The sequence below is a fragment of the Trichomycterus rosablanca genome, chromosome 1 (genome assembly GCF_030014385.1).
Source record: "Trichomycterus rosablanca isolate fTriRos1 chromosome 1, fTriRos1.hap1, whole genome shotgun sequence".
NCBI lineage: Eukaryota > Metazoa > Chordata > Actinopteri > Siluriformes > Trichomycteridae > Trichomycterus > Trichomycterus rosablanca.
Window position 1 is genome coordinate 63,132,762 of NC_085988.1, and position 211,585 is coordinate 63,344,346.

General features: G+C 39.1%; 1 protein-coding gene across 1 annotated transcript; it reads right to left on the reverse strand.

The window, feature by feature from the left end:
* Positions 1–63,443: 63,443 nt before the first annotated feature.
* Positions 63,444–203,052, reverse strand: flncb (filamin C, gamma b (actin binding protein 280)). The gene is made up of 49 exons (XM_062994728.1): positions 202,417–203,052; positions 148,891–149,139; positions 138,156–138,253; positions 131,807–131,957; positions 131,569–131,687; positions 130,636–130,713; positions 129,225–129,387; positions 128,844–129,044; positions 126,627–126,749; positions 123,180–123,317; positions 122,878–123,004; positions 120,318–120,454; positions 119,462–119,655; positions 119,200–119,313; positions 118,809–118,952; positions 114,310–114,433; positions 114,018–114,178; positions 113,747–113,837; positions 113,496–113,665; positions 108,870–108,987; positions 107,767–108,029; positions 100,810–101,407; positions 99,503–99,676; positions 99,122–99,284; positions 98,874–99,034; positions 98,589–98,756; positions 98,343–98,466; positions 96,063–96,219; positions 93,995–94,184; positions 93,009–93,032; positions 90,997–91,244; positions 89,744–89,836; positions 89,325–89,424; positions 88,263–88,403; positions 88,030–88,158; positions 86,474–86,647; positions 84,925–85,086; positions 83,969–84,172; positions 82,285–82,437; positions 80,610–80,732; positions 79,798–80,028; positions 77,130–77,399; positions 76,854–76,991; positions 74,126–74,241; positions 71,996–72,128; positions 71,310–71,486; positions 69,837–70,055; positions 66,010–66,216; positions 63,444–64,074 (listed from the first exon to the last, which is right to left on the reverse strand). Exons 1-49 carry the CDS (start codon positions 202,802–202,804, stop codon positions 63,887–63,889), a joined length of 8,316 nt encoding a protein of 2,771 aa, XP_062850798.1. The 5' UTR covers positions 202,805–203,052; the 3' UTR covers positions 63,444–63,886.
* Positions 203,053–211,585: the final 8,533 nt, after the last annotated feature.

Sequence of the window (211,585 nt, forward strand, 5' to 3'; positions counted from 1 at the left end):
TTATAATAACGCACCTCTCATTATCCTCACGGTTTGCCATATTTAGTTCGACAAAGTATCAGCTACCCATAGTAAAACACTACAGAAAAACAGAAAAGCAACTTTTTTTTACCAGCTCTCCATTCTGTCTGGTCTAGATTATCCACTAGATTTTATGCTTCGTCAGCTGTGACCCTGTTGTGCCTGTGCTAAATGCCTTGTGAATTGGGTCAGCACCACACAAGAGAAGCTATCAGTGCCACTGATCTGGGAAATATCAGCGGATTGTCTGTTTTCTCTTCTATCCAACATCCCAGCCTCAAGCACCCACACAGAGATTCAGAGATTTATGTTCATTTTCAAGGTGGCTAATGCTTCACCCATTACTTTCTCTATCTTGTAAGGTAAATAATAGTGATTATGGTGAAAATCTCTGCCCATCAAATGACACTCACATCAGCCTTGCTTGAAGCGTTTTAACAGTTGCCATGGAGACACCAACACCTGAAATAAATTAAGACTGGCAGTACCATAATGTTAATTGAACTGGTGGCTAATGAAGTGGGTGAAGGATACTTAGTAAAAAAGTAGTAGAACAGCGCCCAGGTGGCACAGCGGGCTATTCCACTAGCACCGAGATTCTGAACTCAGCTGGGCGCCATCTAGCAGGAATAATTGGCAGTGCCCAGCTTTGTACACTGAGAGACAGGCAATCAGTTATGTGTCAAACTCCTGTTACTCTATGTCCTGTTTAAAAGTATTTTGTTACGCCATGTTATACACTTATCAGCCATACTGTTACTGACTGTAGTCCATCTGTTTCTCTACATACCTTTTTAACCTGCTTTCACTCTGTTCTTCAATGGTCAGGACCCCAACAGGACCACCACAGAGCAGATGTTCTTTAGGTGGTGGATGATTCTAAGCACTGCAGTGACAATGACATGGTGGTGGTGTGTTAGTGTGTGTTGTGCTTGTATGAGTGGATCAGACACAGCAGCGCTGCTGGAGTTTTTAAATACAGTGTCCACTCACTGTCCACTATATTAGACACTCCTACCTAGTTGGTCCACCTTGTAGATGTAAAGTCAGAGATGATCGTTCATCTATTGCTGCTGTTTGAGTTGGTCATCTTCTAGACCTTCATCAGTGGTCAAGTGCCTTGCCTTGCCTTGCTTTGAAAGGGGGATAACAAAACATGCAGAGAAACAGATGGACTACAGTCAGTAATTGTAAAACTACAAAGTGCTTCTATATGGTAAGTAGAGCTGATAAAATGGACAGTGAGTGTACAAACAAGAAGGTGGTTTTAATGTTATGGCTGATCATATTCTGTCTGTATTCTGTGTATTCTGTCTGGTCTCTAAATTAGTGCAGAGTTCAAATGAGTCCTCACAGACCTTCTCTAGTTATTACAGACTTGTTGGTCTGGTCCCAGGACTACATGTAAATGTAAAAAAGCCTCTTGAGGCATGTTGGACTGCATTAAGAAGGGTGTAAGTGTAGGGTTTGATGAGAATAAAGCATGGCAATATTTGTTTGCTTTTATTTTTCATCAAACTGTATAATTTACTTATCTTGTAGGCCACAAATGAAAGGAGAATGGCTGTGGCTTTGCTTGGTCTGCCACAGGCTCCAACAAATGTTATCAGGATGTGTGGCATACGGCTATCTATTTTTGTGACACAAACCTGTGGTAGCAACCTTACTTTTAATTTAGATTTGTTATATTTTTGGGTCATGGTAAATACCAAGGAATTCAGCTACATTTAGTTAGTGCTATGCCCTGTGTCTACTGATTATAACAGTTGAAGTAATACATATACATATATTTTGCACAGTTTACATATTTATCTGCTCCACAGATTCTGTCAACAAATTACAGTTTTAGCAAGTTTAGGATATCTACACTGTAAAAAATGATTTGTTGACTCAACTTAATTTAGTCAAGTCATCTTTTTGCTTTGACTCAGTTAAGTTGTAAAGACATAACCTGTTAAGTTCATTTGACTTAACTTCGTTTTGTTCACATAACAACCAGGTAATTTACCCAACTATTTATTTCAAGTGACGCAGATTTACAGAATTGTGTTTTGTTAACTTAAAACAAATTGGCAGAAATATTTTTTTTCAGTTCTCACAACCACTCCACAAAGTTCTTCTCACATGATATGGCTAGTTTTTTTAACTTACCTCACCAAGTTTCACAGATCAAATTAAAATCACCAGCTCCCCCCCCCCCCCCCCCCCCCCAAAAAAAACCCATCTAGTCAATTAATTTAATGAATTACTCTAAAATACAATTTAAAAACTACTCTGTGAAAAAAAGCACATTTTTGTATCATTCAAAAATTCTCTTTTTATTAACAATTCACATCATTTACATTAGTTGGCTGAAGTAGAAACCAGTACCATTCTTAACAACAGAAAAAGATGGCTTTTTCAACAATATTTTAAAGTCCGAGAGATATTTTGGTCTCTGTGCCCATACAACTTCTGCTCTGCAACAAATTAATAATCATAGTTAATGTGAACTGAAGAGCAAGTGCCAGAGAACAGGCACATACACTATAAGGACAAACATATTGGAACATATGCTCATTTACTAATTCAGTAAAATAAATGTATTTATTAAAAACTTTACTGCCCAGGGAATGATTTTGGGAGTTGGGGATGAGGCGGCCTGGTGATCATCCAAAATTCTGACCTCAACAATGGTTGCTGAATGCAAACAAATCCTCAAAACAATGCTCCAAATGTAGTAAAAAGCCTTCTCCATTCAGTAGAGACAGTTATGCCAACAAAATTAGCATAGGGTTGAACACCCTTGATTTTGGAAGAAATAAAAACAGTAGGTGTCCCAATACTTATAAAATGAAGTAACCTTGAAACAATCACCGTGACATCAAAACACATTCTTTTAGCAATCTGTTGCTGTGGCTCCTTCCCATCAGCCCAGAGCATGGAGGCCTTCCTAATGATCTCCTTAAAACAGTTGTCACTCTACAATGTAAAAAAAATGCTGACTCAACTTAGTCAACAAAAGCAGCACATAGTCTTTAACACCCCTTATTTTGGAAGATAAGAAACAGGGTGCATTATACAGATGGAAGCATCAGGACACCTACTTAAGTTTCCACTCGTGAAAAAATAAGACAAATTAACCTTGAAATACTTGACACAAATACAGCAATAAAACTGGAAATACAAATGCTGGTGTGTACAAGAGCAGACTCAGGGATCTTAGATAAAACTGTATCCTTTCACTGACATTTGCCTGTGCCCAAAAAAAATTAATACATCAGGCCTTGCAAAAACTCAGAAAAAGAATAAATAAAAAAGGTTACCTGAGAAATACGTATTATACCAACAGAAAAAGTTTCTAACTCAGTAACTTATTCTTGAGTGTGTGCACTCTTGCAGTGCAGGATTCCATCCCAATGCCCATAAACAGACGTTGGATCACCTCAAAAGTATATTTGAGATCTTTAAGATAGTCCATGTTCAATGCGTAGAGCAACCCCATCAAGTTCATGAAAGCATTTGGTACATCACCAAGTTTACGAAGAACAACATGCTCTTCCATGACCAGGACCACGTCACTGCACAGTGCTGGGAGGGGTTCCTTCACGTCCTCGACAACAGCCAGGATTCCAATTGTCATTCCTTTGATGAGATCATCTTCACAATCAGTAGGCTTTATAAAAACAATAACAAATTGGCTATTTAGAAGTTGCTTTTATAGACAAAAGTTCTTATTTAGTACAGTTATTTGTATTTGTTTCAGCATACCTCACACATCTTAATGAACTTAGAGGGATTCTCTCTCAAGTACCACGGCAATGCCTGCAGCACGGCTGTCCTCTTTCTTTGGTTTGATGCCTGCAGAAAAAGTGAAAACTAAAATTACTCAAACCGTCCCACCGTCCGTCCCGTCCTCCCTCCTTCACCCTCACCACCACACCCACACCGTCCCTCCCTCACCCTCACACACAGAGATGGTTAGAGTTTAAAAATTAACATTAACTTACATCCTTGTCAAGGCTCTCCAATATGGCAGACATTTCTGTCATGCCTTCAAAACGCTTTGACCGGTATAACAGAAGAAGTTTTAGAAGATGGCCATCAAGACCCCCATAAAAGGACTTGCTAAGGTCCATTGACACAAGCCTAGTGAATTCCAAGCTGATCTACATGAAAGAGATCACAAAATGAAAACATTAATTGATCATTTTGCATACTATAGCACCGAGCTGGGCAATACGATAACTCACAACAGGCTTTTCTGACCATATTGTTGACATCAGTACTAAAAAGAAAACCCATCAACTACATGTTTATTTAGAATGAACATAATTTGTTCCATTTAATCAAATTATTTCAGATAAGTGTATAAAATGTACACAAGTAACTACACTCCGATTCTTTAGTGTGGCAACACTGCTCACCGTTTATTTTGCCATATTGCCCACCTCTTTTACAAACCAAAGGAAAACAAAAAACAACAAAATAGCACTAACCTGTCTCTCAGTGAAAAGTGCCGGCCATCTGACTATCAGTTCTGACACTGGAGGCTCATCTTCCACGATTTCTTGTCTTCTTAAACAGTATGTGCTGCTCATTGTAGTGTCTACAAAAGCCAAGTCAGGATTCCTTTTCTTCATTTCGTGAATGATTTGCTCTCGTTCCTCTTCCAGGTTGTTCTTGTCTTTTCCATGTGGGAGGTCTGGAAGGAAGTTTGTTTCAGATCGTCTAGGCTTCTTAACCTTGTTTCGTCTCCCTCTGCCATCCCCAGGACCTCTCTTGTCTGAATTCACTTTTAGTTCTTGACAACCTGCATCTCTTAGCTTTTGTCTGTAGTTCCCCATCTTAAACTTTAGACTGAGTTTCCACCCATACCACCCAGATGTGGAGCCTGGTTCTTTTAGACAAGGGTGTTTTTCAATTAGAGCTATGGCTACACTTTCAAATTCCTTATTTTCCGGATAGGCTTTGTAGGAATATATTGCCTCAGCAAGTTTGTCAAGAATTTCAGACTTCATGTCTCTAGAAATCTTCAAAAGTACACCATCTTTTCTATAAATCTCATTGGCCTGTCTCAGCCTCAGCTCAACATCATATGAAAAGGACGGAATGCTGAAGCAAGCCGGCCATAGCTGTGAACGGGCTGAAGATGACTGTGAATGGCTGCTTGCTGAAGATGATGTCGGAGATGACACAGACCAGCTTGCTGTGTCCAAACTAGAGTCTGAAAATGTATCTGTAGATGGGCTGAAGAGGACACTCAGTGTCACCTTCTCCTTTGGCAGATCAGCTATACTTGTAAGGTTGCAGAAGTCATGAAAGTCCTCATCTTCATACTGAAGATCAAAAGAGTCAGTCAGCTGCAGTTTGCTTCTCAGGATCAGTTTGAAGCCATCAACTGAGTCAGGAACAGAATCAAGCTTAAGTTTACAAATGTCCTGTTGCGAGATGATCACACGAAAAAGCATCTTTGCAGACCACAGCTGTTGAAAGTCAAAAACAGAAGATCAAAAAACAAAAAACCATAAGAGCAGGTTAGAAATGTAGAATGCAACCCAAATGAATGTAACACACATTGTAGAAAACCTATTCATTACAAAAACAAAACTAAACAAAAAAAATCCCAATAAGTGTAATGCAAGCAAGTATTAAAACATGCACTGAAAATGTTTTACCCCAATAACTGTACCTTAATGAAGCAGGAAGGTTTTTGGTGTCACCATTACTTTTCCTGCTCGAATGTATGGGTACAGAGGATGATATCCATTTAGCTCACGCGGTTCCACAATCTTTAGTTCAGAGTTAGTGTCTTTTATCAGTTCATAACTTCACAAATGGTCTATGTACCATGCCATGAAGGGTTCAATGATGAATGAAACGCTGCTCGACACAACAATAATTTTCACCAACTTTAATGCAAGCATTTTTTTCCAAGAAATGTTTACAAACCAATCATTTAACTAATAAAAATAGCTAATCTCTTCATCAAAATAGCTCATTTTGACCCTTGACTTATGAATTTAATTGGTTTCGAAGGGCTGTTCTTATGTCAAAATGTTCGTTAGTTAAACCTATTTTTCCCATAAGAAATAATGTAAATAGAATTAATCCGTGCCAGACCTCCCAAACCACCCCCTTACCTAACATTTCTAATGTCTTAAATGGTCTTTTTTGTTATAAATACAACTATATTTAAATCTTAAATTATTATTATTATTATTTCCTTCTTTATTTTAATAGCGCTGTATTTTGTAGGTGTAATTTCACAAAAGAATAACTTTTTTCTCTCTTACTCAATGTCCCCTCTGTCTGATTCACAGTGACAGCTACTGGCAGGAGTAATTATACAACAACAAAAAACGCTTTCTCTGCACCTTCTCTGGGGACATTTTAATATAGAATTTTACAAAATATAAAGAAAACACCGGAAAAACACCGCCCACTGTCTGAATGTTCGCTCACTAAATATACAGTATCTCACAAAAGTGAGTACACCCCTCACATTTTTGCAAATATTTTATTATATCTTTTCATGGGACAACACTATAGAAATGAAACTTGGATATAATTTAGAGTAGTCAGTGTACAGCTTGTATAGCAGTGTAGATTTACTGTCTTCTGAAAATAACTCAACACACAGCCATTAATGTCTAAATAGCTGGCAACATAAGTGAGTACACCCCACAGTGAACATGTCCAAATTGTGCTCAAATGTGTCGTTGTCCCTCCCTGGTGTCATGTGTCAAGGTCCCAGGTGTGAATCGGGAGCAGGGCTGTTAAATTTGGTGTTTTGGGTACAATTCTCTCATACTGGCCACCGGATATTCAACATGGCACCTCATGGCAAAGAACTCTCTGAGGATGTGAGAAATAGAATTGCTGCTCTCCACAAAGATGGCCTGGGCTATAAGAAGATTGCTAACACCCTGAAACTGAGCTACAGCATGGTGGCCATGGTCATACAGCGGTTTTCCAGGACAGGTTCCACTCGAAACAGGCTTCGCCAGGGTCGACCAAAGAAGTTGAGTCCACATGTTCAGCATCATATCCAGAGGTTGGCTTTAAAAAATAGACACATGAGTGCTGCCAGCATTGCTGCAGAGGTTAAAGAAGTGGGAGGTCAGCCTGTCAGTGCTCAGACCATATGCCGCACACTGCATCAACCAGGTCTGCATGGTCGTCATCCCAGAAGAAAGCCTCTTCTGAAGCTGACCCACAAGAAAGCCCGGAAACAGTTTGCTGAAGACAAGCAGTCCAAGAACATGGATTACTGGAATGTCCTGTGGTCTGACGAGACCAAGATAAACTTGTTTGGCTCAGATGGTGTCCAGCATGTGTGGCGGCGCCCTGGTGAGGAGTACCAAGACAACTGTCTCTTGCCTACAGTCAAGCATGGTGCTGGTAGCATCATGGTCTTGGGCTGCATGAGTGCTGTCGGCACTGGAAAGCTGCGGTTCATTGAGGGAAACATGAATTCCAACATGTACTGTGACATTCTGAAACAGAGCATGATCCCCTCCCTTCGAAAACTGGGCCACATGGCAGTTTTCCAACACGATAACGACCCCAAACACACCTCCAAGATGACAACTGCCTTGCTGAGGAAGCTGAAGGTAAAGGTGATGGACTAAACCCAATTGAGCACCTGTGGGGCATCCTCAAGTGGAAGGTGGAGGAGTTCAAGGTGTCTAACATCCACCAGCTCCGTAATGTCATCATGGAGGAGTGGAAGAGGATTCCAGTAGCAACCTGTGCAGCTCTGGTGAATTCCATGCCCAGGAGGGTTAAGGCAGTGCTGGATAATAATGGTGGTCACACAAAATATTGACACTTTGGGCACAATTTGGACATGTTTACTGTGGGGTGTACTCACTTATGTTGCCAGCCATTTAGACAATAATGGCTGTGTGTTGAGTTATTTTCAGAAGATAGTAAATCTACACTGCTATACAAGCTGTACAGTAAGTTATACCCAAGTTTCATTTCTATAATGTTGTCCCATGAAAAGATATAATGAAATATTTGTGAGATACTGTATATATTTATATACAGTATATATATACAGTGCCTTGCAAAAGTATTCAGCCCCCTTGAACTTTTCAACCTTTTGCCACATTTCAGGCTTCAAACATAACGATATGAAATTTTAATTTTTTGTGAAGAATCAACAACAAGTGGGACACAATCGTGAAGTGGAACGAAATTTATTGGATATTTTAAACTTTTTTTAGAAATAAAAAACTAAAAAGTGGGGCGTGCAATATTATTCAGCCCCTTTACTTTCAGTGCAGCAAACTCACTCCAGAAGTTCAGTGAGGATCTCTGAATGATCCAATGTTGACCTAAATGACTGATGGTGATAAATAGAATCCACCTGTGTGTAATCAAGTCTCCGTATAAATGCACCTGCTCTGTGACAGTCTCAGAGTTCTGTTTAAAGCGCAGAGAGCATCATGAAGACCAAGGAACACACCAGGCAGGTCCGAGATACTGTTGTGGAGAAGTTTAAAGCCGGATTTGGATACAAAAAGATTTCCCAAGCTTTAAACATCTCAAGGAGCACTGTGCAAGCGATCATATTGAAATGGAAGGAGTATCAGACCACTGCAAATCTACCAAGACCCGGCCGTCCCTCTAAACTTTCAGCTCAAACAAGGAGAAGACTGATCAGAGATGCAGCCAAGAGGCCCATGATCACTCTGAATGAACTGCAGAGATCTACAGCTGAGGTGGGAGACTCTGTCCATAGGACACAATCAGTCGTACACTGCACAAATCTGGCCTTTATGGAAGAGTGGCAAGAAGAAAGCCATTTCTCAAAGATATCTATAAAAAGTCACCTGGGAGACACACCAAACATGTGGAAGAAGGTGCTCTGGTCAGATGAAACCAAAATCGAACTTTTTGGCCACAATGCAAAACGTTATGTTTGGCGTAAAAGCAACACAGCTCATCACCCTGAACACACCATCCCCACTGTCAAACATGGTGGTGGCAGCATCATGGTTTGGGCCTGCTTTTCTTCAGCAGGGACAGGGAAGATGGTTAAAATTGATGGGAAGATGGATGGAGCCAAATACAGGACCATTCTGGAAGAAAACCTGTTGCAGTCTGCAAAAGACCTGAGACTGGGACGGAGATTTATCTTCCAACAAGACAATGATCCAAAACATAAAGCAAAATCTACAATGGAATGGTTCACAAATAAACGTATCCAGGTGTTAGAATGGCCAAGTCAAAGTCCAGACCTGAATCCCATCGAGAATCTGTGGAAAGAGCTGAAAACTGCTGTTCACAAACGCTCTCCATCCAACCTCACTGAGCTCGAGCTGTTTTGCAAGGAAGAATGGGCAAAAATGTCTGTCTCTCGATGTGCAAAACTGATAGAGACATACCCCAAGCGACTTGCAGCTGTAATCGCAGCAAAAGGTGGCGCTACAAAGTATTAACGCAAGGGGGCTGAATAATATTGCACGCCCCACTTTTCAGTTTTTTATTTCTAAAAAAAGTTTAAAATATCCAATAAATTTCGTTCCACTTCACGATTGTGTCCCACTTGTTGTTGATTCTTCACAAAAAATTACAATTTCATATCGTTATGTTTGAAGCCTGAAATGTGGCAAAAGGATGAAAAGTTCAAGGGGGCTGAATACTTTTGCAAGGCACTGTATATACTGTATATAAATATATATATACAGTGTATCACAAAAGTGAGTACACCCCTCACATTTCTGCAGATATTTAAGTATATCTTTTCATGGGACAACACTGACAAAATGACACTTTGACACAATGAAAAGTAGTCTGTGTGCAGCTTATATAACAGTGTAAATTTATTCTTCCCTCAAAATAACTCAATATACAGCCATTAATGTCTAAACCACCGGCAACAAAAGTGAGTACACCTCTTAGTGAAAGTTCCTGAAGTGTCAATATTTTGTGTGGCCACCATTATTTCCCAGAACTGCCTTAACTCTCCTGGGCATGGAGTTTACCAGAGCTTCACAGGTTGCCACTGGAATGCCTTTCCACTCCTCCATGACGACATCACGGAGCTGGCGGATATTCGAGACTTTGCGCTCCTCCAGCTTCCGCTTGAGGATGCCCCAAAGATGTTCTATTGGGTTTAGGTCTGGAGACATGCTTGGCCAGTCCATCACCTTTACCCTCAGCCTCTTCAATAAAGCAGTGGTCGTCTTAGAGGTGTGTTTGGGGTCATTATCATGCTGGAACACTGCCCTGCGACCCAGTTTCTGGAGGGAGGGGATCATGCTCTGCTTCAGTATTTCACAGTACATATTGGAGTTCATGTGTCCCTCAATGAAATGTAACTCCCCAACACCTGCTGCACTCATGCAGCCCCAGACCATGGCATTCCCACCACCATGCTTGACTGTAGGCATGACACACTTATCTTTGTACTCCTCACCTGATTGCCGCCACACATGCTTGAGACCATCTGAAGCAAACAAATTAATCTTGGTCTCATCAGACCATAGGACATGGTTCCAGTAATCCATGTCCTTTGTTGACATGTCTTCAGCAAACTGTTTGCGGGCTTTCTTGCGTAGAGACTTCAGAAGAGGCTTCCTTCTGGGGTGACAGCCATGCAGACCAATTTGATGTAGTGTGCGGCGTATGGTCTGAGCACTGACAGGCTGACCCCCCACCTTTTCAATCTCTGCAGCAATGCTGACAGCACTCCTGCGCCTATCTTTCAAAGACAGCAGTTGGATGTGACGCTGAGCACGTGCACTCAGCTTCTTTGGACGACCAACGCGAGGTCTGTTCTGAGTGGACCCTGCTCTTTTAAAACGCTGGATGATCTTGGCCACTGTGCTGCAGCTCAGTTTCAGGGTGTTGGCAATCTTCTTGTAGCCTTGGCCATCTTCATGTAGTGCAACAATTCGTCTTTTAAGATCCTCCGAGAGTTCTTTGCCATGAGGTGCCATGTTGGAACTTTCAGTGACCAGTATGAGAGAGTGTGAGAGCTGTACTACTAAATTGAACACACCTGCTCCCTATGCACACCTGAGACCTAGTAACACTAACGAGTCACATGACATTTTGGAGGGAAAATGACAAGCAGTGCTCAATTTGGACATTTAGGGGTGTAGTCTCTTAGGGGTGTACTCACTTTTGTTGCCGGTGGTTTAGACATTAATGGCTGTATATTGAGTTATTTTGAGGGAAGAATAAATTTACACTGTTATATAAGCTGCACACAGACTACTTTTCATTATGTCAAAGTGTCATTTTGTCAGTGTTGTCCCATGAAAAGATATACTTAAATATCTGCAGAAATGTGAGGGGTGTACTCACTTTTGTGATACAATGTATATATATATATATATATATATATATATATATATATATATATATATATATATATATATATATATATATACTGTATATAAATATATATATATATATATATATATATATATATATATATATATATATATATATATATATATATATATACAGTGTATCACAAAAGTGAGTACACCCCTCACATTTCTGCAGATATTTAAGTATATCTTTTCATGGGACAACACTGACAAAATGACACTTTGACACAATGAAAAGTAGTCTGTGTGCAGCTTATATAACAGTGTAAATGTATTCTTCCCTCAAAATAACTCAATATACAGCCATTAATGTCTAAACCACCGGCAACAAAAGTGAGTACACCCCTAAGAGACTACACCCCTAAATGTCCAAATTGAGCACTGCTTGTCATTTTCCCTCCAAAATGTCATGTGATTTGTTAGTGTTACTAGGTCTCAGGTGTGCATAGGGAGCAGGTGTGTTCAATTTAGTAGTACAGCTCTCACACTCTCTCATACTGGTCACTGAAAGTTCCAACATGGCACCTCATGGCAAAGAACTCTCTGAGGATCTTAAAAGACGAATTGTTGCGCTACATGAAGATGGTCAAGGCTACAAGAAGATTGCCAACACCCTGAAACTGAGCTGCAGCACAGTGGCCAAGATCATCCAGCGTTTTAAAAGAGCAGGGTCCACTCAGAACAGACCTCGCGTTGGTCGTCCAAAGAAGCTGAGTGCACGTGCTCAGCGTCACATCCAACTGCTGTCTTTGAAAGATAGGCGCAGGAGTGCTGTCAGCATTGCTGCAGAGATTGAAAAGGTGGGGGGTCAGTCTGTCAGTGCTCAGACCATACGCCGCACACTACATCAAATTGGTCTGCATGGCTGTCACCCCAGAAGGAAGCCTCTTCTGAAGTCTCTACACAAGAAAGCCCGCAAACAGTTTGCTGAAGACATGTCAACAAAGGACATGGATTACTGGAACCATGTCCTATGGTCTGATAAGACCAAGATTAATTTGTTTGGTTCAGATGGTCTCAAGCATGTGTGGCAGCAATCAGGTGAGGAGTACAAAGATAAGTGTGTCATGCCTACAGTCAAGCATGGTGGTGGGAATGCCATGGTCTGGGGCTGCATGAGTGCAGCAGGTGTTGGGGAGTTACATTTCATTGAGGGACACATGAACTCCAATATGTACTGTAAAATACTGAAGCAGAGCATGATCCCCTCCCTCCGGAAACTGGGTCGCAGGGCAGTGTTCCAGCATGATAATGACCCCAAACACACCTCTAAGACGACCACTGCTTTATTGAAGAGGCTGAGGGTAAAGGTGATGGACTGGCCAAGCATGTCTCCAGACCTAAACCCAATAGAACATCTTTGGGGCATCCTCAAGCGGAAGGTGGAGGAGCGCAAAGTCTCGAATATCCGCCAGCTCCGTGATGTCGTCATGGAGGAGTGGAAAAGCATTCCAGTGGCAACCTGTGAAGCTCTGGTAAACTCCATGCCCAGGAGAGTTAAGGCAGTTCTGGGAAATAATGGTGGCCACACAAAATATTGACACTTCAGGAACTTTCACTAAGGGGTGTACTCACTTTTGTTGCCGGTGGTTTAGACATTAATGGCTGTATATTGAGTTATTTTGAGGGAAGAATAAATTTACACTGTTATATAAGCTGCACACAGACTACTTTTCATTGTGTCAAAGTGTCATTTTGTCAGTGTTGTCCCATGAAAAGATATACTTAAATATCTGCAGAAATGTGAGGGGTGTACTCACTTTTGTGATACACTGTATATATATATATATATATATATATATAGAGAGAGAGAGAGAGAGAGAGAGAGAGAGAGAGAGAGAGAGAGAGAGAGAGAGACACACTCTAATAATTTTGTTTATAAGTAAGCTACCTTTCTCTAATATTAAAAGTACTTTGTGGTGCCCAGGTGGCGCAGCGGGATATTCTGAACACCCCGGTTTGAATCTTGGCTCTGCTACCGGTCGGCTGGGCGCCATCTACCATGTTTGCTGGGTGGGAAAATGACCGGACTAAGTGGGTGGGGTCGTCAAACGCTGTACAAGGACCCTGGTTGTCAGATAGAGGCACCTGTGCAGAAAGTGGATGAGCCTCAAGACTGCTTAAAACTAGGTACGCATCGGAGGGCAGTCGTACTCAAGCGAGGATCCACAGCAGCAAAAGACAAATTGACTACGCTAAATCTGGAGAAAAGGGGAGAATATGTACTTTGTACAAATTGTACAAAAAAACTGGAAGGGTGCAAATACTAATACTTAATGTATACATTGTAAAATAAACACAACTCACTAATATGGCTAATTTCAATACTAAACTGGGAATTTGCTACTAACAGAGCTTGTGACAAAAATACAGTGCCTTGCAAAAGTATTCAGCCCCCTTGAACTTTTCAACCTTTTGCCACATTTCAGGCTTCAAACATAACGATATGAAATTGTAATTTTTTGTGAAGAATCAACAACAAGTGGGACACAATCGTGAAGTGGAACGAAATTTATTGGATATTTTAAACTTTTTTTAGAAATAAAAAACTGAAAAGTGGGGCGTGCAATATTATTCAGCCCCCTTGCGTTAATACTTTGTAGCGCCACCTTTTGCTGCGATTACAGCTGCAAGTCGCTTGGGGTATGTCTCTATCAGTTTTGCACATCGAGAGACAGACATTTTTGCCCATTCTTCCTTGCAAAACAGCTCGAGCTCAGTGAGGTTGGATGGAGAGCGTTTGTGAACAGCAGTTTTCAGCTCTTTCCACAGATTCTCGATGGGATTCAGGTCTGGACTTTGACTTGGCCATTCTAACACCTGGATACGTTTATTTGTGAACCATTCCATTGTAGATTTTGCTTTATGTTTTGGATCATTGTCTTGTTGGAAGATAAATCTCCGTCCCAGTCTCAGGTCTTTTGCAGACTGCAACAGGTTTTCTTCCAGAATGGTCCTGTATTTGGCTCCATCCATCTTCCCATCAATTTTAACCATCTTCCCTGTCCCTGCTGAAGAAAAGCAGGCCCAAACCATGATGCTGCCACCACCATGTTTGACAGTGGGGATGGTGTGTTCAGGGTGATGAGCTGTGTTGCTTTTACGCCAAACATAACGTTTTGCATTGTGGCCAAAAAGTTCGATTTTGGTTTCATCTGACCAGAGCACCTTCTTCCACATGTTTGGTGTGTCTCCCAGGTGACTTTTTATAGATATCTTTGAGAAATGGCTTTCTTCTTGCCACTCTTCCATAAAGGCCAGATTTGTGCAGTGTACGACTGATTGTGTCCTATGGACAGAGTCTCCCACCTCAGCTGTAGATCTCTGCAGTTCATTCAGAGTGATCATGGGCCTCTTGGCTGCATCTCTGATCAGTCTTCTCCTTGTTTGAGCTGAAAGTTTAGAGGGACGGCCGGGTCTTGGTAGATTTGCAGTGGTCTGATACTCCTTCCATTTCAATATGATCGCTTGCACAGTGCTCCTTGAGATGTTTAAAGCTTGGGAAATCTTTTTGTATCCAAATCCGGCTTTAAACTTCTCCACAACAGTATCTCGGACCTGCCTGGTGTGTTCCTTGGTCTTCATGATGCTCTCTGCGCTTTAAACAGAACTCTGAGACTGTCACAGAGCAGGTGCATTTATACGGAGACTTGATTACACACAGGTGGATTCTATTTATCACCATCAGTCATTTAGGTCAACATTGGATCATTCAGAGATCCTCACTGAACTTCTGGAGTGAGTTTGCTGCACTGAAAGTAAAGGGGCTGAATAATATTGCACGCCCCACTTTTTAGTTTTTTATTTCTAAAAAAAGTTTAATATATCCAATAAATTTCGTTCCACTTCACGATTGTGTCCCACTTGTTGTTGATTCTTCACAAAAAATTACAATTTCATATCGTTATGTTTGAAGCCTGAAATGTGGCAAAAGGTTGAAAAGTTCAAGGGGGCTGAATACTTTTGCAAGGCACTGTAACTGATAAAAAGAAGCAACTGGTTGCAGCCTGTGGAATTCAGCAATAAAATGATCCTGTGCATGAACCATGGGTAGGTTTTCTACTATCTATTTGAATAAAAGTTTTTTTTTAGTATATTTTGTTAAATACCTTGTTTAAATGTTTGCTGATAATTAATTCTAGAGGAACCACATCATGCTTATTATAGTACAAGGTCAAGAAATATTTTAATAAAACAAGCATAAATGTTACCTTTGTTGTAACAGTATCATGTTGATGGTATTTTAAGACATAAAATTAAAGCTGTAGATTAGAACAGGGTGTTTTTGCATACAGGAAAGCCTCTATATCCTCTCAAGAGAGGGCGAGATTAATTGCTTTTTTTGAAGTTGTTTTCCAGCTGGAGATGATTAACCCTCAATGTATTCATAGCTAAAAAATTAGCCAAAATATTTTCAGATGAGTATTTAAATACCTGTATATACCGATCAGCCATAACATTAAAACCACCTCCATGTTTCTACACTTACTGTCCATTTTATCAGTTCCATTTACCATATAGAAGCACTTTGTAGCTCTACAATTACTGACTGTAGTCCATCTGTTTCTCTGCATGTTTTTTTAGCCTGCTTTCACCTTGTTCTTCAATGGTCAGGACCCCCACAGGACTACCACAGAGCAGATATTATTTAAGTGGTGGATCATTCTCAGCACTGCAGTGACACTGACATGGTGGTGGTGTGTTAGTGTGCTGTTTGAGTTGGTCATCTTCTAGACCTTCATCAGTGGTCACAGGACGCTGCCCACGGAGTGCTGTTGGCTGGATATTTTTGGTTGGTGGACTATTCTCAGTCCAGCAGTTACAGTGAGGTGTTTAAAAACTCCAGCAGCATTGCTGTGTCTGATCCACTAATACCAGCACTACACACACTAACACACAACCACCATGTCAGTGTCACTGCAATGCTGAGAATAATCCACCACCCAAATAATACCTGCTCTGTGGTGGTTTTGGGAGAGTCCTGATCATTGAAGAACAGCATGAAAGGGTGCTAACAAAGCATGTGGAGAAACAGATTGACTACATTCAGTAATTGTAGAACTACAAAGTGCTTCTATATGGTAAGTGGAGCTGATAAAATGGACAATGAGTTTAGAAACAAGGAGGTGGTTTTAATGTTATGGCTGATGTTCAAAGATGATATCTCTGTTTCCTCTTTGAAAATGTCATTAATATGTTCCATTTTTTTTTCAGTTGCTGGCAAAGCAGACCTCAGTGTCCTTGTCCCCAGTGACTGGCACTGTTTGTAGTCTAGTAGAAAAGCACAGGGCTATATTTAAACCAAGAGAATAACTACAAATGCATTCTGAAGTGTTTCAGCTGATAACAACTTGTAAAATAAGAGGGATTTCTGATGGATAAAGTCACAATACATAGTTAAGATCCTAAGTCATCATTAAGATCCTAGGATCCTTGTTATTATGTTGTTATGGTTCTGTGAGTAAATAAGTGTCTCATTATGAAACGAATGCACTCCAACCCAAGCATACAGCAGCAAATTAGTTATACATCTCAGACTTCAACATAACACATTTCTTTGCTGCTGTCATATCAGTCTCAGTAAACGTGGGTGAGTGAGCATTGATGGTGCGTACCTGCATCATGATAAATGGAGTGCACTCGACCCAGTGCATGACATTTATGTGCTGGATGTGCTGGAACCACCATGGATTTATCAGACTTCAAGCATGATCATTTAGCAACCTTACAGTAAACCACTTAAAAGACCTTGTGAAGGAAAATGTTATATAATACATAACAAAGAACGCATTGCTTGCAATTAAGTGACCTACAAATCCTGCTGCACACAGTTTTACGACTTACAGATCCTGTAGTAGTTGTCTTCAAACAGTTCCTGTTTCCTACCTAAGTAACATCTGTCAACGTGTGAACTTTCCCACTGTCCCACAAGGACATGTCTTCATGTATATAAGGTTGATCATTCCCTTTCTTGGGATCACACTGCTGAAGTTTCTACGTGAGAAGCTTGACAATGTGATCCTTATCTGCAGATAAGAATAAACTGCTTTTCTACTTACAATCCAGTCTTCAAGGAATTTATTAAAAGGGTTTTTTTTAAAACACAATTTGGCACCCCAGATGGGCAGTTCGTTTGGGTTTGGCCTGATGGACAAACAAGCTTGAGGATGCTCGTGGAGATCTAAAATTTTTCTTCATCCTTTACCTCTTTTTTTTTAAACGAAAGGAAGCATTGTCTGATCCTCAGTGGTCTGCCCTGCGCTACTGTCCATACTCATACAGGTGAGAAAGAACCCTTCTTTGTTTTAGTAGTAATTCGGTAATGTAATTGTGATTTAGTTAGTTTTGTGGAACTGTGTATATACGTTGTCCCCTAGAAGCAAACCGAAAACTGGTTGATAAGTTAAACACTGGGTGTTTAACTGAATGCATGGTCTGGGACCTGCAACTTGTGTACGGGTTGACGAGTAGTGTCTGTGACGTGTTGTGGCTGCAAGGCGTGCATTAGCTCGGGGCGTATATACAGCACTTGCACAAACCAAAAGACTGGATTCTTGGTGGATTTGAGGATTTATGTTACGTGTTTGTTGTAACTTTTGTATGTGTGTCTTGTTACATGTATTTTGTAGTTGTAGTATGTGTTTTGTAACTTGCCATTTGCCATTCTTGGGTATATTATTTCTAGTGGTATATTATCATTTGTTTGGATATCATTAAAACTTCTGAGCTGCTACTACAAAGCTGTAGTACGTATGTAAGTAGGTATGTCATAACTAAGTAATTATAAATTTGTCTTGTTGAAATTTGACACTTTTCCGCTAAATATGGGCCAGAATAAGAGCAAAAAACATTCTATGTGATAACACTTATGATTACCCTAATATATGATTTATGCATTTTAAATATTGATCAGACAGTGTAAGACAAATAAGTTATTGGATAAAACAAGGGAAGTTTTAGTGAAAGTTAGAAATGTTAAAGTGACAATTGTATGTAAAGATATCAAGAAGGGAAAGAAAGAAAAACTTGCTGTATTAGAAAGCATTTGCAGGTAGAGAAAGAGAAAGAAGGCAGTGCAGGCAGCGCAAAATTAATCTGTCTCTCAGTTTGTTAAAATACAGGCCAACGCTGACCTGGACTCCACCCCAATATGCGTATACAACAGAGACGTTCTTCTCAACAGCAGCAGCAGCAACAGGAAGTATAAGACATGGATTCAGACGACCACATCAAAGAGGGAGAAGCAGCAAAAGAGAAAGGAGAGGCAGACACTTCCAGTGCACAAAGACTCTACCCAGATCTTCCAACACCTCCACCACTGGCACAGCAACCAAAGGCCTCATGTCATCTGCTCACACAAGAGGTGTCGACAGACAAAGCCACCAGACATCAACGATGACCCCGCCCAAGCTTGACACCAAGGGACAGTTGCAATCCTGCTGATATCACCCCATGGAAGACACATCTGAAATAGACATTAGAGATAAAAAGATATTTGAAACACGGTAAAAACACTTGCATTACCTGGGATTTTGACAAGATGAGCCTGATTGAAGCACATGTAGTCTATGCTGAAAAGACTCTGTGTGAAAAGGAGAAAAAAAATGCAGCCAATCGGCCTGGCTGTGGAATAGGATGGGGTCATGGTGGACATACTGACAGTGGTCCCACTGCCGGTCTGGATACAGTGTGTTACGACTGCAGGAAGACTGGACACTTTTAAAAGAACTGCCCAAAAAATATCATTCACATGCTATAACTGAGAGAAGAAGGAACACACAGCCAAGAACTGTTCCTGCTGTGATGTAGAGACCAACCAGCTGAATGTCCTAAATGCAGACTGGAGGGTGGAGTCTGGGAAAGCAGCCTAACTGATTGAGCAGATGAGTATAGCTGTACACACACACCACCTAAAACTACCTTAGTGTGTTTCATAAGTGTGTTTAACATTCTATTTAATATTCTTTTAATATTCTTAACGTTTATTAGGACAAAGGGCTTTTACATCATGTTAATATAAAATGTTGGCAACAGTTTACAACTGCTATAATTTTCAAATTAGGACAAAGGGCTTTTACATCATTTACTATAAAATATTAGCAACAGTTTACAAAACTGATGTCATTTTCATATAAAACTTTAGAACTGTAATTTTTCTAATTTTTCTACAGCTATTTGCTATAACAGTATTATATAACTACAAAAAGAAAGTATAGGAACTGACTAACAAACAAAACGATTACAGCTATTTGCTATAACAGTATTATATAACTACAAAAGAAAGTATAGGAACTGACTAACAAACAGAACGATTACAGCTATTTGCTATAACAGTATTATATAACTACAAAAAGAAAGTATAGGAACTGACTAAAAAACAGAACGATTACAGCTATATGCTATAACAGTATTATATAACTACAAAAGAAAGTATAGGAACTGACTAACAAACAGAACGATTACAGCTATTTGCTATAACAGTATTATATAACTACAAAAGAAAGTATAGGAACTGACTAACAAACAGAACGATTACAGCTATTTGCTATAACAGTATTATATAACTACAAAAGAAAGTATAGGAACTGACTAACAAACAAAACGATTACAGCTATTTGCTATAACAGTATTATATAACTACAAAAGAAAGTATAGGAACTGACTAACAAACAGAACGATTACAGCTATTTGCTATAACAGTATTATATAACTACAAAAAGAAAGTATAGGAACTGACTAACAAACAAAACGATTACAGCTATTTGCTATAACAGTATTATATAACTACAAAAGAAAGTATAGGAACTGACTAACAAACAAAACGATTATAGCTATTTGCTATAACAGTATTTTATAACTGCAAAAAGAACGTATAGGAACTGACTAACAAACAAAACGATTACAGCTATTTGCTATAACAGTATTATATAACTACAAAAAGAAAGTTTAGGAACTAACTAACAAACAGAACGATTACAGCTATTTGCTATAACAGTATTATATAACTACAAAAAGAAAGTGTAGGAACTGACTAACAAACAGAACAATTACAGCTATTTGCTATAACAGTATTTTATAACTACAAAAAGAAAGTATAGGAACTGACTAACAAACAAAACGATTACAGCTATTTGCTATAACAGTATTATATAACTACAAAAAGAAAGTATAGGAACTGACTAACAAACAAAACGATTACAGCTATTTGCTATAACAGTATTATATAACTACAAAAAGAAAGTATAGGAACTGACTAACAAACAAAACGATTACAGCTATTTGCTATAACAGTATTATATAACTACAAAAAGAAAGTATAGGAACTGACTAACAAACAGAACGATTACAGCTATTTGCTATAACAGTATTATATAACTACAAAAAGAAAGTGTAGGAACTAACTAACAAACAAAACGATTACAGCTATTTGCTATAACAGTATTATATAACTACAAAAGAAAGTGTAGGAACTAACTAACAAACAAAACGATTACAGCTATTTGCTATAACAGTATTATATAACTACAAAAAGAAAGTGTAGGAACTGACTAACAAACAGAACGATTACAGCTATTTGCTATAACAGTATTATATAACTACAAAAAGAAAGTGTAGGAACTAACTAACAAACAAAACGATTACAGCTATTTGCTATAACAGTATTATATAACTACAAAAAGAAAGTATAGGAACTGACTAACAAACAGAACGATTACAGCTATTTGCTATAACAGTATTATATAACTACAAAAAGAAAGTGTAGGAACTAACTAACAAACAAAACGATTACAGCTATTTGCTATAACAGTATTATATAACTACAAAAGAAAGTATAGGAACTGACTAACAAACAAAATGATTACAGCTATTTGCTATAACAGTATTATATAACTACAAAAAGAAAGTGTAGGAACTAACTAACAAACAGAACGATTACAGCTATTTGCTATAACAGTATTATATAACTACAAAAAGAAAGTGTAGGAACTGACTAACAAACAGAACAATTACAGCTATTTGCTATAACAGTATTATATAACTACAAAAAGAAAGTGTAGGAACTGACTAACAAACAGGACAATTACAGCTATTTGCTATAACAGTATTATATAACTACAAAAACAAAGTATAGGAACTGACTAACAAACAGAACAATTACAGCTATTTGCTGTAATTTCACAGTTTAGATTTAGAGTCTGGGGTCAAATCTTTCTTCTTTTCCATCTCTCCAAACCCTTCTTTTATGGCTTTGGACATCAAATCCTTCTTTTCTTCAGAGGTGTTATCTTTGTTCTGCTCCGTCTGAGTTGGATTGAAAGAACTCTCCTGCATCTTAGGATCCATGGTCCAATCACCTTCACTGAAGCTAGATTTCTTTGTGTGTAATAAGGTACATGAGAAGGTACACAACAGGTGCCATTACAAACACCAGGATTAAGTCCCAGTTCTTAAGAAAGCAGTCATACCTGTGTCCTTTGCTATCATTTGGAGGATCAGCAACACGTAGACCTACATTTGTAGGTAAGCCATGTTGAACAATGTGCATCTCCATGAATTCACCTGACTTTTGTGAATCTGGAACAGTTTTTGGTAAGGGTGAGTACAGCAGCTGCATCAGCTCATCTTCACTTTCAGGAGGCTGATCATCTGACTCTTCTGTCTCAGAACTCTCATCTGATTTTTCCATGTGCTCTTCTCCCTCAAATCCTTTGTTGGACATAATCTGCTGAGTCTGGGTCTGCTCCTCACTGATCCTCTTCTGATTATCACTGTTTACCGCCTCAGCGTTGTTCTCCATTTCACCCTCCTGGTTTTGAATCTGGTTGAACCTGCAGTGCTCCGTGTCTTCAGTGTCTCCATGGCCCATTTCTTCTCCTTCCTGAGTGTTGACTTCACAGGCTTTACTCACTAGTGAGCGAATGCTGACAGTGTGTGCTGGGCTCGAGCTGGCCGCATAGAATTTGTCAGATGTTTTCAAGCTGTGGCACATTGCTTCAACAACTTTTTCACGCTCCTCTTGAGTTAAATTATTTTTAGCGTGGGTGGCTACAGATGACCGTATGTCTGTCATGTTTGTGTCCCTTAGTAACCCTGCATAGACCCAGGCCATGGAAACAAAATTGGAAATCTTTGGGATTTCAGACCCAGTTCTTGTAAAACAAAAAAGGGTGTCACAGCTGTCCCTGTAGCCTGGCATCCGTGGGCGAAGATCGGCAAAGTCTTTAAACCAGTCAAACTTAGATTTAGTGAGGGCAATTTGTGCTCTTCAATAGCTGTCCATGGTTTTGTGGTCACGTATATTAATAACATAGCTGTCTCCTTCCAGTTTAGCTGACTTGATGTCTTTAGAGGTCATGTTGGCAAAGACGCAGGAACGGTGCCCTGAAATGCAACCTGCATAACCTACCAAAAACTCAATCACGAGTTGCCGGATGTTGATGTTGTCGGGTGCAGCTTTTAAGTCATCCAAAATTTTTGGAATGGTATTCATTGCTTCCTGTCTGAATTTTTGTAAGTCGTCTAAGCTTTTCAGCCGCTCTGTGCGCTGCTCCGTGCGGCTGCCAGTCACAGTCTCTCTGTGTTTGTGTCTTTTTTGTCTGTTTTAGTGTTTATTTTGCGTCTTTCCCCCAAACCTTTGTCATGTTTGTGGACATTTTCATGCAGCTTTTTTAAGTTTTAAGTTTTTTAAAGTTCTTTAAATTACTTTTTATAGATTTTTTTTTTCGCTCGCAACATGTCTCGGCAAAACCTTATCCATTTACATAGACAGTAGGGAGTTTGGAAACACAAATGTTTTTTGATTAGTTCTGATAACCACAACTTTGGTTTTACAGTTGCTTGATGCCATCTACTTCCAAAACAGGTTGCTGTTCAAGTGTGGAGCTCATACTAACAAGTTTGATTTTGTTTCACAGGAAAGTGCCAAAGTGGATACTGCTGCTAAAATATCATATAAGAATGTTTTGTCTGATGTACAGGATTCTAACACCAAACAATTTTTGCAGGTTCCTAAAATCAAATAACGGGCAAATAACCAAAGACTGTTAGCCTACTGTGGTCAACCATCTTGGAAAACCTTGGATTGCACTTGAAAGGGACATTTGTAAATATTGTGTTGATTGTAAATATATATTTATATTATTATATTATTTAATATATATTATATATTATTTAACAAAGCTGAACACAGGACAAGAAGTGCAGGGAACCTTCTTTAGTTTATTTTCTGTGTACTAAGGGAGGAGGGTTACAATATTCCAGACATCACATCAGTGCATAACCCATACTGATAATTTTGCTCTGTGTTTGTTGCTTCTAATCTTTAAATAGTATACCAGACTTATAAGGGAATTAAGCTTTATAATCGTTTTATTTGGGTTAAAACATGCTTGGTAAAGCTGGCCAAATAGTAGCTCTTGTCATTAATTGCAGTATTTCTACGTACATAGACAGATACACTGACCAGCCATAACATTAAAATCAACTCCTTGTTTCTACACCCACTGTCCATTTCATCAGCTCCACTTACCATATAGAAGCACTTTGTACTTCTACAATTACTGACTGTAGTCAATCTGTTTCTCTGCATGCTTTGTTAGCCCCCTTTTCATGCTGTTCTTCAATGGTCAGGACTCTCCCAGGACCACTACAGAGTAGGTATTATTCTGGTGGTGAATCATTCTCAGCACTGCAGTGGTGGTGTGTTAGTGTGTGTTGTGCTGGTATGAGTGGATAAGAGACAGCAATGCTGATAGAGTTTTTAAACACCTCACTGTCACTGCTGGACTGAGAATAGTCCACCAATCAAAAATGTCCAGCCAACAGCGCCCCATGGGCAGCGTCCTGTAACCACTGATGAAGGTGATGAAGGAAATGAGCGATTGTCTCTGACTTTACATTTACAAGGTGGACCAACTAGGTAGGAGTGTCTAATAGAGTGGACAGTGAGTGGACAGTGAGTTTGAAAACTCTAGTAGCGCTGCTGTTTCTGTTACTGCAGTGCTGAGAATGATCCACCACCTAAATAATACCTGCTCTGTGGGGGTCCTGACCGTTGAAGAACAGCATGGAGGTGATAAAATGGACAGTGTCTGTAGAAACAAGAAGGTGGTTTTAATGTTATGGCTGATCGGTGTAGATCTTACTGACGAAAAGATTCAAACACAGTGAAGGTTGTGTAATTTGTTGAAAACAAAATGATGTAACAATGGTCAGGGGAAACCACAATAAAAAAACTGAAATCACAGGCAGATCCAATTTGCGTGAATTTCAATTTGGCAACTCATAATGCGACTCAGTAGTGTATGGCTCCTGTATGCACTCCTGACAACATTTGGGCCTGTTCCTAAAAATACCGCATTTGGTGTCCTAGGGGATCTTCTCCCTTATCTGGGTCAGAGCATCAGTAAACTCCTGGACAGTGTGTGGCACTATGTGGTGGCGATGGATGCACTGTTCTACAATTGATTCGCATCTGGGGAACAGAAGAGTCAGTCAATGGCATCAATGCTGTCATCCAGAAACTGTCTACACACTCTGGCCACATGAGGCAATGCATTGTCCTCCCCTGGGAAGAACCCTGGGTTCACTGCACCCGCGTAAGGTCTGAAGATTTCATCCTAGTACCAAACAGCATTTAGGGACCGTTGGCAATCGTGCTGGTTTGTATGATATTTCAAAGGTATGCATCCTCAGACCATTACTGAGCCACCACCAAATTGGTCATGCAGGATGATGCTGCAGGCAGAATAACATTCACCATGGCATCTCCAGACACTTTTTCGTCTGTCACGTGTGCTTTATGTAAACCTGCTCTCATCTTTGAAGAGAACAGGGTGCTAATTGAGGAACTGCCAATTCTGGTGTTCTCTGGCAAATACCAATGGAGCTTCACAGTGCTGGGCTGTAAGTACTGGTCCCACTGGCCAACTATGTGCTTCAATTTGTTAGGAATTGTGCTTCAGGAGTCTTGGGTCTAACCCTCAATTGCTTGCATTGTATTTTAGTCACAGATATGTAACTCGCTTTGGACAAAAGCATCTACTAAATGCCATAAATTAGCTGACTACAATCTTCAAGTGGTCATGGATTCCATTAGGAATTAAACCCATGCCTACACACAATGTTTGTCAGACATTATTCTAAAAAAAAAAGGCTTAATCTATTATAGATCACCCAGTGTCCACAAACTCTCTGACTGCCTGCTCTAAACACTGACTTATTGTGACCCTGAGGGCCAGGGCTCTAGACCAAGTGTGGATTTGGCCAGGTGCAGTGATACACTTTAATCTCTCTAATGAGGTGAGAAAACAACAACTGCAGACAGTCTGTTGTCTTCTCAGGTCTGGGAGGTGAGATTAAGTGTAGATTTCTGCTTGTAATCACAATCAGTGTTGTAGATGCTGCCTGGCAAATTTCTGCTATATTTGTTTAATGTTCTGTAACCTTACATGGACTCAATATTTGCAGACACATACAAGAACAGTAATACATTTGAATGTGGATAAATAGGGTGGTAGATGGGGTTAATTCTAGGTAGTCTAAATCACTGGTGGTTTTGGGAAGAAGCCGGTGGTGCCTAAAGATGCTTCTGTGGAAAAAAGTGCTATGACAATCCATATTTATTTGTTGGTCTCTTTATTAAGATACTTACAGAAAATACAGAAAAGATGTACACAAAAAGATTAGACCAAAACGGCTTCTGTGTTTTATATAAAATAAATTATATGCTTTCAACTTTGCAGCAACATGCACCTCACTATGCCCCTGTACAAACACATGAAGAAACTCCAGTGGCCTGCAATCTAAACAGCTTTGAAGTTATTTGGAACATCAACTAAGGCTTTTTTGACCAACTTTAATGCCTAGCCATACAAATGTTTTTTTGACTGAATGTGAGAAGACTGGCTGTTGTTATAGCTGAAATGTTCATAAAAAAGTCACTCTATTTTAATTCCATTTGTTTTTGACATGGGATGTCCAACAAGCTCATGGTCAGGTGTCCAAATTCTTCTGGCTATACAGTGTTCGTGTTGACTTTAAAGCTCTTTCATTATGTGCTCATTTGCTGACCACAAACTTTTAGTATTATACTCTATAATAAAAAAACAATATTATATTTAAAATAAAATGTTGACAATGTATATTTTATTTCTATTGTGTTTAATTATTATTATTTTGGGTTAATTTTGTTAAAAGATTGTCTAATATAGAATATGCCGTGATAACTTTAATGGCTATATCCCTTATCCAATTAGTAAAATACATGCGTTTAGGCTTAGCATGTTTTGTTTGTAAAACAGAATGTTGTATTTACCTAAAAATATAATAAATTAAATATTTTACTGTACTAATAATACATAAAAATGAGGTGAAATGCAGACATGCATCTGTGTCTTTTATTCTAGTTTCTTTGGACCAAAATCGTATCAAACAATTCACTATTCAGTTTAGAAAAAAATATGGAGTTATTATATATCATTTAGATGGCGAAAACTGGAGCAGCTAGTATTTTTTTTCTTTCCATTTCCCACTTAAATGCCTTCAGCTCTTAAAAAAACATTGCTTTTCTTTTAAAGCATATCAACAAAAGTGCACCTGAACCCATTCACTTCTTTGTACCATATGGTGGAGATTCATAATTCAAATTTTCTTTAAAAAATCTGCAAATTTTTCAAATTGCAAATACTGACCCAGTTGCTGTGTAATTTGAAGAAAAAGAGAGCAGGCTGTGAGTTTCTAGCATGCCAGGTCTCTGTTAGCAGAACAGGCTAATTACTGGAGGAAAAAGTGTTGCCAGTACTGGCTTTCACTTTTGCTTTAAATCGTTGCTTATTTTGGTGAAGCAAGAACATTTAGATAATAGTGTCTTGCAGGTGCTGCTATTAATATTACCATGGCGAAACATATAAAAGGGAATCTTATATACATATACATCAATCAGCCATAACATTAACTCCTTGTTTCTACACTCACTGTCCATTTTATCAGCTCCACTTACCATATAGGCACTTAGAGCACTTTGTAGTTCTACAATTACTGACTGTAGTCCATCTATTTCTCTACATACCTTTTCAGCCTGCTTTCACCCTGTTCTTCAATGGTCAGGATCCCCACAGGACCACCACAGAGCAGGTATTATTTGGGTGGTGGATCATTCTCAGCACTGCAGTGACACTGGCATGGTGGTGGTGTGTTAGTGTGTGTTGTGCTGGTATGAGTGGATCAGACACAGCAGCGCTGCTGGAGTTTTTAAATTCCGTGTCCACTCACTGTCCACTCTATTAGACACTCCTATCTAGTTGGTCCACCTTGTAGATGTAAAGTCAAAGACGATTGCTCATCTATTGCTGCTGTTTGAGTTGGTCATCTTCTAGACCTTCATCAGTGGTCACAGGACGCTGCCTACAGGGCGCTGTTGGCTGGATATTTTTGGTTGGTGGACTTTTCTCAGTCCAGCAGTGACAGTGAGGTGTTTAAAAACTACAGCAGCGCTGCTGTGTCTGATCCACTCATACCAGCACAACACACACTAACACACCACCACCATGTCAGTGTTACTGCAGTGCTGAGAATGATCCACCACCCAAATAATACCTACTCTGTAGTGGTCCTTTGGGGGTCCTGACCATTGAAGAACAGGGTGAAAGCAGGCTAAAAAAAAGTATGTAGAGAAACAGATGGACTACAGTCAGTAATTGTAGAACTACAAAGTGCTTCTATATGGTAAGTGGAGCTGATAAAATGGACAGTGAGTGTAGAAACAAGGAGGTGGTCATAATGTTGGAAAATATGGAATATTACCCTTTTATTGATTTTTATTCCACTAGATTTTAAATATGACAGAATTTGTGTTTTTCAGTGTTAAACTTTTGGTTTACTTTTGGTTGTAACATAATATTCAAGCTAGTTTGTTTAAAGAGATCTGTTTAAAAAGTGCAAACCCTACTTGGGTATAAAGAGTTCTCCTTGCTGCATTCACAATCTTATTGCATCATACTTTAGCAAATGTAAAAGTTTATAGACACACATAGTAATCATGATTCTAATTAGCTAACAAATCCAGACTGTCCAAATTTGACTTTAATTACAAAAACAGCTTTATGCAGGTTACTGTGCACCACTGCCCCAAAATAAACCAATTATCCACATCTGTTGGAGTAGTGTTTCAAGGTAACAGCACAGGCTGATACCCCAGGATGCACTGAAATGGTGTAAGGTTGGTGGAGGAGTGTCCGAGGGCGTATTTAGCTCATGAAAGAAGTCTGTCCCAGTTGCTTTTTCTACAGGCGCATAACAGGCGGAGGAACTGTCCTCCCACTTGTCCATTGCTTTCAGGATGATACCCCGAAGTCAGGCTGATGTAGACCCTTAGCTTTCTCATAAGGTCCCTCAATACATGTGATGTCAACTGTAGGCTTACAATGTCCTCTGGCAGTATGTAATCCTGAAACACCTTTGATAAGATGATTTTGGCTGTCCCGACCACGAAGGGCAGTTGCGACAAGGCTATTAGGCACACAGATTTTTAAAAAATGGTCCACCACCACCATAACCACCATCTTTTACAATCTTGCAAGGAGCTGTGGCCTGAGCGTATGATGTACATGACGACAGGTACCTATGCATTTACATTTTCGGCATTTAGCAGATGCCTTTATTCAAAGTGACTTACAGTATACAGTCTGAGCAATTGAGGGTTAAGGGCCTTGCTCAAAGGCCCAACAGCAGCAACCTGGCAGTGGTAAGGCTTGAACCAGCAACCTTCTGATTACTAGTCCAGTTCCTTAACCGCTAGGCTACAACTGCCCCATGCACCTTCCTCTCTCCATGCCCGGCCAACAATACTTGTTACAAAGTACATTAAGAATGCATCTGGTGCCAGGATGTCCAATCACAGGAGAGCAAGAGAGGCATGCACCCACATAATGAGCTGGTTCCTAATTACTAAAGGGATTCTTTTTTTCAGGTAAACAGCTAGCTGGAATCTGTGATGACGGGAGTTATTGAAACTGACATTCAATGTCCCATTGAATTGCCTGAGCAAAGCAGTTGGAGTGGATAACTGGCATGGGATCTGGATTACGGGATAGTGCCCTGACAAGGCTCCCACCTTTTTATTCTTGAATCCTGTGCAATATGAATTTTGAAAGTGAAAGGGGGTAAAGAATGAAGCTTAGCTTGCTTGTCAAGAGTTAAGGTGTTTAGCTGTTTTTAAATACTCCAAATTCTTAAGATGAGTAAGTATTACAAATGGATGTTCAGCTCCCTCCAGCCAGTTTCACCTCTCCTCCAGGGCCAGCTTGATGGCCAGCAGTTCTCGATCCCCAATATCATGATTTCTCTTTGCAGGGGGGAGCTTTCAGGAGTAGAAGGCCAAGAGATGTCACTTCTGCCCCCTTTTTGAGACATGATTGCCATCCCTCCAAACTTTGACACATTCACCTCCACTATAAAGACTTTCTTTGGGTCAGTATAGATGAGAACTGGGGCTGCTGTGAATGCCGTTTCAAGCTTTTTAAAAGCTTGTTGTGTCTCAGTGGTCCAGTGGATTTTACTGGGTTTTCCCTTTAGCAAAGTAGTTATGGGACTGGCGATGAGACTAAAGTTGTTAATGAATCAACTAGGGATGTAACGATTCACCACAAGACAGTTAATTACCGATTAAAAAATTCCACAATTCAAATCAATTTGACATGTAAAATGAATCGATATTCACTTTAAACAGCAGAGGGCTCAGGCGCTCTACACCTTGCCTGGTTGATGTCACTGGCACTATACGCCTGGTTGCCAAATTCAGGGTTTTTCAGCCAAATCAGAAGGCTTAATTCAAAATTGTTTTGCATAGTTTGTACCTACCTCAGAAATAAAAGGACATTCATTATTTAGATAAATAAAAGATAATTACAAATACAGTATTTTATTTTATTTATTTTAAGAGAAATAATAAAAGGAAACTTTGTCATAATTAGTCTTCAATTTCAGTTTAAAAAATTGGGAAAAAATTGTATCGTGAACCCAGTATCGTATATCACATTGCATTTTGGGTGTGTATCGTTACATCCCTAGAATCAACTATAGAAACTGGCAAATCCCATAAACACTGCTCTTTAATGGTGGATGAAACCTTTTGGTTTATCAATGGCTACCCAGTTAGGGCCAAGGATGTAACCCAAAAACTGGACCATGAATACTTCAAACTAACATTTTCCACCCTTGGTGTATAGTTGGTTCTCCAGCAGCTATTTTAGAACCTGACACACATGTTGGGTATGCTGCTCTTGCAAGGTGTAATACACGAGAACGTCATGAATATAAGCGATCACAAATGGTACACTGTGCAGATCCAGTAGATTATTCATTTCTATTCGATAGGTGATGCTAAATCAATTTTATGTTGTGATTTGATTTGGATGTCAAAACATGTTGGACAGAAGTATTGAAAACATTGTTTTTTGTTGATACCCATTGAAGCCACTGAAGTAAATCTGTAGGGGCCTATGGATGTGGGCAAACAGAATCAAGTCAATACATGGGGAAAAAAACTTAAATTCATGTCTATCATGCACAAATCCATACAAATTCTATTATCAATGCTTTAGATATTCATTGGACCATTTTATTAGTTTGACCTTTGTGTTAATGTTATACAAACAGTACCTATTTGTGCAAATGCATCACAAATACTTAGTAAATCCAAGTCACTGCACAAGAAAGTTACTAATTTTCCTGGTCAGACAATGCTGTCAACTGTAAACCAAAATTCACTGTTTTTTTTTTATTATTGTTTTTTTCAAAGCTAGATCCTAAGCAAAAAAAGAGCTAAGTCTCAGTCATGTCCAATAGCACATACCACTGGTATATGCTATTGGGTTTCTGTCAAGCAAATGACCTTTTCACTGGAAGTATGGGACGGGTCACGGTGCATTGCCTGTTGCCATGGTTATGACTTTCCTGACACTTTAAAAATAGTATGATGCTGACCCAGAACACGACATTGGTCTGTCCTTTTTAATGGACAGCTGCATTAAATGAGTAATTGCCCCACAGTGGGCGATGGTCCCAGCTAGCAAATGAAGTATCTCTGGAAATAAATCTCTCTTAATGTATTTAAGGCTTTAGACTCGCTCAGACTAACTAGTAAGATAGAATTATATGAAAATACACATAATAAAAGTTTCTGAACTTTTTGGAAATCAAAATGTTACTAGACTAGTAATGGACATACAGGGGTTGGACAAAATAACTGAAACACCTGTCATTTTAGTGTGGGAGGTTTCATGGCTAAATTGGACCAGTCTGGTGGCCAATCTTCATTAATTGCACATTGCACCAGTAAGAGCAGAGTGTGAAGGTTCAATTAGCAGGGTAAGAGCACAGTTTTGCTCAAAATATTGCAATGCACACAACATTATGGGTGACATACCAGAGTTCAAAAGAGGACAAATTGTTGGTGCACGTCTTGCTGGCGCATCTGTGACCAAGACAGCAAGTCTTTGTGATGTATCAAGAGCCACGGTATCCAGGGTAATGTCAGCATACCACCAAGAAGGACAAACCACATCCAACAGGATTAACTGTGGACGCAAGAGGAAGCTGTCTGAAAGGGATGTTCGGGTGCTAACCCGGATTGTATCCAAAAAACATAAAACCACGGCTGCCCAAATCACGGCAGAATTAAATGTGCACCTCAACTCTCCTGTTTCCACCAGAACTGTCCGTCGGGAGCTCCACAGGGTCAATATACACGGCCGGGCTGCTATAGCCAAACCTTTGGTCACTCGTGCCAATGCCAAACGTCGGTTTCAATGGTGCAAGGAGCGCAAATCTTGGGCTGTGGACAATGTGAAACATGTATTGTTCTCTGATGAGTCCACCTTTACTGTTTTCCCCACATCCGGGAGAGTTACGGTGTGGAGAAGCCCCAAAGAAGCGTACCACCCAGACTGTTGCATGCCCAGAGTGAAGCATGGGGGTGGATCAGTGATGGTTTGGGCTGCCATATCATGGCATTCCCTTGGCCCAATACTTGTGCTAGATGGGCGCGTCACTGCCAAGGACTACCGAACCATTCTGGAGGACCATGTGCATCCAATGGCGGTGCCGTGTATCAGGATGACAATGCACCAATACACACAGCAAGACTGGTGAAAGATTGGTTTGATGAACATGAAAGTGAAGTTGAACATCTCCCATGGCCTGCACAGTCACCAGATCTAAATATTATTGAGCCACTTTGGGGTGTTTTGGAGAAGCGAGTCAGGAAACGTTTTCCTCCACCAGCATCACGTAGTGACCTGGCCACTATCCTGCAAGAAGAATGGCTTAAAATCCCTCTGACCACTGTGCAGGACTTGTATATGTCATTTCCAAGACGAATTGATGCTGTATTGGCCGCAAAAGGAGGCCCTACACCATACTAATAAATTATTGTGGTCTAAAACCAGGTGTTTCAGTTATTTTGTCCAACCCCTGTACATGCCATTATAATTACTACAGAGACAACTAAAATAATCACTTCCCGAAAAGTTCCTCTTGCTTTACTGATCACAGAAAATGATTACAAACCGTAATGAGACACTTATTCTCTGATCAGCCTCTACTTAGCAGCAGAAAATCCTTTAGAAACATTGAAGTTGAAGTCAATTACTTTAAGATTTTAATTAGTACTTAAAATAAATGTGCTGGTAATTGTTAAAGCCAAAGTCTTCTACTCTCACTAAAATATCAGTGACCCTAGATTGTTTCAGGCATCCTGACTGCATCTGGATAAAGTTAAGACATAAAAATATTTGTGAATATGCAATTGGGGTGATTTAAATCTATTTTAAATGATTATATGTGATCATATATAACATATATTAAAAAAACATAAATGCATAGTCTCTTTAAGATGCTACTGATTAGATTACCGTAACTCCGTTTCAATAAATTATTACATAGAACAGGTAAGATGGCCAGGCATGGATGGTCAACACACATTCTGTTTTAAGCCCACCTGCTGTGGAGATTGGCGGCATGTCTTGGAACATGGATCATGTCCTTCTGTCTTCTCAAATTTGCGGTGCATCAGTAGCTATGCGCTCAACCAAAAACATTTTTTGCTGATGGTATTAAATGGTATGATGCTGGGAAAATACATAGCAAAAGAATGTGACTCCGTAAAAAAGTAAGGTAATTTGTTTTAGAAATTCTTAATAAATAGAGTTAAACAAGTGCGGAAACTTTTTGAAGAACCCTCGTACTTGTGTACCATGCATGCATGTTTAATACATAATACATAAAAGTCAGCCTGAAGTAAAGTTTAAACCAGGGCAGTAAACTATTGTAGCTGAGCACTCTCCTAGTCTTAACCCAAAGAGAATATACAGTGGGGCCAAAAAGTATTTAGTCAGCCACTGATTGTGCAAGTTCTCCTACTTAGAAAGATGAGAGAGGTCTGTAATTTTCATCATAGGTACACTTCAACTATGAGAGACAAAATGAGAAGAAGAAAAATCCAGGAAATCACATTGTAGGATTTTTAAATAATTTATTTGTAAATTATGGTGGAAAATAAGTATTTGGTCACCCACAAACAAGCAAGATTTCTGGCTCTCACAGACCTGTAACTTCTTCTTTAAGAAGCTCTTCTGTCCTCCACTCGTTACCTGTATTAATGGCACCTGTTTGACCTCGTTATCTGTATAAAAGACACCTGTCCACAGCCTCAAACAGTCAGACTCCAAACTCAACCATGGCCAAGACCAAAGAGCTGTCGAAGGACACCAGGAAGAAAATTGTAGACCTGCACCAGGCTGGGAAGAGTGAATCTACAATAGGCAAGCAGGTTGGTGTGAATAAATCAACTGTGGGAGCAATTGTAAGAAAATGGAAGACATACAAGACCATTGATAATCTCCCTCGATCTGGGGCCCCACGCAAGATCTCATCCCGTGGGGTCAAAATAATCATGAGAACGGTGAGCAAAAATCCCAGAACTACACGGAGGGACCTGATGAATGACCTGCAGAGAGCTGGGACCAAAGTAACAAAGGCTACCATCAGTAACACACTACGCCAAGAGGGACTCAAATCATGCAGTGCCAGGCGTGTCCCCCTGCTTAAGCCAGTACATGTCCAGGCCCGTCTGAAGTTTGCCAGAGAGCATATGGATGATCCAGAAGAGGATTGGGAGAATATCATGTGGTCAGATTAAACCAAAATGGAACTTTTTGGTAAAAACTCAACTCGTCGTGTTTGGAGGAAGAAGAATGCTGAGTTGCATCCCAAGAACACCATACCTACTGTGAAGCATGGGGGTGGAAACATCATGCTTTGGGGCTGTTTTTCTGCAAAGGGGACAGGACGACTGATCCGTGTTAAGGGAAGAATGAACAGGGCCATGTATCGTGAGATTTTAAGCCAAAACCTCCTTCCATCAGTGAGAGCATTGAAGATGGAACCTGGCTGGGTCGTCCAGCATGACAATTTTCCCAAACACACCGCTCGGGCAACGAAGGAGTGGCTCCGTAAAAAGCATTTCAAGATCCTGGAGTGGCCTAGCCAGTCTCCAGACCTCAACCTCATAGAAAATTTGTGGAGGGAGTTGAAAGTCCGTGTTGCCCAGCAACAGCCCCAAAACATCACTGCTCTAGAGGAGATCTGCATGGAGGAATGGGCCAAAATACCAGCTACAGTGTGTGCAAACCTGGTGAAGACTTAAAGGAAACGTTTGACCTCTGTATTGAGTTGAACTTTTGTTATTGACCAAATACTTATTTTCCACCATAATTTACAAATAAATTCTTTAAAAATCCTACAATGTAATTTCCTGGATTTTTTTTTCTCATTTTGTCTCTCATAGTTGAAGTGTACCTATGATGAAAATTACAGACCTCTCTCATCTTTCTAAGTAGGAGAACTTGCACAATCAGTGGCTGACTAAATACTTTTTGGCCCCACTGTATAACAGCGTAGAAGACACACCTCATATGCATAGGCATAGAATAATATCAACAGAAGGGAAGATAATCAGGTATTGGAAGAAAAACTGAACTCTAAACAACCAAGAAACAGAAAAAGGAAAGTGATTAGTACCACTGAACTGTACCAAGAAACAGAGAGGGAAGGATAATGACTTCCCAGAAATCAAAGGGAAAAAAAACAAGGTTGTAAAGTATGTCTCCATAAAATAGAAATTGGGTATAACTTATCAAAAAAGCTCAACCTAGAAAAACTCAAAATCAATAAGAAAATAGATATGATCTAGTAGATGCAGTTGCAACCACAGATGATGCAATAGGAAGATGCCATAGCAACCAGACACTTGGCATTATCCCAAACATCCCAGAGTTAGAAACATACAGTGGTACCTTGTAACTCAACGTCCCCCTAACTCAAAATCTTTGAAGCTCAACACCCTTCATTAAGAAATTTGTACCCTTAAACTCAATGTTTCCCTTAAACTCATCGTGTTCAGTTTGTTTTTTAAAATGTATTTATTTACTTTCAAATTAACAATGAACAGTTGCTTTGTTCAGCGCTCGGCTGTAATACGTCATCAAAGTGTGAATATGAGACGAATCTGCATTTGTGTGAAATAACCATCAAATCCAGTCTGAAAGCTCCACATGTATCTGTGTTTATCTGGATTTTTTCACTGTTTCACTTTTAAACTTGAGTTACAGCTCGGGGCTCTGAGAAATTGTAATAATCAGCTTTTTATTTCAGTGTTTTTATATTATATTTGTGTTATTTTCAGTGTATAAGTGTCAAAAACAACCCCATTATTTTAAATATGCCTAAAATATATGCAAGTCTACAGGACCATGGAACACATTAACAGGTTTCCCATACATCCTTATGGCCTTTTAAACTCAACGCCAGTCCCAGAATCAAATGACGTTGAGTTTCAAGGTACTGCTGTATTTAATTGAATATTAGTGACTTTATGCACCTGTTAGCAATTGCAGTGGCTGAAATACTAAAACTAAATAATAAGGATGGGTGTATATTTACATTTTTAACGGGAGGCATTAGATGTACCTTTACTCTGACCTCAAACTACACAGCAACTTTTGCAACTGCCATCTTTATTATTCAGCATTAGTGGATAATATTGCTGGACATCAACCATTATTCTTTTGACGAGCTTTATTATTGAGAAGTCAAAGGGCACCGCAAACTACTGTCTTGTCTGTAAAAACAGCATCTGCCATTCGGCACAAATGAAACTGTAATTAAAATGTAAATATGTTCATCTTTTTTAGGGAAAAATGGAGGCACCAGCACTCTCAGCACTTTTATTTTGTCAGAGTACATAAATGTGCTAGTACATAACATAATTACTGCCCTATGACCTCTAAATAAAGCAGCACATCAAAGTACACAGTCTTTTCTATGAATAAACTGCAAATGTAATTTTATTGCAGTTCAGATTGGTAATTGGTTTTCGCATCAACGATTACACAGTGTGTTCCTGTAGGGGCTTCATATTTAATTAGCGTGCAACTAAATTGGAGGACTGATTCAAATCTTAATGTAATTGACCTCAGCTTTTGTAGGTTTTTCCTGGTGCTAAGTGAAGACTGATCAAAGCATAAGTGTCTCATTACTGTTCGCAGCCATTTTCTGGAATCACTGAAGTGTAAAAAACTCGTGTCTGGAAGCTTTTTTCATTCATTCACTTCAGGACACTTACAATTTAAACTAAAAGAAACAGAACTATTGCAAGCAAATGAGTTAAGAAAAAAATATAGTGGGTAAACAGAATGTGGCATTTTAACAAATCCATGAAACAGATGGCTAGAAAGACATAAGAGAAAATACAGTGTCAAAAGTGATGATCCTGCAGATGGAAAATATTCTCCTTCATTGCATCAGCCAAGATGCCTGTAGCTACAATACCCACACACTGCATGTGCTAGCTCCTGACATTAACTGCTGTTACATGTATTGTATTGATTCATTTTAACATTGTTCCATGTAATATAACAAAGCCTTCAGCTAAAGCAACATTACATCTGAGGCAAAGAGGCTGTGTCTGTGATATTAGTCATTTAACACACTCCTCATTGATAGAATGATTTGATGACATTTTATTTTAGGTTTTTGATAGTAAATCATAATTTTGATAACATCATTTCATTTAACATGTACCTACAGTAACATCAAGTATTAATTTTATTGCTCAGATTTAGTGATTTTTTTGGGGGCGGCACAATGGCTCAGTGGGTAGCACTGACACACTCACAGCAAAAAGGTCCTGAGTTCAATTGTGAGGTGGAGCGGTCCGGGTCCTTTGTCCGGGTCTGTGTAGACTTTGAATGTCCCTGTGTCTGTGTGGGTTTCCTCCGGAAGCTCCAGTTTCCTCCAACAGTCCAAAAACATGCAAGTGAGTTGAATTTGAGATACAAAAATTGTCCATGACTGTGTTTGACATTAAAAACTTGAACTGATGAATCTTGTGTAACCAGTAACCAAAGTGTGTAAAACATGTAAAATAAAATCCTAATAAATAAATCAATAAATGAATTTTTGGTAGTTTTTAGAACTTCTTTGTAGCAAAATAGAAATGCACACCAGTAAAACCTACACAAGATTTAATGATAATAGAAAAGTGATAAGAAGAGTTAAGCACACATTAAGGGTGGAAATTAATAAAAGAAGACACGTAATTCAGGAATTGTATGCCTAGTTGAATAAACTTAAATGGTAAACATACACTGATGTGTGGGAAAATATTCAGATTTAATGGTCCAAAGAATTTACTATATGTATTTAAACCATGCTGCCAACTTTTCGGAAGTTACGTAGACAAGTCTCTAAAGTCTCATTCAGCTGGTCTTCAGTGGGTTGTAAATTGAAGATGATCTGTAATGTGTCCTTATTGGTTCAGTTGGTCAAGGGAAATATCATTTGACCATGGCATTAGATGAGTCTGCTGGTTCTCTTTGTGTATTTGATGTGGATTGTGGCAAAGACAAGAGAGCTTCCATAGATCAGAAATTTCATTATCACCAAGAAGAAGTTTACCACTCATAAAAACATCCAAATACCTTATATGATGTGGTGAAAAGAGGATTAGAGATGAGAGAAGTGATGAGAGACCACTACAAAAGGTGGTTTAAAATGTGGCTAAGAAATCACATTCAACATCCAAGGAGCTGGAGATGTTTCAACAGGGCTCTAAAGACCCCACTGCTTAAAAATGCATAAAAAAGAGCAAGTGAATTTTGCCAAAACATACCTAGACAAACCATAATCCTTCTGGAAAAATGTTCTTCGGGCAAATTAAACCACAACAGAGCTTTTTGGCAATGCATACTAGAATTATTTAATAGATGACAAAATGAAGCCTATATGGAAAAGAGCACAAGAGCCTATTATCCTGCTGAAAGAGGCCACAGCCATCAGGGAATACTGTTTCCATGAAAGGGTGTACATGGTCTACAAGAATGCTTAGGTAGGTGGTACGTGTCAAAGTAACATCCACATGGATGACAGGACCCAAGCATGACAACTGCATCATGGCTTGATCTTGCCCAACAATTGTACTTTAGTAGAGTAAAAAGGCAAAGTCTTCAAAATAATGTACTAAATAATACTAAAGGTTATTACAGTCTAAAAAGGGATGGGGCAGGGATTTCGTATCATTACCCTGAGTACTAAAATAGGATATCCAACAATCTCATGGTCTGATGTCAACATACTTTTGTAACTTGCACAGAAAACACACAATGTAACTACACAGAAAAAACACAGAAGTTGTCATTTCCAAAACATATCCAGCTTCCAGTTTATATAAAGTGCTAAATTTATTCATGCATCCTTGTGCTAAAAAAAGATGTCACCTCCTTTTTGCTCATATTTGTTGCTAAAAGAAACACATCCTTACATCCACATTTAGATGATTTTCATGCCTCCACAAATAGCAAACAGTCTTACTGGCAGTCTTACAGATGGTAGGAAAGTGAGACAGAAACAGGTTGATACTTAGTTGGAGGACAGTGGAAATGGGACAGAGAGGAGTGACAGGGATATAGCAATGCATTTATGAATGCAGATAAGTGAAAGCTACTTACAAATAAAAAACAGCTGCTCAGTAGATACCTGATGGGTCCCTAACACAACCAATGGCATGAAGAAATGTATTACTTTTTCAGACTGTAAATGTTCTCTCTGTAGTTGTACTACTCTACCAATCATCCAAATGAGAATAACTGCAATATACACCGATCAGCTACACTCACTGTCCATTTTATTAGCTCCACTTACCATATAGAAGCATTTTGTATTTCTACAATTACTGACTGTAGTCCATCTGTTTCTCTGCATGCTTTGTTAGCCCCCTTTCATGCTGTTCTTCAATGGTCAGGACTCTCCCAGGACCACTACAGAGTAGGTATTATTTGGGTGATGGATCATTCTCAGCACTGCAGTGACACTGACATGGTGGTGGTGTGTTAGTGTGTGTTGTGCTGGTATGAGTGGATAAGACACAGCAATGCTGATGGAGTTTTTAAACACCTCACTGTCACTGCTGAATTGAGAATAGTCCACCAACCAGAAACATCCAGCCAACAGCGCCCCGTGGGCAGTGTCCTGTTGTGACAATGTTCAGATACTGTCACTTGGGAAATTATTTTCCCAGTCGCTAGGGGGCAGTGTTAAACCCTCAGGTGTATAATTAAGAGGGAGAAGAAGGGTTAGTTTGAGAGGGAAAATCCTTCTTTGTGGCAATTTGTAGTATGCAGGACAACTTTATGCTCCTTAGGCATGTTTTTCAGGCCAACAAGGTTTTTTTTTCCCTTTTACAGCTGATTTTGGTCTAGAATTGTGCCAAATGCAAATTTGCTGGTTTGTGGTACTCGGAGGTCATCCTGGTTTTGTGTACCCAACAACTGTTTAGGACCTACTCTACAGTCATCTTTCCTACAGAGGCTTTCAGACTAGCAGTCACAGCAAATGGATTACTGGTGAACTGGGACATCCATCACATAGGAATGGAATATTGAGCTGTGACTGTACTTTTTGGAACTTGGTGAGACTGTTTAAGTTTACCTGCTAAAAGCTATTTGCAGAGGGACTCTTTATATGCTTATTTATTTATTTATTTATTTATTTATTTTTCATTTGTTATCCCAGACATGGGGCAATAGTATATAATGTAAAACTTGCCTATGGTAATATGGTGGTGATGTGTATGTAAAGAGAAACACACATTTAATTTGCAAAGTGTGGATAATGGTATTCTTACTATCAGAAATGGCATCTCCCCTTTTTAATTCTGTTAGCCTCATTCTTTTTAATAAATTAGACCCAGTGAGTGTTACACTGTGACCACTGATGAAGGTCTAGAACAGGGGTGTCAAACTCATTTTCACCGAGGGCCACATCAGCATTATTGTGGCCCTCAAAGGGCCGATTGTAACGTATTCTGCTGTGATTGCAGTCTGTTGTTTTTCTTGGAGGCTGAATTCTGCATTTATATTGTCCTACTTGACCACAGACACAGCCTCATAACACAAGAGACGCACCGGTTTCTCTTCGTGAAGCACAAACTTGTTTTCATTTTCATTAAATTTCCTCCTTCTGCTTAATTTTCTTACTTATCTTCTTGTACATTTTGGGATTATGTGTAAATATTTCTTAACATCATCTACTGGCGGGATGTGTCACTTTGCAGGTCACAAAATCAGCATGCGTTTTGAGAGATGCAGTTAATGTAGGAGTTTACAGTGCATTTTAAGACAATTGTTCTGCCCTTACTAATAGTTTATCCCCCTTGCTCAGCTATACAGACAGACAGACAGCTCTCTTCAGAATACAGTCGGTTTATTTACTTCCCAGCTGTGTGATACACTGTGTGCACCAGAATGAAGTAAAAATACAAACAATAAAAACAATAAAGAACTTAATACAGTAAAAGCACACAGCTGTAGTCAAGTGTTACATCTGGTACAATATGAGATTTAACCAAACGTAAAATAGCGCTAACGAGTTAAAATTTTGTGTAAAGATACTAATTGCTATAGTAACGGTAACAACAGTATTTAATTACGGTAAATTTGTAACTAAAACGCTGTGATATACTCACTAAACATTTACAAACAACTGAGAATATAAACGCCACTACTTACAGACGATGCTTTGGTATTATACTGCAAGATAATTATTTATATTTATTATTATTGTTTACATTACTACCCGCGTTCTTTTGCCGTAAAAGTCACATGGCTTCTCAGCGAAGGTCAAAGTTAGTTGCCATGACTACGATGTCAGCAGTTAAAGGCTTAAAGGCGCAGGAATCCCATTAAGTTATAAGTGCGTCTCTGTAACGACTCGAACCATCACAACAATCGAACAGTCGTTTAAGCTCTCGCGGGCCGGATCAAATGACGTGGTGGGCCGGATCTGGCCCGCGGGCCGTGAGTTTGACACCTCTGGTCTAGAAGATGACCAACTCAAACAGCAGTGATAGATGAGCGATCGTCTCTGACTTTACGTCTACAAGGTGGACCAACTAGATAGGAGTGTCTAATAGAGTGGACAGTGAGTGGACACGTTATTTAAAAACTCCAGCAGCACTGCTGTGTCTTATCCACTTATATCAGCACAACACACACTAACACACCACCACCATGTTAGTGTCACTGCAGTGCAGAGAATGATCCACCACCTAAATAATACCTACTCTGTGGTGGTCCTGTGGGGGTCCTGACCATTGAAGAACAGGGTGAAAGAAAATATTCAAATGTTCTATATTTTCTATATTGCACAAAAAAACACCACAATGTAAATTGCACATGCAAATGGTTACAGGTATGAGTGTGAGTATGTGTGTGTTAGAGAGAGTGAGTTATGTGTGTAAGACATCCGTTTAACCATCCGTATAACCAAAGTCAAATTCCTTGTGTGTGTGAGCATACTTGGCCAATAAAGCCTGATTCTGGTCTCTGCCTTGTTTTTGTTTTTCCACCCATTTTGGTATGTACACCTGTTTTCAGTTTTTCCCACCCGTTTTGATTTTTGCACTCATTTTCAGTTTCTTTCCAACGTCGTTGATGAGTTTCACCTGTGCCTTGTTTTTGCTGATGTATTTAAGCCTGTTTGTTTACACAGACCAGTGTGAGGTATCAGCACCATTTATAGCCTGTAGTGAGAGGTTCTTTAAATTGATTGATTGCCTTTGATCGCAACCACAGCCTTGTATCTTTGACCCTTTGTATAAGCCTCGTCTCCTACAGCTTGTTTATAGATTGACTGACTTTTGTGTGTTCTTGAGTCTTGAGTGTTCTTGTTATACAATGTCATCTAGAAATCTGGGACCACAGTAAAAGCTGTGCAAAGTAGACCAGAATTATTCTCAGCAGTGGAAAAAAGATAAGTATATTCCACCTATTCTACTTTTCTACTTGGTAAACATCCTGTTTAAAGGTTGACCTGAACCAATTATCTTGTGCTTTGCGACATGGCACATTATCATGCTGGATGCTGTGGCCATAAAACGATGTTCACGGTCATAAACAATATTTTAATGCAGTATGCTGTGGCAGGCTGTTTTTCTTTCCACACTGCGGGCTCTATAATAATATTCCTCACACCATTACACCACCACTACCTGCGTGAACTGTTGACATATGGCAGGTTGGGTCAATACATTCATGGTATTTACTCCCAATTTGACAACCACTACTTCACTGGCTATTTACTGGTGATATTTTGTTCTGCCTTTTAGGGGCCACACTACTATACATTACTAAGTCACAGTATGAGTTGCCGTGATAATTCACACAAATTGAATCAACCTGTGATTTAAATGATTTTGAATCCAGGTCTCAATGGATTGATGATTTTGGTTGTCATACACTGTTATTCCATTTTGTTCTCAACAAATTACACAGTTTATATCAGTAAAGATTTTCAAATGTAATTTTTCATTCATTGAGATCTGATGTGTGATTTAGGTATCTTTTTTATTGTTTATTTAGTAGAAATTTTGTAGCTTTTATTTATAGTATTGTTCTGCATTGAATAACTCTCCTGCAACTGAATCTTTCCCTTTAATATCTCAGGGGTGGGGTTACACCTGGTACCTTTGTTATGAGTCGCTTACCCCCCCCCTGTTTACGTTTTTTGTTTTTAAACTTTAGGGACTGTTGTTTGGCGGGTAAATAGTAAATGTAGACACTTTTTGGCATTTGACACCATTGACCATGGTATGCTCTTAACATACTTAACATACACACCATTGGACTCACTTATGCTGCTCTGGCTTGGTTTCAGTCCTATCTCACCGGCAGAACAGAGTACATCTTCGTTGGACATGCAAGGTCCCAGTCATATGCTGTGACATGCGGAGTCCCCCAGGGGTCAGTCCTGGGTCCCATCCTTTTCACCCTATACATGCCAAATTATAAAGCGCTATGGAGTTTCATTTCACTGCTACGCTGATGATATACAACTTCACATGAGAATTTACACAAATCCCCCCTATTTTGCTGCTCCCTCATCATCATCTTCATCAGCATCTCTTTCTGCCTGCCTTGAGGAGATAAATTTGTGGATGAAACTCAACTTTCTTTAGCTGAACAGTGCAAAACTGAAGTGATGTTGGTTGGCACCTCACCTCAGATCCAGTCATTCCCCATAACCAGTATTACATTGGCTGGTGGTCATACTATTTCTCTCTCTTCAACAGTTATCAATCTTGGCGTAAGATTCGACGCTCAACTGACTTTTAAAGCCAATGTTAAACATCTATGCAAGACTTCCTTTCATCATCTCAGAAGCATTGCCAAACTTTGTTTTACCCTCACCATCTCAGATGCTGAAAAGCTGGTTCACGCTTTTGTTTCCTCCAGCCTGGATTACTGCAATGCGCTTCTCATCGGGATTCCTACCAAGAGTCTCCAGAGATTACAGTATATCCAGAACAGTGTCTGCTGAGAGTACGGAAACAGGAGCACATCACACCTATCCTTCATTCACTCCCTTGGCTTCCTGTCTCTGCAAGGATAGAATGTAAAATTTCTCTACTTACATATCAGTGCATCTATGGAAATGCACTGCCCTACATGAAAGAACTTCTTACCCCTACAATTTCATCGCGATACCTCCGTTCTGCAGATTAAAATCTTCTCCACATCCCCTGAACTAAACTAAAAGTACCAATGGTGACCGGGCTTTCTGTTCTGCCGCCCCTCGTCTATGAAATGCCCTCCCCGACCATCTGAGGGCACCACAGACGATTTGAGAATTTTAAAAACGTTTCTTTTTACCAGATTTTAAGACTCTTAAATTACTGCTGATTCTATGATATATTACGTCTCATGATGCTATGATGTTTATATATGTTTTATATTTCATGATGTTTTATATTACTCTTTCCCTGTAGCACTTTGAGATTAGTTTCAAATGTAAAGTGCGTTATAAATAAAATGTATTATTATTATTATTAACATAATTAGGCTAATGATTAAAAACTATACTTAATTTAAAAATGTCAATAGTTCAGAACATGATAGGCATGTATCAATTAAAATTTTTGTACTTAAACTGATAAAGATCTAAGATCTATATAAAATCATCATAAGATCTAAATCTCTGCCAGTTGTCACATTATACCATAAAAAATGAAAATAAATTAAGTCTAATAGTCTAACAGTCAGGCGGCATGGTGGCTTAGTGGGTAGCACTGTCACCTCACAGCAAGAAGGTCCTGGGTTCGATGTGCGGTCGGGACTTGCATGTGCGGAGTTTGCATGTTCTCCCCCGTGTCTGTTTGGGTTTTCTCCGGGAGCTCTGGTTTTCTCCCACAGTCCAAAAAAAACATGCAGTCAGGTTAATTGGAGACACTGAACTGCCCTATAGGGGAATGGGTGTGTGTGTGTGTGTGTGTGTGTGTGTGTGTGTGTGTATATGTGTGTCTGCCCTGTGATAGACTGGCGTCCCGTCCAGGGTGTTACTGTGTGCCTTGCGCCCATTGAAAAGCTGGTATAGGCTCCAGAACCCCCCCCCCCCCCCCCCCCCAGTAAGTAGGTGAGTGAGTCTAACAGTCTGACGGCTTTATTTATGCATTATAACCTTAAAACGCATTATAATGATAATAATCGTCAAAGTGAAAATCTAACTTTTAAAACATCTGGTTAATTATTATAATTTAATTAGTAAAATATCTGTTTTGGATAAATAACCACTCCCTCCCGTACAACCAATCACCTTACAGATCACACAGGCTAATTGACCCACAAATCTTTACTACAGCTGTTCCTTGAGGATTTCACTACTATTAGTGCATGGCAAAATAAAACAAAATGGTTAAAAGGTTGTGGAGAAGCACAAGTTAGGAAAAGGATACAAAAAGATTTCAAAGGCTTTAACTATCCATATGAGTACTGTTCAGAGCATTATCAAGATTGGGTCATCCCTCCAAACTGGATTACTGAGCCAGAAGGATATTGGGGATATTGATGTCTTGCACATGACAACAATCTCACAAGCTTTACACACAGCTGGCCTGTATGGCAGAATGGCAAGAAATAAGCTGTGCTTGGAAGATGTGACAGAAGAGTGTATGTTCAGATGATACTAAGCAGTATGTTTGGAGAAACCCAAACTCAGCACACCACCAAAAATACACCACACATACTGTGAAACATGGTGGTGGCAACATCATGTTATGGTGATGTTTCTACTAAGCAGAAATTGGGCAGTTGGTCAGGATTAAAAGAAAAATGGATGCTGATAAGTACATCCAAAATTTTGGGGAAAATATGCAGCCCTAGGCTAGACAGCTAATGATAGGCATGAGGTTCTCCCAGTACTACAACAGCCCTAAGTAAAAACACTTCAAAAGACTTGAGAATAGGAAGCTGAATGTCCAGCTCACTGAGCTCAATATTTCATTGAGCTCAAACAATCCTGCAATGAAAATGGGCAAATATTCACCTATCTTTGGTGTGCAAAGCTGGTTGTAATTAAAGCAAAATGTGGTCTTTAAGCCTTTAATGGTCTCACCATGAACATAATGTAATTTCTTTGCATTTCTAAGTTTATTGGGACTATACCAACAACAAACAATTCATATTGTTTATGAGATGATCACAACAATGATGTAGCTTTCATAGATGATTTTTCAGCTGCTAGTTTTAAGGTGTAACACCTGTCAACCAAGGAGTAGATACGGCCCAGGCATGATTATTTAAATACAGCTTGTTTTTACCCAAGTATTTCCACTCAACGAAATGGTTAAGCAGACCATTAAAGGGTTACCTTTTTATTCATTTTTGGAACTGTTTCATTTTTTGTCATTACATAAGGCAGAATGTGTAAATAAAGCAGGAAAAAAAAAAAAAAACCATATTTTGTGATTTTTTTCATTTCATGCTCTAGGACAAAAAACAGGACTATTTTAAAAGAGCATGCTTTTAGGCACTGTATCTATTTTTATTTTATGGGTCTTCTCTCGTCTCCATGCTGGACAACTGCAACACCCTCCTGGCAGGTCTTCACATATCTGGCCTCAGGCCTTTGCCACTGATTTAAAATGCAGCAGCTCTCCTGGTTTTTAATCTATCCAACACTGCTACATTACCCCACTACTGAGATCTCTTTATTGCCTTCCTTTAGCTGCCCAGATTCAATTTAAATGCCTACCTACAAAGCCAATTTTTAACAGAGACACAGAATACAAGAAATATGAGTCCAAGTGGTATTTGGTAATAGGACAATACCAGCCAGTTCTTTAACTTTTCTACAACCCCAAATCAGAAAAGGTTGGGACAGTATGGAAGAATAAAAATGCAGTGTACCATTTACTTTGACTTTTATTTGATTGCAGACAGTTTGAACTCAAGATATTTCTTGTTTCGTCTGCTCAACTTTATTTCATTTGTTAATATACCTCCATTCCTGCATTTCAGGCCTGCAACACATTCCAACAAATGTTGGGACGGGGGCAATTTAGGGCTAGTAATGAGGTGAAAAAACTAAATAGTAATGTGATTACAAACAGGTGATGTCAACAGGTGATTGTAATCATGGTTTGGTACAAAAGCAGCATCCAGTATGTACCTCAAAGAAAGATTGGAAGGTATTTGCATATTTCTCCCTCCACAGTGCATAATAGCATTAAACAGTTCAAGGAATCAGGAGGAATTTCAGTGCGTAAAGGCCAAGGGCGCAAGCTAAAGCTGAGCAGGTCTAAAGCGCAAGCTAAAGCAGGTCTTTTTTGGAAAAAAAACTGGACGCCGTGTGCTCTGGACCAAAGACGAAAAGGACCATCCAGACTGTTATCAGCAACAGTCCAAAAGCCAGGGTCTGTCATGTTATGGGGTGTGTCAGTGCCCCTGGGAATGGTCATTTACACTTCTGTGATGGCAGCATTAATGCAGAAAAGTACATTGAGATCTTAGAGCAACATATGCTGCCTTCAAGACGACATATTTTCCAGGGATGTACATGCATGTTTCAACCAGACAAAGCAAAACCACATGCTGCACACATTACAAAGGCATGGCTGCGGAAGAAAAAGGGTACGGGTACTGGACTGGCCTGCCTGCAGTCCTGACCTGTCCCCAGCAGAGAATGTGTGGAGAATTTAACACAAATGGGACACGATAACACCTGAAACTCTTTGGGGATGTCCATGCATTTTTCAACAAGACAGTGCAAAACCACATGCTGCACACATTACAAAGGCATGGCTGCATACCCCGTACTGTTGCACATTTTAAGACGTGTTTGCAGGAAGAATGTGACAACATAAAACCTGAAACACTAAATTGCTTGGTATCCTCAGTGCCAAAACGTCTTTTCTGATTTGGGGTTGTAAGTTGTAAAGTTGCTTATCATACAGTGCATCCTGGTGCCATATTTTTCCATGGGTAAACAATGCACACGTGCCAGGCAATCCACATGATCTTGCAGAGAGCAGGTTTAATCAAACCAGTCATCCTTTTTCCATTGCTTCAATGTCCAATTCAGACATCTGCATTCACATTGTAGGTGATTTTGATACTGGACAGTTAAATTTGACACTGTAACTGCCTACTACGATCACCCTTATTAAAATTATCTGCTACAGAGTAGTTCCTCTGTTGGTGTGTACCAGACACCATACCTTCATGTACTTTAAAGTCTCGGATGACAACCTGTTGGTGATTCATGTTGTTGGGTATGCACCACAATTGTTTTTCTCTTTTACCTAATTGTTTGGCCTTAATGATTTGGCCACATATTAAAGTAATTTAAATCTTTACTTACATATCTGCTGCATTCAAAATGTGCTACTATCAGCTATACATTTATTATTATTTCTTTATGTCATGACATGCACAATTATTGCAAAATAGACATGTATGTTTTTAGTGGGTATATCTAAACTTGAATGAATACTATAATAGTTTGTATTATCTGTTTAATTCCTAATGGTTGCATAATATGCTCCAGGTTTATGTGTTAGTGTTAGTAAATGACTGAAGTAATCAGAAGTGTAATCATTCAGTTTATGTTTAAATAAAAGTGTCAGAGAAACTAGAAAATCCAACTGTGGGGTACAAACACGCACTGATAAATAGACACATAGAAAGGCATGCAACAGATTATTTGTTATTATTTTTGTCCCACCATGTGCTACTATTTTTTTTGCTCATTCTGGTCCTGGTGCTTCAATGGTTATTGCAACAACTTCACAAATACCTGTTTGATATGGATTTTAACTGGCCCACCCACCACCAAGTGGCAACAAGGTCACAGTATTAACCATCTGGATGATCTAATAAACAACCCACACACCTGTACAATGATAAGTGCAACTGACCAGCATAACCACCTAACACAAATTTCTACCTTATGAATTTTCTCTGTAGTCCAAATATTTAAAGAAGCCGTCACAGGAAGCAGGGCAGTTTTTTTTGTTACTTAGTTGTAAGGATTCATTTTAATAACTGTTGCTGAGAGAATGTCCCTTAAACAATGTCGTACAAACAACAATGGCATAGGAAACATGGGAGGTCAGGACAGATATGCAGTCACTCAACTTGAGTTGAGGACAACCTAAATACAGCATGAGCAACAATACACAGCGAACGATAAGAGATTAACTGCACCACAGTTAATCTAGTTCCAACACCCTATACAAAACTCCTTTTGCAAAAGAGGAAGCACAAAGATGTTCACAAAGAAAGCAGCTTTGTTTAAGCTTAGTTCAAGAGCTGCCTGATAACCCATCTTTGTCTGTGTGAGGGAATCCAATAAAGAGACAATGCTGGGTGTGCACAAAAGGAACAGCAAAACAGCAGAATGTCACAAAGCCCAAGGCTGCTTGAAGAGTAGCATTTGCTTTTGGAGGGCCAGATTGATGGGATACAGATTTTAGGCATGCACTTGCCTGTTTCTGATTTACATTTTGTGGACACATAGTAATTGGTACAGTATGTCACACCAGGTAACGTAGCACTAACCATTAAAAGTATGCATGTTTAACTTTCTATTTAAAATTTAATTTAGGTTATGTTAGATTTGTATATGTTTTATATTTCCTGCTTTAGTAAAACCCCAAATCAGAAAAAGTTGGAACAGTATGGAAAATGCAAATAAAATAAAAATGCAGTGTTCCTTACATTTACTTTGACTTTTATTTCATTGCAGACAATTTGAACCCAAGATAGTTCATGTTTTATCTGCTCAACTTCATTTCATTTGTTAATATACTTCCATTCCTGCATTTCAGGCCTGCAACACATTCCCAAAAAATTGGGACAGGGGTAAATTAGGGCTAGTAATGAGGTGAAAAAACTATATAATGATGTGATTTCAAACAGGTGATGTCAACAGGTGATTGTAATAATGGTTTGGTACAAAAGCAGCATCCAGGAAAGGCTGAGTCTTCTCTGGGCTCTGAGGCATCTCGGATGGACCATCACACAGTGGAAACTTGTATTGTGGTCAGATGAATCAGCATTCCAGGTCTTTTTTGGAAAAAAATGGACGCTGTGCGCTTCAGACCAAAGATGAAAAGGACCATCCAGACTGTTATCAGCAGTCCAAAATCCAGGGTCTGTCATGGTATGGGGCTGTGTCAGTGCCCTTGATAAAGGTCATTTACACTTCTGTGCAGCATTAATGCAGAAAAGTACTTGGAGATCTTAGAGCAACATATGCTGCTTTCAAGACGTCATCTTTTCCAGGGACGTTCATGCATTTTTTAACAAGACAATGCAAAACCACATGCTGCACACATTACAGAGGCATGGCTGCAGAATAAGAGGGTACGGGTACTGGACTGGCCTGCCTGTAGTCCTGACCTGTCCCCAATAGAGAATGTGTGGAGAATTTTGAAACGAAAAGTGTGACAATGACGACCCCGTACTGTTGCACAACTTAAGACGTGTTTGCAGGAAGAATGGGATAAAATAAAAGCTGAAACACTAAATCACTTGGTATCTTCGGTGCCAAAACATCTTTTAGGTGTGGTGAAAAGGAATGGCAAAATTACAAAGTGGTAAATGCTTTACTGTTCCAACTTTTTTTTTAAATGTGTTGCAGGCCTGAAATGTATGTTTATGGAATGGATGTTTATTAATAAATGAAATGAAGTTGAGCAGACAAAACATAAAATATCTCAGGTTTATACTGTCTGCAATCAAATAAAAGTCAAAGTAAATGTAAGAAGTGTTTTTTATTATTTCCATTTTTCATGCTGTCCCAACTTTTTCTGATTTGGGGTTGTAATTGACACTAAACCAATATTATACAAAGTACCCTATGCATATGTAAATTAATTCATACTTAAGTTTATGTGTATTATGTAATCAGTATTATTGTATTACTTTGTTTCCACAGTATGCTGTTTATTTATTTGATAATATGATGTAGTAACACTGTAGTAACAGTATCATAAAAAATTAAGTTGTCAGGTAAAGTAGGGGATCAAATGTCTGAGACCACTAGTGAAAAGGTTCTAATTTTGCCTCAGCTTGGCTCTTCTTGGCTTCTCATTAATAAAGGTTTTATTCTGGTCTTGCACAAATTCAGCCTTGCCCCTAGGAACCTGTTTCAAACTAGCCTCACCGTTTTCTTTATTCCAGCTGCCATTTGCCATTCTTTTTATAGGTCACTTGATGCTACCTTACCTTTGTTGAGTGACATTCAAACAGCCATTATCTCAAGAGTTGTTTTTGCCCTCTGATGGTCTGTTGCTTTGTCATCTTTAATGCCTACTGCTTGACCTTGTTCTTAAGAATTGTCATCTATGTAGTTTGAAGGATGGAGGCAATCTGATGCTCTCACAGTATTGCTTTGCAAATAAAGCCAGAATTGATTGTTTACTTTTTTGGCATTGCACTAGTTCTAGCACTGTTAATTGTATTAGTTCTGGCAAGACTAGCAACGTTTTGCCACATTAAATTAGATTTGGTTCAGGTGATCATTAAATCAGTACCTCATTAGGTAGATTAAAGTGTACCTGTGTTGGGGTTTAGCAGATACAGAATAGATAAAATATAATGTCACTTCAGATGAGACCCACTTAGCATTTGGCCAATAAAGCAAAGGGAATTATAGGGCTTTTGGATGATGAGCTTCACTGATTAAATCAATGAATCACTAACAAACTATGTCAGTTTACCCATAAGATGCTCTGTCTACCTGAGACAGCGAGGTAATTAAGAGTTATTGCATTTTCATCTGCTTACAAGGGATATTAATTTGAAAACGCAACCCCATACATAATTAGAGCAAAGTGGTTAATTGAAGAAGCTCATATCTTGCAGAGCTGCTTCAGATGCCTGTGTGATTCGAGGCACTGTACACTGTGTTTCTATAATCCAGTTCATTGGGATGTGAATTTTTAGGAAATTACTCTACCAGCCTTGTTGAGAAAAATGCTTTGCAACAATGGTCGTAACCTAATTTCAGCTCTGGCTATAGTTGTCAAGAATGCAGCCTCTGTGTGCTTCTGGAACTCATGCGCACCTGCCACGCCCATCTCTCGAGGAGCACTGTGAGTCTCGAGCCAACGCCCCTTTTGTGATTGGTCACCTGCTAATTAGCCACAGCTGCACCTTGTCTGAGGTGGAAAGCTGAAGGCATTTAAAAAGGCACCTTGGGGATCATTGGTTGGAGACTATTTTGCTTTTGAACTTGGTTTGGTTCGGTTCCTTGCTTATGTTTGCTCCTGTCTGTTTGCTCCTGTTTGTTTGCTCTTATTCATGCCTTGTTTAGTCTTGTTTCTGTTTGTCTTAGTCTAGTTCTTGTTCAGCTTTGTTCACGTGTGTTTAGTGATTCTGTCTTGTGCCATATTGTCTATTCATGTTTAGCATTAGCTTAGGGTTAGCCTTTAGATTAGCTTTAGCATTGTTCATGTTTATATTAGCGTTACCATTTAGCTTAGCATTTAGCATCCGTCATGTGTTTGTCTGGTCCTGTTAAAACTTGTCTTATGTCTGTTGTTATTATTAAATTGTATCTTGTCTCGTCTAGCCCAAATTTGTTCCAATAGTAAACATGTATACTACCAGAGCTACCAGTAAAAACTGCCCCTTCAGGTTAACCCTTACAACCCTAGCTAATTTCTTTAGCTACATTTTCTCCCCTTGGTTTGACCATTTGCATTTGTTGAAATTATAATGGTTAGACACTCAATGGTGCTATATACTGTATGGGGTTTTTTTTTCGTCCTAATGGTTATTGCCAAATGCTTTTTACAGCCTTTAGGAAAAACCCTAGACATTTTATTTAAGTCAATTTAATTGTAATAATTTTAATATAATGTACTGTAGAATAAATGAAAAGATGGATCATCTATTAATTATTTTATTAGTTTAATATAGAATAATAAATGATTATACCCCCTACTTTTCTTTGTTATTGAATATCAATTGAATTAGCACGGAAAATTACCTCTCTGGTGATTGATTCCTCAGGGCAGCACGATGGCACAGTGGGTAGCACTGTCGCTACACAGCAACAAGAACCTGGATTTTATTTCCCTGCTGGGAGACCAGGGTCTTTTCTGTTTGGATTTTGCATGATCTCCCTGTGTCTGTATGAGTTTTCTCCAGGGACTCAAGTTTTCTCTCAAAAGTCTGAAAATAAAATACTGGCTTTTTATGCCAATTTATTAGGGGTGTCCATAATGTTTACCACAACTGTAAGTCCACCTCTAAATGGCTGAAAAGACACAAAATTAAGGTCTTGACTTGGATTCTATTGAGATGCTGTGGCAGGATTGTAAATGGGCAGTTTGTGCTTGAAAACCCTTAAATGTAAACAAATTGAAACAATTCTGCAAAGAAGCGTGTGTGAAAGACTAAATTATTGCACAAATTACATTACTAGTTATTTGGTTTAGTAGGGGCAAGAACTTATTCACTGCTTCCTCAGCAAACTTTAATTTACTTTAGTACACTTAGACAGCATTCTAAGAACACTATTCTGTTAAAATTCTGTTAAAACAAAATCATAGGAGGCGCTTAGGTGGCGCAGTGGTAAAACACGCTAGCACAGCAGAGAATTCAAACACATCGTTTCGAATCTCAGCTCTGCCATTCGGCTGGGCTGGGTGCCTACATGAACAACGATTGGCTGTTGTTCACACGGGGGAGCTGGACCAGGGCTCCTCATAACTGATGCAATTACAACCTTTGCCGGCTGATTGATGGTGCCTGCACAGAGTCAAGGAAGAATGCGTTGATCAGAGTGTGGCTCTCTGATCCGCATACGAACTCACCTCATGCAGCTAAAAAGATGCAGTCGGAGGGGGTGTGTGTCAGTTGTGGGGCTCCTCAGTCAGCAGTCGAGGGTTGTATCAGTAGAGGGGAAACATAATGCAATCAGGGTAATTGGACACGACTAGATTAGGGAGAAAATTGCAAAAAATTTTATAAAAAAAAAAAAAAAAGAATAAATAAAAAGCATAGGTAAACAGAATTGTTTTATTGTTTTCCTAAAAGACAGATTGGTAAAAGCAAGTTACTTTCTATTTAGGTGCTTAGTTAAGACATTTCTACATCAACACACATTACTGACTGACATGTAATAATGTGTGTCAATACAAGGATGACATTTTTGTGGAAAATTATTTTTTGCAGTCATCCTATAATTGTATACATACATGGACACATAATTAACATGCAAATAACTGTTAAATTACACACACACATGCACACTCAACAGCGTAAAATAAAGCCTAAATGAGAAGATGAGTCACAGAGTAAAAGCAATTTTGGCTTCTAAAAATCTTTGGGTTTCTAAAATAAAAGCAAATGAAGTCATAAAAAGTTCAAACAAAGAAGAAGAAAAAGAGGAACAGATGAGGAGGCGGGAAGTATGCTTTGGATCTTTTGCTCTGTTATGGACCCGTCCTCTGTGTCATTTCTCCTGGATTAGAATTCCGGCTCATATAAATAGAAGAGGTATTTTTAGCCCTTTGGAGTCAGTTCTCTTCTTCCTGCGCTAGCGTTTCTGAAAAGTATTAATTACCAACCATCAATTCAGCCTAATAATATGCTTATTAATGCTCCCAGTGCAAGGGAGGGTACCAAGCACTGATTGATAAATTTGGTGCGTTACTAGCTGAGACCATTAAAACCACCATCAGAGTGGGCACAGGCTATTAAGAGTGAAATTTAAAGGATTATGAAGGTATTCTATGTGCATAGTAACAAATCATTGAAAGCAGCCAAAATAAACTGTGTGTGTGTGTGTGTGTGTGTGTTCCAGATGGTCTGAAGGACGGAAAAAACTAAGCATTAATCATTATCCCAATGCCACACCATGCAAAAGAGCAATCAGGACTTAATCAGCACTTCACATAAATGCTGTCTTCTTATTCAGACCTTCACACCAAGCTTTTTCACTGTTCAACACAAAAAAGTTATGTTTTAATATACTAAATATTACCAATACGAAAATTACTATGAGATTGTTAGACATTCCATTACAAAACCAAGGTAGTTAATATGTTTCACTTTCCTTTTTGCAGTTATAACAGCCTCTATTTGTCTGAGAAGACTTTCCTAAAGATTGTGGAGTGTGTCAGTGAAAATTTGAGTCTTTTCAATCAAAGAGCGTTTATAGAGTCAATCAGGGTGAGGCTGAAACACTAACACTCAATAATTTGGAGTACTTGGGGTCCCATACTTTAGTTATGTAATGTATTTCTCCTGTTTTTTAATTTTTTTTTACTTTTTTCCCCAATTTTCCTCCTAATCTAGTCATACCCAATTACCCGATTGCATTATGCTTCCTCTCTACTGATGTTGATCTCCTTAAGAGTCAAGACTGACACACCCCCCCTCCGACACATGTGCAGTAGCCGACTGCATCTTTTCACCTGCACAAGGCGAGTTCATATGTGGATCAGCTTTGTGTATGGAGAGCCACACCCTGATCAACGCATTATCCCTCACCTCTGTGCAGGCACCATCAACCAGCCAGCAGAGGTCATAATTGCATCAGTTATGAGGTCCCGTCCGGCACCTCCCTTGAACAACAGCCAATCGTTGTTCATGTAGATGCCCAGCCTGCCAGATGGCAGAGCTGAGTTTCAAAGCGACGAGTTAAAAATGTCAGCTCTGGTGTTTCTCCAGTTTTCTAAACGTTTTTTTGGAGTTAATATTATTTACCTTTTGTTTGTTTATTTTAGGTTAGGGCAGCATGGTGGTGCAGTAGGTAGTGCTGTCGCCTTACAGCAACAAGGGGCTAGTTTTAATTCCCTGGCCAGTGGAATTTGCATGTTCATCACAATATTATTGTGTGTGTTTGCCCTGTAATGGACTGGTGATCTGTCTGAGGTGTTTCTTACCTTTTGCCAAATGACCCTGACCAGGATAAAGTGGTGGTAAAACAGTCAATGAATGAATGTTTGCACTTGTGTTCATTATCTAATATCACAGGTATGAGGCTACACCTGTCTTACTGCCTAATGAAGCACTTAGAATACCCAAAAATAGTCACAACATTTTAGCAGTTTTCTAATACTGTTGATAAAAAGAAAGTGGGCTACTACATCAACATTGTTTTAAGTACAGCACCTGTCTTAAATATGAATTGTTTGATGGACTTTCTAAAATAAGCCATTACAAATATGTACAGACAGATAATGACTATTGGAATTGGGCTTATAATAGCCTGTAACCAATTAAGTAATTTTCCTTGGGATAAATAAAGTATCTATCCATCTATCTATAATGCTGAATAGTATCATAGTATTGGGGACCTGGGTATGATTCTAACCCAAGGTTACAGTTTACACTTTTGTTCTTCCTGTGCCTCTGTGTATTTTCTCTGGATTTCACACTTTCCATTTGAATCCTAAAATATACTGAGGTAATTTGGCTACTCTGTATTGCCCATATTTTAAGTAAGTAAATGTGTGTAGTGTCCTGTGAAAGATTACCACCATGACTATTCTCTTGCACCAAACATTTTCAATGCATATTTATGACCTGCATTCTCCAACCATAGATTTATAAAAGAAACCTGGGCAGGATCTGAAAACATTTATATTTCCACTGTATTGAACATATAGAATTATCATTCTGTTTTGCGTGATATATATTAAGAGATAAGGGATGAACATCTAATTTCCTTCGGGATCAATAAAGTATCTATCTATCTATCTATCTATCTATCTATCTATCTATCTATCTATCTATCTATCTATCTATCTATCTATCTATCTATCTATCTATCTATCTATCTATCTATCTATCTATCTATCTATCTAATCTATCTATCTATCTATAGTCCCTGCTGCCATCATGTGGAGAATAATTGAACTGCACTTAAAGGTTGCTGGAGGTCATGGCACTCTGGGTCCAACTCTAACCCAAGTGAGGCTTGCAAGTCTTTTCTACTCTCTCTTTCTTATGAACACACTTTCTGAGTGAGAGCAAGCCTGAGGCTTTGAGTGAAATCTGGCCCAAGGTTGCATAAACTGCCAGAGGCTAATTTCCTGTGTATTTATTAGTACGTATCATTACTCACTTTAATAATTTTGTCTGCATCTGGCAGTGTAACAGCTGATATCCTTCACACTGCATCAGTTACAGTCTCGTTTGCCTTAATGATTCATGAGGTACATGCAGTATTATCAATTATTGTTTGTTATGCTGCACATATCTGTCCCGTCTCTACACCGAGTGTGTGTGCCCGCGCAGTGCGCTCGCATTGAAATGAAAATGCAATTTATCATTGTGCCCACAATCGGTCCTTAAATTTCCCTGTCATCAGGGTGGCCGATTGCATTTTCTGATAGCACAACTGGTCCCCTCTATTAAGCTCAGGCTGTCCAAAGTGCCCATGGAAGGAATGTGAGAGAAAAAGCATTTAAGATGCAGACGTGCAGTAAGCTATCGGGATTACAATCAGCAATCAATCTATTCATTCATTTTTATTAATCAGTCCATCCTAGTCAGGATCACAATTGGTCCTGCACCTTTGGGAAATACAGATGGCAACACAGGAATACACACTGGACATTGTGCCGATCCATCACAGGGCATAACACACTAACACATTTCCATCCTGACTCTCATGTAAGGACAATTTATACTACAAAATGTCATAAAAACATGCAGAATTCCCACACAGTGACAAGAACCCACAATTTTAGGTACCATGTTGTTGTACATCACCCATTCTAAGAACTAGGGGAAGGAGTACATTTCCTTCTTTTTTCTAGGGTTAGGGTTAGGGTCATTTTTAATTCACTATAACTTTAATTGCTAGAATGTATTTATTTCTTTATTAGGATTTTAACACCATGTTTTACACACTTTGGTTACATTAACGACAGAAACGGTAGTTACTCATTACAAAAGAGTCATCAGTTTACAAGGTTAATGTCAAACACAGTCATGGACAATTTAGTATTTCCAATTCACCTCAACTTGCTCGTCTCTGGACTGTGGGAGGAAACCAGAGCTTCCGGAGAAAACCCATGCAGACACTGGGAAAACATTCAAACTCCACAAAGAAGGACTCGGACTGCCCCACCTGGGAATCAAACCCAGGACCTTTTTGTTGTGAGGCGACAGTGCTACCCACTGAGTCACCGTGCCGCCCAATTGCTAGAATTTAATTAAACTAAATTGGTTCAAGGTTTAGGTCTAAGTTTTTATAAAATATGTACATTTGAACTTTAATACAAATATGTTGGAGCATGTGTGCACAGGTCCTGTCCACAGTTAAGCAAGCCTAACTTTGCTATTGGTCTAAAAGCTGCAATGCAGGGAAACTTATTTAACATGTGTTAATGATCACATAGACAAGTGGGGTGGCATGGTGGCTCAGTGGGTAGCACCGTCATCTCACAGTAATTTTAATAACCAAACAAATATAAAAAAAAAGTGAAAACACTGAAATCACATGACTGCAGTCACATTCATATCTATTACAACTGTATATAAACTGTAGACTTTACCTGTATTCGGCTGCTATTATGCAAATCTTAGCAAATACTGTAATGGAGAGACTTGTACTAAAACTTCACTGGTTTCTACCTGTGAGCAATATACTTTTGTCGGTTTGGATAAAAACAGCATGTTAACCATAAATAGCATACATTTCTAGATCTGAAATGCTGGTATTTTCACTGCAGACACCAATTATTGCATTGTTTTAATGATATTCAAAATACATTGTGATTATTCTGCATACAATAATACATAATTTGGAGGGGGACTATTAACAAGCTGCTTAAAATTGCTTTTAATTGTGAGTAAATGAGTTAATTGTCAGCCATTAACTAGATGGTTAGCCAGTAATAAATGGCACTTTGTCACGGGTATATTTCCACCTTGTGCCTATAGTGTTTTATTGTAGGCTTCAGGCCCAAGAATATCCTGATTAGAATACATAAAAATTAAATTGATTGCTGCATTAATAAATAATTTAAAATTTGTTTTATGTTGTCAAATGATGGCTAAAAAACCTTAAAGTGTGCACCTTATATGATCAGAAAACTAATTAAGCTGCTCAGGTGGCGCAGCGGTAAAACACGCTAGCACACCAGAGCTGGGATTTCTAATACATTGTATCGAATCTCAGCTCTGCCATCCGGCTGGGCTGGGCGGCTGCATGAACAACGATTGGCTGTTGTACCAGGGTTCCTCATAACTGGTGAAATTACGACCTCTGCTGACTGATTGATGGCGTCTGTGCAGAGTTGAGGAATAATGCTGATCAGGGTGTGGCTCTCAGTGCACAAAGCTGATCCACATATGAACTCGCCTTGTGCAGGAGAAAAGATGCAGTCGGTACTGCACACGTGTCGGAGGGGGCGTGTGTCAGTTGTGAAGCTCCTCAGTCAGGCCTAAAACACGCCCTGACAAGTTTTAACACTAATCATTTAAAAATATATATTCCACAAACACATGAATAAGTCAAAAGCAAGAGATGCACAAAACTAGGAAGATTAAACATGGACTAGGACCTAGAAACATAAAATAACTCAAAGTATTTGAATTAGAGACAATTTGCACAACAATGACTTCCAGCAAACAAAGGACAGTTAAATAATGAGAGGTAAAACCTGCCTTCACTCAGTCTTAAATGTATCATCATAAGGGTCCGGAAGGAGTCGAGTCTAGAACTAAAGTGCAAGTGTGCAAACATCCTAAGGGATGCAAAGCAGGAGGAGCAATATCATGATGTATTTAAGTTTGTTTTTGCTATGCGTGTGTGGTTAAAAAAAAATGTGATTCCTTATTTTTAAGGAAAACCTTACATAAATGTTTGTGCAGTTTGAAAAACAACCCAGCATAATGTTGCTGCTAATGAGAGAAACATTAGTCCATTCTGTATCTTTTCACATTACACCAGTCGCCCGGAGCACCATATCAAAGACTCATATACACATGGCTTGGAGCCATAAACACACCTAAGTATTTGTCATTTTCTTCAGAGGTTAGTGTCTGATTTAACAGCTTTTTTAGGACCGGCTTTAGACACAAACAGGTCATTTGTATGATGAAGTGAACCTCTTAAACCTCAAACCCTCCTCCAACATCTAATGGTTTTTTGCCTTGCTCTGTTCTCTGGCTTCAGCATAATGAGGAATTGATTTGTGCAGAACACTGACCCGGAGGCAGAAATATGCAGGTTTAATTTGCCAAGCCGAGCCAGTATGCCGTGATCATTTACATCCTTATCCAAAATGATCTCACGTCCATTAGACATTTATCTCCTGATCTTTGTATTGAAAGGATTTCTACTTAGCAGGTCTGCACTTGCAGGTTCGGGAATAGATGGATCATATTTTAGATGAGAAGCTATTTGTTTACTTCTTACAGGCACACTGCCAATTTTCATAAAAATTACAATAATAGCACAAAAACTTTCTATGAAGAAATTGCTTTCTGAGACATCTAATATAGAAACAATGTGAGGATTTTTTTAGAATGTTGTGTTTATATATGCTCCTTCCACAGATGTTCGATTGGATTCAGGTCTGGGCTCTGGCTGGGCCACTCAAGGACATTCACAGACTTTCTCTGAAGCCACTCCTTTGTTCTCTTGGCTGTGTGCTTCGGGTCGTTGTCATGTTGGAAGGTAAACCTTCACCCCAGTCTGAGCTCCAGAGCGCTCTGAAGCAGGTTTTCTTCAAGGATCTCGGTGTACTTAGCTGCATTCATCTTTCCCTCTATCAGGACTAGTCGCCCTGGTCTCACTGCTGAAAAACACCCCCACATCATGATGCTGCCACCGCCATGCTTCACTGTAGGGATGGCATTAGCTAGGTGATGAGCGGTGCCTGGTTTCCTCCAGATGTGACGCTTGATATTCAGGCCAAAAAGTTCAAATTTGGTTTCATCAGACCAGAGAATCTTGTTTCTCATAGTTTCAGAGTCCTCTAGGTGCCTTTTGGCAAACTCCAAGCAGGCTGTCATGTGCCGTCTGACCACTCTACCATAAAGACGTGATTTGTGGAGTGCTGCCTGGATGGTTGATCTTCTGATAGGTTCTCCCATCTCCACAAGGATACACTGGAGCTCTGTCAGAGTGACCCTCGGGTTCCTGCTCACCTCCCCGGCCAAGGCCTGTCTTCCCCGATCGGTTCCAAACTTCTTCCATTTATGAATGATGGTGGCCACTGTGCTCTTCGGGACCTGTAAAGCTGCAGCAATTGTTCTGTACCCTTCTCCAGATATATGCCTTGACACAATCCTGTCTCTGAGGTCTGCAGATGATTCCTTTGACCCCATGGCTTGGATTTTGCTCTGATATGCACTGTCAACTGTGGGACCTTATATAGGCAGGTGTTGGCAATCATGTCCAATCAATTGAATTTACCACAGGTGGACCCCAATTAAATTGTAGAAACATCTGAGGCAAGGAAATCATCCTATACCCGTTGACCTTTTATGTCAATAGAATGATGTCCTCTCTCAGCTTTTGGTCTTTCACTGACAACACTTGCAATTCAGAAAAAGGTTTAGAGATTTGGCAATTTAGAACCAATTTTTCAAGGAGAACTTGTTGAAATTGTAACCAGCAGGAGGCATTTTTTTCAGAAGATTAATTAATGTGGGACCTACCTAATAATAATAATAATAATAATAATAATAATAATAATAATAATTATAATAATAATAATAATAATATACAGGCAATACAGACAGCACACACTGTTGAATGGCCAAATAGCAAATAAAATTTTAATATACCTGCATAGAATTACAAACGACAGGCTAACATAACAAACAAATTTTCATACACGCCAATAGTTCATACATATAAAATCACTATAAAATGACACTCTTTGATACTGCTCTGCTTAAACATTCAAACATTATCTTGATAAGTGGTATTAAAGTATGGTAACACTTTAGAATATATAACACAGTAATTCATTCATAGTGAATAAGTGTGCATGTAAGTGGTAAATGCAGAGTTGTATTTGTGACATTGGCAACCAGTAAGCAGCTTAGGTTCTAATGACCAATTCCTAATTTTAAAAAGCACTAACAACTTCTTGTTATGAAGCTGGTACCTTTAAGTATATATCATTTGTATCTTTTATGCATGTATTTTTAAACGGGTGGAGTGCTGGGTACAGGGTATTGGCTGGGTACTGGCTGGCACTCAGCACAAAAAGATCAGACCCCATGCATCAAACTTTATGGATACACCAAAAAAATGAAAATTAAGTAAATGTTTCCATAATTATTAATATACTTATTCTGTATTAAATTTTATTTGCTATATTTGTTCTGTTAAAGAGCTAATAAATACAATATAACAATTTTACATTAAATAGAATCAAATTCATAAATTATATGTTGCTTTAACAAAAAGGTTAAAAATATAACAAAAGTGTTTATAGTAAATTGTTATAACAAGCTGCTAATGTCAACAACTGCTACATTTACTAATTAAATACACACCCATCTAACCTTAATTTGAGCTACATGTTCTAAATTCTTTGTTTATGCACTTTTCTCCCCTTTTAGCGCATCCAATTACCCGATTGCATCATGCTTCCTCCACCAATGTCGATCCCCTTCCTGATTGAGAACGAAGCTAAGCCACGCCCCCTCCGACATGTGGGCAGCATGCCATATGCATCTTGTCACCTACACTTTGACGAGTGCAATGCAGATCAGCACTGTGTACGGAGAGACACACCCTGAGAGCACTCTTTTCTCATCTCTGTGCAGGCGCCATCAATCAGCCAGCAGAGGTCGTAAATGCATTAGTTATGAGAGAGATCCTATCCAACTTTTTTAATATCCCACCCCTATCTGAACAACAGGCCAATCGTTGTTCATGTGGCTGCTCAGCTCAGCCAACAGGCAGAGCTGTGACTCGATACGATGTATTCGAGATCCCAGTTCTGGTTCCAGCGTGTGTATTTACCGCTGCGACACCTGAGTGGCTCATGTTCTACATTCTTATCCAATTTCTATAGTGCGAGGTCATGCCATACTGTGTGTAGAAGCTGCAGGACAATCAGAACAGGATTATCTCAGGTTTAAGCTTAAAACATGCTTCTCATCAGCCTTTATAATATTTTACCACAGAGAATAATATTGGCATTTTGCTTTTTAGTGTAATAGAGCAGATTATGCTTGTTCTTGCAAAAATAAGGCACGCTTCATCAATAAAAGAAAAGGTAGTCTAAATAAATAAAAAAATAAACTTCAAAGTGGTTTCAGTCATTAAAGGGTAGTAGATTTCTAACAAATGTTAATGCTAATTTGTCAGACCATATCTATTAAGCTGAACATTCATCCATTCTCTAGAATCACAAAAATAAAAAATACAAAAACTATCAGCAAAAAAAGAGTCAAAGATGTAACACTAGTGAATAAACAACCTTGTAAAAACAGTGAGGATAGTATGCAAACATGGAGAATGATTGGCATAAAAGCTCAGCAATACCATGATGTGATGTCATCTTGATTTGTTTACAGCAACAAACAAACATCAGTGAAATGATTTGGTAATATCTGTGATTACTGTCTTTCCTCCGGGAGAGACAGTCGAGTCTCTGCATAGATATTAGGGAGGGGGTTCAGTGAAGGTAAAGCATGTCCATTTTAAGGCACTGTGACATGAAAGGGACTGCCAGGTACCATCTCATCACCCCATTTAACAATAAGGATATAATCTCCTTTCTCCTTGACCGTGTAGGTGACGTTATACATCCTGTTGCCCATGTGTTTGACGTAGACCTCCTCACATGGAGTCTTTGGCCCGTGCACACCAACCATCAGCATGTTTGTCCCTGCAAAAGAAGATAGTATTTAATGTCTATGTATATTCATGCACACCAAAACATAAAACAAAATTTAGATTTATCTTTAGCTTTATGGTGAAAAAAAAAACATTAGAAACAAAGCACTGGAATTAAAGATTAAAAGTGCAAAATCTTGCTGACATCTGTTCAATATAACATTAAACATTTTTATTTTGATTAGTGGTGACTTCTTGAATAACAATACTATACATATACTATATGTACTATATGTTTACTATGTATACTTAATGCAGTTCACTACTGCATCAAGACGTGCAACCTGCAACTGTATTATGCAAAGAGAAAGCCATATGTTCATTTTTTTTTGCACATAAACGCCAGTGAGCGGGCGGCACGGTGGGTAGCACTGTCGACTCACAGGAAGAAGGTCCTGGGTTCGATCCCCAGGCGGGGAAGTCCGTGTCCTTTCTGTGCGGAGTTTGCATGTTCTCCCCATGTCTGCATGGGTTTACTCCCCCCCACCCCACTCGCGACCCTAATTGGATAAGCGGTTAAGAAAGTGAGTGAGCAAACGCCAGTGAGTTCTCTGGGCCCCATGTAATCTGAAATGGACCGAAAGACAGTGAAAACGTTCTGTGGTCAGAAGAATCCACATTTTTAGAAGTCAGATTCTATGCCAAAGATGAAAAAGACAATCCAGTATTGGTGATGGCATGGGGTTGCATCAGTGCCCACGGCATGGGTTATCTGCATATATGTAAAGGTAGCATTGATGCTGAGTCTTATATTGGTATTTTGGAAAGACATATGCTCCCATCAGGGCAACGTCTTTTCCCAGGATCTCCATGGTTATTTCAGCAGGACAATGCCAGGCCTTTCTATACACAGTGTGTGTGTGCTTGACTGGCCTGCCTGCAGTTCAGATCTGTCTCCTATTAATAATGTATGGTGTATAATGAAGAGGAGAATCAGACAACAGAGACAGAAGAATGTTGAGCGAGCAGCTCAAGTCTTTTATACTGCAAGAATGGGCAAAAATTCCACTTGCCTCTGCTGTTCCAGCTTTTTAGTGTGTTGCAGGCAACAATTTAATTTAATAAAATTAAGTATGTCAGTAAAACACTGAATATTCTTTCTTTGTCCTTTTGTCTGTTAAATAAAGGTTGGAGTGAATTGACAAATTACAGATTTTAGTTTTATTGCATTATTAGAAAGTGTCCCAACCTATCTGGAAATGGGGTTTGTAAATGGTGAAGATCAAGTTTTGTGGCAATATTTGCTGAAGGCCCTTTTTGTGCATAAAGTGAGGTATAGAAATAAATGGTTTAACAAGTTTAGTGTGGAAAAACCTCAACCTCAGACCTCAACCCCACAATAAACCTTTTAAATAAAAACAAATTGGACTGTTGACTCCAAGACGAGCTTTCTTGTCCAATATTAGTGTCTGAATTGGCACTAAATGGGCATTAAACAGCCTTCTTAAAAAAGTAAAGGCTGTTACAGCCACAGAAGGGTGAAGAAGGCAACTTCATTTTAATTCCCATGAATTTGGAATAGGATAGGACTCATGGTTAAGTGTCCACATACTTCTGGTTCGACTTTGACTTGCTCTCTGAACCCTATATTAAATTATGATACATAGATACTGTACTTCTTGTCTATGTAAATATTGAAATTACTAAAACCTTTTTTACAAGTTGCCAAAATTCACACGGTTGTGCCACAAGCCTTTAAGTTCTGCTGTAAGTTGTTCAGTGGTTTAACTCAACACAAAAGCTTGGAAATCACTGCCTCCCCACATTAAATAGAAATTAAATGGAAAGACATTGGATTGACATTGGTAACAAAATTGCTCCTGTACAGAGTTTGTGTGCACAGTTTAAATACAGTTCCAACAATCATGGCTACAACATTGATTTCTGTAGGTTTAAATAACAGTGATGGAAGTATAGCTTGACTTACCAGCTTTACTGCAGTCTACTGTAAAGGTGTTCTTCTGGTCAATGAAGGCTTTGGAGAGGCCAGATCCTCGTGACGTCACTTTACTGGCGTCGGATAAAAACTTGGGCAAGGAAGCAAAAGAACCAGCCATGGTGGATGACTTGGTGACTGTTTCTACTAGCACAGATGACGTCTCATGAAGACTGTGTCCGCCAGAGAGATGTGGACCTAAAGACAAGAAGATGTGGTACATAAAAGGTTACATTATTATATATTTTAGTACAGATATTGTTTTATATTACATTACTCATCCTACTTACAATACTTGCTTCTGTTGTTTCATGCATCTCAGTAGGCAGAATGGCAGCACAATATTAAGACGTTTATTTTACAGTAAAACAAATAAATTGCTATTCAAGCAAGCGATATCATAAAATTGGCAATGTAATAAATAATATCACATTTTAAAGCATTTCAAGGGTATTTTTTGCAATATAGTCCTCTATTGCACTATGTACAGTGGTGTTCAAAAAAATAGCAGTCCAACACCATTAACTTGATAAATCAAAGTTTTTAGTAGAAATGCTATTTCTACATAGCAAAAAAAAAAATTTACTTGAAAGTGTAGTAGAGTAATGAAAACAAAACAAACCCAACAATTAGGACATGCATGCCGTTCATTCTAAGTAATCAAAGCATTGATTGAAAGGGGGTTGTTCAAAATAATAGCAGTGAGGAGTTCGATTGGTGAAGTCATTCATTCTGCAGAAGAATGGGTGTCAATTTTGGCCCTTATTTAAGGTAGGAGGGTGGCAAATGTTGCACAGGTTGGTCATAGCGCATTTCCTTCTGAAATACTGGGTAAAATGGGTTGTTCCAGACATTGTTCTGATGAACAGCGTACTTTGATTAAAAAGTTGATTTTAGAGGGAAAAAACATACAGAGAAGTGCAGCAAATGATAGGCTGCTCAGCTAAAATGATCTCAAATGCCTTGAAGTGACAACCAAAACCTGAAAGATGCAGAAGGAAGCGTGGAACTACTGTTTGAATGGATCAAAGAATAGCCAGAATGGCAAAGGTTCAGCCAGTGATCACCTCCAGAAAGATCAAGGAACATCTGAAGTTCCCAGTGAGTACAGAAGATGATTAAGTGAAGCCAATATACCAGCAAGAACTCCTTGCAAAGTCCCGTTGTTAAGAAAAAGACATGTCCTGAATGGGTTCAAATTTCCCAAAGAACACATCGACTGGTCCAAAGAGAAATGGCTCAACATTTTGTGGACTGGTGAAAGCAAAATTGTTCTTTTTGGGTCTAGTGGCCGTAGACAGTATGTCAGAGGACCCTCGAGCACTGAATTTGAGCCAAAGTTCACTGTGAAGACAGTAAAGCATGGTGGTACAAAACTATGATATGGGGATGTTTTTCATACCATGGTGTTACGCCTATTTATCACATACGAGGGATCATGGATCAGTTTAAATATATCAGAATACTTGAGGAGATCATGTTGCCCTATGTCGAAGAAGAAATGCCCTTAAAATGGGTGTTTCAACATGACAATGACCCAAAACATCTTGGTTACAGACAAACAAGATTGAGGTAATAGAGTGACCAGCCCAATCCCCTGACCTCAATCCCATAGAGAACTTGTGGGCTGAAATCTGAAACAGGTTTTTTTGAGGCAAAACCCAAAATTGCAGAAGAACTGTGGAATGTAGTCTAACCATCCTGGACTGGAATACCTGTTCAGAGGTGCCAGAAGTTGGTCGACTCCATGCAACACAGATCTCGGAAACAATTGTTATGCCACTAAATATTAGTTCAGTAATTTAAAGTAAAGTGAAACCTCAAACATTTTCATGTTATAGATACATTTTTTTAGTTTTTAAAGAAAAATGCTGGCACTGCTATTTTTTTGAACAGCCTAATATTCACTTTTCTTAACTTTCTGTAAAGGATTGACACAAACTGGCTAAATGTTGTTAATGTTTTGATTTAGAATGAAAAGTGTAGTATTTTCAGTGCATTTGCATTTATGGAAATAAAAGTAATTATAATGATTTTGTGCTTTATTCACTTTTTTAAAATCACTGCTATTTTTTTTAACACTACTGTACACCAGCATATACTGTATATATTATATATATTTATACCCAATAATTCCATTCAGTCTGTACAGATAAACTATTTATATACACTGCACAATCAGCAACCTCAGTTTACTACTTCCCACCAAATGTCTCCTTAATTTCACTTAACTGGTCACTATAATGTGAAATATGTAAATAATCTCTATCTTGCACTTTTGGTTAGAATGCATTTCATTGGATCTGTACTCGTACTCTGCACAACGACAATATAGTTGAAGCTAATCTAATCTAATTTGTTGGTTTGTTGTACCTCGTTTGCATTCATTCACTTTAGATGGGAGTGTTTCAATGCATCACGGTTTTTCATTCACAGATTTGTGAACTCTTCTGCCTGGTAAACATGCTTTTCCTTGGAACCGCAATGCCAGGCTTGGTCTAGTATAAAGCCAGCACACTTTATTTACTTTTAGTAGGAACTCAGCTGGTGTAGTGGAATTTTGTGGGCGTCACGTTGGAACCACCCTGGATGAGCAAGCTTCCCCAGAGACTTCTTGACAACCTTTGCCCAGAGTGGGCCCCACATTACGAAACCACACTGGATGCAGGTGTGGGTGTGCCGCTCATGTTTCACCTTCTCTAGCTTGTATTAGGATTTCCAATATTTCCCTTCTTTCCGAAAACCTGGTTGTAGCAGATGGCTGGAGCAGCCTGTCATATTGTGGCAATCTGTGGCCTTATTTATCTGTCCCATTTTTGTTGATGGCTTTTTGCCACAGTATTGTTTCTACCTTTGTCAAGAATTCTTAATTAGGATTATTTTATATTATTTTAAGTGTTGGCTTTACCTTACACAAACACTAACAAGAAGCTACATGAGAAATACAACTATTTTTCATATTTTCCTTTTTAGGTAAGATATTTACAGCTGAATAAATTCTAAAATTTGTTGCAGACTACATCCCATTCATTATTTAAGAAGTTGCTTTGTTTAAACCTGTTTTCCATTGTGTCATGATTATTCTGTCTAAATACAACCCTGTGTTCAGTCTTCTTTGATTGGTCATTGTGTGTGTGTATTGTTTGTTGCTAGTCTGGATGCTTTTGCTCCTGTCCAGGCCTCTGTCCTTGATCTGGTCTGCTGGCTCTGCTTTCTGTCCTTGCTTTTGTATGTGCTCTGCTCCCTGTCCTTGCTTAGGTCTGTATTCTATTTGGTTACTTTAGCTTATCTGTTAGTGTACGGAATAGCATGTTCTGTTTTGCTCTAGTTTAGTTTAGACTTGTTTATTTTAGGGGCCTGTTCTGTGTAGCATTTAGCCAAGGTTAATGTAGCCTTAGCATAGGGTTATCCATTAGCATAGGGAGTTCCTTGTTGTGGTCTTGGTGTACATTGTATGTTGTGCTTTCTTTGTTCCTTGTGTTGATCTGTTCGTTGTATTAAATTATACTATGCTTAATGTGTCCGCATTTATGTCCTATTACCTTCCCTAGACGGGTGTTAGATTGCCATTGATTAAAAAGATTTTATGTAACAAGTAGCAACTGTGGTGAAGCTAAATTTGTCAGGTACAACACAAAAAACACAAAAAAACAAAATAGCCTTTAAAACCCTGTTCAGTAGAATTCATATGATAATTTAACCACAAGAGTCAACTGTGCAAAGGTGCACTACACAGCATGCTCCCAGCATGCTAGAAAGCTTAATTTATTTTTTGTACTAAACACGGCTCAGTGTTGTGCAACAGCATGATCTCTTACCAGTGACTTTAGCTTTGAACGGGCTGCCAACTATATGTTGCGGTCCCCCGTATTTAATGGAGATGAGGTAGCTGCCGGGAGCCATGGGTGTGTAAGTGACCTTGTAACCCTCTGGACACTCCTGGCAGTCCATCTTTACTTTTGAAGGTCCGTCGATGGTGACAGAAAGAGCGCCGGTTCCGGCATTGACTGTGTTTACAATGAACTCGGAGGGAACACCTTAAAAAGAGTAAGAAGTACTTAATCCTAATATTCTGTTTACAACTTAAGAAAATATGTATTCTTTTGCCCCTCTCTCTGATCTACATGAAAGAAATCCTAGTAGCATGTATGAATAGGATGTCTAATATGGCATTTAAAAAGGCTAATTAATTATTCCAAGTAAATAATTACCCACATATTTTATATAAATTATGCTAATTTAAATACACTGATCAGCCATAAAATTAAAACCACCTCCTTGTTTCTACACTCACTGTCCATTTTATCACTTACCATATAGAAGCACTTTGTAGTTCTACAATTACTGACTGTAGTCCATCTATTTCTCTACATACTTTTAGTCTGCTTTCACCCTGTTCTTCAATGGTCAGGACCCCCACAGGACCCCCACAGAGTAGGTATTATTTGGGTGGTGGATCATTCTCAGCACTGCAGTGACACTGACATGATGGTGGTGTGTTAGTGTGTGTTGTGTTGGTATGAGTGGATAAGACACAGCAGCGCTGTTGGAGTTTTTAAATACCGTGTCCACTCACTGTCCACTCCATTAGACACTCCTACCTAGTTGGTCCACCTTGTAGATGTAAAGTCAGAAACGCTATTATATATCTATTGCTGCTGTTTGAGTTGGTCATCTTCTAGACCTTCATCAGTGGTCACAGAATGCTGTGGTCACAGTGTGCTTTTGGCTGGATATATTTTTGGTTGGTGGACTATTCTCAGTCCAGCAGGGACAGTGAGGTGTTTAAAAACTCCAGCAGCGCTGCTGTGTCTTATCCACTCATACCAGCACAACACACACTAACACACCACCACCATGTCAGTGTCACTGCTGTGCTAAGAACGACCCACCACCTAAATGGTCCTGGGAGAGTCCTGACCATTGAATAACAACATGAAAGGAAGCTAACAAAGCATGCAGAGAAACAGATGGACTACAGTCAGTAATTGTAGAACTACAAAGTGCTTCTATATGGTAAGTGGAGCTGATAAAATGGACAGTGTGTGTAGAAACAAGGAGGTGGTTTTAATATTATGGCTGATCAGTGTATATGCCATCCCATCTTTACTGTATTATGATAACTGTCACATTAACATCATTAACATCACATTTACTTCACTGAAACCTTCTTTGTTTTTAAAGTCCAAATAGAAAAGGTAAAGTTTAATTTTATCTTTATTTAGGTTAATGGTCAATACTTGGAGAATAGTGTTGATTAATTTGATGTATGTTGTGTGTGAGTAAGATACCGGTGGTTCCTCCTTCCAGGCCAGGACCGAAAGCAGACACCATGCCTGGATCTCCAACTTGGCTTTGCTCACCCACACGAATTTTAAAGGGGCTGCCAGGAATGTGGCTCCCGTTGAAGCGTACGTCGATAGAGTGGACACCATTTTCACGTGGGATAAAGCGGATTGCATGCTTATCTGCAGACAGAGAATATAAAGAGCTTAGAAACTGAATATTTTTATTGTCTTTATTCTATTTTAGAAACAGATCACCAGCATATGCAATATATCAGGGGGCCGTGGTATATAGGGGACAGTGGTAGCCTAGTGGGTAGAGCTTTGGGCTGTCAACTGAAAGGTTGAGAGTTCAAATCCCAGCTCTGCTATGCAGTCACTGTTGGGCCCTTGAGCAAGGTCCTTCTGCTGCTCCAGGGGCGCTGTACAATGACTGACCCTGCACTCTGACCTCAGCTTCCAAACAAGCAGGGATACGCAAAGAAATAATTTTGTTGTACAGTACTGTGCGTCTGTATATGTATAAATGACAAATTAAGGCATTCTATTCTATTCTATACTTTAGTTTTGATTTACATAGGTAAACAGGACAACTGTAACAGGTCAAATTGTGCTTAGTAGCAACACTGCAATGTTTGCATGAATTTACACTTTAAATAGCAGGAAGGGTTTATATACACATGCATGCTCACCATTATCTAGTTCTGTGACGTAGCACTCCTCCATTGCACCAGAGGGTGTGTGCACCTTGGCGTCAATCATACCCCTTGCTCCATTCAGCTGCACTGCAAACGAAGCCTCCTGATTCACTTTTAGCCCAGTCTCCTAAAAGAGTCAGCAGTGTAACCTTATTTTAATTGTTTTGGTTTTATTCATGGTAGACAAAACTTACTCGATACTGAAGTCTTCAGAGGAAGAGAATACACTGATCAGCCATAACATTAAAAACACCTCCTTGTTTTTACACTCACTGTCCATTTTATCAGCTCCACTTACCATATGGAAGCACTTTGTAGTTCTACAATTACTGACTGTAGTCCATCTGTTTCTCTGCATGCTTTGTTAGCCCCCGTTCATGCTGTTCTTCAATGTTCAGGACCCCCCACAGAGTAGATATTATTTGGGTGGTGAATCATTCTCAGCACTGCAGTGACACTGACATGGTGGTGGTGTGTTAGTGTGTGTTGTGCTGGTATGAGTGGATAAGACAGCAGCGCTGCTGGAGTTTTTAAACACCTCACTGTCACTGCTGGACTGAGAATAGTCCACCAAACAAAAATATTCAGCCAACAGCACCCCATGGGCAGCGTCCTGTGATCACTGATGAAGGTCTAGAAGATGACCAACTCAAACAGCAGTAGTAGATGAGCGATCGACTCTGACTTTACATCTACAAGGTGGACCAACCAGGTGGGAGTGTCTAATAGAGTGGACAGTGAGTGGACACGGTATTTAAAAACTCCAGCAGCATTGCTTTGTCTGATCCCTTCATACCAGCACAGCACACACTAACACACCACCACCATGTCAGTGACACTACAGTGCTGAGAATGATCCACCACCTAAATGATACTGCTCTGTGTGGTCCTGACCATTGAAGAACAGGGTGAAAGCAGGCTAAAACATTATGTAGAGAAACAGATGGACTACAGTCAGTAACTGTAGAACTACAAAGTGCTTCTATATGGTAAGTGGAGCTGATAAAATGGATAGTGAGTGTAAAAACAAGGAGGTGGTTTTAATGTTATGGTATGTTACACCATTTTTAATTAAAACTCAGGCTGAAAATGACATTCTAATATAATAGAGCAATGCTCCTTAGAGTTCAATGTCATGTGTGCATATTGCATACTGAAATAAATAATCATTGCTCATTTATTAAGCCTGTACCAAATTGCTGTATTGCAACCTTGGAAGACCCATACAGTGGATGAAAATTGGCTATGACTTTAATCGAAACTATTAATCCTCTAGAAATCAGAAAAAGCTGGTAAGAACATACCACTATAAAAACACACTTTACAGTAGTATGCCTGCAGTGGCTTAATAAAACAAGTCAGGTCTGATGCCAAAAACAAAAAGATGATATGCCAGCCAGTGATGGGATTTTTTTAAAGAACCATTTGGGTGATCAATTATCTTCCGACAGTAGGCACTTTCTTATCTGCTTAGAAAAACCTCTCGCCAAATGTACTGACCCCAAACTGCCCCAAGCAACAACAATGCTAGTAGCTTCTACAAAACACAGATCATTTACTCTGTTTGTTTGTCTGAACATTAAGTACAATCTGTGGGTAAATCTTACCAGTCGTACCAGTGATGCTCCAATAGTAGTACAATGGTATCACTATGTTAGATGACAGGATTAAAGTACTGTTCTATGTTACAAATACACTGAAGCTTGAACCTCAGTGTGGCCTTTTTATTTACGGACTAGTTCAAATATAACAAGAGAATGGGTCTCTTCAAGTCCTGTGGTCATACAATCCAGAATGTTAGCAGGTTTTTTTGGTCACCACAACGGATTTGGTCTGCAAACCAGACTTGGCACAGTTTTTTACATTGGATGCCCATCCTGATGCATCCCTCCTATTTCTATCTGAGCTTGGGACTGGCAGGATAAGTGTGCCTACCAATGGCAAGGCTGTTTCGCCTCCCAATCCCCCCAGATTCCGCGGACATCAGCCAATCATCTCCATGCAGATGCCTAACCAGCCCATAGCACCACTGAGATTTATACCTCAGGATGTTAAGCAAATAAGATTCTATGTATGTTTGTCTATGATGGAAGCAGCAAAATATTAAGCAAAACTACATCTCACCTGTAGGCTTGTGACAGTAAGTCTGCGAGCGTCATCAGAGAGTGTTGCTATTGGAACAATGAATGGACTGTCTGGTATGTGCTCGTCATTAAATTTTATTGATACTTCATAGTCACCTGGTATTTAAAAAATGACAAGATCATCCGTAAATTAATATGGTATGTATGAACACAGCAATTACAGTTAAAATCTAAATACATTTCTAATATACATTTAATGATTTCTGCACTATGTTCAGTCACTAAAACAGTATTTTGGACAACTAATGTGTCAATATACCTGTGGTACCTTGCTGCATCAGGACTGAGGTACATATCATCAATTTTAAATAATTAATTTGATAAAATGTAAGATCATCTATCCATGAGCTCAAGTTGAGGTGTAATTGGGTTACACAGGAGGACAATGATCCAAAATGCAAACACTTTAACACCATTTACCTCTAATGTACCTCTTTAATGTCAAACACAGTCTTGGACAATTTAGTGTCTCTATTTTACCTCACTTGCATGTCTTTGGACTGTGGGAGGAGACCACCCCAACTGGGGATCTAATCCAGGATCTTCTTGCTGTGAGGCAACAGTGCTACCCACTGAGCCACTGTGCCACCCCAGACTTTATATATACAGGTCCTTCTCAAAAAATTAGCATATTGTGATAAAGTTCATTATTTTCCATAATGTAATGATAAAAATTTAACTTTCATATATTTTAGATTCATTGCACACCAACTGAAATATTTCAGGTCTTTTATTGTTTTAATACTGATGATTTTGGCATACAGCTCATGAAAACCCAAAATTCCTATCTCAAAAAATTAGCATATTTCATCCGACCAATAAAAGAAAAGTGTTTTTAATACAAAAAAAGTCAACCTTCAAATAATTATGTTCAGTTATGCACTCAATACTTGGTCGGGAATCCTTTTGCAGAAATGACTGCTTCAATGCGGCGTGGCATGGAGGCAATCAGCCTGTGACACTGCTGAGGTGTTATGGAGGCCCAGGATGCTTCGATAGCGGCCTTAAGCTCATCCAGAGTGTTGGGTCTTGTGTCTCTCAACTTTCTCTTCACAATATCCCACAGATTCTCTATGGGGTTCAGGTCAGGAGAGTTGGCAGGCCAATTGAGCACAGTAATACCATGGTCAGTAAACCATTCACCAGTGGTTTTGGCACTGTGAGCAGGTGCCAGGTCGTGCTGAAAAATGAAATCTTCATCTCCATAAAGCTTTTCAGCAGATGGAAGCATGAAGTGCTCCAAAATCTCCTGATAGCTAGCTGCATTGACCCTGCCCTTGATAAAACACAGTGGACCAACACCAGCAGCTGACATGGCACCCCAGACCATCACTGACTGTGGGTACTTGACACTGGACTTCAGGCATTTTGGCATTTCCTTCTCCCCAGTCTTCCTCCAGACTCTGGCACCTTGATTTCCGAATGACATGCAAAATTTGCTTTCATCCGAAAACAGTACTTTGGACCACTGAGCAACAGTCCAGTGCTGCTGTTTCTGGTTCAAAAGTGGCTTGACCTGGGGAATGCGGCACCTGTAGCCCATTTCCTGCACACGCCTGTGCACGGTGGCTCTGGATGTTTCTACTCCAGACTCAGTCCACTGCTTCCGCAGGTCCCCCAAGGTCTGGAATCGGCCCTTCTCCACAATCTTCCTCAGGGTCCGGTCACCTCTTCTCGTTGTGCAGCGTTTTCTGCCACACTTTTTCCTTCCCACAGACTTCCCACTGAGGTGCCTTGATACAGCACTCTGGGAACAGCCTATTCGTTCAGAAATTTCTTTCTGTGTCTTACCCTCTTGCTTGAGGGTGTCAATGATGGCCTTCTGGACAGCAGTCAGGTCGGCAGTCTTACCCATGATTGCAGTTTTGAGTAATGAACCAGGCTGGGAGTTTTTAAAAGCCTCAGGAATCTTTTGCAGGTGTTTAGAGTTAATTCGTTGATTCAGATGATTAGGTTAATAGCTCGTTTAGAGAACCTTTTCATGATATGCTAATTTTTTGAGATAGGAATTTTGGGTTTTCATGAGCTGTATGCCAAAATCATCAGTATTAAAACAATAAAAGACCTGAAATATTTCAGTTGGTGTGCAATGAATCTAAAATATATGAAAGTTTAATTTTTATCATTACATTATGGAAAATAATGAACTTTATCACAATATGCTAATTTTTTGAGAAGGACCTGTATATATAAGAGTACTTTTTTTATATTGTGTTTATGCATTTTCTCCCTTTTTGTCCCTTTTAGCGCATCGATTGTGTCTTGCTTCCTCTCCACCAATGCCGATCCCTACTCTGATTGGGGAGAACGAAGCTAACCCACGCTCCCTCCAACACATGGGCAGCAGCCGTATGCATTTTGTCACCTACACTTTGACGAGTGCAATGCGAATCAGCACTGTGTACGGAGAGACACACCCTGACAGCACTCTTTTTCCCATCTCTGTGCAGGCGCCATCAATCAGCCAGCAGAGGTCATAATCACATTAGTTATGAGAGAGTCCCTATCTGACTTAATATCCCACCCCTATCTGAACAAGAGGCCAATCGTTGTTCATGTTGCAGCTCAGCCCACCCGGCAGGCAGAGCTGAGACTCGATATGATGTATTCGAGATTCTAACTCTGGTGTTCCAGCGTGTTTTTTTACCGCTACGCCACCTGAGCGGCATATAAGAGCACTTTAAGTACTAATATTGACTAGATCTTACCAGGCTCCTGGACCACGTAAGCCACTCCACATGAACCATCTTTCCTGTCCTCAAAAGAGATCTCTGCCTTACTGGGTCCCTCCACAGCGATAGACAAACCACCTGCACCCGCCTCACGCGTCCAGATACTGAATTCCGCTAAAAACATGTACAATTACAAATTAGATATGCAGTCAAATACATTTTAAAAGTACTCTTTTAGTACCAAACAGTTAATAAAGGGTGTTTATCCTAATGTGTGTCAAAGATGAATAAGAATTAAAATGAGTTCTTTACCTGGCACTCCTGCCACTCCTCGGTCGAGTCCAGTGCCACCAGCACGCACTTTGTGGGCCCCTCCTTCCCCAAGGGGTCCTACCGTGAACTGGAAGGGACTTCCTGGCACATGCTGGCCTCTGTATTTCACGTTAACTGTGTGAGGGCCCATCTCCTGGGGCACAAAACGCACACTGTAGGCACTGTCCTCACCCTCGATGATTTCAGCATCGTCTGTCTTACCACTGGGACTTGTGACCTGAGCTGTCATTTCCTGAGTGCCTGACTCGCCTGATTAAAAAATAAAATAAATAAATAAATGAAAAACAAAAAATTAAAAAAGATGAAGAAATAAAGGGGAGCAAAGCAAGCAACGGTAAGAGGAGAGTTTTAAAGGTGCAGAAGTAAAAGGTATATATGACAGATTAATACGCACATTATACTCTATCAGGCCAAACGTATGTTACACTAACTTATGATAAGTCTTTTAACAGGCACCATTTCCAGTGTTGCCACAGTTTTATATTTAATCATAATGGATTTTATACATCTGTTAACAATTTGATGTGAATTTAGGTGTCCGCATACTTACTGCCATATGTAAATGAAACATGGCACTAATTCATCCACAGACAGTATTACTAGCTCAGAGTCCGTGGTTTGTTTGACTAATAAGGGTAGATATTTTTACATTTATGTTATTTAGCAGATGCGATTTTTCAAAGCATGACGGATTGCAAGCCAAGCAATTAAGAGTTATGAACCTTAATTAAAGAACCCAACAGTGGCAACCTGGAAGACCTTTAACCAGCAACATTCCAATTACTAATCCAGTGTCTTAACCATTGAACACTTAATATGGTCTTCACTGAATTGCCAGTGGCAATGCTGTTTCACATATTTTTTTAACATTATTAACCTACATTAAATATACCAAAAATTCAACTTTCTAAACTATAAACAAGTCCTGTTTATCTTCAGCTGTATTCATGCTTCATTTCATAATGCAATAAATGGTTTTTAGCTTATCTTGCATCATGGTTATAAGCCTACCCCACTTGCATGATAAGCGTTTTTCTTCTTTATTCACATCCAGGCTGGGCGCATATTACTGCTTACTACTTCATTTATGCCTTTTGCATGATAAATGGCAAAAGCACTCAATACTGGCTGTACCTCCGAGCAGCAAGCATGACAACAATATGCAGTATAGAGTATATAACTAAGAGTATTAACAGTTTATTCACATGCACTTTTGTATGTAATGAATTTAGTGTAAATCAAGAAAGATGGGGTAATGGTCATTTTATGGATTTTCACTGGTTCATGAAACTTTATTGCCATAACAAGCATAGTGAACTTATAGTGAACTTTGTCAAAGCGACAAGTCTGTGCAGTGGTTATATTCAGAGTAATCGGCAAGGTTAATGGCACTGCTTAACGATGGCACAGCTAGTGCAAAAGAGATTTTGATCCCAATACTTGATATGCTACACTTTTTGCCAGCTTTGTTTATAATAAAGCATAATAAAGCAATTGAAGTTAAAATTTAAACATATAAGAAGTTGAGAGACCAAGAGAGAGTTTATAGTCCAGATTCAGCGCCATCTGATTTCCACCTTTTTGGGCTGCTCAAAGAAGCTTTAAGAGGAAGAAGATTTTCATGTTATGATGATGTGAAAGCAGCAGTGCATCAGTGGCTACATGCTCAACCAAAAAAATTTTTTTTTTTGCTGATGGCATTAAAAAGTTGGTACGAAGCTGGGAACAATGCATAGGAAGATGACTATATAAAAAAGTGATGTAATTTGTTTTTGAAATTCTTAATAAATAGAGTTAAAAAAGATTGTAAACTGTGTGATGTCAAAAGTCATTTTGCTTGCGTTTTAAATTAAACGTCTTGGGTGTTTTACATGGGCAGGTTTTAAAAGCCGGTTGGCATAGCAGCACTTTGGACCACATGGATTTTTTAGGGCAAAACCAAGGCAACTTGTGCAAAGACATCTTCAGGCATATATGGGCTAAGTGTGCTTAATGTCCTGATTACTGGGCTAATATCTTACTGGCTTATTCAATTATCTAGAAATGGGAGAATGGGCATATTCTGAGTTAATGCCAGATGCAGTTTATATGACCTCCTTAAGACAGATAATTGCACAAAACCTTTTATGATTAGATTATTAGTGTGCATGTAAATACTCAATGACCAAATATTTAGGACCACAGATTTAAAACCATACTGCTCCAAACCACCCTGTATGGTGGCAAGTGCCGTAACAATTGGCTAAAACAGTTACGCTGTGCCAAAGAGCGGCATGTGAGATCTTTTTTACCCTCTGCCAGGCAGAGGCTGAGGCAGCCAGACCTATTGTTGGACTTAGAGTTTTCTTCCTACAACCACTTATACACTGTCGTCACTTTATTTTCTAAACTCCTAAATTGTTGTTGCATATTATTATTATTTCCATCCATCCATCCATCCATCCATCCATCCATCCACCCACCCACCCACCCACCCACCCACCCACCCACCCACCTACCTACCTACCTACCTACCTACCTACCTACCTACCTACCTACCTACCTAACTGGTTGGTGTATGAATAAACTAGTTAAACAAATAAACAGCATCAGATTCATACAAATGTGTCAGATAGTGCAAAAAAGCATCACATTAACACAAACACACCCTCAGACTGACTGGACTGCATGCCAGTGAAAGGACCCAGGAAACCTCCAAAAACATCTCTGAAGGGGTCTCCCCCAAGCTGAGTGCTCTCCTCCACATGAACTTCACGTTTGGTCTCACCGGCCCGTGTCTTGCTGATCTCTGTGCGCTCGGTACGAGTATACGTGTGGCTGCTGCGCGTAAAGGTACGAGTTAGCCTCTCCTGAGCCGACACCATCTGAAACCAATTTCCTGAAGGGCGCCCGGGCCAAGAAACAGGGAGAGGGAAGCAAAGAGAGAGAAGGAGGAAAGCAGTGAGAATGCTGAAATCAGGACAGCCAGAGAAACAAACATGCAGACTGAGAGTACATAAAGCTGTATTAAAATGTTTGTGTATCAGATGTGGACACATGATCATATGCTTGTTGGACATCCTATCCCACCCTTGTGGATATAGCAGCCTCCACTATTCTGAAAAGGCTTTCAACAAGATTTTGAAGTGTGTCTGTTTGACTGTGCCCATTCAGTTAAAAGGGCACTTGTAAGATTAGGTGCCCTTTTGATTTTTTAACACTTGTTAACAATGGGCATGTCTTAAACATCAGAACTACATAATCAGACATGTCCACATACATTTGGTCTTACAGTGTGTCAGGTAGGAACAAAAATCTTCATAAACAACTTAAGTTCCAATGTTTTAATTGTAATTAAAACATTAAATAGTAAAGGAAATAGAAATTTTTGGAACAAAGCAAAGAATGTGTGCTGAATGGAATGACAGAGTGAAGCAAATGCTTGGCCTTGAAAGTTATTAAGATGAAAACTGTCCTCACCTGGGATTTTAAGGTTAAGGTCACACGTGCTGCCCACAGTGGCAATAGAGGGTGCCTGTCTTCTTCTGGTGATGCTCTCTTTCATCCTGCCATCTCCCAGCACCTTCACTGTGAATGGACTTCCTGCAGAGCAAGAAAACCCCATTAACAACTCGAAATTACAAACAACGTTTACTTCCAACTGTGTCCTAAATGTGATGTCTTTATTTTTTTTAATAAAATGTCATCCAGTTCTTACAGTACTTGCTTTTTTAATACTGTTCAAGCCACAATTTGTAGTGTGATCAAACACCTTTTCACGGAATATCATGCACGTGCAATTATAAACCTGCTTTGTTTTTTTTTTTTATGTTTTGTAGTTTCCCGTGGCAATTTATTTCCCACTTATTTCAACATTTTCCATTAAAGTACAAATGCATGAATAGTGCAACAAAGGAAGCTCTTCCACCTGCATATAAACAGTGACTGATTTACAACCCCAAATCAGAAAAACTTGGGACAGCATGTAAAATGCAAATAAAATAAAATGCAAATTTTCTTACATTTACTTTGACTTTTATTTGATTGCAGACAGGCTGAACCTGAGATATTTCATGTTTTATCTGCTCAACTTTATTTCATTTATTAAAAACATCATTCCTGCATTTCAGGTCTGCAACACATTCCGAAAAAAAGTTGGGATGGGGCAATTTAGGTCTAGTACTGAGGTAAAAAAACTAAATAATGATGTGATTCCAAACAGGTGATGTCAACAGGCATTTACTTTGGCAAATCTTCGTCAAGCACTACAATACGGAGTTACATGCACAAATCCCACTTAAAACTTTACTGTGCAAAAAAGAAGCCTTATGTTAACCATGTCCAGAAGTGGCGTCGACTTCTCTGGGCTCGGAGGCATCTAGGATGGACCATCACACAGTGGAAACGTGTATTGTGGTCACATTACAAAGGCATGGCTGCGGAAGAAGAGGCTATGGGTACTGGACTGGCCTGCCTGCAGTCCTGACCTGTCCCCAATAGAGAATGTGTGGTGAATTTTGAAACAAAAAATGCGACAACGATGACCCCGTAATGTTGCACATCTTAAGACGTGTTTGCAGGAAAAATGGGACAAAATAAAAGCTGAAACACTAAACCGCTTGGTATCCTTGGTGCCAAAACGTCTTTTAAGTGTGGTGAAAAGGAATGGCAACATTACAAAGTGGTAAATGCTTTACTGTCTCAACTTTTTTTGGAATGTGTTGCAGACCTGGAAATGTAAGAATAGATGTTTATTAAAAAATTAAATAAAGTTGAGCAGACAAAACATGAAATATATCAGGTTCATCCTGTCTAAAATAAATTAAAAGTCATTAAAAGTTCTTCACTGTGCCTTTTAGCCTTTCTTGTTGGGTTCTGCAATAATTTAGGCAATTCATTTAAATTCTACAAATTGATACCCTGAACCAAGCATTAGCTATTAAAAGCAGATCTTTGCCACATGCCTAAATAGAAATAAACGTGAAAAAATAAATGGTTAAATGTTAAGAGTTTGTGTTTCTACAATACTGCTGTTGGAGTTTTAAGCAAAGTCCTTAAAGCACAACCCAGCTCAGTTTACTAGTTTTATTAAAGGAAAGGACACTTGATATGCTATAAAGTTTATTTAAACAGAGTAAGTGGTTGTGTGGTGTACCTGGCACATGCTGGTCTGCAAATTTGATGTTGATGATGTATGTGCCTGGCTCTGTGGGGCAGTAGGTAACTTTACATGTTCCATCTTCTATGTCTTCACAGTTAATGTCCACTTTGCTGGGTCCCTCAATGGACAGGCCCAGACCACCATAGCCTGGCAGGGATAGGAGAAACAGAGGGGTGGATGCAACCATTTTAATTAGTTTGTTCCAATGAAGGTACCATTCAAATACCACTCATCAGTCATTATTTCTTTATTTTTATGGCTGTAGCTCATAAAACTGTGCTGTGCTCATGTACTAGTGTACTAAGTAATATCACCATAGTAACACCATTTATTAAAATGGAGAGTGATGCAAGAGTTATTTCCACTAGTAATGTGCATTATGGCTTACCAATAAAAGATAACCCATTCCAGCTGCCAAATGGCTCTTTGTTTTGATAGCACTGCTAAAAAAGTTTAAAAAGCTGACTTGTAATGGAAAAGCATTTCTCCACAACCAAAAGGAATTCCAGTACGGGAATCTACTTGCCTAGCATTATGAATACATTTACATTTTTTTATCCACAGCAACTTACAGTTGTGACAGTATACAATCTAAGCAACTGAAGGTTAAGGGCCTTGCCCAAGGGCCCAACAGTGACAACCTGGCAGTTTCTAGATTACTGGACCAGTACCTTAACCACTAGGCTACAACTGCATATCTAAATATCCTGTTCATTAAGTTAAAATTCATCTGGCATGATTAGCTTTCTGGAGATTGTACAGTGATTGTACAGTGATTCAGTGGTTATTTCATGAGCATAACCCACTGTGTCTTATTTATTATGTAAAATGGACTTCCATATGACCCCAGTTTGGGTGGTGGATCATTCTCAGCACTGCAATGACACCAATGTGGTATTAACATGGTAGTGTGTGTTGTATTTTTAAACACCTTAATTAGTGCTTCAACCAAAAATATAAAACAAAAAGCTTTCTTTGATCTGAAAGTATTCACTGATACAAGAATAAAGTAAGATTAACACTGTACATTAAAAAGGAAAATAGCTCTATTATGTAAATGTACACGAGTGTTCCTAATAAAGTGGTCGGTAAGGTTTAGCAGTACTTGGAATCTCAACAACACTGCTGCACCTAATAAAGTCATACCAGAACAATTCACACTACCATGTCAGTCCAATGTTAGTGTCATTGCAATGCTGAGAATGCACCAGCACCCAAAAATCTTGTCACTGGGGGCCAGGTGCTGATAAAGTGTACAAAACGAAAGATGGGCTACAGTGAGTAGGTACACTTACAAAGTTCATCTGTATTGAAGATGTAGCTTATGAAATAACGTAATGTAGGTACCAAATAGATGTACTATGAAGTGGTCAGTGAGTGTATAGCAGTAATCACAGTATGTTGTTTGAATGAACAGCAGAAATCTATTCATGATCAGACTAATTATGTACTGTATGTGTATGTGGAAATGCACTCATTGACCAAGTATAAGACTTATTTTCTTAATATAATATATTAATGTACAGATTGGTAACTCCATCACAACTCTAACTTTATCAGCTGCTGCTCATAATATTGCATCTTAAGTCTTCACCATTAACATTTTTAACATACTTGTTGACATTTTTGCTTATTTATCATTTTTAACATACTTGTTGATATGCTTGTTTGTTCTTACCTGCATTCCTGGTGTCCACAATGAACTCGGCCACCTCAAATGTGTGTCCCTCCACAAGGCCTTTGCCGAACACCTTCACCTTGGTGGCATCTCCGATCTCTGATTGACCAACCATGATTTTGAAGGGACTGTTGGTCACATGTTTGCCATTCTTCTTCACACTCACCACATGCTCGCCCACTTCCTTGGGAGTGAAGGAGATTCCTAAGGAGAAAAGAGAGGAAATCTGACTTTTCTGCAAGATGAACATTAGTGATTAACTCTGTTATTTATTTAAAGGAAGCGTAAAACTACAATGTGTTTTAGGTGCACATTGTTTTCAGTCTTAACAATAAATTGTGATGTTAGGCACTTTCTTACCATAAAGCCACACTTTTGTAACAAAAAAGAATGTGGTTTGGATTTATCCTGCTGTATTAAGCAGGTAAGTCCCGGATAAATATGCAATCTAGATCCAAAATGCTTATGCATTCTAAGCATTAATGGTGTTATTGCAGGTGTGCAAGTTACCAATGGCACTGGCTCCAATATACCCCCATACCATGACAGATGCTGGCTTCAAACTTTGCATTGGTAACATTTGTCATTTCCTCTTTTGCCCAGAGAACATGACATCCATTATTTACAAATAAGAAATTAAAAGGTATATTTATCCTAAACCTATCTAAGGGATCAAATGTCACAGGCATTCATTTTTTAGGCCTTGCATTTAGACACAGGTTATTTCTAATTATTTTAATAATGTTATATAGTGTATATGGTGAAATCCAAACATTTCTTGCAATTAGGCATTAAGAAACGTTCTTAAACAGGTTTCTTTTTTAATTTGCATTTTAACTACAATCCTAAGGAAACACTGGCATATAAATAAACCAGATCTGTTATGTAAATATAATATTTTGTATAAATGAAGTATAATAAACAGAGTAAGGTGGCAAGTCTGGCAAATTACTAACCAATGTGGCGGTTGGGCAGTCTCTTAAGCAGACAGGGCTCCTCATTACCAGACGGAGCTCTGATGCTTGCTGTGAGGGAACTCAAGTCTGTCTCAGTGATCTTAAGGGAAACATCTGTTGCTGTGCCCACATTCAGCTGGGAAGTCCTCATAGAGTCATCACCTTCACATAGTAAAAAACAGTGGGAAATAGCATTAGTGAATAGAAGAATAAAAAGAATAACAAGAACTGACAATAAAAATACTGTTACATTAGATTATTATGTCTTCTATAAGTTCATTTTTAACATAATTACTTTTTAGATTTTTCAGCAACATAAAAGTAATAGATGGAAGTCTGTTCTGTCTATCTGTAATATGTTTTGTTTGATATAATATTTTAATTAGTTTGAATGGTTTACTAACAAATAATAAGATCCCAAAACTGGTAGGTTTTGATTTCTGTAGTTACAGATGTATAAACCACTTTAAAGTAATGTCTATTGAGACTTTAAATGTGTAAAATCTCTTGATGAGAAATATGAATTCAAACAATTCACATTAGCAGAAAGCTCCAAGTCTTAAACTATTAAAACCAGTGTTTATGCTTTAAGCACAATATGCAGTTGGCAGAGTTATTTTAAAAATAGGCTAATCTGTGCTCACACTTTATCACACTTTTACTACTGCTATGTATAGAGCAAAAATGTGTTCTGTTTAGAAATATTGTAATGGGTAAAGAAGCTGTAACATAATTATACATGATGACTGTGCTCATTAGGCAGTTGACACATTTTAGGTTAGGAGGTTTATATTTATATTTAGCAGGTTATATAAGTTCAAGTTTTAAGTTGTGAATTTTAAACTTTATGTATCAAACTTTATGTGCTTTTTTCATGGTAGCCTCTAAGCATGTGGTAATGTAAAGCTCACTTGACTGTGGACAGTTATACCCATTTTTCATCAACTTCTAGTATATTTATTTATTTGCCATAAACCAGGGGTTTTCAACCTGTGGGGTGCAAGTCCGCAATTGGCACACGGAGGAGGGCGCATGTCCACAAAGGTTAAAAAACCCTGGAATTGACTCCTGGTCTACGTACGTTTTTTGATTGTGTGGTCCAAACTAGCCATATTTATATGGACACAGAGAAATAACTACTAGCTCTACTGTCAATCATAATTAACAATACATTAAGAGTTAAATTACCAACAAATTAATATTTAAACTATATTCATATATTTAAACCAGCAGATGTGCAGAAAACCTACAATGAACTCAAAAAGTAGATCAACTTTTTTAGACAAAGAAGTGTGTGTTACAAATATTAAGTCAAGAAAAAAAACCCTGCAAAAGTCATTTTGTGAAACCTTGTGAAAGTCTTCTGGAAAGGTAGGGTTGTTTTAGAAAATAAAACAGAGCCCAAATCCATATGAAGAATTATAATTTTGAACATTTAAACATTCACATACATTTGGCCATTTAATGCACATGTTTATTAGGAGTGTAGGTAAACCTTTGAATTTAACTGTAAAGTAAAAAATAAAGATACACAAGCATACAACCACACCTGTAATCCTGGCTGTAAAGGGGCTACCATGGATGTGTTTGTCATCAAACTTCACAATGATATTATAGTCTCCTGGTGCGGTGGGCAGGTAGGAGACGGTGCAAGTACCATCTTTGTTGTCCTTACAGCTGATTTCTGCCTTTGAGGGCCCTTCAACTGCTAGAGACAGACCACCTGAGACATGACAAGAAGACAGTGCCACATTAATGTTGCTGCAAAAAAGAACCATATTGGGCAATAAAAGCCACTGTGGTGTCATTTAGGGAGAAAAGGGCACTACTGGGTAGTAAAGCAACAGCAAGCACTATCAGCTGACACTACAAACCTCATTTTTAGAAAATTCAGGACTATTTTATTCACTTATACCTTAGTTAAATGACAGTAATAATATTTTGTAAATATAAACTAGTTTTGAATTTGATGCCTAAAATACAACTCAAAAAAGTTGGAACATAGCAAAATAAGAGTAAAAGATTAAAGAATCTTTAACCTGCTTTGAAACATTTCACAATAAGCAGTTCAGTATCTCATTTAAGTCAGGATTCAACCGTTTATTGTCATATTGACAGATAAACAAACAGTTGCACTGTACAATGAAATTCTTACTGAGCACTACCTCATGTGCTTCAAATACTAAACAAATACAATATAAATAAATAAAAATATAAATAAAGAATTTTGGATTTAAACGGAAGATACAGGAAGCAAAGATGGGTAACAGCTCACCACCATGTGTCAAACCTCATGAGCGAATTGTCAATCAGTTAAAAAAAAACATTTCTCAATACAAAATTGCAAATAATTTAGGTCTTTAACCATCTACCATATGTAATATTGTGAAAAGATTCATAAATTCAAAAATATGAAGAAATCTCAATCTGTGTAGGATAAGACCAGAAATCACTTTTGCATGTGTTACCTTTAAGCCCTCAGATGGCATTTCAGGAGAGAAAACAGCATGCTACTGCAATAAATGAATCAATGAGTCTTAGCTTATCTTAGCATTGAAGCTCGTTTTGGGAAGAGACAGACATCTAGATCTATGTGGCAAAGCTGAAAAGGACCATCCAGAATGATATCAGTAAAAAACGCAAAACCTGTCATGGTATAAGGGGTGCATTCAATTCTAAAATTGTTCATATTAAGCGCTCAGGTGGGGCAGCGGTAAACTCGTGAGTTCGAATCTCAGCTTTGCTACCGGCAGCCTGGGCGTTGACACGAACAATGATTGGCTCATTCGTAACTGATGCAATTACGACTTCTGCTGGCTGATTAATGGCGCCTGTACAGAGACGAAGGATACTGGGATCAGTGCATGACTTTCTGCGTGTGAAACTGATCCACATATGAACACGGCTCTCCTCAGTCAAAATATAATTTATTGTCAAAATATAATTTAGTTTGTCAGTGAAAACACTGAAAATCTTTTCTATGTACTTTCATCAGTTAAATAAAGTATCAAAAGAATGAACAAATTAAAAATTCTTGTCTTTACTGCATTTTACAAAATGTCCCAACTTCATGTCCCTTAATTAGTACAGCTTTTTAATTTGTACCTTCTCCAGCATCCTTTGTAACAATTGTAAACACTGAAGGTTTGTTGACCATGCCATGACTTAGGCCAGGCCCATAAGCAGTCACATGACCACTGTTGATGGCATCAACATAAAACTGCAGTGGACTTCCTGTGAAAAAAAAATACAGCATGTCACTTCCAGTACTGAGGTTTGAAATACAACAAAGAAAATCTACAATAAAATGTAAAAATAACGCTTGTGTGGGTGAGGACCTGGTATGTGGTTGCCATCATATTTAATGTCCATCTCATGCAGGCCTTTTTCAGTAGGGGCGTACTTCACAGTTACTGTGCCATCCTTATTGTCAGCAATGTTAGGCCGGGCAGTCTTTCCAGAAGGCATTCGCACCTCACCTAAAAACACACAGCATTACATAATAGCATTTTTTTTTTTTTTTTTTTTTTTTTTTTGGGTCTTTATGCAAACAAGTGACAAAAAGATACAACCTGACATGAGAATCCCAGTTTTACAAAAATGTAAACGCTTAACTGAACACAATACAATAGTACATGCTATACATTACACAGATAATTAGACAAACATACTACAGTGGTACCTTGTAACTCAACGTCTCCTAAACTCAAAATCTTCAAAACTCAACGATATTTGTCAAGAAATTTGTACCCTTAAACTTAACGTTTTTCTGAAACTCAATGTGTTCAGTTTGTTTCAAAAAATTTATTTATTTAATTTCAAATTACTAATAAACATTCGTTCTTTGTTTGGCGCTCGGCTTGAGCGGTGCAGAAGTCATTACAGTGTGCATATGAGACGAAACTGCACTTGTGTGGAATAACCGTCAGATTCACTCTGAAAGCGTCCACATGTATCTGTGTTTATCTGGATTTTCCTCACTGTTTCACTTTTAAACTTGTGTTACAGCTTGGAGTTTTGAGAAATTGTAAGAATTAGCTTTTTATTTCAGTGTTTTTATATTATACTTGTGTATAGTGTCAAAAACAGCCCCATTATTTTACAAAAGCCTAGTACATGCAATTCCACGGGACTGGAACACATTAACAGGTTTCCCAAACATCCTACTGGAAAAAAATACCTTAAAATTCGACGCCTTTTAAACTCAACGCCAGTCCCAGAACCAACTGAAGTTGAGTTTCAAGGTACCACTGTATATGTTAGTCGTAGTTAGAAGTCAGTGTTCAGGTTTTAATTCTCCAATGTTAGATCTGTGAAACTTTTGTTTTAATTCATTTATACTTTATAGGATTTAAAGGAAACTATAAACAATGATTTTTAGTAATGTGTTTGAATCAAACCTGTTATCTCTCCTTTTTGTACAGTAAATGGGATGACCAGACTGAAGGGACGCAGCATGGGTTCCATGCCATTAATGGCTGTGACTGGCTCCTCAGTAGCCTGGAACAGGACAAATAAAGTAAACACTTCTTATTAGCCTGTATAAATGGGACAAGTAAGAGGACAGAACCAGAAAAGAACCAGATGAGAAGACAATGATAAAGCAGAAACATGCCGGCCATGCACAAAGTGGAGCAAAACCTCAGATGATTGACAGATGGAATGCTGAAAAGTTGTTGCTTGAAATGTTGTATTATAGTTAAACCATGAATGCTACCAGAGCCCTTGAAGAAAATGAATTCACTAAGAAGATGAATGGAGAAGATGTATGAGATGAATGTAGTATAAGGGAGGTGATGTAGAGGGCTTAAATGTGTACCCAGTGAGGGGAGTAGGTCTGGTAAGGGGAGTAGGGCTGTTGTAACTGCACTTTGTCACACGGCTCCTCTATTATAGGAACAGTATCAGATGCCTGGGGATGGAGGAGGTCACACTGTTAGCACACACACTACTAAGCAACACAGAAAATCACATTTTTTAATGTGATAAAACTTTAGTTATACATTAAATCATGCAAAATGTGTTGTATTACTGTACTATAATTATTACTAGTAGGCCTATTAGGCTTAGTTAATAATAAAATACTAAGACTAGGTATGCACCAATCTGTCAATGAGTATCAATGTCAGAGCTGCCATGCAAGATCAATATTGACAGATTTTCTGATTCACTGCTATACCTTTCTAAATCCATGCATGTTGCTACACTGTATCGTCAAAAGTAAGTAGATAGCCCATCTAGTTATTGGGTTTAGGTGTTGTAGCCACACCCACTTCTAACAGGGGTGTAATATGCTTCCAACTTTGTGGAAATAGTTTGAAAAAGGCCATTACTTGTTTCAGCAAGCCAGGTCTTCTCATCCGATGTCTTTTGGCATATTGAGCACGAACTCTCACAGACTCACTCCAAAATATTGGAACACAGCTCTGATATCTACAAAGTATACGTCTGTGTATGTGGGAGTGTGTGTCTGTGTGTAGGGGTGACTGGGTGGGATGTCCAAGCTAATAGATACATGTCTACATACTTTTGACCATATAGTGTTGGGAGATTGAACACTGGAGCCTATCCCAGCTTTTCAATGGGCACAAGGCACACAGTAACACCCTGGATGGGGCGCCAGTCCATCGCAGGGCAGACACACACACATACACACACATATACACACACTCATTCACCTATAGGGCAATTCAGTGTATCCAATTAACTTAACTGCATGTTTTTGGACTGTGGGAGAAAACCGGAGCTATCGGAGGAAACCCACTCAGACACGGGGAGAACATGCAAACTCCGCACAGAAAGAACCCAGGACCTTCTTGCTGTGAGACGACAGTGCTACCCACTGAGCCACCGTGCCGCCCCTGGGAGATTGAACATCAAAGATCAAATAAAAAGGATCTTCAGTTAACCATATGCAATTAATTGTTATCTAATACTGAGATCCATTCTTTGAGGATCCTTTATAGGTGCTTAAATTAAAAAAAGAAAAACACATGCAGGTTCCTAAGTTCTAGATCATGACCAATGACATAACCCATATTTCATAACCATTACACTACAGGAAGTGCTCACCACCACATGGAAGGGGCTGTTGGGGATGTGTTCTCCACCGAAGCGAATAGTGATGACATATTTTCCTGGCTCGGGAGCTGTGTAATAAATATCGAATGTTCCGTCCGAGTTCTCCACCACATCAACGTCTAGTTCGGCACCATCAGGAGTGGACACTTTGCATGTGACCTTTCCCTTCCCGGCAGCCTTGGCATCCACAGTAATGACGGTCTCCTCACCAATCTGAATGGTGGGTCCTAGTCCTGAGCCTGGGTGTGATACAGTTACAGTGTATCACAAAAGTGAGTACACCCCTCACATTTCTGCAGATATTTAAGTATATCTTTTCATGGGACAACACTGACAAAATGACACTTTAACACAATGAAAAGTAGTCTGTGTGCAGCTTATATAACAGTGTAAATTTATTCTTCCCTCAAAATAACTCGATATACAGCCATTAATGTCTAAACCACCGGCAACAAAAGTGAGTACACCCCTTAGTGAAAGTTCCTGAAGTATCAATATTTTGTGTGGCCACCATTATTTTCCAGAACTGCCTTAACTCTCCTGGGCATGGAGTTTACCAGAGCTTCACAGGTTGCCACTGGAATGCTTTTCCACTCCTCCATGACGACATCACGGAGCTGGCGGATATTCGAGACTTTGCGCTCCTCCACCTTCCGCTTGAGGATGCCCCAAAGATGTTCTACTGGGTTTAGGTCTGGAGACATGCTTGGCCAGTCCATCACCTTTACCCTCAGCCTCTTCAATAAAGCAGTGGTCGTCTTAGAGGTGTGTTTGGGGTCATTATCATGCTGGAACACTGCCCTGCGACCCAGTTTCCGGAGGGAGGGGATCATGCTCTGCTTCAGTATTTCACAGTACATATTGGAGTTCATGTGTCCCTCAATGAAATGTAACTCCCCAACACCTGCTGCACTCATGCAGCCCCAGACCATGGCATTCCCACCACCATGCTTGACTGTAGGCATGACACACTTATCTTTGTACTCCTCACCTAATTGCCGCCACACATGCTTGAGACCATCTGAACCAAACAAATTAATCTTGGTCTCATCAGACCATAGGACATGGTTCCAGTAACCCATGTCCTTTGTTGACATGTCTTCAGCAAACTGTTTGCGGGCTTTCTTGTGTAGAGATTTCAGAAGAGGCTTCCTTCTGGGGTGACAGCCATGCAGACCAATTTGATGTAGTGTGCAGCTTATGGTCTGAGCACTGACAGGCTGACCCCCCACCTTTTCAATCTCCGCAGCAATGCTGACAGCACTCCTGCGCCTATCTTTCAAAGACAGCAGTTGGATGTGATGCTGAGCACGTGCACTCAGCTTCTTTGGACGACCAACGCGAGGTCTGTTCTGAGTGGACCCTGCTCTTTTAAAACGCTGGATGATCTTGGCTACTGTGCTGCAGCTCAGTTTCAGGGTGTTGGCAATCTTCTTGTAGCCTTGGCCATCTTCATGTAGCGCCACAATTCGTCTTTTAAGATCCTCAGAGAGTTCTTTGCCATGAGGTGCCATGTTGGAACTTTCAGTGACCAGTATGAGAGAGTGTGAGAGCTGTACTACTAAATTGAACACACCTGCTCCCTATGCACACCTGAGACCTAGTAACACTTACGAGTCACATGACATTTTGGAGGGAAAATGACAAGCAGTGCTCAATTTGGACATTTAGGGGTGTAGTCTCTTAGGGGTGTACTCACTTTTGTTGCCGATGGTTTAGACATTAATGGCTGTATATTGAGTTATTTTGAGGGAAGAATAAATTTACACTGTTATATAAGCTGCACACAGACTACTTTTCATTGTGTCAAAATGTCATTTTGTCAGTGTTGTCCCATGAAAAGATATACTTAAATATCTGCAGAAATGTGAGGGGTGTACTCACTTTTGTGATACACTGTACACATAATAATTCACAGCTGAATTATTGAATGTTTAACACTATTTAAAATACAGCAAACTATAGAGGATGTGGTGAAATCCTAAGTGTTTTGAACAACTCACCCAGGCCATGTCCTCCAATGGAAACTGTAACAAAACAAAATAACCATAGGCTATTACTATGTATCATTCCAAAATATACATTTACATTATCCAAAGTAACTTACAATTATGAATACTGAATACAGTTTGAGCAAACATTGCTGCTCACGCCTACTCCGACCCATGCACAGTCCTTAACAGAACCCTTTTTCATCTATGCATTCTGCAAGACCCCACCCACATAGTCCGGTCATCCCGCCCTAGCAGAAATGTGCCTGCTGAAGGAACTGCCAATTATGCCCGCTAGATGGTGCCCAGCCAACCGGTGGCAATGCCGAGTTTCAAATCAAGGAGTTCAGAATCTCGGCGCTGGTGTGCCAGCGGAAAATCCCGCTAAAAAATTTGGTTATTGTTAATTTTATTTAAATACTGAATAATTAACAGGTGTAATAATTGTGAGTAAAGCATTTTACCACATTGCACACCATTTGTAGTGATAAATGTTTATTACACAAAAGAAAAGTGTATAATAATTCAGTGCAATAAAGCAATTTTTTAAATTCTAGTCAAATACATCAACCTTCACTATATTCTTCCAAAGTAAGAAGTTTAAGTGGAACAAAAACCAGGTAAATAGTACAGGCTTAAACACTTGTTGTATGCAGTAGTCAATGTACAAGGGTCTACTGAGTGGTTCAATAATGTAAATCATATGCTAAGGCCAAAGCATTTACTAGAAGCAATTTGATTCAATTTGATACCTATTAAAGATTTAGGCTGGCATGTTGGACACCACTATCCTTAAGACAACAACTGAATGAATATCTTCATTAAGAATGGTGCTCCATAACTACAGTACAGTTCCAGAGACTAACAGAACCTATGCTTATGCATATTAAAGCTCTTTTGGCTAAATGTTTTATTTCATTTGCTTATACATCTGTATATAATAAAGCACTATATACATACGCTCAATATATTTAAGAGATTTAATCAAACCACCTTACCTGTGACCAAGCATTTGCTGGCATCTCCTGTGGGCAGAGCATGGATGCGGTAGGGAGAGAAGGGAATCTCATCTCCACCGTACTTGATGGTGATGGTGTAGCGGCCTGTCATGTCCGGCACGTAGGACACTGTATATGTTCCATCTCTGTTATCCCTGATGTTCGCTTTCTTAGCTTTTCCTTCTGGATCCTATTGAAAACGCACACAGTTAAATGTGCATGTACACTATAAAACACTATAAATACACTATAAAAGTATTGGGACACCCTTTCTAATTATTGAATTCATGTTTTTTTTTTCAGCCACAACAATTGCTAACAGGTGTAATAAATCAATTTTATAAAGAAAATTATATGCTGTCAACTTTGCAGCAACAGTTCCAGAATGACTGTGCCATTGGTCTACAAATAAAAGCTGGGTTTAAAGAAACTCTAGTAGACTGCACACAGCCTTGACCTCAGCCCCACTGAACAACTTTGGGATGAACTGGAACATCAATTGAGACTTTCTTGACCATCATTGAACATTTATACAAATGCTTATTTGACTAAATGGGAACAAAAGTCACTCTATTTTAATAACATTTGATTTTGAAATGGGATGTCCAACAATCTCAGGTCAGGTGTCCAAATACTTTTGGCCATTTAGTGCACTTCATGGCTGTGTTTATTATATGCAGTATAATATTTAAACGGAACAATTTAAATTACATTTTAGTGCAAAAATGTGTTAACTGTTTTAGGAAGTGCATGGCTCTTTAATTTTAAAATGTGTTAAAATGTTTTAGGAAGCCGTTGTCTGAATGAATTAGTTATGCAGCAGAAAACCACATTAAATAATTAGATGAAACTTAATGGAGTGTCAGTCCACAGAGACCACCTAAATAACATTAAAAATCTATCTATCTATCTATCTATCTATCTATCTATCTATCTATCTATCTATCTATCTATCTATCTATCTATCTATCTATCTATCTATCTATACAGTATATCTTGCTACAGAGATGTAGATCTAAAATTTTAAATCTGTTAAAAGTGCATATATTTTTCCTAATAAACTTGAGATGTGAGATGTGAGCATTAATTTATTTTCCTGTTGTATAAAAACAGTAAAAATGAGCAAAGCTTTGCTCCAAAATCAGTTGTTCATTTACACACACACACACACACACACACACACTTATGCTACATTTTTAGTATCTCCAATTTGCCTGACTGCATGACTTTGGACTACATGGCAAATAAAAACATGAACACCTGCGAACTCCACATAAGTCCATGCAAACTCCACACAAAAAAGACCCCGGTCACCTGGCAGGGGAATCAACCACAGGCCCTTCTGCTGTAAGGTGACAGTGCTACTCACTGCACCACTGTGCCGCCCGCACCAACACCAACACATGCCTTAAACAAAACTTTTATAATATTACTTAGACTTAGGCTACTCATGTACAAATGTTCCATCTACAGGTTTACACATGGGAAATGCAAAGTCTAAAGACTTAATGACTTTAGGTACACGAATAATGAGAATGAAGGATAACAGGCCCAGTCAACAGCCAGTCTGTCTACAGTTTATATTAGGTTCAGTATATAACACAACACTTTCTAAAGAGAACTCCATTACATAAGCAGAAGAAAGCTTCTACACCATATGAACAAGAGGCAAAACCATGGCAAATGGAGCTAGGACACAGGATACAAGGGGGTAGGGGAATCTCAAAAGCACTAGGATTAGGTAGGGAAGAAGGAGAGGACAGGAGACGCAGGACATAGTGATGGGACAAAAAAAGATGGGGCCAAAAGAAGGCCTTACACATCCTTTCCTATGAATATAGAAGGGAATGGTGCCCTTAACAATATGGCTGTCCCACACCCTCCTTCCCCAGTCCTCCACAAACATAGAAATCTCACGTCTGCACCCATCTGGATCCTGCAGCAACAGCAGGATTAGAATGTGAGTTTAGAATGTCGGAGGAAAACAGTGATGTGGGACTTTATAAACACAATCTACCAAAATAGAAAAGGACATTTCATAATCTACATAGAAAATAATGTAACTCACCAGGATCTGGACAGTAAGGAGACCCTCACCCGCATCACGGGCATCAATGGTGAATTCAACAGGCAGGCTAGCAGGCACACCTGAGGCATTAAGACCAGGCCCACTGGCACGAACCTTACTGGCATCATGAGCTGGCAGGGCCTTTACCTTAAAAGGACTGAAAAACAAAAACCAAATAAGCCATTTTACACACAGAATTTAATAAACTTTAACCACATGAACACATGACAGATATAACAACGGCTGCTAATTTTTAAAACAAGCTTTAGATAAGCAGTTTACATTTCTTCAGCTCAGTCATCTGATCATGTGTTTCAATGACAAGGATAAGTTGCAGGTAACTCTGACTTTACATAATCAGTTTACAAATGTGCAAACTTGCTTTTCAGTATTGCCAAATACTACAAAATTCTAAAACTAGTCAGATGGTTTCAAAGATTCAGCTTTTTGCTTGAATTGTTATGATTTGTAATGATATGGTTTGTAATTTTACATTTACATTTGCAGAATTTAGCAGACTCTTTTATCCAAAGCGATTTACAATTATGACTGATAACAGTTTGAGCAAAAGGGGGTCAAAGGACTTGCTCAGGGGCCCAACAGTGGCAACTTGACATTGGTAGGGCTTGAACCAGCAACCTTTTGATTACTGGTCTAGTACCTTAAACACTAAGCTATTGCTGTCCACACTTAACAGACCTACAGTACAGTGAAAGTACACATTTTGAGCAAGTGAGGGTTAAGTGCCTTGCTCAAGGGCCCAACAGCAGCAACCATGCAGTGGTGGGGCTTGAACCAGTGACCTTTTGATTACAGCACCATAACTGCTAGGTTACAACTGTCTGAATTTAATACAATGAATTAACATTGTATTAAATGTGAAAAAAAGCAGAACTAAAACATTTTCATTAGTGGTCTCAGACTTTAAATAAATCTGACATTATGAAATAAAGAATTATCAATAACAAAATGACAATCACCCACACTTTTAGCTTTATTCTTTCTTTCTTTCTAGAGCATTAGATGTTCAATAATAAGTGGAGGTTCAGACCAGTTGACAATAATTTTTAATTAAATACCTGGTAAACTTGTACACAGTTGTGCATTTCAACTCTATGACTGGGGCTGGGCAATATTGCAAAAAAATTAAATCTCGATTATTTTCAAATTTATTAACGATTCTCGATTCCGACTGTGATTTTTTTGTTTGTTCTTGTATAATGCAATTGAAAAAAGACTCAAATTTCTTTGTTTTTTTGTATTTTAATTTAAAAGACTGCAGAAGTGCAAAAATAGTAACAGCACCACCTATAATTATCCTTTCAAGGGACTCAAACTTTATAACAATAACAATATAACAATCATTAACAATAATTAAAATAAAATATAAATCTTAATTAGCTTTATCATTTTTAAGAATAGCTCACAAACAACTCTCACTTTAAATAATGTGCAAGCATAACCTCCTTACATTAAGAAAAGTGCAAATCATAAAAAGTTCTTTACAGGTTTCTTAAAATGAACAAACTGTTTCCACCAATGAAGTGAGTCTGTATTAGCATCTATGCTAGGGGACATCAAGTAAGCAGTCAGCTTAGCTTTGATTTTGTCCTCTTGTGACTGGGGGGTGGATGGAGGTGGCACGTTCTGCTTCTAACAATATGGACTACAATTCCCATGCTCTCACGGACTCTCACGTGACTCAAACTTGTCCCCGGTCAGCCAATCCTGATCGGTCCTCATGCTCACCGTCTCCGGAGTTTTGATTCAGTTCAGCAGTGTTCAGTTCCATGAATCTTATTTAAACTCTTCTGTTTGTCTGTCTCGTTGCGAAGTATTGCTGACTTTTTTTTTTTTTTTTGCGTGCCTTATTTCTGAATCTAGCCGTTACTGTGTATGACCCTTGTTGTCTTCTGTTTACTTTTTTTGCCTGCGCCCTTTGGTTTTCTCTGCTTGTCTGTTTATCCTCTGGTTTTGGACTCTGGATTCTGGTCAGTTTCTGCCTCGTATATTTTAATTAAAATATATGGTTTGTAAACTTGTACAATCGTGATTGTCACATTTCTAACATCGACTGAAAACGTTCATTCGAATAAACCGAATTAATCATGAAAATCGCCCAGCACTATCTATGACTTAGGTTTTCGACTTAAGTTTTAAGCTCTGAATAACAAATTCAAACAAATGTCTTCAAATAAAAGTAAGAAAAACTTCTTATGTGTCTTTATAAGGAAACTGCTCAGTAGGGATTATTAGGAGTATGTAAGTAGGACATCTTACCTGCGTGGCACCTCCTGATCTGCGTACTTGACATAAACAGTGTAAGGGCCATCCTTGGATGGGGTGTAAATCACAGTGTGGGTGCCATCACCATTATCTGTAATGCTTACAGGTTCAGTTGCTCCTTGAGAGATCAGAAGATATTTGCATAATATTTCAGTTTTAAAGAGATAAGATTCAAGTTCACTTATTTTACACTGATTGTACCAAGAGTAAGTCAATTTATATCAATATGTATCTTCTCACCTGTTGGACTGTACAACAGCACTTCCAGTGGAGCCAGGCCCGCCTTGCTGCAGTCCACAGTGAAGGTTTGTGGAACGTGAGCTCGCACTCCATTGCCCAGGCCAGGGCCAGAACACCTTACCTTACTGGGATCCACCAGCTCTTTAACTGGAACTCTGAATGGGCTGCCTGCATGACAGATAAATGTAATACACTGTTTTCATAACCAAGAAACATTAGTATAATTGAAATGGATGCATTTAGGTACCATGAAAAAGTGAGGTGGGGTTGTTTTAAATATCTCACCTGGGATAGGCAGGCCACCGAATGTAATGTTGACATCATACTCTCCAGGAGTAAAGGGGATGTACTCCACACTGCAGCTGCCATCTTTATTATCCTTACAGGACATCTTAGCCTCAGACGGACCCTCAATGGCTAAGCCAAGACCACCCGTACCAGCACCCCTAAGGACAGAGTGAGGGAGAGAGAGTCAGACTGACGAGTCAGTTTAATGCATCATAAATTGGGTGTTCTGTTATTTACTAGTGTACCTAGTCTCCACAGTGAAGCGGTTGGATTTATTGACCAGTCCCTCCTCCAGGCCTGGGCCATATGCCCGGACACGACTCGGGTCACAGCCCTCGGCTACTGACACCCTGAACGGGCTTTTTGGAACCGGCACATCATCATATAACACTTCAATCATGTGTACACCTACAAGTATACAAGTACAATATTTCTGCATAACTATTAATTATTCACTTCTTCACATCTGCAAACTGTACAACCAAAGGGGCTCAAGTCAACAAAACATTACATTCTTAAACCAGATGCTGAGGAAAATGCATTAATTGTTGATCACAACTCCAAACATTATTAAGATATAATGCTAAACCAAATTTAAAAGAAGACGATTTTACTGAACATCATACCATCCTCATAAGCAGTGTACTCCACTCTGTATGTACCATCGCCTTTGTCTGTGATGTACGTATCTGTGTTGGTGCCTGATGGGTTAACAACAACAGCTTTGATGTGGTTGCCTCCAGTTTTGTTGTAGGCCCGTGTGTCCACGATGAAGTGTGTGGTGACCTCTTTAAGGACTCCTGTAAACCCGCACAGACAGCAAGCATACTTCATACTACAGTTCACACATCATAATCATTAAATAAGTGCAATCTCTGAATGACCATTACTACACCTGAATTAAAGCAATCATAAAAGATGGAAAATTTGATATCATGCAACCAAACTATTGTGAATAAACATTACTGGCCATAAGCTTCTGTGAGGAGGGGCATCATGTTCATGTGCATTGATATGAGGTGGCAATTTAACGTAGAAGGTTTATAATATACAGTGGTTCATTCAGCGCTTGGCTTGAGCAGTGCAGTAAGACGTCATCAAAGTGCGCATATGAGACAAATCTGCATTTGTGTGGAATAACCATCAAATCCACTCTGAAAGCTCCACATGTATCTGTGCTTAGCTTGATTTTCCTTCTGTTTCACATCTGAACTTGTGTTACAGCTCGGGGTGCTGAGAAATTGTGAGAATCAGGTTTTTCGAGAGCTTAACATGACTTAATGTATTAAAAGAACGACATAGAAACACTAAATCTCTCTTAATTATTACTGCTCATAAGTTCTCTCTAATAATAAAATTCCTGACTCGTTGTTTTAGTACAAAGTCACGTTAAGCTTTGTGCATCAGCACATTCTATAGGAAATAACAGCACAGCCAGCACAAAAGCTATTTTGCCGCTTCTTATGTAAATGCGCCTTACTGAACGGTATACGGTATTCCAGGATCAAGCATCTCCACGATTAAGAAGCATAAGAAAACAATAAAGAGGTAACGGTAAAGTGCAGCTTTTATTCTATTTCTATATTGATTTTTAACTGTTTTTAATTGTATTTCAGTGTTTTTATATATTTGTGTTATTGTCAGTGTATAAGTGTCAAACAACCTCATTATTTTACATTAGCGTAAAATATATGCAGTTCTATGGGACCATGGAATGCATTAACAGGTTTCCCATACATCCTTATGGAAAAAAATACCTTGAAACTCAACGCCTTTTAAGCTCAACGTCTTTTAAGCTCAATGCCACTCCCAGAACCAACTGATGTTGAGATTCAGGGTACCACTGTATATTAAAACTGTATACTACAAAATTAAAAGATGGCCCAAGACCTTAGTCAATAAACAAGTGTCTGGTGAGCTGAATTATTTTTACCTTTGGGTTCTACTCCTGGTCCAAAAACCTTGACCCCACTGGTGTCGATGGCAGGATCAACCTGAACCCGGGCAGGAAACTTTGGAACAGCATGTCCTCCATATTTGATAGTGATGGTGTACATGCCATGGAACGTGGGAACATAGGTGATGGAGTAAGTGCCGTCGCTGTTGTTCTGGATATGCACTTGAGCCTGAGCGCCTGAGTCCGAAATGATCTCGATGGTGAGCTCGGCCTCGCCCGCCTTGGAGCAGTCCACTGTGAATGAGGCTGCCTCGTCGACTTTGCCCCTCTCCAATCCTGGCCCGCTGGCCGTCACCTTGTTCGAGTCGAATACAGACTGCACCATGGCTTTAAAGGGGGAGCCGGGCACGTGAGCCTCAGCAAACAGGATGTTGATGGCGTACTCACCGGGCTCAGTGGGAAGGTAGGATACAGAGCATGAGCCATCTCCATTATCCTGGCACTCAATCTTGGCCTCACAAGGACCTTCCACTGTCAGGCCCAGACCGCCTGTGCCGGCACCTTTGGTGTCTATGGCAAAGGGTGCAGGTTGACCAACAATTCCTCCCCTCAGGCCAGGGCCATAGGCTCGCACCTAGGTAAATAAGAGATCAAATATAGTATCCAATGAAGCGGGATGAACATATATACAGTCAAGTCTAGTTTTAGTTCTAGGAGCAGTATCGTGGCACATCTGGTAGAGCACATCTATGACATCAATTCAGAGGGTTAAACCAAGGTCAGTCTCCAAATATTGGAAACAAGGCAGGAATACAGACCGGACAGGGTGCCAATCCATTGGATGATGGCACAAATCACCCATTCACTTACCTACAACCACAGTGCAATCTAGAGCAGCCAATTCACCCTTCGTATGTTTTCAGAGATGGGTACCCAGAGGAAACCAACCCACACAATTATGCAAAACTCCAGAGGTAAGGTTCAAACACATGTTGCTGTGCGGCACTGTGGCACTCACCAGATGTTAGGATCAAACCCATGTCCTCAGGACCCACGTTGCTCTGTGGCCGCTATTCCTACCATCAGCAGCACCATGCCCAGAGATATAAGTGAGAAAACAGGTGAGTGTGTGGTGCAGTGGGTCAATGCATGAATAATGTGATAGATGGTCCAGTGTGTATTCCTGCCTTGTGCCTAGGAAAGGCCCAGCTTACTGTTCTCTCTATCATGTGTTAAAATGCAAATATGGTACAATAGATTTTCTATCTTTGCTTTGCTGTCTTAAATTAGTATGGAAGGGAAAAATTCTGGCTTTCCAGATGTGGATGAATTACCCCCTGTGGCCAAGTACATTCTGGCTCATTTCTCCCATGACAGATTAATTACACAATATCTTTGATTTATTTCCAACAGTGGTTAGATATATTGCCCTGTCATATTTGATTTCCATGTATAAGCTAACAATGTTCATACAAAACAGAACAATGTGGCTCACAGACATTGGTGTGATTACTATACCAAATCACATAGAATACTATAAGATAGTTCATTTATTTGAGAGAACTGCTGTGTTTAACAGGTTCAACAGACTGTTGATGAACAGATAAGGCATATCTATATACATTAAAATACTATGCACACACTAAGTGGTTGCCAGATCTTTAATCCTAATTATCCAGGTTACGTCTACACTACACTGCGCAATGGCAGTGGAAGCTCAGCGGGTAAAGTACTGGACTAGTAATCAGAAGGTTGCCAGACTTTTTCAATGCACCTTTTCAAGTAATTTAGGTCTTTCGATATCTACCATACATGATATTGAAAAAAGAAATTCAGGGAATCTGTAGATATCTGTGTAGGGCAAGACCAGAACGCATTCGCTACATCAACGAATGCAAGCTGAAACTCTATTACACAATAAATAAGCCAAACATCAAATATATGCAGAAACACTAAGCTTATCTTAGATGGACCAAAAAATATTTGCTGTGGCCAGATGAACCCACGTTTAGGCTGTCAAATTCTAGGTGCATCAGTGTCTGGGTAATTTGCATATCTGTAAAGGTATCGCAGATGCAGAGGTGTACAGTATATTGAGAATTTAGAGACATATGCTGCCATCAAGGCAACGTCTTTTCCAAAGAGGTCCATGGTTATTTTAGCAAGACACTGTCAAGCCTCATTCTGCATGTGCTTCAACAACAGAGTGTGTATGCTTGAATGGCCTGCCTGCAGTGAAGATCTTTCTCACCTGATCTAAAATCTAAGGTGATTTATGAAGAGGAAAGTCAAGACAAGAGTGACCACAGGCTGTTGTGCAGCTGAAGACTTGTGTCAAGCAAGACTAGGTGAAAATTATACTTGCAAAACTGCAATAATTTGTATACTCAGTTTGCAAATGAATAAAAAGTGTAATTAATTGAAAAACTGATGTAACACTGTAGTAAACATTTCTCTGCCCAACTTTCCTAAGTGTGTTGTGAGCATCAAATTATAAAATTGTTTATATTTACATAATTAAGTTGGACCATTATTTGTACTTTTGTCCTTTTATTATGCATATTCTCCCCTTTTTCTTCCGACTTTAGCATATCCAATTAACCAATTGCATTATGCTTCCTCTCTACTGATGTTGACCTCCACCCTGGTTGAGGAGAGCCGACTGCATCTTTTTTGCATCTCACCTGCACGAGACGAGTTTATGTGGATCAGCTTTGTGTACGGAGAGTCACACCCTGGTCAACGCATTATCCCCCGTCTCTGTGCAGGCGCCATCAATCAGTGTAACTGCATCAGTTTTAATGTCCCGTCCGGCTCCTACCCTGTATGAGCAACAGCCAATAGTTTTTCATGTAGGCGCCCAGCCTGCCGAATAGCAGAGCTGAGATTCAAAACGATGAGTTTGAAATGTCAGTTTAGGTGTACTAGCGTGTTTTACCACTGCGCCCCCTGAGCGCCCATACTTTTGTCATTTAAATAAAAGTTAAAGAAAAATAATAAATCAATGCAATTTTATTGCATTTTCTTTATGCATTTTCTTCCCTTTTTCTCCCTTTTAGCGCATCCAGTTGCCCCATTGCATCATGCTTCCTCTCCACCAATGCCGATCCCTGCTCGGATTGAGAAGAACAAAGCTAACCCACGCCCCCTCCGACACGTGGGCAGCATGCCGTATGCATTTTGTCACCTACACTTTGACGAGTGCAGTGCAGCTTAGCTGCGTGTACAGAGGGACACACCATAAGAGCACTCTTTTCTCATCTCTTTGCAGGCGCCATCAATCAGCCAGCAGAGGTCGTAATTGCATTAGTCATGAGAGAGAGAGAGCCTATCCGGCTTAGTCCCACCCATATGAACAACAGGCCAATCGTTGTTCATGTGGCCGCTTAGCCTCAGCCGGCAAGGCAGAGCTGAGATTCGATACGATGTATTCGAGATCCCAGCTCTGGTTCCAGCGTGTATTTTTTACCGCTGCGCCACCTGAGCAGCCAGGTTTTATCGCATTTAACAAAATTCAGGAATGAAGCTTGTAAATTGGAGGGTAAAATACCATTTAGATCCATTCCAAATCAAATCCTTAAACACAATAAGGTGTACAAAAAGTCAGTACTTTTTAAAATATATCTTATATTATGAAGGGCAACCAATACAGCTTTTTCCATGCCTGGTATATATCAATAAAGGTTCTTCTTTGGTTGAGAAAAGTCTTCAGTTTTTAGTTTAGTCAAATTGCCAAAGAAATCACTACAACCTCTTGTATTTTTTAGTTCTGCCATGCATAAAATCTGGCAATTAAAATAATGAACAGTGATTTGGGGGAAGGAAAAGGAAAATGTGCTCCTGGTGTGCTTGCATAATTAAACTACAGTTGATACACATTGTTCCTGTTCCACAAACACTGTAACTTACAAAAAAAACAACTAAATGATTCTTCCAATTTTACAAGATCTGTGTGCATTCGTGTTTATTGCAGTGGTCATTGACAGGTCATTGTATTGGTATGTAAGACACAGCACAGTGTGTGCTGTACACTAAGAGCACTCCGCCCCCACATTCTTCCTCATAAAGAGTGGTTTGTCTATTTCAGCCAATTTTTAATGAGTGTCAGGCATTGTGCAAAACTCAAATGAAATGATCCATGACACGTTCTAAATTTTACCGCGTACACTCTGTACTCCTTCAGAGTAAAGAATAGAAGAAGATCAATTATCAAAGCAACTTAGGTCATCTCCAGAGACTCCTAATAAGGATTGTCTATGTTTAAACGGTCAGCTCGTTCTGTAGACTGAATACACAGTGCTTTTCACATGATGGGATGGATAATATTTAATATGCTGCAGAATAGCTAACATAACATGGTTTACCACTGACGATGAAACCTGAAATACAAGCAACAGTGTAGATGCAGTAAGTGATGCACCTAAATTATTATTGGTGCCCCTCCAAAGGAATGTGATCACACTGCCTTACACCAATAAAATATTAATCCATGCCTAATTTAAAATGAACTATATGTGAAATGAAATTAGAAGTTTAAATACTCCCCACGTGTTTAACCTCGGCAAGCTGTGTCAGAAGCTAAGATCAACCACATCTGTCATACTGTATATACATATACAGGTGTACAGTACTAAGTTATTCTTTCTTCGCATATCCCAGCTTGTTTGGAAGCTGGGGTCTGAGCGCAGGGTCAGTCATTGTACGGCACCCCTGGAGCAGAGAGGGTTAAGGGCCTTGCTTAAGGGTTCAACAGTGGCAGCATGGCAGAGCTGAGATTCAAACTTTCAACCTTCGATTGATAGCCCAAAGCTCTACCCACTAGGCTACCACATTTAAAGATTAATAGGTTAATAGGTTGCACTGTTGCCTCTCAGCGAGAAGGTCCTGGGTTTGCTTTCCAGGTGGAGCAGTCTGGGTCCTTTCTGGGTGGAGTTTGCATGTTCTACCAGTGCCTGGTAAAGAGGGGCTGATAGATGGTCTGACAACGGGAATGAATAAATGGACGGATGGGTGGACAGAGTGACGGATGTTCAGTATTGGTCACTACTGGATGCTCGAATGGAAGGGTGGGTGGATAATACATGGATAATTGGAAGTATAGGTGAAGGCATAGCGATGACAATGCTAAAATGTTGGTAAATGCTTTCATTTTCTCACGCCTGGATTATTGCAACTCCTTTCTTAATTGTTTTACTGCTAAGCGGGTAATCCGGCTTCAGCTCATTCAATACTCAGCAGCCAGAGTCCTCAAATCTATTAAGTGGTCTGCCCTCATCCCTCCCATCCTTTACCAGCTTTACTGGCTTCCAATAGCTGCCCGTATCAAATACCAAATAATTCTGCTTATGCCAAGTTCACACTACACGACTTTCCAAGTCGTCAGGTCGCTGTACAGTTCACACTATACGACTGAATCTCCTGCACTCGGGAGTCTTTCAGTCGGTGTATATTTCACACTACACGACTGATCGGCGATAGGGGGTTTCACACTACATGATCCATCACCAACTGGAATCGCAGACGAGCTTCTCTGGTCTCCCTTTTTTTCTTTCTTTCTTTTTTTTTTTTTTTTACAAAAACACACGTGAGAAGTGACGAGAAGTTTAATGATACCACGTCCAAAAAAATGAACGTCAACAAGTAGCGAGAGATCAAAGGGTTTGTGCGCTGATGTGCAGCGCAATATCAAGGAGGAAAAATAAATGAATCTGAGTGGATTTGGCAACAGGAACAGTATATGGCTTGTTTTGTAGTAAGTTTTGCAATGCAGCGTGGGTATTATTTTTGTAGAGGACGATCAAATCAGAAATACTGTAAAAAACGTGTGTGTGCCGGTATATCCTGATATAAACTATATTAATTAAGCCCCTGTACCCTGTCCTCTCCTGCATTTCCCCTCACGCTGTATCCTGTGTTCTCATTGGCTGTTCGACATGTCACTCATTCCCAGTTGCCCGTCTGAGATCAGATATCTGGCATGCTAGAAAACTCAATCCAGTCGCCGAGCGCTCGGCGAGCCGGTCGGGTCGAGTTGTTGGATAGTTCACACTTAGCGACTGAGAGCCGAGTTTTGATCGCCGACCCGGAAAATCAATCGCCGACCAGTCGCCGAGCGAAAATCAGGGCAAAAATCGTGTAGTGTGAACTAGGCATTACTTTTAAAGCCCTTTATTGCCTTGCCCCTCCCTATCTTAATGCATTTCCTCACCCTTTCTGTCCCAACCACCCTCTTAGATCCTCTGTCACAGACCTTTCAGACTTGTGTCTGTGGGAGACAGATCTTTTTAGCTCCACAGCCCCCAAACTCTGGAACTCCCTTCAACAATCTCTTCGTGACTGTTCCTCCATCTCTTTGTTTAAAGGTCAACTTAAAACTTTCCTTTTTACTGCACATTATTCTTTTTTCTCTATGGCTTAGCTTTGTTGTGTTCTTTTCTTTAATGTTATGTGGTCTTTCCTCTAAAATTTACTTTGTAAGGCGTCCTTGGGTAAGTAAAGGGCACTATATAAATGGAACTTTATTATTATTATAGAAAAATTAATACACAAGGATTGGTGGATGTATGGGTGTAATAAGATAGTATAAACTGATTGAATGGAATAAATGAACAAATTCAAATTTAATAAGTAAACAAATTAAAAAAAAAATAATAATAATTAAATGAAAGAATATATGAATTAATTAATTAATTATCTAATAGATAAATTATGATAAATGGCTTGATGGATAGATGCATATAGATGCAAAAGATAGACTGTAGAAAATACTGTGTGATAAAAATGAGGATAAATAAATAAGATAAATAAATAAGAAAAATATAAATGAATAAATATATGAATGAATTAATAAATGCATAAATGAATGAAAAAATCTGTCAATGTATAAATAAGTAACTCCTAGGGGCATTGATGGAACACAGATGAATAAATAGATTGATATGACTGCATGAATGAATAGATGACCTGATCTTGACTATCCACACTAACACTTACTTTAGACGGATCTGGTGGCATGACTCCTTCAACACTAAAGGGACTTCCTGGCACAGGGTTGCCGTCATAGCTGATGTCCACTTTGTACGGTCCCTCCTCTGGTGGGATGTACTTCACAGTGTGCACTTCATTGGCCGGTCCAGACTCAACTTTGCACGGGATTGGTCGTCGAGATGGTGAGGTGATCTGTACATCCATCTTGCCCTGACCACCAGCTCCATGTGTGTTAACTGCAAACTCCTGGTCTTTTCCCACATCCACTTCTGTGCATCACACACACAGAGAGGATATTAAGAAAACATTGAGTTATTACTAAGAAAAGTGCACAAACATCTTACACATACACAACATAGCCAAATGTATTTGGACAATCCTGCTTTGTGGTTTTCAATATTTTAATCACAGCTGCTACTAACAGGTGGTCAAAGTCAAGGATACAAATAGGCAATTTCCTTTAAAAACATCCGCAGTAGAATAGGTAATAATGAAGAGCTCAATGGCCTCACAAGTTTATAGAATAAGTCTATTAATGCCGCAACACACACAGCATAAACATAATCTTATCTTGGTTTGCAGCCCTCACTACTGAAATCTAGTATCAGTACAGAAGATGTTTAATGTGAGCTTCATGTATTGGATCTTCATGGCCAAGTAGCTAAATGCCTAGAATCAACATGTGCTGATGTCAGCTGGAAAGATCTGAGCAGCAGGGGAATTATGACATGAGCAGCAGGGGAATTATGTGAGCATAGTGTGACTTTCCATATATGATCTGGCTCTGTGTGGGAACCTGCCACTGGTTGGTGAAAAGAAGTTGCCGGAAACTTCATACGTATGTTTGTGGCCTTCTGCGGCCAGCACAGGAATGGTGAAAGTGACAGAGGAATAGCGCATGAGAATTGGGAATAACTAGACTGGAAAATGGTTTAAAATCTAATATTCATTAAATAGAATTAATGAATTAAAAAAGGGAGAAACTCTAAATAAAAGGTTGTGTTTTTCAAATAAGATGATCAGCTGATACAATGTGAGGGTGTCTACATACATTTTGCTACGTACAATAAAACATATTGATGAAACCGATCAATGAAATCCAGACTTACTGGTGTTAAGCCCTTGGACTTTGACCTTGCTTAGATCCAGCGGAGGAGCGACAGTAATAATGAAGGGGCTTTTAGGGATAGGATCACCTCCATGGTGCACAGAGATGCTCATGTTACCCTACAACACAGAGACAAGAGAAGTACAGCAATGTTTGTTTCATATCAAATGAAGAAAACAGTATTCATTGGCATATTTTAGTTTATAAAACTAAACTAAACATAATTCTCAATCATGCCTAAAACTCAATCATGCATATACAGTGTATCACAAAAGTGAGTACACCCCTCACATTTCTGCAAATATTTCATTATATCTTTTCATGGGACAACACTATAGACATGAAACTTGGATATAACTTAGAGTAGTCAGTGTACAGTTTGTATAGCAGTGTAGATTTACTGTCTTCTGAAAATAACTCAACACACAGCCATTAATGTCTAAATAGCTGGCAACATAAGTGAGTACACCCCACAGTGAACATGTCCAAATTGTGCCCAAATGTGTCGTTGTCCCTTCCTGGTGTCATGTGTCAAGGTCCCAGGTGTAAATGGGGAGCAGGGCTGTTAAATTTGGTGTTTTGGGTACAATTCTCTCATACTGGCCACTGGATATTCAACATGGCACCTCATGGCAAAGAACTCTCTGAGGATGTGAGAAATAGAATTGTTGCTCTCCACAAAGATGGCCTGGGCTATAAGAAGATTGCTAACACCCTGAAACTGAGCTACAGCATGGTGGCCAAGGTCATACAGCGGTTTTCCAGGACAGGTTCCACTCGGAACAGGCTTCGCCAGGGTCGACCAAAGAAGTCGAGTCCACGTGTTCGGCGTCATATCCAGAGGTTGGCTTTAAAAAATAGACACATGAGTGCTGCCAGCATTGCTGCAGAGGTTGAAGACGTGGGAGGTCAGCCTGTCAGTGCTCAGACCATACGCCGCACACTGCATCAACTCGGTCTGCATGGTCGTCATCCCAGAAGGAAGCTGACGCACAAGAAAGCCCGCAAACAGTTTGCTGAAGACAAGCAGTCCAAGAACATGGATTACTGGAATGCCCTGACGTCTGACGAGACCAAGATAAACTTGTTTGGCTCAGATGGTGTCCAGCATGTGTGGCGGCGCCCTGGTGAGAAGTACCAAGACAACTGTATCTTGCCTACAGTCAAGCATGGTGGTGGTAGCATCATGGTCTTGGGCTGCATGAGTGTTGCTGGCACTGGGGAGCTGCAGTTCATTGAGGGAAACATGAATTCCAACATGTACTGTGACATTCTGAAACAGAGCATGATCCCCTCCCTTCGAAAACTGGGCCTCATGGCAGTTTTCCAACAGGATAACGACCCCAAACACAACCTCCAAGATGACAACTGCCTTGCTGAGGAAGCTGAAGGTAAAGGTGATGGACTAAACCCAATTGAGCACCTGTAGCGCATCCTCAAGTGGAAGGTGGAGGAGTTCAAGGTGTCTAACATCCACCAGCTCCGTGATGTCATCATGGAGGAGTGGAAGAGGATTCCAGTAGCAACCTGTGCAGCTCTGGTGAATTCCATGCCCAGGAGGGTTAAGGCAGTGCTGGATAATAATGGTGGTCACACAAAATATTGACACTTTGGGCACAATTTGGACATGTTCACTGTGGGGTGTACTCACTTATGTTGCCAGCTATTTAGACATTAATGGCTGTGTGTTGAGTTATTTTCAGAAGACAGTAAATCTACACTGCTATACAAGCTGTACACTGACTACTCTAAGTTATATCCAAGTTTTATTTCTATAGTGTTGTCCCATGAAAAGTTATAATAAAATATTTGCCGAAATGTGAGGGGTGTACTCACTTTTGTGATACACTGTATATATATATATATATATATATATATATATATTATATACACTGATCAGCCATAACATTAAAACGTTAATCTGTTCTCTACATACGTTTTAACCTGCTTTTACCCTGTTCTTCAATGGTCAGGACCCCTACAGGACCACCACAGAGTAGGTATTATTTAGGTGGTGGATCATTCTCAGCACTGCAGTGACACTGACATGGTGGTGTGTTAGTGTGCGCTGATGGAGTTTTTAAACACCTCACTGTCACTGCTGGACTGAGAATAGTCCACCAACCAAAAATATCCAGCCAACAGCACCCTGTGGGCAGCGTCCTGTGACCAATGATGAAGGTCTAGAAGATGACTAACTCAAACAGCAGCAATAGATGAGCGATCGTCTTTGACTTTACATCTACAAGGTGGACCAACTAGGCAGGAGTGTCTTATAGAGTGGACAGTAAGTGGACACGGTATTTAAAAACTCCAGCAGCGCTGCTGTGTCTGATCCACTCATACCAGCACAACACACACTAGCACACCACCACTATGTCAGTGTCACTGCAGTGCTGAGAATGATCCAACATCTAAATAATACCTGCTATGTGGTGGTCCTGTGCGGGTCCTGACCATTGAAGAACAGGGGGAAAGGAGGTTTAAAAAAAGCATGCAGAGAAACAGATGGACTACAGTCAGTAATTGTAGAACTACAAAGTGCTTTTATATAGTAAGTGGAGCTGATAAAATGGACAGTGAGTGTAGATACAAGGAGGTGGTTTTAATGTTATGGCTGATCAGTGTATATGTACAGTGTATCACAAAAGTGAGTACACCCCTCACATTTCTGCAGATATTTAAGTATATCTTTTCATGGGACAACACTGACAAAATGACACTTTGACACAATGAAAAGTAGTCTGTGTGCAGCTTATATAACAGTGTAAATTTATTCTTCCCTCAAAATAACTCAATATACAGCCATTAATGTCTAAACCACCGGCAACAAAAGTGAGTACACCCCTAAGAGACTACACCCCTAAATGTCCAAATTGAGCACTGCTTGTCATTTTCCCTCCAAAATGTCATGTGATTTGTTAGTGTTACTAGGTCTCAGGTGTGCATAGGGAGCAGGTGTGTTCAATTTAGTAGTACAGCTCTCACACTCTCTCATACTGGTCACTGAAACTTCCAACATGGCACCTCATGGCAAAGAACTCTCTGAGGATCTTAAAAGACGAATTGTTGCGCTACATGAAGATGGCCAAGGCTACAAGAAGATTGCCAACACCCTGAAACTGAGCTGCAGCACAGTGGCCAAGATCATCCAGCGTTTTAAAAGAGCAGGGTCCACTCAGAACAGACCTCGCGTTGGTCGTCCAAAGAAGCTGAGTGCACGTGCTCAGCGTCACATCCAACCGCTGTCTTTGAAAGATAGGCGCAGGAGTGCTGTCAGCATTGCTGCAGAGATTGAAAAGGTGGGGGGTCAGCCTGTCAGTGCTCAGACCATACGCCGCACACTACATCAAATTGGTCTGCATGGCTGTCACCCCAGAAGGAAGCCTCTTCTGAAGTCTCTACACAAGAAAGCCCGCAAACAGTTTGCTGAAGACATGTCAACAAAGGACATGGATTACTGGAACCATGTCCTATGGTCTGATGAGACCAAGATTAATTTGTTTGGTTTAGATGGTCTCAAGCATGTGTGGCGGCAATCAGGTGAGGAGTACAAAGATAAGTGTGTCATGCCTACAGTCAAGCATGGTGGTGGGAATGCCATGGTCTGGGGCTGCATGAGTGCAGCAGGTGTTGGAGAGTTACATTTCATTGAGGGACACATGAACTCCAATATGTACTGTGAAATACTGAAGCAGAGCATGATCCCCTCCCTCCGGAAAATGGGTCGCAGGGCAGTGTTCCAGCATGATAATGACCCCAAACACACCTCTAAGACGACCACTGCTTTATTGAAGAGGCTGAGGGTAAAGGTGATGGACTGGCCAAGCATGTCTCCAGACCTAAACCCAATAGAACATCTTTGGGGCATCCTCAAGCGGAAGGTGGAGGAGCACAAAGTCTCGAATATCCGCCAGCTCCGTGATGTCGTCATGGAGGAGTGGAAAAGCATTCCAGTGGCAACCTGTGAAGCTCTGGTAAACTCCACGCCCAGGAGAGTTAAGGCAGTTCTGGGAAATAATGGTGGCCACACAAAATATTGACACTTCAGGAACTTTCACTTAGGGGTGTACTCACTTTTGTTGCCGGTGGTTTAGACATTAATGGCTGTATATTGAGTTATTTTGAGGGAAGAATAAATTTACACTGTTGTATAAGCTGCACACAGACTACTTTTCATTGTGTCAAAGTGTCATTTTGTCAGTGTTGTCCCATGAAAAGATATACTTAAATATCTGCAGAAATGTGAGGGGTGTACTCACTTTTGTGATACACTGTATATATATTTAGAATTGCACTTTTGTCTAGAGATGTCTATGAGTGCTTCTAGTTTTATTGAAAAAAGCTATTTATTCTGTAAAGTAACTTTTTAATAGAATTTAACAACACTAACAAAAGGTTTTTGTCTTCAAAAAATTACAGCTGATTCAATCACATCAAATTAAGCTCATGAGCTTTCAGTGCATCTAGAACAAAGTACAATTCCTAAATGTTTTAACTTATTAATAATAAACCAAGGTATTTATATGTATTCACCAGTATTCCACTAATGCCTATTGGATCAATGATTTTTATAGCAGTGCCCTGCCATGTTAAAACCCAGAAATGATTTAGTCCTCTCTTTTACCTGCTGCAATGCAGTGTAGCGAACAGTGAAGGAGTAGTCATGGTTATCAATGATCTCAAAATCACTGACAGCCTCTCCTTTATGTGCTCCAGTAAACTGCACCTCTGGTGTAGCTTTTCCTGCTCCTTTGGTGTAAATTGTGAAGTGTGTTGGCTTGCCCACCTCCACACCTAAACAGCAATAACATAATATATAAATTCATTACAGCTTGATTTAATTGAACCTTTTTACAATAAAATACAAAATCTTACCAGTCTTGCACAGTCCTGGACCCTCTGCTTTTACTTTATTAGCATCATGGGAGGGGTCCACTTTAATACGGAAGGGGCTAATGGGTATTTCCTTAGAAGGACAAAAGAATACTGTTACCACCATAAAGAAAAATCATATTTTCACTGGTCTAATTTAGTCTATCTGCAAAAAAACATTTAATAGCTTAATAATGTTACACTGGTCTCATAGCCTCACAGCAAAAGTACATAATCGTTTGTCTGTCAATATAATTTTAATGCACAAATGTACCTGATCAGCAAACAGCACCATAATGGTATAACGTCCAGGGCCTGGTGGAGTGTACTTCACAGTAAATGTGTCATTATCATTTTTAATAATGTCAAAGTCAATGTCAGCCTCTGCAGGGCCTACAACTCCCGGTGCACACTTGATTCCAATGCTTACATCTCCTGCAAGGTCCAAAAGAAAGAGAAAAGGTGTAAGTAGTCTTGTTAGTTGGTGTAGGGTACTGATAGTTGTAGTGAAGGTCACACTATGGTGCTAAAAACAGTGGGATTGAAAATGGGCTGTGCAGGCTGACCTTGACCAGCCTCGCTGCAATCCACTGTAAAGTAGGTGGGCTCGTTGGCTTTCAGACCAGTCTTCTCTACGCCTGGTCCATACACCTTTACATTTTCAGGGTGGCTACCCTCTCCAATGTTCACCTTAATTTAAGGTAGAAAAGTATGCATCACATATAACAAAGAATAGAAACCAAACACAAATGTAAAATGCACCAGCCTTACTAAATGCTGTATTTATTCATGTATTTATAAAATGTGTATTTATATTTTGATATAATGCTGATATTATGCTCGTGTGCTCATCTGCACACCAAGCATAAGCTACAGTGCGATGTGCAGAGAAAATCATTGTCTGTCGGCTTCCCACCCTCAAAGATCTATACTCCCCTAAGATGAAAAAGAGGGCAGGGAAGATTATGGCCGATCCCTCACACCCTGGTCACTCCCTCTTCCAGTGGTTTCCATCTCAGCAGAGACCAAAAGTGAGAGCTATAAAGACTTGGTCAACTGCCACCTCCACAGCTTCTTTCCTCGAGGCCATCACGCTCCTCCATTCCTAAATCCCTCTGTTTTAAACTGCTGCACATGCACTTTACCACACTTGCTGTATATACTGTATGTATTATCTGTATATAATGTCATAATTCTCCTGTGCACATATGCACCCTACCCTACTACTTGAAATAATAATAACTTTAATTTCTCCAATGCACAATTTTCTACTTGAAGTTTGTTAGTTTACTGTTATATTTCCATTTTAATGCATTTTTTATTACTTAAAGTTTGTTAGTGTACTGTATATTTATGTTCCTTGTACACCTGGTACTTGGCGAATAAATAAAGATTCTGATTCTGATATTAGGTCTGACTTTTGGCTGATTATTAAACTCTCATTATTATTTCATTGTGCAAAGTGTAAATATTATACATAGACTAGAAGGTATTTACACCACTGGACTTTTAGCATGCTTTATTGTGATGTGGATAAAAATGCCAGTTTTACCCTTCATTCTACACATAATCACCCATAAAGAACTGAACAAAACACTAACTAGATAAACACTGGGACCCAAAAATTTGTAAAAATTGTGGATGTCATGATCAGTGTTATAATGAGCAGAGAGGGAGGACCCAAAATGCAGAGTTAACAGAAAGATCTTTATTAAAGGAAATAATAATAAACAACAAAAGGGCGTAAAGAAGTCAACAAAAAACAATTCGGGAAATCCCGAACGCTGCCGAAGACGTCTTGGCTGAAAAGGAAAAAGAACAGAGAAAACAAAAGCAAACACTAAACACGAGCCTCGAACCGCGGTCGCTGACTCGCCGGTTGCGGACCGAAATACCTCGCCACAGCAGGACTAAAGGCAGAGAAAAACAGACTTCCGGGAAATCCCGAACGGCACTGTCACCAGCTATAAGCTGGGAAGGGGCCGTTTACCAAAATGAGCCGCAACAATAATTTGCGGACCTAGGACGCGAACCCGGATCGCTCCGGTTGAGGCGCGGCTCTTTACCAGGAGAGCAAACGCGCTGTGAAAAGCCGGGGATCCGAAACCGCTGTAAAGCACGGCAGTGCGCGAGCAGCGGCGCTAGCATTAGCCAGCAGCTAACCGGCTGCTGACGAAAAATGCAGCGCAAATAAACTGCAGCGCGAGGGCTGCACGAAAATCGCACCAGCGAATATTTACAAAATCTAAACCTAATTACCTCGGGCCTCCTGACCCTACGCCTCCAACCACCTAATGGCGCCTGGAGGTACCAACCAGTCCCTACTAAAGAAAAGGCTGAAGCGATGCAGCCGAATGCCGGTAGCCAAAACAAAAGGTGCGACGCCGGCAAGCTGACAACGCCCACTTAAATAGTGAGCGCGCAGGTGCCGATCGTACGCACTAATCAGCGGGCTTCCTATTTGAAGCCACGCTGTTCTTTGTTCTGTAATGTCTGCGACGCTGAGAACAGGTGGTAAGTTCATCAGACGCCGCAGACCCCCTAACAATCAGAGCTATATTACATATTGGGCTGATGGTAGTTACTCCCAGAATGCATGCTGAATGTACCAGATATGGGCTGGTTTTAAGGCGTAAGTGACTTTAATAAGGTCCAAATCAAACAAGTAGGAATCGGAACTAAACATTGGAAGAGATACGAGAAGGTTGACTTGTCCAACGCATCCTGTTTTCTCAAAGATCAGTAGATGGCTGATTTATTTATTTATTAGGATTTTAATGTCATGTTTTACACTTTGGTTACATTCATGACAAAACGGTAATTACTCATTCCACAAGATTAATCAGTTCAAAAGTTTTAATGTCAAACACAGTCATGGGCAATTTTGTATCCCCAATTCACCTGACTACATGTCAGACCCACGCAGACACGGGGAGAACATGCAAACTCCACACAGAAAGAACCCGGACCCCCCACCAGGGGATCGATCCCAGGACCTTCTTATACAGTGTATCACAAAAGTGAGTACACCCCTCACATTTCTGCAAATATTTCATTATATCTTTTCATGGGACAACACTATAGAAATAAAACTTGGATATAACTTAGAGTAGTCAGTGTACAGCTTGTATAGCAGTGTAGATTTACTGTCTTCTGAAAATAACTCAACACACAGCCATTAATGTCTAAATGGCTGGCAACATAAGTGAGTACACCCCACAGTGAACATGTCCAAATTGTGCCCAAAGTGTCAATATTTTGTGTGACCACCATTATTATCCAGCACTGCCTTAACCCTCCTGGGCATGGAATTCACCAGAGCTGCACAGGTTGCTACTGGAATCCTCTTCCACTCCTCCATCATGACATCACGGAGTTGGTGGATGTTAGACATCTTGAACTCCTCCACCTTCCACTTGAGGATGCGCCACAGGTGCTCAATTGGGTTTAGTCCATCACCTTTACTTTCAGCTTCCTCAGCAAGGCAGTTGTCATCTTGGAGGTTGTGTTTGGGGTCGTTATCCTGTTGGAAAACTGCCATCAGTTTTCGAAGGGAGGGGATCATGCTCTGTTTCAGAATGTCACAGTACATGTTGGAATTCATGTTTCCCTCAATGAACTGCAGTTCCCCAGTGCCAGCAACACTCATGCAGCCCAAGACCATGATGCTACCACCACCATGCTTGACTGTAAGCAAGATACAGTTGTCTTGGTACTTCTCACCAGGGCGCCGCCACACATGCTGGACACCATCTGAGCCAAACAAGTTTATCTTGGTCTCGTCAGACCACAGGGCATTCCAGTAATCCATGTTCTTGGACTGCTTGTTTTCAGCAAACTGTTTGCTGGCTTTCTTGTGCGTCAGCTTCCTTCTGGGATGACGACCATGCAGACCGAGTTGATGCAGTGTGCGGTGTATGGTCTGAGCACTGACAGGCTGACCTCCCACGTCTTCAACCTCTGCAGCAATGCTGGCAGCACTCATGTGTCTATTTTTTAAAGCCAACCTCTGGATATGACGCCGAACACGTGGACTCAACTTCTTTGGTCGACCCTGGCGAAGCCTGTTCCGAGTGGAACCTGTCCTGGAAAACCGCTGTATGACCTTGGCCACCATGCTGTAGCTCAGTTTCAGGGTGTTAGCAATCTTCTTATAGCCCAGGCCATCTTTGTGGAGAGCAACAATTCTATTTCTCACATCCTCAGAGAGTTCTTTGCCATGAGGTGCCATGTTGAATATCCAGTGGCCAGTATGAGAGAATTGTACCCAAAACACCAAATTTAACAGCCCTGCTCCCCATTTACACCTGGGACCTTGACACATGACACCAGGGAGGGACAACGACACATTTGGGCACAATTTGGACATGTTCACTGTGGGGTGTACTCACTTATGTTGCCAGCTATTTAGACATTAATGGCTGTGTGTTGAGTTATTTTCAGAAGACAGTAAATCTACACTGCTATACAAGCTGTACACTGACTACTCTAAGTTATATCCAAGTTTCATGTCTATAGTGTTGTCCCATGAAAAGATATAATGAAATATTTGCAGAAATGTGAGGGGTGTACTCACTTTTGTGATACACTGTATATATATATATAAATAAATGGCCAAGAGTCTAAGAGACCTCTAGTCAAAATGATTTTATCAATAACAATTTTAGTAAAAGAGTTTAATCTAAAAAATCTATAAAAATAAATCATTATATATTACAAAATATACTTGAATTTCTTGGCATTTAGTATGGCTGTATTTATAATAGGTAAACAAGAAAATGAAAGTTCATTAACTTCAATTATTAACTTAAATTAAGCTTCTAATGAGTAAATTATCTTGATAAAAAAACACAAGAAACAATGTGGAAAAGTACTTATCAGTAGGCAAATCTTGTTATTGTTCTTCCATACTAACAATATTTAGTCACCAGGCTACTGTAGTATGTGTTTCCTTTTAACTGAACAGACACATTTACTGTATCTTAATACTGCAATGGCACAAACATGGTAACAGTAGTGTGTGTTGTACATACATAAATGAACCTAATGTCCTGTAAACTCTTACCCTGAATGGGCTGTTGGGGACATTGACCTCGCCCCAGGTGATGATGATAGTGTGCTTAATTGGCTTAGTGGGGATATAGACACAAAAGAAAGTACTGTCGCCGTTGTCTGTAATTTGGATGTCAATAGGATAGCCTTCTGAATCCTAAAAGAAAAAGCAAATGCAATTTAAAATTACAGTATTCATTATTATACAAAATTAAAATCCAATATACAAATAGTCAAACCAGTATTTGATGAAAAAAATGCCAGATTTGTACTTATTTTTAGTAATGTTGTTTTATTTTAAAATAGGAGATCTTAAAAGTAGAGTGCTAATACACATTGTAAAAGTAAAAAAAAAGATAAAGATGATTTAATAATTACACTGTTGTCAAGAAAAAGTTAGATACCTGAGCATAGATCTTTAGCTGGCCTCGCCCTGCTCCTCGAGCATCTATAGTGAACTCTGCAGGTTTGTTTACAATGCAGCCAGTACACTCCAAGCCAGGACCATAACATCTCACCTGCAACAAGACAGAGGAGTTATCATTACTACTGTGTAGGGTATCGCATAATTTGTTGTATTTCTGGATGATGCAAAACCAACCACAGCCCTGACTAGGAGGAATTGATTAATAAATATAAAATAATAAATATTGTATTATTAAATACCGTTTCAGGAAAAACATCATTGGCTGCAGGGAGAATGTGAGCCATGAAGGGGCTGTCCTTAATATCCTCATCATCACAGATGACATGGACAGCATAGTCACCCGGCTCCGTGGGCCAGTAGAGAACATCACAGGAGCCATCGCCTTTATCATCACACTCAATCTTAGCCTGCGATGGGCCTTCAATTGAGAATCCTACACACATACACACCATGTTATGACTATTACACACAACACAACTTTGAACTATTGAGAAATATTGTAGTGACAATCATTTGTCAATCAATAATTATTTTCTTTTTTTAAGTCACATATTATGCAGTTTATTAGTCACAACACTGGGGGTCAATTTACACATTTTACATTAAGGCTGAACTCTAAAATGAATGCACAAAGAAAAATGCTTTGTGGATGTGGGGTGAAAACTGTTTAAATCCTTTTTTTTTTTCAAATAGTTTGAATAATTTGAGTCTGAAACTAGTATCCGTGTAGACTACATGACTGATGTCAGAATTTTAAACATGCTGGAAAATATCAAAGGCTTATTAACAAATCACAAACAGAAAATAATTTGTTTGCTGAGCAGTTCATCAAGCTCAGTTGCAATTTAAGGGAACACTTGGGCACCACCTCAAACTCACAGTCAGTGACTGGAACCCTGGGTTAAAAATAATGTAGTGTGCACTGGCATTAGATAAACCTATTATTCTGCTTAAATAAAAAAAAGCTTAGAGTTTATAGTATGTAAATACTTTTTACTCACTAACACATCATAAACATAGTGTGAGAAACCCTGACCCCAGCTGGGATAAGTGGGTACAGAAAAGTAAGAACATATTAAATGTAGCAGACCTTACCTAGAGTTCCAACCTCTGTGCCAATAGCTTCCACCACAAAGTCAGCTGACTTGCCCACCATGCCCGTTTCCAGGCCTGGACCCCATGCTCTCACCTTCTGAGGTCCTGCGTCTTCACTAACCAACACCTCAAATGGGCTGCATGCACACAGAGAAAAATACAGATTATTACTGAGGTTACATTTATTGAAGTGCTTGTTGTTTGTTAATCTATGTGGTATGTGAAAGGTTTTCATCTGCTTTAAAATATTAAAGAATGCCCTCAGGTTTGTCATGAAATACACAGTCAATGCTTCTGCTAAGCAAGCTAAGCTGGCTTTTCAAAAATTCAATATTCAAATGAGTACTGGCTGTACCCTCAGTAAGTCCTTTAAAGTAACCCTCTTAAACATTTGCATGTGCACTAATTTGGGTTATTATAGTCACAGTTTTCATAAACTAAAACATTCATACAGCTACACAAAACTTGAAATGCTGTTTCAAAATCAAACTGAACTAAAACAGTGGCAAATGTTTATGACTCTATGTGTATGTTAGTATATATAGGTATTGTTGACAATTACAGTTTTTAGATGTTTACAATCAAAATTCGTTACCTTTTCGCAGCATGGTGGTTCAATTCTGACACTTTGTCCTAATTTTCCCAAGTTACCAAAAATTCTCTCATCTATTCAATATCCTTCATACATTTTCAAAGGGATTCAAGTCAAAACATTGGATAGGCAACACAAGCAATGTTTTCTAATGTTAGATAAATTCTCAAGTTTCATTATATGTTTTGGTTTGTTGACACAAAAGTCTACATTTTTGGCTGATGAAATCATACATTTCTATCCATAGCTTTATTTATGTTGTTTTTGATGGTGTAAAATAATGTATGCTTCTAATTTACCTTCTTTAAAATTTTAATAATAAAAACCTTTGATAGCTTAATATCTAGAAATTGATTGATTCTAATGCTACAACATATATCCATGTTTATTGTATATATAAACATTTTATTTTGTGCTATAAATACATACTTTTAGGCTCATATATTATCAAATACTGCAAGTGCTGGTGAAGTTAACTCAAGAAAGGCAATGGGCATTGCAGTGACATTCAAATTGCTTTGTCTGGCCACAAGCAGATGTAAAGCCTGGACACTGAAGAAAGAGCAAGAAAGACAGGCTCTCAGGCTTTTGAGAACAAATGTTTTGAGAAACTGATGAATTTCAGAATCTCATGGAGAAAGATAACGACCACTGAGCAAGTGTACAAGATTGCTAGAACAGAAAAGGAGCTGCTGAACCACATTAGGTCCTGCAAGTTACCTTACACCCACATGACAACATTGAAGCCAGTGTAATGACAGGACTTGTAGAGGGACTTAAAAGACAGGGAACATCAAGAAAAAGCTGGATCGACAACATAACTTGCATTTTCAGGGGCAAGTCTGCTGCAGACAACATGAGACTGAGGGGATTGGAGAAAGTTGACTCATTTGTATAGCCAACCATCGCAGAGCAATGATGGCATATTGACATGATGTAAGTTTCTTCCCTCAGTGTTTACAAAAATAAAATACATATATAATAAAGTAAAAAGTAGAAATACAAATATAATAAAATAGAACAAAAATCCCACTCTAAATATACTGTATATATATTTTATTTTTTTATTTTTATATATATATATATATATATTTATTTTAAACAGCAACATGTAAAACACCATGTACAAGAATCCTTTATGCTTTAATTTAGTTGGATGTGGATAAATTTGGGTAGTCCACACAATTAGTTTTACCTCTGATTACATAGACTGGGACAGTCAAAGATATCTAAATTCATAAATAAATTCATAAGTGTTAAAATAAAATAATGATTTAAAATAACTATCCCAACCTGTAATGACCAGTGTTGCCAACTTATCGACTTTGTTGCCATATTTAGTTTTCAGACCCCTCTAGCAACTTCTTTTCAAAAAAGCGACTAGCGACAGATCTAGTGACTTTTTCTGGTGTTATTGGAGACTTTTGGAGACTCGGACGTGAAAGCATATATCGTTCTGCAGTTACTGTTCTGTTGATTTATCCTACCCATCAATTTATCCTACCGAGCATGCGCACATCTGTTTTTGACTCGTTCAGTGGAATGCCTATAATTCTGTGCTACCTTAGAAGATATTCCTCATAGAGGGTTTAGCATATTACTTACTATAAAATGTTTTGTATACCGGCTAATATAAAATTACATTTAAATGTAATTTAATTAAAATCCTAATAAATAAATTTTATTTATGTCTGAGATACAGATCAATGGATCTATTGCTACCTATAGTTTATAATAATACATAGACCCATCGAGATGTGCTACCACTACTTATAATAAGATATAGACCTATCGACATGTGCTATCGCATATGCAAATTATGCGATGACGTCATTTAGCGACTTCTAGCGACTTTTAGGACAGCCAATAGCTACTTTCCTTACTGAGGAGTTGGCAACACTGGTAATGACTAATCACAGTTGTCTATCGCACTAAAGTGTGTATGGGGGGATATGTAAAAGAGCTTACCTGCGTGGGATGGCATGGCCACCCCATGTGATGATCACAGTGTATTTTCCAGTAAAAATAGGGTAGTAGTTGCACTCATACACCCCATCTCCGAGGTCGCACACCTTCACAGGATCATCTCCACCCTCTTTACATGCACACCAAAACAAAGTTGTTTTTTAACTATTTAATAGGATTGATATTTAAAGTAAACAAAAATGTAAATAAATGATTGCCAGTGTTCTTTGATAAAGTAAGAGTAAAACTTGGTTGTTTTAATATTAACAATTGCTGGTGAAATTTTATTTAAAGAAATCACTTACTAGGGTTTTTGACAATGATCCGCAAGTCTCCACTGCCTGCTCCTCTAGTGTAGACTTTAAAATCAGCCACCTCCTTTACCCGGACACCTTTGGGCTGAAGACCTCGGCCGATGGCTCGGCAAGCATTCGGGTTACTTGCTGATGAGTAGGGAGAGAAATTAGGTTTTGTACATAAAAACTTGAACACGTATAGAGACATTACGACATACAAAAGACACTGACGGACAATACAAACAGCTGCAGGGATGTTAGTTTGGATGCGCATGTTGCTGCATAGGGCATGATTACATATGAACTGTTACACAAACACAGCTATGAAAATAGACAATGAGGAAAAGAAATAAAAAGAAATAAATGGCTCAAGCAGCATAGCATTAAAAGTAGGTCTTTGTTTTGGAAATCAAACATTTAAAACACCATATTGTATTTTTAATACTTAACACATATATCACTTTTTACTATCATAAAAGAAAGAATTAACTGCACCTATAAGCACAAATTGTAACTTTCTGGAAAACGATGGCCAAACAGTTTAAAAAGAAGTGAGCTGTTAATCTGGTAATGTTAATACAGAGCGTTCATGGTGGATTTAATATAATAAGTTCTAAAGGTACAATAAAATGACTATAAATCAGTCCTTAAACACTATAAATTAAAGCTTTGTTTTAAAAGCAACTCATAAGGTGACAGAGGCCATTTCTTTTAGACAATCATATGCAAATATTTCACAGAGCTCTCAGCTGGCACAGTGGTAAAGTATGTTAACCCAGTACAGCTAAGATCATATAATCCATAGAGTGATCCATGTGCTATCGGCCTCCCGGGCGGCTGCACTGACATGACTGGTTCAGGTTGGCGGGGGGAGGGGTGAAAACAGCCCAGCCAGTGGGAGGAGCACTTAGCAGATGCACTCTCAATGCTGATGCCAAGCCTTGATAAAAATAGAAGGGTTGTGTCAAGAGGGGCCTCTTGAACCATGCCAGACCGACTGTGGCGACCCTTAAATATGGTAGCAGACATATGAGAAACTATATACATGAATACATTTCCTGTTTGGCCATAATGAAATGAGCCTTAAAGTCTTGAAATGAAAAAAATCTAACTAAGATTAATATAAATTGAGCATGTGTATGGCTGGACAATGATATTAGTTAAGTAAAGCCTCAATTGATGTTCCAGTTCATTTCAAAGCTGTTCAGTGGGGCTGAGGTCAGAGCTCTGAGCAGGCCACTGAAGTTTCTTTAAACCAAGATTTTCTTCAGGCCTTTCTAGGCCTTGCTTTGTGCACAAGGACACGATTGCTGGAATAGGAACTAGCCTTCCTTAAATTGTTGCTGCAAACTATATTGTCTATCTAGAGTAAACTGTGCTTGTCAAAATGGTCTGATAAATAAAGATGATGGAATTGGAGATAGGGATGATAATCATGAGGATGATGATACATACACATTATATGAACAAAAGTATTAGGACACACCTATTTATCATTAAATTAAGAAGTTTTATTTAGGCCTATTGCCACAGGTGTATAAAATCAAGCACCTAGCCATGCAGTCTCTCTTTACAAAGTAAATTTGAGTGTAGTATGATAATAGGATGTCGTTGCAACCATTCAGTTCATGAAATTTCTTCCCTCCTAGATATTCCACAATCAACTGTAAGTGGTATTATTAAAAAGTGGATGTGCCGCTCAGGTGGCGCAGTGGTAAAATACGCTAGCACACCAGAGCTGGGATTTCGAATACATCGTATTGAATCTCAGCTCTACCATCCAGGTGGGCTGGGTGGCTATATGAACAACGTTTGGCTATTGTTCATCCAAGGAGGGAGCTGGATAGAGACATCATAGCTAATGCAATTACGATCTCTGCTGGCTGATTGATGGCACCTGCACAGAGTAGAGGAATAATGCTGACGCCTTGTGCAGGTAAAAAAATGCAGTCGGCTACAGCTCGTGTCAGAGGGGACATGTGTCAATTCGCTCTCCTCAATCGGGGCGGGGGTCAGCACCAGTACAGAGGAAGCATAATGCAATTAGGTAAAAGTTGGATGCACTAAAAATCGGGAGAAAATGCATAAAAAAGTGGATGTGTTTAGGAACCACGGCAGGGGCCAAGAAGTGTAATAACTGCAGAGTTCCAAACCTCCTCTGGCATTAACATCAGCACAATTACATGGCCGAGCTCCTGTATGCAAGCCTAGCGTCGGACGGAGTGGTGTAAAGCCTACCACCACTGGACTCTGGAGCAGTGGAAACGTGTTCTGTGAAGTAACGACTCACGCTAGCAGTCTGATGGACAAGTCTAGGTTTGGCAAACACCTGAAGAATATTACCTGCCTTATAGCAATGTGCCAACTGTAAAGTTTGGCGGAGGAGGGCTAATTCTATGGGGTTGTTTTTCAGGCCCCTTAGTTCCAGTGAAGGGAAATCTTAATGTTTCACTATACCAAGACATTTTACCAACGGTTTGGGAACAGTTTTTTGACCTCACAATTGCTCCTTTAAACAATGGGCAAAAATGATCACAGACACTTGAAAAGTCAGATCTTGAAGTAAACCTTCTGAGTGGAATCTGTTACAGCTGCAAAGGGGGAGAACAACTCCACATTAATGTCTATGGTTTTAGAAAGGGATATTATAAACGCTCATGTAGGTGTAATGCGTAGATGTCCCAATACTTTAGTCATATTGTGTAACTAGACAGTCACAAAAGCCCAATGATGCTATAATCACAGATTTAGAAAGAATTATGGTGTGTACAGCATTCTGAACTATATTTTAATCCATTATATGTTCTAGGTTAGTTAGGGTTAATATATATATACTAATGGATGTCGTAGTTTAAGTAGATTACTTTGATATTTAGTTTAGTTGTTAGTTTTTATTTTATTATTAAATTTGAAAGCATTACATCAGAAATAAAATGATTTAATCAGATCCAGCCAACAGCTGAGGTCAAGCTGCATTTGCTTGATGACCTCAAAGAGATTAAAATAGAGCATTTGTAAGATGATCATCCAGCTTCATGAGTAATGGAGTTCTTTATATGCAGGATCAAGGCAAGACTAGCAGTGTTGTTCTGTTTCTGATGTCTCACACACATTCTCTCACACACACTCCCATTCATTCCAATTCCTTCCCTGCTGAAAGCTGTATGCAGTGTTCTGCTGTCACAGATGGGCCGTGCGCCAGGGCATGCCAAGAAGCTGAGAGATAAAAAGGCAGAAGGTCTAAATAGAGGCCGACAATGTTGGGCGAGATAAATAGGAACAAATGAGTACAGAGTACACAGAGGGTCAGGGATGAACAGGGATGGACAGGAAACAAAAGGAAAAACTTGAAAGGTCAGGAACAGACAGTAGGAGACATGGGGTGACAGAGATAGAGGGAAGAGAAGCGGCCAAGCTTGCGCAGGCACGTGCCGCACCCCAGCAGCCCATACTAACTTGCTCGCCTGGGTTTGGGCGGCGTTGGGGGCGGCACTTTCTTGGGCTTTTCGGAGGGTGGCGTGCGAATAGATTGAGGGATTATCTGAACCGGGGAGTCGGTCGGCACGCTGCTCGGAGGAGCTAGAAAAAAAATATAGCAACATTTTCAGAATATGGGTGCAATTATTAGGGGTGGTACCAAACCCCCGGAGCAGAGAACACAAACATTCCTGGAGACAAATGCCAAAAAGTACATTCTGGTATCAAGCACATACTGTTTTTGCATACACAAAAATCACAAAAAGTACACCATTGGATCTATTACATAAAGCATGGGTTCCTATCTCTCAAATTATTACATACTCTGGATAAATTCTATAAGATTTAAAAATGAACATCAAGAGACAGAAAGGGACAGACAGACAGTAAAAGATCAGTAGGGTCAGGAGAAGACAGAAGTATTAAAATGGAAGTGAGGAGGGAGAGATTGAAGGGGAGATTGGCTAGAGTAACAAAGATGCAGAAGTCTTGGAATGGAAAGACATAAAAATTCAAGAATTTTGGTCGAATTAAACCAAGATTGGGATCCCGCTCAGGTGGCGCAGCAGTAAAATACGCTAGCACACCACAGCTGACATTTCGAAATCCACGGTTCAAAAATCCCAGCTAGGCTGGGCGGCTACATGAACAACGATTGGCTTGTTGTTCACACAGGGAAGGGAATAGCCGGATAGGGACCTCATAAATGGTGCAATTACGACCTCTGCTGGCTGATTGATGCCGTCTGCACAGAGCTGAGGAATAATGCTGATCAGGGTGTGTCTCTCCATACACAAAGCTGATTCGCATATGAACTCGTCTCATGCAGGTGAAAAGATGCAGTCGGCTACTGCGCACGTGTCGGAGGGGGCGTGTGTCAGTTCACTCTCCTCACTCGGGGCGGGGGTCAGCATCAGTAGAGAGGAAGCATAATGCAATTGGGTAAAAATTAGGGGGGAAAAGGGAAAATGCATTAAAAAACAGTAAGTGCTTCGCCCAATTGGGAAGTTGCAGTAAAACATTACTTAATTTATCATAGTTATAGTAAATAAGTAACCAGTATTAGTTTTTCTAAAGTATCTGCTGGAATTAACACATGAAAAACAACATCACTTTCTAACATTCACTTTCACATAATTATTTATGCCTTGCCTTTTACTACATTGTCATTTTGTATTTTTTTTTTGACAGGTGAGCAAAGGCACAATGACCCACCACCAAGCTGATGCTAGACCCAAATGTAGTGGCTAAACAGATACAAAAAAGGAAGCCTACTGAAACACAAAAGGGACAGTCACTAAAACGTGTGTAAGTGACTACAATGATTCAATCATCTGGGGCAGGATTCAATATGGCATAAGCTACAAGTAAGCTAGCAGAGAGTCACCAAAACAAGGGGAACAAACAACTAGTAAAAGTGATCAGACTAGTGTCACACTAACCGGTTAACATTAATAAAAAAAATAACTAAAATGCGGCAAGAGTGGAACTACCGTTAGCTACTCGGTCCACCAATATGCCGCCACATGATCACAGACCAATACTTCTCCCTCTGGCCTTGCAGTAAAGGCTATATGAATAGGAATTGTGCCTCACAAATCCTTACAATCAAGAAAGTGCTTTAGAAATCTTTCAGAAAGAAAAAGACGAACGCCACACCGGCTGCCTAGCTTCCCACCTTTAGTTGAGCATTACGGCAAGACTCAGCACCGTCTTGTCTAAGAGCAACATTTTATAGAGGTGAGCTCAGATGTGTTGCATTAGTGCTAATGACCTTGGTAGTCCCTGGCATATATAGTTAAATTAAAACAACTGCGTGTTTTGGTAGAAGTAAACCTGCACACCTTTAACACCCCATTACTTTCTTTTAGCTTCTGTACAGAGACTGTATTTAAGGTTACAGAGCAGTCTGTTTAAACTTAACACTTTATGCCTCACAAAACATAATATTCATGATTACCCGATTGCTTCCTCACCTTCGAATCATGCAAGCTTACATCCATGATACAACTATATAATTGACAGAGCACTAATTAGACATCCTGTATAGATGAATACTGTGAAATTTGGCATTGTCTTGCTATTGTTACCTTTAGCTTCCATTTACATGGCACAGATTGTGTGCAGTGCAAACTGGGTTTGTTCCTGATCTTAAAGTTTGTTCCTAAAACTTTTAGGTCAAAAGGCTAATCTTACCCTCTGAGATATGGACAGTAAAGGGACTTCTGGGTATTTGTTGGCCAGCAAAAGTGACATAGATGACATGAGGTCCTTCCAGCATAGGGCAGAATGTGCAGCGAAAAACACTGTCACCCCTGTTCTCAAGTAGGATCTCCACTGTGTCCCTGCGGCCCTGCGAGTCCACGATGATCACACCTACATCACCGGCGCCTGCACCTACAAAGACAAAAAATTCCATCATGTCACGTGCATAATGGTTAAACAATATGAAATGTAAGATACACAATGAACTGCAAATAAATGATAATTACTAATTCATTAAGGAACTGTAATGGTTTAAAATGCAGGAAAAAATAACTAGGTGGTAAATTGAATAACAGTGTTTTGTGTCTCTACCTGCAGTGTAGATGTCAAAGTAAGTAGGCTTGTTGGCCATGTTGCCCACTGGTTCCAGGCCTGGGCCACGTGCCTGCACCTTGTTGGGATCTCCCAGAGCTTTGGACACATTCACAAGGAAAGGGCTCTGATTTATGTCCTGCCCAGCAAACAGCACCTTCACCTGGGCAAAGAAACAAACAAAAAGCATATTAGATCTGTCTTATAGTAGGACACAGCTAAAACACACACTCACACATATAGACACACGTACTTTAACCCATAATTAGTATTATTTTTATACTAAGACCAATTTAACATAAATTCCAGTTTCAATGAAAAAATTAACCAAAATTAAAAAAATTGTTCACTAAAATAGGCCCAGATAAAGGAAGTAAAATCTAAGAAATTACTGTCTAATGCTAATTATAATATATCAAATACAACAATATCAATAATGGAAAAAACTGACATATGCAAATAATTTAATCTCTACTGTTGTTACATTTGATGTGATGTAGACCTGAATTTTTTATGTTACAGTATTTTAAGTTTTTTATTTCAATTTTATTTATGCATTTTCTCCCAATTTAGCATAGTCAATTTATCTTCCACTGCTGGGGGATCCCTGATTGCAGTCAAGGAGGGTATATTGCTGCTCACGCCTCCTCTGACCTGCACGCAGCCCTTAGTGGAACCCTTTTTCACCCTGCACAGGCGCCTCTCTATCTGCCAATCAGGGTCCTTACACAGCATTTGAAAACCCCACCCACATAGTCAGGTCTTCCCACCCTAGCACAACTGCGTCTGCTGCAGGCACTGCCAATTATTCCCACTAGATGGCGCCCAGCCGACCAGTGGCAACGCCGAGTTCGAACTGAGGAGTTCAGAAGCTCAGCGTTGGTATGCTAGCGGAATATCCCGCTGTGCCACAGTATTTTAAGTTTTAAACATTGACGTTCTCAGATACCGCAGCATTCTACTGTTGTAGCCTACCATCACTGAGATTAAGGTTCGAATCTCAACAGTGCTATCAGTCGGCCATAACTGAGTGGGATGGCTTAAACCCTGTGAAGAATTGGCACCCTATACACAATATTCCTCCTTGATGAAAATAAATTAAAACTAAATTAAAGAGGTAGATTTTTAAAAAAATGTATTGTCCTGATATTTTTTTGGTGACAGACAGATGAACTTAGACAATTACTATGCAGTTTGGAAAATGTTGTTTAATACTATATATTATTATTATTTTAAATTACTTAAATTACTTATTTATTTTAGCTAATATAAAACATACTCAAACTCTTGCCAGACTTCTCAACTAACATAGCAATGCAACATCGCGACCACATTCTCAATATCTTATGTACATTGTGGATTGTATAAAAAACACTTAAGAGTATTTACAATATAATAGAATTTACAATACCTTATGGAGGCCCTCCACCTTGGGCACATAGACTACAGAGTAACTCCTGTGCTTGTCATTGTTTGGGATGACTCTAGCCTGGAAGAAGTCAAAACATAGAAAACAGTCAGTGAGAAGAGTATCATTCACTAAAAAATTTATATTGATACTCTTTCTACTACCTATAATTATCCAATATCAAATATATAATATAAAAACATATTATATAATATATATTTTTATTGATAATAATGAGTTGCTTCCGTATTTAGGGGTCGCCACAGCATATCATTGTGGCCCGCATACCAGATTTGGCACAGTTTTTTTGCTGGATGCCTTTCCTGACAAAACCCCATTCCTATTTTTATCTGCGCTTGGGACCAGCACTGACAAGTGCACCTCCCAGTGGCTAGTCTGTTCAGCCATCCTCAGTCATCAGTAATAGCCTATCATGTCTGTGTAAAAGCCTGACTGGCCAATAACACCACTGACATTTGAACCTATCTATAATGGTCTAAGATTAAAAATGGCTCATCTTGTTAACCATTTTCAAATCAGACAGAAAAACTTTCCTACTATATTTACTATATTTAAATGTTAATTTAAACATTTATGTTAAACAAGTGCCAATTTATTGAGCTAATGAATGCTAAATTTGCTTAACTAAACAGCTTGTTTGGAAGCCAAATGACTTTCTTTAATGGAGTCAATTACATCCATAATGGTGTCAATTGCCTTTCATTTGATTTAGGATGGCAACTTGAATAAATATTGTGCACATAAAGAATATATATTGTACACAAAAAATATGTTGAGCACATTAAGAAAAAAACCTGCTACTGCATTCCTCGCTTATGAACTATAACTACTTACAAGTTACTTGATTTAAAACATAATTCTGCTATGACCTTTACTAGAAAGTGCTATAAGTGCTAATTAGATGTAATTACTTACCTCCTCTGTGTGACCCTCAGGATCTTCAATGTACACCAGCACTTCTCCAAGACCTGCTTCCACAGTCTCAACCACAAACTCTGCCGGCTTTAACACCATGTTACCCCTGGGTTCAATACCTGCAGAGACAGACACATGAGTAAGGGAGTAGCAGAGTATAAAAACAAGTAAAACCAAAGATAATGTAGATTAATGGTAAACACAGAAATTTTTACTGATTATTAAAGACTTTACTTACCGGGTCCATAAGCCTTAGCTCTTTGTGGATGCAAGGTTTTGGAGCGCAGTGGAGCACCTGGCTTCAGTTTGGATTTGGGGAACTGAGACAGGTAGGTCATCACAGAGTGCTCGTCCACATTCGGGTCCACAATCTCCTCAGGAGCAATAACCTGCATAGGACAAAAAACAGTCAATAAGTCTTACAGTCAATAAGGCTTACAGTGGGTGAGATTATTATATTTGATGACCGCTTTGTCATATTCAGGGTTGTAATGGACATAAGTCTATACCAGGATCAATAGCAAGGTGTGAAAACACCATAAAAAGATCACTTTTTAAAGTTCTTTTTACATTTTCACTCACTCATTCACACTAATTACATAATTCTGGCGATGATAAGTAACCTAAGTGCTTATAAAGTACTTTTTTGAAAAAAATAATTAAATAAAGGACTGTGTGTGCCATGGCTGCTGTTAAACAGTTACAAGTCATATTATATGCTATGTCAGTGGTCAAACATCCTCAAAATATAATGTATCCTTGCCATTTTTATTCTATTTTCCAATATTATTCGCCATTATTTCTGAATGACTGCACATCTGCTATCCACTCTTTCCCTTCTTTGACACCACGCAGTTCAAGTGGCTGCTTTATTTAACACCAGGCCTGCTGTAAATAATGCTACACTGGAATTTAGCACAGCCACTGAAAGAGGAATGAACTCGAGTGAGAAAGAAGGAGAGATATTAAGAGAGAGAATAAGATATGCCATCAATAAACAAAATACTAATACTAATACTAGTTCTGTAACTTAGTAAATGTGTTTTCTACATGCTATTCACTAGATGTTAAAATAAAGTCCATAATATAACAATAAAATATTATAGCATGTGTTTGTATTTGAAAATGTCCAATTGCCACTGTACCATAAGGACAGTAGTAGCTTAGTTGGTAAAGCTTTGGCCTATTGAAGATTGTCAGTTCAAATCCAGGCTCTGCTATGCAGTCACTACTGGGCCCTTGAGCAAGGCTTCTAACCCTGTCTGCTCCAGAGGCACCGCACAATGGCTGACACTGCGCTCTGACCCCAGCTTTCAAACAAGCTAGTATATGAGGAAAGAGAATTTTGTTGTACTGTACTCATGTACAGTGCCTTGCAAAAGTATTCAGCCCCCTTGAACTTTTCAACCTTTTGCCACATTTCAGGCTTCAAACATAACGATATGAAATTGTAATTTTTTGTGAAGAATCAACAACAAGTGGGACACAATCGTGAAGTGGAACGAAATTTATTGGATATTTTAAACTTTTTTTAGAAATAAAAAACTAAAAAGTGGGGCGTGCAATATTATTCAGCCCCTTTACTTTCAGTGCAGCAAACTCACTCCAGAAGTTCAGTGAGGATCTCTGAATGATCCAATGTTGACCTAAATGACTGATGGTGATAAATAGAATCCACCTGTGTGTAATCAAGTCTCCGTATAAATGCACCTGCTCTGTGACAGTCTCAGAGTTCTGTTTAAAGCGCAGAGAGCATCATGAAGACCAAGGAACACACCAGGCAGGTCCGAGATACTGTTGTGGAGAAGTTTAAAGCCGGATTTGGATACAAAAAGATTTCCCAAGCTTTAAACATCTCAAGGAGCACTGTGCAAGCGATCATATTGAAATGGAAGGAGTATCAGACCACTGCAAATCTACCAAGACCCGGCCGTCCCTCTAAACTTTCAGCTCAAACAAGGAGAAGACTGATCAGAGATGCAGCCAAGAGGCCCATGATCACTCTGAATGAACTGCAGAGATCTACAGCTGAGGTGGGAGACTCTGTCCATAGGACACAATCAGTCGTACACTGCACAAATCTGGCCTTTATGGAAGAGTGGCAAGAAGAAAGCCATTTCTCAAAGATATCTATAAAAAGTCACCTGGGAGACACACCAAACATGTGGAAGAAGGTGCTCTGGTCAGATGAAAGCAAAAACGAACTTTTTGGCCACAATGCAAAACGTTATGTTTGGCGTAAAAGCAACACAGCTCATCACCCTGAACACACCATCCCCACTGTCAAACATGGTGGTGGCAGCATCATGGTTTGGGCCTGCTTTTCTTCAGCAGAGACAGGGAAGATGGTTAAAATTGATGGGAAGATGGATGGAGCCAAATACAGGACCATTCTGGAAGAAAACCTGTTGCAGTCTGCAAAAGACCTGAGACTGGGACGGAGATTTATCTTCCAACAAGACAATGATCCAAAACATAAAGCAAAATCTACAATGGAATGGTTCACAAATAAACGTATCCAGGTGTTAGAATGGCCAAGTCAAAGTCCAGACCTGAATCCCATCGAGAATCTGTGGAAAGAGCTGAAAACTGCTGTTCACAAACGCTCTCCATCCAACCTCACTGAGCTCGAGCTGTTTTGCAAGGAAGAATGGGCAAAAATTTCTGTCTCTCGATGTGCAAAACTGATAGAGACATACCCCAAGCGACTTGCAGCTGTAATCGCAGCAAAAGGTGGCGCTACAAAGTATTAACGCAAGGGGGCTGAATAATATTGCACGCCCCACTTTTCAGTTTTTTATTTCTAAAAAAAGTTTAAAATATCCAATAAATTTCGTTCCACTTCACGATTGTGTCCCACTTGTTGTTGATTCTTCACAAAAAATTACAATTTCATATCGTTATGTTTGAAGCCTGAAATGTGGCAAAAGGTTGAAAAGTTCAAGGGGGCTGAATACTTTTGCAAGGCACTGTATATGTATATATGACAAATAACGGCCTTCCAAAGCCTCATTGCATATTCTCATTGCACCACCTCATGAACAACATCTGTGCTGGATAGATGGCCCGCAGTCTAGCATATGCTTCTTACGGCACATGTAAAGTCTTTGGGTTCTTCCTTTTACCATCCAGGTACTCCTCAGCTGCTAAACTCAGCTTTTACAGACCACTATGCCAGTGGCATGGCAAAGACTCAATTTTAAACATGACAGCACAATGGTGCAGCTTCAAGCATGGTGCCATTTAAACTTGCCTCCGGTCAAGGAGGAAGAAGTATGGCAATACTGGGGGTGTATTCCTGCCTTGCACCCAGTATTACTGGGTGATGCTAAACCAATCAAGTCTTGACAACGATGAAAAGGTCTTTACTCATTTCAAACAGGACGGATGATCTAAATCAAGATAACTCCCACTAAAGAGTCATATTGTAGGAAAGTAACAGACCTAGCAGGGGAAAACAACTTATGTGCCCAGCATTTCTGGAATAGGCTAGACACACTCCATACTTAAACAGGAAGAACCAGTTCTTAAAGAACTAATAAAAAGTATTTACCTTTATCTTACCTACCATTAGACTAATAGGATATTCTAACTATCTGTATATATGTTTGTTCTCGAAGCAAAACTTCATACAGCAGAATAATAATAATAATAATAATAATAATAAGTTAAACTTATATAGCGCCTTTCTCAATGCTCAAGGACGCTTTACAACATTTTACAATACAATACAATACAATACTTTTACAATACAATACAAAAACTATGAAAAATGCTCAGTAAAGAGAAGTGTTTTAAGCAAAGATTTGAAAATAGTGAGGGAAGACGCAGAGCGGAGAGCCAGAGGAAGGGAATTCCAGAGGCGAGGGGCAGCACAGGTGAATGAACGGCCACCCATAGAAGCCCGCTTGAACCTGGGTACAGCCAATAAGTCAGAGTCAGAGGACCTAAGAATAGTCCAAAATTCAGTCCAAACCTTCATGATATATGAGGTACCAAAAATTGCATGCTGCTGGACACACTAAAACACTTCCATAAAAGATCAACCCAAGCAAAGACTGATCTGGTGAATTTTCAAAATTCAGAGCATTTCTCACGGACAGAAGGTCATTCCATCTAATGAGGTTAGTGACTAAACAAATTACCTAATCAAAAACTTTTATTAAGAGGGGAAAAACCTGCAAGCTTAAGGATATGTCATGATACTCACGCACATATACAGTCCGACACAAACACAGTCTTGTAATCGTTAACAAGGAAACATGAGGTCATATGTATGTTTTCTTTTTAAATTAGCGGTTATGTTTTCCATGGCAGGTCTGGCTAATTTCCGCTTAGGAAAAGACAAGCCACCAGCCAACAGGAAAAACAGCAGTAGAAATACTCATAGCCAGAGGTGGAAAGAGTACTAAAATATTGTACTCAAGTAAAAGTACTATTACTTTTAAAGTACTTTTACTTAAGTACGAGTAAAATTACTAGTCTAAAAATCTACTGAAGTAAAAAGTAACTCATTTAAAATGTACTCAGAGTAAACGTTACTTAGTTACTTTTTTAACAGGAGAGGGTGTCTCTTCTGTGTAATGCAAACAGGACAAGTGGATATAAATCTCACAATAGTTGTTTTGAATTAAAATATAATAGAAAAAAACATGTTGATACAACATTTAAAACATTTAGGGATGTGTAATGTGTCATTCTAGTACAGACCATCCCATAAAACTTTTTCAACCTGTATAACCACTAAAGTTGGCATTAATTGTGGATTCTATAGACCAGCCTTCTTTTCATCACTAACAAATACCAAACAACAGTCATACTGCAAATCTCATAACTCAAAACAAGTCCAGGTTACAGGTGTTGTGACCTTTACTAAATGACCCAAAGAAAACCGTCAAGATGTAGGACAAAACTTTGCCATTCTTTGACATTAGACTATGTTGTCAAATAACGAAACATCAAACTCCAAACATGTTAAACTTTTAAAATCACCCTTCCCTACTCTATACCTAAATTACAGCTAAAATTTAATTATTTTAGCACCAGTTTATTGTCCATCGCAGAATTCACTGCAGCAGTTTCCCAGACGCGATTTTTTTTTAGCGTTTTTTTTTACTCAGTAACGGATTTGATTTAAAATATAGTGAATTACAATTCTTAATACAAAATATACTTAAGTAAAAGTAAAATTACTGGTTGTAAAATCTACTTTAAAAAGTACACAAAAAAAACTACTCAATTACAGTAACGTGAGTAAATGTAATTCGTTACTTTCCACCTCTGCTCATAGCTGTACAAAGATTCTACTGAACAAGAAATCTGAAAGTCTGAACAGTTAATTAATTAATCAATTTATTCATCTTTACTCACAAATCCTACTTGACCTGTATTTAAGTAAAGAACAGTACAAGACCAGATATTTAATGTTTAAAAATAATACAAGTTCAGTTGCATTCTTCTAAAATTTTACACAAAAGGGGCAACAATTCTTTGCAGATTCTGTTAATAATTCTGCTTAGCTTAATTAAGGTAAGTTAGCCCATGTTGTGGTCTCAATCTGCTAACCAGACATCCCAAGTCTCCCGGAACTTCCGGGAGTCTCCCGCATATACATAGCGGCTCCCTGATGCCCGCAAGTCAGATAAAATCTCCCGGAATCTAGAACGAGCGGCCAAGAGCGACACAAACACACACACACACACACACGCAGGTAACACAGACTTTTTTCCCTGATTGCGTATTAAATCCGTTATCTGATATACAATCTAGCGCACTGTGTAGGGAACATAAATCAATTGTCTAATATACTGTCTAGTGCACTAAGTAGGGAACATAAATACGTTATCTGATATACAATCTAGCGCACTGTGTAGGGAACATAAATCAATTGTCTAATATACTGTCTAGTGCACTAAGTAGGGAACATAAATCCGTTATCTGATATACAATTTAGTGCACTATGTAGGGAACATAATTAATTATGTAATACACTATCTAGTGCACTATGTAAGGAACACAAATCATCATCTAGTTATACTTTCTAGTGCACTATGTAGTGAACATGAATGCGTTATCTACTACACTATCTAGTGCACTATGTAGGGAACATAAATCCGTGATCTGATATACAATCTAGTGCAATGTTTAGGGAACATAAACCAATTGTCCAATTCACTATCTAGTGCACTATGTAAGGAACATAAATCCGTTATCTGATATACACTTTAGTGCACTATGTAGGGAACCTAAATCCGTTAACTAATACGCTACCTAAAGCATTATGTAAGAAACATAAGTCTATTATCTAGTACACTATCTGGTGCACTAAGTAAGGGGTTTGGGGGGTCGGGGTCGAAGTCCGGGTCCGGGGTTACCTCCCTGAAATGAGTTTTTGCAACTTGGGATGTCTGGCTAACTAACACACACATGGATGTACACACAACGATGTACACACTAAAAACTTCATTTTCATTGCCTAGATCACTTTCCATCTCCCTATATTACACAGCACTGTAATCCATAATGTAAAGTACAAGCTAATCCTCCTTTATCTGACATCTTTATAAGACAAGGTGAAGACTGCCTACCTGAGGCACTCCGAGCCAGTCATCAGCCTGCTGCATGGCCTCTCTGGCATTCTCCACGGGCTGACTGGGATCCCACATCTCCCAGTCGGGACACAGACCTGACCAAGAGGAAGGAAAAAGAACAAGACAAGATACGAGTTAATCACTGGATGCTGACTATTCTTTTCAGGTCGACAACAGGCCTCTGCTGTTGCAACCATCAAAACAAACAAAGTAACACAATGTTGTATGGTGAGTGTGGAGCTAAATATGCCCCCAATTAAAATAGACTGGGCGCTTCCAATTTGCACCTTTACAACATTTTGTAATTATAACACAGGATGAACTGACACTGACATTATGAATTATCTTCTAATTTTAGTCATTTGCATTTTCAGCAAACGTTTACAAATGAGCAGATATAGTTTTTTTTTAATTCACGTTTAATTCAAAAACACTATTTCCTTTATGCCTTATAACTGTTTTGATAAGTTAATTTTTCTGGAATGCTTTAAAAAAAAGTTGGAGGTTTGATCTCAAGCTGTCTTTCAGCAAGCCTTATCATCAAACATTATTGACAGATCTTACTACTACAGCGGTAGAACCAGTAGATCTTGTACTAGATCTCACCACCAGTGTTCTTGAGTTCAAATCTCAGCCCTGCTATCAACCGGCTAGGTGTGATTGGGTTTGGGTGTGATGTTTAAGGTTGGAAAAGCCTAAGGGATTTCTCACTGCTGCTGTAATTATGGCCTCTGCTGGATAGTCGATGGTGCCGGAGAAAAACGATAACAGAGATCAATGCGTCACTCTTCGTATGTGATAATGATCCCTGTGTGAACATGCCTTGTGCATGTGAAAAAGAGGAAGCATGTGTTAGGTATGGCCCTCCTCTGTCAGGATAAAGGTCTGTAGCAGTAGATGAGATATAATCGGGAAACTGGATACGGATATTTGATTGGGGGAAAAAATATATATTCATAACTATGTTCAACAATCTGGTGGAAGTACTGTTGAGAAAAATGGATACTGTTACAGCAGAAAAGATTTGGTCAAAGCTATATTAACTTTAAAGATTTTAAAAGTGATGGTGAGGTGTTAGGTGTCTGCAGCCTTTTGATAATATAGCATCTGTGTAGCATTAGAAACATGAACTGCAAAAAAAGTTTGACAGCCTTTTATAATAATTTTGTTTAGTAAACAAAAATTTATGATTTTAGTTCAAATATACCACATACAGTGGTACCTTGTAACTCAACGTCCAATAAACTCAATCTCTGAAACTCAATGCCCTTCGTCAAGAAATGTGTACCCTTAAAGTCAACGTGTACCCTTAAACTCAAAGTGTTCATTTTTTTTGTAATTTATTTATTTAATTTCAAATCAACAATGAACAGTCGCTTTGTTCAGTATTTGGCTTGAGCGGTGCGGTAAAATGTCATCAAAGTGCGAAATTCACCAAATTCACTCAATTTCCTCACTGTTTCACTTTTAAACTTGTGTTACAGCTCAAGGTGCTGAGAAATTGTAAAAATCTGCTTTTTTTTTCGAGAGTCTGAAACGCTTATCGTTAAAAAACCTTAACGTGACATAATGTATTAAAAGAATGACATAGTAACACTAAACCTCTCTTAATTATTACTGCTCATAAGTTCTCTCCACTAATGAAATTCCTCGCAAGCCGGCTCAAGGCGCCTTTGCTGAACTCACTAAGGAATACGGTATTCCAATATCAAGCATCTCCACGACTAAGAAGCATAAGAAAACATTGAAGAGGTAAAGGTAAAGAGCAGGTTTTATTGTATTTTTATATTGATATTTGAACTGTTTTCAATTGAATTTCAGTGGTTTTTATTTTATATTTGTGGTATTTTCAGTGTGTAAGTGTCAAAAACAACCCCATTATTTTACATTAGCCTAAAATATATGCAGTTCCACTGGACCATGAAACACATTACATTACACATTATGGTTTCCCATACATCCTTATTAGAAAAAATACCTTGAAACTCAACGCCTTTTAAACTAAACGCCAGTCCCAGAACCAACTGACGTTGAGTTTCAAGGTACCACTGTAATATAATACAAAAATATAATACATGGTTTGTCTTCTCTGTTTTTAAACTTTTATCAAATTTGTTAATAGGCCCAGACAATAATTTATCTCTGAATAAATAAAGTGTCTATCTATCTATCTATCTATCTATCTATCTATCTATCTATCTATCTAGATAGATAGATAGATAGATAGATAGATAGATAGATAGATAGATAGATAGATAGATAGATAGATAGATAGATAGATAGATAGATAGATAGATAGATAGAGGACAGGTTCCACTCGGAACAGGCTTTGCCAGGGTCGACCAAAGAAGTTGAGTCCACGTGTTCGGCGTCATATCCAGAGGTTGGCTTTAAAAAATAGACACATGAGTGCTGCCAGCATTGCTGCAGAGGTTGAAGACGTGGGAGGTCAGCCTGTCAGTGCTCAGACCATACGCCGCTCACTGCATCAACTCGGTCTGCATGGTCGTCATCCCAGAAGGAAGCTGACGCACAAGAAAGCCCGCAAACACTTTGCTGAAGACAAGCAGTCCAAGAACATGGATTACTGGAATGCCCTGTGGTCTGACGAGACCAAGATAAACTTGTTTGGCTCAGATGGTGTCCAGCATGTGTGGCGGCGCCCTGGTGAGAAGTACCAAGACAACTGTATCTTGCCTACAGTCAAGCATGGTGGTGGTAGCATCATGGTCTTGGGCTGCATGAGTGCTGCTGGTACTGGGGAGCTGCAGTTCATTGAGGGAAACATGAATTCCAACATGTACTGTGACATTCTGAAACAGAGCATAATCCCCTCCCTTCGAAAACTGAAGGTAAAGGTGATGGACTAAACCCAATTGAGCACCTGTGGCGCATCCTCAAGTGGAAGGTGGAGGAGTTCAAGGTGTCTAACATCCACCAGCTCCGTGATGTCATCATGGAGGAGTGGAAGAGGATTCCAGTAGCAACCTGTGCAGCTCTGGTGAATTCCATGCCCAGGAGGGTTAAGGCAGTGCTGGATAATAATGGTGGTCACACAAAATATTGACACTTTGGGCACAATTTGGACATGTTCACTGTGGGGTGTACTCACTTATGTTGCCAGCCATTTAGACATTAATGGCTGTGTGTTGAGTTATTTTCAGAAGACAGTAAATCTACACTGCTATACAAGTTGTACACTGACTACTCTAAGTTATATCCAAGTTTTATTTCTATAGTGTTGTCCCATGAAAAGATATAATAAAATATTTGCAGAAATGTGAGGGGTGTACTCACTTTTGTGATACACTGTATATATATACAGTATATATATATATATATATTCATCTATCTATCTAATCTATCTAATTATCTATTTATTCATCTATCTATCTATCTATCTATCTATCTATCTATCTATCTATCTATCTATCTATCTATCTATCTATCTATCTATCTATCTATCTATCTATCTATCTATCTATCTATCTATCTATCTATCTATATATATATATATATATATATATATATATTTCCAACACTTTCTGTGCAGCTAGAGTTTTATGCAGAAGCTTGTCAGGCACACATAAACACACACTGACTTACTTACAAACACCTGTATCCAACAAAACACCTCACCATGCAGTAAATAGACTCATAATTAGTCCTGAAGCACAGTATGTCTATACCTGAATTTTGTCCTAAACTGCTATATCCTGGACACTTAATAAACATTTTGGGTCTGAATCTCATATATGAGCATCATATTCCCAATCATAATAATTCTATATCCATTTCTTATCAACTTTATCTTGGTAGGGGTCATGGTGGGTCCCTAGAAGTCACCTAGGCACTGGCTGCAAGGCAGAAATACTCGCAGGACAGGGTACCAACCAAATGCAAGACAGTACAAGACACTAACGCAATCACCTTCTCACACACTCACTCACTTGCCACTCACTCAATCATTCACACTGAAGAACGATTTAGTGTAAACAATCCTTTGTGGTTTCCTGGAGAAAACCCACACATACAAAAGAGGAATTTCCTTCACAGGCAAAGACTGATTGACCCATGTTGCCAGCTGCACCACTAAGCTGAACTGACCATCATATTTACATTCTCAGAAACACATTGTAAAACTAAGCAAAATAAAAGTGGCTTACATACATATGGCAGGTACAATTTTCCTGTCATGTCATCAACTTTGGGCCATAATAAAAGTTTAGCATTAATCCTGCATTAATTTAAGGTTGCACTTAAGGAGCAGCCTTTTTCTGAATTGCACCTTTTTATTGATTTACCTGTAATCCTGCTTAAAAGGTAATTTCAAGAATTATCTATCCATCCAATAACTACATAAATAAAATTGTGTTAATAGGTTTTGAGCTCTTCAACATGAGAATTTAAATCTGCCCGAAATTTACTGCATGATATTACACTGTTATTTATTTATTAGGATTTTAATGTCATGTTTTACACACTTTGGTTACATTCATGACAGAAACAGTAGTTACTCGTTACACAAGATTCATCAGTTCACAAGTTTATTGTCAAACACAGTCATGGACAATTTTTTGTATCTCCAATCCACCTCACTTGCATGTTTTTAGACTGTGGGAGGAAACCGGAGTTTGCAGAGGAAACTCACACAGACATGGGGAGAACATGCAAACTCCACACAGAAAGGAACCGAACCGCTTCACCTGAGGATCGAACCCAAGATCTTCTTGCTGTGGGGTGACAGTACTACCCACTAAGCCACTGTGCCTCCCTATATTACACACTGCTATAGCTAAATGGATAGTGAAAACATTTTTTTTTTTTTTTATTAATTTTGTCTTTCAATGTATTTGTTTGTAAATAATTCAGGCATGATTATTGGGCTAGAAACATTTTAAACAAATTCACTAACACTTGTGGCTATGCAAGGTTTGTTAAACACTTGCATTTCAAAATGAGGCAGGACACAATTTATTACACAACACAAGTGCAAGACACATTACTCTGACAAGAAAATTACTAAGTAAAGGAAGAAAAAGCTTCTGTAACGACTTGTACATTATGCTATCACCCCATAAGTACTGACATTTAAACCTAGCCTTAAACTACATACAGTCCCCCTAGTAAAGAGGAGCAAAGGGTTATAAGTAAGACTCTACCTAATTCACGGCCGTGACAATTGCACCACGTACCATGAAATGAGCCGCTGTAAAAACACAAATTTAAGGTTTGTGTTTAACAATTTAACATTTTTCATTCACGTAGCTTATGAAATATGGGGCTTAATATGAGGCTGTCCTTGCAATCATACAGTAATTACGTTAGTGTAAGAGACTTTACTGTGGTGTAGTGTGCTAACAATGTTTGATGTATGTGTTTATGTATTGAGTGCATTTTGTCCCTTTGTGGATTCCATAATCAAAGGAAAAGAGTGCTTCTCTACACACGTGATCATCTCTCTGTAGTCTGTGCTGCAATCATTTGTGTACAGTTTATTTCTTTATAAACTCAGCAAACTCTAAAGATGCTCAATTACAATCGGTTAGACAAAATGTTCAACACGTCAAAGTCGAAGTCTAAACTCCCAACTGATTATGTGGATGCAGACTGTGTATTGTAGCTTCCACTGATTCTATAATTCAATTTCTGAGTGTTATTTAATGCCTGCTGTAAATATGTGGCATTTTTGTTTAAAAATCTGTGAAATCTGTGATTTAAAAAAAACGGGGTTATTAAAATTAACCACATTTTCCTGTGAATTTAGTAGGGTCCTAGCTATAAGAAATTCGTCTTTCACTGAATAAGATTAATCTAACACTGAAGAAATGAGAAAAATCTAACTTTTAATTCAATTTTTTTTAAATCCCTAAATAAAAAATAATTATTCTTAACAAAATCACATGTGCTACAATTACTGGCACCCCTTAGTTATGTTTATTTTTTATATTTTAAAGTTTAAAGATGAGATTGTCTACAAACATTTAAACAGTAATCCATGACTTGTTTCAATTAGGTGTATTTATGAGGTAACATACAGCCCAAATACTTATTCTTTCACATGGGAAAGAACACATGAATTAAATAAGGGACAAGTGTGTTGATTGAGTCAAGGAATAATGCATTGATCAGGGTGTGGCTCTCATTACAAAAAGCTGATCCGCATATGAACTCGCCTCGTGCAGGTGAAAAGCTGCAGTCGGCTACTGCACACATGTCGGAGGGGGTTAGTCTCAGCTCTGCTCAATTAGGGTAAGAATCGGCATCAGTAGAGAGGAAGCATAACGCAATTGGGTAATTGGACGCGCTAAAAATTTTGAAGAAAAAGGGGAGAAAATACATAAACAAAAAAAATTGCATTCTTTGGCACCAAGTCTACCATCACGTGCCACCTCAATGCCAACAGATTGTTTGAAAGGTGTGCCAGGAAAAAGCATTCCTGTAACCTAACCACAAAATCAGATACACATAAGCTTTATTCACTGTAAAGATTTGCAGATAAACTTGCGAGAGGTCTGCCATAAAAGCACTTCAGTACGCTATCCTGATTAAAGTTTAAGTTTAAGGGCAATCAACAAGACCAAGAGCCCAAACTAAATATTAGACTTGTGGCAGGGAACCTGTATAAGATACTTTTCTTCTATGAGGAAACCAGATGTGTGGCAGCTGTGTGGTGAGATCCTGAGAAAGTTATTCCCTAAAAACTGCAATAGCCAACTAAAATGTACTTTAGGAAAAGACTCCATATACTGACTACAGGTCAAATAATGGAAACACCACAACACACTGGGTTTTAAATTCATTGAGTCTTCATAAATTCATTAATCTAAGTGCACAGCTGTGTCTTATTTTCTTCTAGTGTACACTCTTTTCTTACAAATTCATGATGGAAAGAAGGGTTGCAGGCTGCTTTGCATCTTTTACACTTGCAACCTTCACATGATCATTTAATAGAAAACACCGCTTTATTGGCCATTAGATTTCTGTTACATATGACATGACATTTTACTGCTAATGTATTTTTCATATAAGACCCTGCACTACTTTCCTCTGAAATCCTAGGAGACCCATTATTTCAACTTGGATTTTTGAATATAATGGATAAATCTTATATTATTCCAAATTATTATTTTAAATGTATTTTTTACAAACGTCACTAGAGCAGCACGGTGGCTAAGTGGGTAGGTAGCACTGTTGCCTCACAGCATGAAGGTCCTAGGTTCGATCCCCAGGTGGGGCGTTTCGGGTCCTTTCTGTGTGGAGTTTGCATGTTCTCCTCATGTTAATAAACAAACAATTGTCAATAGAAGTTTAGTAGCAAATGAAGACAAAATTTACAATGCTAATAAGCATTATATTGTAACAAACTAATACGTTTTTAAACAAAGCAATTTTTACTGTTCTCTTTTTCTGTGTTATTGAGCTACAAACCCTCATTTTAGAAATTGTGAAATGGTTGTGACATTTTGTAAAATGTCATTCTCATAAACATTTATTTAACTGACAGTAGCACAAGGACATGACTTTTAATGTTTTGACTGACCACATTGTATTTTGTAAGCATAAACATTATTTGAATTTAATGCCTCCAACACATTTAAAAAAATAAGAGTAAAATGTTACTCATAAAAAAGTTACAGTTGCAGCAGACACATTTCTGCTAGGGCGGGATGACCGGACTATGTGGGTGGGGTCTTCAAACACTGTAAGGACCCTGATTAGCAGATAGAGAGGCACTTGTGCAGAGTGCATGGGTGAAAAAGGGTTCCACTAAGGGCTGTGCACAGGTCAGAGGAGGCATGAGCAGCAATATACCCACCTAGACTACAATCAGGGATCCCCCAGCAGCGGAAGACAAATTGACTACGCTAAATTGGGAGAATGCTTAAGTAAAATAGAAAAAAGTTCAATTCTAGTCCTCATTTATGCACTACAACAGTATGGCTTTGTAGAAACAGAGTGTGTGCCTGACTGGCCTGCCTGCAGTATAGATCTGTCTCTGATTGAAAATGTATGCTGCATCATGAAGAGAAAAAAACAAACAATGGTGACCCCAGTTTGTTGAGCGGCTGAATTTTTGTATCAAGCAAGAATGGGTGAAAGTTCTGATTTGAGCTGCAGATTTTATTTTGTGATTGTTTTTTTCATTTATTTATATAATTTTGGCCAATTCTTTTTATTTTGTACTTTTATTTTTGTTTGTGTTTTTTAGCTTCAGTATTGCTTGGCCTTGGTTAAGCATCCTGCATATTGGGTACATTCAGGAATGGTGTTTGTATATTTGTTTTGCACAAAGCAGATAAAACAGAAAAAAACTGTTGTCTTAGTGCATTTCTTTCTTTCTTTCTTTCTTTCTTTCTTTCTTTCTTTCTTTCTTTCTTTCTTTCTTTCTTTCTTTCTTTCTTCTCTTTTCTTTTCCTTCTTTCATTACCATGTTGTGAATTAGATTTTAAATACATGTGCAATTTTTACCCATCAGTCTACACCTAATCAGAGATGAGAGACCAGAGATATTTTCCCTCATGTTGTCTGTTACATTTAGCAGACTCCAGATGGCCTGTCATATACATCTTACTCAAAAAGTGGCTTCCATCTTGCCACACTACCATCAAGGCTTGATTTATGAAGTCATTCAGAAAAGGTTCTCTGTCCAACAGGTTCTCCCATCTCTGCACAGGGTTTTTGGAGTGAGCATTTGTTGAGCCTTTTATACCTCCCTGATCAAAACTCTTTGCTCTGGATGCCTAATTTGGTCAGATGGCCAACACTAATAAGGTTTAAGGTTGTTACTTGAATGAGAAAAAACGGAATTGCCCTGAAAAAACCATTGTCAAAAAGGTCACACATTTGCAAATTCTAATTCATTAACAGAGACAGATATTCTTGCCATGCCATACTTGCTAAATACTACAACATCCACATATTTAAATTTGTGTACCTTTAATACCGTCTCATTCAAAGCTGTTTATACAAAGCAGTATTTTCCCACAAAGCTGAATATCTGGATTGCAGCCATTCAGAAAATTGTGTGTATCAAAAGACTGTGTATAAAGATATGATGTTTGGAGTCTATTGCAAAAAAAAAAAGTAGTACAAGCAATCATCATGTGGCAATCATTAGATGACATAAAAGGAGATGGGCATAACTTAACAGGCTTTTATTCCATCTACATAATCAGAAAAGCTCTTATAAAATACACCAATTAGACTAAAAGTGCCCATTTTATCTGTTCCAACAGTCATTATGTTGGCATAACACTTTTAGTGTGCAAGAGTTTGCACATCTGTTGTAGTAAACTGTTAGAAATTGTGTTAAAATGTAATTAGGATGAGTGGTTTAACATCCTGGCTTTTGTAATAACACAATCATTTACATACTCTTCTGTCTACCTAGAAGATATTAGACAATCAAATGCAACTGAAAGTGCCAACATCCAAAAATGTTCAGCTACATTATGTTGCATGAGCAGCCATTTAATAGTTTTGGAGCAGTCATATTGGCCTTCACACTCTGTACTGTTATAGAACTACACTGACCCATAAGTGACCCGGTTAACAGTTAAATTAGACAGTAGTGACCTGAATGTGTAGCAGGTAGTGTACTGCAAATAGATTACAGGTTTAAATAGTGCTGACAGTTACTGTCTGTGTGAACTTCAGGGTTTTTCTCAGATATGCTGGTTCCATTTCACACCTCAAAAACATGAATTGGGACACTGTCCAGGGTGTAACAATATAGGTGCTGTCCTGAAATACTTGCGCTAACTCAGTAATAGTATACTAGTTGATAATGTACAAAATTCTAAAGCCTTGCAAATAAAAATACATGCAATCTGCAAGGAAGGTACCACAGTATACCCCCTTGATTAAAGTTTGAGTTTAAGTGGAATTAGAGACACTAAGAGCCTAAACAAAACACGAGACATGTTGCACGGGCAGAGAATAAAATGCTTGTCTTCTTTGAGGAAACCAGATGTGTGGCAGATGTGTGGAGTGAACCAAACTAAAGGTTTTTACTTATTGCTGGGCTGAGAAATGTATTCCTTAAATGCAACACTTTAAAGTTTTTTAGTTTTCTATATTTTAAACATATTTGCATTTATTTCTAGTGATACAGTTAGCATGTACGGTTAACATGTACAGTGATTAAGATTTATTAATATAACAATTAACTATGGGTGGAAGTTAGAGATCAATGGCCTTACAGTTTTTGCCTTTTCACGCAAGGATAAAACATGAAAGGTTTTCAAAAATAATAATATTACAATGTATTTTTAGCTTATTTTACTAAATCAGTAAAGCAAAAGTTCTAGAACCAGAGTTCTTTCAGTCAAAACATGTTAACAGTGGTCAAATGATGGGGCTTGGTGCTTTTAGGTGACACACCATACTTATTTGGTTCCTTGAAAAGAAACAATGTTATAAAAAGCCTGAACGGAACCAGTTGTAGAACCAGAGTTCTTTTAGTCGAAACATGTTAACAGTGGTCAAATGATGGGGCTTGGTGGTATTAGGTTTAAGTAGGTGAACCCGACATGACACTTCTAGCTTAAGCTTATTTAACTCACTTGAAACCTACTTTGACTATAGAACAATTGATTTTTAAATGATATTTTTGCTTTTGTGTCACAAATACATGTGCTGACTCAGAGTACTTTCATAAACATGTATTATGTTGTGATTAAAGCCAGGTTACTTTGGGTTAATTTGGGATTGTTTTTAGTAGACTCACCAGGAGCACAGTTGTCCACCAGGGCACCCAGCGCCTTGCCGTCCCTCCAGTCACGGTGGAAGTTGTTGATTGGCAGCTGAGGAACTTTGTTTTGGATCCAGCCCAGAAGGCGCTGCTTGGGTGTGAGCTTCTTGGCATCTTCGTCGTCCTCGTCCTCCCACATGGGCATGGAGATGGAGTAGTGTAAAATGAGCGTCCATATCAGTCCCAGGATCAGCTTTAGGTTGCCGTCCACAATGGCTTTACTGTCTGCACACAGAGAGGTACAGAGAACTGTTTAATGCAGGTAATTCCTCAGCTTTAAAAAATAATGCAAAAACATGGAATTATTCCTAGTAGATGATCACACTCTGAAATAAGTGTTGTCTTGGGAGTGTGCGCTGTGCTATTCTAAGAATGTGAATTTAACACAGTAGAGCAGGCCTGACATGCCTCATCTGGGTGGTTCATGTACACACTAATACCCAAAAACAGCTAGGCTTTATTCCTCAGAGAAGTGGTAAAAAAAATTATGGTAATTTAAACAACAGCCTAACAAACTGCACTGTTCTAATCAGATATGAATCTATTATTTATACTATCTTTCCTTACTGTCAGTATAACAGTGTGTAACAGTGATTACTTCACTTCTGGACCTGTGGCCATATGCATAAAAGTATACAAAGAACAATAAATATTGAAGAATGCCTTGCATTTCTGTTACACCAACATCCAGACAAATAAGAAATAACCCAGGGTTTTATGGTAAAATAATTAACATGGCAGCCCAATGCAAACTTAACATAAATGCGTGGAAACATGTGCATGGTCAGATAAGTCCACATTTCAGCTTGAAAAATGGACTTTAGGTTAATTATATAACAAAAAGGTACAGAAGCCGACATCCGCCATGGTGTTGTCAGTGAAAAAATGAGAAATCTAACCCCTTAAACCCTTTTTGTTGTTAAAAACTTAAAATTAACAAATAACAGATTCTTTCTTTTTACATTTTACAAAATGTACCCACATTTCTGGAAATGGGGTTTATATTAGTGCTGGGCGGTATGACAGTACATTTGGTATACTGTCTATGATTTCTCATACCGAGGAGATCAAAGCCAACCCCGTTTTGCAAACGTCGTTTTATTTGTTAAAGGGAAAGCTATGGGTAATTGTACAATACTTAAATATTAACTAAACAATAAAAATTGTATTTATTGCAACTGTTACACGCGTACTGATTCCATCATATATTGTGTCATTTTGTGGGGCCAAGCAAAGCTTATAGTACTCAAAACCTTCATTATAGACATGGTGAAATTAAAATGTTTTATATTCTATGTACCTATGACAGTAGAATAAGCCACAGACATATAAAAAGTCCCAGTCATACAAAAAATACCAAGAAAACGTCAGAATCTTAAAAAATACTGTGATTTTTTGGTCATACCGCCCAGCCCTAGTTTGTATGTTTGGTAATTCCTAGTTTTACAGCTGGACCTTTACATGACTGGCCTTTTGCTTGCACTCTATGGCTACACTTTCTTCCATGCTATCAAATACAAATTGAATGTGGAAATTAAACTAAGTGATGGCTGGCCGCCAGCAGGCCAGACTGTCCAGAGCACTGGTTCCACCATCAGTGTAAAACTGTAAATTCCAGAGAGAAACGTGAATCAAAATAGACACTAGTGAGCCTAAAAGAATAGCTCAAGTGCTGATGTCATTTAACCCTGGCTCCATAAAATGTGGTCTGTTTAAATAAAACACACTCACACAATCACAAACACACACTGAGAAATCAAATCCAGACCTCAGTGAACCCCACTGGAACTGAACAATTAAGAATGCTCTCCAAGAGCAAATTCAGTTTGCTCAGATCACTCCAATCTAAAATTACTGCTCTTGCTTGCTTGTTTATTTCTTGCCCCGCTCACTCTCTTGTGCAATGAAAAGTCCTAGTCATCATTGCCAGTGGTATTTCATAAATGCATATTTTACATACTTGGTAATAAGACAGCTAAAAACACAGTGGTATGAAAAAGTCATTTTCCTCTTTCATTGCATATGAACAAATTAATTCACATTATTAAACAAACATAATTCTACACAAAGACAGTTTGAAAGAGCACATTTCGTCTTCCAACACTTTATAACCTTTACCAAATTTATGCTTAATTTATTTTTTGCATTTTTTTCCCCAATTTCCCTCCCAATCAAGTCATATCCAATTACCCTATTGCATTACACTTTTCTCTACTGATGTTGATCTCCACCCTGATTGAGGAGAACCGTGACTAACACATGCCCGCTCCGACATGTGTGCAGTAGCCAATTGCATCTTTTCACCCGCACGAGGCTAGGTGCAGGCACCATCAATCAGCCAGTAGGGATCATAAATGCATCAGTTGTGAGGTCCCCTGTGGCGTGGCGAGGGGTGTGTTTTACCACTGCGCCACCTGAGGGCCTTACCAACTTTATGTTTAAACTTGTGAACTGATGAATCTTGTGTAACGAGTAACTACCGTTTCTGTCATGAATGTAACCAAAGTGTGTAAAACATGACTTTAAAATTCTAATAAATAAATAATACTAAAGGGACAAAATGAGTGGATTAATGAGTAGAGGGAGTAAAGCCACTTCTAATCAAGAAAAAAACATTAGTGCTTATTTAGAAGGGCCAAGTCCCAAGATAATCCCCAAAAGTTCCAAGGGCAGACCAACTGTAAACACTTTGGACATCAAATGTAGACATTTGGGACTCATTATGTCTGGCAAAAAGCAAATAACCAGAAAGCCTATCACTGTGTATGATTTGAAGCAGTTCTGCAAAGAAGAGTGAGATTGCCCTGTGGTGACATGAAAACTAGTACAACATTATGGAAAAATGTAGTAGTCACTGCCGCTAAAGGTGGTTATTAAGTAAATTACTTTCCACAAGGGTGATATGGTTGTTGGTCTCTCAAAATTACGTTTCACAATTACAAACTTGCAATTACCAAGGCAATCAAATGAAAGGGCGAATAAGTACTACATTAAAGCACAAAGCACTTGGAACTGTAGCCATGCAAAATCTGTCAACCACCCTCTACTTCATCCATCAAAAGTAAAGGGGCTACCACAGAACCACAAATAAAAATGTAATAATTTGCTGTTAATTGCTAATTCATCCTTTTGTATTTGTGATTACCAGATTATTACAGGCTTTAAGACAAGACCCAGCTGAAGAACCTGTCCAGGGATCTCTATTCAAAAACAGCACAACAACACTGGGGCAAGTTGACTGCCTCCTAGTTATATTTAGGGCCTTTTAATTTCTGTAATTTGGGCGGTACGGTGGTCAAGTGGGTAGCACTGTTGCCTCACAGCAAGAAGGTCCTGGGTTCGATCCCCAGGTGGGGTGGTCTGGATCCTTTCTGTGTGGAGTTTGCATGTTCTCCCTGTGTCTGCAAGGGTTTCCTCCGGGTGCTCCGGTTTCCTCCCACAGTCCAAAGACATACAGGTGAGGTGAATTGGAGATACTAAATTGTCCATGACTGTGTTCGATATAACCTTGTGAACTGATGAACCTTGTGTAATCAGTAACTACTGTTCCTGTCATGAATGTAACCAAAAGTGTAAAATATGACGTTAAATTCTAATAAACAAACAAAAAAAAAAACATTTCTGAAATTCAATCACTCAAATGAGTAAAAAAGTGTAAAGCAGTATCAACAGCCAAAAAATGAAGATAATTCTATTTACTTAATCCTTAAACAAAAATGCAAACAAAACTAAGCTAATGCCAATTCAGTAGGTATATATTGCTCAAAAATGCTTACTGTGTTAACACTGCTGTAAAGTTTAAAGTGGTATGCACACCAATGAGATTCTGACAAAAAGCCAGCTACAACATTATTGTATAGCATACATGATCTGGATTGTTCCAGATTGTTGAATGTGGACAAAGGTCCATAAAGACATGTTTTGACTAGTTTGGTGAGGAAGAACTTTGGCGGTCCTAAAGCTCTGACCAAACACCTTTGGGATCAATTGCAATGGCATGAATTCCTGCAGAGACAACAAACTCTTGTTTAAAAATAAAAAAATAAATGAGAGTGGAGGCTGTTAAAGCCACAAAAGTGAGTGAGGAATGTAAGAAACTTCACGATCATCATCATGGTTTTGACACAGGATGTCCAACAGGATCATTGTTTGGTGTTCACATACTTTTGATCATATAGTGTACATCTGAAAAATGGAGCAGTTAATGAGACTATTCCTATATTTTGCCTCTAGGACACATGATGTGGTCAAAACAAGAGCCTACACTTTATCTACCGTTTGCAATGTGAGGGAAAAAAGCCCTGCAAACAAAACAGCTGTTTCACAGCTGTACCACACAGTAGACTAAATAGTGCTGCATACATGTTGAATCTAACACCACCTGTTGCACGGAAACAATGTTACTCAATTTTACAAAATGTCTAAACATGTACTGTATACACACACACCAAACACTGTAAAATCATTATTCCACTGCATTATTTATGTTATGAACATGTTTCTTCTATTATATCTATGGAAAACATGCATCCTCAAACTCCAACAAAAACTAACATAAGCACACGAACAGCAGGAACAAGAAACATTCTGACTCGTTTAATTCATTAAGTTCTGATGTCTTTCATTTTAATGTATTTCATTTATTTCAAATATTGATATCAATTAATGTTCAGAAACTGTTAACTCTTTAATTACAGATATACAGATATATTTAAATTATTAAGCTTTAAATTCTAGTTAGTTCAGTTAAGACCTTCTGATTTTAATTTTTAGTAAGAAATGCCGTTATTTGCATTCATTCAGTTTGCGTCACACAGATGATGTGTCAGTGAAATGCTTGATTTGCTTTCTTACGAGTTGGTGTTTTATTTCACAACCAGGAAAAGTTTGGAGGTTTTTAATTATAAGCACATTTACAAATTAACGGATTATATTCCTAATGGGACACACGGTTATAAATTTAATAGCATCTGGAAGAACATAAGCTAAGGTAAGCAGTGGTTATGATTTTTTTTTTTGGATGATTTATCGTGCGCTTTTGTTTTGCAATGAAAACAAAACGTATCAATTTAAGCTCTTAACTGGTACCTTCTTGTTACGGAAATTACATTCATTTGCACAATGACTAGGAAAGTAAAGGCACTAAGTAAAACTGCAAAATACAGTTGTTAATCTGTTGTTTTTTATCTGAACTTACATATTATTTGTTTATTTCTATGCTACATTTCCATGTTTTGTGTATATTATATTGACTTGTGACTTGACTCGGACTCTAGCCTAAAGACTCATGACTTGACTCGGACTCTAGCCTAAAGACTTGTGACTTGACTTGGACTCTAGCCTAAAGACTCGTGACCAGTGGCAGCTGCTGGTCTTTCAAAGAGGGGAAGCTCATTGTCGGCTTACATCATAAAATTTGTCAATTTATTTATACATAATTTCTGCCCTCCGTTCCTTTTCAAGAAAATGGCCTGAAATGGGTTGCAGTTTGTCTTTCGACTTCACTCGCAAAATCCGCGATGGGACTGAAGCTCCCAGTGATTAACTGACGGTGTAGAGATCAAAATAGCTGTCAATCAAAACAGGATTCAGCCTTACGACTGATCCTCCAATCATCTTGCAGAAGCTCAGCGTCCAGACCCGCCCACAGCTCCATTCACCCCCAGAGACGCTCAGCATCCGGGGGCGGGACAAAATCGTGGCATTTATCCAATGACCGGCGAGTTTCGAAGCAATGAAAAAACCCTTCCATGCAGCCCCATAGAAATGAATAGACGCTCAGCTTCTGCGGGCAAATGCATTGACGCTACGGGGATGTATGAGAAGTTCGAGTCAGTCGATTTGTGATAAGTAGCTGATTCTGAACGAACTCGTCTTCGAGATGAACGTGTTCTAACGCATTTGTAGTCAATGAAATGTTAACACAACTGTACATATTTGACCATTTAATTTTTGACATTTTAGGGGAAGCTGAGCTTCCCTTGCAGTCTTAGAGATATCGCCACTGCTCGTGACTTGACTCGGACTCTAGCCTAAAGACTTGTGACTTGACTTGGACTCTAGCCTAAAGACTCGTGACTTGACTCTGACTCATATTTTGTGACTTGTGAACATCTATTGATTTACAGTGCTTTAAAAGTGTTTGTCCCTCACCAGATTTCTTCGGTTTTTGCTCATTTCACAAATTTAAATGTTTGAAATCTTTCAACTAATTTAAATATAATATAAGGAGAACACGATTTAACACAAACAGTCAATTTATTGAAGATGAAGATTTATTAAAAACCTGTATCACCCATGTGAGAAAATAATTGCCCCCTAAATCTAAAAACTGTTGCACCATTCTTGGCAGTAACAACTGCAATCAAACATATGCGATAACCTGCAATGAGTCTTTTACATTATTTTGGAGGAAATTTGTCCTTAACATTCTATGCAGAATTGTTTACATTTGACTACATTTGAGGGTTTTCAAGCAGAAACTGTCTGTTTATGGTATTGCACCAGCATCTCAATAAATTCAAGTCAGGTCTTTCTCGACCAGTCCAAAACCCTAATTGTGTTTATGTGGAGTCATTCAGTGTTGGACTTGCTTGCTCTTAAAACTCTTGAGGATTTACTGAGAGAGCAGAATTTATGTTTCCGTCAGTTATGACAAATCATCCAGGTCCTGTGGAAGTAGAGCAGTCCTAGACAATCACACTACAACCACCAGTTTGATTGCTGGTATTATGTTCCTATAATGGAATGCAGTGTTAGCTTTACACCAGATGTAACAAAAATTCCACGTTTGACTTATACGACCACAGAATATTATCCAAAACATCTTGGAGGTCATCTAGAGGATTTTTGGCAAAGACAAGTCTTTGCGTTTTTTGTTTTTTTTTGGTCAGCAATGGCAGTCTGGCAAATTTAAATCACTTTTTAAGCATCTGTATTTGATGCTCTTTAGAACGTGGCATCATGTGCTTTTTTTGAGACTTTTAACCTGTTTCACATTGCCAGACAGGTTCTATTTAAGGGAAGTTTAGATTCATCACATTTGGCAGTAATCATGTTTGGGTGTGTCTAGTGAAATTGAATGCACTTGTCAAGTGAATTTAATTAAATGGTGTTTATTCATTACTTTTTCAAGTTAAGCCAGGTAGAGCTGAGCAGTATTTTTACAAAATGCAAAAAGAGAAGAAATTAGGAATGGGGGCAAATGCTTTTTCACAGAACTGTAATTCTGATATCTGAATCAGAATGTATACAGCGGTACCTTGAAACTTAACGTCAGCTGGTTCCGGGAGTGGCATTGAGTTTAAAAGGTGTTGAGTTTCAAGGTATTTTTTCCATAAGGATGTATGGGAAACCTGTTAATGCATTCCATGGTCCCGTGGACTTGCATATATTTTATTTAGGCTTTTGTAAAATAATGGGGTTGTTTTTGACACTTATACACTGAAAATAACACAAATATAATATAACACTAAAATAAAAAGCTGATTCTTACAATTTCTCAGAACCCCAAGCTGTAACACAAGTTTAAAAGTGAAACTGGAGGAAAATCCAGCTTAACACAGGTACATGTGACGCTTTCAGAGTGAATCTGATGGTTATTTCACACAAATGCAGATTTGTCTCATATTCGCACTTTGATGACAAATTACCACACCACTCAGGCAGAGCGCTGAACAAAGCGACTGTTCAATGTTAATTTGAAATTAAATAAATACACTTCTAAAAAACAAACTGATCATGTTAAAGGGTACAAATGTCATGTTTTACACTTTGGATACATTCATGACAGGAACGGTAGCTACTCATTACACAAGATTCATCAGTTCACAAGGTTATATCAAACACAGTCGTGGACAATTTAGTGTCTCCAATCCACCTTATTTGCATGTCTTTGGACTGTGGGAGGAAACAGGAGCACCCGAAAGAAACCCACACAGACATGGGGAGAACATGCAAACTCCACACAGAAAGGACCCGGACCGCACCACCTGGGGATCAAACCCAGGACCTTCTTGCTGTGAGGCGACAGTGCTACCCACTTAGCCACTGTGCTGCCCTCAAAGATTTTGAGTTTAGAGGATGTTGAGTTACAAGGTACTACTGTATCTAAAAAAAAAAGCTTACTGGTTGTATCTGCTTTCTTTATCTTTCATTCTGATCTGTTTGACTTGTTCAGATTTTATATTATTAAAGATTTTATATTAATAAATCATCCCATTCTAATCTCTTGATGTAATCCACTGATTTCTTTAAATCGTTCGGTTCCGATCTATTTGAATCACGTAACGCGGCTCACTTTAAATGATTCACTTTTGATCACTTACAATCGCTCAGTACTGATCCTATTTAGATCTGACATTAATTGTTTGAATAATTTGGTATTCTTTCTTTGAATCATACAGTTACAATCTCCTTTTAATCATTCCGTAATGCTCTTTGATTTTGATTTGGTTGACTTATTACTATTTTTCTATTTAATGAGAAAAACAAATGAAAATAAAACAGCAGGATTTAAAGACATGTAACAAAGAACACTGTGAGCCAAATCTTTCTTGCTGTACAAGCTGGGAACTGCAGGCAGCATTGATGCCATCTTAATGGAATTTCACCACACACAACATAGCCCACTGAACACAACCCCAAGTGAAGATGGAAACTAACATGGAGATACTGGATAATATGGATAACATTTATAAAAAGAGAGAAAATACTGGATTTGTGGATAATTAAAAAAAAATGAAGTTTGAAAGGTTTATTAATACACCACAAGCATTTCAATAGACCTAAGACTAGAGGTCATCGTTACAGCTATTGGTGCAGCTACTAATTGCAGTCATAGCTACATAGGTGCTGTGATGTTATTAAAATCATTCTCTCCTAACATCACCAAACCGATTAATGTTCACTGAAATATGTCTCCTGTTGTCTCTTCACTACTGCAATGTTTTAAATCTCTCAACTCAGTAGGAGTTTTCCACAGTAATGTAAAAGTTTTGACCCAGCAAACCCAATTAAAGCACTGGAATTACATTATGTCCTAACCTAATTAAGTCATGTCAGGATAATCAGCATTTTGCCTCTGAGCTATGTTTACATGTAGCCCATACCTAGTCAGCTAACCAGTAAATTGTGTTAAAGTGCATGTTGAAAAGAAATTAACGTTATTTTGTAACTTTAAACTTCAGGCTAAAAGTGGTCCTCACTGCTCACCGGACTGAAAGATAGACTGTATCACTCATCCTCTACTAAAGTCTTTTTCTTTTGTCCTACCCTGCCACTATCTCTCTTGCTCTAAGACAGCTAGCAGCAGAAAAAGGAATTTTTAGACTGCAGTCAAATAGATTTATTGTAAAAGCAATCACTTGTTCCTTGACTTTTTCTTCCAGTGTATTTTCCACACCCTAAGTTATAGTTGGGTGTTGCTTGGATAACCATAAAACAATGCACCTCTTTCAAGCATAGAGGAAATGGAACAGTCACCAAGTGCTTCAAGGAGTCAAGACAATGGCTACTGTGATAAATGATGCTTTGACTCTAGAGGCATTCAGATACCCCCTACACTCAGCCCTATATATAAACATGCATAACTGGATAAAATGTGTAATGCAGGAAACTTTGAGGCCTGACATTTTAAGGCACTGTGGAGAAGTATTTTTGACTTTAAGGAAATAAAAAAAAAAGAAAGAAAATAAAGATAAGTTAAGAATATTTTTTTCTGCAGAGCTAGATGTTGAATATTAACTGAAAATAATAATGTATTTTAAAGGAGCAGGATATTGACAATTATTTAACCTCTACATAATACTGCTGACCTTAACCCCTAAAACCTACAACGGCTGCTAGAGTCACAGGTTTGCTGGTAAACCTAGGAATTTGCAGTGTAAAAGTGCCAAAATATTCAGGATTTTTGAACCAGCACCATGCTGGTGGAAATATGCAACCAGAGTGTGTTTAATGCCTAGTTTACACTACACGATTTTTGCCCTGATTTTCACACGCTAGATCTGCCGGCTCTGGAACAACTCGGCATTCACTCGCCGATCAAAACTCTGCTCTCATTCGCTATGTGTGAACCACTCAACAACTCAATCACTCGCTGAGCTGATTCCAGTTAGTGATAGATGGTGTAGTGTGTAACCCCCTATCGCCGATCATGAGTAGTGTGAAAGCCACATCGACTTGAAAGACTCCCGATTACAAAAGATCCAGTTGTGTTGTGTGAACTGTACAGCGACCTGACACCTTGGAAAGTCGTGTAGTGTGAACTTATAAGGTGTTTTGCAACCATGGTGAAAACCGCTGTCACAAAGCTGAGAGTGGAGATCACACCAGTGCATCACAAAGGGCAATACATATAATAATATTTCCAGGACCTTGAACATTCCTAGATACACAATTGGGGATATTGTCCAGGAGTTTCAAGATATGGCGCAGCAGCAAACCTGCTTGGTCGTGTGAGAAGGCACAAAATATTGTCCAGAATTCTTATTAATATTATAAAAACACTGCAAAAGACTTTCAGAATTACCTGATAAAGGCTCAGGGCAATGTCAACCATAAAAAAGATCACTTAACAACCAAGGGATTTCATGGCCAGACCTTATTACACCAAGATTGACCCAAAAGCACAAAAAAAGATTGACTGGAATACACAAAAAAAATTGACTATGCCTGCAGAGTTCTGTGACAAAGTTGCATAGAATGACAAATTAAACCAGCGGTTTGTCTGGGTCAGTGATTTACAGAATTTCCAAGGACTTTTTAGGATTCCAGGAACTAGTCTTGGAATATTCTGGAGTTGCATTCAGATTTGCAGACCAATGAGGTTATATAGTAGTGCACATGGACATTTGTCAGGAGAACTAGATGTTTTTCATTTATTCTTAAAATTACAGCATTTAGCAGATGCCTTTATCCAAAGCGACTTACAGTACAGTTACAGTATACAGTCTGAGCAATTGAGGGTTAAGGGCCTTGCTCAAGGGCCGAACATCAGCAACCTGGTAGTGGTGGGGCTTGAACCAGCAACCTTCTGATTACTAGTCCATTACCTTAACCCCTAGGCTACAGCTTGCCCTTACTTACGTTAACTAAATTGCAAAATTCATTACATTCTATATACACCGATCAGCCATAACATTAAAACTACCTCCTTGTTTCTACACTCACTGTCCATTTTATTAGCTCCACTTACCATACAGAAGCACTTTATAGTTCTATAATTACTGACTGTAGTCCATCTGTTTCTCTGCATGCTTTGTTAGCCCCCTTTCATGCTGTTTTTCAATGGTCAGGACTTTCCCAGGACCACTACAGAGCAGGTTTAATTTGGGTGGTGGATTATTCTCAGCACTGCAGTGACACTGACATGGTGGTGGTGTGTTAGTGTGTGTTGTGCTGGTATGAGTGGATCAGACACAGCAATGCTGATGGAGTTTTTAAACACCTCACTTTCACTGCTGGACTGAGAATAGTCCACCAAACAAAAATATCCAGCCAACAGCGCCCGTAGGCAGCGTCCTGTGACCACTTATGAAGGTCTAGAAGATGACCAACTCAAACAGCAGCAATAGATGAGCGATGGTCTCTGACTTTACATTTACAAGGTGGACCAACTAGGTAGGAGTGTCTAATAGAGTGGACAGTGAGTGGACACGGTATTTAAAAGCCATGTCATTGTCACTGCAGTGCTGTGAATGATCCACCACCTAAATAATACCTGCTCTGTGGTGGTCCTGTGGGGGTCCTGACCATTGAAGAACAGGGTGAAAGCAGGTTAAAAAAAAGTATGCAGAGAAACAGATGGACTACAGTCAGTAATTGTTGAACTACAAAGTGCTTCTATATGGTAAGTGGAGCTGATAAAATGGACAGTGAGTGTAGAAACAAGGAGGTGGTTTTAATGTTATGGCTGATCAGTGTACATCACTATAATACCATTTAAGGCAGGGGGTGCTGAATATTTCTGATTCCATTTGCAGTTGTTTATGTTGCTGACTCATGACTGGATTACAAACCCGAGGTTAAATCACATCACATGTGCTGGTGACATAATACAACAAAAAATGTCTAAAAAAACCCAAAAAAAAAACAAAGAAGAAGTATGGGGGGTTAGGGTGGCTTGTTTCAGAGACACATGTTTTGTGGAGAAAACCAAATTTTTAATTGCTTATTTTCTGCAGATTAAAAAAGCATACAAGCCCTGTCCCATCCTATTATTTTTAAAAGACCACAGCATCCTGGGGGGGCTGAATAATCATTTGTATAAGAGCTGCATTGTCTTAGACCACTGACAAGCGTAGCAAAGGCAGTGTTATGCTCTAAATTGCTTCCAGTAAAATTGGTTTTGCAGAAAACAAACTCAAATATTTTATAAAATTGGATGTTTTCACAGGACATGGTTTTGGAATTTTTTTAATCAGGCTAAAATCAAGTGGTTCCCATTGTCAGAACTCATTGTCAGTTCAGTGTATTTTATGAAAAATGATAAATGCATAAGTAACCAGAACCACCATCAGCAGAGATAGTCGAGTGAGTAAATGAGTCGTGATAGGCAGGCAGCGTGATGTCCTTCCTGACCCCAGGACTACCAAAAATATGTGGACTGAACTGAATTGTCATGTACAGCTTAGACAACCTAGAAATTTGGTTGAACCAGATCTGCCAGGTAGAGTGGTGCAAGTTACAAGCACAGAGCTTGCAAGCTGCAAATTGACATAATGTGACAGCATAAAATCTAAGCAATTGAGGGCTAAGGGCCTTGCTCAGGGGCCCAACAGTGGCAATCTGCCAGTGGTGGTGCTTGAACTGGCATCCTTCTAATTGCTGGACCAGTACCTTAACCACTGGGCTACAGCTGCTCACACTGAATCCCATATGTACATGTACAGTGATGAAATAACAATAAATATTATACTAATGGGTCAAACGTATGTGGACACAACTAATTACTGTGTTAACGTATAGAACCCTGATTTTAATATACTATAGGGTATACTAACTATAAGGTATACTATAGGGTATACTAAGAGTATGTGGACACAACTAATTATTGTGTTGACGTATAGAACCCTGATTTTAATATACTATATGGTATACTAACTATAGGGTGTACTACAAAGTATACTAAGAGTATGGGGACACAAGTAATTATTGTGTTGACGTATAGAACCCTGATTTTAATATACTATAGGGTATACTAACTATAGGGTGTACTACAAAGTATACTAAGAGTATGGGGACACAAGTAATTATTGTGTTGACGTATAGAACCCTGATTTTAATACACTATAGGGTATACTAACTATAGGGTGTACTACAGGGTACACTAAGAGTATGGGGACACAAGTAATTATTGTGTTGACGTATAGAACCCTGATTTTAATATACTATAGGGTATACTAACTATAGGGTATACTACATGGTATACTAAGAGTATGGGGACACAAGTAATTATTGTGTCAATGGATAGAACCCTGATTTTAATATACTATAGGGTATACTAGTTATAGGGTATACTATAGGGTATACTGAGAGTATGTGGACACAACTAATTATTGTGGTGACGTATAGAACCCTGATTGTAATATACTATAGGGTATACTAACTATAGGGTATACTATAGGGTATACTGAGAGTATGGGAACACATCGAATTATTTTGTTGACGTACAGAACCCTGATTTTAATATACTATAGGGTCAAGAGTATGTGGACACAACTAATTATTGTGGTGACGTATAGAACCCTGATTTTAATATACTATAGGGTCAAGAGTATGTGGACACAACTAATTATTTTGTTGACGTATAGAACCCTGATTTTAATAAACTATAGGGTCAAGAGTATGTAGACACAACTAATTAGTGTGGTGACGTATAGAACCCTGATTTTAATATACTATAGGGTCAAGAGTATGTGGACACAATTATTTATTTTGTTGATGTATAGAACCCTGATTTTAATATACTATAGGGTCAAGAGTATGTTGACACAACTAATTATTTTGTTGACGTATAGAACCCTGATTTTAATATACTATAGGGTCAAGAGTATGTGGACACAACTAATTATTTTGTTGACGTATAGAACCCTGATTTTAATATACTATAGGGTCAAGAGTATGTGGACACAACTAATTATTTTGTTGACGTATAGAACCCTGATTTTAATAAACTATGGGGTCAAGAGTATGTAGACACAACTAATTATTGTGGTGACGTATAGAACCCTGATTTTAATATACTATAGGGTCAAGAGTATGTGGACACAACTAATTATTGTGTTGACGCATAGAACCCTGATTTTAATATACTATAGGGTCAAGAGTATGTGGACACAACTAATTATTGTGTTGACGTATAGAACCATGATTTTAATATACTATAGAGTCAAGAGTATGTGGACACAATTTTTGAAGAGAAGGATCTCCACTGACCTGCACAGAACCACTTGCTAACCAAGCATTCTTGTCCAATATCAGCAAATGCTTGTTTGATTGAAAGGGCACAAATTCCTATAAATTCCTACAGAAAATGCTTCCTATAAGAGTGAAGGCTTATATAGTCACAAAAAAAGGAAGGCAGCACATATCAGCTGTCCACATACTTTTGTCCACATAACTGAATAGAGAACCTTATTAAGTTTTGCTATGCTATTCTACAGAAATATCTAACAGCCACTACTAAAGAACATCACCCCCCTACACACACACACACACTGCAAAAGGTCAGCGTACCCTGAAGCTTAGAAAGTAGTTGCAGCAACTAAGCACATGATGTTCATATTAGAACAGAGATCTGAGCTCCGAAACAATAAACAACAGAGAGACTGAAAGACATTAACCACAAACCCCCTACAGCCCACCTCCACTGGACACACCAACACTGTCCATCCCCGTTCTTCTACCTGGGCTGCAAGGTCAGAATATCGCAACCTTTTCCTTTCATAAGCCTCATCAATGGCTTCCTCCCAGGGCACCGTGAGCTCGATGATATAAACACGGCGACAGGAGTTGGACCACAACACCAGGTCTGGGCGCAAGCTTGACACAGCAATGTTCGGTGGAAACACTAGGCTCTTGTCAAGGTCAGCCCGCAGTTGCCAGTCCCTGGCAGTACCCATAAGGCTTGAAATTATGGGAGGGGCTCTGGTTGGCTGTCTTTCACCCTCCCGAATAAAGGCTATTGACGTTTGGGCCTCTTGATACGCATTAAGTGGAGCAGCATTTGTGGCGGTTCTTTTCTCTTCTATGGCTGAGGCCAGACAACGCAGCACTTGATTGTGGCGCCAGGTGTATCTGCCTTGAGACAGGGAGGTCTTACAGCCCACAAGGATATGCTTGAGGCCTGCTGGGGCTGAGCACAAGGAACACGCCGGGTCCTCGCCAAACCACAGATGTAAGTTTGTTGGCGTAGGCAGAATGTCATAAGTGGCCTTTATGATAAAGCTTAGCCTGTTAGACTCCATATTCCATAGCTCGCTCCAGGAGATTTTCTTTTTGGCAATTCCATCCCATCTCATCCACCGACCTTGCTGCGGCTGACTGACTGCTCTGACGCACCTAGATGCTTCCTCTTGCCTTCGAATCTCCTCCACCACCATTCGACGGCGCTCTGCTGGAGAAGCTTCCCCCCAGGTAGGAGCCGTTACTCCAAGGCCAAACCCCCCCCTGCCCTGTTGCACATGGCCAACTATGTCTCGCTGTCTGAGAGCCGCCCTTGCATCTGCCACTACTGTCTTTGTTGTCCACTTCTTGCCAGTTCTCAAGACCGGGGCAGCACAGCGTACCAAAGGGTCCCGAGACTCAGACAGGGTCATTTCCAGTCGTGCCTTAGCACACCTGTACTCTTCCATCAAGCTTGATATTGGCAAGGAAAGTGGCCCATCAACATACAGTCCTACGCTGCTCATGCATCTTGGTAGCCCAAGCCACCTCCTTACTTGAGCATTCACTAAACTTTCCAGTCGGCTGATATGTGATGAGGTAAACTCATAGATGGTGATTGGCCACATAAGGCGGGGCAGCAACCCAAACTGAAAGCACCACAGCTTTAACTTCCCTGGGAGGCCAGTGTTGTTAATTTGTTTCAGGCCGCTGATGGTGTCCTGTCTGAGCTGTTCAATTTGTTCTGTGTCATTGAGGGTGGCATTGTACCAGCGTCCGAGACTTTTAATTGGCTTCTGTAAGATTGTAGGGATTGGCTCATCGTTGATGGTGAAAATGTCATTGGTGATTTGGCCTTTAACGACTGAAATGCTCCTTGACTTGCAGGGTTTGACCTTCATTCCTGCCCAAGATATGTTACTTTGAAGCTTTTCCAACAGCCGTTTTGTACATGGTTTCGTAGTCGTTATGATGGTCATGTCGTCCATGTATGCCCTGATTGGGGGCAGACGTAGGCCTCCATCCACACGCTCCCCTCCAACGACCCAAGCTGAAGCCCTTATAATCAGTTCCATAGCCAGGGTAAATGCCAGAGGAGATATGGTGCATCCTGCCATTATACCAAGTTCCAGCTGCTGCCAGGCTGTAGTGCTATCATGCAATGTCATACAGAATTGGATGTCGCGGAAGTAAGCCTGGACGAGATTTGTTATGTTGACAGGGACGTGAAAGAAGGCAAAGGCTGTCCACAGAATTCTATGTGGTACTGATCCAAAGGCATTGGCTAAGTCCAGAAACACCACATGCAGGTCCTTCTTTTCCCTCTTGGAGGACTGTAGTTGGTGCCAGATGATGCTTGTGTGTTCAAGACATCCAGAGAAACCACCAATTCCAGCCTTTTGTATCGAGGTGTCAACAAACTTGTTTTCCAGCAAGAATGTAGACAGTCTTTGGGCCACAACGCTGAAGAAAATTTTCCCTTCAACATTTAGGAGACTTATCTGTCTAAACTGGTTGATGGTTGATGAGTTTTTTTCCTTTGGGATGAATATTCCTCCAGCTCTTCTCCACACCCTTGGTATGATCTCCTTTTTCCATGCCAGCTTCATTTGGTGCCAAAGATACTTCAAGACACCAGGCGTGTTCTTATACAACCTATATGGGATGCCATTGGGCCCTGGAGCTGAAGCCATCCTTGCCCGCTTTACTATGTTGACAACCTCCTTCCATGTTGGGGTGCTTGTATCCATTTCATGCACGGGTGGGTGAAGTGGTGGCATGTCTGCTGGAATGGTTACAGGTTCGTGCCTTGGGTTGGATGGTGTGTCATCCTCAGAGTAGGTGATCTTCAGGAACTCTTCTATGTCCTTCAAAGAGGCCTTCAAAGTACCAGATTTCTCTTGTACGAAAAGGCTTTTGGTGAACTTGAATGGATTCCTGAAGAAAAAAACCCTTGCTCGCTCCTTTTTTCTGCGTTGTCTCCTCAGATATTCCGCCCTCCTCAACGTTACCAAACGCTGCTTGATGTCGCTCTGAAGGGCTTCAAGTCCACCCCTCTCTAGTTCATTGGCCTTCTTCCATTGTTTCTTTAATTGCCTGCGTTCTTTCACCAGCCTCTCAATCTCCTGTTGTCGCCTTGATTTGTCACACGGTGTATATTCTTTCTTGACTTTCCTGACTTTCACACCGAACCTTTCTCTTCCATAACTGTAGACCACCTCCCCCATCATCTCAAGTCGTTTCTCCACATCCCCTTTAAGGCTACTGAGAAGACAAACAAGATCACTGTCAATCGCTTCCCATTCCTTTTTCTGACAGGACTTCGGCCACTGGATTTGAGGCTTGCATCCCTCCATCTTTCGCTCCACTGCTGGTTTTGGCTGTATGGGTTTTGGGCTCGGAACTGATGGCATGTTAGTGCTTGAAGGTGCTTCGGTAGGGGTTTTGGTACCCTGTGGACTGTGGTGCTTATCCTGCCACTGGGTTTCACTCGACTTATTTTCCCCACTCCTAAGGAAGTATTGGTCAATGCGAGGCCCCTCGCTAAGTTCCTTCAAGCACTTTTTCCGACCCTGGTGGATTTTCAAACCTTTTGAGGTTGAAACCTTTTCCCAGCCACAAACACAGCTCTGGAGTGTGAGTTCTGGCACAGGCACTTTCTTATCAACTGTTGAACTAACCACATTTCTCATTGTCATTTCCATTCCATTGTCTATTGCCGTGAGGTCCATCAGTGAGTCATCTTTCGCCCTCGCTCTCGCAGACTCAGAGGGTATTCTTCTTTTGAGGTTTTCATAGCAAATTCGGGTGGATCCAAGCTACTACATGGTGCTGGCTCCTACCAGCATGGGGAGCTAACCCATGCCAGCCCCAATGGGGTCTATTTCCTCCTGTCAGCAGACTCTCCTTGCAGTCACCCGGTCTTTCCCAGGTTGTCAGCTGCTCTTTCGCAGCAGTCACTGGTTTACACCAGAAGTAATAGTAATAATACATATACTTTATAAATTTTTACCTTGCCGTGTAATTTTACATATGCCACTTCACATAGGAATCAACCCAGGGCCTTCTCACTGTGAGGCAATAGTGCTACCCAGTGAGCCACATTGACGCCCCTTTAAGAGTAAACTAATTCATTTACTTGTAATAGAGTTAGGTAAAGAATTTTCACTGAATATTGAGGACCTGGCAACCACAGCCAGCAACATATTAGCAGCTAAATAACTTAGAAAGGCAGAGGAATTTTTAAAATCCCTTTAAATAAAATAGCAGAAAAACACTTTTACACTTCAGTGTTAAACTTCCACACCCTTTTTTATTAGTTTGGCTGTTATACTATATGAAAAAATAATCTCAGTGTATTGGTTGGAAAGAGTTTATGCAATGAGTAGTGATCAATGATTAGTCACAGCTAACACAACAACCACACAAGCACACAACCTAAACATCAATTAGTTCAATAATCTACAAGTGGATAGGTATTGAAGCCCAGATTGTCTGTAGATAAGTGCACCACACACGATTGATCAGGAAGAAATCACTGGTCACCCGAAAAGAGCTGCTACATGATTTGAAAGCAGTAGAAGCAACAGTTACAATGTGAACAATGAACAGTCTTACAAACATGCATCTACAATTTGCACTAAGACAAACTAGAACAGTGATCACATGCAAATGAATATTCATTGGCAAATATTACAGCTTGTCATGTTCAAAGAAAGAAGAGTTTCACTGCAAAATATGCTGGGTTAGGAAACTAAATCTGGACTAAATAAAGACAACAACCTCCAAAGTAAAGCCAAATTAACTCAAATTAACTTTTCTGGTGATTCTTGGATTACATATGACCATCCAGACAAATTTCCATATTAGGTGACAGTTTTATTTTGTTTTGCTTTAGCCTTACTTTCTCAAAAAGATCATGTTTTATGTATTCAGTGTGCAGTCAAACTAACCATAAAGAAGTCACGAAGAATCATCTGTAGTCATAAATATCCTGAACATATAAACAGAACTAGAAACATTTTAAAAACTAAACAGACAATAAAGTTTGTGTTGCTTTTATTCAGTCAAAAAAACGTCAACTGGGCGCCCAGGTGGCGCAGCGGGACATTCCGCTGGCACGCTCTGCTACTGGTCGGCTGGGCGCCATCTAGCAGGCACAGTTGGCGGTGCCTGCAGCAGACAGTAATTGGCTACCGTGTCTGCTGGGTGGGAAAATGACTGGACCCTGGTTAGCAGACTGAGGCGCCTGTGCAGAAAGTAAATGAGCCTCATGTGCAAATCCACTGAAAGCAGTAGGACTGCACACACGTCGGAGGGCGCGTGAGCAGCAATATACCTTCCTCGAATGCAATCAGGGATCCAAAGCAGCAGAAAACAAATTGACTATGCTAAATTGGGAGAAAAAGACCTGCAACTGTAGAAGTTATTAAAATCCCAAGACTGCTATTACAGAATATAGTCAAATGTATGTGGACACTAAGGTCAGATTGTTTTAGCATATAATATATGTATTCTATGCCTCCAGATTTGTAGCAAGAGATTGTAAAAGGCCCCTTCCTGTTCCAGCAGGCCTCATGTCTAAAAAGGTCTGATATGTTTGTTATGGAGGAAGTCAAGTGGCCTGAACAGACCTCCAACAAGATGTCAGACAAGTTCATGATCAGGCATCCACATCCTTTTTTGCCATACAGTGTATGTGAGTGTACGTATTGCCATTGTTTCCTTCAGGGTTTAATATATATTGTTAAAAGTATTATGTGTACTGATAGCACCTTATATGTATGTTCTGTCTACTTGCAAAGTGCAAGTGCATACAATCATTTATACAATAAAGAAGGACTATAGAACTCTAATTAATGAGGGAATTAATGAGGGGACCTTGAAATCAGAGTGGCATTTGCTTCTGGTTGGCATCTTACCCCATTTAAGGAAACAGAACAGCTACAGTTGTGGAAAGAAGTATGGAAGGAAAGAGCACCGGGGTTCCCCAGGTTTATGTTGCTCAGACTAACAGGAAATAAAATTCCTGTTATGTGACTTTCTCCATAGAAACACTTACAGGGTCACATACAGGCATCCTGAACTCATATACTATCAAAGTGATCAGATAACTGTGTGTATACTCTGTCATTTAAAAGACAAAAGTTCAGTGTAGAAGGAAAAAGTGATTACATTACCATATCTCTCTGGCACAAGAAAATAAGAAAGCAGGGAAATAAGAAAAAAGGGGGGAAACAGACAACAGCATGGCTATAAGCCACCAAAACTCAGATTTTCCACAGGGTTTCCCAAGGACATTGGAAGTGTGCTGGAGATTAATAAAACTCGCATACAAGACACCCACACACTAACCGACGCATACACACTTAGTAGGGAGAGAACAGCACACTTGTTTGACTTTTTTATTAACATATAAAGTTATATAACATCCAGAGCATTCAAATTCCTTTTCTCTTGTATCTTTGCTCTGCCTGCAACCACATCCATCATAAAAATCCCAGCAGACCCCCAAAACAACACACCTGCAGAATATCAACCTTATATCCATATAGTCATAAAAAGTCACACTTGGAAAACAAACAAACTGGAGACTAGATTTCTAAAGAGATGGTGCAGACTTTACATGATTGCTAGATGCACATGCATCCTGAAATTAACATCCAACACATTTTACTCTACTGAAGATGCATGTCTTTTAGACTGCTGCTTAACCATAAAGCTTAAAACTAATTAGGAAATGTGAAATAATGAGTTCAAACCAATAAACAGCATTATGTTCACTGATATGACTATTATGGCAGTAGACTAAAATGAAAAGTTTTACCCCATTAAGCATTACTATGTACTTGGTATGTCATAAAACAGGTTAGTTATTAATGTGAAATCCATTTTTCCTATGTTGATTTTCTTAACATAACCTATTTAAAGTCAATTCATACTGTGCTTATTGGGCCTATTTATGTTGCTATAATTAGGGTTGACAGGTTTGTGTTACAAAAGCAGCAACACTTTAACAACTTGTTTACACCTGGTTTAGGAAGACAGACGAAATTAAGCACAAAACACGAACTGCTAATTTCCTGAGCATTAGTACAACCCCAAATCAGAAAAAATGTTGGGACAGAATGGAAATGGAAATTAAAACTGACTTTTATTTCATTGCAAAGAGTATGAACTTAAAATATTTCATGTTTTGTCTGCTCAGCTTCATTTCATTTGTTTAATACATTCATCCCTGCATTCAGACCTGTAATACATTCCAAAAAGGTTTGGAGGGTAAAGCATTTACCACTTTATAACGTTGCGAGTATCCTTCATAGAATACATAAAATATGTTTTAAGACCAAGGAAGCCAAGCAATGAAGTTTGTCAGGTGTTGATTGGAAACCCATGCTTTTCATTTTTAAAGGTTATATCTTGCAGTTCTTGAAAAATTTACACTCTAAGCAAATGATTTGTAACTGGGCTACTATTTGGTCTTTTTATGGATCAAACAAAGGGCAAGTTTTGCAAGAAAGATGGTAACCCAGACTGGAATGGCTTGGCTGATATACCAAACATCTGATTTTGCATACTGGCTACCAAGAAGAAGAATTTAAAGTTGGAAAAAAGCAGGTTGCAAGTGTATTTTAGCCTCTGAAGGAAAACTTTACATAATTGTGATTCCATAACTATATCACTATTACTATTCTAAAACTTAAAAGATAAATCTGTAGGAACAGAAAAAAAACACATTGATTGATTCCAACTGTTCAAGAAAATTCTCATTATAAAGCTGTTTAGGGGCCCCCTGGTTGGCACAGAAGTCCCACCACTGCAAAGCCCCAGTTTAAGTGCCACCAGACTGGTTAGGCCCTTAATAATGTTTTTGGCTTTGTCTAAAAGGAAAAGGGGAAAGATGGGGAGGTGAGCGGTGAAGCAAAACAGAAAGCATAGCGTAATCTTTTATATGTGTTAAAGCTCCGCCGATGGCCAATAAAAAGAAGAGGATTGTTGGCTTCAAATGTGTCAGAGGTGGGTTGGTGCTAGTCCATGGCTCTCTTCAGTCAGCGTGGATAAGGTGCATGTAAAGATATCTGGGCTTTAGCTCTGTTCGGATATAAACCATTAGCTGATTGAAATGGAATTACCTGACAATACAGGTCAAACACTAACTTCTTTGTTGGTTATCAGCCTATGGGTAAATTAACAGCACCGCTAATAATTAAAAAACTCAACCATCTAAAAATTAGAGTGACATGTGGACATTTTAAGCCAATTTCTCAAATGACAATGCTGATATGTAACAATATAAAGATTTGAACTGTTTCAAGCATTTATTGGTTAGAACTGCTAAAAAAGGGAAATTATTCAGTAACTTTATCCATACAAACATAAACCATAGCTAGTTTTAAATTTAATCAGAAATGCAAACACTAAAACCCATAATTTTCTTAATTTTAATATTATTTACTAATATCCTAAACCAAACAATTAGTTATCTGTGAATAGTAATGTGTTACAACAGTTGTGATCTCAACTGAAACATGCAACACAAGTTTTATACACACAATTTATTTTGGAGAACCTGCAGTTTGGAATCTAATTAATTGGCCTTATTTAAACTATTAGATCCTAAAGCTGTCTTAAAATCTTTTATATTAAATTGCTAAATGCAGAATCATTAGCTGATGCATGGTTTTAATATGTATACTAACACTATACACCGACCAGGCAAAACAGCAGCTAAGTTTGTAATCCTCATTCAGTCATGTTTCTTTTCATTCTGCCCTTAGTGTTATTTGTCCACCGTTTGTATATTTGCATTATTTATATTATATAATGGACGTTTTAATATTTCAAGGATAGCAGGCAGTATGGCACCATGAGCTTTCATCAGTAACCTTTTAGGCAGTATACAGAACAAATATGTGTGTGTGTTCTCGTTTGCTGAATAACAGAAGCCAATGCTTAACCCTTGTGTGGTATTTGGGTCTGTGGGACCCGTTTTCAATGTGTACCAAAAGAAAAATTATGCTATTTATTATTATTTTAACCTCAGACTCCTTGCCTTTGGCTCATTTTGTGTGAAGAACATATAAAATAACACGTTTTTAATGAGTTCACCCTCCCCAGTGAATCTGAAGAAGAGGATGAAATTGACCAGCAGCCAGCCAGAGGACCAGCTCATCAGCAGCCAGCTACAGTACCAGCTCGTCACCAGCCAGCTACAGTACCAGCTCGTCAGCAGCCAGCTACAGGACCAGCTCGTCAACAGCCAGCTACAGGACCAGCTCGTCAACAGCCAGCTACAGGACCAGCTCGTCAGCAGCCAGCTACAGGACCAGCTCGTCAGCAGCCAGCTACAGGACCAGCTCATCAGCAGCCAGCTACAGGACCAGCTCGTCAGCAGCCAGCTACAGGACCAGCTCGTCAACAGCCAGCTACAGGACCAGCTCATCAGCAGCCAGCTACAGGACCAGCTCGTCAACAGCCAGCTACAGGACCAGCTCGTCAGCAGCCAGCTACAGGACCAGCTCGTCAACAGCCAGCTACAGGACCAGCTCGTCAGCAGCCAGCTACAGTACCAGCTCGTCAGCAGCCAGCTACAGGACCAGCTCGTCAACAGCCAGCTACAGGACCAGCCCGTCAGCAGCCAGCTACAGGACCAGCTCGTCAACAGCCAGCTACAGGACCAGCCCGTCAGCAGCCAGCTACAGGACCAGCCCGTCAGCAGCCCACCCCACAACCAGCCACAGGATCAGCCAGTCAGCAGACAGCCCATCAGCAGGCAACAAGTGGAGAAATATGGATGTCAAAAAATTGTAAAATTTAATGGTCTCCTTTCCCAATAAAAGAGCCACCCTGCAGGGCTGTCAATGTGATAAAGATGCAACCAGGGCCAACACCGATGACAGTAACTCACCTGCAGGACATTGAGTCTTCTTTTGAACTTTTCATCCAGGATGACATCCAGAAAATAATTCTGGATTGCACAAATATGGAGGGAAGGCGTGTTTTTGGAGAGTGGTGGAAGGAAATGGACCAAATCCAGTTACGTGCATACTTTGGGCTTCTTATTATTGCTGGAGTTTTCCGATCCAAAGGGGAATCCACAGAATCCCTGTGGGATACAGAAACTGGCAGAGAACTTTTCTGTGCCACAAATGTGCCGATAACCGAGATGACAGACTAGCTCGGCGGCAGAGAGACAGACTAGCTGCCATCAGGACAGTGTGGGACAAGTGGGTGCACCGCCTCCCCCTGTTTTACAACCCTGGCCCTAATGTCACTGTTGATGAGCAGCTGGTGCCATTTAGGGGCCGCTGCCACTTCAGCCAGTACATACCGTCATACCGAGAGTTGTCCTGGACGTGACACAGGGACTCAGTGGACACAACATCACATGCAATACCTTTTTTACTTCACACAAGCTTGGACAGGAGCTCCTAAAGAGGAAGCTGATAATGGTAGGGACAGTACGGAAAAACAAGCCAGAGCTTCCACCTCAGCTGTTGACTACAAGGAACAGGCCTGTCAACTCTTCCAAGTTTGTGTTCACAGCCGACACGTCCTTGGTGTCCTATGTGCCAAGAAAAGGCAAAAATGTGGTACTCATGAGTACACTGCATAGGGAGGAGCGTCAAAAAACAGAAATCATCATGGATTATAATGCCACAAAAGGAGGGGTGGACAACATGGACAAGCTGGTGTCTGGCTACAGCTGTAAAAGGAGAACCCTACGCTGGCCACTTGTGATATTTTTCAACATCTTGGACATCTCCGCGTACAATGCTTTTGTCATCAGGATAGAGCTAAACCCAGAGTTTAATTGGGATAAACATCTGGTATTTTTACATGAATTGTCATGGCTATATGATTAAAAAGCCCAATAATGCAGTGGGTCTACCAGACCCGCAAAAACATGAACACCATACATGGGTTAAGTGATACACACAACATTGCATCGAGAGACTACCACTTGAGAGCACTTATACTGTGTGCTTTAATCCACCCTGCTGCCAAGACCACAGCATTTCTCAAAGAAAAATAAACAGCGAGGAAAGACGCGGCTCTAAACTGTTACAATGCACCTCATTTATTCCTGTCAGCGCTATATAAACACTCCTGATAGGCGCACTATTGTAAAAGGTTAGATGTGACATGCGCTCAGCATTTTTAATTACAGCATAACCTACTAAATCTACAACACACAGGCTCTTTTACACATGGACATTTACCCAGGTAGCAAGTAGTTTGGCAGGTTGGTAATATTGTGAAAGAACTCCTAAGTCAAAATGCTGAAAGAATTTACAAAGCAGTTTATCAGGTCAAGACCTAGTACAACTCTCAGCTAAATACCATATTTGTTTATCATTTAAAAAGATAATATTTTTTTTTAAGTGAAGCAAGTTATTTAAGCATTAAAAGTAATCAATTCTTTAATGCATTTTCTCCCCATTTTCCTCCCGATTTAGCGTACACAATTTGTCTTCCAATCCTGAGAGATGCCAGATTGCATCCAAGGAGAGCACGTCACTGTACACGCCTCTTCCGACACGTGTACCTATCAGTGGTTTACTTTAGTTTACTTTAGTTTAGATTTTAGTATGTATCTATCTGTAGGACATCTGAAATGATTTTAATACTGCACTCAGGTAAACATGATAATACATGTACACAACATGTAGGCTTGAACTTTCCTATGTAAGTAATCAACTATACAATGGTAAGGTTTTGATGATACCCATAGTTATTTATTCAGTGTTTTAAATTTGGCCAGATTTTGTTTGTGGGGAGACAAACAGTGTTTTCTAGAGTTTCTCTATACCACAATAATATTTTTTGTCCTTCATATGGCATGGACTACAATCAGTATGTCAGTTTATACAGACTATGTATTACCTGATATTATGCCAATTACACCAATGTGTTACCTTATATTTATAGCTTTTATAAAAGGAAAAATGATGCTGTAATGTACTAGGGATCTTCAAAAAGTTTCTGCACTTTTATATTCTGGTTGGAAACAATGAGGGCGGGAGGAGTAGTAATTGGTCTTGTCTGAGAGACTGAGAGAAAGCTTATAGTCCGGATTTAGCTCCATCTGATTTTCACCCTTTTGGACGCTCAAAGAAGCTTTAAGGGGAAGAAGATTTTCATATGATGATGTGAAAGCATTGGTGCATCAATGGCATTAAAAAGTTGGTAAGACGGGAAAAATGCATCAAAAGGTGACTATGTAGAAAACTGATGTAATTTGTTTTTGAAATTCTTAATAACTAGAGTTTTAAAAAGTGAGGAAACTTTTTGAAGAACCCTCATAAATCATTTTATACAGAGAACTTTATTAAATGGTGATATTTAATAGATTTAAAAATCTGGAAATGACATAACTCACCATCTTATGTTAAACCAATCACAAACAAGTAAAATATCAGCAAATTTATATAAATGACAAATCAAAGTGAGTCGTAACATGGAATTATTTATAAATGAATCAGCAGTGAATCATGTTTGTAAGAAACCATTACACATAGAGAAAGCAGCTGACAAGCAAACGTAAGTGCTTTTAACTTAAGCTCTACCACATGCACTGGATGTAGTATTGTTAGTCACACATCATGTACCAGGTTCATTCATGTGTGAAAGATGCTACTTGGTAAGCTGCTGTTTTAAGTTGTCTTAAATGACTCACAGCCATGTAATTAACACGGTATTCAAATAGGATTTGAGTAGGGAAAATAATTTAAAAGGTCACCAGGAATAAAAGAAAAAAAAAACACCCCCAAAAACTTTACACGTTGTTAAATGCAGACACTCTCAGGCACTTACACACACACACACACACACACAACCATATATCACTTCTGGTTAAACAGATGAGGTGTCTAATGACCAAAAAAGGCCAAAAACAACCAGCAGTCTCATTCTGCAACACATGCTCCTGTCCAACTGATGATGACCAGCGACAAAAGGGTTAATGGTCACAGCTGACAACCCACACACATATGGGCTCGAGAGAACTGGGAGAGCAGCTGGAAAATTTTCAGGAGTTTCATTGTCAGGTGCTGTCAGCTGTCTTTTGAAAGTCCTTAAAAAAGTGTAAATAGACAAGACAAACATGACAGATTCAGTCATATGTAGCATAAAACAAGGATGTTGCTTTGGCTGGCTGGTTGTGCCAAACCAATTTTATTAGTCAAAATGTAAGTTTTAAAAGAGCTGAATTAAAAAGGTCAGTTTTCAGTGGTCAAATATGGCATTTTAGTGTAAATGAAAAAGCAAAACATATTAAAGCAAAACTAAACTAACTAAACTAGCATGGACAAACTAACCCCAAATAGCTGTGCTTAATAATGGTATAAAACTCTCTCTCTCTCTATATATATATATATATATATATATATATATACTTGTAAATCATTAAGTATTATTTACTCATTTATTCAATTATTTTATAATAGCCACTTTATTCTGGCCAGCATTCATGTAACTTTGACACCACACGTAACCACTAGATGCAAAACACCCTAGATACACATATCCATCACATTTTGTAAGCTATTGAAATGTACAATGAAACCTGGATGTCTGGTGAAGAACCTGCAAACGTCTTATAGATAATGGCAGTGACAGGGATTAATCCTAGGTCCTCATGACCCATAATGCATTGCATTGCATCGTTTATAGTACCAGCTCTGCCACCGTTAACAGAATTACCGAGACCAATTACAAGCTATATTTTATATACATTAATGTAACTAATAGCCCTTTGTGTCTCTTTGTAAGAGTATTACAAAGCAGTATTGAGCTTTTCCTCCTGTCTCAGTAGACACTGATTTGTGCACAGGGACACAATCATGCTAGAACAGGAAAAGGCCTTCCCGAAACTGTTGCTGCAAAGTTGGAAGCATATAATTTGTTTCATACAAGGAATCTTCAAAAAGTTTCCACACTTTTATATTTTGGTTGGAAACAGTGAGGGTGGGAGGAGTAGTGATTGGTCGTGTCTGAGAGACTGAGAGAGAGCTTATAGTCCGGATTTAACACCATCTGATTTCCACCTTTTTGGACCATTTAAAGAAGCTTTAAGGGAAAGAAGATTTTCATGTGATGATGTGAAAGCAGCGGTGCATCAGCGGCTATGCGCTCAACCAAAAACTCTGTTGCTGATGGCATTAAAAAGTTGGTACGGCGCTGGGAAAAATGCATCGGAAGGTGACTACGTAGAAAAGTGATGCCATTTGTTTTTGAAATTCTTAATTAATACAGTTTAAAAAGTTATTACTAGGGATGTAACAATACACTCTACCCACGATGCGATGCGATTCACGATTCTGGGTTCACGATACGATTTTTTCACGATTTTTTAAACAAAATGAAAGTGAAGACAAATTATGACAAAGTTTCCTTTTATTATTTCTCCTTAAAAAATACAATAAAAAACTGTATTTGTGCTGATCTTTTATTTATCTAAATAACGAATGCTCTTTTATTTCTGAGGTAGGTACAAACTATGCAAAACAATGCTGCACATCTCCCTTTTTGTGTAAAAAAAAAACTTGAAATTTAAAAACAAATCCCACATTGAATAAATAAATGAATAATACAAATAAAGAAAGTATCCTCACATTAATAAATTAGGCTGGAAAATTCCGAACCTGGCAACCCTGTAGTGATGTCAACCAGGCGAGGTGAATAGCGCCAGTGCCCTCTGCTGTTTGAAGTGAATATCGATACATTATACATGTAAACCGATTTGAATCTTTATACATGTGAATCGATTTTTAACTGTCTTGTGATGCGTCATTACATCCCTAGTTATTACATGTTAGCTATTGATGTGGCTGGAAAATGTGATAATAATTACAACCAATGTCCTAATGCTTTTGTCTATATAGTTTATGCAAAATGACAGTTTTGCTTTCAATAAACCTACATTCCCACCATTTACCCCTCTTTGGCCCTCTACTGTTGTTTACAACTTTTACAAAAAGCTTGATGCTTAATGACTCTGTGGTTTGCTAAGCCAGGAGCAAAAACTACTTTCAACTGATTTGCACTTGAACTTTACTCTGAACTGGAAGCAATAATACACACGGTTACCAGGACATAAATATACGATCACTGCTAATGTATCAGCACCTCCCTTACAATGTAAATCAAAGAAAACAGAAGGGGTCTAAGTGCAAGGTAGTTTTGAAAATTCCCTCTCCTGCAAAGATTGTGTGGTAAGAACTGTTCCTCTGAGTCAAACAGCCAGCAAAACCCCGCGTCCAAAGTAAACAGTGAATAAAGGCTTGGAATAACTATGTCAGGGCACAGGGGGCCTGCATCGGGTGTGACTTTTCCAGCATAAGAAAACTTTGGTAACCACAAAGAATAGTATTAAGTTAAAAGGCCGCTAGGCGTTTTTTTTATCTCCCTTTTTCTGTTTCCTGCTCTGTTTTACTGAAAAGTTTAGCCAGCTGTTGAAAATTCCCTAAAGCTATTCTAAGTAACAGCATTCACACCAAGTGTAAAAATGCAGTCTGTTCGAGTGAAGGAGCAGGAAAAGAGAGAGGAGAGCTAAAATGAGTTGGCAATTTGTCGAAAAGCTTGGGGTGACAGGAAGGAACAGATGCCCCCTTCTTTAGTCAGCTGCTGCCACAGCTGCTACCAGACCTGCCCGATCAACAACTGATGGGCTCTGAGATCTAGGTACGCACAGACAGGCACACACACACACACACACACACACACACTCACACACACTGACAGTTTCCAGTGTATAGTCACCCAACTATTATTCAAGATGCTTTACAAAAGCTTTATCCAGATCAGACAGCACACTATCACTCAATCCCTGTTCATGCGGGGTGGGCTGAATTCTGGTACCTACAATAAAAATACATTTTTACATAAACTTTTAATTGACATGTACACTGATAAGCCAAATCATTCTGGTTTCAGTAGGATAAATATTCAATGTTGGGCTAATGAGACAAACCCCTATTTGAGAAAAAGTTTTGTAAAAAGCATTCAAAAGAAGAACCTGTCATGTGTTAATTCTGTGAGACTTCAGCTGCTCAAAAGTCTGTGGTCAACATTGGCTAATTTTCCTTTTCAAGCTGTGCCATACATTGTCAATAAAAGACAGATCTAGACTGCAGACAGGCCAGTCAAGCACACACATTCTGAAGTTTTGCACGAAGTAGTGAGTTACAACCCATCATTGATGGAAAAGACTGATCCTTTGGTGAATCCTCCTTTTATACCCAATAATGATTCCCTCATCTGTTACCAATTAAATCATAACCTGCTTAATGTGTAATGCTGTAACTTTTAATTCTTATTTTGCCTCTGTCCTGATCTTTTGTGCGTTGAAGACACTCACTCACTCACTTAACCGCTTATCCAGTTAGGGTCAAAGGGGGGTGCTGTAGTCTATCCCAGCTTTTCAATGGGTGCAAAGCACACATTGCAGGGCACACACACACAGACACCCATTCACCTATAGGGCAATTCAGTGTCTCCAATTAACCTGACTGCATGTTTTTGGACTGTGGGAGGAAACTGGAGCTCCCGGAGGAAACCCACGCAGACACTGGGAGAACATGCAAACTCTGCACAGAAAGGACCTGGACTGCCCCGCCTGGGGATCGAACCCAGGACCTTCTTGCTGTGAAGATGTGTTTCAATTTACAAAATTCAATTTAGTCGAAAAAAATTTATTTATTAATCATTTATTTCTATTTCTTTCTTTTGTCAGTTAAATGAAGATTAAAATCAATAAATCAGATTCTATAGCCTGGTGGTTAAGGTACTGGACTAGTAATTAAAAGGTTGCTGGTTCAAGCCCCACCACTGCCAGGTTGCTGCTGGTGGGCCCTTGAGTAAGGCTCTTAACCCTCAATGGCTCAGACTGTATATTGTAACTGTAATGTAAGTCACTTTGGATAAAGGTGTCTGCTAAATGCTGAAAATGTGAATGTTTTTACTGCGTTTTACATTTACATTTTTGGCATTTAGCAGACGCTTTTACCCAAAGCGACTTACAGTACTGTGACAGTATACAATCTAAGCAATTGAGGGTTAAGGGCCTTGCACCAGCAACCTTCTGATTACGGGACCAGTACCTTAACCACTAGGCTACAACTGCCCTACAAAACGTCCCAACTTTTTCGAAAACTGGGTTTGTAGTACACGTTGAATGAAGCAAATATGTGCAGATCTGCCTAACTCTGATAGAGGCCAAATCATTTTGGGCAGACGCCTGGGTCAATGTGTCTCCAAAACCCATTTATATTTAAGGACATAAGGCTAAAGCATATGGTTAAATAGATAGCCAGGCACATGTCTGTTGTTTACTGTAGGATGATCCACCTTTCAACATACAGGAGTTAAAGGATCTGCTGGTAATGCCCTGGTATCAGATACGAGGTCTTGTGGAGTCTGTCTCTGTGGGTTCAAACTGTTTGGACAGCATCTTAAGCAGGTGGTCATAATGTTTTGGCTCATTAATGTACATTAGAGCAGCCTCTAATATTGAAGCATCATTAAAAGCATACGGTAATAAAGTGGAAGAGAACAATGCCAGTCTCTGATGAGCACAGAACAATCTAGATCATAAACACTCCTATACAGCTTGTATACCTACAGCTGACAGGAAGCACTCAAGTATCATATCTAAAGTGAAAGGACAAGAGATGAACAGTACCTAAAGATAAGTCTCTTACAGGAAATGTCTCCATCTTTAAAGTGCTGACTATTCTTTCTGAGTCCAGGCGCAGACCATCAGGCTGCTAATGGGCTCAAGCTGCCAATGACCCATCTAAAGGTACTAGCCCATATATGCTGATGTCTTAAAACTCTAATTCCTTTATTTTATTTGTAAAATGTATGGCTTCTTTTAATCCTAAGCATTATGTGCAGTCTATTACAGGAAATGGCTCCGTCTTTGAACTGCTGACTATTCTTTCAGAGTCTAGACACAGACCATCAGGCAGCTATTGGCTTCAAGCTGTCAATGACCCATCTGAAGGTACTAGCCCTTACGTGCTGATGTCTTAAAACTGTAAATCCCATCCCTTAACTTTATTTAAAAAATGTAGGACTTCTATTAATCCTTAGCATTATGCAGCACTTTCATAGCACATAAGACTCTATAAAACTGTACCAGACTACATTAGCAAAGCAATCTCTGTAAGTGATCTCAAATCAAGACTACATACAAGTCGAAACACACCCTGGACAGAGCACCAACATACACTCATGGTCATTCAATGCAAACAAGTTATTGTTTTAATGTTGTTGGAATGTAAGTTGAACCCTAAATAACTGGACACATACACTGATCAGCCATAATAAAACCACCTCCTTGTTTCTACACTTACTGTTCATTTTATCAGCTCCACTTACCATATAGGAGCACTTTGTAGTTCTACAATTACTGACTGTAGTCCATCTGTTTCTCTACATTTCTTTTTAACCTGCTGTCACCCTGTTCTTCAATGGTCAGGACCCCTACAGGACCACTACAGAGCCGATATTATTTAGGTGGTGGATCATTCTCAGCACTGCAGTGACACTGACATGGTGGTGGTGTGTTAGTGTGTGTTGTGCTGGTATGAGTGGATCAGACACAGCAGTGCTGCTGGAGTTTTTAAATACCGTGCCCACTCACTATCTACTCTATTAGACACTCCTACCGAGTTGGTCCACCTTGTAGATGTAAAGTCAGAGATGATCGCTCATCTATTGCTGCTGTTTGAGTTGGTCATCTTCTAGGCCTTCATCAGTGGTCACAGGACGCTGCCTGTGGGGCGCCGTTTGGTTGGTGGACTATTCTCAGTCCAGCAGTGACAGTGAGGTGTTTAAAAACTCCATCTGCATTGCTGTGTCTTATCCACTCATACCAGCACAATACACACTAACATATCACCACCATGTCAGTGTCACTGCAGTGCTGAGACTGACCCACCACCCAAATAATACCTACTTTGTGGTGGTCCTGTAGGGGTCCTGACCATTAAAGAACAGGGTGAAAACAGGCTAAAAAGGTATGTAGAGAAACAGATGGACTACAGTCAGTAATTGTAGAACTACAAAGTGCTTCTATATGGTAAGTGGAGCTGATAAAATGGACAGTGTGTGTAGAAACAAGGAGGTGGTTTTAATGTTATGGTTGATCAGTGTATGGACACATGACAAATACTGCTAAAAAAAAGATTAGGTAGAAAACAAGGTTTTACCCTTCAGTTGGCTTTGGAGACTAAGAAGGGCTCTTTATAAAAGAAAAGAACAACAAAGTACGCTTTACAGAATGTTAAAAGTATGTAGACACCCACCATGAGCATGCTGGACATCTCATTCCAAAACCATAGGCTAGTCTAGTTTATTTCATAGAAATATTTTTGTACAATTGTGGCAAATAACTTTACATCACTTCACACCTCCCTTTTAGATATTCTTACTTTGGTAAATACAGAAATAACACTCAAATGCGTACAGCCCTCAGAAACATTTAAGATGAAGTATTGTTGCACTAAACATCTGCCTGCCTGCAGCTGTTTCACAAACATTCACAAACAAATACACATTCCCTAAAACCACCCCATGAGAAATGCTTTAAACGTATCTAGCATTCTGGTTCAGATGCCTGTCTTTCTTTCTGGACATTTACCAGATGAATGCTGCTGTGGCGTGGGAAAACCAGAATTCATTCTTCAACCTGGCAGGTCTGGCAACCCAGGCTCAGACAATCAACGACATCATTTGGCTGCTGCTGACACCCTTCTCTGCCTGATACCATTGACACCAGACAGCAGTTAGCCTATTGGCATTCAGAGCCACACAGCAAACGCTGGAAAAGTCACATGGTCGCAAGTACAACTGTGACTCATGCATTTTAATAGCAAATGAAGTAACATGGACACATTAAAAGAAAATCTGGATCACCTGCTAGATTTGATGTATTTTTGCATTTTGTTATGCACCAGTCGCTCTTATAAACTGGTGCAGCTGCAGACACTTTTTGCCTACTTACAGGACCCACGTCAGCACATCCACCTCAGTCTATTTAATATGGCTCAATGAAATTTATTATTATTATTTTTCTACTATATGACTCGGCTTTGAATAAGCAAGTTCGTATTGTGCTAGAAATGTTCTTGTACATCCCCAAATCAGAAAAAGTTGGGACAGTATGAAAAATGCATTTTTTTTTAAATGCAGTGTTTCTAACATTTACTTTGGCTTTTATTTCATTGCAGACAGTATGAACACATGACATTCAGATTTTGTCTGGTCAACTTTATTTTAATTGGTAATATACTGTACATCCATTTCTGCATTTCAGGCCTGAAACACATTTCAAAAAAAGTTGGGATGGTAAAGCATTTACCACTTGGTTATGTTGGCATTCCTTCTCATAATGATTAAAGATTTTTTGGCACAAGTGATGAAGTGTTTCCGGTGTTACTTTGTCCCATTCTTCCTGCAAACACGTCTTAAGCTGCGCAACAGTACGGGTTGTTGTTAAAATCCTCATTTCAAAATTCCTAAAATACAGTGGTACCTTGAAACTCAACGTCAGTTGGTTCTGGGAGTGGTGTTGAGTTTAAAAGACGTTGATTTTCAAGGTATTTTTTTCCATAAGGATGTACAGTGGGGCCAAAAAGTATTTAGTCAGCCACTGATTGTGCAGGTTCTCCTACTTAGAAAGATGAGAGAGGTCTGTAATTTTCATCATAGGTACACTTCAACTATGAGAGACAAAATGAGAAAAAAAAATCCAGGAAATCACATTGTAGGATTTTTAAAGAATTTATTTGTAAATTATGGTGGAAAATAAGTATTTGGTCAATAACAAAAGTTCAACTCAATACTTTGTAACATAACCTTTGTTGGCAATGACAGAGGTGAAACGTTTCCTGTAAGTCTTCACCAGGTTTGCACACACTGTAGCTGGTATTTTGGCCCATTCCTCCATGCAGATCTCCTCTAGAGCAGTGATGTTTTGGGGCTGTCGCTGGGCAACACGGACTACACAAATTTTCTATGGGGTTGAGGTCTGGAGACTGGCTAGGCCACTCCAGGACCTTGAAATGCTTTTTACGGAGCCACTCCTTCGTTGCCCGAGCGATGTGTTTGTGATCATTGTCATGCTGGAAGACCCAGCCACGTTCCATCTTCAATGCTCTCACTGATGGAAGGAGGTTTTGGCTTAAAATCTCACGATACATGGCCCTGTTCATTCTTCCCTTAACACGGATCAGTCGTCCTGTCCCCTTTGCAGAAAAACAGCCCCAAAGCATGATGTTTCCACCCCCATGCTTCACAGTAGGTATGGTGTTCATGGGTTTTTCTTCTTCCTCCAAACACGACGAGTTGAGTTTTTACCAAAAATTTCCATTTTGGTTTCATCTGACCACATGATATTATCCCAATCCTCTTCTGGATCATCCATATGCTCTCTGGCAAACTTCAGACGGGCCTGGACATGTACTGGCTTAAGCAGGGGGACACGCCTGGCACTGCAGGATTTGAGTCCCTCTCGACGTAGTGTGTTACTGATGGTAGCCTTTGTTACTTTGGTCCCAGCTCTCTGCAGGTCATTCATCAGGTCCCTCCGTGTAGTTCTGGGATTTTTGCTCACCGTTCTCATGATCATTTTGACCCCACAGGATGAGATCTTGACCCCAAGGGAGATTATCAATGGTCTTGTATGTCTTCCATTTTCTTACAATTGTTCCCACAGTTGATTTATTCACACCAACCTGCTTGCCTGTTGTAGATTCACTCTTCCCAGCCTGGTGCAGGTCTACCATGGTTGAGTTTGGAGTCTGACTGTTTGAGGCTGTGGACAAGTGTCTTTTATACAGATAACGAGGTCAAACAGGTGCCATTAATACAGGTAACGAGTGGAGGACAGAAGAGCTTCCTAAAGAAGAAGTTACAGGTCTGTGAGAGCCAGAAATCTTGCTTGTTTGTTATTGACCAAATACTTATTTTCTACCATAATTTACGAATAAATTCTTTAAAAATCCTACAATGTGATTTCCTGGATTTTTTTTTCTCATTTTGTCTCTCATAGTTGAAGTATAACTATGATGAAAATTACAGACCTCTCTCATCTTTCTAAGTAGGAGAACCTGCACAATCAGTGGCTGACTAAATACTTTTTGACCTCACTGTAAGGGAAACCTGTTAATGCGTTTCATGGTCCCGTAGACTTGCATATATTTTAGGCTTATGTAAAATAATAGGGTTGTTTTTGACACTTATACACTGAAAATAACACAAATATAACATAAAAACACTGAAATATAAAGCTGATTCTTACAATTTCTCAGAACCTCAAGCTGTAACACAAGTTTAAAAGTGAAACAGTGAGGAAAATCCAGCTAAACACAGTTGACATTCCACACAAATGCAGATTTGTCTCATATTTGCACTTTGATGATGTTTTACTGCACCGCTCCAGTCGAGCGCTGAACAAAGCGACTGTTCATTGTTAATCTGAAATGAAATAAATAATTTTTTTAAACAAACAAACTGAACACGTTGAGTTTAAGGGTACAAATTTTTCGACGAAGGGCGTTGAGTTTTAAAGATTTTGAGTTTAGGGGACGTTGAGTTACAAGGTACCACTGTACTTAGGAGCCATGCTGCTGTGCATTATTCACTCTACCAGTTTACCACCATGCTGCTCTAAAATATATTAAAAACATTTTAAAACATAGAACATATTAACTATTTCAAATATTAGTTTCAGCTCTATAGCAGTACAGATTGTAGTAAGCCCAGGAAGTAGAAAGTTTCTATAGAAATGTGTAGTCCCTATCTAAGAAGGGAAGAGAGAAGTGAAGATTAGACAGCACATATCACAGTGTGTGTGTGTGTGTGTGTGTGTAGGGGGTGTTCACTCCATTCCATTTGGACATTCCATTGAACTGACAAGCCATTGACACATGGTAACAATTAAAGATACTGTTTTATCAGAAGAAAAGTGAACATGCACACTAAATTGGGGTTTTGTTTACATTATATCTGTATGAGTGTTAAGGCATGTTAAGGGGGAGGGAATGTTAGGAAGAAAGGCACGCCAAACTCTACTGCCTGAATGCTAGTAGGAAAATATTCCACATTTGGCACTGCATAGGCTAAAAATGGCTTTATAAAATCGACATTCTGAACACATTTACATTGGTATTTCATTTGAGACACATCTTCAATGATGGATAGAAGTATTGAAGAAAAACAGGTTTTCATTATCTTCTTTATTTGCCATTACTCAGACAGAAATGTTTCCCTAAATTACCATTTAACATTCCAAACTGGTTGGTAATTACTAAAGAGGTTCACCTAAAATAGTACTGACACTAACAGTAGTGCTGGTTTAGTAGTGGAGGTTTTGGCAATGATTTGCACTCTAGTCAACACAGATTTGAATCCTCTAGACCAGGGGTGTCAAACTCATTTTTACCGAGGGCCACATCTGCATTATGGTGGCCCTCAAAGGGCAGATTGTAATGTATCCTGCTGTGATTGCAGTCTGCCTTTTAAGTCTTGGACAATTTGTTGTTTTTCTTGGAGGCTAAATTCTGTGTTTGGTGTCAAAATGCCAAATGTATACTGTATATTTATAATGTACAGTATGTCTACATTTATATTGTATTCCTTTACGCATTATAACTTCTTCTTGAAGCACAAACTTATTCGTATTCACTTTCCCATCTTTCATTAAATTTCCTCCTTCTGCTTCAGTTTTCTCTTCTTGTATATTTTGGGATTATTTGTAAATATTTCTCAACATCATCTAGTGGTGGGATGCGGTCACTTTGCAGGTCACAAAACCGGCATGCATTGTGAGAGATGCAGTTTATGTCCGATTTTACAGCATATTTTAAGACATTTGTTTTGCCCTCGCCAAGTTTTCCCCCTTTCTCAGCTAGACAGACAGACAGACAAACTCCCTCCAATATAGTTACGTCGGTTTTATTTGCTTCCCAACTGTACACTGTGTGCATCAGAATAGAGTAAAACTACAAAATACAAACAATAAAAAACGTAATACAGTACATGCGCATAGCTGTAGCTGTCTCTAGTACAACATGAAATTTAACCAAAAGTAAAATAGCGCTAACGAGTTAGCATTTTGTGTAAAAATACTAATTGCTATAGGAATGCTAACAACTTAATTTAATTTCGGAATTACGGTAAATTCATAACTGAAACACTGTAACATACTCGCTAAACATTTACAAACAACTGCGAATATAAATGTGTACTACTTACAGATGATGATTCTTTATTGGATTGCTAGAGAATTAACTTCTATTTATTATTGTTTACACTACTGACTTTACCCCGCATTATTTTCCGCTAAAACATAAAAGTGACAATGCTTCTTAGCAAAGTCAAAGTTAGTTGCCATGACTACGATGTCAACGGTTGCTGCTTAAAGGCACAGGTGTCCCATTAAATTATAAGTACGTCTCTGTAACTACTCGAACCATCACAACAATCATACGTCTTTTAAGCTCTCGCGGGCCACATAAAATGACGTGGCGGGCCGGATTTGACACCCCTGCTCTAGACATACACAACTGCTGCTCCCTTCAAGGTGTAATACAATACAACATTTAGTTAGTTAATATGGAGTATTTTAATTAATAAGTACTTTTACTAAATCTTGGTTCCCACAAACCACATACATTTATAATTATAATATAATATGGTGCAGGTACTGTTCCTTATAATTTAATAATTTTAATAAAATCCTTGTTTCAGTAACTCAAAATCCCAAATCAGGTTAACGAAACGTAGTTGCATTTTTTAGTGTAGACATTGACTTTGTTTTTGTAATAGCAAGCCACCAAGAAAGGAATAAAAAGAGTGGTTTTATGCCTTTCATTTACCTATTCATTGTTTTATTTCTCTACTTCTTTACCAGTCTTATTTCCAGATGTGTGGTTTCCCAAACATCTGGATTTGATAGTTTAGTCAAGTGTAAGCAGTGTAAAATCACATGATTTTAATCAACACTGACATGCCGTGGTATTCAGTAAGACTTTACCGATCACTCTAAAATTCCTTTGCACTGCAGTCTCATCTGTAATCAGTTATTTACACATTATTAGTTGCAATAAACACAGTGATGTATTTAACAGAATAGAGATGATTAAATATTTTTTGTAATTTCTATGCCCAGTATATATGCATTTAAATGCCACCACAAAGCTTTACTACTTTTAAGAAACGTTCACATCGCAAAATCAGACTGCTGATGTCAGCCAAACAGTTAAGGCAATCCAGTCAATACTAGTTCCTGGAAATAAAGCCTACTACTTAAGTACCCTTTCAGCTCTGTGCTAATTTCTCCCCCTCTTACTAGCCCTTTCCAAAATCTCTCTCCCCCTTCACCCAACTCTGTGGGGGTCTATTTGTAGCACCTGTTAGAAGACGGAGCCCAGAGTTCAGCTGTCTTGGCGTCAGTCACCAACTCAGAGGTCTAATACAGGAATCTGATGTAAACCAAACCATACATCTTCTGCCACATGGTAAACATGCTCGTTTCTGTTTCTACTGTTTCCAGTCCAGAGGAAACTCTTGTAAATCAGAATGTTTTGCCTCAGTTCGCCTTTAGAATCTAGATGTGTAAACAAATTATCTATATTAGATGGCAGCAGCCTTTCTGGTGTGGGGAGGGGGGAGTTGTCAGAGTTGCAAGTAAAAAAAGAAAAGACACTTGATTATACCATAGCTGAATTATTTAATTGATAAAACTCATAAAAAAAGGAAATTTTAAAGTCAGATTCAGATTAAAATTAGATTGTGGTACAGATCCACCTTGATACTACCAATATTTAAAAAAACAATTATGCTTTTCAGGACTGCACTGTATTTAAATAGTGGCACAGTGGCTCTGTAAACAACAAAGGCAAAAAAAATCCCCTACCTTGTTTTTGTTATTTGTTAACAACATGTGTCATGCACATTGTGCACTTTTAAAGTTAAACTGTCTGTTGAATGTGGATGAACTGTAGCTCTGAAGGTATAAATCAGGTCTGTGTACAAATCAAGCTGTTTAGATATTCCACAGTTGGTATCAGGAATGTAAATATGTGCGAGGTATACCTCACCGATGACCACAATATGCCAATCTGTTAGATATACACCGATCAGCCACAACATTAAAAACACCTCCTTGTTTCTACACTCACTGTCCATTTTATCAGCTCCACTTACCATATAGAAGCACTTTGAAGTTCTACAATTACTGACTGTAGTCCATCTATTTCTCTGCATGCTTTTTTAGCCCTTTTTCATGCTGTTCTTTAATGGTCAGGACCCCCACAGGACCACCACAAAGTAGGTATTATTTGGGTGGTGGGTCATTCTCAGCACTGCAGTGACACTGATGTGTTGGTGGTGTGTTAGTGTGTGTTGTGCTGGTATGAGTGGATAAGACACAGCAGTGCTGATGGAGTTTTTAAACACCTCACTGTCACTGCTGGACTAAGAATAGTCCACCAACCAAAAATAAATCCAGCCAACTGTGCCCTCTGGGCAGAGTCCTGTGACCACTGATGAAGGTCTAGAAGATGACCAACTCAAACTGCAGCAATAGATGAGCGATCGTCTCTGACTTTACATCTACAAGGTGGACCAACTAGGTAGGAGTGTCACACCACCACCATGTCAGTGTCACTGCAGTCCTCAGAATGATCCACCACCTAAATAATACCAGCTCTGTAGTGGTCCTGTGGGGGTCCTGACCATTGAAGAACAGAGTAAAAGCAGGTTAAAAAAGTATTCAGAGAAACATGGACTACAGTCAGTAATGGTAGAACTCCAAATTGCTTCTATATGGTAAGTGGAGCTGATAAAATGGACAGTGAGTGTAGAAACAAGGAGGTGGTTTTAATGTTATGACTGATCAGTGTATAATTATTGTTGTGATGGAATGTTTTGAATGATGTACAATTGCTAAAATGAGGTCTTAATTTGATTAGTCCTTAATGATTAATAATCTATATAAAGCCCAATTAAGTCCCTTAGGATTGAGAAATGAAAACATGATTATATTGCAATTTCATATTCAATATTCATAGGTTGCAATATTCAGATGACTCATGATATTTAAATAGTATTTAATGTGTATCAAATGTGCTAACATACTCTAAACATATTACTCAAAACATATACTCAAACACTATTCTAGTCAGGTTAAGAGATACATCTTTTAAGTAGTATGTTACACCTTAATTGGCTTGCAGAATATATCTAGCCATGAATTTCACAGGAAACCTGGAACCTGTTATACAGGAACTAGACTCTGTCAGCAAATGACAACATTGTAAAGTTGTTAATTTTATATCGGACAACTGCAGTCTTGCTGGGATTAACCCTTTTCCACCTTGTGATATAGTGCATTATCATGCTGGAAGTGTCAACTGAGGTCTAAAAATAAAACAATAAAGTGATTAATATGGCCATTAAAGTAGTTTGGATATGTTATTTGGGTGTTCTTTAAGGATGCCAGTGCCGGAAAAACACTGCCCAAAGCTAAAATGACAGTTGATTAAGTATACATATGTAATAGCACATTTAGCCTCCGTAGGCCTTTATAATTCCAAAACATTTCCATCAGAATTAAATATGCCCAATGGATAAGATATAGGTCTAGTGTAGGTGACCGAATTAAAGTTAACTTGCTGTTATCTTCATGGAAATTGTGGTAGAAGAATATAGAGAATGCCTTTATTTGTCATATATACATATACAGATGTATAGTCAACGAAATTCTTTCTCCATGTATACCAGCTTGTTTGGAAGCTGGGGTCAGAGCGCAGGGTCAGCCATTGTACGGCACCCCTGGAGCGGAGAAGATTAAGGGCTCAAGGGCCCAACAATGGCTGCATGGCAGAGCTGGGATTCAAACTCTCAACCTTTTAGTGGATAGCTCAAAGCCCTACCCATTAGGCCACCACTGTCCCTATATGGGACATGGTATGGGAGTGTCCATCCATCTTTGTTATTTTTTAGAGGAGGTTTTGCCAGCACTTGTGTGATTATCAGACCACATCTAGTCTGCAATGAACACTTTTACCTACTTGAGAATGTATCATATGGGTTAAAGGCTGTCATGCCTTTAAAGACCTTACGGGAGTTACTGTTGAGTGTCATGGAACTCTGCAGTAACAATCCATGACACTCTTCTTGGTCTTTGAGTAGCAAGAGCTACCCTTGGCATAAAGCCTACAAAAGCCAGAATGGGGCCAGAAAGTTGTACAGAGAAGAAAATATTGTTGCAAAGTTTAGTAGCCCTATTATTTTATAGCTAATATGCAGGCACAGTTGGGAAGATGCAGTGTGCATGCAGGCCACAGAAAAATAATAGTCAACTTCCTGCATTCAGTGTGAGCACTATATCCATAAAGGGATTAACTTGGCTTTTATCAGTGTTCAGCTACACCATGCTGTTTAGAAATTTTTTTATTGGGTATTAGGGGTACTGACGTGTGCCAAGAATTTGCACTTGCACTTAACACAACTGTCATATAGTTATATGTAGACATGTATAGTTATAGTTATTTAGCAGCATCCTTATATAGTTATAGTTACAGTTGTATAGTTATTATTTATACTATATACCTAACTAATCCCATTTTATTCATATTATTGTTATTATTGCTATTATGTATATAGTACTATGTACTGTACATAGATATAATTCCATATATGTAAATAGCTATAGTTATAACTATATATTAATATTAATCATAGATATATGTTTACTGATATTCTCTGTTTTTTCTTTGCACAGTGCTACTATTTGCACTTCTGGTAGATGCTAACTGCATTTCGTTGCCTTGTACCTGTACTGAGCAATGACAATAATCGATCGGTAGGTCTGTCTGTCTGTCTGTCTGTCTGTCTGTCTGTCTATCTGTCTATCTATCTAAAACCCTGTTGCCGAGACCAAACCAGACGGCCCTATCGACTCATATTACTTGTACCGAATTGGATGTTTATGTGCCAACTGTTAATGTGCAAATGGCATTATGCACATCGCAATGTTAAATTAATTACGTTTTTGTTGAACTGAAAGTAGCCTGTCTGTTTGTTTGTTTACCAACATCCTGTCAATACACCTTCTGGAATATTCTAATGGGACCCTTTCACAAGCTGTTTTATTCACTGTTTTCTCATTTCTGGTAGTTTATAGCACAATATCCAACAAACTAGAAAAATGATTGTGCTAGCCAACAGTCATCTATGGGATTCTATGACTGCTAATTACATAGTTCCCTCCATTAGTTCTCTCGATTAGCCCAGTCCAAGAATTAATTGAACACTAAATGATGCTAAAACTATGATCAGGGTGTAATTATACTATAAATCTTTAAAGTTGGCAAAAATTATAACCTAGCAATGGAATGTTTGTACAGACCAACCCTTAGATGATTGGGATGAGAGTGATTGTGGAACTGTAAAAATGATTAGGACATCATAAAACTGCAACTGTTTTTTACAGCTGTCTAAAAGGCTAAGCAGCCCCTTTTAAAAGAAACGCTAATGTAGAAGTCTTAAAGGGATAGAGAAAGATTGTAGAGGTGAAAAAGAGTTATGTTAACTGTAGCATGCTTTTTAACCCTTGTGTTCTATTGACATTTAATTTACTGACTTGTTCTGTGGGGTCCCAGAGACTTTTGTGTTTTGTGTAGGTAAAATAAGTTTAAAATTGACCAAATTAACCAGAGAGAGCGTGAGAGAGAGAGAGAACACCAGACAGAAACCAAGAATATATAAAAATATATGCCTTTAATGATCTATTCTAGATTGGGTCTCTAAGACTCTAGTAGACGTCTATAAATTAGAGGTGTTTGGAACACATTTTTGTAACAGAATGAAAAATACAATTACGAAAAATCTACTTTATTAAAGTTTCACCCCCAATTTAATCATCTCTCTTATAGAGAGACGTATTGGGTAGGGCAGTTGTAGCCTAGCAGTTAAGGTACTGGACTAGTAATCAGAAGGTCGCTGGTTTAAACCCCACCACTGCCAGGTTGCTGCTGTTGGGCCATTGAGCAAGGCCCTTAACCCTCATTTGCTTAGACTGTAAGTTGCTTTGAATAAAATGCCGAAATGTAAATCTTATAGGACAAACTGGCTGCCCTGTTAGGAGAAAAGACACAAAGCAGAACGATATATATCTGCTTCTTACATTATGAGGGACAGTGTTCACACACACTAACACATACACACATACAGTGAATAGGAAAAACTGCCCTGTTTGTAATCTTTTTCTCCCTTGAGTGTTCTAAATGTTCTTTTAGATGCTGTAAATGTTGTCTTTTATGTTGCAAATGTCATCTTTAATGGGGTTCTAAATCTTCTTTAATGTTATTTTTTCTTTTACTTTTACTATTGTTATTATTTCTGTTCTCTTTTCATGTGTGTTCCGTGTTTGTTAATGCTTTGGCAATACTGTAACTGAATAGTCTTGCCAATAAAGCTTATTGAATTGAATTAAATGGAATATAAACATATTGTTTATTTGCTGTTTCTATAACATTAGGAAAAATCATTAAGGGATCTCAGGGACCCAAAACTGATCATTAGGGTTAAAGAGATTTCCAACCACTGCGCCACAGTTTAGCACATGGTGAATTTGGGGACAGTGGTAGCCTAGTGGGTAGAGCTTTGGGCTATTAATTGAAAGGTTTCAATCATGGCTTTGCCATGCTGCCACTGTTGGGCTCTTGAGCAAGGCCCTTAACGCTGTCTGCTCCAGGGGTGACGTGCAATAGCTGACCCTGCGCTCTGACCCCAGCTTCCAAACAAGCTGGGATATGCCAAGAAATAATTTAGTTGTTCTGTAACCTGTATATATATATATGACTAATAAAGGCATTTCATTTCATAGGGGCTTGTTACTGAAGTGCAACTATGTAGCAGAGTGTGAACATTTGGTAGTTACTGGCCCAATTTCCCTATGTTGTTGTTATTATTATGACAATGCCACTGTAACACTAGTTTACTTGCCTTTGTATATTTATTTAAGGCTGTGTTTTTACCCACTGAAACTAAGCTCCAGTGGTGAAGAGATAGCATTTTTTTGTCCCATATCAACAGTCAATGCTGAATATTTGTGATCACGTATACATTTACTGAGTAGAGAGGTCTCTGGCACTTGTAAGAGAGATGGTAGATTCACAGATAGTAGCATGTGACACTCCACTGGCGACTGTGCACATGTTAGAGGGGGTGTACTCAGTCAGGGTGGGGGTCTGCAGCATTGGGGGGAGTTCCAGTCAGGGAAACGATTACATATGTAGCACATATGATGTGGCTTAGGACACAGCTATGTACCCATGATGGAATTTTGCCTGGCGGCTAATAATCACCAATGTCAGTTAAGTGTGCCCTAATGTTTTAGGGTGGTACTAGCATGGAGAATACTATTAATTAAATAGAAAATATGAAATATTATCTGTCACAAGGCTGCTATAGCATTAAAAGAAATCTCTGTACACTAGGTCTGAGTGAAAGGCACGTGTGTCTCTGCTAATTACAATAGAGAATATGCAGTCAGTGTAAATAGATGCTAGGAGAACTGGCAGCACCAGTCATTGAAATATAAACACTAGGATTTAAATTGGAGCTATGTGGTGCACTGTTACCCAAGATAACTGATGCAAAAATCACACAAACACACTGAAATGTCTTTAAAAGATGTAAATTAGCTGGAAGCAAATTTTTAAAACATTCATTTTTAAGATTTATATTGTGTACTAAACAACATATGCCGGTTTATTTGCATTTTTGGCTTTAATTCCTCCTGTATTAAGAAGGGTCAGACTTTATAAAGTCTGTGGGCACAGCCTGTGTTTATTTTTAGTGGAAATTCACAGTGAATTTCCTTCAGGCAATAATCTCATTAGAGACCACAGCTGGCAAAGCAAGACTGGTAGAGCTGTATAAGACTGACATTACCTGTGGTGCCATCATGCCACTTAAATAAAGAGGTAAAAGTGGGAAGCCTTAAAAAGAAGTATATTCTGTTAGGGTAGTGAGTCATCTCCTATCTGACTAAACCACCATATGTGTACACACACGTATGACCAAGAAAGGCTGGCTTCAGGAGGTTTTTCTGTTGCTTTGCCACATAATATCCTAAGCCATTGAAAGGAAATCCATTTCAGGTGGCCTTCTGGAAAAGTCAATGTTAACACCAATGATAGTCAGTCTGGTCACTCGGCTCTGGCATGTTTATCACTGTCTGGGTCTGCTGACCTATTTTCTCTGCCTGTACACCATGGCCACCTCTATCTAACATCTGCTCCAAATTACGTTATATCCCTATACACCACTTTGTCTGGCAAAGTACTTTGCCTCATCTCTCCTCTTCATTCATGTCCTGAATTGGATTTGAAATGTAGGGTTTTTTGTTTGCTTTTTGTTTCCCTTTTTTGCCACGACAACAGTCTTTACTAGGAACACGTGTCACAAGATTTTGTCAGCTGGAATATGTACATAATTCAGTCATTAAAGCCTTTGTAAGAGCAGGCACTAATGTTGGACAAGAAGACCTTGCTTGCAATTGGCTACCCAATTTGTTTTTCAAGTTGTTCAGTCAGGTTAGGGTCAGGGATCTGTGCAAACCACTGGAGTTTCTTAACATCAAACTCATCAAGCCATGACTTTATAGACCTTGCTTTGTGCACATAGAAAGAATGCCTTTATTTGTCATATATACATATACAGACAAACAGTACAATGAAATTCTTTCTTCGCTTTCTTCTTTCTCAGCTTGTTTGAAAGTTGGGGTCAGAGCGCAGGGTCAGCCATCGCATGGCGCCCCTGGAGCAAACAGGGTTAAGGGCCTTGCTCAAGGGCCCAACAGTGGCTGCATGGCAGAGCTGGGATTCTGACTCAACCTTTCAGTTGATAGCTCAAAGCTCTATTATGCTGCTCAAACCTTGCCACAAAAAATGCTTTCAAAAATTAAAAAGGTGTCCACAAAACTTAAAACTGTACTATGAATTCCATAAGTTACTCTATTAGTGTAATTACATCCAAACCAGCAAAAAATTTAAACCATCATTCAAAATGTTGGTCAAAGTAAAAAAAACTCACTGTATTACCATTAACTGTAGCCAAAATTATACTGCAAATTTAATCCAGTAACATTAAAAACAACCCATCACAAAGCATCACAAATGAATTACACACATTTCACACTTATCAGCAATGTACAGTATACAGTCCGTATACAGTGTATCACAAAAGTGAGTACACCCCTCACATTTCTGCAAATATTTCATTATATCTTTTCATGGGACAACACTATAGAAATAAAACTTGGATATAAGTTAGAGTAGTCAGTGTACAACTTGTATAGCAGTGTAGATTTACTGTCTTCTGAAAATAACTCAACACACAGCCATTAATGTCTAAATAGCTGGCAACATAAGTGAGTACACCCCACAGTGAACATGTCCAAATTGTGCCCAAAGTGTCAATATTTTGTGTGACCACCATTATTATCCAGCACTGCCTTAACCCTCCTGGGCATGGAATTCACCAGAGCTGCACAGGTTGCTACTGGAATCCTCTTCCACTCCTCCATGATGACATCACGGAGCTGGTGGATGTTAGACACCTTGAACTCCTCCACCTTCCACTTGAGGATGCGCCACAGGTGCTCAATTGGGTTTAGTCCATCACCTTTACCTTCAGCTTCCTCAGCAAGGCAGTTGTCATCTTGGAGGTTGTGTTTGGGGTCGTTATCCTGTTGGAAAACTGCCATGAGGCCCAGTTTTCAAAGGGAGGGGATCATGCTCTGTTTCAGAATGTCACAGTACATGTTGGAATTCATGTTTCCCTCAATGAACTGCAGCTCCCCAGTGCCAGCAACACTCATGCAGCCCAAGACCATGATGCTACCACCACCATGCTTGACTGTAGGCAAGATACAGTTGTCTTGGTACTTCTCACCAGGGCGCCGCCACACATGCTGGACACCATCTGAGCCAAACAAGTTGATCTTGGTCTCGTCAGACCACAGGGCATTCCAGTAATCCATGTTCTTGGACTGCTTGTCTTCAGCAAACTGTTTAAGGGCTTTCTTGTGCGTCAGCTTCCTTCTGGGATGACGACCATGCAGACCGAGTTGATGCAGTGTGCGGCGTATGGTCTGAGCACTGACAGGCTGACCTCCCACGTCTTCAACCTCTGCAGCAATGCAGCACTCATGTGTCTATTTTTTAAAGCTAACCTCTGGATATGACGCCGAACACGTGGACTCAACTTCTTTGGTCGACCCTGGCGAAGCCTGTTCCGAGTGGAACCTGTCCTGGAAAACCGCTGTATGACCTTGGCCACCATGCTGTAGCTCAGTTTCAGGGTGTTAGCAATCTTCTTATAGCCCAGGCCATCTTTGTGGAGAGCAACAATTCTATTTCTCACATCCTCAGAGAGTTCTTTGCCATGAGGTGCCATGTTGAATATCCAGTGGCCAGTATGAGAGAATTGTACCCAAAACACCAAATTTAACAGCCCTGCTCCCCATTCACACCTGGGACCTTGACACATGACACCAGGGAGGGACAACGACACATTTGGGCACAATTTGGACATGTTCACTGTGGGGTGTACTCACTTATGTTGCCAGCTATTTAGACATTAATGGCTGTGTGTTGAGTTATTTTCAGAAGACAGTAAATCTACACTGCTATACAAGTTGTACACTGACTACTCTAAGTTATATCCAAGTTTCATTTCTATAGTGTTGTCCCATGAAAAGATATAATGAAATATTTGCAGAAATGTGAGGGGTGTACTCACTTTTGTGATACACTGTACAGTCTATATTATGGCATGCTTTGAGAGATGGGAGAAACCAGTGTACCCCAAGATACCAAGATGCTATGCCGTGTCACATGAATTATCATAAACATTATTATAAATAAATTATCATTACAGGAAACTGTCAAGTCCTTAAAAACACTTGAGCCTTTCCAAACACCTGTTTCTATCATTTAATTATTACCAATATGTCAATTAACAAAAATCAATTACAAAAAGGAATTTGCTTTTGTTATTATGTTATGTTTAACAGTAATGGTAAGTAAATGCAAAAATCTAAGAAAAGAAACAATACTATCTATCAGTGTAAAAATGACCAAATGCACCTTTTGAATACTGATTAGAGAAAAAAAATGAGTCATGGTTCATCAGGGGCCTTAGTTTCCTTTTATCCATTCTACACTCAACATGAACCAAAACTAATGTGTTTATTTGTTTTTTTAGTCAAACATATTTATTCAAAGCTGTTTAAGTAGAGCAGTGGTAAATTACACTAGCCCACTAATGCTGGCAATTAGGATTCAAATACCCAGAGGTGCTATCTGCCAGTCAGGCATCTACATACAAACATGTTTGGCTATGTCTGTTCGGGATGTATGGCCAAAGCGCTGCGATGGAATGGCATCCTATACAGGGTGTGTTACTGCACTGCATCTCGTGATTCCAGGGTAACCAGATCCACAACTAAAAGAAAAACTATTTTTAATCATTATTTTTGTTGTTTGGTTGGTTGGTTGGTTTGGTTTCTTAGGGGTAGGGATCACATGAAACTAGAGGTCAACATGTCACCAAGTTTCCTTGCTCCTGTTATAATCACCATACACCACTGATGCTGAGAAAAGAGGTCAACACATGAGTATTCAATAAAAAAGAAAAAACACTACCATTGATTTCTGAATCATCCACCCCCTACCATGAAAAAAATGATCAATTGATCAAAGATCGATTTTTAGTTCTGAAGTGGTCATTTCCAGACCAGCAGTAAGTTTTCAGTTGAAGTTCTTTAGTGAAATCATATCCTCATGGAAGTGTGGACGGTGTGGTGGTGGATTTAGAGAATACTTCCTTGAGCACTGGATGTAATCACTCTGCTTTTTGAGTAAGTACAGCTGTGTTAAATCTTTGCGTCATGTGAAAGTGGGTCTGCCCAGTAATTCACTACATAATGTGTAAGTCTTGCACAACATGAAGCTCATGGTTGCCCAATGCTGCTTTCAGCTAAGTCATTGTTTTAGTTTCTAAAACAGAAATTACAAAACACAGATTTCTTAAAATAAACTAGTTAAAGTATGCCATTAAACAGTACATGCACAGAAATATGCATTTATGATTCAAAACACATTTTTACATCAGTTTTTGTTAACACATGTGATACGTTTAAGATAAACTGTGTTGTGTAAATGAATACAAACCCCATTTCCAGAAAAGTTGGGAATGTTTTGTAAAATGTAATAAAAAGGATCTGTGATTTGTTCATTCTCTTAAATCTTTGTTTAACTGACAAAAGTAGAAAGAAACTATTTCCAGTGTCTTCACTGATCATTACATGTTGTTAATTCACACATATTTAAAATTTGATACCTGCAACACACTCCAAAAAGTCAAAATAAGAGTGAAAAGTTTTACAATAAGCAGATGAACTGGTAGCAGATGAGGATATAAAAGGAGGATCCACCAAAGAGTCTTTACAAGCAATGGTGGGTCGTGGCTCACTTCAGAAAATAATTGCCAATCAGTTCAAAAAGAACATTTCTTCATGCAAAATTTTAATTAATTTAGTTTTTTTTACCATCTACTGTTCATAAGGAGTACTTCAGAAAACCATTGTCATTTAACACAATCTACCGCTGCAATGCAACCGGAGTTATCTGAGCCCAAGCTAATTTCTGACGGTCCAAAAGACAGTTAAAAATGAAAGATCTATATGTGCTATGGATGGCTGGAATTAATTAACTCACAACCTCTTTGAACCACTTGGTATCCACAATCACAAATGTGCAAGATCAGTTATGTAGGTGTGCAACTATCACTAAAAGCAATCAGTTTCCAATCTCAAGGAAAACAGGCATGAGATTTGTCTGATTCACCTGATTAGGTATTTGAAGACCAAGACTAGCTGATTAAACATGCAGAATCAGGTGTGCTTCTGACTGACCAAACATGGCAGCCCTTCATGGATAATGAAGCCACAACAGCCTTTCATGGATAGGATTGGACACCCCTGATCTAGTGATGACCCAGTTGATAATGTAATAGATGGGATTTGCCTCCATCGTATCACAGTGGGTGGTAACAGCTTCACACACACCTACTCTTACACACATACACCACACACACACTATGACTTGCCCAACTATAACACATTTTTAAATCTGAATAAAGGGCAGTGACTAGTAAAAATCTGGACTTGACACACATTTTAAGAATATAGTCATCAGCACTGTGAGAGATCCACTAACTTAATTCATTTACTAATAAACATAAAAAAAGTTTGTGCAAGGTATCTGAAGGTATCTGCATACTTTCAGGCTTAATACAGTCATGTCCAAAGTATGTACAGATGCCCCCTGTACAGATTTGACATAACTCATCTTTTTGACCCACTTTACTTAGGCAGCACTACACTACTATAAACTTTCCAATAGATGTTCAGCTCATTAACTCCATATACTGTATATTTCTACACAAACCATCTTCTGTAAACTTAAATGTTGATTTAAACGGACAATTATCTTGTTCTACAAATCACACAATGAGCTAATAACGCTTTACAGACATGCATCTATGTCATTTTAATGATTTCTACAGAATGATTGGAACAAATACACTTTTTTCCATAAAACAGTGTACAGTGGGTTATATCACCATAGGATGAGAAGCTACTGCATAAGAAACAAGTCTATGCTCCAAAATCTGCCTTGAAGCTTAATTGTAGTTTGTTGCTAAAGACATGGACATTGAAAACTGAGATAAAGATTATCCATGTAAAATGCATATGTGAATACACTCATGATGCATTTAAAACAGATTTCAATCAGATGGCCTCAGGAAGTCTGGGATTTTTGTAGCTCCAGTTGGCCTGACTGCACGTCTTTGGACTTGTGGTAGAAAACTAGAGCACCTGGTATGAGGAAACCCATACGGTCACAGGGAGAATCAAACCCAGGCCCTTCTTCTAACCCAGGCTCTACCCTTTGCACCACTGTGCTGCCTGATGCATAATTCATTATTTAAAATTGTACTGTTGGGAATTACAGAGCCTTTTATATTTATAAATAAATAAATACACTAAAAACTTTTCTTTGGATGCAGTGGTGGGGCCCAAAGCTCTGCTCCATTAAACAACTGGAAATACGCCATAATACAGGATGCTGAAAGTGAAGTAAGCTGATTTATGCAAGAAGCTGTTTAGTTTTCAATCTGGGTAACAAAAGGTGCATTTGCAAGTGTAAAAGCATGTGGTTACAACCTTAACACACCAGAAACAGGATCTTACAAGACTGAAATCTCTTTCCGAGGAGTTGCGTATTTACACCTGTACTTTACATGGACGATGTAATAAATACACATGTTTTGCTTTGCTTTAAATCAGTGATGTGTATTCATATATTAATTCATTTATCTTTAGAAACTGCTTCATTGTGATCAGGGTCACAGCTGGCTCAGAACCTACCTGAACACACTAAGCACAATACCTAGAAAGAACCTGTACCCCATAAAAGGGCATTACACACTTACTAACAACTAAAGGCAGTTAGCAAATCCACCTACAAATAGGAGAGCCATGAGGAAGATCACACAGACACAGGGAGGACTCACTGACAGTAACCAGATGCAAGGCTTAAAACCAGGTCTTAAGGAGCATACAGCAATGCCACACAAAAACTACCTACTGCCACTCTGTTGATGTATTATGTTTAAATGCACATAGAAATGTGACTATGGGCCATATATAAATGACATTGCAGTTTCACATCAGAATTAGGGCTATTTTAGAAGATTGCTATTAAATTATTAAATCTACTCATAAGCCATGGGTGTAAATCACCCATGTATACAAGTACAAGTAAGGGGCCCAAATTTTTTTGTGAAACTGAGAGCTATGGGTCCCTGCACTGCCAAGAGTTACGCAATAATTCATTCATGCTTGGGAATCGACTCATCGACTGACTCACGTCTAAGAGTTTGTTAGCAAGAACCGATTCCCTCAGTTCAGAGCTTGCTACATTCACCTAGGCAATTGAATACATATCATTCCTGACTTACCTATAGACACCAGTTTGATGTGCTCCCTTTCCAGGAACTCGAGCGCTACGGACACGTTCTCCAGCTTCATCTGTCTAAAATTGGGCCTTGCGTGGTACTTTCTGTACATCTTCTTCTGGCTCAGGACCTCCAAAAGCCCTATGAGCTTGAGGCCGTCGCTCAGGTCCTTCTGCAGGTCCGAAATCTTCTTGTTGACGCATTTGAGGTGCTCGTTGCACCACCTGGTGAAGGTGTTCTGCTGGATCTTCTTCCAGGGCGCGTCCTCGGCCAGGTCCTTCTCGGTGGCGGGCATCTCCTCCTCTCCGCCTCCGTCCTCGCCGTCCTGGTAGTAATAAAGCTGCGGCTGCTGGAACTGCTGAGGCTCGTAGTAAGCATTGTTGCTCATCATGTTTTCCTGGGTTTTATAGTGCGCTCGGTGAGGCTGGGCCGTGTGCGCTCGTAAATGTGTGCGTATGTGTGTGTGGGTGAAACTTCAGCGCGGCGCGGGGCAGTGCCAGGCGCGCTCTCGCGGAGAAAATAATAGTTAAAAAGTTCAAAAGTTGGAACCGAGTACGAAAAGGAAGGAGGTAGGCGGCTTGGGGATGAATCCTGTCCTCGTTTCTTGCACTTCAAAGTTTGAGTTTCATTCAAAGCTGCGCATGGAAACTGAACGCGTTCCAAATTCCTCAGTGCTTCACGCCAAAATGCTGAACTTTTTTAGACTGAAAAAACTTACATATACTGTAAAATATACAGAAATAAAAGAAGCTGAGATGACCGTGGTGGAAACGCGTGCACGACTGCCTGGTGAACTAAAGCGTGGCCGGCTGGAGAGGTGCTTTAAAAAAACAGATGGACTGTAGTCGCGTCACTCGGCTGGACTTCTCGGCATGCCTGTCATCGTGACCATATACAACTGTAGGATGGGGGTTTCTCTAATCTGAATAAAGATACTGACACGTCCCCTGATTGGTCAAAGCCCACTGTAGGGGACGCGGATTGGCTGCACTTCGGACACTTAGCTGTATTTTTAGGAAACCTAAATTGGGCGCAGGGGAGGGGAGGGAGGGGGGGTGCTGGAGCCTCTCCTGTCCTGTTGGAAGGGTGTATGTTCACTCTCTGCCTCTTAACAATCGAAGCCAGGAAAAGTAAATGACATCAGAGTCTTGCAGAAGCTGGCCAGTCTTTTATCATAAGATACAGTATATGTGCGCATGTAACAATAATCAGTGATCTAAACTGTAATCAAAGCCCCATGTGGCCATAACATTAAAACCACCTCCTTGTTTCTACACTCACTGTCCGTTTTATCAGCTCCACTTACCATATAGAAGCACTTTGTCGTTCTACAATTACTGACTGTTGTCCATCTGTTTCTCTGCATGTTTTGTTAGCCCCCCTTTATGCTGTTCTTCAATGGTCAGAACTATCCCATGATCACTACAGAGTATGTATTATTTGGGTAGTGGATCATTCTCAGCACTGCAGTGACACTAACATGGTGGTGGTGTGTTTGTGTGTGTTGTGCTGGTATAAGTGGATAAGACACAGCAGCAGTGCTGGAGTTTTTAAACACCTCACTGTCACTGCTGGACTGAGAATAGTCCACCAACCAAAAACATCCAACCAACAGCGCCCATTGGGTAGCATCCTGTGACCACTGATGAAGGTCTAGAAGATGACCTACTCAAACAGCAGCAATAGATGAGCGATCGTCTCCGACTTTACATCTACAAGGTGGACCAACTAGGTAGGAGTGTCTAATAGAGTGGACAGTGAGTGGACAAGGTATTTAAAAACTCCAGCAGCGCTGCTGTGTCTGATCCACTCATACCAGCACAATACACACCAACACACCACCACCATGTCAGTGTCACTGCAGTGCTGAGAATGATCCACCACCTAAATAATACCTGCTCTGTGGTGGTCCTGACCATTGGAAAACAGGGTGAAAGCAGGTTTAGGAAAGCATGCAGAGAAACATATGGCCTACAGTCAGTAATTGTAAAACTACAAAGTGCTTCTATATAGTAAGTGGAGCTAATAAAATGGACAGTGAGTGTAGAAACAAGGAGGTGGTTTTAATGTTATGACTGATCAATATATGTATTAGGACTTTAACGTCATGTTTTACACACTTTGGATACATTCATGACAGGACACGTAATTACACAAGATTCATCAGTTCAAGTCTTTAACGTCAAACACAGTCATGGACAATTTTGTATCTCCAATTCACCTCACTTGCATGTCTTTGAACTGTGGGAGGACACCCGAGCTCCCGGAAGAAACCCACGCAGACACAGGGAGAACATGCAAACTCCACACAGAAAGGACGGACACCGCTCCACCAGAGAATCGAGCCCAGGACTTTCTTGCTGTGAGGCAACAGTGCTACCCACTGAGCCACCATGCTTCCTGCTCAAATAATTAAATGTGTGTTGCCCTTAATGGACTGACATCTTAGGCAAGGTATGTTTCAGCCTTGAGCTTTGTATTTGGTTTATGTTTTTGGTTTTTGGTGGATTTTTGGCTGATGACACTCATATTATCTATTGTATTTATAATAAAATAATAATCATGAAAATAATCATTTTAAACAATAATAATAATTGTAATAATAATGATAATAAATATAGTAATGATGTTTTTTATCAAACCTTAATTATTAAAAGTCATATCTTTAGAAGTAGTTAATAATAAACATAATAATAATGGCAGTTATAAATTTAGTAATATTTATTGCTCCAAGGGTTAATTTGTACCTTTTTGCAAACAAACTGCTTGGTGAAAAATATGCATTTGCACACTGTTGTTCTTAAACTCACAAACCTTAAAACCTTAAAGCTCACTGTAAATGGGAAAATAAATTATTTAATATATAAATATAGCATTTGGTTTGTTTTGTTGTTTTGCTATAGCAAAAAACAATTTTATAATCCATCTCTTACTGCCTAATCATGGCTATGTGGTCACTGTAAAATCTTATAATTACAAATGTGATTAATAACATGATTTAAAAAAATATGGGGAACCTGAACTCGGACTTCTGGTTACTGTAAAGAGTTTGGCATTATATGTGTGTGTGTGTGTGTGTGTGTGTGTGTGTGTGTGTGTGTGTGTTCTTCTGCGATGACACCCAGATTATTAATGCAAATGTTCAATAGCAAAATTTTACATCCTGTCCACATTAAAATATACGTATACTTTGTTACCCAACTATAGCATTATTCATGGCCCTCAACTTTTACAGTAAAAAGATGCCACATCAAACCTGATTTCTAAATGTAACTAAAATAAATATAGTGTTATTTTAAGCAGTAATAAACTGTTGATGAAGGCCACAATACTTTATTGCACTATTACTGCACTCTGCTCTATTCTGGACTATGAGATTTGACCTTTATGAGAGAAACCCATTCCAGATTGTGCTTCAACAGTTTGTCAGTAAGCTGTTATGTAGATGATGATCTATTATATTTATGACTAGGCAGTGTGATGCACCATGAGTGTTTCCAAACCACTGTAGCCTATTTATGCCACTTCCTTAAATAAGTGCTGAATGTGAATTGGCTGTGTTGTAATTCAGTAATAAAATCCACTAATCACAGTGTTTACAGATAATTCAAGAGTATTACGGATATACTATTACAAGATTAAAACTACAGGTAAAATGAACATACTTAACATCCCGGTTAAGCTCTAAACGGAGATGAACAAAATAATTGGTAGCTATAATAATATTGTAAGATCAAGAACTTAATATGGAGTCTACTTACTGTATCTGTTGGGATGTATATAAAGCTCCATTGAAGCCCACCTGTTACCATTGGAATTGATCTGACATAATTTGAAAATGTACACACCTGTGGGTAAATTAAAATGACAGTAACAATCCAGAAAAAAACAAGGAACTGTCAGTGGATCTTTTAAAATTGTGACAAGGTATAGTTCTGGGCAAGGATATAAAACAATATCTAAGGCTTTGTCTTCCTAGAACCACAATAGTTTTGCACAACCTTGAACCATCTGGCTAACTGGCCAAATTAGGCATCTGGAGAAGAAAAAAGGAAATACAGAGGTAAAAAATAACTCAATTGTCACTCTTAAAGAGCTATAAGATTGGTTAGAGATGGGAGAACCTCTTAGACAGACAAACATCTTTGTAGCAGGCCTTATGGCAGAATGGCAAGATAGAAGACCTGGAGAACTTGATGAACAGAAACATATGTGAAAAAACTCTGGTCTGATGAGATGAGCTCTTTGGGCAGAACAGCATCAAAGCATCAGAAAATAAAACTGCAAATCCCTACAGTAAAACCTGGTGGCATCATCATGTTATGAAAGTGCTTCTCAGTGGTAGGTACAGGGGGACTGGTAAGAACTGAGGGACAAATGAATGCAGCCAAATACAGGTATATCTGTTAAGAAAACCAAAGCCCAACCTTAAGCCTCATCAAACATCTGTGAAGAGAACCAAAGAGGGCAAGCAATATACCCACCTTGACTGCAATCCTGGATCCCCCAGCAGCGGAAGACAAATTGACTACACTAAAATTGGAGAACATTTATAAATAAAATAGATAAAACTAACAAAATATTTTTATGTGCCTTAATTTTCTAGGAATAAATGCAAGTTAAGGCTTATGTTTCTCTCATATTTCTGGTGTGAGATTGAACTTCTTTAAATTACACTGAAATTGTTTTAAACTCAACCTCATCTTTAATGCAAAGCTTTAAAAAGACCTCTATTCCAGTTTAAGTTTTAATCAGAGACAATCCTGCATCACACTATACATTGTAAGGTCAAAACAGAATATAAGTGAATAATAGTGCAAATCAGCAGTCAGCAATGACTAAACATTACACAGGGGTGAGAGTCAGTTACTGGAATAGAAAAACCCCTAGACCTGTCTCACTACATACACCCACACACATATTCCTTAAGTTATGTAAGGAAACTCTTTTCCTTTTGATGACACACAGTCTAATAATAGCTCTTCAGCACTCCTAAGTATTGCGATGTGAGATCATACAGTCTGATGCTTACTCTGTTAGAATTTTGGGATGTTAATGGAGTTTTCATTTATATTAGGTTTCTGTAGGTTATGAAAAGTACACAGTGATGACAGCAAGCAATGACAAAATGACATTTAGACATTTAAAATATTCTTAAAGGCTATTAATCATTTTGGTAAATTTTTTTGTTATATCAGTTATTCTGCTTTAAAGTCCACATGTTTAAATAGTTACAAAAACATATAAGCATGGTCTATTTGGCAGTTAATGTCAGTTCTGACAGTGGATTCAGAAAGTGTTTAGACCCCTTGACTCTTTACAAAGTTGTGGATGTAATTTTGAATGGATAGAAGTGCGGTTTTTACCCATCAATCTATACATAATCACCCATGACCCAATGATAAGTGAAAACATCAAAAACTGGCACAGGGATTCTGAACTTCTTGGTTGGGCGCCATCTAGCGGGCATAATTGGCAGTACCTGCAGGCAGCAGACTCAAATTGGCTACATTGTCTGCTAGGTCTGGATGACCGGACTATGTGGGTGGGGTTTTCTAATGCTGTGCGAGGACCCTGATTAGCAGATAGAGGCACCTGTGCAGAGTGCATGGGTGAAAAAGAAAGGGTTCGCTAAGGACTGCACACAGGTTGAAGGAGGCATGAGCTGGAAATATACCTTTCTCGAATGCAATCGGGGATCCCCAGCAGTAGAAGACAAATTGGTTGTGCTAAATTGGGAGAAAAATGGGAGAAAATGCATAAATAAATAGAAAAAAAATCACATTCACATTCTTTATTCAATACTTTGTAAAACTACTTACAGCACCAATTACAGTGGCAAGTCTTCTGGTTTCGTGTCTACATACCAGGATTTAGGCACTTTATCCCATTCTTCATAGAAGATCTTTTTAAGCTCCATCAGTTTTGTTAATTGTCATTTTCAGGTTTCTCAACAGGTGTCTGATGGTGTTCAAGTCTTTGTCTGGGCCACTCAAGGACATTTAAAAGGACACTCAAAGGCTTGCCCCGAAGCCCCAACAGTATATGATAATCAATCAAGGTGTCAATGATTTATTTGTATTCTTTTTTTCCAAATGTATTTGTTAGTTGGTATGTAATTTAATATGACACATACCAAAACATTTAAGAAACATACAAAAAATATATTTCAATCAGTTTAATTAAATATAATACACCATTCTTAACAATATATACAGCTACAATAAAATTATAATGCAGTTATGCATATAGTAAAAGAATGTTGCATGAACATTTGATATTTTGCCCCTAAATGTTATGCCCCTACATGTATTGCATATTTAAAACAGGACATTATGAATACTCAAAAGGAACACATCTGGCTTCATGGCATAAGGAATTAGGAATTATAAATAATGCTGCACCTTGTGAATGGTTTTAATGTGCAAATACTGCGGCTTTAGGCCATTTAGTGCTTTATAGGTTAGTAAAAGTATTTTGAAAGTAATACAGAATTGAATTGGCAGCCAGTACAGAGATGATATAATATGGCAAATATGATCAAACTTTCTAGTGCCAGTTAGCACTCAAGATGCTGCATTTTGAACCAACTGGAGCTACCAGAGCATTTAGTGAGTATCATTAACATAAAGTAACTGGAGTGCCTCAAATGTACATCATTAGTACCAGCATGGATAACAATCTTTAAAAATTAACATTATGCATTAGCCAGCACTATTAGGTTTGCTTTCATGTCAGGCGCCCTGCCCCCCAGGAAACAGGTGACTATGATTGCTGGTGTATCTCTGGTTCTGCAAGCACTGTTTTAAAGCATTTTTTCTAAACCCTTCTTATACTGAAATCATCTCCATCAGACAAACTACTAATCTACACTTATCTTGAGTTAAAATAATAACAGAGAGAGAATACGGCACAGTGAAACAGAGCTGCTACAGGAGCCATAATAAAAGTGAAGAAGCTTAGAATGATGACTTGGTCTCTCCAATGTTTCTGCCGGTAATCTCAGAAAATGGCTTTACCAGATGAAATACCACATGTTAATGCAGTAGCCTTTGCTATAATCACCACTTTATCCTGTTCAGGGTTGCGGTAGGCCTGTTCTTCCAGAATCACTGGATGCAACGCAGTAACACACCACAGAAAGGTCACCAATCCATCACCATGGAATATCACATAATGACATAATTACAAAGCAAATAAATGTGGTTTTCTGTTTGAATGGTTTAAAATAAAGGCAAGGGAACACAGTTTGATTGGTGTTTTATTGTTTTATTGACTCACATATAATAATTTGAAATTAAATGATAAACGTCAGTTGTATGGTACACTGAGACTGTACAGAATACGGCAACCTTTTGTTAACAATTTAAACAAATGTGCATAGAAATGTATCCAATAATAATTAGAATAGCTAAGAAGCTTGTCAGTGATTCCAGCCACATTGATGGACAGTGCAGGGAGCAATGTAACACTTATAAAGCTTAAACATGAATATTTAATTGTCTTTTCTCTTGCAAAATTTTTTTATATATGTAGAGAAATAAAAACAATAAAACAGAATGGCTTCAAACAGTTTGAAAAAAAACCAGGTCTATCTAAAAAGAAAAACAGGGCTGGCTTGTTTAAATTTCAGTTTCTAGTCACATTACAAACATGCTTCAACGAGCTCTTCACTACCACAGTCTTCACTGCTTAAAAATAAAAACATACCTAACTTGCTAAACAACTAGCATTTATGATGATTTGACTGCAAAGGAAAAACAGGATCTACTACTGTAGTTTACCTTGTAATCAGAAGAGGCATATGCACCCATTAAACCATCTTGTAAATGAAGACCATGTAACAAAAAGGTTGCAGACATAAAAGTAACTACAGTAACTACTGTATATTGTTGTTATTTCAGTAACTGTAATGTGCTTACAAAAGTTTAAATGTAATATGTCAAGTCAAAGAAAAAAGTCAGATTACAGTAATTTACTACTACTATTGTGCATTTCCCCAACACTGCAGTAAAATTAGCACTATTTAATAAAAAATACATTTTACTATGTAACATGTAAAGTTATTTACTATTAAAATCAGTAAACACGAAGTTGTGCTAGCACTGAAGTCTAAAGACAAATTCCTGGAAGACGGCACTGCATTAACCTAGGCAACACAACTCAATCATTTAAATCTAAAATGTAATTCATGCTTTAAAGCAACAAAATAGGCACAGAATCGCTGACACAATCATGCCTTGTGCATTTATTTTTTTAGCTACAATTCTGAACAGTGGGCTGCATTGTTCTTAAATATTGTATTTGAAGGCCATTTACTGTCTAAGTTTTACTGATGGATATGCTGGCCTATACACTTTATTAACTAAATATCATAAATAAACATAACTAGTTGTAATGAGGCGGCACGGTGGCTCGGTGGGTAGCACTGTCGCCTCACAGCAAGAAGGTCCTGGGTTCAAACCCCAGACGGGGAGGTCTGGGTCCTTTCTGTGCGGAGTTTGCATGTTCTCCCCGTGTCTGCGTGGGTTTCCTCCGGGAGCTCCGGTTTCCTCCCACAGTCCAAAAACATGCAGTCAGGTTAATTGGAGACACTGAATTGCCTTATTTACCCTATAGGTAAATGGGTGTGTGTATGTGTGTGTGTCTGCCCTGCGATGGACCCCCCCCGTGACCCTAAATGGATAAGCGGTTAAGACAGTGAGTGAGTAGTTGTAATGAGATAGTAGGAAAATGTAGATCAGTTACATGATATACAGTCATATTAAACACTCAAATGTAACCATTTAACCCTTGTTTTCTATTGATATATTCAAATATATTTATATATTTGTATACATTTAAGTGGATCAAATCAAGATTCAATTACTTACACATATTTAATAAAATAATCATTTTTTCCGTTTGCATGTCGACCTGCATACATCAGTAAAGCTATGTATTAGTGCTACATGTTACACGAGATGTGTAAATTAAAACCCTAACAGACCCCAAATCTGTGTTGTTTCTTGTGTTCCCTGTGTTTTGGCTCTGGCTGGTTAAACTACATATGCACACACACAGTGTATGGTCTTGTACATAAAGCAATTATGAGAGTTGAAGGTGGTAAGTATCATGAGCCTTTATTCATTTTACTGGGCTTTGCTCACTGGCATAGTTGTCCCTTACCCAA

Coding starts and splice junctions, on each gene's coding strand:
- flncb (XM_062994728.1), bottom strand. CDS start 202,804: ATGATGAGCAACAATGCTTACTACGAGCCTCAGCAGTTCCAGCAGCCG. Junction 89,837..90,996: donor ACAGCCCCTTCCATGTGGTG/GTGAGCACTTCC, acceptor CTCCATCCCCAG/GCATCTGATACTGTTCCTAT. Junction 77,400..79,797: donor GCAGTCCAGTCAGTCTGAGG/GTGTGTTTGTGT, acceptor TTTTTTAATCAG/GCGAGTCAGGCACTCAGGAA.